This window comes from Sciurus vulgaris (assembly GCF_902686455.1).
Source record: "Sciurus vulgaris genome assembly, chromosome: 12".
Taxonomy (NCBI): Eukaryota; Metazoa; Chordata; class Mammalia; order Rodentia; family Sciuridae; genus Sciurus; species Sciurus vulgaris.
The window spans coordinates 109,672,533-109,960,890 of record NC_136473.1 but is presented as its reverse complement, the minus strand read 5'-3'; the positions used below and the strand labels follow the sequence as shown (position 1 = coordinate 109,960,890).

The 288,358-nt window shown below is 38.4% G+C and overlaps 5 protein-coding genes across 13 annotated transcripts in view; 2 read left to right on the top strand and 3 right to left on the bottom strand.

Moving 5' to 3' along the window:
* Positions 1 to 18,388: 18,388 nt before the first annotated feature.
* METTL18 (methyltransferase 18, RPL3 N3(tau)-histidine) lies at positions 18,389 to 24,234 on the bottom strand. Of its 2 annotated transcripts, none has more exons than XM_079108088.1 (2): positions 24,075 to 24,234; positions 18,389 to 22,144 (listed from the first exon to the last, which is right to left on the bottom strand). In XM_079108088.1, exons 1-2 carry the CDS (start codon positions 24,178 to 24,180, stop codon positions 21,051 to 21,053), a joined length of 1,200 nt encoding a protein of 399 aa, XP_078964214.1. In that variant the 5' UTR covers positions 24,181 to 24,234; the 3' UTR covers positions 18,389 to 21,050. The 2 variants fall into 2 exon arrangements, with proteins under 2 accessions (XP_078964214.1, XP_078964215.1); XM_079108089.1 differs by having other exon boundaries at positions 18,390 to 22,379; positions 24,075 to 24,208.
* A 70-nt stretch (positions 24,235 to 24,304) lies between these two features.
* Positions 24,305 to 67,413, top strand: FIRRM (FIGNL1 interacting regulator of recombination and mitosis). 5 transcript variants are annotated; one of them, XM_079108078.1, is made up of 24 exons: positions 24,305 to 24,431; positions 34,049 to 34,088; positions 35,457 to 35,545; positions 37,084 to 37,188; positions 37,748 to 37,888; positions 38,768 to 38,933; positions 40,386 to 40,470; positions 41,990 to 42,128; positions 46,697 to 46,777; positions 48,553 to 48,617; positions 49,821 to 49,969; positions 50,233 to 50,362; positions 51,378 to 51,564; positions 52,337 to 52,419; positions 53,043 to 53,094; positions 54,461 to 54,550; positions 57,019 to 57,204; positions 59,146 to 59,268; positions 60,432 to 60,527; positions 62,189 to 62,302; positions 64,023 to 64,127; positions 64,634 to 64,714; positions 65,760 to 65,879; positions 66,899 to 67,413. In XM_079108078.1, the coding sequence occupies exons 1-24, from the start codon at positions 24,336 to 24,338 to the stop codon at positions 67,097 to 67,099; spliced, it is 2,724 nt and encodes a 907-aa protein (XP_078964204.1). In that variant the 5' UTR covers positions 24,305 to 24,335; the 3' UTR covers positions 67,100 to 67,413. The 5 variants fall into 5 exon arrangements, with proteins under 5 accessions (XP_078964204.1, XP_078964205.1, XP_078964206.1 ...); XM_079108079.1 differs by lacking the exon at positions 54,461 to 54,550; XM_079108080.1 differs by lacking the exons at positions 24,305 to 24,431; positions 34,049 to 34,088 and adding an exon at positions 24,493 to 24,601.
* On the bottom strand, positions 67,238 to 99,605 carry SCYL3 (SCY1 like pseudokinase 3). Of its 4 annotated transcripts, none has more exons than XM_079108084.1 (14): positions 99,209 to 99,599; positions 95,324 to 95,536; positions 87,507 to 87,692; positions 85,267 to 85,380; positions 83,288 to 83,344; positions 81,823 to 81,925; positions 80,527 to 80,638; positions 77,996 to 78,073; positions 76,729 to 76,868; positions 75,344 to 75,528; positions 72,096 to 72,267; positions 69,761 to 69,922; positions 68,385 to 69,037; positions 67,238 to 67,914 (listed from the first exon to the last, which is right to left on the bottom strand). In XM_079108084.1, the coding sequence occupies exons 2-14, from the start codon at positions 95,486 to 95,488 to the stop codon at positions 67,855 to 67,857; spliced, it is 2,187 nt and encodes a 728-aa protein (XP_078964210.1). In that variant the 5' UTR covers positions 95,489 to 95,536; positions 99,209 to 99,599; the 3' UTR covers positions 67,238 to 67,854. The 4 variants fall into 4 exon arrangements, with proteins under 4 accessions (XP_078964210.1, XP_078964211.1, XP_078964213.1 ...); XM_079108085.1 differs by lacking the exon at positions 99,209 to 99,599 and adding an exon at positions 98,617 to 98,797; XM_079108087.1 differs by lacking the exon at positions 69,761 to 69,922 and having other exon boundaries at positions 99,209 to 99,605.
* Positions 99,606 to 119,205: 19,600 nt separating this feature from the next.
* Positions 119,206 to 245,227, bottom strand: KIFAP3 (kinesin associated protein 3). Its single transcript, XM_079108090.1, has 20 exons — positions 244,977 to 245,227; positions 228,127 to 228,258; positions 223,795 to 223,949; positions 221,269 to 221,324; positions 220,563 to 220,704; positions 216,456 to 216,555; positions 214,695 to 214,818; positions 212,898 to 212,997; positions 206,660 to 206,838; positions 201,488 to 201,650; positions 181,118 to 181,218; positions 174,107 to 174,215; positions 172,830 to 172,942; positions 171,972 to 172,137; positions 171,270 to 171,395; positions 168,622 to 168,720; positions 164,290 to 164,375; positions 152,112 to 152,301; positions 145,675 to 145,774; positions 119,206 to 119,818 (listed from the first exon to the last, which is right to left on the bottom strand). The coding sequence occupies exons 1-20, from the start codon at positions 245,006 to 245,008 to the stop codon at positions 119,710 to 119,712; spliced, it is 2,382 nt and encodes a 793-aa protein (XP_078964216.1). The 5' UTR covers positions 245,009 to 245,227; the 3' UTR covers positions 119,206 to 119,709.
* A 43,028-nt stretch (positions 245,228 to 288,255) lies between these two features.
* NTMT2 (N-terminal Xaa-Pro-Lys N-methyltransferase 2) overlaps positions 288,256 to 288,358 on the top strand; it is a 22,895-nt gene continuing 22,792 nt past the window's right edge. The window contains exon 1 of the mRNA XM_079107847.1: positions 288,256 to 288,358. This exon is cut by the window's right edge and continues 178 nt beyond it. The gene's annotated coding sequence lies outside the window, so the exon portion shown is untranslated.

Genomic DNA, 288,358 nt, shown 5'->3' with positions numbered 1-288,358 from the left:
AGGCCAGTCTACAAATTATCTTAACCAACAATGGATCCGCACTATGCCTCCTGAGGCCAATGCATGGTATCCGCACCGCTAAGCTGCTTCCTAGATGCATCAACATTCATTTGCCCAAGGCCAGTGCTCTGCCCAGAGTAGGTCTGGCCTCTACTCTCAATCTACCTCTCCATGCAGAGATTGGTGCTCACTTGGCCCACAGGCCTGGCTGTGCATGGTCAGCTAGTCTGTTCCACCTCTCTGTGCCTTACCCAGTAATACACTGCCAACAGCCTGGTCTCAGCTTGATAAAATAGGCACGTCAGGAAATCCTTATGTGAACGCTGGGCAATGATGATTGGAGAATGACAGTGTATCTCCTCTTCTCTTTCAGACAGGAGAGAAAACAGGGAGCTCCAAGTGACAGACGGAATGTGGGAAGAGCTGAGAGAGGAGTCCAGGATGGCTGCAGGGTCTGGCATGGGCACCTAACAGTCCTGGGGTCTAGACAGAAGTAGCAGAGGAAAGGGTGGGCATGCAGGGGAAGAGGAGCTTGGGTTCCAATGAGCTGAGGGCCAGGCCTGAGCCCTTCAGGTGAGTGTTTCCATGCAAGGCAGCTGGAGCTAAGAGATGTGGGACCAAAATCTGGAGGGACTGAAGATGGTCAGCAGCCCTGGGACTCATTTGGCAGCTTCATAAAAAACGCAATGTGTATTCTCCAGGTCGATGGCAACGGCGGTTAGCATTTGTCCATTAGAAATGGGTAAAACACGAACCATGCGTTTACACAGAAACCTGCCCATGAATGTTTTCTGGAAGCTTTGTCCACAAACTCACTGGACGCACCTGCGGTGTCCTTAGCGGATAAACGGTTAGGAAGCAGCTGTATGGACAGGAGGAGACGCCACCTGCAATAAAGAGACAAGAACGATGGGCTCGTGCAGCAGCGTGGCTGCACCTCAGGGGAAGAGGGGAGGGAGTAAAAGGGTATCGGCCCCTCCTCGCGGCCCATGCATCCCCTCCGCCGCGTCCTGCTCTCCACGGAGCGACGGAGACAGACCAGTGGCTGTGGTTGCTGTGGACGGAGGAGAGGAGGCACCAGGGCCTGGAGGTGGGGGCTGCGTGCTGTGGCTGTGGTGTGGTGGCACTAACGGCACCCGGGATGGAATTGCAGGGGACCACACACACCTGTGCACAGCAGCGTGTGAACCCAGGTCGTCGGAGGAGGCTCTGTGACTCGTCCAATGTGGCCCCGGTGTTTCCTAGTGCACTGCAGCTGTACGGTCGTCGCCTTGTCGCCTTGGAGGAAGCCCGGTACAGTGGACACAGGACACTTTGCATATATCTTTGCAACTTCCTATGAATTCATAATTATTTTAAAATAAAATTAGAAATAATGCATGTATACCCAAAAGTTAATGCCATAAGAGTTATAAGTTAACCTAATTTAGTGGATGGCTACCCTACCTGTTTTCTGTTACTGTAACTATAGGAGTTTTGCTGGGGATTAAGCCCAGGGTGATCTACCACTGAGCTACATCTCAAGTCTCTGTTTGTTTTTTATTGAGACGGGTTCTCACTAAGTCCCATAGGGCCTTGCTAAGTTGCAGAGGCTGGTATTAAGCTTGCAATCCTCCTGCCTCAGCCTCCCAAGTCACTGGGAATACAGGCATGCGCCACCATGCCTGGCTATTATAACCAAACATCAAGGATTAGGTCATTTAAGATGTTCACCATTTCTAACAATTAAAGAAATGTAAATCAAAACTACTCTAAAATTTCGTCTCACTCCAATCAGAATGGCAATTATCAAGAATACAAGCAAGTTGGCAAGGATGTGGGGGAAAAATTTACACTCATACATTTCTGGTGGGAATGCAAATTGGTGCAACCACTCTGGAAAGCAGTATGGAGATTCCTCAGAAAACTTGGAATGGAACCACCATTTGACCCAGCTATCCCACTCCTCGGTTATACCCAAGAACTTAAAATCAACATACTATAGTGACACAGCCACATCAGTGTTTATAGCAGCTCAATCACAATAGCTAAACTATGGAACCAACCTAGATGCCCTTCACATGAATGGATAAAGAAAATGTTATGTATGATGTATATGACAGAATATTATCAGCTTTAAAGAAGAATGTGATTCTGGCAATTGCTGGTAAATGGATGGAGTTAGAGAGTATCATACTAAGTGAAATAAACCAAACCCAAAAAAACCAAAGGCCCAATGTTTTCTCTGATATGCAGAAGATAATTCACAAGAAGGTGGAGGGGGGGATAAGGAAGAATAGAGTTACTTTATATTAGGTAGAGGGGAGTGAAAGGAGGGGAAGGGGTTTGGGGGATGGAATGATAGTAGAGTGAAACAGACATTATTACCTCATCTATTGTATGACTACATGGCCAATGTGATCCTACAATATGTATAATCAGAAAAATGAGAGATTACACTCCACTTATCTATGATCTATCAAAATGTATAAATGCATTCTACTGTTATATGCAGCTAATTAGAATAAATTATTTTTTTTTAATTTAAAAATGCAATTAAACAGCACTTAGTATAAGTCCTGCTGCCTGGTTCTTAAAAAAAAAAAAAAATTAGGTAATTTTTTAAGACTAAAGGTTCTTCAGCTCATAGTTCTGAAGGCCAGCAGTTCCAAGATTTTAACCTACTTTGAATTTTAGAACACTTGATATTATAATTCATATTTACTTAAATATGATCTTGTGATTATTTTATGTTGACTTGTTTCCTTTTAATTTTCTTCAAGAGCCTGTTAATTCAACAAATTTTTTCTACCACAAGATGAGGTGGATTTCCTAAAATCGAATGGAGGTCAGTAGAGGAAACTGACCAAGGGTGGGAAGAGGGAGGGAGGGGGACATGCTGGAGAGCGATACTGGCCAAATAGTATGGTTGTATGTGTGCATGTAACAGCAAATCCCATCGATATGTGCCACTGTAACGCCCCAGTAAAAAAACCAGAAATGCCAAAGTGTAAAAAGACTACTGCTTTTCAGTGGATTGCAGTCCATGTTTGAGATTTTATTTGCTAATCTGCTGGTAGAAAGTGATTACCAAGTAGTATTTTGTGATAGAAGTTTAGTGCACAGGGGAACTTCATTCACTCAAGAATCAAGAAAGATACTCATAATATTAAAGTAGACTTGTAAATATGGTGATGTTTACTTGTTTTTTCTCTTCAGTTGTCCACCCTTAAGAAAGGAATGCCTTTCACCAACGATGAACTTCCATTCTCAAGTTCAGGGATATTTCCCAGCTTACTTGGATATCTGACATCAACTTAGAAACATGCTCATTAAACTTGGTAATGAGTGACCAATTCCCAAACATAATCCCTCCTTAGAAAACATCTGCAGTGGCAGGCTGAGGGACCCAAGGGCAGAGGGGCAAGGAACCCAAAGCCATCAGTTTGCATAGGAAACACCTTGTCTAACCCAACCTTTTCCATTTTTATTACTACATTAGTCACTAAAACTGTTTTTTGATTGCTATGATAATAGATGACTTATAAAAATCTTCATTAAGAATTGTCACCCCATTGTCTCAGTCCAAACCGCCAACACATTTCTTGGTACTGCCTTTTATGGCAATCTCCACTTCCAAGAAGACAAGGAGACCTCTGGACTTTTTAAATGAGGACTTTAAGCTTTCTATTCTGAAGAGGAAGCAGCTTGGCAAGATCACCAGATAGCACCACCACTTCATTAGAAAGCCGAAGTCCGAGCTAAGACTCAAAACCTGAATACAAATAGCCCGGCAAAGGAGGATGCAGAGGAGGGAAGGCAACCAGGCAGCAAGAACAGAATGTATGTGCACAAGGCCGGAAGGGGCCTGTAGTGACAGGACAAGCCAAGGCCAGGAAGCATTCAGAGGGAAGCTGGCAGTGAGCAGTCAGACCAGGGAAGGAAGCCCTATCCCTGCAGGACACCATCTTGAAAACCCTGTGCTGCACCTTAGAGCTGCGCACAGGGCTTTCTTTAATCACTCATTCAACAAATATCAGTCGAGAGCCTTTTATGTACTAAGAAGTGGGCACAGACCCTTTAGTGTGAAAGTCCTTGGGAGGGAGCTTGGCCTGTTCAAGGAACAGAGGGGTGGTCAGTGCACCTACAACACAGTGAGCAAGGAGGGAAGAGGTGGTGGGTGCTGAGCCTGCAGTCACAGCAGGGCCAGAGGGTCCAGTCCCTGGGGGGCATGATGAGGAAATCAGATGTGTCCAGAGTATCTGGAAAATACTGGAAGTTTCAAGCCAGGAAGGGATGTCTTATTTATATGTTTAAAAGATAGTTCAGGAGAATTAATTGTAAGAAGCAAGACCTAAACAAGTCAAGGGCTATTTTGGTGGGCCCACCTGGAGACAATGGAGGTTTGGACTTGGATTATAGTGATAGACATAAATAAAAATGTTTAAGATACACTTTAGAAGAAGAGCTGTAGAATGGTGAATCATAAATGAGAGTAAAGAAAGGGGCAAATTAATAACAGTTCCCTTTTTACACCTGAGCAATGAATGAGTGAGTACCACGAATTGAGATAAAGAGATCGGGAGAGAGAGTTAGAATCACAAGCCTGTTTTGCCAAATTAATTCTGTGTGGCCTATTAGACATCCAAGTGGAGCTTTCTTTCTTTTTTTTCTTTAAGTTAACTTTTTAAATTTTTTATTTATTTGTTTTTATGTGGTGCTGAGGATAGAACTCAGCATCTCACCCATGCTAGGCAAGTGCTCTACCACTGAACCATAACCCCAGCCCCCAAGTAGAGATTTCTAACGAATGATTATATGTGCATGGAGCTCAGTAAAAAGGAAAGGGACAAGGAAATTGATTTGAGAATCCTTTGCATATGCATCATATGTAAAACCACAGCAGTGAATGAGATACTCAGAGTAGGTGAGGAAGAAGCAACAATGAAAGGCCAGGTACCGTGGAGCATGTCGTGTTCCCAGCAACTCGGGAGGCTGAGGCAGGAGGATCACAAGGTTAAGGCCAGCCTCAGCAACTAAGGGAGACCCTGTCTCCAAAAAAGAGCTGGGAATGTGTGTCAGTGGTTAGAGCCCCTGAGTTCAGTCCCCAGCGCCAAAAAAGAAAAAGATCAAGGAGAGTAACAACGAAGGCCTAGAACTCTGGGGTGAATTTGCACCGTTGATGGAGGAATAGGAACTGGCCAAGGAGATTGAGGAGAGCACAGTCATCGGGCTGCACATCCTACAGGGCTGGACAGTTGAGTGCAATCACGGAGAAGCCTCCTTTGAATCTAGGGATAGGGAGGGCCTTTTTGGTAGCACTTTGGAGTGGTGAGATAAAAGTTCAGTTAGAAGGTGAGCAGAACATGAAAAGTGAGGAATGCAACTCACACATGGAGACGCTTCTTCAGAAACAACTTTATGTGAAAGGAAGAGACATAGACTTCTAGCATATCTTGTCTTTCTGTGGGAAACGTACAACGTGAGACCAGGAAGTCTCTCCTGCTTCCTTTCACGTAGCTCTTAAGTATGCTCTCAGTTCTTACCAGCTGCATGGAGGGATGTGCAGGTGGAAGACCAGAAGCAAACTGGAGACTGGAGGGTATAGATTTTTTTCTAACTTTGATGACAGTGAGTCCCTAGGAAACGGGATGTCATCGTGTGCTCAGCATTTAAACTGTGACCATTGATATTGACATCCAGTACAACATTTCTGGTGTTTCCCTGGTTGTGGCCAATAATCCTGCAAAACTGCTTCCTCCTCAGGATAGAAAACCTAAGGCTCTATCTAGAAAGTTCAGATTCCACTGAGTTTCTTGGAGATAACTGTTTCCAAAGCTCTGGCAGGAAAATCACTCTTGCACTTGACTAGTCTAGATGATGGGAAGACAGTTCTCAATAAGAGTTGTTCTCTTCAGCCACGAACGTGGGAAAGTGAAGGGTGTTAGCTCCTTCTCCCCAGTCTGATGGCTGCTGTACCTTACCTCTTGACCCTTTGTTCCTAAAACTGTCCATTTGCTAAGTTTACCAAGGTCTGACCAGCCTCTGGGGGATTGCTGTGCAGTTAGCAAACTTACAATGGTCATATTTATAAGCCGCAATGGTCTCTGACTAATAGGAAATACCCTTCACTAAAAACGAGAGTTGGTCATTTGCAGATGGCTTCCCTTTCCCAGGGCCATTACTAGGGGGAAATGTCATGCAAGTGAGGTTCATCTTCGTAGCCCCCTTTTCTACATTTTGTGTCTATTCTTTCCATAGGCACAGGGGTATCATAGTCCCTATCTCTCAAGTGATTTGATACACGGATTTGCATGAAGCTATTAGTATCTAGACGTAAGTGTGTTTTCAAAAGGAACCCGGGGGAGGATTGTCTGGACAACCACAGGCTGTTTGCTTCATCCAGATGCAGTGGGACGAGGCTGGGAGGCAGGAACCACGGGGGCTTCTGGGTCTCCCTTCATCTCTCAGCCACCACCCCTAATCTCCCTGCTCTCGAATTTGTTCTCTCAGGACATGAGATTTCAGATCAAAAGTTGCTTTGTAGCGTTTCACCTAATACTGTATTCCTTCTTCTCTTAGAAAGGAGAAGGAAAAGATGCTCACGGCTGACTTCCAGGGGACCTGGCTCTCCGCTGCAGCATTTATTCAGAAAACATCTATGAGCATCTATCATGTGTATCACGCTAGGGGCTGGATTTTAGTAAATGTTTAGCACATATTATTTCACTTAATTCACATAACAAAGACATAAGGTCAGTTTTTTGAACTGGAAGATGCTAGATCCAGTGAACCACCTGGAACAAGGTCATACAGTTGCAAAGGTGCAAAACCAAGAGCTTGGTTCCAACCCAAAGCTGTCTCTACTCCTCTAGGCTGCTTCCCTGGCTGAGGTATTCTAGGAAGGAGAAGGGTTATAAAGCCAAGAGAAGGCTAGTTTGCCGTGAAAGGGAAATGTCCAAAATGATTTTCCCACTTGGTGGTTTAAAAATACAGTGGGAAAAATTCCATTCACTTTAGCACTTTAAAAAGAATAGATGATGCATAGGAATCAACTGAAGAAATTTGTACATGTGAAGAAACTGGAAAACATAAATGAGGACCTTAAGAAAAAACCTTGAATAAACAGGCAAATGTCCCATATTATATATAGTATTAGAATATTTAATATTTGAGGTGTTTGTTTTAGTCAGCTTTCTTTGCTGCTGTGACTAAAGGACCCAAGCAAAACAATTGTAGAGGACAAAAAGTTTATCTGGGGTCTCAGGGTTTCAGAGGTCTCAGTCCATAGAAGGCAGGCTCCATTCCTTGGGAATGGAGGTAAAGCAGGACATCATGGTGGAAGAGTATGGAGAAGGGAAGCCACTCACATCATGATCAGAAAGCAGAGTCCCCACTTGCCAGATACAAATATACACCCCAAAGCCATGCTCAATGCCCACCTCCTCCAGTCACACCCCATCTGCCTCCAGTTACCACTCAGTTAATCCCATCAGGAATTAATTCACTGATTAGGTTAAGGCTATAACCCAATCATTTCTCCTCCAAACCTTCTTGCATTGTCTCACATGTGAACTTTTGGGGGACACCTCACATCCAAACCATGTTTTAATTTATATTCATATTAATCTATACATTTGATATAATATCAAATGGATTGTTACAAATCATCAGAATGATTAAAATGTTTAGTTGGGGAAAATAAGCGTGTTTGAAGAATGACTCACACCCCTCAAGACCCTCAGAAAAGGTTTGAAAAGAAAAGAAAGCAAGAAAAGCATAGCCTGCCGGATACAAAATTGTAAAAGTACATTGATTGTAAACTATTTAAGACTAGTGCAGCAACCGGCAGCAAAGAAAAGAAAAAGAATAGAAAGACCAAAACTACACTCAAGAAGGATCAAGATTTAAAATAGGATACCGAAAAAATGGAAACCAGTGTTTAAAAAATATGAAGACTATAAATGGCAGTGCAGTCATATAAGATACATTGTATAGATATTGTTTCTCCACAACCCCTCTTCAAAATGTAGCCCAAACTGGGTGAGGTCACATACATCTATTATTACAGTGAAGAAGGAGGCTGCAGCAGGAGGATCCAAGTTCAAGGTCAGCGGGGTCCTAAGCAACTTAGCAAGACCCTGTCCCAAAATAAAAAATGAACAGGGCTGGGGCTGGGGTTCAGGGGCTAAGCACCCCTGGGTTCAGTCCTCAGTACCAAATAAATAAATAAATGTATAAAAAGTTTCAAAATAAAAAGGGCTGGGATGTGGCTCAGTGTCGAAGCCCCTCTGGGTTCAGTCTCTAGTAACTGCCCCCCGCAACCAAAATTGAAAACAGTAAAAGGTCTGGGGATGTGGCTCAGTGGGCCCTGGCTCTCAGTTTTCACAAGGATCTCAGGATTCTGAGTTTGGCTTTAACTACCTTTTCACGAGCATGCCCGCCAGGCTGAGTGGTACTCCCCTCGAGTGCGCAGTCTCTTCCGTCTTCCTTGCATCTTCTTCAGGACCTCTTCATATTCTCCTCAAACGCAGCAGCTTCCCTGCCTCAGGACCTGCCTCTGGAAGCCTGTCCTAAACATCCAGGCCCTGGCTATCTTTCTGAACTCCTAGAAAAGCTTTTCTGTCATTTGTCAGTTAAGTGCAGAGTTTTTTTCGTATTCGTTTCCTACCTGGTTCCTTTTTTTTTTTTCCACATAAGAGAGTTTATTAAGCAAACACAGTGTCTCCCTGCAGGGTAAGAGAGAAAATGAGAGGAAAAGAAAGAGACGTGCTAGAGAGAGTGGAAAGCGAGGAGGAGTACCTGGTTCCATTTTAAGGCCTCCAAAGTCGGGAATGAAGTGCCTTCCGCTCTGCTCTCAGCGGCTCTGCCTACAGAGTTCAGAAACGTGGCCGGCGGGCTAATCGATGGTGGAAACATCCGGAGCCCCAGAGACCAGGTATTATGTCTGTTCTCATCAACAATAAAACTGAGGAAACAGCAATTCTCTGACACAGGAAAGCACAAAGCACTGAACCGTGACATTGAAAATCCCCCCAGCAGAAGCCAAACTACTTTTTCATCTTGATCCAAGTCAGCAAAATGTGAAGAAGCACTGTGGAAATTCGAGTAGGGGTCCCACGCCATTCCCTCTCTCCTCAGACCTTGTTCTCCCCTCCCCGGCCTTCATTCTTAAGTTTCCCATCTCTCTGAGAAGATGGAAACCATCAGAGGAGCTTCTGCCAGCTCCCTCTGCCCCTCGCAACGGTACCATATGCTCCACGATCCTCTTTCCCTGGATTCACCTCCTCCATGCTTCTCTCTAAGGCCAACAGCCCCACTTACGTGTTGGATGTGACCAGCTCTTGCCAACCCTGGGTGTCACCCTAGCAAGTTTTCTTCCTTCAAGCCCCCGCTTCCTGCAGGACAGGCCCATCACCACACAAACATCCTCTGTTTTGTTTTGTCCCCTCGCCTAAGTAGCCCTCCTCCAGGTCCCCTTCTCCCTCCAGGTATCACTTCACGACTCTGCTCCTTTGATGGAAGAACTCGTCAAACTAGTTCCATGTGCTTTCTGCTCTCAGACTCTCTCCTCTCAATTGCTTTTGAATTTGATCCACTTAAGCTTTCATTCTAATCCCTCCACATCACTGCTGGCTTCCACTCTGCCAGGTCTGGTGGTGTTCCCATCACTTGGCCAAGTCACAGCACTGGACCATCAGTTTCTCCTTCTGTCCACCCACTGTTTTCCAGGACTCTGCCTGGCTTCTTTCTCACGGTTCCAGTCTTGGGCTCCTTTGGGACTTGAAGGCCTATGGCTACTCAGTGAATGATGACAAGGAATGGTCACTCTCTTATCAGGATCAAAGTGATTGTCCTCTGTCATAGGACATACTTCTTGGCCTCCTTTCTATCCGTTGATCTACTGTGGACAAACATTTGCCCTGGTATAACTAAATACAGCTGGATTTCTAGCTTGAGTCTTAGATGAACCCACCAAAGGAACATGTCTGTGAGGGCTGAGGAACCTCCCAGGAGTAGGTCTCCTTGAGTTAGCAAACATAAATACAGATGAAAGTGAATTTCAGAAAATTGTTTTTTTAGAATGTCTGGTGAAATATTTGTATTCTATTTGGCAATTCTACCCAGCACAGAACTGACCCTCCTCCAGAAAGTTCGACTCTGTAATAGATCCTTCGGTGATGGATGGGAGAGGTCATGCTAATTACAGTACAGTATATTCCCCCAGTTTTGTATCCTGGTCTGATCTACAATGAACTCATGATAAATCCAGAGCAGGTGATAGTGGATGCTGTGCTAGAGGAAAGAAACAACTTTTAAAAACCTGAAAAAGCTTTTGTACAAATGTAATGTGGTCTAGAAAAGGAGGTGAGAGAAGTTTCTGTCTGCACTTCACATCAGAAGGACCTTGGCCTCTTGGATCTGTGCCCTGTGTGAAAATGTGGTGCTGGGAAGGGACACCAGGGCCAGTGGAGCCCAGGGAAGCTCTGCCAGGGACCCTTGGGGAAGCATAAGTGCCTAAGATGTGACTGCAGTGCGAATCAGCAAAAAATCACAATAAAGAAACATCATGGAGAAAGGGTCAGACTTCCTGGGTTTAGAGCTTGAGATATTGCCTGAGAAATGGGGGTGAACAGGGAGCGAGTGCAGATGGCCCAGTCCAGGCACAATTGACCACAGGGTAACGCTGCATCATGGCTCCTGACTCCTTTGTAAATGTAACCAGGCTGAGAGGTTGAGAGGCCCCCTCAAGACCATCAGAAAAGCTCCTTTTCTCTTGACAGCTTCCCCATCTCTCAGCCCTTCCCCAACTTGGCAGCAAGATTTGAGAGTTTGGTGGCTATTTGAGAATTTTTTCTACACCATGGTTTAATGTTTTATTCTTTGTTGTATTAAGGAGCTAGTTTTTTCAATCTTGATCTTTTTTTCATGTAAATGTTAAGAAAATTTTGACATACCAATTAACCCACTCAGCAATATGGTTAGGATAAAAGGAATTTCCTCCCCAACAAGAGGAAAGGTCTTTATTTCCTAACTCTTCTATGTCATTTGCCCCCTTTCTATAAGTTAAAAACTGAATGAACATTTGCTCTGGTATAACTAAATACAGCTGGACTTCTAGTTTGAGTCTTAGATGGACCCACCAAAAGAAAATTTCTGAGGGACTGAGGAACCTCCTAGGAGTAAATATAAATACAGGGCACAATTAAAATTGAATTTCAAATCAATTTTACTTAGTAAATATTACTTAGTAAATTAGTACTTGGTAATATTACTTTAGCAAATAAATATTTACTGAACTCCTGTTTAGGGAAATCACAAATTAATAGAAGAATTTAAGATATATCATGCGAACTTTGAAGACCTTTGAACTTTCCTGAGAGGGCATTAAGCATTATAACCAGGAACCACCTGTGCTGGTTTGTCCAAACAGTCCTGGTTTACCCTGTTATTCTGGAAAAATCGTTAAAACAACTGTTTCATTTCACTCTCAAAAGTGTCCTGGTTTGGATGAGAAATTGCGTGGTCTTGCTGTCAAGCTTTTAATTTACAAGCTTTTAGTTTAAATAGTAGATTTATAAAGACCCGGTCTTGAGAAGTTCAAAGGAAGAGCCCTCACAGTGGGTTAAAGGTCAGAGTCGGTTTCATGGACCTGGGGTTTAAGGTAGGCTTCGAGTGAAGTATAGGAATGTTAAAAACAGAAAGAAAAAAGGAGCTGGGTGGGGGCAATGGGGCGAGTAACCTATGATAATAAGAGTGAGAGAGAGATTGGGGAGGAATAGTTATAGCAGAGTTCTAGAAACGGGATGGAAGCGGTAGCTCGGGCCAAACCGAGAGCCTTAAATGCAGATGAAGGGATATGAACTTTATCCTTGAGAGGACCGTCATCAAAAATTCTGGGACCAAGGAGCTAGGACCTGGGCACTGGCCTTTTTCTCAGACACCTAGACCCTCTGCCCGCAGTCCGCTAGGGCATGCAGCTGTGGAGCATGCAGAACCCCAGCGTGGCCCTTCTCAAAAGTTCCCCTGGAAGGTCTTCCATAATGAGCCACTTTCGTGACTGCCTTATGGTGCCCTGAGCCCCGGCCCTGAGACACAGTACTCACAGTGTGAACGACAGTCCTGAGACAATGCCAAGGAAGACAGCAGCAGACGAGGTGGCAGAGCAGTAGGAAGTCACACTGACCTTGTGGTGCATCTATGCCATGGGAGACAAATCGAGAATTAATTTCTTTCTTATGCTTTAAATTTGAAAACAAATGCAGTGATATGATCTAGTATTTTCTTCCTGCTTTCCCATGAGTTGTTTTCTATACTCACTTTGGAGATGGTTGTCTTAGAAAATGAGAAGCAGCTGAGATTTTAATCCGGGAAGACACAGGATGAAATGGGTGCTCTGGAAACATCTCCCGCTTGGCCTCACCGCCTGGGTTGGCAAGTGGCAGGGTTACAGGGCACTCCTTGACCGGGAGGGATAAACAGAGGAAGCAATGCACTCAGTTTTGGCAGAGGCCACATGGCAATATTGTTGTGGTCAAATGTGGAAAACAAGAGGAAGCACGAATTACTAATGGAGGCTTCGAGTGGGACTCAATCCCCGGATCGTACTTCATTGTACAACTTCACATACGTACCTCACAACTCGGTGAGCGAACAGGACGAAAACCCAGCATTGGCTGGAGAACCCCTGGCTCCGGTGGCGTCAGCCGCCTCGTTGCTCCTTTCTCGGATGCCTGTTTTGCTCTGTGCTGCTGTCCCGAGGTGGGCCTGGCAGCTGAGGAGCAGCAGGAAGCCACGGCGCCCTCAGGTGAAGATGCCATCAGTCCTCCAGCTCCTTCGGGGGTCTGCTAGGCCCAGCAGCCCTTCCCTCTGCTGGGCTCAAACGAGGCCGCCTGAGCCCAAAGTCCTTCAAGTGCATCACAGTCACATCCTCACAGGAAACAGCCACTCTCCATCCACGGATCACACGTGTGATGACTGAAATCCAAGAGCTTGTGCTGAGGTTTATTACCTGCCTAACAGATGGCAAAGGCGGCATCGTCCTTGAACCTGGGGTGTACATCGGCTTTCAGAAAACTGCACTCACTCCTGGAGAGTATTTCTTGATAAAATTTAAAACTGAAGTACTAATCTGTGTTAGGCTATTTTAAAACAATGTCATTCTTTTAAAAAAAGTGACCATAGAGTAAGTAATTTGGATTGGCAGAATGAAGTTTTGAAGATGTTTAATTGGTGAAATCTTTCAATGAGAATGAGGATGAATTGAGAAGCTCTTACCAGTGGCGCCAGCTTTACATCTGACAGCGGTCACAGAGCTCAGTGATTTGGAGCCTTGCTCCTGGGGTGCTGTCTGGACTCCAGCAGCAATGTGTCTCCTGGGGGTCTGCTGGAAATGCAGACTCTCCTCCTCTGCCCCTGCGCCCAGAACTGTGCCTGGCAGAGAGTAGGTGCTCACATGTCCAACGAATTCACAGGTTAACATGTCAGTCAACATTAACGTCTCAGAGTTCACTGCTTTTTCACAGACTATCCTTCTGCCTGTTTAAGCGCTCAGCTCTCCACCCTTCCCCTCCTTTCCCACTTCCGTTTGATGAGAATCCACTTATATTGAGTCTGGGGTTAAGCACTGTCTCTCTTAGCAGTCTCCCGCCCTGTTCCAAAGGCATTTCTTCTCTATCTTAGCAGTGTCCCAGTTTGGCTGTCACTACTTGCTATTTTCCTTTTTCCTGTTAATTGTTTGCTTGCATATATGTATATAAGGAAACTAGTCATTTCCCCTAATAAAATGAAATCCTGCCCTTTGGAGTTGGCAGTCGGGGAGACTCAACTGGGGAAGGGGGGGCGTGCCCACCCACCTCCCTCTTAGGAGGTTCAGGCTACTCCCCTTCAACCTGTTTCCCTATATCCCACCTAACTTCTCAGGAGCCTTCTGTCCCCTTACCACCAGAAACCATTTCCGTTCTTAAAATCTGGAGTCAAAAAAGAGAGGCAAGTCAACTTTCTAAGTTCTGTTTCTGTCTGAAAACACAACCGCTTTTCACCAGAAAATGGATGGAAATCATTCACCCATCCTCTTCCCCTTCGACCTTCTGCACCCCATCACAGGGACATGGTCCTACTCTACAGAGACACTGGTGCACAGTAGGTGCAACATCCTTGCAAAAGGTGCAGTAGTTGTTACTATTTCCAACCTTGCTCAGCGGCTCTCCCAGGACACAAAAATGTATCATTTTATCTTTAAATTCCAGTTTTGAGTCCAGTGCCTGACACATGAGCCGGAGTTGATGTGTTTGTGGAGTGATTTTTTTCAATCATGACTTTCTCTACAAAACTGTAAGGTTAAGGACAGTGCTGCAGGGTTGGTATGAAGAAGCCGATAGCAAGCAGTACAGTTTTGGAGTGCTAGAATGTTTGACCAGCAGACAGGGGGATGACCCTTGTGGCCAGGGCTGCCCAGGAATGCTGGGGTGCCAGTGACTTCAGGTTTAATGAGCAGCGGTCACCCACCACCCCGAGCTCCCACGGGTGATGTGCAGGGTACGGCAAGTCCCCTCGGACTGTCAGCCAGGGCTTCTGTGCACCTCTCCTCTCCTCTCCTCTGGGACCCTAAATGACTGACGCTGAGTTCAAAGCTGTTGGTCATCTAGGGTTCTGTCTCCCTTTGGCTCATCTCTGACCCTTCACAGGATAAGTCTGACAAAGTCACTTGATTAACAAAGGAGGCACTCAGGTCCCAGCAGAGCGGGAAGACAAGACAGGAGCACACCTGGGACATGTCTCCTCATCGCCCTGCTTTTACAATAGGCCCAGGAGAAGCATGCAACCAGCAGCGAGTGGAGTTGGTACGCAAGACCACACGCTCTTCTGTGAGAAGCACATTTCTGCCAGGCACAGTGCTGCAATCCCAGTAGCTCGGGAGGCTGAGGCCAGAGGATCGCAAGTTCAAAGCCAGCCTCAGCAACTTCGTGAGTCCCTAAGCAACTCAGCAAGACTCTGTCTCAAAAATAAAAATAAAAATGGCTGGGGATGTGACTTAGTGGTTAAGCAACCCTGGGTTCAATCCCTGGTATCAAAAAAAAAAAAAAAAAAAAAAAAAAAAAAAAAAAAAAAGAGAGAAAAGAGAAAAAAGAGAAAAAAACGAAGAAATACATTTCTTTGACTGAAATTGTTGAAAATGGAATTTATCTTCTCTATATACAGTAAGTACTCAGTGATTCCTTGGTGGAATGAGAATGTGTACAGACTTCAGAGTAGGGTAGAATTCTCTTTGCTTTTAAGTATAGGGAAAATTAAACACAAGGCCCTGGAACCTAGCTGGGGCTGCCAGCAGGGACTCCATTCTTCCTTGCTAAAATACTCCAGAGAGCAGAACTGTGTGAGCTTATTCATGTAGAACCCAACAGTGAGCCCATTCAGGAAGTCCTTTTAAACTAATTATGGACTAAAGAATTTATGTTGGGCTTCTGACATTTGCCTTTGTTATTTATTTTTAAGCAATTGAATAAATTATTTACAAGAATAGCAAGAGCTGATCGCAAGCATTAACATCACCAGGGCGTAAGGGTGGCTAATGGCTCTGAGTCTAAGGGCATTCCTCTTTGTGTTGCACTGTGGGTAGACAAGATGAAAGACTTAGCAGAAGTTATAGAACAAAATGTCTTTTCCATGTTTGGAAAATGAAAAAAACCATTACAAAGTAGATATTTTAATATTTAGGATACAGGCTTGGACGCATTTTCTGGGAAAGGAGCTGGAATTTGGAGTGTTAGGAACATCTGTGCCAGCCTTCCTAGAGAATGTGCCTCCGAGGTGTTTTCCATGGATGAGAGAATCTTTTTGGGTCTCTTTGTGAAAGTCCTGGAGAAGCTTGAGGATGGCAAAGAAAACAGGAAACAGAGTTCACTCTGTGGAAAGCTCGGGAAAGAAAAGCCAGTCGCTGAAAAATGCATCTCCCAAAGGAATCTTTAAACACAAAGAGGGTGGGAAACAATAAAAATAAAAAAAGCGGGACATTTTCGGGGACCGTGGGGTACCAGAGAGCTCCCAGGCTGTGTCTTGAATTCCAGGCTTTATTCTGCCAGACTTTCCCAGGCTCTTCCTTCAAAAGGCCCCCTCACCTGAACACATTTTTCCTGCTACTTACAGATAAGTTCAGAATCTAATTAAAGAAATTTGCTAGATGGTATTTAGCCAAAAATAGAAGAATTTGGAATTCTGGGAAATTTCCATACACATCAAGAATTCGGACAATCTTTGACCAGACAAGATAGGGTAGGGATGATAATTTTTATTCTATTTCTTAAATTTCTAATTTCTTAATTTTTATTCTATTTCTTATAAATTTCTCAAATCTCCCAGTGGGCCATTTTGTTGTCTACATGAGCATATCAGATTCTTTTCTTCAGCATCAGAAAGATTTGAGAGGTTGGGCTCTTGAATGATCCATGACCGCACCTGGGACCAGGGGTTTACTTTCGGGACCTGCTGGAGATCTGAGAGTAGTCTGAGAAAATTGCTGGCGCTGCAGCCATACTGCCTGGCTAACTGGAGGCTTTCGGAATCGTAGTTACTGCTGCTGCTGTGGTGCACCCAGGACAGCTGAGAACTCTGAGACTCTTGGATAGGGCCGAAGGGATGGGCTCCAGCAGCCACGGGCTCCAGTGCTCACCCCATGTCCAGTGCGCAGGGGAGGCTTGCCTCTGCAGCCCTAACCCCTGTATTCACCTGCTGCAGAATAACTAGAACCCGATTCTCTTCTCCATTCTGGATTCCCTCCAGAGTGGCAGTCCTGATCACCAAATCATTTCAAGGAGAAAAACCATCTCTTACAGCCGCTTCCCTTACCTGGTGGGCACAGGAAGTACTCTAGTTGTTCTCTTAGTGTTGACTCATCCATTGCCCATTTTCCTATGGCTGTCAGTTGGAAAAGTGGAAGTTTGTGGGACTAAGCCAGAGCACTACTAAGAGAAGCTGAGGAGGCAAAGGGACTGAACCCTCTCAGGGGCTGACTCTGCCTGGAGGAAGGGGACTTTAGCATAAAGGCACCACATGGTCCAGCAGTGTGGCAAGCTGTCTGGGGTTTCATGAGCCCGGTACACCTGATTGTGCCGTGCATGCTGCCAAAGGCTCTCATCTCACGTGCTCGCTTCCATCTCTCCAGTACATGCTGTGCAAAAGTACATGGACAGCCAGTCTCCCTTCAGTGTGTGTGCAGGTCACTGGTCCTGTTCTGTGAGGACCAGATGCCCCACGCCCTTCAGGGGTACTTAAGTCACCAATACTGTTGGTCAGTATTATAGTTTTTATTTCAAACAAAGAAATAATCCTTATCCTGAAAAAGCACTTCTCTCAGACAACTTCCCTTGTAGTGGAGATAAGGGTTATCTGGAGTCACTTTAATTTCTCGAAAAGGCAGAAATTGGAATGGTGAGGGGTATCTAAATTGGTAAATGTACCGTGGCTCCCCCGCCATGTTGGCTGAAGGGAAGCTGTGTCCCTGGGCCGGAATAAATAGTTCCTTCGTGGCACAGGCAACCGCTCTGCTGGGCTGTGCCCCAGTTGTGGGCGATTTTAACATGTGGCTTTACCAGAGGAGAGCCCCTGCGTCGTGCAAACTCAGTGCCGCCATAAACACTCGCACCAAGCACAGCACGTCGGCTGAAGTGGAGGCAGAGGGTCAAGCTGGGTCCTTGCGGTCCTTTCTCCAGCGCTTACTCAGCACCCCAGTGAACCAGCGTGGAGGAGCGGCAGCCAAGACCTGGGTGCTCACTCAGTTCACCCTCCAGCCCCACAGCTGGCACACATCTGCAGCCACTGCAACTGGAACGTCACTGGCACTGCATGTGGTATGGGGAGTCAAGGCCAGCACAGCCACATTCCCTAACCCCCAGTTCTAAACCCTGAATGGAGAGCCACCTGTGGGACAGCGAGCTGAAACTTAGGGAACCGCACAGGTGAGAAATGGGAGCCCACAGGCAGAACACAGCACCCGTGAGCGTGCTCCAGAACCCCGCCTGGGGCCTGGATGCACCTTATCCATTCTTAATCATCTGCACACCAGAGCTCCCTAGGGATTCTACAGGAGGCAGGAGGCCAGGAGGCAGGAGGCCAGGCCAGGCGGGCGGGTGGGTGGTGGTGGGTGAGATTGACACAGAACAGTGGCATGTCTGGAACTTTGTTTTTTCTCCATATTCTGGGCTGGGATTTGTAAAATGCAAAAGGTACAAATCTAAATGTTAACAAAAGTGAGTAGGATTTCCTATCTGTTTAGGAAAAGAGGGTGACAAATATTTCTTGGAAATAACTTTCATTTCTACACAGGAAACAGGTAATAGGATCCATTCAACATTAACTTGTATTCTTCAAAGACTCCATCTGGGAAGATACTATTATAAGCTCTGTTTTACAGACAGGGAGATTGCAAATTTTTAGGGTTTCTAAAATCTGTTTTTATTAACACATTTTAATCATACACATTAATGGGATTCATTGTGAATATGGAAAACAATTTTAAACTCAAGGTATGAGACTACAAAACCCACTGTCTTAGCCTGTATGTCTCCTGAAACAAATCATTTGCCCAAGAAATCTAACAAGAAATCCCTCTCCTGGATTTGTAGCCATAATTCACATCCCAAGTCCTCTTCCTGCCAGTTCTCTTGGTTAGGCGTGTCCCCTTTGGACTGTTACCTCAGAATTATCTAGTTCGCAGGACTGAGCTTCTTTTTGATACCTTCTGCATTTGCTGGACCCGCTTCTAGGGATTGAACTTGTGTCCAGAGCCTCTGCTCAGGGTCTGTCTCTGCTACTCCTGGACAGGCCTCATGTTGAAGGCTAATTTGAGCTTCTCTCGAAAACACCAGTCACGCATCGCAGGTTTACCACTGCGGGAACCTCCCTGCCAGCACATGCAGCTGGCCGGCCCATTTGAACTACCTCATCCAGCAGCTGGGTCTCAAACTGCAGCCAGCATTTCCAGCAAGGGCACTCTAGGGACTAACAGGAGCTACTGCCCGTCTTCTGTGGCCAGCCACTGCCTGCCACTGTACACTCACCTGATGAGACACAAAGTGATCGTAAATGACTTTCTTCACGTCATAGTTAGGAAGAACATATGTAAGCCTATATATGTTAGTGGTGTGTGTGTTTAGTTTTTGATGATGTGAACTTTCTTCTTTATGGTACTAGGGGCACTTTACCACTGAGTTACCCACCCAGACTTTCTATTTCAAGATGATGTCTCACTAAGTTACTGGGCTGGCTTTGATCTTGTGCTCCTCCTGCCACAGCCTCCCGAGTTACTGGGATTACAGGGATATACCATACCAGACTTGATACAGACTTCAACTGTGACTTTCACTGTAGAATAATAAGCAGGTGTTAAGAAACATTTGTGATGAAAAAAGGAATTGATAGGGTTGAGACCCTTGGGAGGTGAAAAGTGTCATTTCCAAATGTCTTTAATTGAGATTCCAGTTCAAGGTGAGGAATATGATTGGGAGCAAATTACTTAATTCCTTTGAGTTTCAATTTGGCTATAAAATGTGGACAGAAATCAGAGCCTAATCCAGGGCTGTTTGGAATATTAAATGTTAGTATGTGTAAAGCTAAACTGTTATACGTATAATATAAGCTAAAAACTGTTAGCTATCATGGTCATTACTAAATGACCCCAGGGTTGACATATATCCTATGAGTTTATAATTATGAAGCAAGATACTATACAAGTACCTAGTTGACAGGTTTCCAATAAATACCACATTTAATTAAATCTAAGATGTAGCATTATTTAAGGTACTTCCAAGAAAGAAAAAAATGCTGACAAAAAAGGGTGTTGGTATCATAAAGACAGAGGGAAGATCAGTGGAATAGGAGATTGAGGGGGAGAAGGGAAGAATGGAAAAGGGGAGGAAATGCAGAATGAATTTGACAAAATCACACTGTGTGTGTGTATAAATATACCACAGTGAAAAACATTTATACCACAGCTATAAAGCATCAACTAAATATATATAAATGAATTTGTTCTTTTTAGATATACATGACAGTAGGGTGTATTTTTCATATTATACATACATGGAGTATAACTTCAAAAATATATACAAATGAGTGCAAGGTAGACTAGTAGAGGATAAGAGGAGAATGGGGTGGGGGCGAGGGGAGGGACCAGGAGGGGGCACTGGGGACTGAAACGGAGTGATCAACTCCCTGCAGGTGTGACTGTGTCCAGAATGAACCTGTCCATTATGAACAACTGTGATGCACCGATAGGAGAAAGGGGGGGGAAAAGCACGTGAGGGGTTAAAAAAATTTTGTGAGGATTAGATTTAAAAAGAAAAAAGCTGACAATTATAGATAGCATAGCAGATCTCAATTTCAGTGATGTGAACATTTTTGCACCAAAATCAACAAAAGCAGTAAAATACCTTTTCTCCCCCCTCCCACATTAGTGAACAACTGATAAGGAGTTCACACGCCCAGAATTCTCTTTCATATTCTTTTTACTCCTACCAAGACCCTAGGGTCTCTTACTTAGCTACAAGGGGGTAACATTAAGTTCTCTGTATCACTTTTATACTCCATCAGATTCTTATTTCCTCATTTCAACTGCTCAGCCTCCTAGGTAAATGAATATGAAAATAAAACCTTCCTAGTTATAAAAGGACTTCAACCTCATATTTGGATTCAGTGCCATTTAGAAATTGCAATATCATTTAAAATCTGGCCAGCACACTTCATGCGAACAAGGAACTAAAAAAGGCTGGGAGAAATTCACAAAACTTGAGATAAGAAATGGCAGGATTTCCTGGGAACACCTTCATGAAAAGTCCAAGGTGGGAAAGGGCAAATGGAATAAAACAGACACTTTCCCACAAAATGACTGCTGGGCCATCTTGCCAATGCTCAAGGACAGCTTCTCAGTCTCACCTGGCAAACACAAGGTTGTAACATAGTTGGTCTATTAATCTGGAGAAACAAAACTAAACACATACCATAATTTCAGGAAAAAAACAATAGCAAAACAGAAGTTTGGAGTCATTCTGTTATTTACTTAGGAGACTCGGTGAATATTAACTGGGCTGCTTAAAAGTCATTTCAATTAGAAATCTCTTTAGTCCCTCATCAATTATTTTAAGTGTTCTAATCTCAAATACATCCCTTTCTTCTACAAACTTCTGGAAGAGATGAACACCTCCACCAACACCAAAATAATGTGCCTTGCTGGCCAGAAGCACCTGCCCATTTTCACCCAGCAGTCTGTGGAATGCCTGGTGTAGAGCGCTATAATAATCTGGGTTGTAAATGGTTTCTGAGGTGAGAATGAGGTCATATTTCACAAAGAGTTTTTCACCGCTCAGCACAAGTTTACAAAACTCAGACCACTCCCCGGAAAAGAAATGGCACTTGCGCAGTTCTTGGGCTACTTTTGATTTCCTGCATCTTTTTGGATCTGGTTCATTTACATCATTCTCTTCCTCTTCCAAAGTGGAATTAGCCACTACATTAGGTAGGGTCACTTCATCAATTACCAAACTGTTATAATCTTGGAAATGAATTTCTTCGGCCCCTCCCTTGAGTGCAGCTATACCCAGCAACCCTGATCCACAGCCAAGATCCAACACTTTTTTCCCAGCAAATTTCACTTTGGCCTTTGTGAAATAAGCTAGGAGGTCAAAGGTACATTCCCAGATTTTTAAGCCTCCTTCATAAATGCCTGTAATCAGATCAGAGCGTGAAGAAAAGCTTTTTGAAACTATGTTTTCTCCGGGGAAGTTCTCTTTCAACAAGGTGGTTTTCACTACTGATAGGTTAACATGGTGGAGACCTGGCAACAGTCCAATGACTTTATTTTCCAGCACTTTCTTCAAATCTCTAGGCACAGCATGCTCTTTGGCAACTCTCAAGCAGGGGCATTCGTCATGTGTCCCCAAGTCCCCTGAGCTGTCAGCTGCACTGGGTGGGCTGTCTGCGTCTTGAGAGGGAGCTGTGTTCTCCACTGACTCACGCTCCCACAAGTGCTCCTCAGGTGACCCCGACTGTCTTGCAGAAAATGCTCTGCTTCCTGGTTCTCCTTCGTGACTCTCTGAGGCAGATGGTGCTTTTGAGGAATCCAGAGTCAAAGCTCCATTCCCAAGAGGTGCTGATTCGTTTTCCAGATGGTCTTCTATACTGAAATTAAATTGAAAGGTCATCCTCTTATTAAATGCACACGGTCCTTGAATTGGAAGGAAGAGTCTTTGACTTCTGGACAGAATTTGATGGTCCACAAAAACCTGCCTCTATTATTCAATTAGTTCTGTTGAGGTCAACTCCTGTTTAGCTGCTTGTTTACCATTACAAATACTTAGAGACATTTCCAAAGACTTTTTGGAGGTCTTTGCTCCTCTTTGAATTTAGCCCTGGAGTAAAATAAATAAATAAATAAAATGATTAAAGCAAAATGTCACATTTCACTAAAGTGAAACATTAAACAGCCCCCCTTACCCTACCCTATAATCAGCTGCCTTTTCTAAAAAAGTTGTTGAGGGAGAGAGGGAGGAGATTTGAGAAAAGATATACATACACACACCTTAAGGTTCAAAAGCTGGAGAAGAAAATAAACTGCAAAAACAAGAGAGGAACAACAGCAGCAGCCACTGCCACAGAACAAAGTCCAGGATTTTCAGACAGGACAGCCGAGGACCTTGTCTTCCCACGATCCTGACTGTAACCAAACCTGTTCACTCCCTAAACTTCCAGAATACTTCATTCTGTTACTGCCTCAAAACAAACAAACAAACAAAAAAAAAAAAAAAAAGAAAGAAAAAAAGAAAAAAAGGAAGGCTGAGGCAGGAGGACCCCAAGTTCAAAGCCAGTCTCAGCAACTTGGTGAGATCCTGTCTCAAAAAATTAAAAAATGGCCTGAGGATATAACTCAGTGGTCAAGTGCCCCAGGTTCAATCCCTGTTACAAAACCCCAAACCCAAACCCAAACAATACAAGAGTTCAAGATTGTAGTTTGGAAGGTGAACATCCCTGTAAAAACCTGCAGGTGAGGTCCTCACTGGGAACATTTCTTCCAGACCAGCAGCCCTGGGCCTGAGCCTGCAGTATTAACAGACTAGTGTAGCCTCAGAACAGACACAAAACAAGGGCACGGAAGAACACAAGGTGACACAAGGGAGCACGCAGGTGAGCACGCAGGTGAGCACGCAGGGAGGACGGCAAAGGTGGAACCTGAGCATCTTCTCGGAATCTACTGTGCCAGACGCTTCAGGACATCTGTTCCAATTCTCACGACAATCCGCCACGTGGGATCCTCATTCCCTTCACTCAAGGCACGCAGGGGAGCACACGGGTACACGGAGACATGCAGGTGACACGGGGCAGCATGCAGGGGAGCACACGGGTACACCCGGACACACAGGTAACACGAGGGAGCACGCAGGGGAACACATAGGTACACGGGTACACGCTGGTGACACGGGGCAGCACGCATGGGAGCACACGGGTACACGGGAGCACGCAGGTACACAAGGGAGCACGCAGGGGGGCACACGGGCACATGGGGACATGCAGGTGACAGGAGGGAGCACGCAGGGGAGTACACGGGCACATGGGGGCAAGCTGGTGACACGGGGCGGCACGCATGGGAGCACACGGGTACACGGGAGCACGCAGGGGGGCACATGGGGACATGCAGGTGACAGGAGGGAGCACGCAGGGGAGTACAAGGGTACATGGGGGCAAGCTGGTGACATGGGGCAGCACGCAGGGGGGTACACGGAGGCACGCTGGTGACACGAGGGAGCACGCAGGGGGACACACGGGTACACGGGGACACGCAGGTGACACGGGGCAGCTCGCAGGGAAGCACACGGGGGGCACGCTGGTGACACGGGGCAGCACGCAGGGGGGCACACGGGTACACGATGGTGACACAAGGGAGAACGCAGGGGGGCACACGGGTGACACGCGAGCATGCCGGGGGGCACACGGGTGACAAGGGAGCCGCGTCCGTCCTGCCGCGCCGCGGGGCCAGCCAACCCGAGCCACGCGTGCACTCGCAACGTCCCGCGGGGCAGAGGGAGAAACCTGGGGACTCCCGGCCTCACCTCCCGGAAGCACGGATCTCCAGGTAGAGCTGTCCGCGACCCAGACGCGGGGACGCTGGCCGCCCAGGGCCCTGGGATCGCAGAGCTGGGACCCGCGCCGCGCCATCTCGCCCGGCCGAGCGCACCAGCGAGTGGAGTCCTCCGGGGGTCAGAGGCGCCGGCTTCCGGCCGCGCGGCGCAGAGCTCGCAAGGCCTGCCGGGAAGCCCGGGCTTCCGGTGCGGCTGTGGCGGGAGCTGCTTGAATCCGCCGAGGCCGGCAGCATGTCGCAGGAGCGCGCGGCCCCGCTGGAGGAGCTCCGCGGCTGGCCCGAGGCGACGTGCCGGCGGGAGCTGCCGTCCGTCCTGCCCCGGCTGCTCATATCCTCGCGGAGGCCGGTGCGGGCGAGCCGCGCCGCCGGGTGCTGTGCACCCTTCCCGCAGTGAGGCGGGTGCTCTGGCCGGGGCGGGGTGCCCTGAGCTCGGGTCCGCCCTTGTAGCTGAGTAGAGTGGCACCGAGGTCGCAGGGGTTTCCGTCCGCGCAGTGGGTGGTGAGTGAGTAGTGCCCGTCGGTGCGGTGAGAGCCCCGGGGGACGGTGCTCGGGTGCCGATCTCGAGATGGTGGGTGAATGAGTCTCCCCGCGCCTTTCCCGGCCACTGCCTTTTCTCCGTTGCCGCTTAGAGTTGCTTCAGTTGTCGGCTTTCCTCAGCCTTCGAGTCGCCGAATGCCACTGTAGCCAAGGCAGGTAGTTCTTTGTTAGTCTCAGCCTTTGTGGTTGTGAATGTGAGTGGAGAGTCACAAGGTAATTACTCGAACGAATACAAAACGACCTTTTAAATGCTAACATTGGACTAATGATTTTTTTACAGCTAAAGCCCAAAATAAATATTAATCTGTCCCGAGCAGCGTGGTGCCTATAGCTCCAGTGGCTGCTAGGAGACGTGAAACAAATTGCAAGCGACTCCCGGAGGGCTCTCAGCACAGGAGAATTTTATTGATTGCAGATCACACACAGGTCCTGGTCACGAAGCTGGGGACAACGCTGGCGTCTATGCTGTGCTCCAGAAGGTCAGACGCAACAGGTGTCAGTCAGGGCACGTTCTCTCCAAGCTCTCGCTGCTCAGGCCTTTTATCCTATTACAAGTCGTGGCCTAATGCCTTGGTCATGTCAACAAGTGTCAAAACACTTAAGTAAATATTTTTCTCATTTTTACATTAAGTTCTTATGGTTTTCCTTCAAAACAAACTTGCAAAACAAGTCTGTAAACATTTCACTCATGTCACACTAGTCACTCTCTGATGTCACGGGCATCTATCACCCTGCACCTTACATGTTTTGGTTTTTACTGTTATTTACTTTTTATATATTTTGCTTAGTCACTTCAGAACATCATTTCACTTCAAAACGTTTCACATCAAAACATTAATTCAATATGGCTTCACTTATGTTCCATACAGTATCACAAAGAAGTCATTCAGCAAGACGTTAGCAAAATCCCCGAAGGTACCAGTGCCTCTCTTTAGTCATGTACAGATATGGGATTGCACTGAGTTTCAACTTGGAAGCAGCCACCCTCCCACTCAAACATGCAGTGTACGGGAATGTGCTTCAGGCATGGCGTTAGGTTTTGGGAGAAACAAAGATGAGCGGACAGGGTTCCTTTTCCTCCCTTCAAGGTTCTAGGGGGAATTCAGGAAATTGAAAGTCAACATTCCTACCTTTGCATCTCAAACTTCACACGAAAAAACTCAAATGTATTCTTCCTGCAGTTTTCTCCGTCTAAGTAAATGATTTTATAAACCAAAACCTTGAATCCTATTTTTCATACTTAATCTGCAAACTGATGTTTCTGACCACAAACTGTATTTTGAATCCTCTCACTTATCTCTCTCCCTGTTGCTACCATTCTGACTCCAAACTCCTACCACTTGGACTATTGTTAGTAGTTTCCTTGTTTCTACTTATGTCTTCCTATAATTCATTCTTCAAAAAAAGTAGGTGAAAAACAATGGTAGTGTAATTTCTCTTTTTAATCCCTCCCCGCAAACCTGGCAATGGCTTCTTAATGAATTAGGAGTAAAATTCAAACTTACCTTCAAGGTTCCCACCATCTGAGGCATGATCTGAGGCTAGCTCTTTTCTCAGTTAGCTAATTACAGTATGTCCACAAATATATCAGGCTCACCTGCATCAGAATCATTGTGCTCGAGCCTACGGTTCTCCCAGGCTTTTGGACATTTCTTTATTCAGGTAATGTTACCTTCCCTAGAGGGGCTTTTCAGAGCCCTTGGTGTAGATTTCCCCCAAACCCATTTCTGTCACGTTGCCTGTTGAGTTTTTTAGAGAGGAGTATCATTAATAGAAATTGTCTAATTTGCTTCTCCCTGCCCTGTTTTTCCTCACTACACTCCGAAGTTTGTTCACTGCTTTCTCCTCAGCATTGGGAACTACCTGGCTTTTAATAAGTGTTTAGTAAAGTGCTGAAAATAGTGCGAGTGATAAAAGGGTTTGGAAGCCTCAGACACTATTTTATTTTTTTTTCAGTAGAAGGTAAAATTTTATCTTCACTGTTTATGACAAGTGAAAGAAAATTGTAACACATCCAGAGTCCTCTCACCCCAGTGTAATCATTTTTGGTATTTTGCATTCTACATATTATTGTCCGGTCCTCACCTCCATGTTTACATAATAGTAACTTAGGGTGGATTGTGGAATAAGAAAAATCTGACATTTTTCTGTAAGGCAGATTCTGCCCTACTGAACTCAGATAGGTTTGAGACTGTACCTCATTTTGATTGCTATTGTAAAAGTATGTGCAAAGATTTCAGAAGAGGAATCAATTCTTGTATTAGGTGATGGGATTATGAATATCCACATTTCTTGTTGGCATATTTAATCATCCTTAGGTTTTTTTTTTTTTTTGTAATCATAAATTTACATACAGTAATGTTGTTTGATTCATTCTGTTATTTTTTCCCTTCCCCCCACCCCTCCCACCCCTCTTTACCCTCTATACAGTACTTTCTTCCTCCATACTTGCCCCCCTCCCTAACCATAACTCTAACCCTAACATTAACCCTTCCCTCCCCCCCCTTTATGTGTCATCCTCCACTTATTAGCGATATCATTCGTCCTTTGGCTTTTGAGATTGGCTTATCTCACTTAGCATGATATTCTCCAATTTCATCCATTTGCCTGCAAATGCCATAATTTTATCATTCTTTATGGCTGAGTAATATTCCATTGTGTATATATACCACAGTTTCTTTATCCACTCATCAATTGAAGGGCATCTAGGTTGGTTCCATAGTCTGGCTATTGTGAATTGAGCAGCTATGAACATTGATGTGGCTGTATCTCTGTAGTATGCTGATTTTAAGTCCTCTGGGTATAGGCCAAGGAGTGGGATAGCTGGGTCAAATGGAGGGTCCATTCCAAGTTTTCTAAGGAATCTCCACACTGCTTTCCAGAGTGGCTGCACTAATTTGCAGCCCCACCAGCAATGTATAAGTGTACCTTTCTCCCCACATCCTCGCCAACACCTGTTGCTTGTATTTTTGATAATCGCCATTCGAATTGGGGTGAGATGGAATCTTAGGGTGGTTTTGATTTGCATTTCTCTTATTACTAGAGATGTTGAACATTTTTTCATATGTTTATTGATTGCTTGTACCTCTTCTTCTGTGAAGTGTCTGTTCATTTCCTTAGCCCATTTGTCGATTGGATTATTTGTATTGTTGGTGTAGAGTTTTTTGAGTTCTTTATAGATTCTGGAGATTAGTACTCTATCTGAAGTATGATTGGCAAAGATATTCTCCCACTCTGTAGGCTCTTTCTTCACATTACTGATAGTTTCCTTTGCTGAGAGAAAGCTTTTTAGTTTCAATCTATCCCAGTTATTGATTCTTGCTTTATTTCTTGTGCTATGGGAGTCCTGTAGAGGAGTCTGGTCCTAGCCCGACATGTTGAAGATCGGGACCTACTTTTTCTTCTATAATCTGCAGAGTCTCTGGTCTGATTCCTAAGGTCCTTAATCCATTTTGAGTTGAGTTTTGTGCAGGGTGAGAGATTATGGGTTTAGTTCATTCTGTTGCATATGGATTTCCAATTCTCCAGCACCATTTGTTGAAGAGGCTATCTTCTCCATTGCATATTTTTGGTTGCCTTTGTCTAGTATTAGAAGTTGTATTTATTTGGGTTGGTGTCCGTGGTCCTCTATTCTGTACCATTGATCTACCTGTCTATTTTAGGTACCAGTACCATGCCGTTTTTGTTACTATTGCTTTGTAGTAGAGTTGAAGATCTGGTATTGCGATACCCCCTGCTTCATTTTTCCTGTGAAGGATTGCTTTAGCTATTCTGGGTTTCTTATTCTTCCAGATGAATTTTCATGATTTGCTTGCTTCTATTTCTGTAAGGTACGTCATTGGGATTTTAATTGGGATTGCATTGAATCTGTATAGCACTTTTGGTATATGGCCATTTTGACAATATAATTCGGCCCTATCCAAGAACATGGGAGATCTTTCCATCTTCTAAGGTTTTCTTTATATCTTTCTTTAGTGTTCTGTAGTTCTCATTGTAGAGGTCTTTCACCTCTTTGTGAGGTTGATTCCCAAGTATTTTATTTTTTTTCGATGCTATGGTGAATTGGGGGTAGTTTTCATAATTTCTCTTTCTGAGGATTCATCACTTATGTATAAAAATGCATTGGATTTATGAGCATTGATCTTGTAACCTGCCACTTTACTGAATTCACTTATGAGTTCTAACAGTTTTTGTGGTGGAATTTCCTGGTTCCTCTAAGTATATAATCATATCATCCGCAAATAGGGATAGTTTGAGTTCTTCTTTTTCTATTCGTATTCCTTTAATTTCCTTGGTCTGTCTAATTGCTCTGGCTAGAGTCTCAAGAACAATATTGAATAGGAGTGGTGAAAGAGGGCATCCCTGTCTTGTTTCAGTTTTTAGGGTGAATGCTTTCAGTTTTTCACCGTTTAGAATGATATTAGCCATGGGCTTAGCATAGATGGCCTTTACAATGTTAAGGAATGTTCCCACTATCCCTATTTTTTCTAGTGTTTTGAGCATGAAGGGGTGTTGTATTTTATCAAATGCTTTTTCTGCATCTATTGAAATAATCATGTGATTCTTGACTTTAAGTCTATTGATATGGTGAATTACATTTATTGATTTCCGGATGTTGAACCAACCTTGCATCCCTGGGATAAAACCCACTTGATCGTGGTGCACTAGCTTTTTAATATATTTTTGTATGCGATTGCTAAAATTTGTATTGAGAATTTTTGGCGTCAATGTTCATTAATGATATCGGTCTGAAATTTTCTTTCTCTTGATTTGTCTCTATCTGGCTTGGGTATCAGGGGTAATATTTGGTTCATAGAATGAGTTGGGAGGGTACCTCCTCTTCTATTCATGGAATACTTTGAGAAGTATGGAATGAGCTCTTCTTTAAAGATTTTGTAGAACTCGACTGAGAACCCATCTGGTCCTGGACTTTTCTTTGTTGATAGGCTTTTTGATGACCTCTTCTACTTCATTACTTGAAATTGTTCTATTTAAATTGTGTATGTCCTCCTCATTCAATTTAGGCAATTCATATGTCTCTAGAAACCTGTGATGTCTTCGAAATTTTCTATTTGGGTTAGAATAAAGATTTTCAAAATAGCTTCTAATTATGTTTTGTATTTCAATCGTGTCTGTTGTGATATTTCCTTGTTCATTCCGAATTTTGGTGATTTGGGTTTTCTCTCGTCTTCTCTTTGTTAGAGTGGCTAAGGGTTTATCCAATTTTGTTATTTTTTCAAAGAACCAAGTATTTATTTTGTCAATTTTTCTGTATAGTTTCTTTTGTTTCAATTTCGTTGATTTCAGCTCTGAGTTTAACTATTTCCTGTCTTCTACTACTTTTGGTGTTGGTCTGTTCTTCTTTTTCTAGGGCTTTGAGCTGTTAGTGTTAGGTTGTTATTGTTGATTTTTAACTTCTTTATGAATGCAGCTCCATGAAATAAATTTTCCTCTAAGTACTGGCTTTCATAGTGTCCCAAAGATTTTGATATGATGTTTCTTTGTTCTCATTTACCTCTAAGAATTTTTAAATTCCTTCCTAATATCTTCTGTTATCCATTCATCATGTAATAGCATATTGTTTAATCCTCCAGGTGTTGGAGTAGCTCTGTTTTTTACTCTTTCATTTATTTCTAACTTCAATCCATTATGATCTGATAGAATACAAGGTAGTGTCTCTAATCTTCTTGTATTTGCTTACATTAGCTTTGTGGCATAATATATGGTCTATTTAGAGAAGGATCCATGTGCTGCTGAGAAGAAGTGTATTCGCTCTTGGTTGGATGGTATATTCTATAATGTCCGTTAAGTCTAACATTATTGATTGTGGTATTGAGATCTATGGTTCTTCTGTGTTCAATTTTTGTTTGGAAGATCTGGTCCCAGTGGTGAGAGAGGCGTGTTAAAATCACCTAGATTATATGTGTTATGGTCTATTTGGTTTCTGAAATTGAGAAGGATTTGTTTGACATACATGGATGAGCCACTGTTTGGGCATAGATGTTTATGATTGTTATGTCTTGCTGATTTATGGTTCACCTTAAGCAGTATGTAATGTCCTTCTTTATCCTTCTGACTGAGTTTGACTTGAAGTCCACATTATCTGAAATGAGGATGGATACCCCAGCTTTTTTGCTGAGTCCATGTGCATGGTATGTTTTCCCCCATCCTTTCACCTTTAGTCTGTGGGTATCTCTTTCTACGAGGTGAGTCTCTTGCAGGCAACATATTGTTGGATCTTTCTTTTTGATCCAATCTGCCAGTCTATGTCTTTTGATTGATGAGTTCAGGCCATTAATATTCAGGGTTATTATTGAGATATGATTAGTATTCCCGGTCATTTGGTTCATTTTATTTATTTATTTATTTATTTATTTTGAGATGACTTGGTTCTTCCTTTATTTGACAATTCCTTTAGGATAGTTCCTCCCATTGCTGATTTGTTTCTTTGTTTTTCATCTCTTCCTCGTGGAATATTTTGCTGAGAATGTTCTGTAATATGCTGGCTTTCTTTTTGTAAATTCTTTTAGCTTTGTTATCATGGAAGGATTTTATTTCATCATCAATTTGAAGGTAAGTTTTGCTGGGTATAAGATTCTTGGTTGGCACCATTTTCTTTCAGGGCTTGAAAATGTTGTTTCAGGCCCTTCTAGCTTTTAGGGTCTGGATTAAAAATCTGCTGATATCGTATTGGTTTCCCCTGAATGTAATTTGATTCTCTCTCTTGCGGCCTTTTAAAATTCTGTCTTTATTTTTGTATGTTGGACCATTTCATTATAATGTGCCTTGGTGTGGGTCTGTTGTAATTTTTATATTTTGGAGTCCTATAAGCCTCTTGTACTTGGATTTCCATTTCATTCTTCAGATTTGGGAAATTTTCTGATAGTATTTCATTGAATAGATTGTTCATTCCTTTGGTCTGTTTCTCTAAGCCTTCCTCAATTCCAATAATTCTTAAATTTGGCCTCTTCATGATATCCCATAGTTCTTGGAGATTCTGTTCATGGTTTCTTACCATCTTCTCTGTTCAACTTTGTTTTCAAGGTTAAATATTTTATCTTCAATGTCTGATGTTCTGTCTTCCAGGTTGTTCTATTCTATTGGTTTATGCTTTCTATGGAGTTCTTAATTTGGTTTATTGTTTCCTTCATTTCAAGGATTTCTGTTTGGTTTTTTTTCAATATCTCTAACTCTTTATTGAAATGATCTTTTGCTTCCTGTATTTGCTCTTTTAACTGTCGATTGGTGCGATCATTCAGTGCCTGCATTTGCTCTTGCATCTCGTCATTTGCTTCCCTGAGCATTTTAATTATGTACATTCTGAACTCCCTTTCTGTCATTTCTTCTGCCATGCTGTCATTGGGTTTCATTGATGTAACATCTAGATTTGTTTGCAGCATTTTCTTTCCTTGTTTTCTCATATTGTTCAGGTATCAGTTGACCACTGTGATATTGCAGATTTCCTCTATTGTCTTATAATATCCCTGAAGATTTCTATTATATCCCCTCTTAGTCTTCAGTAGCCTGAAGTCTTGGAGGAAGTTGATAATGCAGTGCTGCACAAGGGAGCTGACTCCCTAGGGGTGGTGGCCTTCCGGTGGGGTATATTCCCTGCTAGTGGGCAGAGGTACCTTCACTTGCTGATGAACGGTCATCCAAAAGGGAAGTAGGATGTGGGCTGATGCAAGACCAGTTTGGGCCTGTGTCTCTGATTTTACAGTCCTTTTGGGAGAACCTCACCCGACAGGGAGGAGTCACCCGGTGGGGAGGTCTCGCTGGTCGGTTTTCCTCCCAGAGGTTCCGTTCAATTCACAACTACCGCCTGGGCTGGGCAGCCTTCTTCTGCAATGTTCCCAGGGACCCGGACCTACCTCCTGGGCCTCGAAGCCTCACCCTTCGCAAACGAATCTCCTGAGGCTGCCTCTCCTCAGAGAAGCTGCTTGCAGTCCTGGAGCCTTCGCTCCGCCCCTCAGTTTGTCTGTGGGGCCCTTCCACCAAGAAGCCGTCTAGGACCCTGCTCTGCACTTTTCGCCTGGCTATGCGGCCCCTCCTCTGAGCAGCCACCTGGAGCCCCTTACAATCGCTCCGAGTCCCAGTGACCCGCCACATGCCTTTTCCTCCGGTAGCCACCTGTTGTTCCGTGCGGTCGCTCTAAATCCAAGTGACCCACCACACACCTCTTTCTCCACCAGGCAGTCACCCAGAGATCTGGTGCGTCACGAGTCCCAAGAACTCACTGTGCACCTTCTTGTCCCGACTGCCACCCGTAGCCCTGGTGCAGTCACTTCGAGCCCAAGCACCCCGCCGGCGCTCCCTCCTCCTTCTCCAGACAACCCCCCTGTGTTCAGGAGCAGATGCTCTGGGAGCACAAACCACTCACCACGCTGTTCACCGGATAGCCGCCCAGAGCCCTGGCGCAGCTGCTCCAATTCCAAGCGACGTGCCGCGCCGTAATTCTCCTTCTCCTCTGGGCAGCCCCCCTGTGTTCAGGGGTGGTCGCTTTCAGTCCAAACAGCTCACCGAGCACCTTCTCCTTTGGGCAGCCTCCCAGAGCCCGGGTGGGTTGCGCTGAGTCCAAACGCTGTGGTGAACAGCCACCTCTCCAATGCTCCCAGTTGTCTGGCGATCACTGCTCCTCGGTGGGGGGAGGGGCGCCTCGCCGGCAGCTCTACTTCGCCAAGATCCCTGCTTCGGGGCTACCCGCCCCGTCCGGGACGCCTGCCCAGTGGGAGACGCTCCCCCGGCTGCTTTGAGTTGGTCCCAAGTCTCTCTATATCTCCTCTTCTTGAGTCCTGTGTCCTGGAGCAACACGAAACGCAGCCACTCTCTAGTCTGCCATCTTGAATCCCCCCCATCCTTAGGTTTTTATAGTAAAACGATTCTAGTAATTCTCAATACTACTAATTCTAGTACCAATGTAGTTTATAGAGTGGTTACTATTAACTTTTGTATTGAACATAGGATAATGTATTAGTAAAATATTGGAAGCCCTTGCTATGTTCAGAAGGATTTCAGTCTGTTAAGGTTGGTATGATGGGTATGCAAGTAACGTGAAAAGATGTAAGACAGCTGCAAATGAAGTAGAAATGCCAAGGAGAGAGAAGTGTCTTTACTGGAAAGCAGAACTGCGTGTATCCTATAGTAGCAGTATTTCTTATCTCAAAAATATTTCATGACTACACATGCAGTGAAAAGTTTATTCCTGAGTAGTTTTGAAATATTTCCTTTAAGTATTTTCACATCACTTTTGTTTACCTAATAAGCATTAAGTCTTTAAAAGTAAAAGTAGGCCAGGAATTACAGTCTCTTATGGATTGTTGCTAAATTACAAAAAGGGTCCTTTTTGAACCTGTTCTCAGTAATGAATATTCTATCACTGTGATACTGTATCTTCCTTAATTATTTTACTCTATGTATCAACATTCTGAGAATTGGATTGAGCATGTTGGTAAGTAAAACTGATTTGTTTGTATAATTTACTTTGTTGTCATTAGGTCTGAATTCCACATATATCGATAGGTAGGCCCTTGTAATTTTGTATTCCCTTCAACTTTAATCATTTTCTGTGTTACAACCTCTATAACCATCCATTACCTAAAATGAACAAATTCCTTCAAATTACAATGCTTAAAGTTTTAAACTGCATTTTGGATAAATGCCAAAAGATCTGTGGTCTGTGTCTATGCACATTGTCAGTTTTCAATGTTAAACTGTGATTACAGCCATGTGAAGCAATTTGCAGTCTACTTAGTCATCTTCAGCATCTAACAAGATTAATGTTGTTTAGAACATACTTTCTGAGTTACAAAAAGCTGATCGTCTAGGTGATGACATTTGGGGAAAGTTGACTTTCTCCTTTTCATCTTTTTATCATTTTACCTTGATAAGATTTACTCTCTTAGGAGAGGAGTTAGAGAGTTAAGACTGTATGTAGATTGCTCAGTTTACTCAGATTTTGAATTACCAAATTTGAAATTTTGCTGAGTTGTGGAATTTTATAATTTTGAATGTATTTTCTGTTGTATCTGATTTTTTAAGTGACCGATATATTTTTTATCTTGAATATAAGTTACTCATTGTAGAACATTGTAATATGCAGAAAAATCTGAAAAGGTAATAAAACATCCACTAATCTGCAATCGTTAAGATTCTGATGAGCTGGGCGTGGTGGCACATGCCTATAATCCCAGCAGTTCCGGAAGCTGAGACTGGAGGATCACAAGTTCAAAGCCAGCCTCCTTAAAGGCAAGGCACTTAGCAACTCAATGAGACCCTGTCTCTAAATAAAATACAAAATAGGACTGGGTATGTGGCTCGGTGGTTGAGTGCCCCTGAGTTTAATCACCAGTACCCCCCCCCCCAAAAAAAAAAAAATTCTGACGAAGGCAGTCTCTTATTCATATATATTCTCGTCAGCCTGTCTCATTCTTTAGACTTTTTTTTATATTTAAAATTGGGATTATATTTATTATTTTGAAAGCTTCTTGTTTAATTGTAAAGTATTGGGAACATTTTTTAATGTTTTAAAATATTTTAGTGATAGCAGATCCTATTCAGTAGTTGTATCCACATTCACTTAACTGGTGTTCAGTTGCTGGATATGTAGGTTGTCATCATCTTTTTTTCTTTTTTGCTATTATAGATACCTTTTGCTACTAAGTGCTTAATAGTGTCTCCATATAGAATATGTCATTGTGACACTGTACAGAGCTTTGATTGGTAGTACTTACAGATTCTCACATTTGATAAGAAGTAAAGACTATTAACTGACATGATTTAATGTTTTTACAAGGTATGTTACTATTTTGCTTTATAGAAATTCTGAAGATTATGGTAGAAATGTTTTTACCTCATATGAACCACTTGACATTGGAACAGACTTTCTTTTCACAAGTGTTACCAAAGGTATAGTACTGTTATGTTAATCTACATGTTATAAAGCTTGTTAAAGTCTAGCCTTAGGCCAGTTATGGTGGCATGTACCTGTAAACCCAGTGACTGAGAAGCCTAAAGCAGGAGGATTTCAAGTTCAAAACCAGCCTCAGCTACTTGGTGAGAACCTTTCTCAAAATAAAAAGGTCTAAGGCTGTAGCTCAGAGGTTTAACATCCCTGGGTTCAATCCCCAGTACCAAAAAACAAATAAATAAAAACAAAATCTAGCCTCAGTTTATAATTTAGTCTTTGTTTAGTCTTCTACTTTTCTAATACATCAAACATACTTGAAGTGCAAATAAGTAGTAAAAATTTCTCATGGAAAAATGGAAGGCAAAGTTTATTAAAGAATTCTTGGGAAAAAAGCTGAAGTATTGGTAAAATCAAGTAATTATGAGAAAATATTAAGCTCACAGACTGTATTATTACTCTTTAGGTGTATATGGTGTACCTTTTCTCTAAAAAAATATAGCCACACTTTTCTTTCTCTAAGTAGAGAGAACTAAAGCTACTTTGGTGCCAAATTAAACATTTATTAGTGATATCTTGTCTTTTATTGGAGTGGGATAGCTTTTAAGCAGATAATCATCAGAATTCCTTTTACTCATAGTCACTGGATTATTTTCTGTCTGAAAAGCTTTTAAAATTTGTTTCTAACCACCAGAAAAAGGTCCTGCTGTTTTATAGATGAAAATAGGGATGTGAAGGGGGGGGGGGGGGGGAGAAAAAAAAACAATAGAATGAATCAAAAACTTTTACCCTAGGTAAATGTATGATTACAAAAACGGTATGCCTCTACTTCATGTACAAACAGAACAAGATGTATCCCATTTGTTTACAATAAATATGAATTAAAAAAAAAAAAATGGATGTGAGTGTCCTCCGGCCTGTGGGTGACCATGTCCTCTGTAGCTTTATTGCATTGTTGACTGTGTGGTTGTTCTTACAGGGTTTAGGCCATTTAATGAGTTTAGAAAGATCTGAGTATTAAGATATTAGGTAGTTGCCCTTGTTGTGAGGTCACATAGGCTACCCCTTGTGTAGGAAGGGAATCTTGAATTGGTCAAAAGTCAGGAGTTCGAGTATTAGTGGGTGGTGCATGGGCTATGCAGCACAGATCCATACCCACCAGAACAGACCCTTGTAAGATGCCACGTGGATGGCGATTCATCTTCTGTACGTAAGGAGTAGTGCTTTTATTTCTTGCATTCCCCAAATGAACCTTAAGTGATTTTTTTTTTTTTTTGGCATTATTAAGTAGACTCAAACCACAGAAATAAACCAGTTTGTGTGTGGGGCTTTTTTTTAGGGAATATGTTGCAGAAATACTTTTTATGTTTATTTTTTTTACTTAATTAAGTGCATTTGTTATGCTGGACCATATCCTGTTGATGTTGCTAATGTAAAAATCAAATCATGCTATAGTATTTTTTCTCTTTAAAGAGATGTCTTTCCTTTCCTAGTGAATTCTGTTACTTCTATTTATTTATAACCTCATTTGTTTTTACAGACTGTAAAGTTATTTGATGACATGATGTGTGAATTAACCAGTCAAGCCAGAGGACTGTCAAGCCAAAATTTAGAAATCCAGAACACTCTAAGGAATATTTTACAGGTAAGTCAAACCTATTTGAAAAGAAGAGATGGGGGAGGGTTAGGAAGAATGAGAATTTTTATGCTGATGTTGATTAGCCATGTATTCTTTGTTTAATGGCCTAATGCTGAATTTAAGCTTATAAATGTAAAGATAGGAATACTGCATTCTGAATTTTTATACCGTTTTATGTTGAGTAAATATCTGCATTCTTACAAGGAGACATGTCAAGATACCTGTCCTGCCTGCAGTTTTTTTTTTTTTTTTTTTTTTTTTTTTTTGGGTGCTGGGGATCAAACCCAGGGCTTTGTGCTTGCAAGGCAAGCACTCTACCGACTGAGCTATCTCCCCAGCCCCATGCCTGCAGTTTTGAGGTGTGTGTAGAATACCTGCCATGTGCTTTGAAGCGCGGGTTGAGTTTCTAAGTGGCTAGCCAGTTGTTGCAGTGCTGTGGTCCTGGGGTAGACTGTGAGAAGAGGAGTGGAGTGTCTGTTTCGTTCAGTTTTATTCCTAGCACCCAGCATCCTGTTTGATACCTTTTTAGTGCACACTTAGACTAAAACTTCTTTCCTATTTCCAGACAATGGTGCAGGTCGTAGGAGCTCTTACAGGATGTGTTCAGCATGTCTGTGCCACACAGGAATCCATCATTCTACAAAGTATTCATAGTCTCCCCTCCTCAGTCCTTCATGTAATCAGAAGTACCTTTGAACACTGTAAGGTGAGTAATGGTCTAAGTACACTTTAAACAGCCTACAGTCAGTGGGCAACGAGGCTGAGTAAAACAGTGTTGATACGGAAGGTTTGGTATTTTAGCTAAGGTTATCGGGATGGGCTTTTCCATAGAACAAAGAGCTGTGTGTAAATGTTTCAAAGTCAGTGGGTAGAAGGAAGACATAAAAAGTGGTCTTTTGAGGGTTTGTTGTTCATTTTATCTATTTTTTCTTTATAAAGAAAGAAATGATCAGGATTTGTGTTGAGTGACCAGGATCCTCAAATTGTCTGTCATAAAGCATTTGTGGGTCAGTGATCAATCACTTTAATTAACTTCCCATTACAGAGGGAGTTAATCCTTACTTAGTCCATCTCTGCATTCCTGAGGCAGCTTTAAGGCACAAAAACTGGCCTAGAATTTGTAAAGCAGGGCTGGGATTGTGGAGAGTGCTTGCCCTACATGGCACTGGGTTCGATTTTCAGCACCACATATAAATAAATGAAAAAAAAAGACTTCACATTCAAAAAAAAAAAAAAAGAATTTGTAAAGCATAGGCAGTTTTGATATTGCTATTTGCTGGATAAATGAAAATTGCTAGTTCATTAATACTTCTCTTTGGTGGTCACTTGCTAAAATGTCTTGTACTTACCTACTGTTATCTTCAAATGTTAGTAGTTCTGTAGTTGCTGGGTCATGAAAATCACAAATGATTCTACACATAGTTACAGCTCTTTAAGTACATTGTGTAAAATGGGTGTTCACTAAAGCATTACAGTTCTGGATTTTGATAGTAGGTGTTAAAATAAATTGGATGTTGAGCTGTTCGTGATCTGCTTTTTCCTCTCATTTAAAAAAAAATTTTTATGTTTTTATTTTTGGGATCAGAATAGTGAAGCTGTCTATTCTGGGCGTTTTCACCTCGTTTCAGACCTTCTCCAGGCTCTGTTCAAGGAGGCTTATTCTCTTCAGAAGCAATTGATGGAATTGCTGGACGTGGTTTGCATGGACTCTTTGGTAGATGAGAATGATGATGTCCTGAATATGGTAGTAGGTGAGTGAAGAAAAGTCAGTATAACTCTGGGATGTGAAATAACAGTTATGTTGTGTCAGTTAAATTTTAAGACCCAACATTGTTTCTAGTGATTTCATGATATTTAATCATTATGCATAAAAAAAACTATTTAATTCTTACTGGATGAAGTTTTAATCTTCCAAATTTTGAAATTTGCAAAATTTATTTTTCATGTCTCTATATGGATATGCATATTTAGTTAAAGCTTATCGTAGGTAATTTCCCCTCAATGTTTTAACAGATAGCTGTGCAACTTTATACCCCCTAGTCTATCTTCTGAGACAGTAGCTTTTAGAATTTTTTTACTGTAATCCATAGCAAGAAATAGTTTGCATTCCTTCCCAGAATTTATAAAAATACATGTGACTGTGAATATGTACACCACAGACTTATTACCAAGTAATAACCATTTCATTCATAATGCACTCCATGCTATTTCATTTTTAAAGAACTGCTAATTATAACATTGCCCTCACTAATGTTTTATGACCCAGAATTTGAAAAACAATCATATTCTATGTAAGGGTAAAGATTATACTCATAACTGTAAAAAAGAGAGTAGCTTGGTTTTGTGCAGTGCACTAAGTTCCTTTTGCCCTATAACAAACCACCCCGAAAATCTTTTGGCTTAACACAGCCATTGTCTTCCTCATTGACAAGTCTGTGAGTCTGCAGCATGGACTGGGGTTGGCTGAGACACCTTCTTTTGCCCCAGGTAGTGTGACTGACTTGCTGATGCGTTTGCAGTCAGTGGTTCCATTCACATTTAGCTGTTGGCGGAGGCAGAAGCACTGAGATAGTCCTATGTGCACTTCATCTGGGGACTAACCTAGGCTCAGTCACCTAATGATGGTTGTAGGCTTTCCAGGAACAGCAAGAGAGGGCGAGTCCCAGTGTGCAAGTACCTTTTAAACTTATACTTGCCTCATTTCTATTATTATCTCCTTTGCCAAAGCAAATCATGGGACCATGTCTAGAGTCACTGTGAAAGAGTATGGACACTGCAAGGGCAGCTGTTATGGCTACTTTTACAAAATTGTCTGCCATAGGCAGGTAAAAATCTTACAAGAATACCATGTAAATTAGCTTTAACCCTTTCTTGTTAGATTTTCTTAGTTTGTTAATTTGAATTAGAATTGTGTCTATAGAATATTTCATTTGTAATAGGGCACAGCTTTTCTACTGGATGTTTTTGGTTTTAAGTTATAGGTTAGGTTTAAACTTCAAAAGTTAATTTTCCATAGTTTGTAAAACTCTTAAATCAGAAGTGTGGCACTTATTTCCAGTGATTATTTGACAAAATTATCTTGAAACTGCATTACTAGTTTAATTTAATCAAATGTTGAAATGTTTAGTTGATGCTTTTAAATGTAGGAGAACTACCCTATATGACATTTTATATCCTAAGAGTTTTGTTATCTTTCTTTGTAGTTATTCATTCACTATTGGATATCTGCTCTGTTATTTCCAGTATGGATCAAGCATTTCATGCCAATACTTGGAAGTTTATAATTAAGTAAGTCTGTTAATTTTTATGAATATTTCCTACATCACATATACTAATTATTCATATTAGATTGCAATTTGAACATTTTTGTATGGTGTGTATATTGTTCACTGGCAATGCAGATATCTTACATGTAACTTCCAAACCAGTTTGGACTTATTCATACTGTTACATCTGACATGGAAAAATGAAGGAAAAAGAGAAAAACGTTCTACCTAGTTAGCTAGTATTTCTACAGCAGTGGACTTGAATCAGACCATACCTTAACCACTTGCTTGCTGATACTATTGTTAAACAACTATCAGGTATTTCTAAGATTGGGTAAATGAGTAACTAATTAGAACTGACTGTAATCCCTTCACTATACATTTTCAAACTTATCTCCATTTATAAAGTAATTTTGACTTTCTGAAACTGAAACATTTTGAAGGGTTTCTTAGAGTGCCTAGTAGCATTCATCAGGTTCTTAGGAGTGAGAGAAGACACAGTTGAAATGTTAAAATAATTAAGAATCTGTACACTTGCATAAAATATTAAAGGTTGGTGTCATTTTTTGAGGTCTTAGATGCTTATCTTGTACCTCTGAGGCATTAATTCTCCAATAAGTAATAGTGTATTAGTTGAGAATGTCACTTGGGAGGCATACTGCATGTCCTTAGGTCCATTCTGAAACCACTTACTCTTCCTGAGACCTTGGGCCTGTGCTTAATTTTAATTTGCCCATCTGAGAATGGATGTAACAATTGTGGCAAGTGTTGAGTTCACCACTAAATTGCTTAGACTGCGCCCAGTGAGTTGGCCTCACTGCCACCAACATCATCACTATTATGTCTGCCCCACTCTTGCCGCTTCCAGTTCACTTTTTACTCCGCATTTAGAGTGATCTTTTGAAAAATCAATCAAATCATGTCACTCTACTGCTTAAAATTTCTCCCACTGTACGAAGTATTCCTCTCTGGACACTGCTTCCTCCCTGCTCTTCGTTCCTCAAACATACCAAGTCCCCTAGGCCCAGAGCTTTCACAGCTTTTCCGCTGCCTAGAGTGCCCCTCTCCCCTGCTCTGCACCTCTGGGACTCCTGCTTGCTTGTCTTTCAGTTTTAAGCTTAAGTGTCATCTTTGTGATTGTGTTCTTTGATAGCCTTAAGAATAAGATCAGCTTTCTCGGCTCTAGCACTTTTGACTTTTCTGTCTCAGCATTTATCAAAACTGTAATTAATTATTTTTACGATTATTTCACATTCTTATGCTAGACCACAAGTTCCATGCAGACCAGGCAGAGATGGTATTCCCTTTTATCCCTGGGGCATGGAAGAGTGCCTCACACATAGTAAGAACTCAATTAATATTTTACACAGAGAAATGAAAAATGAGCACCTGCTTCAGATGTAAAGTTGGCACATCTTGGTTACACCATTCTAATATATACGATGCATTGTGGTTTTTAAAAAATGTATACAGCAGATATCTTTATGGCCCTCAGTTACCTGCTGTGTTCCTTGTGATTATGTTCGTTTTATTCATTTTAGGCAGAGCCTTAAACACCAGTCAGCTTTGAGGAGCCAGTTGAAACATGAGGCTGTTGTCACTAGCTTGTGTGAGGACATTCTTTCCTCCTTCCACTCCTGTCTGCAGTTGGCTGAGCAGATGGCGCAGTCAGATGTGCAGGTACGGTCTGTCCCACAGTCTCCTCTCTCCCTTGGCGGTTGCTAAGTCTCATGTGGACATGGATCATTAAGAAGGCTTTGCTTTATTCCTTTTTCACCTGTGGGGTGTTTTACAGCCGTAGTTACTTGCCACTCAGAGTGCTGCCTGGTGTCCTGGCTGCTCCCCTCCGGAGTCCCCCCTCCCTCCTCTGCACACTGCACTGACTGGTTGGTCAAGGTCCTCCTCTCAGAATCCTTTATTCTATTTATTTAGAATAAGTTATAATCCTGATTGTTTTTACTTAACAACTTTCTCATATAGCTACAGTCTGTCTTTTCTTCACCAAAGCATGCAACCTTTAGTGATGTGTATGTGTATCAGTCTTTAAAAACTTAAATATACTTATTTTATTTTCATTTCAAGCAATGACATACCATTTAGGAAATAGATATGGTCTAAACATCTGTGATGATTGCTGGGAATTATAGTTTCAGGGATCTCAGTCCTTAGACAGCTGACTCCACTGCTTAGGGCTCCTGTCGAGGCAGCACGTCATGGGGGAGGGGCCCAGGGACTGACCTCTGCTCTGCTCATGCATGTCCCCATGATCCACCTCCTCTAGCCTTGCCTGCCTGCGTGTAGTTATTCACGCAGTCAGTCCATTTGAGCCAGGATGGGCTGATCGGTTACAGCTCGTATTCCAGTCATTTTATCCCCAAACATTCCTGCATTAACACAGGAACTTTTGGAGGACATCTCATACCCAAACCATAACAGTAACTGTTTCCTCTTCCAATAGCAGTAGGCCTCTTTGTGGCCCTGCAAGCTGATACAGGGACTTCCTATGTGCCCGTGTTCTTCCCTGCCAGGTGACTGTGGGGATGGAGGTGTGAGATTCCTCTGAGTCCCCAAATTGGTAATGTCTTCTGGAACAGGGATGGTCTTGAAGGACAGATCCCACCTTGGGGGAGAGTGAAGGTGGAGAGAAGTTAGTGCGCGGCGGCTGAGGAAGGCGCTGCCTTTTCCCCACGTCTGTCCTCCCTTTAGAGACTGTCTTTGTCTCCCCCTTTCTGTTTTGTTCCCACTTCCTTCATTGCCCTTCCATGTCCCCCTCACTTGCGGACAGGAGGAGTTCTTCGGTTGGGTGTCCAGGGAGGTTGCCCCTTCTCCGCCTTTGTCCCCTGCACCCTGTATGTCTTTAACCCCAACCTCCTGCTCCTCAGTTTCCTTCTTGCTTCTCTGGACATTGCAGATTCCACAGCTGGTATTTGGAGAGTAAAGTTAGCACAGATTCCTGGACAGGAGTGAGGCGAGGAAAGCCCCAGGGACAGAGTAGTTTACAGTGGCAAGAAGAGAGTTGGGACCCGCTCAGGTGCAAGATACATAAAATATCTTGTATAAACTACTTACACATGAAAATCAGAAAACTCAATTGAAAACTCTGCTGTCTAAGCAAGCTCTCGTGGCTGTACTCATCAGTGCACGTGTGGGGCTGGTAAATGTGGCCAGCTCCACTCACTGTCCATTAGCTGAAATGGAGCTCTGACATGGACCCAGCTCTACTCTTAACTCTAAATTCTGAGCAGCAGTGCCCTCTGCTGTTCACTATTCATACTTATTTTGGAATCAAACGTTTTCCAAGTAATTTTTACATGTATCTTAAATCTGTTTAGACTGCTCCTTAACTAGCTTAAACTGCGAAATTCATACATAGTAGAAATTTATTTCTCATGGTTCTGTGGTCTAGGAATCCAGGATCAGATTCTGTGTATGGTGAGGGCTGCTCTCTGCTTCTGAGGCCTTGCCTTCTTGCTGCATCCTTGTGTGGTTAAAGGCAGCTAGCTTCCTTCCTCTGTATTGTCAGGGCACAGATCTCGCTGGTGAGAGTAGAGTCCCTCTTGACTTGTTCTTTCCCCAGGTACTTCCAACATGGGAATTTGCAAGGGAGAGGGCACCAAAATTTAGACCATAGCACCTTGCTTTCAACATGTCAAAATAAAGCCATTATATTTAATAGTAGTATGGCATACTAGCATAGCTCCTGTGTCCTCTGGGGCTGCTACAACAAATGACCACAACTGAATGGCATTTCTTAAAACAACAGAAATGTGTTCTCTCATAGTACTAGAGGCAAGAAGACCTCAGTGTGGCATCAGGGCCGGGTTCTCTCAGAGGTTGTAGGGGACAGCCTGTCCACCCTTCTCTGGCTTCTGGTGTTACTCGTGGCCCTCAGCATTCCTCAACTAGTGGCTATAGAGCTCATGTGTCTCTTCCTGTGTGTCACGTCTCCATGAGGACACAGGCACGTTGGATTAAACGCACACCTTCTAGCATGGCCTTGACTTGGTAATTATATCTGCAGTCACCCTATTTCCAAATAAAGTCTGAGGTATTAAGGGTCAGAACTTTAATAGTTCAGCCCATAACAGCCCTAAAGTCCATAAGGTGTTTATTCCCTATTGTCTTGAATTTCATTTCAAAAAGAAGATATCAAATTAGACTTCTCAATACAGTTTTTTAGCCACCAGTGATTGTTTTTCTTTTTTTGGTACTGTGTATTGAACCCAGGTGCACTTGACCACTGAGCCACATCCTCAGCCCTTTTTTGTATTTTATCTAGAGATGGACTTGATGAGTTGTTGAAGCTGGCTTTGAACTCTCGATCCTCTTGTCTCAGCCTCCCAAGCCACTGGGATGACAGGCATGCACCACTGCACTGGGCCCGGGATTGTTTTTCTATAAAGATAGAGAAATTTATTTGTAAGGCCCTTACCATTTAATTTAATTTCCATTGTGATTCCAACTTTTGTTCATATAATTATTTTAGAAATTTGTATTCAGAAAGTAAGCACATGCTTTTACATCTGGCACCTATATTGTTTTATTTTCTTCTACCTTTAGAATTCATCAGTATTTAAAGAAAAGAAGAATGGGTATACATTTTAAAACACTGAAAAATGGTCTTCCTTACTTATACTTCCTGTCCCTTCTTTGTTGCATTGGGATGTGAATTTTGTTTTAAACAGTTAGGTAAATCAAGGTGGGACTATTAATGTATATGTGTTATTCACTTGCTTTTAAAAAATATCAAAATAAAAACTCTTTAAATACTAGTGTGGTATTTAGTAATGAAGTGAAAACTAGGGTGTCAGCCAACGCTTGTACAATTTCTCTGTGAACGAGGGGAAAAAATTTAAAGGAAACAAATTGATAAAATTTTGTCTTTCCATTCATTCATTGGTTTTATAAAGTATTTCCAGGGTGCTTATTGTGTACCAGGAAATGTAGCAGGTGCTAAGTTAGTCATGTTCTCTACCCTAAATAACTTAGAGTCTAGCCTGGGAGTTGAACAGATAATTCTAAGTGCTTATAGGATAGAGTGATCAGGTGGCTCATGGGAGTGGAGCCTAAGGTAGGGACCCAACCATGAAATCAGGGGAGGTTTCTTAGGGGAACATGACATTTATGCTGAATATTCATTTTAAGTCAGTGTAGATTCATCTTTAATCACTTTCCTTTTTTTACTTGATAGCACTCTTGAGAGTTCATATGCAAATTGAGCAAAAAAAAAAGGTAAATTTTCATCAATGGTATTTCTGCTGAGGAAAACTTTCCAATTATTTTTGGTAAAGTTCAAAATGAAGGATCCTATTCAATTAATGGATCATGTGATTCCATTTTTATTGGGTTTAACTAAGGTTTTGCTATTGTTGGAAAAAATCATACTCAACATTAACATTAATTATTTTCATATGAAATAATTCTCAAAATTAAAGAATTTATCTGTTTTGATTTTGTAGCAATAATGTAAAGCTCTTAATCAATATTAGGGCTTTCTGTGTTCCATGACACTATATCTACTCTGTTCTTTTGAATAGCTGTATGGTATTACAGTTTTATGAATGTACCATAAATATCTTTACTCTTTTTCCATGTGACGGACATTTGGTTCATTTCAGTTTTCACAATATCAAGAACTTTGATTGCCTAGCAGTACTAGTATTACTATGAGATAGTTCCAGAAAGGATATTTTAACACTTGCACTCTTAATAAAAATGAAGAAAATGTGGTGTTCATGCTTCTACCAATGGTAAAAGAAAGTGCTTGTCAACCTCCTTCCTCTCTGGCTTTTTTAATCAAATAACCCTCCATCCTTCTCCCTCCTGTATGAATGATCTGGGTTTTTTCAGTATTAGTTATTGGTTGTTTGTATTTTCTTTTCTCAGACCTGCCTTTTCATATCTCACCTGTTTTCTTTTATATATCAGTGCCTTTTTCTTTTGACTATTGGTTCCTATATAGCAATGAATAATAAATTAAATTTCTTTCCCTTTAAATCAACAAGAAAGATAACCTCTTTTGCTGTCAGGCCACTATTTATTTTCAATAATGTAGAATTTAATTTTTGTAAATACCTCTGGTGTGTGTTTGTGTGCTCCTGCCAAAATTATAGAGAATAATAATGTTTCTTGGAAAATTTTTATATTCTGTATTTATTAAGAGGTCTTTTTAGAAAATACTTCATTTGTAAGTTTAATTAATTATTCTTATTTTTATTATAATACCTTATGTCCTTTTTCTTGAATAGGATAATGCTGACTACAGATTATTTCAGAAAACACTCAAATTATGTCGTTTCTTTGCCAACTCTCTTTTGCACTACACTAAGGTAAGGGCAGTTTTTTTTTTTTTTTAATAATGCATTAATGTAAAATCTACACTAAATTATAAATTGCCGTTTTTACTAGTCCTAACAAAACCAATCTTTTGAAGTTATTTTATTCAAGTATATTTGGAAGGGTTGTTGATGGTTTTTGTGTTATTAGTCATAAATGTGGAGCATCTGTTGTATTATTTACCTTTGATCCATATCATTGTTTTTTGTTTGTTTTTGGTGTGTTTGTTGGGGTGGGTGGATTGAACCCAGGGGTGCTCTACTACTGAAACTAATCCCCCAGCCCCTTCTTATTTTTTATTTTAGACAGGGTCTCACTAAGTTGCCCAGGACCTCACTAAGTTGCTGAGGCTGGCCTCAAACTTGCCATCCTCCTGCCTCAGCCTTCTCAGTAGCTGGGATTACAGCCATGCATCCATGCACTATCGTTGTTATTTTTATTCACATCTCTGAGAAAATTATTTTCGTAAACAAAAATCAATTTTCAGAAGATGACTCAATTTGCCTTTAAATACTGTTTACAAATTGTTTCTACATATTTCTAAATTAGGTTGTTAAAATTTAAATATTCAAATCTTTGAAACTGCCCTAACTGTAAGGAGACCTGCGTGGCTGGAGTCATGAGGACAGCAGTGATACATGAGGTCGAGTAGGGTAGACTGAGTTAGTTGCCCAGGCATATTATTTGGAGTGAACAGCAGCCAGTGAGAGGAACGTGGTTAGGATGGGATGTTAATGATTTTTCAAGAACAAGTTGAATCTGATTTTGAGTGTCTTCCTCCTCTCTGAGGAAGCCTGAGGGTCTCCAGGGACTGTCTCCCACAGTCTGGTTCCATGCCTGGCACTCTGGCCCCCAGTGCATTGTTCCCTGCTCGACGTGTGACTCAGCTAGTCCTTCTGGCAGGCGCCCTTCACAGTAGTCGTCTGCGTCTTGCTCCTGCGGCTTGCGGGCTCTCTCTCCAGGCTGGGAGGTGCACCAGTGGCCCTCGGGGGTAGTTGCCATCTAAGGTTTGCTTGGTGTGTGGAAGGTAAAATTATCTCTAGTCATGCCACTTTAAAAAGGCAAGTCTTCTATCTAGGGAAGTTTTTTTAAATGATCCATTAGCTTTTTTCCCTTTATCTTGTATCTCTATTTCCATATAAACTGTTAGTTTCTTTTTTATTTATACCAGATTTTGAACCAGGGGTTCTTAGCCTTGAGCCACATCCCAGCCCTTTATTTTTATTTTTTGAAACAGGGTCTTGCTGAGTTGTTTAGGACTTCACTAAGTTTCTGAGGCTTGCTTTGAACTTGGCAATCCTCCTGCCTCAGTTTTCCGAGCTACTGAGATTACAGGCACACACCACTGCGTCTGTCCTAAACTGTTAGTTTCTGAGAGTCATGATGGATAGAGAAATCACACCTGGCTTGACTCCCGGCCTTATTTAGCTATGTGATGTTGATATCTGAGCTTCTGCTTTCTGTTCTGTGAAATGGGGATAATAATGTATAGTAAGTTTTTTGAGAGAACTAAAATTACTGTATGTAATGTCATTTGGTATGAGTCTGGTTACATATAGTAGGTTCTCAGTAAGTAATAGCTGCTAGTTGTGGTTCTGGTGAAGAATTTTAGGTACCTGGTTAGCCTAATCTTCCTTCTCATGATCATGTATGTTTTTTTTTTAATGGGCATATCCAGAATTTTATTTTATTTACATGCCTTTGGGACAGGATATGTATCAGGAAGTCATGTCACTTACAAAGAATAAAAAGAGTTATTTTATTTTAGGAATTTCTTCCTTTCCTCTCTGATTCTTGCTGCACATTGCACCAGCTTTATCTTCAGATACACAGGTAAGAAAAAAATGCCTATGATTATGTAACAGTGCCACTTGTTCCATGCAAAACTTAAGGATATATCATTTTTAAGTAAAAACAAGTAGTTTTTCTTACTGTTTCAGTAAATTCTTTTTTGTTTGCTTAAAATAAGTGGAGAGGGAATCTTGTGATGCATGGATTCCCTGTGAGTTTTACTTACGTTGTGTGCTTAACTAGTAATACCCAAGTGATGTATATGTTTATATATTGTATTGACTTTGTTTTTTATTTAATAGATTTGAAATTTATTGATAGATTTGAAATTAAAGTTAATTTTATAGACTTAATAGCAGACTAAACACAATAGAAGAAAGGAACTGCAATCTTAAAATCAAGTTAGTAGAATATCCTAACTGAACATGGAGAAGGGCAGAACAGAACAGTTACATTTGGGATAATATTAATTTACCTTTCATACATGTAAGTTTAGTCCCAGAGGAGAGGAGAGAGAGGACGGATATAAAAATATACATCTCAAGACATAATGGCTAAATGTTTTCAGTTTTATTTTTATGTTTGTATAGTATAATCACAGAAAGGAACTTTATTATAGAGTTTATTGTCTGGGTGTTAACCTAAAAGTTAGCTTCCAAAAGGTCAGCTTCCATCTGGCACACCCATTATTTTGTGGTATGTGGGATTGAATCCAGGGCCTCACACATACTAGGCAAGTGCTCTACCACTGAACTGCATCCCCAAAAAACTTTTATAGACATAATGAAGCCAGAATTTGTCAGAAGTTATCTTTTTTTGCATACAGTGTTTTCACTTGTTAATTTAGTATTTGTATTGTTACTTACTCTGTTTTTGTCAAATGGTATTAAATGCATCAAAACAGTACTAAAGGTCCGGGGAAGGGAGCTTAGTGGTGGAGCACTTGCTCAGCGTGCACCAAGCCATGGGCTTGACCCTTAGCACAGCGAGTAAATAAACACAAAAAGAAAAAAAAAAAAAAGACGGTTCTACGGATTTCTCCAAGATGATGAACTTTTAATTTTGTAGAATTTTAACTTTTGGTTCAGAGGTCTTCATAAAATTCTATCAATTTAGTACTTTGATTATATTGCTGCTTTATAGAAATAGATGTGAAATATACATTTACTACTGGCACCTTAGTTTGCATTACTTACCTTTGTCTGAATTCAGAAGGTAGCTGCTAATGAGCTGCGTTCTCTTCAGCAAGTTCCCTCCAAGCCTGTATGCAGCCAGCATCTCGAAAGCACAGCAGGAGGAAATAGCCGGGGCTTTCCTGGCCACCCTGGATCCACTGGTCAGTCAGCTGCTCACGTTCCAGCCTTTCGCACAGGCAGTTTTGGACAATAAATTAGGTAAGCTACAAAGCAGATTTAATATTAAGTCATCTCCTATAATTATAACATGTTAGAGGCAGGTATTTCCCCTTACGTAGTCACTGTTTTGTAAAATTTTAAAATTCTTTAAAGTTCCTTCTACTTTTATTGAAATGTTTCTCATTTAAAAATATCATACCTCTAATTTATTTATGTAACACAGTCACAATTATTGAAAATACTTGGGGCATGCTTTCAACAGTTTGTTGTATCTTAACGTGTGACTTGGTTCCACCCGGAAGACCTGCCCTGTGAGCTGCAGCTCCCACAGTGCCTACTCCTGGTCCTTGTCATGGATAAGCTGCCCTCCCAGCCTGAAGACCTGCAGACCCTGTGGTGCACGGAAGGCCAGGTCCCAGAAGCTGCAGCCAGGTAGCAACGTGTTGTTCACCTCCAGTCCTAGTAGTTCACAATACCTTATTGTTAGGAATGGTCTTAAAACTAAATACTTTCTATCAGACCTTCTAGTTAACAGTTACTGTGTAGCAAAACCGCTTTTTTAAAACTAGGTATAAAGTGTCTCAATCTGTAGTAGATGCTGGAAACACTTCAGTGTTTCTGTTTCGGTGTTTCTGGTCTGTTGCCCAATGGCCGGCAGCATGAACACTGACCACAGTAGAGTAGATGCCAAAGAGGGACATAAAAATGAACCTGGACAGGGACGCTCCGTGGTCGTTCCTGGGCACTGCAGTGTCCTGCGCCTCCTTGCACCCTGAGGTCCAGGCCCGGTGCCGTGCTTCCTGGGTTATCTCCATGCTCCAGTTCCCTTTCCTCCGCCCCTCTGAGCTTCCTTTTCTTCTGCACAAAGCCTGAGGCAGGGTTGGGATGCCTCAGTGTTGCCTAACAGCCCGGCCTGTTGTGTTGCCGTCCTCTGCTTTTCCTCTCATCCTCTCCTTCGTTGTCACACATGCGGCAGAGTGGTTATCTGTGTCTGCCTTTTTACACATTTTTCGTCCTTAGCTGTTTATATTTTACCTATTTTTAATTTGTTATTTAATTCCTTTATGAAAGTTTCCTCCACCGTTTCTGTCTTACAATGGCCCCTCCCTGTCTGAATTATAATGCTTGTTTTCTTTCTTAAGTCTATAATAGTTAATTTTGCTGTTTTTCAAGTTCCCTGAGGAACTTTATATGACTCACTGCATGATATACAGTTGGTGAATGATGAAATTCATGTCCAAGAAAATTCTTCTCCCTTATGGACATTTTCTAACAGGGAACATATTTTTTTTCATGTGTACATGTTCACATATATTAGCAACTATTACTGCACATCTTGAGACATTTTGCCTTGCTAAAATAACCCTCCATGTGATGTATTGTGATTTTACCTGCTAAATAATAAGTGTTGCTGATGTCGGGTCCAATGTTCTGACTTTCCCTACAGGAGATCTCTACTTGAGGCCGTTTTCCACAGTTTCCAGCAGTGTTCTGGTGAACTCTCTCTGCCTGTTCATTTGCAGGGAGTGCAGAGCAAAGGGCACGCCAAGGGGGCTGTCACCTTGTACCAGCACGTTTGTGTTCACCTGTGCGCATTCATTGCTTCCTTTCATCCTTCACTGTTTCCTGAGCTGGTAAGCATGCTGCTTGCTGGGACAAGTGGAGTCATACTTTTGCTCTCTTTTCACTGAAATTGTAATTCATGTGTAGAAGAAAATGTGGGAATAGTTAATGATTATTCATTCAATTGCATACTTTACCTTTTAACTTGGATGTCTAGGAAATGTAATCCTCAGTTCCTATACTATTTAGATTAATATTTAGCTAAAAAACTTGAAGAAACATTTTGCGTGAGAAGTATGATAAAACATTTGTGAGAAGAGGAAAACTTAATTTAACTTAATTTCATAAACAAAGTAAATAGACCTTAGGCATAATGTGAATTTTTTTTTTTTATTTTTAATGGAATTGGATTAGAAGAGGAAATAAGAAAATTCTAGGAAAATTTTTAAAATCTAATTAAGGATCTTTATTAGTTAAGATATTATACAATGGGTATAGCTAGCATATATTAAATATTATATATGAATAGTTAAAGGCAGAAAAAAACACATAATTATATATTATATTTATGGTGCTTTAAAGATTTCAGGCTACTTAAAGAATTCTTGTGAGTCCTTGTGGGTTTAACATGTAAAACCAGTTTTGATTCTCCATGACCTGACACGATGATTAACCTGTCCTCGGTGCTTTTTAAGTGCTGAGGGAATGTCATCCAAGGTTCTTTGTGATGCCAGAGCATTGCCATTGAGAATGCCGTTGTGCTTCTGGTTGGGAATGTCATGTTAATGATGATTCATCATGAACTCCAGCATGTTCATGAACTAACTTTTTGTTTTTCCTTAGGATGCTGCTCTGTTGAATGCTGTGCTCAGTGCTAATATGATCACCTCCTTATTGGCAATGGATGCATGGTGTTTCCTTGCTCGGTATAGAATACTCAGCATTTTGGTGTTTGGATTGGTTTTTAGTAGTGACTGACAGTAAATGATTTTATAATTGTGAAGTTATAGAAAAACTATTAGTAATCCTTTAATAGCACCTCAAAATGGTCTAACTTCATACCACAGCACTAAATCGTAGGAAGCCAGTTCCCTCTTTCTTTGTACAAGCCAGTAGATGAGTATTTAGTAGGTAATTTTGTACGTTGTGATATTCTTTAGCCAGAAAAATATAAGTTGAGCACACGTAAGTCAGTGAAGCTTTGAGCACTGTCATAGCGCCGCAAGTGGAAAACTGCGTACTATGGAAACTTGTTTTATGTACAAGATCATTTAAAATATTGCACAGCATTACCTTCAGGCTAGGTGTACATGAAACATAATGAACTTCTTGTTTAGACTTGGGGCCCACCCCTAAAATACCTCATCATGAGTAAGTAAATATTAAAAATCCTAAGTCTGAACACTTCTGGTCCTAACATGGATGAGGGATATGCAACCTGTAAGCAGGTTTGATGTTCTCATCACAGTCTTTAGTGCTTTTTGATAGTTTATCTCTTGCCTTTCTGGATGATTGTGGAAACCCAGTTGCCTTCTGTTTTATATGGCAGATACGGGACTGCAGAGCTCTGTGCATACCATGTCACCCTCGTGGCTCATCTGGTGAGTAGACCCTTGGGCCCAAGGCATCCACCTTGCATATTTTCTTTGAGGACATGACAGTGTTAAAGAGTGGGGAATGGCCCAAGGGAAAACAGTCTGGAAGTGAAATTGTCCCTACAGTTTCTAGCTCTGCATTGATGCTGATGAATTGAGAAAGATGTAATAGTAACATACTTTTAGTATAATTTGTGTAAAACTAGGGAAATTTTCTTTTTTTTTTTCCAAAATTTTAGAGTTCCACTAATTGTTCTAGGAAAGAAAGATAAGATTAAGTAAGCATACATTTAAAATCGAATGCAAAGTAGAAAATAAGAGTTGGTTGTAACATTGATGGCCAAGAGTTCATCCTCTGTCTTTTTAGAAGGAGTCAGTGACTCTTGATTTTGTTGTACTTCTTTGAGCCAGGATGCTTTGAGAGGGACTGTTGGACAGTAATCATTGTCTTTAGAAGAAGTCATATAAAGAAGTCATATTTTGTCAATGGGAATATAGAGAAAATTATTTAATAGTGATTTCTTTTATAATATTGACAGTTTTTTGCTTTTAAATTGAGGTGTTTGATGTGTTCCATGTATGATGACCTTTTTGTTGTGTTTTTTTGTCCATGGTATTTGATAAGATCTTATGTGAACCCAACATCCACCTTTTGTTTCTTTATAGAATGATTGTGTTATATATTTCTTGGTTTACCTTTTTTTTTTTTTTTTTTTTTTTTTTTTTTTTTTTGCAGTGGGGTTACTAGGGATTGAAACCAGAGGCACTCTATCACTGAGCTACACCCCCAGCCCTTTTTATTTTCTATTTTGAGACAGGGTCTTGCTTCAAATGCCTCAGCCCCCTAGTCGCTGAGATTACAGGTGTGCCCCTCTGCACCTAGCTCTTAATTTGTTTTTTAAGGGTTTTGCAGACTAAATCCAGTGAAGTGTATCATAGCCTGAACATGTGTAATGGCCAGTATGTATGTCTCTGAGGCTAATAGTCTGGATCTTCACTTACTGTACTGAATCTCTAACATATTCTACACAAAATGCATAGTGATTTTTGTCAGTTGATTTTTATGTCAGTCTTCCTTTAAGTTTCCTGGTACCTTGAAAACTTTCATGAATTAATTGTCTTTTGAGAAGGAGGAATAACATATGAAATTATCAGAGTGGCATTTAGAAACAGAAATTGTGAAGTATATTTTTAAATATATGTCAAGCTTTCTCCCTCATTGTGGAAATAACTAGGTTCACAGAAGAACAAAATAAAAAGCCTCAAATTATCTGTGATCTTATCCCCCAGAAAGTGCCACTGATAATGTCTCGGCACATTCCTTACTGTGCACGTCTGGTTTAAATCAGCCTCTCCCTCCTGCCTTTTCCAGATAAAAGCTTGCCCTGGAGAGTGCCGTCAGCTCGTCCACCTGTCGCTGCTGTTGAAGCGCCTCTTTTTCTTCATGGCCCCTTCGCAGCAGGCAAGGACCCATCTTGACCATCCTCTTGGGGCAGCACTGAGTCCTGGGCTCACTCCCACCTCCCTTTATTTTCATTTTAAATGTCGACATGATCTGAGCATACATCTTTTCTGATAATAAATTCTTAACCAACGGAGGACTTACTGCTTTTGCAAGGTGTCATTTTTGATACCCTTGCTTCACGTTACAGATAATTTCATCCTTCTGAAATGTATCTTTCCCTTTGTTTTTTATGTATTTGAGAAATATGCAATGAAATGGTGCTATGTCCCCTGCGCCTTTTATTTTGAAGAGCTAGAATGTTGCGCTCTGAATGATGTTTTGTGTTTTTTCATAATACATAAGTTGAACTTTTAAGGGGGAACTTTTAGTATGGTAAGCCTTTGCTGTTTGCCACTGTGAGGAAAACCCACTGTGCTGAGAGAGGCGCTTCCCTGGCAGGAGCCCTGTAGTCTTGTGCCACCCCTAGGACTGCATGTGTCCAAGGCCATGCAGGAGTGTTTTTAAAATGCAGGTTCCTGGACACCAGCTGTGAGTGGAGTGGTGGGTGTAAAGGCAGAGGCCTGTGTGGTTGCGACATGGCTCCACACTGAGGAGCTACTGGCTCGGTGAAGGGGTTTGGCCTTTATGACCCAAAGGCCTTGGTTTGGCTTCTGGGCTAGTATCAGTGGTACAGCAGTAACGGAAAACAGTCTCATAGTGGTAGTTCTTTTTAAAGTGCTTCTGATGATAATTTGAGGGGAAATGCCAGTGTATATGGACATTAACATGTGTTTTCTCTTTCAGTATAGGGAGTGAATATCACATTATTTCTTTTGGTATATGACTGTAAATACTCCCATTTTATTAAAAAAAAAATTCTAATGAAGGGAAAAGAATTTAGTAAGCCTTAAAGACACTAAAAGCATATTTCGTTCTCTCCTCAATTTTAAGGAGGGAAGTCATGTTGAAATGGGGGTTTTGACCTCAATAGAATCTTGATGTCTGCAAACACATTTTGCCTGCCCTTGTCAGGGCACTACACAGAACTTAGGTTTGGGAGGGAACCTAAGTCATGTACTCTCTGAGATTTGCCAAGAAGGGCAGTGTCTGAACTGCTCACCAGGCAGGTGAGCAGTGCAGGTGAGCAGGTTCTCTGCTGCCCTGATGCCGTTTGGTCTTATGAATGAAGCTGCTTGTTACAGTGGATACTCAGCTTATCAAGGGACCCACTTTTCTTGCTGTAGCCTCTGTCACGGCATGTAGCCACATATTCTCTTGCTTGTTTTTACAGCTAAATATTTTTTGTGAAAGAAAGAAAATTCAAATACAAGTATAGTATATGACAGAAAAGTTTCTGTGTCAATTTCATAATTGTTTTGTTTTTATGTTTTCATGGTACCAGTGACTGAATGAGTCCAGGGGTGCTCTACCACATAGGTCCCCAGCCCTTTTTTTTTATTGTGAGACAGGGTCTTGCCAAGTTGCCCAGTCAAACATGGGATCCTCCTACCTCAGCCTCCTGAGTTGCTGGGATTACAGGTGTGTGCCACTGTGTGTGACGCTGTCAAATTTTGAGACTCTTAGGGGACTTCTTAAAAGTTCTTGATGTAGGAAGAGTTTCCTATATGTTAATTTTAGATACTGTAAATTGAATTATTTCATTTCTTTAAAAACTACACTAATATACTTCCTAGTTGAATTATACTTTAGTAATTAAGTGCACCATTGTTTTTCCACCAAAACTAACATTTTAACTGTTTTGAACTTACGTTTCCCATTTTTGTCTAGTCTGTTGATTCTTGAGTTTTAACAAAGCAGTGCTGCTTTTTGTTAGCCATGCCTCTTGAGTTATCCTCTCCGTGGTGGGATGGGTCTGGCGCGTGGCTTGCCGTTGGCAGCTGTGTGGTACGTCCCATAGGAACAGAGCTGGCCGACCTAGTTCCTTCTCTGCTCTCTGTTGTGGTCAGTTGAGAAAGTACTGAACTGGAAGGGCTGGCCAAGTCAACCTTGGAGTGTACTGGAATATTACTTTTGACTTAACTGAACAAGGTGAGGAGTATTCAGGAAAATATTAGACCTAATGCGTAGGAACAAGATAAAGTACCTGATGTGACTAATAATGAAATATGTTATTCAATATTTCTTAGTGCATTTATGTTGTGCTTCATTTAAACTTTCGTTTTGGAAGCAAATGCATACTCATTTAGGTGACCTTGGATGGTACCTCGTGATACTATTGTGCAGTTGAAATGCTTTTTTATTTTTATTTTTTATATTCATTTGTTTACTTTTCTTTTTTGGCGGTGGTGTTTCTGGGCGTTGAACTCAGGGCCTTGTGCATCCTAGGCAAGTAGTCTACCACTGAGCTACATTCCCAACCCAAAATCTTTTTTATATATTAAATATGGATGTTAATACTTAGTTCTTATGCACCCATTCATCCAGTTGTCTGATGTTACTCTGGTTTCCTTAATGATTTATTTCAGGTGGAATTTATCCAGAAATTTCCTCCAAAAGAAGCAGAAAATTTGCCTGTGTGGCAGTGTATTTCCTTCCAGGCGTTATCTGCTGACCTGAGGAGACAGGCTGTGTGTGAGGTGGCCACAGTGGGCACTGCACAGTGCAGGAAGTGGCTGGGCAGCAGTTGCACTCTGGGAGAACTTGGCTCTCTGGTAAGGTGATTTTGATCAGTTGGTTCAGTTGGTAATATGAAGACAGTCTGCTTTTAGGGCTCAGCAAGGTTTTCAGATTTGTCGGGATCTCTGAGAAGCTTATTATCTAAATTGTGCAAATCATACTGGGGCAAGGGCATTCCCTCTTGCTCCAGACATGTTGAAACAAGATAATTTATTTGAGGTGTTTTGCTGACATCTGCATCAGACAGATGTGTCTGACAAAATACAACTTCCAGTTTATGTAAGCCTACTCTGAGCCTTTGTGGATCCTTCTACTCAGAATGTCCCCTTATAAGATGATGGAATAAGAAAAGACTCATGTACCGTAGGAGTAGGAAGTGTGTGATTAAGATAAAGCAAGTTGACTAGATTCGGTACATGTTGTGCATTTTCCAGGTCACTGTCCCATGTACTCACTCATCGATCCAGCAAGTGTGTTTTGAGTGCTCTTAGGTGCTAGGTGTTTTGTAGACATTGGGGGATACTGCATTAAACAAAACAAAGATTTCTATTCTCGTGGACTTACCTTCTGCCCCACCCTTCTGCCTAAGCAGAAGGTAAGTAGAGAAAAATCAAGGAAAGGTAGGAACAGGACATTCAAAAACAATCTGAAGAGTTCAGGGTTTTCTCAGGATATGGGTTTCCATATTGAGAGTAAATGTTCTGATATTTTATTATGTAATGATAGTTCATTATTATGATAATTTAAGACATTTACAGATATCCAAAGGAAGCTCTTTTGGAGAAACTATTAAGTACGATTAGAAGTGGGTTACATTTTTGTATCTTATGTGCACTAATTTATAGGCGCCCAGTTAGCTCAGTTGGCAGGGTCTGAGTCTCTTTATGTGCACTACTTTCTATAATAGAGACAAAAGTTCTTTTATATCAGGAAAAATCACAGTTGTCTAAAATTGAATAATCCTTTATAGTATGACCAAAACTTTTGTCCAGCAGGTTGTTGAGCATGTGTATTTTTTAAAGGAAGTAGGTAAATCTTAACTAAGGAGCTGTATGGTACATACATAAAGTTAAGTATGACTGTTTAAGTATAATGTATTAAAAATCATTGTTACTATTAGATTCTTATGAGGCCTTCACCGCAACCCCCGATCCCACCCTACCACAAACAGCTCCATTCCTGTCCAGAAGGAGAGTTGAGAATACATGTAGACAACAGTGAGTCCAGAAAAGAGTTTTTAGTTTTAGCTTCCAAGTAGTACACTTCCTGAGTAGTACATTTGCTTATTAAATGCAGGGTTACGGAGGCATCTCCAATTTTAAAATAACAGGAACAATAAAAAGCTAGTAACCTATAAAGATGACTGAATGCACAATATGAAAAGACAGAACTTTCCTTGATGAGTAATTTAAATCAGGCTGACCACACTGACTACTGCATGAAACCTGTTCATTAAACTATGGTGATCTCAGCTGGGCACTGTGGCACACACACCTGCTAACCTCAGTGGTTCAGGAGGCTGAGGCAAGAGGATCGCAAGTTCAAAGGCAGCTCAGCAACTTAGTGAGGCCTTTAGCAACTGAAGGTCATGAATCCCTGTCTCAAAATAAAAAAAAGGGCCAAAGATGTAGCTCAATTGTTAAACACCCCTGGGTTTGATCTCTGGTACCTAAAAAAAGTAAAAAACAAATAAAATACAGTACTTATTTCTACGTCGTTAAATTTTCAACCTAAAAGGGAAAAAATAAATTTAGAAAAATGAAGCAAATGTTTCTGTGTATAAGGAAAGTTAGTTTTAATAAAACATTTATATTAAAGAAATCACTAGAAAGATGGATTTGGCTCTTGGCATGACTCCTCAGGGATTTCTATAAGGAGCTCTAAGGCACTAACATATCCTACGGGTAATTGGGCTCCTGGTCCTTTAGTCCAACTGGTTTCTAAACTTGGGTCCTTTCCCTTTGGCTTTAATGTAGAAGGCAGTACTTTCTGCTTTGCTTGCTGTATGTGATTCTGCTGGTGAAACTCTGGATACTGGACAACAAACTGCGATTATGGAAGCTGGGAGTCAGCTCTGGGCTTTTTTAAATGTTAAACAGGTAGGTGAAGCAAATGATCATTTCATGGAAGAACAAATTTAAAATAATGAAAGAAGAACAGCTTGGAAATTTCCCTGTAGAGTAAAGTTTGTCTGATTTCTTTAGGTGGTACTTGTGATTGGAACTGAAAGTACTGATTCTCAGGCAGTTCTTTTTCAGAGTGTCACAGTGGTATGATGACAATCTAGTAAAGTCATGGTGACGCTCCACCCATTCTTACGACTTACTGGACCCTGTTTTAAAAATTTCCTCCACTCCTGATTTCTGTGTTTTCTTGGGCTAACAGCCTGTCTCTGATTCTAGGGCCTTTTATAAAATCTTCTGGGTAGTGGAGCGTGCTCTGACTTAAAGGTAGAAGAGCACAGTGAAGGGACCGGGCTCATTTGTGTTCCTCTTTCCCAGCAACACCAAAAAGTCAAGCGATCAACTCAAAATTCGAATGATAAGCTTCCTACACACGGTTGTAAACTTGTTTCTTAGTTTAAAAGTCTAAATACATCCTGTTTTCTTTGACTAGATAGAAATAAATGTGTGATCTGTAGCAGCTGATGGAAACAGGCAGTATGTATCATTCCAGGAAATAACAGAAATGACTTTGTAGATCCTCTTTTATCGTTAGTGATCAGATTGCCTCCTACAGCATTTTAACTTCAAGTCAATGAATGCTCACCCAGCCTTTCTGTGCTAGGGCTGTAGTTCATTATAGTGTGACATAAGCAATCATTATGGAGAAATGGAATTTTAAAACTAGGGAGCAAACATAATTAGACCCCCTTAGAGCTGGCTCTTGATGGGAATCATGGCTTTTTTCTAGCCAGGTGATCTCAAGCAGGTTACTCACCTTCTCTGATCTGTTTATTAGTGAAGTGAGGGTGGTAAAGTCTTCTGGAGGTGTCATGAGGCACGCGGGAGGAATAAACAGCGCGAAGCCTGCTGCCTGGTGTATACGAGGTGCCCACTGGAAAGCGGCTATCGGTGTGGCTATTCCCGTTTAAGAAACTCAGCCTGCCTATTTAGGAAAATGGTGGAGAGATGCATGTCATTTTGTATGTGGCGGGTGGAACAGAAAGAACTGAAATTAGCAATGGCTTTGTTTTTAGCCCCTCTTGTCAGTGACATGTACACAGTGAAAATCTTCACCAAAACCGTCTTTTCTATTCAAGGTGATAGGTCAGCCCTGTGTTCAGCAGACCTTCAGCCTTTTACTCCCTCTGATGGGATTTTTCATTCAGACTCTAGATCCTCCGCTGATAAGTCAGGTAAGAATAGTGACCAAGCTGACATGTTTGCAGAGGAGTGTGTTAACTGGTATTACTTCCTAGAAAGTTCTTTTTCATTACTGTTTTGAAACTCCCTCCTTGAACTGAACGCGGTACACAGAGCCACCTGTCTTCACGAGGCATGTCTCATTTTTCCTCCTCTCGGTAGTGGTGTTGGTTTAGCCTTTGCCTCTTCTTCTCTATCCCCTCAGGATAAATGTCATATTGCCTCAGGAAAAATGAAAGCATTTTTACACTACTTCGCAGTCTCCACTTCTTGTGGTTGCTGTTAACTGCCCAAAAAAGTCCTGAGGTTGGGAGTCAGTTCCAAAGTTGAGCCCCCCGCAGCCTCTTCACAGGCTTCCGAGCAGCTGCGGACCATGGAGCATTGCCAGCTGGACCTCAGGAGTGCTGCTGGGTCCCGTCTGGTGGGACACAGAGCATGGGTCACTATCGGGGCCTGGCGGTGCTTCAGTTATGCTCTTCCTTGGAGACTCTGAGCCAAGAGATTGGGAATGGCCTTCATCTTATCTGAAACCACTTAGAGGCTTTGCAATGAGGCCATACGGCCAGAATTGGTCCTCCAAGTCAGGGGGTCAGCTTTCGCTCAGGGTCAGGTAGAAACAAAAATTGTTTAAGAAAGTATCCCTTCCTGTTTAGGAAAATGATGGAAGAAATAACGTGTCATTTTGTATGTGGTGGGTGGAACAGAAAGAATTGAAACTATCAATAACGTTGTTTTTAGCACCTCTTGTCAGTGACATGTACACAGAGAAATTAGCTTAGGTATTTCCTAACAGGTGTACTCTTCTATTTTATCACGTGGATTGCTAAAATGAGAATACAGTAAAATTACTGACTCACTGTATGTTAATAATTTGAATTTGCTGGTTCTGAAAGTTTTAGTTCTCTTTTTGAAAAATTAAATACTATTAATTTTAATGTGCCTACCTTTTTAAAATCCAGAAAGTTTAAAATTTCAATGTAATTGTTCATACAGGTGTTGCTTCCTTTATAGACTTCACCTCAGTGTTCTTTAAATCAGGACTATGTAAACTCTGGCCTCCTGGCTGATTTCACACTCATTTTCAACTTAAGAACAAAGATGATTTTTACATTTGTGAATATATGTTTAGTGGGGCACAGTGGCATACATCTGTAATCCATCTGTTTGGGAGGCTGAGACAGATGGATGGCAAGTTGTAGGACCGACCAGGTTAGGCAACTTAGCGAGACCCTGTCTGAAAATAAAAAGGGCCCTGGATGTAGCTCAGTGATAAAGCTCCCAGGGGCTTTACCAGTACGGGCTGGGGTGGGCAGCTAAAAAAAAAAAAAAAAAAAAAAGAATATGCAGCAGAGATTATGTTGTGTGCAAGGCCTTAAGTATTAACCGTTTAGCCCTAAGTTACAGAAAAAGTTTGCAAGGCTTGGCTTTAAACAGTGAACTTCTCTCAATAGAACTTAAAATACAAAATAATTTTTAAAGGACTGGTATGCAGCCTTTTTCAGGAACCAGATTTCCCCAGTGCTCGGAGGCAGGCGTGTGACCAGGATCCTGAAAGGGCTCCTGCATTCAGTTGTCTAATGCCGACCCCTGGGGCGTGTGGGTGCTCTCTTCGGTATCTTTGCCCACATCTGAGGTGGGCATCCTGTCTCCACAGGTAGTGGCTTTGCAGACCGCAGTACTTAAATCAGGGCCTCCTGACCACGTGCGTTTGGCAGTGTTGGATTTTGTCTCGTCTCTAGGAAAACTTTTTATACCTCAAGGCTTCCAGGTAATAATAGTGTTAACTGTTGTTCCTGTAGTGATAAAAACAAAAATTTCTTAGCAGCTTGTTATTAGTGTATAGCAGAGTTATGTTGAGATGTATCCTGCTATTTCTGCTGAATTTAATGATGAATTTTTAGACTTTTGATCTCTGAAATTTTATGGATTACAGGCAGTGAAAGGAGAAAAGAAACATTTTTCTTAGGAAAAGGTGACTGTCAAAACAACTCATTTTAAGTTTTCTTTTAGAAAAATATGTTGACATACAAATAGTTCATCTGTAGTCTGAGATACAAGATTCTCATTCCAGTTGGGATCAGCTACAGTTCCTGAAGGCAGAATTCATGCCTTCTGTCCAACAGTGTAATTAGAAAATTTTGCATTTATAAGAGTTTTCTTGGCTTCGTATTCATGAATGAGCACCTGTTAGTTTTGAAAGACTGTTGTAGAAAATATTGCAATACTTAGAGCTGACATGTGACTATTCACTTACAAAGTTGTCTACCGTGGCCTGGTAATTCATGCCTACTGAATTTTAAAACAGACCTTAAAGCAAAGAAGCTCCCCATAAATGGAGAGTTTTGCCTTCCTCATTCCTACGTGACTAAAATTGCTAAAATCACAGCAATTTTGGATAGTTGACTTTTTTGTGTTCTTACCTCCAAGGGAAAAGTCTACAAAAAGAGCTCACGATTAAGAACTTTCTCTTATAATCTGAACATGCATGTAATGGATAGTATACCTGTTAATTAAGAATCTTTGAAATCAAACATTAATTTCTAAAGGGCTCTTTGATTTATTCACAAGCAAATACCAGTGATGCCATCTGATTCCATCACATTGTTATTTCTTGGGTGTAGATGTTGACAGCTGTATTTCAATTTTTTGGGCAAAAGTATCCAAAGATATTTGCACTTGAGCTGTCTTTTTTACCATGAAATGTTTATTCCAAAGTGCTGCTGTATTCACATGCAGCTAGAACCCTGTATGGGCCAGAACCTGTGGAACAAATGTTTTATCATCAGAAATTGCAATGCCTTATATGTTCCTTGGGATAAGGCAGGGCCTAAAGAAATTTTGAGGATTTCTGAGTATACGAGACATTTAAAGCTATGAGATAAGATGGATTCATTTATTCATTCAAGAAAATGAATGAATGAATGATTGTTGTCAGGTGCTGTTTTCTTAAATGTTTTTTAGTTGCAGATGGACACAGCACCTTTATTTATTTATTCTTACGTGGTGCTGAGGATTGAACCCAGTGCCTCACGTGTGCCAGGAAGTGCTCTACCACTGAGCCACAACCCTGGCCCCTCAGGTGCTGTGGTCACTGGTGATACAATGGAGGAGTGAACAGTGAACCCCCAGGTCCCATCTATCCAGAGGCAACCGTGTGAAACAGGCGGTGCTGTGAAGAGAGTAAAGGAAGGGGGACAGGGATGAGGCAGCTCGCCACAGCATCTGGTGGAGTCTTCTGAGCAGTAGAAACAGCAAACGTGGCCTCCAGGTGGGAGCAGGCCAGATGTCGGGGAAGCCAGTGCAGAGGCACCGGGGCCCATAGCCATCCAGTGGGAGGCTGTTGAAGGATCTGACATAGGAGTGCAGTGACCCGACGGGTTGTGTCCACATATTCAGCAGGACGGGGTTCTAAGGAGCCACAGCAGTGGACATTTGTACTCCACTGGGTTTGTTTTTCTGTATTCAATAAGGCTTGGTTCTCTCTTTAGGATAAAATTCTGCCCAGCTTGTCCTGTATTCTCACCTCCCTGCTAGCCGACAGGAATTGGCTGCTAGAACAACATGCCTTGGAGGCATTTACTCGGTTTGCTGAGGTAAGAAATTGGAACACTGACTTGTCAGTGACCACCGAAGAAGCTGCAAAAATTACTTAGGGAGCTGCTTCTCTATCTTAGTTGTAAAACACTCTGCTGGAGGAAGTGAGTCATCTGCTTTACAGGATCTCAACTGAGGCCTTCACAGTACTTGACTAACGGGGCGCTGTCTTGCAGACAGTATTTTTGGGTTGAAGGACGATACTTCTCATCTTGAACTGTCCTGGGACTAGGCTGAAGAACTGAAACCTGTTCGTTTGGGTCAGCAGGGAGGATAACCCCTCCCCCCGACTGTGCAGGGGCACTAGGAAGGCTGAGCAGAGGGGAAGTCTGCAACACTAGACTGTCCTATTTAATGCAGTACTGTGAGCTCACTCTCTGAATGTCCTAAAGCACTGGATATTTTCTTTTTAAATGAATTTTAATTAGGGTAGCTCTTAAAACATTGGTCTTTGCAAGTCGTTGAAATATATTAAAATTGATCATGTTTCTCAATCTTTTAATAGGGAACAAATCATGAAGAGATAGTTCCGCAGTGTCTCAGTTCTGAAGAAACTAGAAACAAAGTTGTATCCTTTCTGGAGAAGGTATTTATTATCCCATTACCTTTTCTTTCTTTTCTGAAACTGTAATTGTAACCAACTTAGCTTAAACTTTTCAGAATGCTCAGAGCAGTCCTAATCCAAAACACTTCAAAGCCCAACACTTTGAGAGCCACAGTAGAAAAATTCCATGCCATGAAACTACTTCATGCACAAAATTAACTTAGGGCTGTAAAGTATACATGAAACATAAATGAATTCTGCACTACTCTGTGGCGGGAAAAAATCGGAGATACCTGGTTCAGCCCCAGGCTGTGGAATAACTGAGAACATGTAAGTGAGAAGTGACGCCCCTGAAGGCACTCTGCTTGTAGCCTGGGGTCGAGTGGCACTGATAGTCCAGGCAGCAAGGTGACACCCGAGGGTCCCTTTGTTGTTGCTAATCATAATTAGATGCAGCTGATGATACAGGCTCTGAGGATCTGTTACTATATTTTAAGTATAATTTAGGCTTTTGTACTGATTGAGGCCAAGATGGTGACATTATGTTTAAGGCATTTTTACAATTAAGAACCACATTTCTGAATCATAGGGATCCGATGTTTGTATGTACTTTGAAACCTTACATGGTGCTATCAAGATGTCAGTTAAGGGGTAGCTGGGAGTACTAACAGAACTCTTAAGATCACAAATCCAATAAAAACTATTCTTAAGCACTTAATATTATGCCCATTATTAGACTGGACTATGTTTGATACACAAGGATACATGTGTATGGTATATTACACACATGTAACATTCGACATGTCTTGATTGCATCTAAGCTGTACTTCAAGTACATGCATACATTTGCTCTTGCCAGGGTCTTAGCTTATTTAAAGGTTGGCAGGCCACCATTTTTTTCTTGGAAAGATGACAGTTCTGTAGGGCAGAAAACTCTGGAGGGGTTTTTAGCCACACCACACGAGCTCACAGGTGAGTGACACACACACACATTATCTGATCTTTTCATCTTCTGAACATAACACCATTCGGTATCTAGTGAATGCTAATCTGTTGGTGTTTCCTTGGTTTTTCATGGTCTTGGCAGACGGGATTTATAGATGAAACTGAAGCTGCAAAAGTGGAACGTGTGAAACAGGAAAAAGACATTTTCTGGGAGCCCTTTGCTGACATGACTGCAGAAGCAGCAAAGGGGTCGTCCTCAGAGGTAGGAGCTGCTTTCCTGCAAGCGCCAAGCTTCACTGTGGGAAAACTGTGCTTATTATTTGCTAATAGAATGAAGTAGTTTGGTTCAGTTCTTTTCTTCATGTTGAATTTCAAATTAGATAGATTTAGATATGTAAAATTCTGTTTTATATCTCACATATGGTGCCTGAAAGGTTATCAACATACTGAACAGGAAGACAGAAAAAAATAACATTTTAAACATCATACCAAATATGCACTTTCAACACACCCTTCGATTACTTGCAGTCACTGCTGGGACCAAGTTACAGACTATACGGTGGATGCCGGAATGCAGTTTCTGAACCACAGAAGAAAACCACTTGCCTAGTAGTTTGTAGTCTGAACCCTGTCTCATTCGTCAAACCAGCTCTTCATTTTTTGTGGTGTCTAAAAAACCACTACCTACTGGAAAGCAGAAATCTGACACCATTATTGCTATTCAAAATACTGTTTTGGGCACTGGAAAGACATTTGGAAGGATAAGCTATAATAGGATCTATACCTTGTAGTTTATGGTGTTAACTTGTCTTTAAGACATGTACCTCTTACCCCTGAAATTTCTAAAGTTCAGTATTGGTTATGTAAACAGGTCCTTATGCATTTACTGTGACACTCCTCAGGAAGCTGTTGGCCTCAGCCCTTCATCCCCACTCCCTGTGCAATGTGTTAGAAGTCGGACATTTTCTTAACTAGCTCCAAAAGCATCTGAAAGACTCCAGTTACTCATTAAGAACTACTTAGTGTTTTTACCTAAGGACAGAAATAGCTCTGTCTAGAGTGCGCACTGGGAGCTACTGGACCAGGCAGCCCTGGATCAGGAGCCCTTTGGAACAGGGTCCTTTTGTGTACCTTGAACAAACCAGGACACCAAAGCTCCTTCGTAGATCACTCTAGATGACTAGGTGGGGGAAGGGCCCTTCCGTCCTTGTGATCCATGACGAGAAGGGGGTTTTTTAGAATGGTCATTTGGTGTTGTCTCACATTTCTCTCCTTTTCTAGCCTTATGCAAAAAGAGCCCGTCACGAGGTCCCCCTGGAAGAGGAGTACAGGTCGGCACTGCAAGAAGCAGCAGGGGCCTTGCAGGCAACAGAGTCATTGCTACGGAAGGCTCCTGCTCCAGCCTGGCTTCTAACGGAAATGGAGACACTGCAAGAAAGGATTGAGAAGATAAAACGTTGTGTGCTCCAGGGTGAAACTTGAACCAACTGGACTCCGTTCTCGGCAGACAGAACCAAGTTTGATACTCTCAATTGCCAGGATATTTTGTAAATGAAAATACTGATTTAATTATGTTTGCACATTTTCTAGCACATATAAAACAGCTTTTGTAAAGATGAATCTAGTGAAAATAGTCTTTATTGACATTCAGAGAACAGGATTGTGAGGGATACGCTCATTAAGAACTTTGGTACAACGTAATACACGTGAACAGTCAGTAACTGCCCTGTCCACAGAGGACCTTTCACTCAAAGTACTACTGTAAACAAATAAATAAGCTGCCTAAGGAAACCTTAGCAATTTAAAGTCATTTATAATTTATAGCTAAAATTTTTTCAGTTAGGCTGTATTTTCATAATAGAGCTACTCTTCTCACTGTTCAAGAAATGGCACAAAATTAAGCTCACCAGCTTGAATGTTTATATTTATTGTCTTTACCTCCAGAACTGTCCTGGAAAGGCTGGCAGCTCAGCCTTGCCTCACCCTCGCTCTTCATGGAAACCGGACGCAAACACCCACAGGCTTCTCCTCCCAGAAAGCAGTGCTAAGCCTCCTGACCACCCCGCGCGGTCGGTTAGCACTTGAGGTTGGCCTCACGTCAGTTGGCACAGACTGTGAAGAGCTCCTGGTATGGGAAAAGCAGGCTGCTTCTGGGTTTTGTCCATGCAGCCTGCTTTTGAGGTATTGATTTTTTTTTTAAGGAATCATTCCTCCTACAGTTCAGGTCATACCCGTTGTCACCAGTTATTATCTTCCCAGTTCAGCTCCCCTTCTTCTCCCCAGCCTTCAGCCTCTCCCTGCAACAAAACACACCAACAGCAACCCACTGAACAACTCATATCCAAATGCGTCAAGTTTTAAAGACCCAGCACTTGTTTTTTGATGCCAGAACATAGTGCTTCATGCTAAATAACTGAAAGCTGAAAAGCAAGACTGCCTTGGTTCCGGCGTGGGAAACCTCAGTGCAAGAATTTTTCACAACCCTGCAATCCAGTAACACCACTTTTGGCTTAATCTTTTTTCCAAATAACAAAGTTATTTATGCAACAACCAGACCATGTAAGCACTGTGCCCAGGCCCCTCCTGGGGAAAGAAAGCTACCATTCCTAGGCACCAATTTTGTTATTCTGTGCTTAGCTTGATCATTTTAACCACTATGTACAGCAATCTTTTTCTTTCATTGGGAAAACAGGTTGGTTACTATAAACTTGCACCTGAGGGAAAACCCTTAAGTTAATAGCAGCTTAATCCCAAAAGTAGTACTCACTTCGGTCATTTCTGCTGCAGCAAATTTTGAGGAAAACTGCATCCTGGGTGAGATATCATCCCTGCTGGGGACCATCATTTCTGTCCTCAGTTCAGGTAAAATAAGAAATGTGGCTGAAGGCTTAATTTCTGGGATCATATCCGCAAACCAGTCCAACTCAGGGTCTCGTACCGGCTTCTTTTTTACTTGTATTGTAAACTCTTCTCCTAAGCCAAGTTCTGACGTTAGTTTAAGGGGCCTTTCTTGTGACAACACTTTTGGTGGCTTGATTTTGTCTGGGTCATCCCCACTCTGTGCAAAACTGGTCTTTTGGGGTGGGCTTGATTTCAAAGGCTTAGATTCCTCCGTGAGCGGAAGAGGAGCAGGGACAGGCGTCTGCGCCCCTGAGGTAACAGGGGGTGCAGCGGGGACCCCCACTCCCAGGGTTGTTTCAGCCCCTCCACCTCTGGGCTCCGCAGCAGCAGCATCACAGGGTTCGTGAGGCCAGATCTGTGTGCCCACAGTTTGCTTCTCGGGTTCCTCGGGCTCATTCCAGTCAGGCCACTCCTCGGACCTTTTAGAGTCTGAGGGGAGGTTTTCACTGTCTTCTGAAGAACTTTTAGCATCTGAGATTCCATTCATGGGAAATTTAATAGACTGAGAAAATGGATCACCTGTGAGGATATGGACAAGAATTCCCATTAGACTTCTTGCTAGCACTAATAAGGGATAAGGGTACAGGTCTGCTCACTTGGAGACATCCATGCATACCAAACCAACAAAAGATCCAGCAGAAAATAACACCAAAGACGTCATATGAATCGCCCTCTTACTGTGTAGTGTTTACATATTATTAACTCAATGAAAGCAAGTCATGTGTAATAAACTGGGTGATTTAGTCCTTTACTAAATATTCAAACGTACTGCTCATGTGTAATATACAAATGCTCTAAGCCAAGCACACACCTTGAAGAAAACGTGTGCTCAAGTAAGCGTGCCTAACTGAACTCACCTTGCTTGTAAGCGGACCTCCCTAAGTGTGGTCAGAGTGCAGTGCCTCAGCTCTGCTGCCACCCTCCCAGACCGACGCAGCAGCAGAGCTCCTCACAGAGCTCCTCACAGCATGCCCGTCACCACGCTCGGCACCACCACTCTCCGTACAATCTGGGAGACGCACTGAGGCATCAAGTCCCCAAGTAAAGCAAATGGTGCAAAAAAGAATTCAGGTAATGCTGACTCGCTCTTCTTACCAGTAACCCAGAGGAGGTTAGGAATGTACCCAACAGTTTGGAGAGATGAGAACAAAGTTGACCAAAATTTTCAGAATTTAAACTTAGTTTTTACTCTCAAGAAAACATATATCCAAGCAATGGAAACTGTAAATTTAATATTTCTACCTGTCTGTAAAAGAGTATTGTAGTAATCCTGCTGTATGTACTTCTTGCTGCTGATGGGCATGTTGCCAGAAAAGAAACATTTGGGTAATATGCTAGAGGAGGGCTTCTCCAAGGCTGGCGGGATCTGACTGTGTTGGCTGCAGACGACGTGCACGGGAGAATCTGAAGGTAAATAAGAACTCCAGAAAATGAAAGGGATAGTAAATTTCTTCTTGATCTATCACCTGGCTTGATGAGCATCAGTTAGCTAAGGGAAATGGGTATATTTAACACATGAAAAAACGGCTGCAAATCTATGAAAAGACATTTCTGTAGTGGAGCAGAGCCTGTCCCTACAGGTACTTATCAGCAGGCTATGTCCTCTCCACAGTGGTGATGGCAGAGAAGGGATTCAAGCATTAAACAAATACAACCTTTAGGATACCCTAGTGCAAAAGTTACAGCCTTTAAAAATAGCCAGTTCAGTGATGATAAACCGTAAGTTATTCTAAGTTCCTTTTAAGAATAAAAGTCTAATAAGTCTACAAGCCTAACAATATGAATGTATTGGATACACTGAAAGTATACACTTAAAAATGGTTGAATCTTATGCTCTGAATATTTAACCCCAAACTGGGGTGGGGGGTGGGGTTTCAAGAAAATGTCTTTACAGTTTACCAGAATGTTTATATTCAAGATTGACACTGGTCAGAGAGATGGTAGCAACATTCCGGCTGAGTTCTTCCTCTGCCTTAGAGTGAGGGGTGGGTGGAGGGCCTGGGGTGGAAGGCCTCTGGCAGCCCTCCAGCTCCCACAGCCCCGCCGCTGCAGCACTGCACTGCTGCCACTCTCCCAGTCTCCTCACCCAGCGTCCGTTCAGCAGGCCAATTACCTGTGGCGAACCTCAGGACTGGCCCTTGTTCTTGAGTCTGACCATGCAGGCAAGGTCTTGGACGTCGGCAGCCCATCACACGCACAAGGCCTGCGCCTGACTAAGCTGGCTCGGGGGCTCTCGCAGGGCTCACCAGGCCTCACAGGGAGGAACCCCCCTCAGAGTCAAGGGGATTATGCCCCGTATCTGTCTATGGAGGCTTCAGGAGACCTCTTAAGCAGCACCCGTCTGGTACTGCTGCTCTGGTGTCTTAGGACTACACAGTACCGTTTGTATATGATGTGTCAGAATGCATTCTACTGTCCTGTATGACTGATTAGAGCAGATTAAAAAAAGAAAAAATGACTATAAGCTGGATCACGTATCCAAATGTCTCTTCAGAATACAGAATGTCAACAGCTAGATAACTCCATCCAACAAGAGAGGTGCGAGGGGTGGGAGCTCTTGCCGAGTTAGTACACAAATACCCCAAATCTATATGCCTCCAGGCCCTATGATGTAGAAAGGTACCGCTCCTGTTTGACACAGTCTGATAACAAGCGGACCGACTGGATTCAGTATGTGTACTTCATAGCTGAAAATGCAACAGCATCTCTGGTCTTGTCCCTAGCACCCTTCCAAGCTCCTCTGACCACAGCAACTCTGGTTTCATCCGCACTAAGAACTGAACTCTCAAAACTTCAGAAAGCCAGTGTTGCTTTGAAGATCTGATTGACATCAGTATTAGACAAAAGGCTATAGACCGCTTTGCCGCTAATAACAGTCTCCTTGCTATCTACTGACAATCAGAACTAGTTAGATACCTGGAATTTTATATTACGGTCATGGTTCTATTCAAGGTATACAAAGGAGCAAAAAAGCAACAATGCTATAGATGCAATGTTCTTACAAGGCCAAAATATAAAGATGTCTTAAGTGTCAAACAAACAAAAAAAAACCCAGTTTTTCATCCAACAGACAAAGAAAAATCAAAGGAACTAAAACATCTAGTGTTAAAGAAATGCTACAATCTTTCTGGAAACTGTCTACTGGAATGACAACACCTTCACCCAGTGGTCTCCTGCTGTGAAACCCAAACGGCATGAAAAAACCCAGAAACAAGTGCAATATCCAGGAGTCAGTAGGTCAGCGTGAATTAAAGTCGATGAACTATCAGGCAGTTACCCAGGTATGAGCTACACCTGCACATACCTGGAAACAAGTCGTGGCCCGAGCATGGCACTGTGTGGTTTTCTCAACCCCTATGTAACTGCAAGGGTACAACACTAAGGAAAGACAGGAAAGGGTTCTCACTAAACTACCAGCGGTTACCTCCACCCCTACAAGGAGTCAAAAAGGGAAACCAACCTTTTCCTATACTTCTTTGTATCATTTAATTGAACAAAACCTCCTGCTTTACCTGTGTAATATTAAAGATCCAATAAATAAAAAGAACAAGCAGCTAGACTTTTCAATCATTCTTACCTTCTGGGGAAAGGTCAGCAGTCTTAGTAAAACTTGGGGCAGTGCGTTTGAAGATCTTGGTTCTTTCTCCTCCCACAACCACTTCTGGTCCAAGTAGAGAGACTAGCACTGCAAGGCTATGAAGAGTAATTGACACAATGGAATCGCTAGTATCACGCAGGCCCAGTAACACCTATGAGGCAAGGAGGGAATGAGTGTAGACAGCCACAGAATCTATTTCCTCTCTGTAGTCAGGCAATGGGCTTGCTCAGATGAACTGCACGTATTTGCATGCCTATAATCTCAGCAACTCAGGAGGCTGAGGCAGGAGGATTGCAAGTTTGAGGCCAGCCTTAGCAACTTAGTGAGGCCACAAGGGCTTAGTTAGACCCTGTCTCAAAACGGGGAAAAAAAGGGAAAAAAAAGGGCTGGAAATGTGGCTCAGTGATCAAGCACCCCTGGGTTCAATCCCCAGTGCCTCACCTGCAAAAACAAAAATCAAAACCAAGTAAAATAACATTAGAAAACAACACAAATTACTCCCTTGAATTGCTACAAAAGCAATTTTAAGTGTTAACTGTTCATCTCTGTACTTGCCTCACTCAGAACCTAATGCTCAGACTGGCCATGTGCCACTCAGAACCACCCATCCAGGGCACTTTGCGGTCCATTCCTGGTCCCTGACCCTCTTCCCAGCTCTACACACCCAAGGGTGGAACCTTGGAAATCTTTGTATACGACACAGATAACACCTGCCCTAAATGAGTCAATCATGATCTCTTGCCTGGTAATTTAAGCTGGAATTTAGAGAAACTGGTCATCTCTGTGGTTAAAACGAGGAGAGGAAACCTGAAGTTATGGGACCACCACAGCTGGCCATATGAACACCCAAACAACAAAAGCTGGTCTTCATCTTGAGAGTTTTCAAAAGTGAAAAACTAAAAGGAAACGAAAAGAATGAAGACCATACAGCTGTGAGACCCTGCTGCACTCGATTTCCATGTTAAGTAGTCTAACATCCTTTTACTAAATTCCTCTTTTACTTTAGCTGGTTTAACATGGATTTTGGTTACTTGCAATCAAAAGCATCTCAACTAAGGTGACCGCGTGCAGATATCAGGAAAGGCCAGAGACAAGGCCAGGGCAACTCGCCTGCCTCCCAGTTGTGTGCACCTCTAGTATGACGTGAGGTCAGAGGTTTCCAGCAGGACTAGTAAGACAGGCACTTGTGTGGACACACAGGCGCTCTCCACGCAGCTGTGTTGGAAGCCGCCATGAAAGGTGGGCACACGTGTCTGCGCCGTCTCTAAGTGGAGGCGTGCCCCTTGGAGCTAGTTAAGAAAATGTCGGACTTCTAAATTTTTACACATTGCACAGGGAGTGGGGTAAAGGGCTGAGGCCAACAGCTTCCTGAGGAGTGTCACAGTAAACGCATAAGGACCTGTTTACATAACTAACACTGAACTTCAGAGATTTCAGGGGTAAAAGGTACATGTCTTAAAGACGAGTTATCACCAAGAACTACAAGGTATAGTATAACCCTAACCCTAACCCATCTTGGCAACGCCCTGCTCAACGCCTTGGCAACGCCCTGCTCAACGGAAATTCTGTGATACTGCGGAATTTATTGGCTCAGACAGCCCTAGGTTCAAACGCAACTCCCAGAGGTGGAGAGGGATTCCAGTGCGCCCCAACAGCCTCGGGGTGCCAGCTGCCTGAGGAGGAAGAACAACTGCGCAGGTGTCCGTCCCCAGTCAGGCCATTCCAACAGCCTCTCACTTCTGGTGTATCTCGAAAGGTCTTTCTCACGATAAATCCCCTTTTGATGTGTCCCACTCTAAATCAAGCATTCGCGGGCTTTTTCCTTTAGGATCAGACCCATCAGGTCTTTTCCACCTGTCAAGCCCTGACTTAAACCACATTCTTGTGTCCTTCGTCTATTTCTTGGGACTCCTCCTTCAGCCTTTTCCTCCCAGCTGCCCACACCTCCACACGGTTACCGAGTGCCTTGCTTCGCAGGTCACAGCGAGAGGGCTATACAGGTGAAGCAGGGTGTTTCTGTGCATGTGAGCACAAGACCAGTGACTGAATATGGGAATCACAAAACAATCACCCAAGCAAAACCCAGCCTCTTCAACACCTCTCCACCCAGGGAGAGCCAGGGTCCTGCCCCTCCGTCCTCCCACACCCCCCACGGCTGCTGCCACAGCCCCCGTCCTGCCCGCTCTCAGCAGGACTATTCCCACAGCTTCCCAGCTCATCAGCCCCATGGTCCATTTGCACCTGCTGCCAGAGTGAACTCTCCAACAGACACCAGCCCGCACCTCCCACAGGGGAAGCAGAGACCTACACAAGGAGAGCTTCCATTGTCCTTTGCCCGACCACTGCTCAATCCAAGGCCTTGGACGAAATCTACTTCAGAGTTAGAAATCTTGCAGACAGCTTCTATCCTGCAGCTCTCTGCAGGGCGTGAACACCAAGCGCTAGGCTGCGCAGCTAAGCTCTACAATGGCCCGCAGTGAAGGACTTTTTGTGACTTGCTTTAGCCAAGAGGACATGGCATAAATGACTTCTGTTAGCCCTGAGCAGCCATGAAATAAGTCCCCCTTCCTTACTAAAAGAGTCATGTGCAAATGTCTCATGGAGGGACAGAGGTCACAGAGCAGAAGGTCCAGCTTCCCTGAGTCCCCGCCAGGTCTACCCTTTTCACCATCCTCTCCCAGGTCCACAGAACCACCCTGGATGTGTCAGTCTGGTGGGGCCCCAGATAACTGCAGCCTTAGCTGGCATCACGGGGGATCTCTGTTCCACAAGCTGGGAGCCCTGTCAACCCAAAGAATCAAGAGGATCAATAAAATGTTGTTTCAAGGCACCAAGTTTTGAGGTGCCTCTTTCTTGCTGATTAGGATCCTTGAACACAAACGGAGCGCAAATCTCAGGAAAATAAATCATTTAGGAGATACCATGTAATTGGTATCTTTAATCTTTTTTAAAATCTTGTACTAGGTTGAAGAGCACCCCTATAAAATTCACACTACATAGAATGTGACTTTTAGATGAAGTTACAGTGGGTCAGGTCTTCTGATGGACTGGAGTCCTTTTTGGAAGGCAAAGCAGGGACATAGAAGGCCACGCAACAGGCAGCGACAGAAGCCAGGATGTGCTGAGCACAGCCCAGGACCAGCCAGGACCACCCAGCACCCTGGGCCCACTCCCTCTCACACCGCCTGTGGAAGGCTGTGTGGCCCCACTGCTAGTCTGTCTCTGACCTGCGGCAAGATGACTTTCTTCAGCTGCTCCTGAGTAAAGTGCTCCACGTAGGCCTCGATGTGAGATAGCAGCACCATCCGCACGTGCTCCTCGTGAACCTCGAACAGCTGCAGCAGCACGGGGATCACCCGTGCCCGGAACAGGGCTGGCGAGAGCAAGCAAGGCGTTTCTCCCTGGGCATTATCTACCCCAAAAGTGGAGGTTACGGGTGAGAAAGTGGATCGTTCACAAATAGCCCAGAACACATGTACTACGTACTCTCCTCAACTCTTAGGCCCCAAGCCGAGAAAGGGTCCTCTATCAACCCCAAACCACTCAAGGTTTAACTAAGTATTTTGCTTCGTGGAAATGTTTCTGAAATGCTAGAGAGCACACAACAAACTACAAAGAAAGCTTGCATTTTAACAAGATTCTGAATTATCAACTTGAAAAATTATGTTTAATCAGTGAGAAATTTCTTACACTGTATCAGATTAGTAACACATCAATGTTGATGCAATTTTACTTGCAAAATTAGGAGCAGTTAAGTGCTGCCAAGGACTTTGATCCTAGTATGACGGTGATGAGGGCCTCTCAATGTGTACGCCGGAGTCCTGGCTCCGTCCAGCCCAGAGCATTAGGCGAACAGATCAGCGTTAAAAGTACCAGCAAAGTGATTCAGAGGTTTGCCCTTGTCTGAGATCCACCAAGTAACAGGATGAAAGAGCTACCAAGGGAAATTCAAGGCTGGAGGGAATGACGAATCAGAGATTCGATCAAATTCTAACGTGTAAAACTACCTAATACACTGATTTGTTGAATTGAAATTTTTTAAGAAAATTAATTCTAAAAGCAGGTGCTGCCCAACTGAAAACTCTATAGTTATTGTATTAATGCTGCATTCCTGACCTGATGTGCTACCATCTATAGTGCTATAAAGTCATAGTTTCAAAGCAAGAATTCCATTTCACATTCAGGAAAAACCCTGCAGCCAAGTAGCAAACTGATCTCAGTGATTTTTCAACCTTCTCACTGAAAATGGAAATTAAATGGGTTGCTCTTGGGAAGTCAGGGGCACAGGCCTAAGTGATTCAGAGCAAATGCAATAGTTCTTTGAAGATACACACCTGACCTTCAAACTTCCCAAGTGTGCTTCACACTCTAGTCACGCTGTATGTCTGTAACTACCCTGCCATCAGTCTGACCCTCAGGGAAGATGCTCCAGATTCATCCTTTGGGTTTTGGGATCCCAGGTGGAGTCAAGTTATATTAGAGGTCAACAACTGCTTTCTGCTTTTAGAACCAGACATCTAACTAACCCATTCGGTAATCTCATTCTGCTCAAAAATGGACTAGTAATCACAAAACTTCTTAGTCGCCAAAACCACTTTGAAAAAGAATTCACCTTTTTTGGGGCCAAGAAGATGAGGAAGAAAACTCTTGACAGCTACCGGCTCTGCAAACACCAACTGATTCAGCAGAAGAGGTACCAACCTTGAAGCTATTAATTCCTCTGACAAGCAGCTGACTCTGTCCAGCAGAAATCTGAGGACAAAAAAGCAAAGGAAAGCCTGGGAAACCAATGAGGACACTCTATCAGTTTTCCCGCACAGGTCAGCTGCACGCAGCCTCTGTCCCACTTCCACCAAGTGGCGCACTTGGAAAGGTAGCTAGGCGAGGTGAGGGGCAGGGCAGACGCCAGGCCCGGGAGACACATGCAGAAAGTGCAAGGCCAGCCGGCTGCCACGCTGTTGGCCAAGCGAGGGAGCACCTGCAACCCCCCAACAGTGGCAAGAGCGTCCCCCAGACCCTGACAGCAGAGGCTTTCTAGATACACGCACTGCCTCAAATCTAAAAATGTGGGATATTCAATTATCTAAGATTTTCACAGTGAACAAAATACAGGCTTTTGTTTCTAACCTTGTTGAATTAAAACAACATACATAAAATCATTCGGTTGAGAAATGGATACAGTGATATCATCTCACCATACGACCACCTGAACAGACATCCTTGCCTCCTGCCTTCTAGGAGCAGACCCCTCATGCATTATCACCTTCAGACCCCGGACATCATCACGGACTGGGGCTACAGCCACGCTCACGGTCACCTCCTCCCAGTCACCAAGGACTCCAGGCCTCCTCTGAGGCCCTGCCCAGCCCCTGCCCCAGCATCCCTCCGGCAGGACCAGGTGAATGCAGCTCCAACGCCACCCCTCCACTGGCTCCTAACGGTGGCACAGCCTGCTCTCACCCTCCATGGCCCCTGTGACAGACCACTCCTGCCATGAGCAAGGGCCACCTCCTGCCTGTCCTAGTCTTGGAATCTGCCCTCCAGCAGGGCAGCTGCTTGCTGTCCCCACAGAGGTCGCGCGGGTCTTGCCTTGGTGCCTGCATTCCTGCTGCCCTGTCTGAACCGCTCTCCTCCAACACCTCCTCCCCGACTGGTGTTCCAGAACCCCCGCCAAAGCTCCACGCTGTACCCACCCCTGTTAGAGCACTGGCCGTCAGCAGCCTATCCCAGGGCCTAGCGGACGCCTGACAGCTAAGACGTGTTCAATCAATGTTGTGAAATGAACCAAGTGACAGGCTCCTCTTCTCCACATCTCCTCAAATGATTATAGGGACTTAATCCAAGTTACCGAATTTAAGGTCTCAACTTCCTGAACTTACTTGAAGAATTCAGTTTTCTCCTCCTCGCTCTTCAATGTTAAGCTTTTCAAGAAATTCACAACTTCTAAAAAATCATTTCTAAATGCCAGAAAGAAAAAATAATGCAGGACCACAGATTAGACAGGTTAAATATTGAAGTCATAACCAAAGACCACACCATTTTAATTTTCAACAAAGAAACATTCTTTATGCCATTTAAAAGATTCTAAGTAGCTTATGGGACAAAGACTATGGGAATCTAATATTTTGAGAATATAAAAGAGACTTGTAAGGGGATACAAACGAACTCACACATGCTAACAGGCTTTATGGTCTTAAAAGTCACAAAAATCCTCCAAATTTTTGTTTGTAACAGGATACTGTTAAATGAAATATCCTGGGAGAAATGACATTATCATTACAAAACAGGTGTTGATTCCCAATTCTCCTCTGAGGTAAAAACCGTGGAAGAAGACTGACTGGGAAAAGTGGGATTTCCATATAAGTCAGGAATCTTCTCACTTTTCTTGCTATAAGTTAGTCATTTTTTTTGGCAAGGCAGAGTCAGTGGCTTACGTAGTCTCCAGAGTCCCAAAGCAGTGGATCTCTTGGCTCCAAGGGAGTGTGGCTCATATCTGCCCTATGAACAGTGGCCCCAGGCAGGAGCACAGCAGGCACAGGGACTCCAGAGCAGACCTGGGGCACAGCTGCCATTGGCCTCCAGGTCTTGTTCACTGTTGTTGACTTCCAACAGCCCAGGGGTTAGGGCGCCACCCCCAGGCAGCGGGCAGCCCACATGGAACTTCTGACTCCCAAACAGAACTACTAGTACCCACTATTCCCCAAAGCCTTACCGGTAGCGTAAACAGTGGACTAGCACATATCATGTACATTATATGTCCTATACACAGTGAAAGTCACGGAAGAACCGCAAGACCACCTTTCACTACAACACACGATTCCCTCGAGAGATGAATCGTCATGCGGAGGTCAGCCTCACAAGTCCCACGAAGCAGGTGCTTGATATTTGTGAGCTTGTTGCAACAGCACAAGGAGGCGACATGAAATTGTCTGAGGCACAGTATGTACTGTGGTTGGTTTTATATCTTTACATCTGTTTACATTTCTCAACTGCAAGCGGCACCATTATATGCTCTGAGCTCAAGTTTTGATACATTTCAACTTCTTATAATAGATTTGTGTATGTTTTACAGTAGTAAAAGACAAAACAGATGATCTACGTGTATTGCACGCATTCATGACGCACCTCTCAATTTTTTTCAACATTTCTTGATTATTTTCAACATTTCTAGGCTAAACATCATCTGTAAGGTTTTTTCCAAATTTTCAAAAATTTCTGCCCCTCAAATAAAAAGCCCTCGTATAAGGAGACCATGGCCTTTCAAACCCAGGCTGTGCGAGGGTCAACTGCTTTTCACTCTAGTTCCTGAGCAGAGGGCACTCAAATGTCTCAACCAAATCCAACAAAGGGGGCCAGCAGTGTGGGCAGGCCCCACCTCCCGACAGGCCTCCTCACCTGGGAGAGGGGCTGGGTGGTGTCTTGGCTTTCTTCTCCCTCTCCAACTAGCAATTTTTATAAGAACTCATATTACACAGAGTGATGAGAGAATCTAATGCGAAGGGTTATTCTTTGTAAGGACTTTAATATCAAGGGAAATAAAGAATTTCTAATAATCACTCAAAAGGAATGGAAAATACCTTGGCTAAAAGATTTATAAAAGTGAACACAAACATCTTGTATTTTTCAGTTAAAAAAATAAAATGGAAAAGGAAAAATAACCAACCTCAATGGGAAAGGTTTTGAAGTTTCTCTGAAATAGGACAAACAATCTCAATACCTACAAAAACTACTTAGGGTAACTCTCCCCTCACTCCACTTCTCTCAGGCTCCTTAACTGCAAACACGAGAGGATACTTAGTTTCAAAACCAACAAAGCTAGAGTTGCTAATAAAAGCCATGAGTATGGGACTAACTTGGAGAGTTCTGCAGTCATGGAAATAAAAAGTGAGACACAATTAAAACAAACCTTGAGGACAAGTTCAAAACACCTCTGAATCAGGAAAGTACTAAGTTACATTGTACTCTTCCCTCTAAACCAACCTTCCTTGTTCTTTCACCACATATTACCGAACAAAGAAATCTTCTGCCTAAAGAAAAATGAACTCACATCCCCTTCCAATAAGAAAAATCCAAAGAACAATTCTCATAAATATTACAATGGCCGCAGAAAGGGGAGGCCGAGGCTGTTAACTTTTTCAGCTGACTTAGAGCCATGAGCTGCTGGACCCAGGCCAGCTTCCTAATGGAAGCCCTGCTGTGGCTGGATGACTTCAAGCCCCAGCTGAAAGACAACCAGGAATCTCTCAACTTCCTATCTTCGATGGGAACCCGAGGGCAACCCAACTTCTCCCTCTTTTCTCCTGTGGACACGATTCAGTCTCCTAATAATTAACGGCAGCAGGAACTGCTTCCTTTGGTCCTCCAAGTCCTCCAGTGACTGGCAGCAGGGGGAAGCACCAGAAGCCCTCACCTGAAGAAGTCATGGGACAGCAGAGTGCAGAGCGCTGGCCGACACTGTGGAACGGGGCTCAGCAAGGTGGAGTGCAAGGTCTGCTGGAAGCTGGAGAGAACATCCGCTGAAACTGAAATCCAGAGCGACAGTTAGTTTCCAAGGCTTCGCCCTCTTTTCAGGGCCTCTATAGCTGGAGACTGATGAGAACAAAAACCAACCTGTAAAAGCCCAAACAAAAAAGCCCTGGCTGTTGCTAAACAGATTCCTGCTTGCTTTAAGCCCAAGTCCTTGGCATGTGTAGAGAGCCAACCTGCCAACACACACAACCTCAGGACAAGTGCCTCCCCTTTCATATCCTCTCATGTTCCCTGCTCAACCCAAGGGAGGATTACCAAGTGGTAGGCGGGAGGACCTTTCTCAACCAGGGTTCCTCATCCATGAACAGAATTATCTGAATGACTACTTTCAATTCTTCCAAGGATGGCATATAAATGCCACCACTCCAGGTGCATGGGAGAGTAGTTAGTTCATTCAACACAATGGATGCCTTAGTCTTGTGTTCCAAGTACTCAGACTAGGACAATTTAGGACTAAGAGGTGAATGGCAGAGGTCATATTCAAACACTGCATAAGCCCAGTAGAACCAACAACCTCAGCACTGCATGAGGAGTGGGCAAGTCAAATTGAGGCCACCAAGGGGCCCTGTGTAGCATGCACCTCAGTAAACTCAAAAGGTGGAGAATTACAGCCTGGAGTGGTCACAGGAGAGAGGTTCAGGCTGCCAAGCATGCAAGTAGAGAATGGAGAGAAAGAATGGAAACACTGTCTTTAGTAGTCGGGGCTTCAGGAGGCAAAGAACAAAGTACTGAGTAAATTACAGCATGAAAAATAAATCAGAAAGACTTTGAAAGACTAAAGAAATGGTAAGCCTGACATAGAAATTAACTTAATAAAAATCTTTGAGTCTTACTCTATTATTCAGACTATTATATCTAATATTAATGCATATATTTAACTTATTGGCTGGCTCACTAAGGAAGTCTTTAGAGCATAAAATATTATCAACAAAGTTTTCACAGAATACTGAAAGCCATAGTTCAAAGTGCTTCCTACTAAGATTCTTTTTCACTACTGACACTAACAAAACGCAAAGTTTCTTTCCTTATTGCTGTTAATATTTGCTCTAAACAAACTGCATGGTAAGCAACAGGTTCCTTACTATGATCAAAGACTGCAGTCCTTCAAATTCTCTGCAGAATAGGCCTGAATTATTTTCTCACTTACTCAGTGGATCCAACACAAACTCCAACTCACCCTGTCCATGTAAGACTGTGAGCAAGCTTTCTACCAATGTTCCAAACGAGTAGGCATCCCGGGCATGTCCGTGGGACTCTGGAAGAGGGCTGAACTCTGGAGACTAGAAACAGTAAAGACTATCAGAACTAGAGCATTACAAACCATTTTTAACTCTCTCCCATGTTTGCATTTATTACACTCGAATCTAACCTCATAGTACCACACACTAATTTACGGTTTTAAAAACTATTAGTACACCATATTAAAAAAAAAAAATGGTGAACATCCTTAGCAATCAGGGAAATGCAATCAAAACTATGCTGAGATTTCAACTCACTCCAGCTGGAATAGCAGTCATCAAGATACCAATAAGCCAGGCACAGTGGTACTTGCCTATAAGCCCAGCAAGGGGAGGATAAAGTGGGTACTGGGTCATGAAATTGATAAAGCAGTGTGGTCAAGGGTGTGGAATATGCACAGTGAAACACACCATTCTGTATAGTGAGATGTACCAGTAAAAAAATAGGACTCAATAATGGAAAAAAAAAAAAAAATCTTAAAAAAACCTAGCAAATTAAATTTATCAAAGATTTTAAAATATCAAATAAGATCAAAAAGAAAATTAGGAGATCACAACATAATACATGTGGCTTTCAAGCTCCGACTACTATAATAAATTAATATATTTAATTGCAACCCAGAGTAAAAAGTTTATCTTATAATGCAGTGTGCACACATTAATACAGTATGCATATAAACACATGCACAATGAAAACAAGTTTCATAAAATAATACGAGGGTGCCCAGTGATGATTTCTCTTTCACTCCCTTCCCCGCCCCCCAAAATACTGGTCAAGACTCCCTTAAACTATCTTAAAACCCCCAAATCAATCAGTTTGAAAAACACCAATATATGCCATGGATTGCCCTGACTCATTTCAAGTCAAAGGTCCATGCTCAGTTTACAGCTGGTGTGTATATCCTTTTGTAAAGACACTAAGTATGTCTTTAGGGATTAATGTTTATTTATAGTGGTTGTAAGAACAAACTTACAGGGGGCATTGCTTTTGAATTCGTTTGTGAACAGTCTTCCTTACTAAAACCAGGATATTCATGCCCACTCCTGTACACACCCTGGAACCCTAAGGAAGGACCAGCTACGCAGATGACTGGCTGGGCTGAGGTGAAGCCAAGGGCCAGGGACACCACCTGCCCGACATCACGGCTTCCAGCAGAGTGCAAGCCAGCGTGCTGTGGATTTGACACCCTCCCTGTTCACTCTGGGGTAGCTCCATTTTTCAACAATTATCACAGGATCTACACAGCCAAAAACTGTAAGCTGCTCCCTGTGGTAGTAAGATTGACCCAGAAGCTCAAGGCCAGAGGAATGATGAGGCACCTAGAATTCGATAAAGGAATGGGAGACGTTTCACACTCAGTTGCACAAAGGGGCCTTGATCACATCTGAAGTGTATCATCTTACCATCTCTTCTGGAGGGACAGATGCTGGGTCTCTGACTGACTGAATACTCCTCAGAAACTAGACAGAGAAATAAATTAAGGAAAGTAATTCATACACATTTGGTGAAGCAACTTCTTACACCTAGTTACAAAAGCCATGAGCAATAGGAACAATAGCAATGAAACCTTCCCATCAATGTCACACATCAAATGTGCAAATTTAAAATCATCCCAAATAAAAATGTAAACCAGTACTTGGCACAGAGCAAGTCTTGGTCAACATAAAAGTCAATTTTCCTTTCTGTGTCATCCAGCTGGTTCACACACACCCTGTGCTGTTGAGAAGCATCTGTGCATCTTATTTCCTTATATAGAAATTAGAAATACTTCTTTCTCTTCCTATAAGGACATTAAGAATTCAAAGGCTCTTCAGCTGTTGGTGATGGTATGCATCTATAGTCTCAGCTACTCAGGAAGCTGAGGAGATGATTACCTGAGTCCACAAGTTTGAAACCAGACTGGGCAACACAGTGAGACCCCATTTAAAAAAAAAAAAAAAAAAAAGACTTTTCAGCACAGATACATCTCTTATTAATCTTGTCATTAAATCAAGTGAATGTTGAGTCTTGTTGCAACATAAAACTTTGTATGGAGACAAAACTAGTACCTACAGAAAAAGCACATTCATTCACCTAATCAAGGAAGAGCTTTTATCCAAACACCATTTAGGCACTAGGAATACAAAAGGAAGGCAAGATTCCCCGCCCCCACCAGGTGCTCAGAGACCAGAAGGTACACCAGGAATTCCAGTAGGTATGCTGCGTGACACAGAAGCACGGGAGGGGCTGATTACTTAGGGTAGATAATGCCTGGAGGGAGGATTCAGAGAGTGGACTCAAGCTGGATCTTGGATGAGCTGACATTTTTCAGGAGTCAAGGGGAAGAAAAGCAGTCTAGTAACAGAATGGCACAACAAGGAAGAAGAGAGTGAAGTGAACAGCACGGTGGGAGCAGACTGGCTTCACGGTCAGACTGCAAGCAGAGCAGGAGAACTCTAGGTGCTGAGCGGAGCTGAGGTCAGCTGGGGAGGCTGTGGAGGGCCCTGTGTGCACGCAAAGAACTTCCTCTGTGGAACACACCCATGGGACTGTGCTGCCATGCTGATCTCACACAGGAAAATTCAGAGAAGACAGCACCCAACGGGGGCAGATGTTACAAGAGGGGTGACCTGGGAGTACTGCATTTGACTGAGGAAGTGTCTGGGAAGTGACCACCAGACAGGGCCTGAGCTGAGTGCAAGGCAGGACGAAGGAGAACCCGGGAAACCAGACCAAGTCGCCACTTCAGCAGGTAGATGGGATGGGAGCAGTTTTTCCTTTTTAGAAAGAGTTAAGTCCATCAGAAACGTACAAATGACGAAAAGAAGAAATAAAACAGAAAAAAACAGTTCATCAATCTAGAAGGAAACTCTGCAGGCTGATCTGTCAGACAAAATCACAGGCTGTACCCCAGGAGCAACAACCCAGCCCACCAAGAGTTAAGATGCACAAGTCCCAACTCCAGTCGCTGGACAGAACTTCCTGAATGCCTAACCCAAGACAGGCACTCCTCCTGAAAGGAGTAAGATATGAAAAGTAATGTAAGAGACTCGCAGCTCTCAGGAAGCTCAGCTGCTGATGCAGAAACAGATGCATGAAGGTAATTTCAACATGAAGCATCATGTGGTATGATCACAGGAGCAGAAAGGCAGGTCTTTAATCAAAATGACTGAACAAAACCATTTTACCTTCCTCATCCTCAGGTTCCTCCTCCACAAAACAAGACGACTACGTGATCCCCAGTGCTTCCTGGAGGAACAGAACCCTACAACTCCATGAACATGGGCGTTGACAAAGTTCCAGCCTCCAAACCTACATGGCGCTAAAGCTGGGGGGCAGTGCCAGGGCAAGAGCACACGGAGGATGCCACGATGTGGGGGAAGAGGCCTACCACCTGGCTTACCTCCGGAGTGGCCTGAGGGACTTTACACACAGTTTCCATTCCTCCTAGCTTCCAGTGCCCATCTTCACTCACAAACACAGATGACAAGCAGACATTGTTGTGTGTGAGGTGTCCCTGGAAAAAAAAACAGGAAGAGGACTGCCACTCCAACTTCTGAAGAAGTTGTTTGTAAAAAACTACTATTACCAAAAAAAAGATCATGACAAGATCTTCCCATTTGCGGACTGATAACCTGAAACTATGCTTTAAGGAACGACAAACGGAATGAGCTCAGAGAGAGGGAGAGTGCCGTGGGGAGGCTCCTGGTGCCTCCCTGCCTGCTGAGCAGGTGAAGGAAGACCCAGCCGCTGCAGTCGCCACGCCCAGCCAGGGAAATCAGGATACAGGTATCCCGGAAGGCAAACCACCAGTCCTTAGGGTCTACGTCATTTGCACCAGTGTCTGTTAAGATAAAATTTATCTTTGCCCTCAGAGGTTATTTTATTAATTTCTGCCCTAAATTCTATCTTACCTATAATCTATTATGAACCCAGATCCACTTCACCTGAAATCTCATAAGCATTAAAAAAACTCTGCCTGAAGAAGAGGAAAAGGGAATGATAGGACCAGCAGAAATGCCCCACAGACCACAGAAGCGTCAATTTTAAAACTAGAAAAACAGTTCAATTAAATAAGAAGGGAGAAATGCGAACAGGGTGTGAGTATTTAAGTTTTTTCCCAAACCACTAATCATTTCAGTAGACAGAAGAGCTCTTGAAATTTTCTACCCATGAGATCAAATGTGTACATATTTTTAAACAGAAAATTCTGAAATATATGTAAAGAAAAGTTTAGAATAATACATATAGTATTTTCACTTGAGGAAAATAAAATAAGCACAGAGATATTTGCTTTGATGTCCAAAGAACATCTCTGCAATAATACACCAACCACCACAGTAGCCTCTGGAAAGAATTCGATTCGAGGACTGCAGAGGGACTCTCCCTACATACACCCCTACCACTGGCACGCCTTGCTCCACCAAAGCTGTTCCTCCCCAGTGAAGCCTAACAATATTGGTTATTATGTGAACTTGCAAACACCTTTTTTAGTTGTAGATGGACACAATACCTTTATTTCATTTATTTTTATGTGGAGCTGAGAATGGAACTCAGTGCTTCACACGTGCTAGGCAAGTGTACAACCCCAGTCCATGTAAATATACTTTTAAGCTACTATACACCCCACATGACATTTGAAGAGTCTGCCTCCCATAAACAAAAAAAATTTAAAACGTACATTGAAATGATTTAAATGCAAATGTCTCTAACCTAAGACTGGTGTTTTTTTCATTTTGGAGAACTGGAGAAGACCTTAATGCGTCAGAATGCAAACACCATTAAGAAATGACAGCTCAAGAGCTGGGGAGATGGCTCAATGAGAGCACTTGCCTCGCATGTGTGAGGCTGAAACAAATAAAAACAAACAAGAAATAGTAGCTCAATAAAGCTGTCAAGAAATAGATCAGAAGTAAACATAGGACCCACACTATAGTAACAGCAAATGTCAACACAGGCCAGGCAGCTTGGATGCTCCAGAGTTAAGAGGCTGTTTCTCAACTGGTCCCACCAAGGGGGACAGGACTGCTTCCCCTAAGCTTCTTCCTAAGAAATGGTCATTTCTTCAAAATATAAAATTGCACAAAATTCCTAAGAACAAATAGGAATTTTGGTCTACAGCAACAGTAATGCTAAATTTTTGTTTTGACAAGTATCAACTGAGCAAGGCATGGTGGTACACACTTCTAATCCCAGCAACTCAGGAGGCTGAGACAGGAAAATCAAAGGTTCAAGGCCAGCCTCAGCAACTTAGCAAGACCCTGAACGAAAACCAAAAATAAAAAGTTAAGGGGATGTAACTTAGTTTCACAACACTCCCAGGTTCACTCTCCAGTACCAACAAAAACAAAAAATGACAACCAGGTACCAGCTATAGCTATTTTTTAGGTAAAAACTTACCAAAAACTAGGGGGAAGACTATGGTAAACTTAAAAAAAAAAAAACAAAACTATAAACAACTGTCCAGGGACAGTTTCACAATGAATGAATTGCCCATTCCACAAACCATCTGTAGCTTCTCTTGCCCCTTAAATGTGCTGTTCTCCTCACAGCTTGTACCTAAGCCACGCTTTACGGCACTGACGCACACACCATCCCCCCAGTCTCCATCAAATCCTGAGCTGGACTGCACAGGTCACTCACTCTGTCATGAAGGAAGATGAGAGCCAGCAAAACGTCGTAGATCCCGGAGCAGATCTCTGCAGAAGACAGCGTTTCCAAGGCCACTTCCAGAGGCTGCACTCTCTCAGTGACCAGATGAATGCCATCTGCTTCCACGGTACACGACAGGAATCTTAGCAAGCAGGGGTGACGGAGTGTCTTCAAGTGCTTTAAAATATAAACAGAAGAGCGATGGAGTGAACGGCTGGACCCAGAGCAGCCTCACACGCGCTGCGGGCCCCTCCACACAGAAATAACTCCAGAGACCTGCAGTTCTCTCCCAGCCCAGACTTCCCAAGCTGTGCTGCTACCCACTCTCAATTCAGTGCCAGAACCATCACCAGGCAACAGAGGGGAATAAGAGCTTGAGGACAACACGTGAGGCGAGCTTCCTGTCTGGAGAACCCCGACTCTTCTCGTGACTGTGCAGCAAAGGCAGGCACTGGCACTCAAAGTCCTGCCATCCTTTTGGCCAGAGGAATCGGAGAGGACTCCAGCGGGCGGGAGTGCCCGGAGTCTATCCCAGAGTGGGGAGACCCAGGAAAGAAGACACCCTAATTTTCTATAAAGCTACAATTCTCGAGCCCCTGAACAACATGCACAGAAGAGACCTGAAGCAGCAAGTTCTGAGAAGTGAACTGAGATCTGAACTTCCATTCACAGGGAGGGTACAGGGGAGTAGTTCTAAAACCCAAGGCCTGAGCCAAAGGGGATTGCCTCCCTGCTAAACCAAGCACCTCTACACTCCTTAGAGCATCACAACAGAACCAAGAGCGTGCAACACATCCAGGATGCAATCCAACATTTGTTCTCAACAAACAACTGTGAGAATGCCATCAATTCTTAATGGAACAAATGGAAGAGTCAATGAGCTGAAGATAGTAACCAATCTGAAGAACAAAGAGAAAAAGTATCTTCTAAAAAATGATGAGCATATCAGGGAACCTGTACAACAATAACAAAAGTCTAATGCAGATAACTGAAGTCCAAAAACCAGAGGAAAAAGGAATTGGAGCATAAAAATTATAGTGGCTAAAAACATGAATGTGGCCAGATACTTAAATGTACAGATTCAAGAAGTTCAGTGAAGACCAGATGGCCTCTTTGGCCTTTTTTTTTTTTTTTTTTTTTTTTTTAAACAGTCCTTTAAAAATGTCAAACCCATCCTAAGTTAAAGCTTGCTGACCCGAGCTGGGTGTGGTGGTGCACACCTGTTTTCCCAGCAACTTCTGAGGCAAAGGTAAGGGGACCTCAAGTGTGAGGCTAGACTCAGCTACCTAGTGAGACTCTACTTCAAAATAAAAAACAAAGGACTAGGAGCGTGGGTCAGTGGTTAAGTGCCCTAAGTTCAATCCCAGCACCTAAAAGAAAGTTTTCAGACCTTGTCACAGACCAGTAACAAATTTACTAAACATTTTAATATTGTTTTCTTACTTACTACCTTATTTATCATCTATTTAATTCCTTAAAATATTCAAAGACCCTTTTAAATTTTTAATTTTTTATTATCTAGAAAAGGGATTGTCTTTTTTGTGTTCACAGTCCTCACCAGTACGAATGTCAGTTAAGTACCTTATATATGTATGCTAATTTTTGCTTTATACTGGGGATTGAATCCAAGGGCACTTTATCACCAAGCCTCATCCCTAGTCATTTACAATTCTGAGACAGGGTCTCTTTATGCTGCTGAGAATGTCTCAAGATCCCCCTGCCTCAGTCTCCCAAGTTGCTGGCAACATAGTTTTGTGCCAAAGTGCCAGATCTATATATTTTTTCATATTCTATATAAAATATTCTGTAAAACACAAAACAAAGTACCAGAAGATAAAATTTAGATATTTCTAATGCATTTTCTCCAGAACTACAATGTTGCCCAATACCTTGAGTAGGAATACCCCATTTTGAGAAGTCCCCAATATGAAATACTCCACTCCATCACCTCTTTTCTTAACAGACAGACAGTAAACACACTCTTTTTTATTGTTGCTGTTAAGAGTTTAACCTTTATTTGTCTGTATGTAGTACTGAGGATTGAACCCAGTGCCTCACCCATGCTAGGCAAACGAGCCACAACTGCAGCCCAACACAAATTCTTGACAAGCATAAGACAATTTGTGTCTGAACATAGGGGTTGGGTGAGTTAAATCTGCAGGGTTTCTTTGCTCTCTGGTTGGTTCTTTTGTAGCCCCATCAGCTCTGGGTTTTCCAATCCCGGGACATGTTTTATGAGAACTTTCATTTGAGTAATTAACGAGATCCACAGTCTAAAATTCTCTCCTCAGATAAAAATTTATCATTTATTTACAGCAAAACTTAAACTGCTGAAATGCTAGCTTTCCTGACAAATCATCTAATCTTTCAGAAAGATATTACATGACCTTAAAGCTGTGAGGTTGACCATTTATAGTCCTCAGGTCATGGGAATTCTTTAAAGCCAATCATTGGATTGGGAGGAGACTGAAAAGAAGATTTCACTGGGAACATAACCTTCAATTTAACACCAGGTTTTGTTTTCACAAATAAGTAATTGATACTGAATGTTCTAAATACCTCCTTGAAAGAATAAGGACAGCATCAGAGTCCATAACCCAGCCTTGCTACAATTTTTATATCAGCTGGCTCAAACCTATTATAAACTTCTTCCAGGGAGTCAGAGAGGAATCTTCTGAGCATGTCTGATTCTCTAATATTTTAATTTCAAATTATTCATTTATTTTATTTGGGGGATTGAACCCAAGGGCACTCTACTACTGAACTACATCCAGTCTTTTCTATTTTTTATTTTCCACAGGGTCTCACTAAGTTGCTGAGGCTGGCTTCAAACTTGAGATCCTCACACCTCAACCTCCTGAGTTGCTGAGATTAGAGGTCTATGTGCCACTGTGCACGTTTAAAACAATTCACAGACATGCAAACAGAACACAGCAGAGACCCAGTTGAGCCCCAAAGGGTGCTAGCTAGTTGGTCAAATGAGTGTGGCTAGCTGGAGAGAACATCTTGAGAGTTGTTTGGAGCTAGTTAGTATGTAAATGATACATTCTTCTGCCTTCTTCATTTTTTCCTGTACCAGGGATTAAACTCAGGGCACTTAACCACTGAGCCACATCCCCAGCCCTTTTTATTTTTTATTTTCAGACAGGGTCGTGCTAAGTTGCTGAGATTGGCTCTGAACTGGTCCTCCTGCCTCAGCCTCCCCAGTCACTGGGTGTGCACCACCATGCCCAGCTATCATAAAATGATTCATTTTAAGAATCATTTCAAATAATTTTCAAACCAAACATGAAATACTTCCCTTTTGGCTGCTCAAGGAAAATTCTTTATTCAGCTTTTGTCTTAGGACTCTAATTACTTTGATTTCATGCACCTTCTTTCATTCTCCTTCTAGTACAAAGGAGAGACCTGTAGAGAGTAGGAGCTATCTGGATCAGTGCGAGCAGGGAAACAGTTAATAAATGGTCACCTGGTTGACACTTTTCACATTTGCTTCTGCTAGTTTTTTTTTTTTTTTTTACCCTACACGCCCCAGCAAAATTCTTGACTCAAAGTGAGTTCCTGCTTAATAAAGGAAAGAGGAAGAGATGATGCACTGCATGATTCTGAACAAGGCATTTAACTTGGCAGGAACCACACTGGTCATTCCGCTTGGATACATTCAATATCCTGCATGAACCATGCAGATTCAAAGGAAGGGCCAGCTGCTAATCAAAAGAAAACATTTTCTTCTTCTTAAATACTTTCTTAGTTGTCAATGGACCTTTATTTAATTTATTTATTTATATGTGGTGCTGAGAATTGAACCCAGTGCCTCACACATACTAAACCAGCGTTCTACCACTGAGCTCTGAACCCAGTCCTCAAAACAGATATCTGAGTCAAGCTTCTTCCTGAAGCTGTTTCCAAGAACATGGGGAACAAGCTGCACTTGGTGAGAGCAACTTTGTATTTTCTCAGTGACACAAGCTGAGCAAATCAATGGCTCTTGATCCGGTGGAGGTGACCTGTTGAATGTCTTATAGGTATGTGCCCCAAAGTTACGAGTCCCTGCCGAATCCATTCCCTGTTCCAGGTGCTCACTCTGAAACACCATGCTAAGCAAGGACATTTACTAATAGACATCAACACACAAGTGTCAACATCTGTACTAATCTATGTCTATCCACAAAGAGATCTTCAGTGTGGGACTCTAGCCCTGAACATAAACTATCCCCATTTTCCAGAATCAGTAATGACTCAACCATTTAGAAAACTACTTCAAGCCTTAGAGGCTTAGCTTTTTCACTGTTGTTCTGACCCTGATTGGTAATTTCATTTTGAGAACTACATAAAGTTAACTGACTCAATGTTCTTATCTATAGCTCAAGTCCACCTTCACACTTCTAAATAAGGAAAAATCTATACTTTCACACTGTGTGAATGGATACAACAAAACAGCTAAGATGACTAAACTAGAGAGCAATAATTTTTCAGGAAAAAATATTATTCCTTCTACCCTAAAGATGCAAATCTGGGGGCTGGGGCTCAGTGGTAGAGTGCTTGCCTAGCAGGTATGAGGCACTGGGTTCGATCCTTAGTACCACATAAAAATAAAATAAAGGTATTTAGTCCACCTACAACTAAAAATAATTTTTAAAAAGATGCAAATCTAGGACATTCTGCCTTTACATACCATAGCTTAAGATTAGATCATAAACTAGAAATAAAATTCAGGAAAAAGAAAAAAAGGGCTAAAGAATTAGTTTGGGCATAAAGTTAGACGACTATAAGCATCAGAGGACAAAGAGCAAGAAAGTCAAGTCTCAGAAGTGTGGTGGGGAATCGGGAGATGACCAGTTCCATCTGACGGTTGCATCATACCTGGAGAACAGGCAAATAAGTCTTAAGTTCTGAAGGACAGTGAGCAGGAGACCTGTGAGAGCACCCGGATCTGATTACGAGGGGAAGAAATAACTCCTAAACAGTTAACAACACAGGAAAGATGGTTTACAATGAAATGGAAGCTGCAAACAGTGTAAGGAGGACTGTAAGGGAACGGAAGCGAGGCTGTGTCGACCTGAGGAAGAGAACACCTGCCCAACCAGCAGACACAGCTCTGTCACAACCACACCATGCAGGCTCTCCACTATTTCAACCAACCCTTCCACTATGCAGCCTGAGCCCGTCGCAGGACAAATGCGATGTCTCCCAGAACACCAAACTGTGTACTTGGATGGCATCTGCATACTTACATATGGAGTCCTAAGTGACACCTTATGTGGACTCTGAGGAGTAGTTTTTATAGGCTTGTAATTACCACAAAGCCTTAACTAAGCACTTTGATCATAGCAAACTACCATAACCAAATTCGGACTTAGAATTTATCATTCTTCACAGGCTGTTGGTTAGAAATGAGTCATAATCACCACTGAGCAAATCACACTACTAATGACAGCTGAGGAATTCAAGACCAGGAGAGCTCTTATGGGCCTAAGTATTTTCATACCGCTTTGTGATCAGAGCTCACACTTGCAGTTCATCTTATTTCAGAAACACACACACACACACACACCAGTTATATATTTATTCATAACAGTTGACCATGACTATCATTTTTTAAATTTATAATAGTAAAGAAAGAACAATAGTATCCAATAATATTTGCCAAGGAAAACACTTATCTGCTTCAAAGAGTCATTTGAACTTTCAATGGCAGGATAAAGAACCCAAACACTGACAAGAGTTGAGCTAACTACACTGCTTTGGTATTTCAGATATCTAGGACATCACATTCCTAAAACCTAATACACTCAATGCTATACACTTCTCAGTACTGTGACCTAGTCTGTGGGATTATCAGAAATATTATGACAATGTAAATTCCTTATCACTTCATTGCCATTCCAAATTTCCCTGATTCAAGTCTGAGGTTTTGAAAGTTACAGAATGGCTGACACATCAAGAATGGATCTTTGTTTTCTTCCCTCTAAAAATTTTATGATATGGTATATTTGACTTTCAGGGTGTATTTGCCAGATTTGATTTTTAAAAATCATAGTCTTAAGGAAAAAACTAAGAAATATTATAAATTATAAATTCTATATCTAACTGGATATGGTTAATCTAAGCTATTAAAAAAAAAAAAAAACAGCTGGATACTGTGGTGCACACCTGTAATCCCAGCAACTTGGGAGGCTGAGGCAGGAGGATGGCAAGTTCAAGGCCAGCCTGGGCAAGTTAGTGAGACCCTGTCTCAAAACAAAACATAAAAAGGGCCAGAATGTAGATCAGTGAGAGAGCACCCATGGGTTCAATTCCCAGTACAAGGGGGTGGGGGGGGACATAATCTTATGAGAAGAAAACACAGGAAGTTTATTGGACATTAACCAATTATTTTTAAAAAAGACATTCTGTCTTTTGCAAAATCACAAGCAAAAGTAATTAACTATTCTAATATGAGATAGAAAAGAGAGAAATGTGATTTTACCAAAAGGCAAAAATTACCCAGAAAAAGAGCCAGCTATACTTTTTACCACATAACATTACAACAAAATGCCTCCTGGGTATAGTTCGGTGGTCAAGTCCTTGCCAGACCTGTGTGAGGCCCTGGGTTTAATACCCAGCACAGCATGCATGTGTGAATGCAGGAATGATGATTGAATGAATGAATGAATGAAAGGACTGTTACATGTTTTTTTCCTAGGGAACCATCTTATAATTGTTAATTTCACACTTAACCAAAGACACAAAATCAAATAACTACCTAGTGTGACCAGTAAACTGCCAAAATTATATTACTAATATAACCTTGTATAACCATTAAGAAAGTAAAAATCATTTAGAGTCCTATGAAATAGGTATGTTTTACCTATTCACTGATACCATCATAATACAGATCATAAGTTACACAGACTAAAGATATTAAATTCAACTTGAAAGTATTCCCGACATAGCAAACACTCAAGAATTAATTAATGAATACTACTATAATTTTTCCTTTTTAGACACTTTCTGAAGATAATCTAAATGGCTGCCAAAGGGCAAGGAAATACCAACTAACACCTTCTTTTCTCTAATTCTGAAAGACTTGAGGTTGTATTTCATTGAATAATATTCCAAGGTAGAAGTGCTTCTTATATTCTTGTATCTTCTTCTTCTAGGCAAGTGCTCTACCACTGAGCTACAACCCCAGCCCCAGGATCATTTCTCCTTCTAAGACCTGGGGGCTCCCTGACAGTGCTCAGACAACATGCCAATGCCCTGGTACCCTCAGCCAGGAGCAGCACTGACTAAGTGTAAACTAGAAGAACCTCTTTCCTAAGGAGGAAACTAAAGCCTCCGGAAGTTAACAACCTGTGCAAGGTACCAGAACCTAGGGCCAATATTCTCTCTATCAAACACACCAGTGTAAAACTTTTTCTGGCATATTACAATGTCTAAGAAAAGAAAAACATGATAAAGTTCCGAAAATGTTTTATTCTCAAGCTCATCAACAACAAAATAATTAATATGACAATGCTTACAGCATTTTTGCTAAACTAGATTAATTCCCTCTTAGATAAGCCATGAAAAAATCATCTCCCTTTCTCATTAGAAAAATAAGCTATGCTGATGGAAACCACTGCAATGAGTTTTTTGAGGTTTGGGTTTAGTTATGGTATCTGTTGGAAATAAACCCACAAAACAAGGGCAACTATGTTGTTAAGACCATCAATAACAAAATATTCCTTACGGCTTACCTCCTTTGATCTCTATTCATTTCATTTTAAAAAAACAGAACAGACAGTAAAAAGCACTAACTATCAAGCCATCATCTATTAGGGTACCTTGGCAGCTTTATTAACCTTGTCTTCATTTTCTCTTTTATACACAAAAACTGAAGCAAATTTGCCATCTTGCAGTACAGCAGGATAAACAGCAAGTCCAGAAGGCAAAGTAAACGGTGGCTCTTTCAGTGTATAGCTCTTTAAAGCACTGTTCTCTGATCCCATCCCTTAGGCAGCAGGCAGGACTGCAGCTCCTCTTCACAGCCAAAGGATCTAAAAGAAGACAAAGCAATGCAAACATTAACTCCATCTGCAACAGGAGCAGAGCTGTCCAGGGTCTCCAGAAACAGCCACGCAAGCCTGTTTCTGCACGTTCGTAACTAGCACATATGACAACAGAAATGGTTAACTGCTTGGCAAGTTATCAGCAATGCTTGTTCATGAACAACTAACAACTCCAGAGAAAATGCACATCACCTACAGTTATGTGGAATTACTGTACTACCCCCAAGCCCTGACGAAAGTGAACTTTCAGTTTCTTAGAAAGGTAACCAAAAATAAAACATGGTAATTCACACTTCTGACCAACTTACAATTCTGCCTCACAAAGAAAATATGTTGTAAAACTTGGTTATTTAAAAAAAAACAGAACTTCTGTATATATGTCACTATAAAGGAAAACAATACAAACATTAACAAATGAGCAGTTCATAGAAACTAAAAGATTAAAAGAGCAGTAGAACAATGGGAAAGAAAGCATAACTCATTAAAGAAATACAAATTACAATAAAGAAAAAGTACAATTGCACCCCTCTTCAAAGTTACGCTAAAAAAGGGGGAAGAGGAAAAACTGTATAATCTCAAATGCTAAAACATGCATGCATAAAATTCTAGAAAATGCAAACTACTTTATTACAGAAAATAGATCAGTGGTTGCCTAGAGAGGGGTCACAGAGAACAAAGGTGAGTGAGGAAACCTGTGGGGGGAAGGATATATTCAGTATGATTACAATTGTACTGATGGGTGATTATAAATGTGAAAACTTTCAAAATCCTGTTATGTTCAGTCTCTTCTATATGATTATGCTTCAATACAATGTCTTTAAAAGAAATATATATGCACATGCATACATAAACACACAGACCTCCCAAACCTTCTACAACATGAACATGTCATTCTTTACAATAGACCCAGAAATTCACTGAGCTGCAAGAGGACTGCACAGCAGTCCGGCAGGACTAGCAAGAGGCCTACTGGGTGTGCACCAGCAACTACTGTGGGAGGCCTGCACTCTGAAGGCAGCACTGCCACAGAGCCCCAGCCAGGCCTGCAGTCCACAGGCGGTCAGCTCACACCAGTTATGATGAGAAACAGAGAATCAGCTATTTATCTGGGAATGTCAATATTATTCAATGTTATCCCCCCACACACATTTTTTTTAAACCTGTGTAGGCCAAACAACAAAATGTCTAGAATATTTGTGAAATCAGTTTTTAGTTTTCACTTTAGCATAATATGAAAAATTTAAAAATAAAAGAGTTCTAACTAATTCTAGTCATGAGGCAAGCAAATTGCTAGTTCTAAATAGCACAGCCAAAAATTCCACGCAGACTTTAAACATTTCTGTTAAAAATCTATAATTCTGGGGAAAACGTAAACACAACAATCATTATACATAGACTGGGATTTTTTTTTTTTTCCCTGAGGGTAAGAATTCTGCTTTGTAATAAATCCACTGAGTTCCTACCTAACAACTTATCCTGAGAAGTAAAAAACAGTGCTAAAAATGTCAAATACCTCAACTACAGGAGACAGTCACTGTCTACTTGGATGAAAAGTATCATTTCTATCAGGTACTGGAGAAAAGTGAGGCAAATTCTGTTATTCTGAAAATGGGGGGTGCTGCTCAGGTGTGCCCGCCTCCTGCAGAATAGGGAAGGCTGAGCTTGGGCTGGTGCCAACAATGGGCCAAAGGGCAGTGGATTCACAGCTGAGCCAGGTCTGAGACCCAGCGCCTGAAAGAAGAGGTGAACTGGTCAGACCGCTGTCTCCCCCAAGAGTTTGAGCTTAAAGAGAGATTTCTGTGTAGGAGCAGCATGGCTGAAGGTAGAAGGAGCCATGAGGTGGGGCTGGGACTGGGCAAGCCAGGGCCACTCGAGAGCAGAACTTGGCAAAGACAGAAGCAGCTGGTTGACAGCAGGGCAACAAAAACTGGGAGAAGAGCATGGTCATGTGTTAGGGCACCGTCACACCCTCCAGCTCAAGGCCACCAGACCCTAGCCTCACGACACCCTACAGTCAGCTCTGCTCCCTGAAGGCTGGGGTTCAGGCTCTTTGAAACCAATTGCCACTTCATGAGAAGAAAATTACCTTTCTGTAAATGCTGCCTGAAAAACTAAACTAGAGAAACATTACAGAAGTGCTACTCTCAAGTGTTTATCTGAAGCTAACATAATTGCTTTCTCTAAGCCAAAAAATTTAACTTTTCAATCTCAACAGACAATAAGGGAAAAACTGAAAATAAGGAACTTCAAGTAAATGAGTATCCTCTTGACAGAAAATCATGCTGTTTAGTTTCAACTTTAGCCCCCAAAAGAGAGAAGATGGTTACTAGGATTCAGGGGCAGTGGATCCATGGCAGTCAGGAGAGGTGGGAGCAAGGGACATTTAATTTAGTTTTAGCAAAATACTTCTGTGGGAACACTGGGCCTTACAGCATCTGCTAAGCTTTGATTTAATAACATGAACACCACTATAATTAATTAAAATTATGAAAGTGTAAAGAAGAGATTAAAACCAGCAATTTTTCATAGCAGTGTGGAGGTCTAAGACCCTAAGAAATATCACTTGCAGGTTTAAGAGGGATGCACTAATTTCTTGAGGAACTCGAGAGAAAATCTGCCATTTTATTGTCTGAAAGCATGGATAGTAATGACAAATACCATCAGGGTCGGCCGGACGGTAGTAGTTAAAGCCTCCAAACAGTTCGTACTTCATTAAAGGAAAACGCAAGCCTGTGCTGACGGCTGCACTCCGAGTGCCTTAAAGAAGTAATTCCAACTCTTCACACGACTTGTCCGAAGAGGCACAGGTACTACTACTACAGATGCCTTTAAAACTAACTCAGCTAGAGTCAACTTACTGAAATGTAAGACTAACAACACGTGGACTACCAAAATGATTTTTTTTTCTTGTTTTCAGGAGGAGAAAAACACAAAATACTGCCTGTCAGCCGTGAAATTAAAGGACATGAAAAGTAGAAAAGGACATTCTAATACCACATCACAGATATTCTGCAAAATCCATCCCCTCCGCTCTCCAGGCTCTGCCTGGACCACCGTGGCGGTCTTGCCTTGAAAGCCGTGCCTGCCTGCCTCCTCCTCCTGCTTGCTGGGGCACTGCAGGTTCTGGATGGGCCACCTGTGGATAGGGAAAGCCCTGCTCTAGGTCACTAGGCAACTCCTGCACTCGACCACGGCGCCCGCTTCCTCTGGGCAAACGCCTCTCTCGGGTCCTTTCCCAGCAACTCCTCGAGGTCGTCCAGGTCCCTTCGCTCAGGAGCTGCAAGGCTGATGGCGGGCGGCGAGGCCCCGGGCGCTCGGCACCCCGTGCAGCTCGGCCCGGCCCCGCTGCACCTGTTGCAGGTGCGCGTTGCGGCGCCAAGCGGCCATGCGCGGCCGGGTCCGGCCGGACGGGCGCCTGACGCGGCTGGAGCGCCCAGGCGGGCGGGCGCGGCGGGCCTCTCGCGCCGCAGGACGCGGCTCGGAAGCCGGCGGCGCCAGCTCGCCAGCTCGGAGGAAGCCTCGACTCCGCCCTCGGCACAAAGCCGCCGCCGCCGCCCGGGCTCGGGTCTGGGCCTGCCCTCCGCGCCGCGCCCCGGCGGACGGCGGCTCCACCCGCAGCGGCGCCCCGGCTCGCGGCCCCGGCGCCAGGCTCCCGCTTACCTGCGGAGGGCGGCGGGGAGGAGGCGCAGGGCCCTGGCTCCGACCCTCGGCCCCGGCTGACACCAACCGCCCGCGCTCCCGCCGCGGCCCCCACGCCACCACCTTCCGGGGTCGGGTCCCTGGGACACCACAGAGACGGGCCCGGAAACGGCCCGAATGCCAGGCTTCGCCCCTCCGACGCCAGCACTGAGGCGAACGAACCCGGAACCGAGGTAGAGCGCCGCACAGGTGACTCTCAAGCCGCTGCCATCTTGAGTGTGGGCGCCAGGACGGCCCTGCCTTTCCGTTACGGCTCTCCGCAGCTAAGTTGGTCCGTGAAGATGTCTCTTCTGTCGCGCTTTGGATTGCATGCGCGTCTGTCTTGATTTTAAGTTTTAGCTTTTTTAACCAGGCACTTTTAATTTCGTTTCCGCCCGAACCCAAAATGGCCGCCGGCGGCCTCCAACAAATACTGTAGCGAGGGGTGGGGCGGAGAAAAGGAGCGTGGAGCGGGGCGGGGGCTCTTGGGAGGCGACGCCCCGCCCCGCGTCCCTGATTGGCTGCGCTGCGCGGGCCAATCGTATTCGCGGACCGCGGCGGAGGCTGTCAGAGATCCGGAGCCTCCGCCGGATCCTGAGACTGACTCCGGTCGCGGTTCCGCGGAAAGGAGAAGAGACTGTTCCTAAGGTTAGCGGCCCTGTAGGGTGTTAGGAGAATAAAGTGTGCTTACGTAACGGTTGTGAAGCTGCGTGGCGCAAACTTCGCTGCTAAACGTCTGCACGATGCCCTCTGGTTGTGGGCGCTGCTACTTACAGCTTGACAGCCACAGGTTGACCGCCCAGCCTGAATTGTTGGGGGTGTGCAACTTAAACATCCTCGCTGGCCCGCAGCAGTAGCTGGAGAGATTTACGATGAATAAGAAAAGGACTCCATGATGTCTTCAGGTTAAAGGAGAACACGTACCGAATTTTGTCCCCGATCCAGAAATAATATTAAACAAATATTTATGAGGAGATGAACACAAACATGAGCTTGGAGAAGTCCAGGCTGCACGAAGAGCACCGTCCTCTGGATAGAATGTGAGCTGCACACACGATTTTAAATGTTCTAGTAGCAACTGTAAAAACAGTAGAAAGAATGAAGTTAATTATGGTATTATATTTCAACTTAAGATAGCCAGAAGATTGTTATTTAAACATACACTCAATATAAACTTATTTTTTCCTGTGCTGGGGCTCGAACTCAGGTCCTCCAGAGTGCAAGGCCCCTCTGCCACTGAGTTACACCCCCAGCCCAACATAAACAACTATTAATGAGATATTTATTCATAGTGAAGCAGACTGAATTTGGGCCCCCCTCTGAATTAAGAAGAACTTCCTCCTCCTAAGAGGGAAAGCCAAAAAGCTGTCCCATCCCATGGCCAAGAAACTGGGAGCAAGGGTTCCTCTGGCCTAACACAGGTTAACTAAATTCGCATGGGTACATTTCCTACCTTTCATCTCACTTCACTGCTGCCCCTCCCTTCTCCCCCACCTCCTCTCCTTTAAAAGTTCTGTTCACCTTCAGGGACTTTGAAGTTGGAACGTTTGAAACAATTTTCTTCTATCTTCTTCAAAGCTGGCTTTGAATAAAACCAATTTTCCTACTAATGTGATCTCTATTTCTGGAGCAGCTAGCACTATAGCCTACCCTCTTTCGCTCCAGAGAGGTAGTAGAGACACTTAGTAACAATAGGTTGTTGGTACTGTCTTCATACTGAAGTGTATTTTTTGCAGCTTAAACTAGCCACATTGTGATCTTCTTAGTCACAGGTAGCTAGGGACTACAGTACTGAGTGCAGCTCTAGGCAGTCTGACCACTATCTTGCACCAGATCTTGAGAAACAGAAGTACAGTGTGGGATCAAGTACAGTGTGGGATCCTTCTACTTTATACTCAAAAGCAGCAACTGCAAACCAGAAACCCTCCAGATAAGTGGTAAAGCCATGGCCATTAGAGTGAAGCCTCAGGCAGCCTCTTGAAGGGCCCACGGCTCCTTAAAATTTTACATCTGGTTTAAAAAATGGAGAGCAGTCTTCAAAATGTTTTAGACAATTCACCATCTTGCATGTTTTTTTAGCCCATCTCTAATTTTCATCATGATAAATAACAAGTTGTTATTTTGCCACTTTAAAAGAAAAAATTCTGGCACCATGATAATAACCAAAACATCTGGTGTCTCCAGAATTCAAGGTGGCTAAAGTATATGTGGCTTCATCTCTGGAATGTGTACATTTGGTGTGGTGCTGGCTGGCTGCCCAGGAAGGTGGATTCTTAACAACTAGAATGCTAGCTGTTCCTAGGTTGTAGCTCAGCGAGCTAAACCACATAGAATATTACACCGGCCATGCAGAAATAGCTTAGGTTGTCCATCAGAAGTATCCTGTGAAAGGCACTGTGTAGCATCCATAGTTAAATCCCCTGAAACTCCATCAGGGTGGAGCTAGAATTTATAGCTACTCCCAGAGAAAGACCCCCAAAAAAGCCAAATCACAGGACACACATGGTATAGGGATACCAGCTCCAGTGTCCACCCCAGTCTCCACCCCAGTCTCCTTCCACTTCACTGCTCACCTTCACTATAGAGGTGAAGAAACCCGAATGAGCTCTTTCTGAGCCTCCTTTGCAGCTGGGCGGTCACAGGTTCTGGCCAGTCAGACACGGTTAAGAAGGACTTAGGTTCTTCATTTTTTACCTGCAACTGTCCAATGGGTGGCTGAACACTGAATTAAAGACTTGGCATCTATGCCTCCATTTTGCATCCATCTTCTTTTCTCCAGAGCCTCCTTGGATTCCAGAACAAGGACTGATGTGATAAACATCTTGTGATTGCCCCCGGGCAACAGCAACTTTCTCATCCTGAACAAGTCCTGCCGGACCCATCCTGAGATCACCGTGGACAGACCACACTTGATCAAGGCCACCTGCTTTGGAAGCTGTGCAAACCCCGGTCCTTGCCCTCATTTCCCTTCGTATAAAACCTCAAAGTCATTCTAGTCCGGGGGGGATAGGGCTGAGGACATGGGTACCCTCGTCTTCCAGTGTAGCTACGCAGATTACAGTTACCTTTTCTGCTTGCTTTTTGTGGCTTGTGGCCCGCACTGATTTATTGGATCCCTGGAGTCAGTCCTCTGGCCCAGGACTCCAGGGATAATGGCAGCATCCTAGAGGACCTGGGGGTGAAGGCAGTGCACCAGGGGACGCCTCCGCCTTCCCGGTGGGGGAATGAATGTGGGCAGCGTGATGGCAGCCACCCATGCACCATGGGGCAGTAAGCCAACAAGCCAAGGTGGTAGAGGGGAGAGACAGGAGGAGTGGGATCCCCTTAGCGTGTCATGCTGCCCTGGGAGGATTCATCAGGGAACTAGAAATAAGTCCCGTCGACCAGCACGTGACTCTTGTGCAGCAGCAGAGGTGCCCACCTGGCTCCCTCGACCCTTACCTCTCAGCCTCTGGCGTCATCGTCTGTCCCTGCTCGCCAGCCCTTATGTGGCAGAGCTCCTGGGTGGCCTCTGTCCTCTTTTCCAACACTTCTTCATTTACCCAAGGTACACTTGCTCCCCCAAATATTAATGACAAAGGGAACTTCACTGCCGATTGAGTGGGAGGAGAAATTCCCCAACGCTTTCCCTCCCAGGAGTCAACCTCCTCACTTATTCACTCCTGATGTCACTCCAGTCTCTAAAAAAAGTCACCTGTGAAGACTCTGTATTAGATTCCAGACGTCCAGAAGTTACAGGTTAATTCATACATTTTTGTCCAGCAAGGATGCAAATAATTCTGTCCAGTGAACACTTGATTCTGCAGGAAGATAGGACCATATTCTAATAGCACATAGAGTATCCAGCCATCCTAATTAGAGTTTGATGACAAAATCTTTCACAAATTATCTGCATCTGGAACTGGTTTGAAATGCTCAACCTGGTGTCCCTTTCCAAAGTGTATAGATTACTGGACTTGTAATGGTGCCCACTTTATGCTTTGAATATAGCCCTTGCTGCTCAGCCACTGGGGCTTATTTTTAAAATTGATGTGTTTCTTTCTCTTCCTTTCTCCCTCCTCCTCCCTAATCTCTCCCTAATCTTGGGGAAACAGGATCACCTTTCTTCCCCATCCGAGGTAAAGTTATCTGTCCTGAGCATGCACTCACCACAGGAACAGTAATTCAGACTTAGGGATGGTACCAGAAGGTCTAAGAAATGACTGTCTCCCAAACTAACAAGCGAATTACAGCTGTAGACAGAGACCACATGGGGTGTGGCCTTCAAATCACCTCTTTAAACACCCCCCTCCCCATTCCCTGTGATGGGCAGAATCACAGCCTTTGGGACAGGAGTTCCCTGTGTTTCTCTCTGCTAGCAAAGCAATAGAATATTTTTTTCCCTTTTTCTCAAAGCTGTGTCATTATTGGAATGGCCTTGGGGACAAGGACCGAGCTTTTGGTAACAGATTCACTAGAGCCTTGTACTCTGATAATGGAGCATGTTGATCCACTCTACCCTTCTTGACATTACTCATTTTGGTGATAGAGTGACCTTTTTTTTTCTGTCCTCTATATTTAGACTTTATGTTACGTATCACACTGTGATTTGATATACCACTTCAGTAATGCAGTCTCTCAATTTCAGAATTATTCCCAGCTCCAGGCACTGTCTTTCTCAGAACTTAGTTAGTTCAAGGATAGAGTGATGTTGCCCTCCAAAAAGGGCTGGAAACTCCAGAGACACCACCAAGACGTGAAGTCTAACCAGGCATCACAACAGTTAGCAGCTGGTCTCTTCGACCAGGCAGACCTCGTGCACCCTTGACTGCCTTCTCCAGATGCACGGGCATGAGGAACGAGCTCCTTCTTGGCCCTGCTGTTTTACTTCAGAGGAGTCGCTCTTCCTGCTCTGCTCCAGGTCTGACTTCCACGCTTTCCTCGGAGTGGTTCTTTGGACTGACACGCTGTACTTTTATTTACCTCCTTAGGTCTAAATATCTCAGCTCCATCTGATTCAATTGCATCGATCTAGGTCGACATGCCAGTTTCTGAGTTTCAGAGAGGTGATTTCTCCTTGTGTTATGAAGCTGGGGCCTTCTGAGAAACTGAGGCACTACAAAGACCCCTTCTTCAAACCCCAATTCTTGTGATCAAGTCAGAAGGATTTCGGACATGTCACTCAGAGCAATAGGTATGTGTTTATTGAAGGGATAGGAAAAGGGAAGGGGACACTCTCAATGGACAGAGTGGGTCCTCTCAGAGAGGTGAGGGACAGTGTTCCTCTTCTGCAGTCCAGTTTTATTGGGGATCCCACAGAAGTTTCTAGAGCCCTACCCAGGTCCACCTCTTGACTTCTAACTGCCAGCAGAGTGACATCAGACTTTTGAGTGCCCACTGTCATGGCAACTCTAGGTCACTGTGGCCCATGCCGACAGGTTCTAATTGGATGCTTAACCATACCTTCTCACAGAAGTCATGGTTAGGAGGGACTGTTCTTATCTCCCAGAGTTTTGGGATCTGATACAAGTCTCCTCCCTCAGCGTCACTTGAGTTCCTCTTATCAACATTACTGTGGGCCTGCGTTTCTCCTGCAGTGGACTGTTGGTTATCTGAGGAATGCGACATGTCCTGTCCACTTAGTCTGGGCAGAGATGTAGGTAAATTGCTTCTTGGAAAAGAAAGTATGTGGGGTCAGCACAGTGAGCCCACTTTAGAGAATTTTTCTCTCAACCTCATGTTCCACCATCCTCATCTGTCTATTCCTAAAACTCGAGTCCTCTGATGCATTCTTTATACACATTTATTTATATTACTGGGGTCAGAGGTTCAGTCCATGGTGGGCTGACTCCATGGCTCAGGGGCTGAGGTGAGGCAAGTCATGGGGGAAGGGTGTGGTGGAAGAAGGCCGTTCAGGACATGGCAGCCAGCAAGCAGGGAGGATGAAAATTCACTTCGCCATCTTCGAAGACACTAGCATTGAACTAAGGCGGAGAGAGTGGAAGTGCTTATGGTGTCCGCCCCGGAGGCACAGACTTCTGATGCAAATCTTAGAGGTGCCAGAGCCTGAAGTGCACATGCTTCGTAACTCAAAATGCAGACTCCTCTTGGGATCTTGCCCCAGAAAGGAGTTTGGGGCAACCGCCCTGTTACGTTGTTCATATCTCTTCTGAAACACTTCAGCATTGCGAGAGAGACACGTCTGTGTTAATTTAGATCTGTCCTGCTCTGCCACTTATTTTAAAAACGGACATGTTTCTGTCTCTTTCTGCTCTCTCCCCGTCCCTCGCCTTGGGGGAAACAGGATTGCCTTCCTTGCCATCCTAGGCAGAGCTCCCTGTTCTTGAGCACACACCACTGGCATCACATGACCCTCCAGACAGAGAACACGTGGGCTGCAGGCTTCCATGGCCTCCTCAAACCCCCTCCTCCTGCTGATGCGCAGAATCAGCCTCTGGAACAGGCCTCCCTGTGTTTGTCCTGTGCGAGGAAAGCAATAAAACTTCTTTTCATTTTTCTCAAAGCTGTGGCCTTGTTGGATGGACACCGGGCCAGGGGCCAAGCTCTGGGTAACAGCCTGACCCGCTAGCCGGCCTCCTGTGGTGGCTTCAGCATGCCGGCAAGCTCCGCCCCAGGATCTCTGCCCCTCTTCCCTCGCACCCACTCCCTTTTCCTGGATACCAACTAGGCTGAGTCTCTCACTCCCTTCTACTGTGCTTGACGCTTAAATCTCCTCTAACACGCTCTGGACCCTGACTCACCCTGTTGACCTTTGCCCTTTGTCGGGACCACTCCTGGTACCTCTTATTATGGTAACTCCTGCATATTTCCACAGCACTTCCCGCCTGTAACAGCCAGGTACTATGTTTTATAGATTGTAAAAACAACGATTTTTCTTACTTTAACATCCTGAGAAGTCTGAATGTATTTTACCATAAATAGTGTTTTTTTCTTCAGTGACTAGCAAATGCATTTTTGTTCCTTAAATGTGATGGCATCTTAGGTTAGATAAAATGCAGCAATTTGCTTATCTATTATGCCATATATATTCTTGAGGGGGGGGTCGGTAGAGGGTTACTGGGGATCTGAACCCAGAAGTCCTTAACCACTGAGCCACATCCCCCAGCCCTTTCATTTTTTTATTTTAAGACAGGGTCTCGCTAAGTGGCTTAGGGCTCACTAAGTTGCCAAGGCTGGCTTTGAACTTCCAATCCTCCTGCCGCAGCCTCTGGAGCTACTGGGATCACAGATGTGTGCCACAGCACCTGGCCTCTTGTGTGTTTTTTGAGGCAAAAAAAAAATTACCCTTGACTTTGAGCTAGGCTGACGAGATCACCAGGAGCTTACTTTTCTGTGCAGTGCTGGATTAGAGTCATGTTGACAAAGCTATGTTACTACATTGTTTCTTGGGGGGAATGGGGAAAGCGATGCCAGGGATTGAACTCGACCACTGAGCCAACATCCCCAGCCCTGTTTGTATTTCATTTAGAGACAGGCTCTCGCTGAGTTGCTTAGCACCTTGCTGTTGCTGAGGCTGGCTCGGAATCTCTCGATCCTCCTGTCTCCAGCTTCCCAAGGCATCGGGATTCCAGGCGTGCACCAACCGCAGCGGGCATATTACTTGCTTTTGCTCCTTACCATTTTTAAGGAGGAGTGGTTAACTTCTAATTTTTATTCATTAACAATGCAAATAAGTTGTCTGGCACAATAAACAAACTTAATGGTAACCAGTGTATTCTCCCTTAGGCTATTAAGCCAACAATGGCAGCAATATATAAAAACAAGTAAGCAAATCCGAAAGATTTTAGAACCCTGCTGATAAGCTTTTGCTCCCCATTTTGGTACTAAAGTTTCTTTGAATTATTTTCCTTTTCTTTGGTTCTGGGGATTCAACCCAGGGATGGCCTCCATTGAGCTACACCCCCACCTTGAAGGTTTTTTTTTTATTTGGACATGGCCTCACCAAGTTGCCCTGCTGGCCTCCAACTTGCGCACCTCCTGCCTCCGCCTCCTGAGTTTCTGGGATTTTAGGTGGTGTGCACACCATGCCCTGCCAGCTCTCCTTGACACAGTATTGTTTAGTTGTTGATGGACCTTGATTTTATTTATTTAAATAAATAAATATACATGGTGCTGAGAATCGAACCCAGAGCCTCACACGTGCCAGGCAAGTGCTCTACCACTGAGCCACAACCTCAGCCCAGCTCTTCTTTCTTTTTTTTTTTTTTACGGTACTGGGGATCGAACTCAGCACCCTGCCAGCTGAGCTCTCTCCCCAGCCCTTCTTTCTTAATAATTGTTTTCATCACAGATCTTTTTAGTGCTTTCATTTACTTCTTTTTCCCAACTTTGCCTTCCATGGCAGGGTAATAGCGGTCCACTTTATGCTTTGACTATATCCCTTGCTGCTCGAAAACTGATATGCTTTTTCTCCTCCCTGATCTTCTCCCTGACATTCTCCCTGACCTTCCCCTCCATGACCTTCTCCCTGACCTTTTCCTCCCTGATCTCCCTCATTGAATTCCTTTGACTCCCCTCTTTAAAAACCCTTGGTCCCCCTGATGGGCAGAATCACAGCCTCTAGGAGTTCCCTGTTTTTCTCTTTTGCTAGGAAAGCAATACAAATTCTTTTTCCTTTTTCTTAAGACCATGTCCTCGTAATTGGATTGGCATCAGAGACTAGGACTGAGCTTTTGGTAACAAATTTGGTGACTACAAAGGGACCCAAGAGCTGCCCCCACTCTGCTTTCTTGGGAAGGCCTGGCTCTCCAAGCAACACCAATTTCATGCTGATGCAAGGTAGTGGTGAACTTGTTGAGAGTCAACTACCAGAGAGTCAGGAGACAGATGAGTTTGCTTCCGGCTGAACTGGAGGAGTTATTCCTGTGAGTAAAGGAAGAGACTGAGGGACTTTCCCAACACCGCCAAAGCTCCATTTGCTTCAGAGAACTCCTGCCTTCTCTCCCTCAGTGGTATAGGTTGCTCCATCTTGGCCCACTTTGAGAAAAATGAAACTCGATGCAGTAAAGTTGCGACACCCTTGGCCATCTGGTAAGTCCCCCAGTGTACAAACTGAGACCCTTGACTCCACTCATCTGGTTCCTCTTTGAGGTAACATCTGTGGCACCACTGGTGTGGGAGTCAGTGTTAAGTCAGACTTGAGAACCCAGGGACTTTTTCCCTCCCTTCTAGTCTGTTCTAGGTTCTCATCTGTTGGTGTTGGGTTTGGAAATTACCTCTGGTTGTCTCAGTGTGTTTGTTTGTATCTGTTACTGCCCCTTTTAAGACATGGTCAATACTGTGCTGATCCCATAGGTAGTCGCTTGGGAAAGACCTTGGTTGGCCTATTTTAAAGGTTCCTGTCTAATGTTCATGGTTTGGGGGGTCCTCTCTGGTTGTTTGCCTCTGTGTTTCTTTTTTTTTTGTATGATTTTGAAGTTGGAGTTGGTCTGCCAGAGGTAAAGTGAGTGGAAGAAGGGCCACCTATAGGTATATGCCTAAGAAAAAGACAATGTTCTACTGTAATGATCTGGCCTTTGAATGGCTTTCTAAATTACTATGCAGTCTCCCAGTTGGAGTTGGTCTGTCAGAGACAAAGTAAATGGAAGAAATTCCGTACGTGCAGGTCTTTCTGTTTTGCAGGTTTCCACGTGTTACCATGGTTTTGGGGATCCTCTCTGATCATCTCTGTTTTTTCTTTTGTTTGTTTGTTTGTTTGTTTGATTGTTTTTATCTTTTCTTTCTTTCTTATCTCTTTCTCCCTCTCCCCCACCCCATCTTTTGTGTCTGTTACTGGCCCTTTAAGACATGGGACATGATACATTGATCTTACCAGTAGTCTCTTGGGCAGATACCTTGGCTGAATGGACCATCTACAGGTATAAACCTGTCTAAGAGAAAAATGTTTTACTGAAACAAGGTCTGACCTTTGAATGTTTTTTTTTTGTTTTGTTTTGTTTTGTTTTCTGGATGATTACACAGTCCTGCAGGTGGAATTGGTCTGTCAGGGGTAAAGCAGATGAACGAGGTTCTGCATGTACAGGCATTCATGCAGTTGCATGGTAAGGAGTCTGAACAGTCGAAACTAAGTTGAGAATGTGTAAAGGCATTGCCCATGGTGTGCAAGGACAGACCACCAGAACAGGAGTCCCCTCGGTTTCTCCTTTGCAAGCAAAGCAATAAAACTTCTTTTCCTACAAACATGTCCTAGTTATTGGATTGGCATTGGGGAAAAGGACTGAGCTTTTGGTAACAGTAGGGAGTAGATATCGAGTCCATGAGGCATGAATTCCTCAGTCTAGTGACATTGTCAGCAGTAAAGCCATGACAATGTGCACAGCCAAGTGACAAGGAAAACACTGGTGTCACAAAAGCTCAAGGGACAGCCACCACCACTTCTGTTTTTGACAGGAGAGGAGTGGAAGAGGAAAGCCTTGTTTGCCTTTCTTAAACTCTCTGAGAAGTAGGAAAGCTGCAAACCACTGAAGGAACCAGGTGTGAACCTGCTGCAATCCGAACAGCTCTAAGCCAAGCACAGGAACAAGGTTCTCATACCAGAACATCGGGCCAAGAAGGGCTATGTGAAAGACACACAAAGCCATCAGAATTCAGATGGAGTCCTGTGTCAGCCCCACCAAACAAAAGTGAAGAAAGCCAGAGGTCCAGAAGGAAGGGTCTCACACCCGAGTGCCTAAGGGTAGCACAAAAAACTGCCAGAACCATAAACTTGCAAAAGAGGCCACTGAAACCTTACTCAGAAAGTACTGCCACTGTCTGTCCACATTTGGGCAAACGGTTATAATAATGAATATAATGAACATGGCTGCTCTTGCTATTGATTACTGTAGTCAAAGGTCATTTTTTTTTTCTTAGAATCTGATGTGATGCTACTTCTCACTTAGTTTTTAAAACTTCCTCTTTTCCCAGTTGCTGAATATGCCCCCTGGCCACTCTGACATGCATGCTGCCTTTATATGCTCTGCTGTTCACAAATAGCAGCATTCTTTGGAGAATCCCTTTCCTGATTTGTATTTAGGTTAAAAGAAGTTAGGTGGACCAGGGGCATAGCTCAGAGATAGGGCACTTGCCTAGCATGTTCAATCCCTAGCAACTGATTATACTAACAGTTTTCTGAAAAGAACAATTAAAATCAAAGGAGAAGCTACATTATCAACTCTCGGAAGAACTGCTGGGCTTAGGAGTGAATTTGAGAGAGGAACAGGGGTCGCTGATACTCTTCTGCTCCCCCTGGTGGTAAATGCATTGTGCTCTCTGCTGTTTTGAGAGGAGCTGAAGTCGCTGATGCTCTTCTGCTCCCCCTGGTGGGGAACAGGATAACCACAAAGGACACTCCTGTTTAAAAAGGAGGCCATCAAACACACGGAGCAGTTACTGGTTCACAGCAACTCTGAAATGCTGCTGGGCACATCTGCTAGTTCCTTTTACTCTGAGCCTATTTTGTGTCCTTGGAGTGGTTTCCTATTCCATCCCCAACTGCTAGGCCAGTGATTTGCAGCAACTTAAAGCAATTCTGTCTCTCTGAAACAGAAGAAACAGCGTTTTAGACTTTTCCACCAAGTTCCACACTACATAAGTGCTGATCCTGTAATAATTTCCATATGCTTCATTGTATCAGTCAGGTGGTTCATTTTCTGATCAAACTGACAGATACAAGACAATTAAAATAGCTGACCCTGTCATTCCCTGAATTTTCTTTGGTAGCATTACTTGCTGTGGATTTTGAATCTTAGAACTGAGGTTGATCCCTGTGGGTTCAGGAATGGTACAGCAGCCAGAGGTGGGATTTTGATGTAAGGAGTTCCAGGGGACATAGACGAATGTGTAGCCTTAGAAAAACAACTGGTTTCTATCTAGTTAGAAGTCTCTTGGTTGGAAAGTCTCATAGTGGAAAGTCTGGTACTCACAGCCATAGCAAAGAAGCTTCTAATAGACTTTGGATCAGATTAAACATTGAACATTCCAGAGCAATGACCCAGAAATTGACCCAATTAAAATAACAGTGGCACTTCAAGGAAAAGTCCAAACTGTTACATTCACAAGGACGAGGCAATGCAAACACTGGTTCTCCACTATTCTAAGGGATGGAACGGATGGCTATGTCAACTGAGATCAAGGGGAAATCTCTGCTAAAAGGAAACAACTCTGGCAGGATTTGCAGTGGAAACAAAGACTACTTTTAGGTCAAGGGTGGTGATGCCACCATAACCTGAAATTAGGCTGAATGCTGGGCTCTGCCTTCTATTCCACCTCATTGAAGGACCACGCCAATCAGCACAATGTGCTGAGCTCAGGAAGTTTCAAGGAAGACAGAATAGGAAGCCACATGATTGTACCTGATGGACTGGCTCTATGGTCACGTGGATGGGAACAAAATGGCTAGATAATTAATGTAAAAATTAATTTAGGAGAAAGAGGTTTCAAAAGACTAGCCATATATTTAGATACCAAGCGAATGAGGAAGTTTGTAAATACACAATAGATGCTCTAACTTGATCCAAAAGCCCATAGAAAGGAAGACTGAGACAATGGGGGGACTTTGCTCCACTGAATCCTTTCATGGAAGTGTCTCAGAGGGGGGCTCATGCAACATCCTGAGTGTTGGGCACCCCCGTGTGTGTAACTGAGGTGCAAAAATTCACATCTAAATTAGTGAAAGCCAAATAAAATACACTCCCATTTAGTGTTACAGCTTGTCAAGTATCATGAGCAGATCCTAGGGCTGTGTTCCCAGGGGACCGTTTCTGAAGGAACATGGGACGTGGGTGGAAAACAAGGACACAGCCTTCATTACTCACTCACTGCACTCAGGGCTAGCAGGGGCAGGTGCCTTGTCCTTAGCAACTTGCTGAAGTGCAATTGAATGTCAGAAGAATTGTGGGCAAGGTGCACCCCCTGACACACTGACATTGACCAGGAAGCCACCATCTTTTATTAACCACAAAATCTATTCAACAATGAACAAGTAACATGATAGACAGTGGGATTTTTTTGTTTTTATTTTGCTTGCAGTGGAGTGTAATTGGAGTAATGGAATGATAGCATGACCTATTTAAAGACAGTTGAGAAGATGTGGGGAACCTGAATTGATACAGAATGGGTAAAATAGTAAACCAATGGATTAGGGAGCTAAACAAAAGATATAAAGAAGGCATTCAACCTCTGGAGACATTCTAAGGCATTTCCATCTACATCAGGGAATGATACCAACCAGATACAGAAAAGGAAGAATGATTTTCAGAAAGCCTTATGAGGGATCTGGTTATATTTAGCTCCCTGTCCTACCCTCTCTAGCTGATAGGTCGATAGACACGTTCCCAAGCAAAAGAAGAAACACAGTTGGGAGTTGCCTCTCTGAGGAGAAAATTAATTTTCCCAGCAGGGGAGTAGGGCTGTGTAGGCTAAGTAAACACTTTTCTTTACCACCATGCTTGTTTTGCAGGAGGACAGGCCTGATTACTCAGAGTACGCCTGGCTTGGCAGTGTGGGTGAAGGCAGAAGCAGGAAGAGGTAACTGAGGAGCTAGGTGGCTCACATCTGGTAAAGGTGGACAATAGGAAAAAGAAGACACTAAGCAGGGTGAAGAGAAGTCGCACTTTCCTTTTGTCACCATCTTGGCTACAGTGTTAATCATAGGACGGGTGAGACACTCTCTCTGATCAGCTGGCTGCTCAGCAACCACGTGCTCTGACCACAGGACAGCTGGTTTTGCGTGTGTGATGTGTGTGCAGGAACTCAGGCTGGTACCTTCTGCACCTTTTCTGTGGAAGCAGAGCCCCTGTGTCCTGGCGCCTGAACTACATAGTAACTGTGGTCACATTTCAACGTCAGCAGCTGCCACATCCATGGGAGAAAAATGCAGAATCGGCGCCTAGCAAGTCCTCCAGTCTATTCTCAGGTCAGCAAATATTTGAGGACCTCTGCACTAGTGAAATGAGTTGATGGGGTTTGAGCAAGTTGTTTTGTTTCTAATGGAAGAAAGACAACTGTCCCAAACCTGAGCTGGAGCAGAACTCTGTGTTCCAATGTGATTATTTGCTCTGTTTGAAAAGAAATTAATTTTTCTGAAAAAATAAATGCTTGATAAGCTTGTGGGAGCATTAGTATTTCTTCTGTGGGTCAGTGGTAGCCACGTGGCTGGCTGACCCGAGAACAGGTTTTCTTTTGCTTCTCCCTTCTCTGTTTCACTTCTTCCCCTTTTCCTTCCCCAGTCTCAAGATGTGATTCACGGTCATGGTGGATTGTGGCTTTGAGACTAGGAAGAAAGGGAATATTTGCCCACATAGTTACCATTTCCAGTGTTTTTCATTCCTTAGTGTAGATCCATATTTCACCTGGAATCTCTTCTAAATGAAAGACTTCCTTAAGCATTTATGTCCTGTGATCTGCTAGTGATGAGTTCTTCCAACTTTTCTAGACCTGAAAATGTCTACTCATCTTCATTTTTAAAAGATATTTTTACTGGGTGCATTAGTTTTCTCCTGAGAAACAAAACCAGTAGGATAGGTAGACAGATGATAGCTAGATACAGAGATATAAGATACGTAAGATACCTACGTAAGAGGACACTGCTTATGAGAATTGGCTTGAGAGATTATGGAGGCCGCAGTCATGATATGACATTTACAAGCTGCAGAAAAGGGAAATCTGGTGATGTAATTCAGTCTGAGTTCAAAGGCCTAGGAACCAGGGGAGTCAATAGTGTAATTCCTGTTTGAGGCCAAAGGCCAGAGAACTGGTGGAGGAGGGGAGGGAGAGCTGCTGGTATAAATCCTAGAGTCTGAAGTTCAAGAACCAGTAGCCCTGATGCCAGCAGGCAGAGATGGAAGGCCCAGGTCAAGAGGAGAGAGAATTCACTCTCCCTTGCCTGTGGGTTCTGTTCAGGGTGGCCCTCAATGGACTGGAGGGTGCCCATCCACGCTGGAGAGGGCAGATCTTTGCCCAGCCTGCTGGTTTGAATGCTGATCTCTTCCAGAAACACTCTCACCCACCCACCAAGAAACTTCATCTCGTATCTGGACATTCCTCAGCCCAGTCCAGTCGACACATAAATCAACTTTCACACTGGGTTTGGGATTCCAGGCTGACAGTTGTTTCAGTACTTTAAAGATGGTGTGCCACTGTCTTCTTATTTAAATTGTTTCTGATCCTTTCTCCTGTGTTTGATGTGTCTTTCTAAATGTTTTTATTAGTGAGTTAGTGACACATAACAATGAGTTCATTTTGACACATCCATGCATGCATGGAATAGCATTTGCTCCATCATCATCTCCAGGAACTTCCACCTTCCCTCCCCCTACTCTACTGGTCTTTCTTCCATTAACTTATTGTTTTTTTTTTAAATTGGTGATTGATAGATACACATAAAGGTGGAATTCACGGTGATATGTTCATGTATGCACACAGCATAATTTGGTCAATTTCATTCTGCAGTTTCTCCCTTGCCTCCCCCCACCCCCTCAATTCCCTTCCTCTGCTTCATGGATCTCCCTTCTATTTTCATGTGATCCCTCTTTTTTATTTCCTTATTTCTCTCTAGCTTCAGCATAGGAGAGAAAACATCTGACCTCCTTTAAAATCTGACTGCTTTTAAAATTTTCTCTACTGCAGGTTTTGAATTTTACTCCAGTACTGGGGATTGAATCTGGAGGTATGTCCCCACCATGCTAGGTCCCCAGCCCTTTTTATTTTAAGGCAGAGTCTCACTAAATTTCCCAGGTTGGTCTCAACCTCACAATCCTCTTGCCTCAGCCTCCCAAGTAGCTGTGATTACAGGCGTATGCCACTGTACTCAATGGTCCTGAACATTTTGACTGGCAAGTCTTGCTAGACAGACATTGGAAAATGGTGCTGCTGCCTTTGTTAGCTTTTAACGCAATGTAACTCTGGCCCCTGGAACAAGGGAACGAACTAGTAAGGCCAAATTGTCAACTTTCCCAATTGCAAGAATGGGTATTGAGTCACTGCTTGAGAATAGTTTATTATGCAGCAAAAGCTGATAGACCGCTCTAATGCTTTTGCCTTAAAGTTTGTATTTTCTTATATTCATGTATTCATTCCATCCCCTTTGTACGTAGTTTAGCCTATGTACAATTGGAGGTTGGCAGTTCTTTTCTATCAGTTCATTGAGGATCTTCAATTGACTATTTGCTTCTAAAGTTTTTGAGATGTTTTCTGCCTAAATGCAGTATCTTTTAAGTATTCTTTCTCTCTGATCACTTCTTTTTTTGCAATTTCATGCAAGTGTGTGTGTGTGTATTTCTTGTTTTGAAAATTTCCCTTCCTTACTCTGAAGATATATCTCTTCAAGTGTTGCCTCATCCCTTGTAATCTTTTCTGGAACTTTTAAATATGACATTTGATTGCTCTTTTTCCTTTTGAAAGGCAGATTTAGTTCTGACCTAGAATTACAATAATTTTTTTTTTTTTTCCTGGGGATTGAATCCAGGGTGCTTTATCATGGAGCTACACCCCTATCCCTTTTTGTTATTTTGAAACAGGATCTTGCTAAGTTGCCTAGGGCTTTAAGTTCCTGAGGCTGACCTTGAACCTGTGATCCTTCTGCCTCAACCTCCCAAGTTGCTGGGATTACAGGTGTGCGCAACTGTACCAGGCTTACAGTAACTTTTAAAAGTCCTATGAATTCTACCACACCATTTAAGAATTACTCACACTTTATTTCCCCCCTTTAACTTCGGAAAAACCAAAGTGACTAGCCGTACCTGAACTTAGCTGAGGAAAATGGGTTTCTTCATCATCAGCTACCACAGGAAGGCACACAGTTTATATATCAAGGTGTCTTCAGCAGAGTCTATTTTGCTCGCGATGGTTTTATTATCTTGATTTCCCTTTCCTGAAAAGCAGGCGTCCCTTGTGAAAGGCTATGACTGAAGGCTTGCTTTTCACGATCCTTGCTTTGCAGGTGCAGGCAAGCAACAGGCTGATGGGCTGGAGCAGGGGTTCAGCTGATGTCCATTTCCGGTCTTTTATTTCTTCCCATGAGCCTTTCCTGGGTCTTTTCCTTTCCCCGCTGTTTACCTGGCAAGGTAATTCCTTTCTCAGCTGGTCAGGTAAGTACGGCAGGTTCTCAATTCTGAAATACATAGGGAGGCCCAAGTCCCATGATGTCCAGGGGCAGGGACAAGTGGGCTGCTGACAGGTCAGTATCCTGGCTCCACGAGGCTGGCTTCGTGGACTCTGACACATTCTTAATTACTTGAATATTTATCTCAGTGCACATTTTGGCTGGTTTTGAAAAACATAACATCATTTCCTCTCGTCTGTGTCAAATCTGTTGAACTCATCCACTGGAATTAACTATTAATACACTTAATATCTAGAATGTTTGGTTGTCGTGTCTGACCTTTCTTGTCTTTTATGTCTTGTTCATGTTTTTGATTCCCTACTTGTTTCTTTGGATACTTTAAACACATTGGTTTCATACTCTCTCTCTGAACATTACAAGGTCTGATGGGGGAGGCACCGTCTTGCTGTCCCTCGTTCTTGCTGTTTCTCTGTGGCTTGGTTTCCTCACAGTATTGTTTCCCTGGAGGCTCCTGTTCAGTTGATTAGAAATTGTGAGAATCCTGGGAAGGCTGGGGTGCAGCTCCCATTCCCATGGAGAACTGGGGTTCGTTTCTTTCCCCTTTGCAAATTTGAACTCAAAGATTCAAATATGTTTGAATTTTCAGGGGACACACTCCCTTCTTTCCCAAAGCTCAGGCTGGATGTGTCATTTTTTGTTTGGCACACTTTTAAAAGACTGGTCTATTTTATGTTTCCATCTGCTCATTTTATGTGCATCTGAAGACCTTATGTCTTGCATAGATTTTATTTTTGTGGTGCTGGGAATTGAACCCAGGGCCATGCACCTGTGAGGCCAGTTGCTCTACTACTGAACCATGCTCACAGCCTTTGCACGGATTTTAAACTCAAAGTTTTAGGCACCTTACGTTAGTGGCTCCCTCTAGGTATAAGGCATGTGTGTGAGCTTCAGAAGTCAATTATGGCTCTGACTTCCTCCTTTCTCTTCAGAGTTCATCCCCAGATTACTTATTTATTTGCAAGTCTCTAATATTATTCCCTTGATTAACTTCTTGGGTTTTAAAATCATGTCATCATTATTGAATTATTTTGCCCTATATGTGAAAGTATTACTCTCAAGAGTAATATGCAACCACTTGCATTTGGTTTCGAAAGCACTATATTTGCAAATCAGAGTTCAGTGTCCACACCAGTCATTTTATGGTTTCCTAGTTCCAGAGCCAGATTTGCCTTAAAAGTCAGTCACAGCACCACTTTCCCTCATGAAAAGTGAAGGGAGGTATATTTTCTGAGAATACCCATCTTCTTTAGAAAGCAAAGCCAAAGTATTTTTTTTTTTTTAAAGTTGGTCAAGTGTAACATTTTTGAGTTCTAAACCTAGCCCTCAATGAAAGCAATTCTATGGCTCATTCTCTTACCTCTTCTGCCACTCAATGCCAGACTTCTGAGGGCAGGAAGCTGGGGCATAGCTCCATGATGGAGATCCTGCCCAACATGTACCAGGAGGCCTGGGTTCATATGCACACAAGGCTGAAGGCAATCTGTTTCTTTGAAGACATTCTGCCTTTCAAGATTTGTATGGAAATTTTAACTAAATTTTCTCAAAATTTCCAGTATATGTCATTGAAGTTAAGTATGATCTTAATTTCCAGTCAAAATCTGGTGAAATCAGGATAATACATTATATATGGTATTTCTAAAAGTACTCAATACCAAAACTGTTTGTAATCCGAAGTATATAAGAATTTTAGATATTCTTCCTCATTAATCTCACTTGCAAAACTTACCTTCATAAATAAGGCAATGAAAAGATCACGATTTCTTAATTTGTGAAGGCTTAAAATAATGAAAATACACAGGGAAAGTGTGCATGGCCATGGAAACATGGCCCTTTCAAACTGGTTTACAGCAATGTGAAAGACGTTAAAACTATGGAATGGTCGCTTTATTTTTCTATTAATTCCATTTATGTATATCTATATTTGTACATTTGACAAATAACCCAGCAAGATATTTAGTACTGAGAAGCTACATTGGAAGGGAGGTGTCAGGCCACATCCCTGACTAAACTCAAGAGTATGGGCAAAGGCATTTCATCTCTCCTGGTCTCTGTTCTATTCACCGGTAAAAACAAGAGCTGGACAGGGCTGATTCTAAGGCCCTGTCCAGCTGCAATATTTTGTGGCTTATATTAAGACAAATAATTGTACACATTCAAAAAGATCGACTCAGTTGTGAGTTGAAGGGCATAAACCATGTCTTAGATTCATGTTAGAGCAATGTAGACTTCCATATCACAAACTAGGTAGTTAAGAAACACCTGTTGATTACAATGAAATTTCATGTGATTTTTCACTTCAAAGGACCTTTCCAGCTCTACTATTCTATGTTAAAATATAAATTAAGCTACGTAGTGTGGTTAGAGCAATGGGATTTTAAATTCAAGGACAGAAGTCTTGTCTTTGATGTATGTATTCCTTTTCAAACCTCATATATTCTTCTGTAGCACAAGATCGAGTAACTCTCTTTGGATTATATTTATTTGCTTGATTTTTCAAGTAAAATTTTCAATATTGTAAAACTGATGGATTATTTTGAAAACTATATTAATTACACTGCTCTCTCTACTCCTACCACCCACATCTATCTTATAAAAAGAAGTGAACAAGATACTTAAGTGAGTGAAATACTCTGATCCTTAATTTTTCTTAATCAAGCTTTTCCATATTTATATACTAAATTGAAGAATAAAAGTCATAAACACAACACTAATCCTATTTCATTTATGCTAGTTGTTCCCATTTTCTATCTTACAATTAGAAAAACATGAATTCAAATAGCCTAAAAGACTATACTCATACACATAATCACTCACAGCATATGTTCCATTGTTAATCAAACTCAGAGTAATTTCGTGAAGGAAACTTTGAGGCATATAGTATGGAATAAAAGGGTGATGTTCTTTTTACAAAATTTAAAGCACTACATATATGAAATACTAAACAATATATATGAAACACTAAAGCATTTGCAAGTAAGAAAAGAAAGTACATGTAAGCACGTGACTCCTAAGGAAATGCAGTAAATACAGACGTGTGACTTTGGCTCATTCATTTGCACTTTATGCATCCTTTTAATAGAAATTAAATTAGTCACTTAATGTACATAATGTAGAGTTTGTTTTCCAGTCTAGTAGCTTCACTTCTGAGTCTCATGGGAAATAGTTTTCAGCATCAAGATGTGGTTGGACGAGTGAACAGCGCTAGCATCAACTCACTTGACAGAAAACAGAAAGGGCTGGAGTTCCTCTGCAGCTAACAACATGGAAAGTAAGAAGAAACACAGACCCACAATAGTATCAACATGCATTATTAGGCCAAGATCAGCGCTAACCCAACCCACACAGACTTCTAAGCTGAGAGTACACAAGGAAAGGGGTGGCTTTATCGAGACCCATAGCCATAGTAGTAAGGTTCATCAGGGCGGAATCCGTAAGCTGTGGCAGGGCGTCCAAGAATGCCAACTGGTTGGCCAAAGCCATCTATTCCAAGGCTGAAAGAAAAAGAAAGCAGCTATAATTTTCATTGCACATCCAGAAAGCAGGTCAAGTAGGAGGCTGAGAAGTTACACCTCCAAGATTCTCTTTCTAGCAGTGATAGTGATTTACAGAGATATCATTACCAAGGATTATTGATCAAGTGAATATAGTCATTAAAATATGTATATTTACCTCTAATGAGATGTCAGAAACCTGTCATCAGGTACTAATAAAAATAAACTGTAGAATCAGATCAAAAGTTTTATTTAATAAGTTATTCACAAATGGCTGTTACGACAGAATATGAAAAGATTCTGCATGCTAGCAATGATCAGTAATACACTACTAGGGAATGGTAAAATTAAAAATGCAGTAAGGAGAGTTTAGCTATTTACTATAAGGCCTCTTTTTAATTTGAATATATAGGACTAATCTACTATTTGTAGGGACATGCAATTTGAGTTTTAACACTGAACTCTCACCCAGGTCAAATCATATCATGAGTCTGAAAGAACAAGACAAGGAATTCTACAAAATTTGACAACTGTCCAGGTTTGATCTTCAAAACCTTCTGATTCCTTAATGCAAAAATATACTGAATAGTGTATCTTTTTTTTTGAGTGACATCAAGACAATTATGTTTTGCTTCCACTTATTCTATGGAAATAAAATAAGCCCAAAGATAACCTTCAAAGTTGGAAAGATAGTCTGAAGTGCAGATACACTTTATGATTATTAAAAATTCTTCAGTCTATGAGTAAATTATTTAGAAGAAAATCCATTATTCAAAGTACTTTTTAAGGACCAGGGAATCAACACTTAGAAAATTGACAAAATGCTTATTTTGCCAGGCAAATATGGTAGCTATAACATGCTCATGCACAGCTCATGCAGTGAATGCTAAATGGGCTTGACTTCCAGTCAAAGGAAACCATTTATAATGTAGAAATGTAAGCTCCAGAAAAAAGCACATTTAAATGATTCAAGATTATGTGAGACTGTATTAAATGGAAAGATACTTTTCAGCAAAATCTGATTAAAATATATTCATATTGGCACCAACTTCCTCGCATTATCAAAGTGAGATTAAGTTGAAACACTTGAAAAGTAATTCTAAAATGTTAAGGTTTTAAGTGATGTGTGTGTGTGTGTGTGTGTTTGGACAGAATTAAAGAGTAAAAAGAAGAATCAAAATACACATAATACATATTGTGTGAATCTACTCCTTGGGAGAACAATTTCTGAAAGAAAAGTGTCAGATTATGTTTTGTACTGTGTGATCCTGGACAAACCAACATTTTTAGGTTCCTTTCTCAAAAACTCTGCCCATATTTTCTCAAAGTTGGTTGGAATTTTTAAGTCTGCTTTTTATTTAAAAATAAAAAATTCTTTCATGGAAAGAGAGGTTAAATTCTAAGAGGAGGGGAAATATTATCCTAGGGTAATAGCTGAAAAGTTGTTTCATAGGTTAGTGGAGCCGGTGAATTCCTCCTCTTCATCGCTCTGCGCATCACCTGCCTTCAGCCAATCCATGTGTGTGTGTGTGTGTGTGTGTGTGTGTGTGTGTGTGTGTGTGTGTGTGTGTGTGTTTGGCAACTCCTATGAGGTTGAAATCAGAAGCCCTAGGTTAATTAATTAATTTTGTCCTCATTTCTCAGTCTAGGGGCTATGATGAGATCTCTGAAGAAGAAGGGAATGCAAGGCACAGTGACAGTGGAGAAATCTTCAAAAGCACCTTCACAGCGACCCCACAGAGGGCCTTTTGGCAACACCATTAGGATCCACCTCAAGGCAGATGACCCTCGACCCTCCACCCTCCACAGGATGTTTGTCCACCTCATAGTCACATGACAAGGAGCTTCTCAGCTATGATGCTGGTAGGAGCAGCCCAAGTCATTTCTTGGTGACATGGTGACCCATAACCATCAGGAGAATGTGACCTTTTTGGCAGGACTGTCTGTATGAGGAAGAGGACTTTTGATTCTCAGAGGCTGAGGCCACTCTCCACTCAAACTGCTAACTCCTGTCCCCCTCTTTAAATCTGTGACTAATAGGCAAAATTTTGATGACTATTTTCTCATGTAGTCTGCCAGCAGAGTGAACAGTAAACTTACACATTACCTGATCTGTCCGATGGCCTATTCTTTTCATTGTGAATTAACAAATGGTTATTCTGTTTTTTCTTTCTTTTTGAGTATGTTAGTTGCATTACTGACAAATCTGTGCACTCTCAAGTCAGTGAAAGCAAGACTGGCCCATGAGTACTAACGAGTCTGAGCCTGACCCCATGCGTCTCAGTTCCTGAAGGCTAGTCTTCAAGCGACTGTGGCAAACAGCCTACCCAGAGAGATCTGTGTGTGTTACAAAGCATGGGGTCAGGTTAACCTTTTTAGCTTCTTATGTATCATTTGTGGAAGAATTTCAAGGGTCAAAATTTAAAACAGGCCCAAGTTTTTTAGAATTATCCATCATTCTATCACAGATGAACTTGCTGCTTAAAGAATATCTAAAACGTTATGACCAGTTTGGAGGGTACTTGGACAGAGGTTGTAGATCCTTTTGTATTTATGAAAGATCAATTATCTCTGCAAATTAATATCTTTTAAATTAAATTCACTCTGAAACAACAGTTTGCTTCTTTAATCTCTTACTTGGATCTTCCTAATATAGTGTGGAGACTTCTTTCCAGGATGTTAAAGCAAAAACAGACTCTTCTGGAATGTGTGGATGCTTACTTTCTTCCTTGGGATAAGGATGCAGCCTCGCTGATGTTGAGTCTGGTTCAAAACCAAGAGCTCATGGTGGTTTTCCTTTAAACAGAAGCGGGCGGACTCCTCGAGCAAGCTCCCCTGGAAGGGCAGCAGCCACGGGCGGAAGCAGCACCACTGGCTCTAGCGAGCATGCTCACTGGGGTCCCTAGGGACTGGGGACCAAGGGAGGCGCACCAGCCCTTCCCTGTGTGGCCACTCTCCACAGCGAGCAGGAGTTACCCTTGGCTCTGCAGGCTCTCACCCATCCTGCTCGGCATCTGCACGGAACTGTCTCTTCCTTCTGCTCCTAACCCACAGAAAAGCTGCATGGCCTTCTACGTTAGCATATGTACCCACTATATGACTTTTTCTTATTTTGTATCATTTCACCTTTATTGGAACTTTGAATTACCAAAATGCAGTATCTTTTCTTGAAAATACCCAATTTTAGTCCAAAGAAAATGGTTATGATTTCTTGTGAAAGGCAACTAAGAATGGTAAGACCAAAAAAAAAAAAAAAAAAAAAAAACCCGAATTGTACAAGAATGATGGTTTTTGATTACCTAGAAGGAAAAATGAAAATTTCCTTCAAGTGAAAAATCATACTTAAAATCCAACAACAAATATGAAACCATATCTAGAGCTTGTTTTATGAATTTAGAAATCTAATGGACACAGCAAGCAAAGACTGAACTTGAGGCACATTCGTGACAACATTCATTAGGATTCTAACCCTAAGGTGATTCAGAGGGGGCAAAAGGAGTCTGGGAAAGACAAGTGATGCTTCACATGCAGCGCGCTCCGCAGAATGCAGCCAGAGAGGGACCCGGCTCTCGGGCTCTGGCCACTGCCCGAGTCAACATTCCTGTAGAAAGCAAGAAAATCACCTACCTCTGGCTGTTTGTGAGGCTTAATTAGTGCATATTTGTAAAGCACTTTGAAATCCTTGGATGAAAAGTGCTGCGTAAGTGAAAAGTATCATTATTATTTTATTAAATTAGATAAAAGCAACACAACTCATTCTCTTCTTTAAAATTCTTAAGTCAGCAATAGAGATACAGAGCAAGTAATAAATATATTCGTGGATGCTATAAAAAAATGAGAGAAAAGACCCTCTCTAATGGACATGCCACACTGTTGGTGAGTTCTTTTTATACTCATAGCAGTTCTAGAAGTGCCCCCTGGGCCACGCGAGGCGTCTGATTCTTCTTGGATGTGACTGCCTCATAGCCTCGCTCACTGGGCCCTCACCACATGGTCTCGTATCATCACCACCTAATTTGCACTCTGCACTCTGATCACTGTGATTTTCTAGTGTTAACCCTAAAGTGGAATCGAAATTAACACCGTACTTATGATGTAGTCTAAAATCGGCACAGAATATGAGAGCCTATTTCTGACCCTCTATAAATGTAGATCAAAACCGTACTGTTCTTAAAATTGTCAGGAGTCATTAATTATCATCAAGTTGGCTAAGACTGAGTGTATAGATATGGGTATAATTATATGTATGTGCGTACACACACACACCGTCATGTCTCTTATAACTACTATACTGAATTTCATCTTTTTAATTTACCTCTGTCTTTAGGGATTCTATTCTTCCCAAGATAATATCCTTTAGGACAATATATTTACAAATAGGGGACAGTGATTCTTACTTAATACCCATTCTTTGTGATTGATTCATAAAGAATTAAAGGTTGAAATTATTTTAGCATTTATATATATATATGTATATATATATATATATATTTTTTTTTTTTTTTTTTTTGCACTGGAGATTTAACCCAGGGGTGATTTACCATTGAGCAACATTCCCCCAGAACTACTCCCCCTTTTGAGACAGGGTCTCACCAAGTTGCTTAGGGCCTCGCTAAGTTGCTAAGGCTGGCCTTGAACTTGCCATCCTCCTGTCTCAGCCTCCTAAGCCACTGGGATTATAGACATGCACCACTGTGCCTGGCTGGAATTTGGGATTGTCAACTGAAAGGACTTAATATGAGCTAGCTTCATGAGACAAAACTTCCCTGGAGTTTATAGAATTGTATGAAATGATTTGTTAATAATTTTCTGGAACTCTTCATTGTTTTTATTAATTAATATATTGAACACAATCTAAATTAGTATGTTTATATTCCTAAGTAGATATAAGTAGGTCATTAGAATAATTTTAGCTTACATGAAATTTGTCATGGGAAATTTAGGTCTATGCAACTGTGATTCTTTGTACATCCATCTGTCCATCCAGAGTATAGTTATTGAATTCCTAGAATGTGTTCAGTGGTGTTTGTGCTCTGGTAAGGCAATAGTAAGACATGGTCCCTGCCTATAAGCTTTGGAGGCAGTGAGCACATAGCAAATATTCTCACAATAATATGATGTTGCCCTTGCTGGTATATGCAGACAAAGAGTAAGGCCAGATATTTAATATAATGTGAGTATGTCAGAGACATAAACAAACTGCCACAGAATAATCTGGGAGGCTACAGTGCCTTCAGGGAAAACAGCTTGATTTGAACGCACCTGTTACCATATTTTGCTTATAGCCCTTCTCCTACAGAATATAAGCCCACCAAGTGCACAATCCATCTTGTTCATTGGCATCTCCCCAGCATCTGGCATGGAATCTGACAGGGAGCAGCCATTCGACAAGTGTTTGAATGAAGGCCAGGTGGGTCTGAGGACAGGTGGGATCTCACAGGTGAAGAGAGAATTCTGATGGAGTAGCGGCCTGAGCAAGAAAGAGAATGGGCCAAAGAACAGCAAACCACAAGTGATAGTTAAGATCTTAGGCTCAGGAGGAAAGCAAGGGACAGGAAAGCAAGATAGGAAGGGAGCCAAGGACTAGACAATGAAACTCTACACAAACTGTGCCAAGAACTACATGCTTTCCAAGAGTTGCTGATGGTTTTCAAGAAAGAGAACAAAGTAATTCTGTGCTTTAGAAATTTATCTGTGGTAGGAAAGGAGCTTGGGAATCAAAAGCCTGGAAAATATTTAGGACACTATTCTGGAAGTTCCAATGTGAAGTACTGAGAAACTAGAGAGAGGCACTGGTAGAAAAACAGTGATCAAATATGCTACATTTCACAATAAAGAATGTAATTTTTTGTTTAAATTGGTTTTTAATAGTTCGGAACTAAGAAAGAAGGGGAGAAATTTCAAAACGAAGTGAAGCTTTTCAAGGTTATAGATAACTGGAATGAGACAATTTTTGCCTCTTTAGTACAGGAAAATCCTTCATCAAATAACTAAGAGACTGTAGTATTCCATGTAGATAAAATCTGATAGGGCTGGGGTTGTGGCTCAGTGGTGGAGCTCTTGCCGAGCATGTGAGGCACTGGGTTCAATCTTCAGTACCACAGTAAGTAAGTAAATAAGTAAGTAAATAAATAAATAAAATAAGGGTATTGTGTCCACCTACAAATAAAAATTTTTTATTTTTTGTTTTTATTTTTATTTTTTTGCGGTGCTGGGGATCAAACCCAGGGCCTTGTGCTTGCAAGGCAAACACTCTACCGACTGAGCTATCTCCCCAGCCCTAAAAATATTTTTTAAAAAAGCCATGTGCAAAAACAATGTTTTAAAAATCCAACAGAAGGTAGACTCTGTTTAACAGGAAGAAAAACATTTTCTTTCTGAAGTTCTTGTAGTAAGCAGAGCACAAGCGTAGGTCAAATAAGACAATGCCTGACATTCCTATGGTGATGATTGAGACCTAAGTGCATGTAATTTACAGAATAACCACTAGATGGAGAGCTTGTCTTACCACTGAGTACCCACTATGTATTTCCAGTTTTAAAACAAGGCTTAGGAAATTAAACTTCTCTGCATATTTAACATTGTCACAATGTGGTTTCCATTGATTCCTTAGATAATCAATATCTTCATTTTATTAATGTGAAATAACTTAAATAAGAATACCTATATGCAAAAAACTTTTGTGGAAGTGGGGGCCTAGGAAAATAGAAGAAAAGATGTCAATTGTCTAAGACACTGAAAAACACAAGGAATATGCATATTAAAGTACTAATATCATAGCATATCTTCCAAAATCTTCATTAAACTTATGCAAATGGCCTCTTATCTTGTCTCTATAAATTTACCTGTAATAAGTGTATATATTTTGGGTTGCTCAAAGGTATTATTTATAACTTTGAATTTGAACCAAAGAATTATTGAGAAAATAAAATCAAAGAGCACAGTTAAGGAGCCTTTTAAATGAGTTTTACTAATAGAGATCAAGTTGAGCTGTCATTTTCCTTTTAATTTTTATTCTTAGTTTTTCATGTTTAATCATAAACTTTTTTTCATTGGAATAAAACTGAATACCTAAATCATGTTGAGAAATCAAATTTTTAGTGAAGTCAAATTAATAATTTTCCAAAAATCAAGGGCAAATTATATGCATGGTAGGAAGCTGTATCTAAAATACTCACCTGGAGTTTATTAAAATTTTTTAAAAAAGACATCTGTCAATCAGTTCTAAGGGAAAAAAAGAACCACCTTGAGGACAGATCCTTTCAATTTAGTTACTATGCTGAATACTCCAGAAAAAAACTAATTTGTACTAATCATTTTGGGAGCATATGTAAAATAGTTACTAATTTATTCCAAATGGTAAAGAAATTCCATTTCTCTCTTTTTAAATCTCAATTTATACCTCTTCTTATATACCTTAATCTGTTTGCTCATCTAGAGACTATTTTAATGATTATTTCTTAATGGGGAGAAATGTCATAGGTGGTATATTAAATAGTACATTTTATAGTCCCAAGGAGACTCCTCTTCTTTTTTTGGACAGAACCTAGGGATGCTCTACCATTGAACCTTTTTATTTCTTATTTTGACACAGCGTATCACTAAGTTGCAGGGGCTGGCCCTGAGCTCCCAACCCTCCTGCTTCAGCCTCCTGAGTAGCTGCGATCACACTCATGCACCACTGCACCTGCCACGAGATTCTTAGCTCTTGGGTTCCCTAATGCTCTGTGTCTGATGATTCTCCTTCAAAATGGTCCTTTCTTCAGGTGCTTTGCAAGTTTCTTATTGTGTGGTCAATTTCAGTTTTTGTCTTCGTTTCCTGTCTGTCGGCCCTTGAGCTGTGGAATATTTATTTCTACAGGGACTTTCAGCATTTGTTTATAATGAACCAGGGACAGTCAGACTGACCAACCCGTTAATTTCTTAACTTGGGGATTCCTGAACTAGATGCACAGGATGGATTCAGAATTTACTCATGTGCATGGAGATAGCTCAGGGTTTCTCTTTCTCAGGGGTGATTGTCCTCCCTACTGAAAGCCTGGGACATAAATTTTGACCCCTTCTCTGGGCTGGTGAATTAAAATCATCTAGTCTTCTTTCAACTGGTAAGAAAAACAGCCCTCTGAAGTTTCAGGCTTTACACAGGATTCATTTATGTCTTCCAGTACCACATAACCTATACCTTCTTCAATACTCTGGTGGATGGTTATTTTATTTTTTGGTACTGGAGGTTCCCCCATCTTTCTTGGGAACTTGGTCATGTATTGCAACTGTTGGTTACATCTCGTCCACCATTTCTATCTATCTATGTAGGAGCTCAGTCTGCCATCTTGCTGGAAATCTTTTCTTTTTTTTCTTATTTATCTGCTCTGCACATTCAAGGAAAAAATTTACAAACCTTGTATTCTTATGACTCAACATTGGCTTTCTTGAAGAAAACAATGACTTGAAAGAAGTAATTGGAACTACTAGACGACATTTTATTTGTCCTTATCTGTAGCTATTAATAGAAACAACACTCTTAATAGGTGACCAATGGAAGTCGTCAGATATGACTATGAAGCTGAAGTGAATATTTATTTAGACCTATAATGGTCTTAGGCTCTCTATACCAATCTCTAGTTTTTAACTTACACTCTAATTTCTTACATCTCTAATTTTTAACTTACACTTCTTCAATTAGGTACAAGAACTTCTTGAAACTGGCAGTTCTCATTCAGACACTGCTTCACTTCATGCCACCAAATGTTAAAAGAACTTACCCAAGAGGCTCAAATAACCTCTGGGTCAATAAACTGAGTCATTAGCACCTCTTTTAAATAACTGTTTGTCTGTTCCTGGTTCAACATTTATATAATCTGTCATAATACCTTGGTTTTCTAAGGTACAAGGATGACTGCTGTAGGCTTACAGTAGAGAACATCGAGTTAGGAGCAGTGTTTCCCAGTGAGAGTTTGACCATACTGCCTGGGACTGAGTGAGTTAAATCCTGAACACCACAACTAATTACTATGTAATGCTAACCTTAGTTGCTGGTTCATTTTGAGACTCTTTAAAATATGAACTGTGTATTTTACCCCTATGCACTCTCTTAATGATTTGTTTTTTTAGACTGAAATCACTTCCAGCCATCAGTTATACTCTTGGTCTCTACATATGCACTTCTGCAAGCACAAATATTTCTTTTTCCTATTGGTCTGCCAGCCCTGTCAGAGCAAATTTCACTTTAAACTAAATGCTATGATACTTAAAACCTCTTGGATTACTCAGACTGCTAGTGTGATCTATGACCTTCCAAGAATGACAGCTGAACTTTCCAATTTGCTTATACTGCTTGGGGAACTAGCAAGCATATGCCAAAAAGGAAAATGTTTCTGATGTTGAACAGAAAGGAGAGTTCTTGCTGGAGGTAGGGGCAGGAGACTATTGAGCACTGAAAAATACTAATAAGAAATGAAAAGAAACTAAACATGCTGTAAAGTCGAATACCTCAAACATAATTCAAAAGTTAATGCTAGTACTAAAAACTCTTTAGCTGGACTAACCGGTTAAAATATGAGTAATGACCTTTAGTTACTGTGATTTAAGGACCAACCCAACTCTCAGTCATAATGCCCTATTGGAGTGAACAAGTTCAAAAAATTGAATAGAATCTAAAATTATCCTAAGTACTATACAAAAAGGGCTGTATCAATTTTCCTTTTTTCTTTATAAAACAGAAATAGGACATGTGAACAAAATCAAGCAGGCACTCTGGCCATTTAACATGCATGCCAGCCCTAATGACACAATACCATTCTTTCTTAAATAAAAAATTAGTGTTAATTTTTTGTTAATACTCATGTCTCCAAAGTTATTTTACTACCTTACATTGGAGACAGGTGTTTGTCTAAAAAAAAAAAAACTAACTCAGAAATCTTATCAAATTTAATATGCTTAATATTAAAGTTTCCCATTTAGTTTTATTTATTTATTTTTAGTCCATTCATTTGCTTTATTTTTTTGGCTACCTAACAGGCAAACTGTTTGGCAGATAAAAATCAAGCAGAGGTTGATGAATATTTTTCCAAAATCAAGGGCAAAATTATGGATAGCAGAAACTGAACTTATTTATTTATTTATTTATTTATTTATTTATTTATTTATTTACTTTTGGTGTGGGGGATCAAAACCCAGGGCTTTGTGCATGCCAGAAAGTGGTCTACCACTGAGTTACATCCCTAGTCCTATTTAAACACATTAAAATGCATACTTTTATTTTTATTTTATTTTTTTTGTGGTGCTGGGGATTGAACTCAGGGCATTGTGCTTGCGAGGCAAGCACTCTACCAACTGAGCTATCTCCCTAGCCCAAAATGCATATTTTTAAATAGCTAGGCATGAAAATTTAAAATTTTGATTCTAAATAAGTTTATAATTACAAATATACAAAAAAGCATTTCCTTGTCTTATTAGGATACTTTTAAAGATCAATGTTGACAGAGGTTATTTGTTTACCTTCCAATCACTAATTTAGTAATTCCATAATAAATATATGTCAGATAAATGTTTCAAATATTTAGCGTCCTCTAGAGCCTTTAGGATCTCAGAATATAGTGTAACACATTAGCAGTGTATTTAGTACTAGAGTAGGTACTAAAGTAAATCTCCATATTCATCTCATAAACTTTCTTGTTCCTTAAGAATATATTTAACTATTACATTATGTACTTATTAAAAAATAAGGAAATGTATACTGTATTTAGACTTAAGGCTAAGGCTAATAATAGACTGTTTAATCACAAGTCTTCTGATGATGACTTAAGGTGTTGCTCTATCATCTTCAAAGAGGGCTAACCACCCTTTGGGCATACTCTGTTGGTGTGAAGCAAATTTGGTGCAGACTTAGAATGTGGAAGTATATGATTCTAACAATTTTTTTTACTCATATCCTATTACCATACCTTAAAATTATTTTTAAAGAGCATAAGGAAACACTATACTATTTTTTTTCCTTATCATTGATGTGTGGGTAGTTTCCCCTTAATTTAAGAATGGGCAATTAAATTTCTTAAAGGCAGCAAAATCAATTTGAAAATTAACTTATTAATACACTCCTGAATTTCATCAGTTGGTGGGGCACAATGACTTTGAAACAAGGGTCTGGCTGGGACTCTGTCTCTGCTGATACTACTTGTTACTACCCATATCTGCAACTTTGTCACGGTTTCAATCTTCGTAAAATAATGGCTATTACTTTTAATATCTCTATACATTGAACTTTTCATATTTCCAAGTGTCTTACAAGATTAGTATGCTCTTAGAGTATATATTTGGTGTTACTGTTGTTAGACATATGAAAATGATGGAGTCTTCCTTAAAAATGCTGAGGAGATTCTAGTTCCTACCATACAGCCCAGACAGTTAGACACTCCAGCATACTTGGCATGCTTCTTACACACACTTCCTGTTTGTCTTTACAAGGCTCTTACATAAGTCATAGAGATTTATGCCTACACATAGGCATACTAATTACCATTGCACTAAAATAATGCCATGGCCAATCATACCTTTCTTTTATCATAGTAAGACTGGACTGCGTGTATAAATAAAGTTATTTGGTCAAAACCCTTCAGATACTATGTCATGATTAATGCAAACAATACAACACCTTAGTGGGATAAAACAATAGGGAGTGTTGTTTATGTGCTTTTTCATCTTATTCTATATTCTGTGAATTTATTTTTAAAGCAGTAAGTTAAGGGTAAGGTTTTCAGTTATCTCTCACAAAGTGGCATTTCCCACAATGCACACATTCCTGTACCCAGGTGTACTGGTAGCACTGCTTTCTCTTAGAGAAGTACATAGGCTATGAGAATATTTAGGGTGGAGTATGTTCATTGTGTGAGGTTCACTGTCTTGGGGGTTGTGCCAACCTGAGAATCTGGAACTCATAAGCAAGCTGTGCAACTCTGACAGTTCTTTGGGGTGACGGGGACGTACCACACATGGGGAGGATCTGGGTCTTAGGCAGTATTCCAAATCAGTGCAGAAGTCTACCTAGAGTAGCTATTTCAGGTGTACAGGGCAAGGAAAAAACTGGTTCTGTTTAAAGTGACTGCAGTGCCTACCTGATGTTGGCCAACAGTGCCCCTTCCCCAGACACGCATGTGTATGTGTGTACATGTATGTATGTACCTACCTACCTACCTAAAACAAAGAGTCAGTTTCTACTCCGTGAACCTTTTACTCATGAGATGGGAGGCCTAGAAATCAACATGTACAACCAACTTGATACAATGGCTCTCCCAAACCTCAAAATTATTCACGTTACATATTTTAGGACACCGACATGTTTTAAAAGGGGCAATATTTCTATTACAAGCTACAACAGGCTGTTTTCTGGACTAATTCTTCCAAACTGCTTATGGTTGATAATGAAGTAATTAAACTCTAATAAATTATTAGACTATCTGAGTACAATGTTTTATTAAGTAGTCTATAACTTTAGTAGGTTGTATTTCAAAGATAATGTGATTCTTTGTCAGTATTGCCCTGCTTAGCTCGAAATGCCATAAAATTAAAAAAAAAATTCACCACATTATCTAATTGGATTATTGTTGTTTTTCTGTGAAATACAAAATGTCTATATGCTCCTGTAATGGAAGTAAATTTATGTATGACGACACTCCAAAAAACAATGTCCAAGTGAAAAGAGGGAGGGGCTTCATTATCTAAGATAATATGGCATTCTTTTCTAAATATGGTTAATTCTGTTTCCTCTAAAAATTAAGCAAAATTCTAACATATTTAAGACGTTTGTTCTACTGAAGACACACACACATTTACTCCAGATGTGGGAATAACATAAAAGTGGGTAGGACAGGTAAAACACCTTTGCTATCCAAATACTAATGCTGTACTTAGTGTTACCTTCTTTTTCTAAGCCTAGTAATACTTCCCTCCTTAGGTATTTTTTAAAAAATGAAAGTTGAAGTGATAATAAGTAGAATGCTTGAATAAATATAAAAAAATTATGTCTTAACCCTGAACTATAAGCTTCTTAAGAGGAAAGGGATGGTTTCTTTCCTTGCTCTCACTCAAGTGCTTGTCACTTAAAAAGGTCATGGGTAAAGGAAAACTTAAGTGTTAAGACATATTCTTACCTTGATTCTTTACCTTATGCTCCATAAAGTTAATTTCAATTGTCATTTTAGAAACTTTAAGTAGAAGTTAAAAGTATCTTTTAGAAATCATAACAAGAACACCAAAACTCATCAGCATATATGCTATACTTCTGATTTACTACCAACCATAACCTGGTATTAGGGAAGAAACAAGGCCAAGGAAACCTATTCATTTAAAGTATTGGGTAGAATTTTTTGCTATAGAATTTATGCTATTTAACAATAAAGAGTAATATGCTTTTATAATACTCTGATTTCAGCAGTGTTCTCTAAAGATGCAACTTTAAAAATTCTTAAAAAGAATTTCACACTGATGTTTAAGTAAGGAGGCATAATTCCTCCAGGTACAAAACTGAAAAAATATTTACAGCCAGTCAGCAATGAGATTGGCTACATTTGAAATCATATGACTTCTAAACATATTCTACTCATCTTTCTGCATGAAAAATTTGTATTTCAAATATTTAACTCTAGGAAAATAATAATTTTGCAATTCTAAATAGACAGTTACTGCCATTACTAATAAGAATTTTAGTACATTATTTCTTCCTTTGTTATGGCAAAGCTATGATGTTTCTTTATGCTAAGTGAAGTTAGATGGACTATTAATGATTTTTTAAACTTGTAACATTGGGATATTATGAGTATTTTAGAGAAGAAATAAAATTTTCTATGATAGAGATTATGCTTCCATTAAGTGTAGATGAGTTCTTCTAAGTGGAGACTTAGTATTATAATACAAATATACCAAGAACCCCTTAACTGGGTCTTAATTATAAAGGAAGCATTTTCATATTTTAAAATAAAATAGTTGAAAAAACAGGTTTTTTCCCTACCTGATCTAGATTATTAAAATGTGTCCCATGAAGCACAGATTCCTACAAACAATTTAAAAATGCAAACATATAATACTATTCATAGCATATATAATACATATACATATGTATTTAATACATGCTTTGCATTGTACACTTGAAAGAATGATACTGAAATAGTAAAGATTAAATGTAAATTTAATAAATTCTTTAAAAAAACAGCTTATATTGAAAATCAAATGGAAAATGCAGTAAGACATGTCTATGTTTGAATACTGGCTCTGATCTTCACAACTCAGTTATTACACAAACATCTGCTCAGAGTTTAGTGTATGTCAGGTATTATAGATACAACTTTAAACAAGATAGTCAAGGTTCTTGTCCTTTTAGAAATTACATTCGTATGGAGGGAGGAAGATTAACATGAGAACAAAGAAACAAACCATTAGGATATATGGGGGGAAAGGGGCTTCTTTGAAAGTTTTGTGAGGAAAAGACTCTAAGGAAGTAGTATTTGAGCCAAGACTTGAGACACAAGAAGCAGCAAGTTATTTTAAAAGTCTGAAGATTATTCAAGTTAAGTACAAAGGTGATAAAGTAAGAAAGACTTGGCAAGGGAGGAAGAGAAAGCAGTCTGGGATGGGCGTAATTTGTAAGTAGTCGGGACACCTGAAGGTGAGACTGGAGAAGCAGTGTCAAACAAAGCAGGACAGGCACAGAACATGGTAAGAAGTCTGCACGTGATTACAGGGCAGGGGAGGCCACGAAGGCAGGTGGGAGGTACGTCACTGATACCTTAAAGAACACGATGGCAACTGTGAAGACACCAAACACGATGAGGAGTGTAACACATGGTGAGGTGACAGATGGTGGCTTGGACTGGGTATCTATGGTGGGAATGAAATCACCAAATCTGAGACAGCCTAGATAGGAAAAACAGGACTTGCAGATGTCTGCACTGTGGACAGAAGGTAATCACGAGGAAAAGGGAAGAAGTGAGGAAGCTCCCAAGTTTATGGCAGGAACAACCTGGCGGATGGTGGCAACATTTACTGAGATAGGATGATTGGGAAGGGAATCTGTTTATATGGGGAAAGCTAGCAATTTGATAACGCTTTTTTTTTTTCTCACTACTGGGGATTGAATCCAGGGTCTCACTCATGCTAGGCAAGTGCTCTACCATGAGCCACACCCCTGCCCAACAGTTGGAACGTTTATTAAACATTCAGTCGGCTACCTCAAATAGCAGAGGGATAAGAACAGTGTCTCAGCTGAAGGATACTTATGACAGCATTTAGCCCATGGGAGCAGGTGAAATCCCAGAGGCGGTGGATGTAGTTGGAACAGAGGAAGCCCCCAAAGTAGGGTATGGCTGGAGAACAGAGCTGAAGTCCTGACGAGACCAGCACCTAACCACAGAAAAGAAAAGAACTGGCAAAGAACACTGAAAAGGAATGAAAAAGACCTTATAGAAGGAAAGTTGGAAAATGGTGTGCTTTAAGAACTGAAAGTGGGAAATGCAAAAAGTAGGGCTTGGATAACTATCAAAAATGAGTGAGAGGTAAAGATGAGAAGAGTCCATTGGACCTGGCAATACGAAAACTACCGGTGATTTTGACAACGCTGGAGAAGCGGGATGAGGAGTGAATGGAAGTCTTTTGAGAAACTGTGCATGTGTGGAAGTGAGAAATGGGCAGCTGTTGGAATGTGATGTGAGCCAGAGTTCAAATTAGGAGATTCCAAGTTATGTGTGCATGCTGACAGGAATGACACATAGAGGGAAAAGACTAAAGACGTGAGAGAGGTCCTTGAGGAGGCGAGAGGGCGAATGGGGTCCCGGGTAAAAATAAAGGTTTATGGACTGGGCTAATTGCTTAGCTATAAGCTTCTGTTTTCTTAAAAATCACTGCTTGGCACTAAGCATATTTAATAAATGGCATCATCATTATTAATGAACATATCTTAGATCACTGGTGGATTTGAAACTGTTTAGGAAATGACATTTCAAACAATACAGCGAGAATGAAGACGAATTCTGTTTGGCACTGTGGCCTGCCTGGTTCCTATTCCTTCCAGTAATCTTACTTGAAACTGCCCTTGAAACTTGACTGTTCTGAAAACATAAAGTCTTTTCACTTAAGATTTGTTTTCTTTTTTTTGGTACTGGGGACTGAACCCAGGGGTGCTTAACCACTGAGTCACATCCCCAGCCCTTTTTATTTTTTATTTTGAGAGGGTCTTGCCAAGTTGCTTAGGGCCTCTCTAAGTTAACTGAGGCTGACCTTGTACTTGCGATCCTCCTGCCTCAGCCTCCTGAGCCACTGGGATTACAGACATGCACCACTGCTTCTGGCTTATGGGTTTTTAATTTTAAAAGTTCTAAGAGCACAAAACCAAAAAACAAGTAATATGTTTACTTTGTGCAGAAAATTTCTGTGGACTCTCAAGACCTGGATTTGAATGTAGTGGCAGAAAGACAAAAACAAATGAACAGTAGAATAGCTCACCAGACAGTCTAATTCTCTTTTAGCTATCATCTTTTTTTTTTTCCCCACATTTTGCAAACTATGATGTTACAGTTTAAGTAGACACAGATAGGCTATTTGAAAACAATAATTCTAAGAGTCCAAGTTGCAGTAAAGCCCAACACCTTTATATCATACCTAATACCTTCTGAAAGGCTTGGTGATGAGTGTTGTATCCCTCTCTTAAGTTTTCAAATCACTCCTCCTTCTTATTGGGTAGCCAGTAGTTGGCATTTTTCCAAAGTGGATCTTATAATTTACCAACATCCTCTATTTTATCAAGGGAAAAATAAATTTTATTTATGTTCTCAGAACCAAATAAGTAATGTTCAGAGGTGTAATTATAACAAAAGAGAAAAGAAATTAATTTTTTGGACTTCACTATAAAGATGCACATAATATATAAAATTCAGCTTACTTAAATGTGATTTTGAAATTCTATTGATTTATTAAATAAGATATTGATTATTTTTCTTCTTTGTGTAGGGATCCATTTGATAAGATGGTTCAGTAGATGTTTAATGCTATTTTTATTCTAAGACTAGCACTTAAAATATGGAGGTCAGGTTTTTTGAAATTTCCTTAAATACTATGAAATTTCCTTAAATACTTCTTTATAAAAAGAAGTGAAAAATAATGTTCTGACTCTTAAATAAACTCATTAATTATAAGTTTACATTGAAACTAAACATTCAACACAACCAAATAAATAACAAACTATTTTATCTGAGGAGACAGGGCTTGATCTTTCAAGAGCTTTTGGCAGGCCAACCCGCATCGTAATGGCGGCGTGCAGGCAAGTCCATCCCTGCTCTCCCTGCTGCACCCCAGGGACACCGCCTCCTAGTCACAAATGTTCTACATCTTCCTTCCAGGTTTGTCCTCACAACCACTTGACTTGCTTGATAAAGTAAGTCACTTAAAAAGGAAGAAAGCCCAATAAAATGAATTACAAGGACAACAAGATCAAACTGATTGCACTGTTGTCATACATCTAGCTGAAATGCTGCAAATATGCAGTTGGCTGTGGTTTGGCATTAACAGCATGCGGAGCAGTGAGGAGGAGGAAATTTTATTCTCATTAACTGCTGCAGATTTACTGCCGTGAAAAAGGGCTATGTAACCCGAGATGTGACAGTACAGAAAGATCAAAGCCATGGACTGGAAACTAAATAAACCCTCTGGCTACTTCCTGCAAGGAAAATTCACTTTGGCAATGTAAAACAGAGCCCAGTTAAAAACTACTTTCAGTTTTATGAGCTGTCATAGCAGCTCAAGTGGTTTGGACCGGCTGAGTTCAGAACATTATATTTCCTTGTTTTTGTCTTAGATACTTCTATAAGAGGTTTTATAGACTCCCCACCCCCCTTTAAAAACACAACAACAACAAAAAACTTTTCTTTTAGTTGAAACTGAGCTGGTAACCACTAAACTTACTGAAGCAGGTAGGCCTTCATCTGCACATTCCTTTCTCATTTATTATGACTTAATACTTCACTTAGATGTAGTTAGCGTATAAATTTAATAATTCATCTACAATCTGCGCAATTCCTAGTCAAAATAAGTGCAAATCAGTTTATATAGCCCATATGGCTCATATATGGAATGATTATGGGTGATGTGAAGAATATGGGAATTAATTAATATTACATATAAAAACTGATAGGCCCTAAGTTTCAACTATTTTAAAAAATTAAAACAGCTAGTTTAATATTTTTAATAAGAAAAAAATTATTCATAAATACTTAAATCACATTAAAACACAGATGGGATCAAATAAACCTACCTTAAATTAGGAAACATCCGGAGTTAAGGAGCAAGGATAGCATCATTATTGAATCCACACTTAAGGGAGCTAGAAGATGTGCTGCTCTTGCTCTCCTGTGTTTTTGGAGGGGCAGTGCTTATGCACCAATTGCTGCACTGTGGGTTCTCTCACTAGAGTTTGAATAAGCCAGCCACCATAAAGGTAAATGGCATTCCGTTTCCTTAAACAATCTCATATTTTTAAATGAGAGCATTTTCTAGGCCAACTATATCATGAGCAGTCATCTTTGCTTAAAAGTTGTGATTTTCTCTCCATTAAATTTACAACTACTTCTTATATCTGTAGAGCCAACAAAAATGTATTTAATGCATGTGAAAAATGTATGAACTTTAACACCAGATAATCACTCTTAATGGTGGTAGTATAATTAACTTCCCAGTAAGGACTGGATTAACTCCCATGTCAATTCTCTCAGTACAAAGCTATACTATAATAGATGTGTTAACATTTTTACAGGATATAGTCATATTTAGATTATTTTACTTATAGATTCATTTGTGCTCAATTTCTTCTCCTAAAAGAAAGTCCTAATAAAGTGAAAATAAAATTTTTTTTCTTTGGGGGGGAGGAGTATCTTTGGGCTTTACAAATACCTAGTGCGCATACCTAAGAAAACTCTGCTCACATTACCAGATAGGAAATTAACACTAAATTGATGAGGGCAGTTCTGTCACCAACTTCTTTTGCTTCTAAATCTCTAATGGCAAGTAAATAACTGAAAATAGTTTTTCAGCTCAGGACTATAATTTCTCTAGGGTAAAACATCTTCCCAAGCTTACAAAATTCTATGCCTTGACTTTTGGCTCCTATTTCTATATTTCAGTAAAGTTTACAGTTTGCTAATGCCGATGTGTGATAATCTAATAAAATCTGGCTTTAAATGTTATAGGCCCAATTTACTAATAAAACCTAATTCAATTCTCCCTGGGAAATACAAATCATTAGTGTCCAAGTAGTGGAACTAAATTTCCTTGCTTTCTCAATGCCAGAAATTAGTCATCTTTATAAAAATTCTAAACAAATAAGACAGACAATACCGATGTATAATAAGTCCATGAGGATTCATTTGTAACAAGAATAAAAACATAGCATCATGTAGGCAAAAATGTACACTGGTTAATTAGCCAAATAAATGATTTGCATGAATCTACACTTTACAACTAAAATAATTTTATTCATTTCACTATTTTTTATACAACTGAATTTAATCTGTAGAGAATTTAGTGAACTACTTAAGAGAATTTAAAGGTAGTGAGCTAATTGCTCAATGTGTTAACGAAGTCTTAGCAGTCTGTTGCCAAGAAAAATCTGAAGTACCAATTTGCAGTAAACCGTGCCAAATGCATTAACACAGAATAGGTACACAATTTGTGGTGTTGCACAACAGAGGCTACATCTCTTACTCTGAATTTTAATAAGAGTTAATCTAAACTTTCTACAGCTCCGTTCACTGAGAGGCTGCTATATCTGCTTGCCATCTGGAGGTGTAATGGTGTAACAGAGTACTGGCTCCTACCAGTCTTCACTCTTCATTAGCTACCTCATTCGAGGGTAGTCCCTTGAAAACCTGAGTCTTAATTTCCACATTGTTAAAATAACAAAAACACTACTCTGCAGTAACTACCTCACAAGCTTATTGATGATCAAATGCAATATATGAGGACATAAAAGTCTTTGTATACACAGATTTAGATTTTTAAAAAAGATAAACATTTTATTCTTTGAAAGGCATTCCATTTTCTTAAAAAAGTTACTGGGAGAATTGTTATGGGAGTATTCAGAAAGAAAAATGAGATTTCAAGTAAGGATGGTGTTGAAGCAAGTGTCTCCTGCTATAAAAACGTTTGCTTGCCTTGGTTTGACATTCTCATCAGAAATGTGTTGTTACACAGCTATTGCTGCTCGTGTTCTCCTTTTTTTATCATCCCCAGGTTTAGAAGTAAAATGGTAACTTCATTACTTTAGGTATAATTTTCTATGTCATATGGCATTATTTATTGGAATTGTTTTATCTATTTTAAGAAAAAATTTCCACACATTTTTACTTCACTAATACTGATGAAGGTGGAAATAACTTATTTTATTTCTATAGGTACTTATTCTATAGGTATTTATTTCCTAGGTGCAGACAGGATTTATTACTAGGCTTAAAAGAGATGTTTACATATATTAAAATATGTCATTTGAGTAATGATATTTATTATACAAATTTGCATAGTTCTGGGTACTTTCAGATTGAATCATACAACTGAAACAGTGCAGTTTTTTTAAATAGGATACTGTCTTATTACCCAGTCCTGCTGTTGTTATAAAGAAGTTCTACTATTTGTGTTTTAATCATGGTTCGATCAAATTCTATTAACCTAAGAAGCAACTCTTGCAGACTCTTCCCAACCTAGATTCAGCTAAGAACAAATATTAGGGACCTATCAAATGCACCTGTCAAAAGCATAGAGTAAATAAGATGTGTAACAACATCCTGCATATATAAGGCATTCAATAAGTTTTAGTTTTTTAATATTAGATACTATTTAATAACAAACTTTCTTAAAATCAAGACAGGCTTACACCCTAAGAATAAACCAAGAGCTCGGTTATCATCTTTCAATATAAGCAAATGAAAATAAATGGAATGACCAAATATTCTTAACCCTACCATCTACTTTGAATTACCAGAATTATAGATGTGGCAGTGCCATATCCAATTTTAGGCTATCAAAACATCGTTATGTGAATAACAATTTTATAAAAAAGATTTTTCAGTAAGGAAGAAGCAAAGCTTGGCCAAATGAGGGTTGTAACATGGACAACAATTTGACTGCATTTTTGAATAACTACTTTAAGGCAAACTCATAATATGTAGCTCTGTCAATTAACATAAGTTCTATAAATGCTATATAACATCTTTTAGGCAGAAAATATGGAATTTGAAAGTATTTTTCTCAAGTAAAAAAAAAAGGAGAAAACTATGTACTGGGTATAATTAAGGTGGCCTTACAGTTAAAAAAAAAGTCTAATTTTTACATGTAGAATGTCTTAGGAAAAAATCATACACTGAAGAATTTAGATACAAGTGTATGTTTTACATTTTAAAGCAGTAATGCGTTACTTCTATTTGGTATGATTTTTAAAAGTACAACTAACATTTCAACTGTGATTTAATATTTGAAAAAGTGAGAGATGAGAATGAAAGGTACCTATGTATTAATATATAATAAACTTAATGTACAAAATGTTAACGCTGAATTATTCTAAGAAAGAATAAAAAGAAGCTCTAACACATAGAGAAAATGGAAGTGTAAAAATCAGATGGCTCAGAAAATGCTCATATCCACTTCATCTTGACCTCAGTGAAATGGTCAGTAAATGACATCACTCTGCCAACCACAAAGAACGCCTGGCTCTCTGAAAAATATTTTTCAAAGCCCCAAGGAAACCTAAGCAGTCTCTGATTTTTTTTCCAGTTTATGAAAATTGGATTCCTATAAAAGGAAAATGGACCATTTTTACTGCAACAAAAACTGATTTGTAAAAGCTGGAAGCAGTTTAAAAATACTCTTAACATGAGGTTCTAGTTAGTCTTGAAAAGTAAGAGTTATAATAAAAAAACGGTCCAAAAATATGGTATGGATACATGGTATATAACAGGAAAAAAAGCTAGTCTTGGTGCTATTATTTTTAATTAGCTTCAATAGCAAGTTCCACTTTACTTTCTAACACCAGTTCAGATTTGGGGAGGGGAAGATTTACATTTGACACCCTGGGATTGGCAACTCCATAGCTAAGGCCTTGGAGCCCTAATGCATTTTGCATTAACTCTAAATGTCGGGAAATCCTGGCGCCAAGAGGTTCAAACCAATAGTGATACATGTCTAAAACCCAGGATTCGCTGTCAACTGCCACTATCTATTTTATCAAACATCCAGTCTCTCTTGCAGAATGAGATAAATGAGTTTAACAGTTTTCACTGTTTCCAATTAAACTGCCTTGATATATTACAAAAATGCAGGCAAGCAGACTAAGAAGGACCCTTGACTTGGATTTTAAGAAAAACACCAATTGGTTTCTCAGATTTTAACACATTTGTCTTATTATTATAATTTTGTCAATTTAGGGAAAAAAATCATTGAACAATTAAAAAACAAAAAAGGCCTCGTGACATACCAATTAGCAATTTATTCTTTACCTTGCAGGAACCTGAGATCATGTACTTTATGTGAATCTGCTCAAATTGAAATGTTCAAAAACCAGCAAAGACTGAAAACCATGAGAGCTGGCCGCGGAGCAAGCCCCTGGCAGTATCACATTCTGTTCCAGGTTTCACCAGATACCACTGTCAGTCATACCATTAAAGACACTGGTAATGATAAAAATTCACGTTTCGTACATTAATCTTTTATTATTCTTTTTCCAGATAACTTGACTGTGCTTATTTATCAAAGCCATATGATAAAGAAGCAGGGAAAGAATTTATAAGTCATATGAACCATTTTTCTGATTTAGGGAGAAAAAAAAGCTCTCAGTAAATAGCATTTCCTCTTTTTATATATATTTAGAGAACCAGTGTTTTCAATATTTAAGATCCCAATTAAGACATTATTCTTTTATAGGTAGCTTAAATTCTTCATCATGTCTCACCTTCACAGTGATGATGAGGAATAGGAATTTAACAATTTCTGCTTAACATTTCTTGAAAAACAGTCCTATTGAAAATCAGTTAAAATGAATGACTTCCAAGTTTTAAGTCAGTGTTATTTAATCTAATTATTTTTAAATTTACCTATCGGATATTGGAAACTGAAAGGTAGTTTCTAAAATTTCACATCTGGGACATTAAGTAGCAAAATTGTCATATGAAATATGTGAATAATTACATAGCAATGTAAAATACATGAACCTTTGCAAAATTAAAATAATACCAGACCTAAGATCCACTGTAAATTATTTTTTCTGGAAATAAAAAAGTGATAGTTATGTGATACAAGGTTTGAAGGATTATAAAATACAAGAGATGGAACACAACTTTCTTAGAAGAAGTTTGCTTTTAAAGAACAAATAATTTTCAAATCAAAATGATAATAATAAATAGTTTTATGACTCTTTTGACTTGAAGAAGTCTATAGTTATTTTTACTAACTAATCCTTTAGGTCAACATTACTATGATGTGTCTTTTATGAAGTAAAAGAAGCTACTTAAATATTTTGACCCATGAAAAGGAACTGAAGGTTCTAATAGGATTTTCCCAGTCATTTAAAAACATTATGAACTGAGCAATAAAATCCTGAAATCTTGGGACCTAATTATATAACTTAGCAACTCATTATACCTCTAAAAACATTTTTTAAATAAAAGGACCATTTTTGAAAACCAGAAATGAGAGATTTTGCTGAGTTGGGTTCATAAAGTTGTCATTTTGCATATCCAATTTTAATGAAAATGTTTAGTTTCTTTAAAGTCACACAATATGTAAAAAATGAAAGCAGGTCTTCTTCAAATAAGTAATGTATAATCAATAGCAGTTTGCTTTCTTTAGGTTGGAAGTATCTGCAGGATACTGTCTTGCTCATAGTAAGATATAAATGAAAAGAATAATAATTATAAAGGCAGAATAATTAATCATATAAATGCCATAAGAAAAATTATTTAAGATAAATGTTGGATCATAAACCCAAATCATTTCTTCCTTTTTCAATTATGTTTCAGAAGACATTTATACAGTCAAGTGTCACATGACAGAGCATTTATAATGATTAAACAGAGCTTCTTTTTCAATAATTAAGTAATCAAAAGCCATATGCTTTCTGTTATTTAACCATGGTTAGCTTTTATTTCCTGAGGCAAGGAATTTCTTACCCTGACAACCCAGTGTACTGGAGAAACTGTTTCTAAAGTGCTACTATTTATCGACAGTCCATAGTAGAACAATGAACTATGCACTTCATGTAATACTCCTTTGTTTCTTTACCATGCTTTTAAACTCTGGGTCAAGATAATCAATGAGCTATGAAATTGACTTAGTGATGGGAATCTCCATTTAACAAATGAAATAAAATAAAACAACATGCTATTGTACATTATAGGTAGTAAGAGTGAATATCATTTTAAAAGATTTTGGTTAATTTATCATTGTGAATTACAAGAAGAATAAGTATCATTTTAAGAAATTTTTGTTTTACACACATGTATAGAGGTAGATACATATATATAAACAAATATGTATATGTGCTTGAGGCTGCAATATGAAAGGTACTTCTTCTTTTCCCTGTTTTTTTTCTTTAATTTTTATTTTTGCAGTGCTGGGAATTGAACTCAGGGCCTTAAGCATGCTAGGCAAGTGCTCTACACTGAGCTACATACACCCCCATCTCTCAATGCTGAACAGTTCTTTCTTTTAATGTGGATTGTGGTCAAAAAGTTTTAAAAGTCACTATTGTATGTTTTGTTTCCTCTGAATTAGGATCATGTTATGCTGTAAAGAACATAAGCTTTTGGTGGCTTATAAACCCCAAGTTCAAATTTCTGCTCTACAATACTACCTGTGTGAGTTGATTACTTAAATTAAAATATTTATAGCCTTGACTTCTTTATCTGTACAATAGATATAATTCTGCTTTAAAATGTTGCTGTGAGGCTAAAAAAAAAAATTAATTTTAGTAAAACAGATTCTCCATAACAGATGATCAATAATGGTTGCAACAATTATTATAATTGAATTAAATTGAATTGAATTATGACTACTTAAAGTTGTTGGTCACACTTATTTGTTCATTTAAAAAATACATAATGCACCTCTCAAAATAGTAAACATTTTATGCTAATGTAAAATACATTTTAGAAGCAGAAATTAAATTCATAATTGAAATGAAATATAAATAGGTTTAAGGGAAAATAAGATTTTAACTATTCACTAAAGTAGCTTAATATGAAATTTCAACAGTCAGTCTGAATTAAAATACTGTGCCCTCTAGGCATAGTATAAAGAGGAAAACATTGCTTACATTTTTTAAGCAAGATTTTAAAAAAATCTACATGTCATTAGTAATAAAGTTGGATATCTGCGATGCAGAACTTTATAATAACTGTAGAACACTGGCTTGTCAGGTATTTTTTTCTTAAATATTTTACTTGAATTCCATCTATGACAGGGAAGTCTTCGATTTAATCAAAGCATCAACTTTTAAGTACAGTAATATATGAATAGTTGTTAAAATACATATCTTGTCTTCTCATTTTATTGGTTTTGGGAAGTGCTCAAGAAACAGTCTATATTCACTAACTTGGCAAAAGTACTGTCTGCTTCATATTTTCCAAAATGGTGAAGCATACTTTTTTCAAATCTGTGATCTCCATTTTTCTACACACAAAAAATGTGAATTCACAAATTACTTTAAAATCAAACATGTTCTTGAAAAGTTTGAAGATTTACCCCCTCTTAATTAAAAAGAGAAATGAGGAGTGAAAAAAATTCTGGGTTTTCAAAGGAAACACCATACATCAGATTTTTCTTGGAAGACTGTTTACCTGCCAGGAAATGAATGCTGCCCAACTACGTCTCCGTTCTGAAGATGATAATCGTTGAAGAAATCTGGACTTATGGCTCCTTCGGAGGCAATTAATCCATCTAGAGAGAAGAAAAATGGTATTTGTGAAATGTATTTGTAGGGAATAAAAAGGAAATTACCCTGTCAAGCAACACATTAAGAAAATAATCTGCATATTTAATCTGAAAGAAAAATATTAGCATGTTAGCATGTTATGCTGTTCACAGACCACACACACTCAAGAGTTTGTTCACAACAGTTCTGTACAATAACTCAACATTTATTGAGCATCAACCATGTGCTAGGTAATAACAGACAGGGATGGATGAGACAGTCTCTGCCTTCAACAGCTTACAGTTTTGTGGAAAAGACAGGAAGAGGTAAGGAGGTAAGGCTAGGGGTGGAGGGACAGTAAGGACAGTCAATGCTAAGGAAACAGCATGAATAGGCAAAAGCACTGAACAGCATGGTGTCTGTAACAGAGCAATACTTGAGTACATTTTACTTTTTACACCAAGACAGTGTCAATTGTGTAGCATGACTAGGGAGTTAGACACATTAAATAAGTGAATTTTTAAACAAGTGATGCTTGACAATTTAAATGACAAATGTTAAAATGCACAAAAATTTACTAGAAATTTTCATAAATATAGTTTATACACCATGTGTTCTTAAGGGTATACTGTATAAAACTTAAATACTTCTTGGTGACTTGATTGTTATTATAAATATAATTTATTAACACAATAGTGCCCTAAGGTTACCAGATATATTTGACTCACTCTGCTAAAAATGGCCTCTACATTACTAAGTTTTTAAAGCTCTTTTCAAAGTTTAGTTTAACTTAATTTAATTTAATTTTTTTGGAACTGCGGGTCGAACCCAGGGCTTTGTGAATGCAAGGCACACACTTTGCCACTGAACTACATCCCAAGCCAAGCTCTTCTTTTATTTGCTTAAAAGTGCTTCCTTTCTTAAATCTAAGACTTTGTTATTCTCTTTTTCTGTGGGCAGATTTTGAAGTTGCATTACTTTTTCAACTGCTCCAACCTAGGAATCTAGAAAAGCTATTTTTATATAATCATGAATAAAAACATTTGAAGAAAAAAAGATGGGTGTGCTGGCTTCAGGACCGCCACATGCATGGAGCAGATTCTTCAGTGGCTGTGAGAACTTCGGAAGCTCCCTCTCCTGAAAGTCTGAGGGCTGGAGAGTCTAGCTAAAATGTTGGTCAGGTCACGCCCACTGCACCACTGGTGAGGCTGGCACACAGTAGGCAGATTACTCGGTCACCAGCTGGTTATTTTATTCCTAGCACATGCATAATAACATTGTGATAGAGCCTGTGGGAGATAAAAAAATTATGATATATAACCTTTGTTTTAAAAATATAATATAATTTATTAATAAATAATATACAAGAGTAGACATATGAAATAAATAGCAGAGGCAACAGAAACTGTGGGGGGACTATGTTTTATAGGATTTTAGAAAAACCCTACCTGGGGAGAGGTGGGGTTGAGTTGTAAATGACTGGAGTCTTGAAATACAGGTAGTATTTAAATGACAAAATCTGAGGGAAAAGAGTATTAGAGGAAGTACAGATCAAGTAACAGAACTGGTAAATGAATAAGGTAATCTGCATTTCCATCAGACTCCCTTACTACTCATCATTTGGTATACATATCCATTTGTGACACACCATATGTTAATGACCTTGATTATTATTTAATTGAATTATTAACAGATACCTTTTGTATTGATTTTATTACTTTACTAGATATAAAACACTTGAGCTTCCACTAAATGTGTCAGTAATGTTTAGCTCAGTTTTTATGTCCACTTAAAGATTCTCTAAGTCAAAAGACCTGATAACACTGAAAAACTACCCAAAAAAAAAAAAAAAAAAAATGAAATCATTGGAAATGCCAAGACATCTCAGACTGTTAAAAATGATTTTTAAAAATCCATTTCATATGTATCTAAGATTTTGTGAAAATGTAGCTAAAATTAACAAGTTTAAGATAAAAATAGCAAAATAATTGTTAAAACTAAATAATTGAGGATCAAGTTTTAATAAACCTGCTAATTTTAGAGGATCAAAGGGTGTGTACAATACAAATGTGTAATAAAAGGTATTCCACACTTTGAAAATGAATGCAAAGATGTTCTTTATGCCAACAGAAGCTTTTAACACTCAGAAATACAGTATTTTAAGAAATAAATATAATCAAGTGAAAAGATATGTACATCATATTATATTTATGAAATACAAACTACTGAAGTGAGCCAGATCAGGAACAAATTAAGTTTAAAAACTGATCAAATTCTCAAAATCATATCTTGATTCAGATTTCCCATCATCTTTAAAGGAAACAGAATAACAAAAGGATAAATGGCGTACAGAGAACTACAAACTGGGACATGATCAAAACAGTTCAAACTGAAAATGCTTGAGGTGAAGGTGTAGCTAGATTTTCATAAACACAGAAAACAACTGGATTAATACTATAATAAGCCTGATCTTATATGAAGTTTATTTTCAATAATACCAGTACACTGCAGCTTAAATAAACTGTAGCTTTAATGGTGTCCTTCAAGGCAGCTCTGACAACGGGTACTTTTTCTTCTCTAAAACAAGGTGTAAAAGCGGCACTAAAGTCTCATCTCATATACCTCAACTTCTTTGGAAATATTTAATTCTTAGCATTTTGCAACCAAAATTATTTCTTTTAGGGAAACACTAAAAAATTCTATCTTCTTGATTATCAACCCCTGATAAACCTAGTAGTGTCCTTTTAAAGTTCTGTTTTGTTTCAATGATAGCAAAAAGGAATCAAAGAATTTTATATAACATTTAAATGGCCAGAGAACAAAAGGAAAACAGATGCTGTGCACCAAAGCACTCCAAGATATACACATACACTTGGTGATCAAATCACACGAATCGCCTAGCTATAGAACACATTGCTGAGGGACACACCTTTCTCGAGTTTTCAAGTGATGATGATAAATAGGACAGCTATGAACAAAATGAATAACATGCTGGAACAGTGACAGAATCAAAGCACATCCATTGACTTCTGAATTCTGAAAGCCAGTTAAAAAACTGGTTATAGACATTGTGAATACAAGTAAAAAATTTAAAAACTCAGTATCTTCTTATATATTGTTACTGAAATAAACTTATTTTTTTCTCAAAATCAAATGAAAATGTAATATTGGGCTTTTGGTAAACTAGCTAAAAATGAAATTGTGCCTGTGTAGGAGAAAGACGTTGATAATGTAGAAAATGAGAAGTAGAAATAACTACAACAATAAATCTTCACTTATTTGGCTATACCTGATATGTCATAGAAACACAGGTAAATAAAGACTATGGTTTTTATAATGATCTTGAGACAGAAACAAACTGTCTTAAGCTTCATATTCCAGGAATATATTTACATGCTAAGAATAAGATTCTTCATAATTGATGAAGAATAAAAAAAGAAGCTCCAAAGTCATTTAGAAATGTGTAGTAGCAATACAGCTATATAAGTTATCATACACTTCCTCTATGGTTAAAAAAGTACCAAACAGCTTTATTTTCATAACAAAGGAAATTAATCAATGACTATAATTTTAGACTTTTTAGGAAAAAATACTATAACTAAAGGAGATGCTAGGTTCTTAACGCTAAGATTTTTTTTCTTTTTGGTACTGGGGATTGAACACAGGGGTGATTTCCGACTGGGATACATCCCCAACCCTTTTTACTTTTTATTTTGAGACAGGGTCTCACTAAGTTGCTGAGGTTGGGCTTGAACTTGTGGATTCTCCTGCCTCAGACTCCTGAGTTGATGAAATTACAGGTATAAGCTAACATGCTTGGCTAAGATTTCTTTTTAAAGAAAAAAAGGCAAAGGAAATATTAGATATATTTTGGCTGATATTTAACAGCTTGAAAACACAGAGGGCAATACAAATGACTAGGAAGAGTATATGCCATCTTATTTTGAAATAAAAGATAAATCCAGGGAATAATAGACTAGAGTTGCTTTTCACAGAGTCTGAATTTTCACAGAGACTTGGGGTTTAATAAAATGGCTCAAGCATTCAAAAGTATATGCAGCACTACAAATTTATCTGATGTTTCTGAGATACCATGGCACACAACAGATGGAAAGGAACTGATGTTATCTAGATTTCCATGAGAAACATCAAGAAATGCTAGACACATTCATTTAGTCTCTGGACTCAAGGAGAATGATTCATGAACTGAAAAATCACAGATAGATTGCTACAAGAACTGTATCTCTACATTTTAAAAGTATGAAATTTCTGTCAAATGCCTACCATATCATCAGGTTACAGGTATTAAAAAAAAAAAACTTCAGGATATCTAATGATATTGTTTCATCCCTCAAAAGTATTTAAATTTACTTATTTTTCCCATCAGTTACTGCTTTTTCTAAATTTTGATATATAAAAATATATATAATTCAGTTTTTTCACAAAATTATAAATTACACATTTTCTTTATAAAGTAGAAAAATATCAATAATTTTCATTTTAAGAGATTAATTTAAATGAATTAATTTTAGAATGTGATATAATTTTTAAAAATCTGTTCTGAAATTTTAATTTTATTTAAACAACAAATTTGAACAGTGAAGTGGTTAATAGTTTCATTCAACTTTGGAAAATGGTAATTGATTCACACTGTCAGGTACCCATCAAATTTCAAAGCCAGAAAATTGATTCTAAGAATATTCTGATTCTTATAAACAAAAAAATTCTTATCTCATATATTTTACTTTATGAATACAGAATATGTAGGGAACAGCTGCTTGCCATTACTGAACTAAGAAATTCTGGTTGGTTGAAATTAATGATTTATTCCATCTGGTTTGAAACACAAAGCAGCATTTCAAAACTACTGTAAAGTTCAGTTAGGAAGAAATTTATTCAATTTTCCAAGTACCCATATGTCACTGCATAATAGTTGGAGATTTTATGACAATACTTTTTGCAAAAATGTAGGGTGTGATCATTATGTGAAGCTTTTTAAAAAAAATTGTTCCAGTATTACTTAAAAATAATTTATTACTAAACTGTCTTTGGTGCAAGATTAGGACTCATGAATATGTTCATGTGGTGGCAACAATTATGTGGTGAAATATGGCTAAGCATAAATTTTCCAGGATTCATGTATCTACATCAAATATAAAGATAGTATACATTATCTACAGGAAATTTGCACAACTCAATTATGAAAACATATGGATGAATATGTGAATAGTATTAGTGATTAGATATGATGTTAACTTTTAGTGATTACATGTGATGGTAATTTATACAATCAACCATTCATTGATCACACACAAATAGTTTTTATAATACATGTTAAGCATTTATAAAATTTATATTGAGTGCACTTAATAAATTTATGGCAAAAACACAGTAAAATAAAGGGTAAGTCATAAATTCAGATATAATAACTTTTTTTTTTTGTGGTGCTGGGGATTAAACCCAAGGTTTTGTGCATGCAAGGGAAGCACTCTACAACTGAGCTATATCCCCAGCCCTCAGATATAACTTTAATGCTTTTTTTTTTTTTTCCAGTGTTTGTTAGTGTCCGAACCCAGGGTCTCACACATGCTAGGCAAGCACTCTACCACTGAACTATATACGCCTAGCTCTAATGCTTTTTATTTCCTCATTAGAAACCTTTTCCTTCCTCTTCTCAATTAAAGACCTCAGTGGAGTAATATTAATATTGACAACAGTGCAAAATACTGAAAGCCACAATATGAAAAAAAATTACCCATCTTTGTTCCAGACTCAACCGTGGAAAAAGGCAGTATGACATAATCAACAAGTCATCATCTATGTAAGGTTCATGAAAGTATTAAATTTTACCGTGAAAACTCCAGTAGAGTTTGGAAGAAACCATTGCTATAAAGTATCTAAAAGTCTTTCCAATACTCACCAAATAGTTTAGTTTTTTTGAAACTACAGCAAAATTAAACTGTTAAGATTAAATACATAGGAAAACAAAACAAATTAGTAAGTTATACATTTAATAAACACAGGATAGAGGAAAATGAATGTTACATTTTAAAACAGAAGTTAGAAATCTTGACAATGTCAGTTTAAGTGAAACATTCTAGAAAGTAATAAACTTCTAAGAGCAATTAATTTTCCTGGCTGCCTACTCTTTTTAAATGGAGATCACATTAAAGACTAAGTAGGAAAAAATGATGAATTATTAAGTTTGTTTGGTGTATATACATGTTAGACCTAAAATTATCAGCAGAAGACCAATTATGTACTCAAAGAAGCGCTTATAAACTTGGGAATGTGTGAGATGGGCAGACCAAAATCTGTATTCACGGCATTCAGACCAAGGGTTCACTTTGGCTATCATCCCACCTGAGCTGTAGAAAAGGTCAGGTCTTTCCAGAATGTCTCCATCATGGATGTATGGCTCAATTCGATCATCACCATACAAGTACTGTTCACTCTCGTCCATCTGACGGCTCTCCACCATCTCCAGCCACTGAGAGTTATGCCAGCGAAACTTCTCACTCTGAATTTTCTTAGCCCATTCCTCATCATACTCCTATTGAAAACAAGTATTCAACTATTATTACATGAATTCAATTTCTTGGTACTCAGTAGCAATACTTATATCTCATGAAAAAAGAATTTTTAGAACCTTTTTATAAATTAAAAAAAAATTTTTTTTTGGTACTAGGGATTGAACCTAGAGGCACTTAACCACTGAGCCACATCCCCAGCCTTTTATAATATTTTATTTACAGAGGGGGTCTCATTGAGTTGCTTAGGGCCTCGATAAGTTGCTGAGGCTGGCTTTGTACTCACAATCCTTTTGCCTTAGTCTCCTGAGCCACTGGGATTACAGGTGTGAGCCTCCATGCTCGGTCAAAAATTTTTAGAATCTTTCTGTGTCAGAGGACACATTAAAAATATCTTTCAGAATTATTTTATATAATAGCCAATAAAAAGCAATTCAATATATATTAAATAAGACTCTGGAGTATCAATCACTAATGACAATGAGAAACACTGGAAGAATCTAAATTTCCTAAATTCTTCTTTAAATATCAATCTAAATGTTGCCCAAATTTAGATAAACAACCAGACTTTTGCTTCCCATGAGTTCTTGTGGCTATAATTATTTGTGGCACTCATTAGGTGGCTAAATGACCTCTTTGGATATATATTTTTAGTCTAGATATCACCAGGGGAAGAAAACACTATTAAAGCACTAATTCTAACTGCTGAAATGGCTTACTACAGAAAATAAACAGCATTGCTGAATTTAATTTTGTTCACTCACAAAATAATGTTTTTAAAAATTATTTGTCAGGGTCACTGTAGAATGAATTCTACACTGGATGAGAAGATAATAAATGGCCTCCAATGTCAACTTTCAGCTCTAACAATGTGAATAGGTTAAATTACTGAATAAATAATGGTAAAAAGAGTATAATATAATGGATATTATATTAAATAACAAAGTGTATTCTTAATTATGTTTTCTCTGACCTGGCCATACTTGAGAAGTGTTAGGGAAAGAAAGAAGTTGAAAAATAACACTCACAGAGATGTTGTTACAAGCAGTTTCACTGGTTACAGATTTTAGTAGTTCATCTTGTTTTTTTCAAAATTAAGTATTAAGTGATGCCTAATTATAAATACAGATACTATGGCCACTTCTGAGTAATTTAGCCTAAATGCTAAATATAAATCTAAGCCTCTTTAAAATTGTAAAAATGAAAAAAATAAAAAGTAAAAAAATTGATTCTACCCCAAAAGGATAGTTTTTGGTTCAATATGTGGCTCTGTGTATGTGGGCAATTAAAGTTAGTTACAAAAAAAAGATAGTGTCATATTACAAGTGGCTAGATAATTTACAAAGGTATGATCATACGTACAGTGGAAGCAAAGAATGAACTTATAAATTATACCCTGTGAGGTAAACATTTAGCTCATAAACAGAAAGCAAAATGGTATTTGGGGAAGCAACTAATCCATATTAATTGGCTTTTTTCTAAAAAGATGAGTCAGTCACAGGTCACCCAAACTCCAAGAATATGTCTTATAGTATTGTAAATCCTATTAAATTCACATTAAACACTGGAACTAATTTGAGCTTGTTTCATTTGGTAAAAGGCAGAAAGCTAACTTTTCACTTTGGTAAAAAAAAAATTAAAATCTGACTAAATGATCTGAATAAAGACTTATTCAAGGATGACAAAAACATATCAAAGCATATGGATTCCTAGTATAAAAGCAAGAGTTAAATGAAATGTATCAAATTATGCTATCCAAAAAGCAATATACCACAACAAATTCTGCACATACATAATCACAACACACTAACTAAAATAATGGTAGAAGGGAGACTGGTGGATGGGGAGGCAGGAAGAGGAGAAGGGAAGGCGGGGGATGATCAAATCATGTGCACAAATGAACATGGCAAGATGAATCCCACTATGACGTAACGTACCAATGGAAGCAAACCAGTTAATGAAACAACAACAGGAGTTAGAATCCAGTCAAGCTCCCAAAGCATACAAAACGTGGAACTTGCTATTTCAATAAGACTGAATGAAGATTGCCTCCTAAGAATGTCTGTGAATAAATCCTTAAATGACATATTCACAAAATGTAGTTTGCCTAGTAGGTAATGTTCTTATGAAGAAAAAAAATCCTGCTGAGTTGTCATCTTATAAAGATCTTATTATCCTAATGACGATAACAAAAAATATAAATGTAGAAATATGTAAGTAACAAATATGTCTCTTCACAAACAGTAGCCCTTCTGACACCTTCAGACTTATTCTACAAGCTCACAGCAGTATTTTTATTCATGAACTTACATGCACAAGCTCAAATTTTTTTTATTTTTTTGATGTTGGATCTGTTATACTTTATTAAATGGGAACAGTAATTTGATAATGATTTTTCATTGTGTTTTGAATTTTCTATTCTTTTTTTTATTAAGATCTTTATTTTTACAGACTGCATTTTATTCATTGTACACAAAGAGGGTACAACTTTTCATTTCTATGGTTGTACACAATATAGATTCACACCATTCATGTAATCATACATGTACACAGGGTAATACTGTCTGTTTCATTGTACTATCTTTCTGCCCCTACCCCTCCCACCCCATTTTCCTCTACACCACCCAAAGTTCCTTCATTTTTCTCTTCCCCCCGCCACACCTGCCTCCTTATATACTGCAATGCACTTACCAGAAAAAACATTTGGCCTTTGGTTTTTTGGGCTTGGCCTATTTCGCTTAGCATATTTTCCAACTTCATCCATTTACCAGCAAATGCCATGATTTCATTCTTCTTTATGGCTGAGTAATATTCCATTGTGTATATATACCACAGTTTCTTTATTCATTCGTCAACTGAAGGGCATCTAGGTTGGTTCCACAATCTAGCTATTGTGAATTGAGCTGCTATAAACATTGATGTGACTGTGTCACTGTAGTATGCTGATTTTAAGTTCTTTGGGTATAAACCAAGGAGTGGGATAGCGGGGTCAAATTGTGGGTCCATTCCAAGTTTTCCAAGAAACTTCCATACTGCTTTTCAGAGTGGCTGCACCAATTTGCAACTCCACCAGCAATGTGTGAGTGTGCCTTTTTCCCCACATCCATGCTAATATTTATTATTGCTTGTGCTCTTGATCATAGCCATTCTAATTGGAGTTAGATGAAATCTTAAGGTGGTTTTAATTTGTATTTCTCTAATTACTAGGGATGATGAGCACTTTTTCATATATTTGTTGATCACCTGTGTATCTTCTTCTGTGAAGTGTCTGCCCAGTTCCTTGGCCCATTTATTGACTGGGTTCTTTGCATTTTGGGTGTTATTTTTAAAGAAACTATTTGACAACAGTCCAAATACACAAACCAAAAACATCCATGAGCATCCATGGCTAACTTTTGACACTCTCTTGGTAAAACTGGTTTTCTAAGGCAGTAAGTTAGCACAGAACCTAACACCACATGTAACAAGACTGACCTTACATTCCTCTATAGTCTTCATCTCTCTCTTGTATTGGTTTGTTATTGAACCTCTCTTAGCATTATAAGACTGAACAGCACACTAGCAATAATGTAGATTATACTGTTATTTTCTTCTTTAAAACTAATTTATTCTGATTTTTAAGTAATTTTTACTATAAAACAATAGGTTTAATATCTATGACTAACATACTGTAGCATACTATTTACAGTCTCACAATGCAAATATTACGGTTGTTTTCTCAATTCTTTAAAAAAGAAAAGTAAAACAAGTTTTTTCCTCAGGAAATATGAGACAGAACATCATTAAATTCCAAACTTTGTCATTACCCAGAATATTGAAAATTATGTCTTACAAAAAGACCCAACGATATTTACAGACTCCTACTACAATGACGAGCAGCATTTTCATAAGAGGTGGCCTCAAGATTTGGTGTGTGTATACACACACACGCGCGCGCGCACACACACACACACACACTATACATATATATATATATATATATATATATATATTTTTTTTTTTTTGTTATAGCTCATAGATTGAAAACTGGCCAAAAAAACCCCTTTGAGCAGGTAGGCCTTATTAAATTCTATTTTTAAAGTCTTAAAGAATTATACCATGACTTTTTGAAAATATTTGAATTTTCATAATTTCAAAGGGAATACTTTCATCATTAAAATTCAAAAATTATAGAAGAAAAGTCAATACCTTTACCTAGATGGAATCGCCATAAATACTGGTATATATACTACCATTTTTTTGTTGTCTGTTTGTTTTTGGTGTGTGGTAGGGTGGACAATAGGGATTGAACCCAGGGGCTTTAACTCTGCACTAAAGTCCCAACGCTTTTTTAAATTTTGAGACAGGGTCTTGCTAAGTTGCTTAGAGCCTCACTGAGTCTCGGAGACTGGCCTTGAACTTAAGATCCTCCTGTTTCGGCCTCCTGAGTTGCTGGGATTACAGGCGAGCGCCATCACACCTGGCTTCCCTCCGGTTTTCTCAGATTTGTTCTCATGAGGTATGCATGACAACAGAAGGCCTCTTGACACATCACACATAAATGAAGCATAACTTCTCCTTCGTCTGGCTGTGTACGATGGAGAGCTACTCAGGTCATGCAATCAGATCTGCACATAGGGTAATGATGTCCGATTCATTCTTCTACCATTCCTACTCCCATGCCTGTCCATCCCACCAGTTTTTAATGATATTCTAAATTCCAATACTATTGGCTATTTTTGAAAAATATTTTTAAATATATGTATTTTTAAATTTAGAGGCTAAGCATGGAACACTAGTAAGATATTGTACTTCTGCCATAAGTTTGTTATAGTTTGTGATAATATAGCCTCAGGTCTTAAATGTTTACCAATAAAGCATCTTAGAATAAAATATGTGTTTAGTTAACACAGTATTCATTTAAATAGTTACATTTTATTCTTTGGTATTAGAATCAAATGAGATAGCAGTGTTTTGCTATATGAAGCTGATCACTCATCTTTATGTTTCTGAAAAAGATTTATTGGATTTTTTGAAAATCAAAGCTTTAGCTTATGGCTATTGAGATTCTATTTAGCAACTGCAGTAAATTAGTAGGCTAAGCCAATGGTCTCAATATTTAAATTTTAGGAAAAGTTCAAAATCACATTTTAGGAACCGATATTAAGTCAACTGCCACCTACTGCTATTATTCTATTATAAAAGACATTTTTAAGGCTAAAAATGTGAAAAAGAGAATCTTAAAATATATTTCCCAAGATAAAATGTGTTAACGACTTTACATTCCATCTCCCCTACCCCACAAACAACTTTTTTCCTTTTTATTTCTTCCCTCTTCCATCTCAGTGAAAGCCAAGTAAATGTTTAGTCCTATCTCAATGGACCATATTCTCATGCCCTTATCCTATCTTCCACATACACTCTGGGAATCCCCAACAACACAGTTTGAGGGAAACATCAGTCTCTTTATGTTTCAGAGTTTGGACTGGTAAGTGTCAATGACATGGTAGGCGTACTGTAGAGTACACTGGACTAGGAGTCAGGAGACCTGGTTCCCTGTGCTGGCTCTGCCACCCACTGGAGTAGGCACCTGCCCCAAGGTACCTTAATCTCTGCTGGCCTCAGATTCTTCATTTACACAATGAAACAAGTCTAGGACTTACTCAAGCTCTAATATTTTAAGAATAAAAGCCTATAATTAATGTCATGACTTCATAATGACAGTGAATAACTATTTCAAATAATTGAAAAATACTGGTATAGTATAAAAAGCAACTCAAAATGAATATCCAGGGTCAAAATGTTCACTAAAGTAAACATAATTAATTAAAATCCATTCTCGCCCTTCAACAGATGAATGGATAAAGAAAATGTGGTAGATATACGCAATGGAATATTACTCAGTCATAAAAAGAATGACTTTATGACTTTTGCTGGTAAGTGGAGACTATCGTGCTACAATGGAATAAACCAATCCCAAAAAACCAAAGGCTGAATGTTCTCTCTGATATGTAGATGATAACAAACAATGGGGGTGAGGAAGGAAGAACAGAAGTTCAGTGGATTAGACAAAGTGGAATGAAGGGAAGGTAGGGAGGATGGGAAATAGGAAAGACAGTATAATGAACTGAACATAACTTTCCTATGTTCATATGTGAATATACCACCAGTGAAATTCCACATCATGTACAACCACAAGAATGGGATCCTAATTAGAATATGTTATGCTTCATGGACATATGTCAAAATACATTTTACTGTCATGTATATCTAAAAAGAACAAATAAAAAAAAACTTAAAAAATGAATTCTAACACCCTCTCCCAATCTCTACTCCCTGGTAATGCCCACTGCCCACACTCTAACAGGCAGCAACTATGAGAACTCAAGAGATATCAGAGTTCAGTCACCTCTAAGATATGTCATCAAAACCTAACAAGCTTTTGTGGAAATATTCTAGGGATATAGTTGTTTTATGTCCACATTTGAATCACTACATTTCACGAGGATTATACTGTGTTCTGGCTTTGAGCCTTGAGTTTATCCTGTGTTTAGAGGACAATGTGCCTTGTCTCATATTCTCTTCTCAGCTTCCGACATACTGATCTTAAGTACTCAGTTTCCATAAATTCTTAAGTGTCACAAAGGACTTATGGTTTGATTTTACATGGAATGTGCCATCCTTTTTGAAGTCCTACATCATTTTGTTTACTACTTAACCAGTGAAACATTATGAAGCCTTAACTGGTCTATTATCAGAGTCTGTTCACTATCAGGAAAACTCTTTGTCACTGGCTTCCGTCACACCTTGTATCTGATTAACACACTATAGGATAACATAGGACTACATAGATCTGCTTTGTGTTCTAACAAAACTGATGGAAAACAGATTTTCCTTTCTCCTTTAATGTGGCAGCCCCTTAATTGAGGCTGTAATATGGTTTATTTAATACAATTTTTCATACTAAATTAAAGCAGGTCTAGAGTAATTTAGCTATTCATTAAGATTAAGGCAGCAGCAATTAAAAAGATGCTTTTATGTCTTAGAAAAACATTTCTCCAAATGATTCGCACACAAATTAAACACACATAATAAACTGACTGACTTTTATGCACATACTATCTCTCAATAGAACCATCCCCTAGTGTCACCTCTAGTCTTGGCGACGGCATTTTCTAATCAGACCTTCTAAGTACAATTATCTCCTATTACCTCTGCTTAAAATACTGGGGAGACTAACCCAGACAATATCATTTCAAATATGCCATGTTAGGCCAAAAAGTGAAAGACAGAACTAAATGAAACTTATTTAAGAAATCATGATTTTTCTTTCATACTATGCGTTGAATCTTTTAAGTCCAACTGTTGCCAATTAAGGAAAAAAAATAAAGTAATATGCATAAGAAACACATATTCATGTATATGTAAATTTTTATATATTTAAATCTAACAAGCTGGGAAAATATCCTAAATTTCTGTCTTTTTGTTTGTGTAATATAAAATGAACTGTAAAATACAGTTAACAAAACTTATCTCATTAAATCCAATTTGATGATATGAAATTCAAAAAATAAAAACATCAAACTCACAATGAAAAATTAAAATTTACTAAGCCTGAAAAACAAGCAAGAACCCCTCGGGAAAGAGACAATTTTAAAATTTTCTGTCAACAGCTCGCTTGAAAATCCCTGTTCTACATCCATACCCAACCTGCACACCAACTGAAAGTTAACTACTGTTCTCCCATTTTATTCACCTTCTACCCATATTTCCTGGCTTTTCAAAACCTAAGTTCTAATTCTAACCCATGAAACTCCTGTAACTACTTCTCAAGGTGTTGTGAGGCACTTTCTAGAGTATTCAAGCTTCTTGTCAAGCCTATTAATAAATACCAGTTTTTCTGTCTGATCAAGGCTTTCCAGGAAAATTTGTAGGTACTCTTAACAATTAACAAAGTAGAGGTTACATTTAAACTCATATTGGTTTATGTCATTTTAATAAGTTAACCTTTTTAAATATAATTTTGTTTATCCTTAGATGAAGACACCATCTTATTTTTTTAAGTTTAAGATACTACAGTTAGGTATTAATTTGAGATTAAAACACATATAGTCTTCTCATGATCATAGAGTTACTAAAAAAGGAAAACTACCATTCAGTATATCAGTGACACAAACCTTTGACAGTAGGAAATCATACACTGATGTGTTGCTGCCAAGAAATACATCAGTTTTACCAGAAAGCCTAGTTACATCCCTTTTCTCATACACACTGCAGATACAGTGTGTCATTAGCCGAGAACATCTATTGATAGAGCCATGCAGTACCGAAGTTCCTGGAAGACGAGTTCACGTGCTTAGATGACAGAGTCCTGGTGTTCTCTAGTCCAGATTGTAAACTTTTATATTCAAGGGGCTTCATGTTATTGAATTTTGTATTACTAATGTCTACCTTAGTTTTTGATATGTACTATGTGCTTAGTAAATAAGTATTAAATATTTGACAACCCAGAAATGTCAGGGAAGGGATTTTTTTTTTTTTTTTTAATTTGTCAACTGGGGAGAAATTTTTGAAGTTCTCACACACTTAACACAAAATTTGAAGAAACACTAAAGAATCACAATGTAATCAAGATTTTTCTTCTGGCAGTGCTGGGGCTCAAACCCAGGACTTCGCCAATGCCAGGGGGAAGGTGCTCTAGCACTGAGACACATTCCTAGCCTTCTTACTGAGTTTTTAGATGCTTTCTAGATCAAATGTGCAGGTTCTTCCTTTCATGATTTCTAAGGCTTTTGGAAGAGAAAAGGCAAGAGTGGACCGCTTCATTATCCCCTTGGAAGACCAGGCACCTAGGTTTCTCTCTGCCTCCTGGTTCCTCTGTACCTATACAATTCTCTGCTTCCCCAAGCTATACGTACCCGAGTCACAGACAACAATCTGCAGATGGGGTCACAAAGACTTGGTCATATAATACTAGTAATGTCGCCATGCTTGGTACAGAGTACTATCATCACACATCTGTTTCAACTCATCAATTCAGGGCATGGGCCCAATTACATTAAATAAATCATCAATATGTCAATATTTGCATAATTTTCGGGGATAAGTTCTTTACTGAAGAAGGCATACACCCCAAAGGCTTGCAAAACATCTAATTTTTCTTAGTGTTATTCCACATTATCTGTCTTGAGCAGCAAAGCTTGCTTCCTTAAAGATGAATGGTTTTGAGCTATCAATATTCCCATCCCTATATATATTTTATATTTTTTATCATACCATACAGTTATTCTGAGAATAGTAGGAAATTAAAATCAAGCAGCGAAGTCTTAAATCATCCACTTATGTCCTAGGCAGGTTTCTAACAAACTATTTAAAAAGTCTGTTATGTAGACATGATTAGTGCTAACTGGACAGAGATTTCACCTTCTCCCTCAGTAGTTTTTTTCTAGTGTTTCAATCATCTGTGCTGTGTCTAATTGAACTTTTTGTTTTAAATTAAATACATGTTCTTGGGAAAATATTAAGGACAAGCAATTGGTACCCTCAGTTGTGATCAGTAATGGAGCCCGGGCTAAAAACCCAAAGAAGGGCTGTTATTTCCCAATTGTCTGTGTATGATGCAGTAAAGTGGCTAAATCCTTGAATTTCTCCCAAATAAAGATGCTCAGCAAGTTAAGAGAAAATCTTTGGTCTGAGATTAATTTAAAAATTGGGTCTAAATTCAAATAAGTCACTACAGATTCAGAACATGGGTCACAAATGAGGTATCTCCATACTAGAAATGGCAGCTACCTATTTAAAGATCTCAATCAAGGTCTTTCAGTTAATCGTCCTATTCAAATGCCCTGACGTGAAGTTTAAAAATGCTGAATTCAGTCATTTTACAGGACAACTTCAAATATAAACTATAAATAGTAATATGCCTAGCTAAAATTCTCATACCAAATAACTTTTCACAGATAAATTCCAAATAGCGAATGGATTACCTTCTTCAGTCATTTAAAAAAATTAAAGTGAAAAGAAATAACATACATATTTAATTGTCCTGAAGAAGGAAAATGTTGACCCAGATATTTAATTCACATATAAAGTCCTCAGTAAGGTCTGAGTTTTAGTCTAGCTTAAAAAAAAAAAAAAAACCATACCGACTGACCATTATGTGGTAGATGTATCATATGTATCTTCTCTATAATCATCAGAAGCATCACTGTAAAGCAAGTCTTTAAGAAGTTAAGTAATCTGCCTGAGATTATTCAGCAGGTAAGTAACAGAACAGTCCATTGTATTATAAATACAGTCGCCACTCCAGGGAGGCCAATTTTAATTTAAGACCAGAATCCCTACCCAACAGAGGACATACAAGCCTTGAGACCTACTAAAATTCTCTACTATCTGGTTAAAAGTGAACCAGGGTCTTGGACAGTATAGGAGCATAAGAAGAGAAAGGCAAAGCAATGCTATTTTTTGTTTGTTTTTCTAGAAGAATGTGGGATATTTCCATGGCCTGATGACCTTCTATTAGCTCTACTGGACTTTGCTTCTGAGAAAAATCATCTATGAATGACTCAGTTTAGCAGCACAGCAGGAGTGCCACATTACATGAATCATCCATAGGCAATATCTTTAAATACTCTCAGCTTAATAAGTCTGATTTTTCTAAGTAAGTGTTTCAGACTAAGGTATTCCACAGTGTGAAATGATCTATGATTATGTGGCAAGACATCAATAGTTAAATGTAAATCCATTTTAGAGATTCATAGATTAGGTTAACTAAATCCTTTGATTTACTTGTTCCAATTTTTTTTGTATTCACTCAAAAGTGATAAGATAGCATCTCAGGGAGTCATATGCACAGAGCTAGTGGTTATATCCCAAATTTCACTTTGCCACTTTGCCAATTCTCCTCTATTGAAGTCTTCACATCAAAAATATATATAGGGGCTGGGGAGATAGCTCAGTCGGCAGAGTGCTTGCCTTGTAAGCACAGGGCCCTGAGTTCGATCCCCAGCACCATTAAAAAAAAAAAAAAATATATATATTTATATATATAAATATATATTAAAATAATATATAAATATATAATATTAAATTAAATATTAAATTATTAAATATACAAAATATATTATATTACTATTATATTTATTAAATATATAATATTAAATATATATTAAAACATTTTTTAATACATAGGATCTGGCATATCCCTGGCATAAGGCCTAAGACCAGCAGAGGACTGTTGGAGCAGCATAATTTCTCAAGAAAAGATAGCAGGGTCAGCATGTTTCTAACCCAAGACTTAGATCATGCTCTGATTCAAGTTGCTGGGTGTGGTGGCACACACCTACAATCCCAGCAACTCGGGAGGCTGAGGCAGAAGGAGTGCAAGTTCAAAGACGGTCTCAGAAACTTATCAAGGCCCTAAGTAAGGGCTGGGGATGCGGCTCAGTGGTTAATTGCCCCTGGCTTCAATCCCTGATACCAAAAGAAAAAAAAAATTCAAAGTCATGAATAACATGAAGATTTTTATATTTCCCCTCATTCCAAAGCAACTTATAAAGCATGTCTATGCATATAACAAAAATTAATTTATTCTTTTAGAAAGTTAGTCTGATCTGTTTAAAAACCTTAAGTTAAACTTAACATTTTTTTAAACTGAAACAAATAGTTAACACAAGATTTATTTAAAAAAATTAATGGCTATAAAATTATTAATTTTGACAGAAATTATCAAACTTCCCAATCCTACAGAAAAACAAACAAACAAACAAAAAAACACACCAGGAGATTCCAAAATGACATGTAGATCAAGGCTTAAACTTTGAACTACTGTACTCTTTAAATAAGGAGCATACAGTTAGAAGTTGATACCAATGGGTTTAATGTATTAAAAGAAAATTAATATCAGAATTTCCTGAACCTTACCAAAATACAAAATTGTGTTAACAATGAATGCGTAGTTCAAATTAGTTGTATAACGTCTTTGTCTTTCTAAAACAATGGCAATTGTACATGTTTAGAGAATAATTACTTACCGCTATAATGTCTAGCGTATTATCACAGACCTTACGGATTTCATTGTTTTTATCATGCATCAGGTCTATGAGATATGCGGGAGCCTCTGAATAAAAATGGTTAAAGATACAAACTGCATTTGAAATCAAGACTCTTTAGTCATATTAGAAAATCCCACATTTCTCTAAGTTTAAATGCTAAATTGAAATTTAACTTCAAAAAATTTTTTTCAGGATAAATTAAAGGATTTAATATTAACACTTTAAAAAACAGTCATTTGTAACATGCTGCTATAATTAGAACAACCAGTTTTTGGGTTAATTCAAATTTTAAAATAAAATAATTAATACATTTAATATTTCATTTGTTAAAAAAATAAGGCTAGTAGGGACACACACACACACACAAAGAAAATTCTACATAAAAATGGAAAAGGAAAACAAAGGCAATAAATCCTAGAAAGGCTATCCTTTTGAAACATGAAAATCATGAAAATAACTGAAGAGGGAGCACTAGAGTTGGGTAGCTATCAATGCTTTCTTGATCTATTCTGCCCTCCTAAAAGTTCAGGAGATGGAATTCACACAAAAATGAACAACAGCCAAAAGTAACTCCAAAAATAAAGAGTGTATGTTATGGTACTGTTAAAAAAAATGAACAACAAAAAAATAATTACAGTCAAATCCCATTTAGGGTTATAATAAGAAAAGAAAGAGAAATCAAGGTAAGGCATTTTATGTAAGAGAAAGATGGAAACCAGCATTTTGAAAGAGATAAGAATTTAAGAAAATATTAAAATATATATGAACAAACAACATAAATCAGAACTAGAAAACCCACAGAAACAAGGTAATTTAGCAAAGAACCAAAAAATGAAAGTAAAAATAATTTTAGATATATAAAAACTAAATTTAAAATAACACAAAATACAACAGATAAAAATCCTAAAAGAAATGAGGCAAAAAGGAAGTAAATTTATGAAATCAAAACATAAGAAAAAAAAAAAGGCTAGAAAATTACAGATCTTAAAGATAGGCAAAGAAGAGCCAACCTAATAGAAACCTCAAAAAAGAAAACCAAGGCAACAGCACAAAACAAATAACTATCATTCAAGAAAATTTATCTGGAAAAAAAAAAAAAGACAAAACTAAAAACAGGAAAAGCACAGTTGTACACTCAGAAAAGTCTACTAAGGATGACAAACTAAGTCAAAGTCTAGTAAAACAATTTGATGTTAAAGAAAATGAACATCCTTCTGGTCTTTCTAGAAAAAAGACAAGTTATTTCTAAAGGGAAAGGAAATTAACAGCAGACTTTGGGGCAGATAATTATAATTAGATGGATTAGACATCTCACTGGTAGCAATGAAGGCCAGAAGACAGGTGGGAAAGTGCCTTTAAATTGCTGAGGAAATGACTGCCAACCTACAGTTCTATATTTTGCTAAATTATTATTTAAGAGGACAAACTAGTTATTTCAGATAAAGATATATTTTATTATTCATAGGTAATATTCACTATAAAAATTCTTCATTTAAAAGGAATGGGTTCTTTTTAACACATTCTTTATTTGAAATATTTAAATATACTGGATCCACAAGAAATCACAGTAAAATGGCCTAAAATAAATATTTTATTTAAGGGTGAAGTTAAATATTTTAATAATGTTTAGCATGTGATAAGTTGCAACAAGATATATTTGTCACTGACATCAACAAAAATCTTGGTTTCTGAACATCAAAACATTTCTGAGTTCTTTATTTTGGCAGAAGCACTTGAGCAATATTTAATCTTAAAACATGGAAGAAAGCATCAGATTGAAGCAGTATTTCTTGATGCTTTTGTAAAAATTTTAATTCATCCAGTCTTTTATTGAGCATTCACACCATTATCGACATTTTGTATTCTTCAGGATGACTATTTAAAAAGTATAGACCCCAAATACATTGGTATTAAGTAAAGACTGAACTTGAGGGAAGATGAAATTTAGAATGAAGAAAAGCCAAGCAGAAGTCCCTTTAATACTGTGAGTTTGGCTGCTGAGTCACTGAGTAGATAGCAGAGGCAGCAACATTTACTGTATGTGAGGCACCTGGCAGGTACTTTAAATACTTCATTTTTTGATCCTTAGGAAAAAACCCTATGAAATGAACTGCAAACAGGCTGTCTTTCAAAGAAGGAAAGCTATGCTTTCATTTGACTGTTTTCTGTAGTGGCTTCTGCAGTTACAGTTTAGATACTCTCTTTATATAAAATAGCCTTCCAGAGATTCTAGACCTGTAAAAGCTTATACACACAGGATCCAAAAAGACCCTGCAGCAAGAAAGTCTGTTTAACTCTATTCCCAAGTTCATTCAGAACTATTTTTCATTAAGCAAGTGTTAATACTCAAGGAATATGTTTCATGGAATACAGCTGGGGAAAAGTTAATTTCTTTCAATGATTTTAAAATGTTTTGAGTTATGTTAGATCATTTAAAACTAAAAAAGTCTTTTAGGATATTACTTTTAAAGGACATTAACCAGTGAGGTACCAGCACTCATTTACCATACAAGTATTTACCAAATATCAAGTACTGTTAACTTTTGGGTATAAATAAAGATAAGATAAAGGTTGAGGATGTCAAAGTCTTTTGGGAGAGACAAGCACATAAACAGATGATTTAAAGTACTTTTTAGAGGTAAAAAAGAAAGAACTCTCCTACTGGGAACAAGGGAGGCATAGAATTTAGAAAGGCTTAAATAAGAAGACAGTATATAAATCTTTGATGGGTAGGAGACATAAAGGGGGAGAATGCATTTGAAGTTGACAAATATACAAAAAAGCAGTAAGTTACAAGGTAAGTCATATCTGATGATAAGAAATTTGATGTACTGAAAGAAAATCTCAGGCTTAATTATATATATATACTCATGTGTCTCATATACTCATGTCTTTATGACACTGAACATACTGGATTACTGTTTTATATTTCTTATTTACTTACTATCTCTTCAACTAGGCTTGAGAACTAGGACTGATTTTACAAATTAGTATGTGTTTGATGGTCAGCGCTTGTGTACAGTATATGATTAATTATGAATAGTAACAGTAGATATTAACATTTTCAGCCTGAGGGGTTGTGTGGATGACATTGTTGTTATTAACAATGAATACAGAAGGCATGACTGTTTTGCTCTTCAGGGAAGGATGGTGACTGTATAGAGTACCCCCTGGTTGCAGTAATGATTAACTACTATTTACTGAGTACCTCTGGGAATTGGGAACTATAATAGGCACCTTAAATCCATTAATACTTACAACACACCCACAAAGTAGGAAGCCTTTTTATTTAATACTGCAGCCATTTTATTGATGTAAGAATGTGTGCTAAGGAAGTCACCTAGCTTTTTGAGGTACTACTGCTAGTAAATGGCAAAAGGTAATTAAAATTTAGGGCTACATGAGGGTGGAGGTTATAGCTCAGTGGTAAAGCACTGGTCTAACATGTGCAAGGCTCTGATCCCCAGCACAATGCTCTTAGAATACACGAAGCAAGGCCCCTTTAGATGAGGACATCCAGACAGCAGTTAGCAACAAAAGTCTGAGGCTTGAGAAGTTTTGCAGACATTACATACTTAACATACAGTTGGGCAGCTGAAGTCCTGTGAACAGACATGTTTTCCAATATTGAGTAAAAAAAGTTACTGGAAGAGAACCAAGGACAGACCTTGGAGCCTGTGAAGTGAAGTGATACTAGCAGAGAAGGAAATTCTGACATGTTCAAGTTTCTTAGTAATCAAAATCTGACAAGTTAATAAAATTGCTCTCATTATATTCTATTTATATACAGGTTGAGCATTCCTTATCTGAAATAGTAAGTGTTTATATTTACTTAGATTTTAGAATATCTCTTTATATATAACGGGTTGTCCTGGGGATGGGACATAAGTCTGAACATGAAACAATTTATGTGTCATACAGACCCTATGTACAGATCATGAAGACTACTTTAGTTCACTTGTGTGTTGACTGAGAATGCCATACGACATCGACTATCCCACTTGTGGTGTCATACTGGCACTCAGAAAGTTTCAGATTCTGGCGCATTTTCAATTTCAGATTTTCAGATTAGTCATGTTCAACCTGTATTGATTTAGGGTAAATAGTACCATGGAAAATAGTGCGTCTTCTAAATTTATTTTAAAGTTTTGTATTTTCTACAGCATTTATTATTTTAATTTTTAATATTAATATTAATTTTAATTTAATATTTTCTACAGCATTTAATATTTTAATATTTACATGAAACACGACAAGAAAGACGTATGTTTTTGATTATGTGAGATGTGACCTCTAACACTGAAAGGATACGCGTCTCCTTGATTATGACGTCTCTCGTGGCCTGGTGGAAAACCATCTGGTAGAAGACATAGATGATCTGACACACAAACTCATCATCTTCCTGTTGAGCTAAAAGGAAACAAAACTGCACATGAAAAAATTCTGTTTACATACCTAACTGAGAATCACTGGGAATAACAGAGAGATAAACTCACTGTGGCAAGTATATAAGTAAGGGACAACAGTTTTAAATATTTATAATATATAGGCGACACATAATCATCTATGTCTCTGGTGTTCCTTCTAACATACACGACTATGATCAGTGGAGAAATTTCATGATGGTATATTTATAGAAGCTTTAAGAAATTTAGTAGTTAAATTAGGTAGGTTAATTATTTTGAAATACAAAGAAAAATTTGAAGATTTTGAAAAAGAGAAGTTACATCAATTCAGAGGTTTAATCAGTCTTCTTTGGATAGTTCATCTGAAAAGATCAGGTAGTACTAAAAAGGAATTGAGGGAGAAGACTGATTTAAAGAATAGAAATTGTGCTTCTCTGTTCCCTTCCCTGCATTTTGCCAACACACATGAAAAAAACAGACTACATTGACTTCTGTGCCCCAATGTGAAATGGCAACACTTACCACCACTTGTTTCTTTCTGTTCATCACAAGAATTTTTCAAACAATTCTCATTTAAGTAAGTTCATCTGAATTTTATCTCTATAATGTTGATTTCATATGAGAAAAACAATTCTTAAAATAACACCTTCTGCATTCTAAGTTTTGGCAGCAAGTGGACTATTATAAAAAGGTATTTCCTTTGGTTGAATAATGTTCACAAAATTAAACTTTACATATTGGCAGGAGATGAATACTTTTAGGTTCAATATCACTATAATCATAAAAAAGTTATATAATAATAAAGGCTAATTAATAAATGTTTATTACACAAAAATAACAGAATTGTTGATGTTCACTGATTGATATTTAAAAGCAAAATCTAATTTTAACTACTAGTTATGAAATTTGATATACTAACACTGTAGTTTGCCATCAACTCTTGCCAACAGTTCAATGACATGCTAGAAAGAGATTTCTTGGTTAACATGGTTTATAATTAACTGTGTGGAGTAAACTGTGGGCCACTTAAAGTCCAGTTTGCCCCAAATGATCTCCCTAACTTCCTAAAACAATAGGGGTTGAAACCGTCACTATTAAATACTCCCGCGATATATAGCGTCCCTTCAATGAAACCCAAGGGTTTTTTAATTGGGAAAATCCATATATTTCTTTAAAAAGAATATTATGTAGCCTCTGCCTCACAGCAGATAAACCAAAGCATGGTAGAATACTTGGAGTTAACTCTTAGCTCCCTTTCACATACCTTGGCTCTCTCAATTAAATCACGGTGGGACCAGCAATTCCAGGACACTGGTCATTTTGCTTCAACTCTCTCTAGTTCTCCACAAAAAATCTTCATTATCATTCTGTCAGTTATATTTTCTTCACTTTTATCTCCCAACTACCTGTCTCTCTTTTAATTATTTCTAATACTATACTATATATAGCAACGAAAATGAACAATCTTCTGTATATAGCACAAATGAATCTCACAAATAAAATGAAGGACAAAATAAACTAGATTCCACTTATATAAAGTTCAAACTCAGGCAAAACTAATCTATCAGTGATAAAAAGATGGGAACCACTCTGGAGGAGATGGTAATGACTGGGAGAAGGGGAGAGGTATTTCTAGGATTCTGGCAATGTTTTATTTTCCTATGTGGGTAAGGCAACATGGATCTGCTCACTTTGAAAACTCATTGAACTATACGCCTAAAAGTCATGTATTTTTCTTTATGTATGTTACAGTTCCAAAACATCTACTAAAATCAATACAAAATGCACATACATCACACCTGCCGTAGTAAGGACTGAGATTTTAGGTGTCTCACAGTAGCCATTTAAAGATTCATAGTATCAGCTTCTTTTAGTGTGAAAGATGCTAGAGAACTTGGTCCTAATGAGATGATATCAGACCCAGATAGATCTTTATGCGATACAGAAAGCAATGGGTCCTGGCCCCTTGAGAGCGATACGAATTCAAGGGGACAATCAGCACTGTGGCCGAATGCCACCCGAGCTAATAAAACTAGAGGTGCATACTCTCACTCCTGACAGTCGCATTCCGACTGTCCAACGCTATATATGTTGGCCAGCATAGATGTAGAAGGAGCACTTTCACCATCACAGGATGCTCAGAAGACAATGCCTCTGGATCCACAGGGATATGGTGTTTAGAGTCAGCTTCTAGGTGCACTTTTCTACTTACGGATCAAGATATAAAAAGAGAACAGACTGAACTAAAACTGACAAAAAGAAAAAGAAGAAATGATAGATTATTAATGAGGGGAGAGAAGGTGAGGGGAAGGCGGTATCTGTAAAACTGGACCCAAAATGCTTTATAGAAAGTTTGAACTTTGCAGTTTAAAGGTCTTTGACATTATTCTATCCAATCCCAGCTAGCAGAATTTTGTTCATTTTTCTTAACTATTTAAATTTCTTCTGATTAATGTAATAAGGTAAATACTATTTCATGCTGAGGACTCTACATGAAAATTTAAACTAATAAACTGCTTAGTCATTAGCATGAAAATAAATTAAGATAATTACCATTTAGCAGTTCAATGAGTGCAGGGATTATCCCAGATTTTGCTAGCAATGCAGCACAAGAGTCATCCATAGATACAGTTCCAATCATTATAACTACTTCTAAAACAAGATCATCTTCTGCAGCACCTAGAAAAGTCAAACCAGAGAAAATTTTCATTGAGATGTCCTTATTTGAATCTAATTAAATCATCAAACTTCAATTCACAGAAAAGATAGTAAAAGCTGTTAACTGAGTTCCTATAAATCTTTGACATACTTAAAAATTTGTCCTTTCCCCAAATTTCCTATGTTCATTGATGAAAGAAAGGTGGAAAAATGTCTTTGAAAACATAGCTGAATGGTGATGCAGACAAAAAATAAGAGACTTATTTGAATGCTTGAAAACTTCATGTGTGTGTATGTATGTATAGAGGCAGGGGTGGTATTTGGTAATTAAAAAGAGGATTAAAAAAACTAAAAAACAATAATAAAAGTAGAATAAGGAAGGAAAAACTAATATTAAGAAAAAATATTGTTAGAGGAGAGAAAAGAGAATGTTCACCTAAGAGGAGACTAATAACCATCCTTCTGGGAGAACAGAGTTGTCGTAAGAATATGATTTGCCTAGTATAAAAATAGTTGAAAATGTTGCTCTAGCAGCCTTGTTCATAACAGAAAGAAAGACCTTACTGATAATGCAAAAGTGAAATACCTAGAACAGACCTGGCTTTAGTTTATCCTTGAGGTACGGAACCAACTTGTACTCCTTAAGAACCAATTCCCAGTCTAAGTCTGGAATGGTCAAATTTGCAAGAGTTCCCAAACATTCAATCACAAACTCTTCCTCTTCATCATTAGAGATCTGGGCTGCAAGGTCCCCAACATAATCCTGAATAAAACAGAATTTTAATTTAAATTTAAATTACAAGAAGAACCAATCTAATAATTTAACCCATAGGAATGAAAAGTAAACATCAAATGTGATTCTCCAGCTTATGGTGAGCTAGTATGAGGCAAGAAGAGTGCAGCGGGAGTGGTGGGATTAGCAGTAGAGATCACAAAACAAAATCAGCATTGAAAGGTAGATCCCGGGCTGAAGTTGGGGCTTAGTGGGAGAGCACTTGCCTGCCATTTGTGAGGCCCTGTGTTCAATACTTAGAACCACATATAGATAAATAAAATAAAAGGTCCATTGACAATGAAAAAAAATAAAAATAAATAAAAAAGGTAGATTGGGATTTCTTTTTCTTTTTTCTGGTACCAGGGATTGAACCCAGAGGCACTTCACCACTCAGCTACATCCCCAGCCCATTTTTCATTCTTTTTTTTTTTTTTTCTTGGAGATGGTCTTGCTAAGTTACTTAGGGCCTTGCCAATTTGCTCAGTCTCCCAAGCCCCTGGAATTACAGATGTGTGCCACCACACCAGGCTAAACCTAACAAGTTTATGGCAGAGGAGTCAGTGGGATTATGAATAAATATCTGATGAGAGCTCACTAAGAGTTATCTTTTCAAATGCAGTAACTTAAAACTATAACTCACAGTCTATTTTAATAGACAGAAAGCCAAAAACTATACTTACAATAAACAAATTTTTAGTTGGCCCATCATGCTGGGAAATGTTTCTAATCATTTTCATCAGCAATGGATCCTTGAACTTCAGAGCCCTTTTCATGAGCATCTTCAACCCATTTCCTGAAAAAGAAAATTCTCCCTTTAAAATTTAGGTTAATTTAAATTTAAAGATTTCTTTTGCTACAAAAATTTACATCCAGTAAAATGCACAAACCCTAAGCGTAGAACGGGAAGACAAAGGAATATATGCCTATGCAATCCATACTACATATCAAGACGTAGAGTATTTTAATTCACTATAGGAAGTTCTCTTTGTGCGTCTGCCCAGTCAAATCCTCCTCCCCAGACACACTTTTCAGTTTTTCCCTTCCTCTTCTCCTTTTTTGGTTTCTTTTTTTAAAATACAGATTAGTTTTGCCTGATCTAGAACTTCATATAAACAGATTCATACAGTATTTGCTCTTTTGTGTCTGGAATATGCAGAGTGAAATTTTAAAAAACATAAAATCTTTTGACCCAGAAAAAAAAATATTGTACTTCAGGAATTTACCCTTAGAATATAAAACTTGAAATGCATAAAGATGCAGAGAAAGGATAACTGCTGCAATATTGTTTGTAACAAAAGAAGTGACAACAAACCAAACATTCAAAATAGAATAAACACTGGCAAAATCCTCTAATGAACTATTTTGTATCTACTAACAATTGTTTTATAAAGGTTTTAACCACATGTAATGGTATTCAAGATATTCATTTTAAAGTAATATATAGAGATTCACATTTTTATTTGAAAATACACAGAAGTATTTCACCAAAATCTAATATTTATCTCTGAATGGTAAGGGTAAAGATTAAATTTTTCCTATTTGCTCACTTGTACTTTTTATAATGAGCACCTACAACTTTTCAAATAAGCAAAACTATTAACTATTCTCTGAAACATTATAATGTATGACAAGCTACTTTACAAAGACATTGTAGACACATAATCTAGTACACTTGTATTTTATCACCTTTTGTTGTAATTGAATGTTTTGAAAATAAAAAGTTTCTTTTCACCTAGAAAATGTTTTAAATTTTGAAAATGTTACTGAAGGGTGTTTCTGCTCATGACATACACTATTTTCTATGTGACCGTTAAGAATTTTAGCTATAATGAAAAAACTTATTTAAAAATAGGATTTACATATCTATTATAATTCTTAGTTCCTTTTTTCCTATTTTCTATCATATGCCAATTAGCAGATGCTACAGAAGTTACCTATGAAGCTCAAAGTCACTAACCTTCACAGATAAGCTGTACATTCCTCTTGTTAGCAGCGAGATTAATGCAAAAAGAAATAAGTTCCAAGTCAATTCGTTCATCTGAACATTCAAAGAGCATCTTCATTAACTAGCAAAAAGCAGAGGGAACACTTTATTCAAACAAAATTCAAACCCAGAAGCAATAATCTTATAATGTGTTATCTTAGATTGTACATTGAAAGTAATATAATTTTCATTAAAACATAAAACTGGCAAGTTTTTACTCTTCAATGCTGCATAAGTAAATAATCAACTATTAGATGCTCAGCATTAAATATAAATTTCCAGGTACAGTGGCAAATATAAGATAATATTAAATAAAAACCTCTGCTTGTAAGGAATTAAACATATTGTTTGGAATTTGAGCATACCAAATAAAGAAAATAGCTTATGTAAAGGTCACAACGAAAGAAAGAGAACAACTCTTTTTTTTTTCTTTCCACATGTTTTCACTGGGACATGTTATATTCAATGATGGAATTTGTTGCTATAAATTCATACATGCACACGATATAACAATATAATTTGGCCACTATCACTCCCCAACAATTCCCCCCTCCTCCCTCTTCCCTGATTCCTTTCCTCTACTGATCTCCCTTTGATTTTCCTGCTCCCCCCGCCCCCAAGAGAACACAATTCTTCTGAAGGACCAAAAGAAAGTGAGCAAGGTTGGAGAAAGAGAAATAGTTGAGAAATAGGAAGGTAAAAGCCAGATCATGTAGGGTCTTGAAGTACTTGTTAAGGATTTGGGACTTCATCCTAAGGATAATTGGAAGCTATTAAAGGCTTCTAAATAGGAAGGTGGTGTTAGGATAAAATTTGGGCTTCAAAAAGATCTGACCAGTGTAAAAATAAGAGCGATCAGGGCGAGAAAATATGGGAAATTAGGTAGGAGACTCAAGGAAAAGTCCAGGTGAGATGATGGTTGCAGTGGGGACAGTTGGGAGGGTTGATAGAGAGCTATGTAGCAGACGGAATCAAAATGGGATTTGATAACTGAGGAGATACTGGGTTTAAGTGAGAAGAGTTAGGACAACTCCCAGGATTCTGCCCTGAACAACAACATGGATGGTGGTGCTAACATCTACCAAAAAAGGGAAACTAGGGCAGGAGAAAACCTTAAGGGGAAGGTAGTACTTCTGGCTATAGATATGTTGAATCTAAGCTGCCTATTAACAGTCGAGGGCAGAATATTCAGGAGAAAGTTATAAATACAGGCCTAAATTTATAAGAAATGTCTGGACTGGAGATATAATGTTAGAAATCATTATATATGATTGATAACCAAAGCTGCAAGCTAGATTCAACAACATGAATATGGGTATAAAATGAGAAAATAACTATATTTAATGATAAGAGAAAGGAAAGTGTGAAGGAGCAGCAAAGAAAGAAATGAAGAAGGAAAGGTGGGCTACCTGTGCTGGTCAGGTGTGACAGCTGCTATAGTAAGGAGAAGTGAACAGTATCATGCTATGTTTCGGAGAAGCTAGTCACCCATGATTGGAGAATAGACAATTAACGGTGTATATTATGTGAAGATACTTTCTCAATTCCAAATTGCTAATAACATACTGAAGCTCTTCTTAAGATTTACACCCTAAAAAAATACTCATGTTTTAGCTCAGGGAAACGCCTTTTTAGAACAATATGTCTTTATCAATCCTACATAGTGCCTCCTTATATATAGTAAGTGAATAATAAATACACCATTCCAATTACTAAATATAAGTCTACTAAAATATACTAATCTGTATGCTGAAAACTGAGACAGTACAGCAGCTGAATGCTTGGTATGTTTCAGGCCCTTTCCCAGAAGGTAGCTCTTTAGTCAAGAATGTTGCCATCAATGGAATCTCTGAGCAAAGAACCATCAACCCTTCATAAGGCCATAGAGTGAAAAGACCCTTGGCAAAAATAAAATAACCTTAATTTACTAGATATATATCTAACAAATTTTGCTGCCTATCAGTTAATAAAAGTTAAATTACAAATAAAATTGTCAATAAAAATTAAATAACAAATTAATGAAAAGTGTGTGCTACTCCTCTAATGCATGTTTTCCAAACTGTTTTTCAAAACCTATAGATTCCTTCCAAACTTTTACTAATATTGAGAAATATTAAACTAATTAATAAAGAAAAAGTGTTATTATTAACTAATAAAGAAAAAGTGTTATGCCAAAGCACTGTTTTAAGAAGACAAAGATATTTATTGCTAACAAAACTTATTTCCTTCAAATTAACTTTTGCAATGATAATTGCCCTTGAAAATGGAGTTACAGGTGATTTGTTTAGAAGGCCAGAATTTTTTTAAAAAGTAATTTCCATGTTATATCTTTTGTAGAAATAGATTTAAAATAATGCATGGTTTAAAATCTTACCCAATCCCTGGCCTCAAAATTGAGAGGTTTGAACTAAATATGAATTAGTTCCTCATAATAAGAAAGAGACACATTTCACTTATAATTAAAACACTCAAATTTAAAAACAGTTTAGTTCAAATTCCAAGTGCAACAGTGCATCATTGTCTCTAATATGATTGCTACCCCTGGCACTTCAAAAGTGTAATTGCTGACAACTAGGAAATATTAAAACTAGATTTGTTCTATTTTAACTATGTCCTTCCTCATCTTTTACTAATTTAAGAGGAAAGCACTAAAAGGGCTTCAGCCTTTGCAAGGAGGAGGCAATGGTGTTCAATCAGACAAGTCCCATATTGAGTATCAGATACCAAAGACCCACGACTGAAATCACTGTGTCTAGACTCTCTGGCACCTGACTTCACTTATTTACCAGTGACCAGAGGCCAACCCCCACAGCTCTCTGCATTCACATACACCTCTACCACCCCCTCTCCCCTACCCAAACATCTTTGAATGATTATGCCAGAACTTTGCATGCCTCAGGAATCTCTTCTGACTGGCTACTCCCTCACTCTCCTGTTTGAAGTGATGCTCTGGTTTCTGAACTTCAGCAGATAATGGCAGGCAAGAGCAAAGGGGGCTGTCAGAAAGGACGTTTACCAGCATTCAGCTAAAAAGAAGCATGTAGATCAAAGAGGGGCCGAATAGGACAACTGCGGTGGAAAACATGTGGATAACCATGAAGACTCTTGCACACTGTTCTGGGGTAAAATATTAAATAACACCATGACATCACTACCTAACCATGTACTTTGATTGGCCAGTCTATTACCAATAAATACTTTTATAAGCATCTGGATGGCATTTGCACCTATTTAAACAAAACATACATCTCAGAGGTCTAAATAACAATGAACTGTTAATGTGCACTTTTAACTATTATTAGAATACAACCATTAACTCCTGGTTATCCCAAGTATGCTTACCTGAAACAATCTACCCACTGAGACTGTTAAGATCATGTATTTGACCTGGCCCCAAATATTGCAAAATAGTTAACAAATACAGAAAGAAAATTAGAATCCATGGTATAATTAGAGGCAATAATTTCAAAGAGTACAAAGAACACAAAGCAATACAATATTGGAAGAGATTATAAGTCATGTTGTATGTATAATCATCTACTCTGGATGCTAAATTATTTCCTAAAAGTGAATTCTAATCTAATTATAAGTTTATCCAATAAAACACACATAAGAACGGTTGTATTTAAACTGGACTATGAATGAGTTGAAAATGATGAGAAAGACTTGACGTTCTACTACAAGTATCTTACTTTTGTAAAGTGATTTACGGTTTATAATCCTCTTTACATGTATAGATATATAAAGGGATTTTATAAACTCTGTGTACATATATATATACACACATACATAATGTAATTAAAGAACACATACTACATATTCTCTTATTTAAATGAATATGACTTAGTACCAAGCTATTGCTTTTCTACTTGCAAAGTTATTTTTGGCTCCTCTTTGAAAAATTTATGTGCAACAAGTAAAGATCTGTACTAAACAAAAATTAAAGATCAGTACTAAACAAAGAGAATAAAATACTACATTAATTCTCAGAAACCTTGATATGACTTGGTTTAATAAGCAGGTTAATTAGTTGCTGTCACAAGTTTGCCTCATGAGTATTATAAACATTACCTCTGACAAAAATAACTTTTTAATTCCTGAAGGAAACTTCAGAATTTCATTTAAATTCTGATATTTATATTATTCTTTTATTCTGCAAAGAACTTGGCACTGGGTAGCAACATCCATGTCAACTTTTCCCTAAGTAGGTCAAAACTGATTACCTTGAAGAACAATTTAGAGGTCAGATGACACTTTAGGAGCAAATATATCCTAGAATATTTTGGTTTTCTCAAAATACTGCCTTGTATTAAAAAGCTTCAGGATGTTTACAACATAATTTGGTACACATCAACTTATGATTCTTATAAGAGTTGAAGTTAAAAAACAAAACAAAAACAAGGGGGGAAAAAACAGCTAAAAACTTTGAATCCTGAATAAGTTTGGAAAATTCTGCTTATGAAATATAGATCACAAATTTTTTTAAAACTCCGTGGCTGAATTGTTTGATGTTAGAAAACTGGAATGAAAACATGCAGGAATATTGTTCTTGAAAAGGCATGGAAAAACTTTGTAAAGACAAAGTTTTTAACTGTGTCAGAACAATGTGTAAAAGATAATCCAAACAGTCTCTTATTTTTGATACATTCATTTAAAGTAAAGTTTTATAGTTTATATTTGAGATTATATATTCTAGAACAGTAGGATAACTCTAAACTCAAAATTCAATGTCATAAATTTTCTATTCCTTCCTGGCTTGCATTTATTTGTCTTTTATTTAATGTTGTTCTCTTTAAAATCTAATCTGTTTAAAATGGTCAATCTGTGCAAGAATATTACTCTTTTTTGGCTGCCTTCCAATTCATATCCTGTGGTCAATGAAGTTCTGACACTAAATGAGATGGAAAAAGGAACACCCTTTGAAACTGCAAAGCCGGAACCTTTACAACACATGGAGTGAGACCACAGTAAATCAACTGTGATCTCCCTTTGACATGGCTACTCTTTATTGAAAAGTTGTTTGGCAAAGAGTGTGATTACACTTTGCACTGGCTATAGTCTGGCACCCGTTATCTCTACAAGAAGTCTTGCCTTGTTAGATAAGATGTTGATAAGATGTGCTGGGTATTCCTTGAAGGATGTCTATTTCCTGTAAACAATCAGAATTAGTTTATCCCCCAATATGAAAGTCTAGGAAGTTATCTTAGAGAGTTCAACAGTTTTTTAACTACATGTAATAGCAAATTCAATTATAATGCCATTTCTCTAATTTGGAATAAAGAATGGTCAATTAGAATTAATGAAAAAAGGAGGCATGATCTATTTTTACCATATAAATTTAAAGTAACATACATACAATAATTCATATTAGGATGACAAGAAATTATCTGGTAGGAGTATTAAGAAGAATTACTTTAGTAAGTCTGACTTAGTCATATTCTTTTTAAAAAATGTTTTTTAAAGTGCATTATTTTTATCATACATATATCGTGCAATTTTGCTCTATTTTAGAAAACTATTTTGTAAAAAATCGTAATATTAAAAAGCAGCCCAACCAGTATTACAACCATCAAATATTCAAAGTAGTAGAGTTTGGTTTACTAATGATTAACGGCACAAGAGTGACTCCCTAAATGTAAATTCCCTAAGAGTATAATCACATATATAAACAAAACCTCTAATCTTACAACACAGTCTGTGTTAAAAAAATCAGTAAACCCCTTCAAGTCAAACAGACCTAACATATGAAATGTATCAAGCATCTGAGTCGCTGGAAAGATCTTTTTTCTAAAAAAAATTTTTTTGTAGTTGTAGATGGACAGCATACCTTTGTTTATTATTTTATGCAGTGCTAAGGATTGAACCCAGTGTCTCACACATGCTAGGCAAGCACTCTGCCACTGAGCTACCCCCAGCCCTAGAAAGATCTTTTTTGAGAACACTGATCTAAAATAAAAGAGTTTTGATGAAATATTTTCCCATCAGGAATGCAAAGTATTTGAAACTGTCAACTATAAACAAAATTAAAAAGCAAGTGACAAACTTGGGAAATATTTATAACATGAAAGCTAAAATAGTTATTATACATATTGACTTTATCAATAATAAAATACTAATATGCCTATAGAAAAAAATGAACAATTTACAAATGAATATGAATAATAAACATGAAAATGTTCAACTTCACCAATATTCATGGAAATGCAAGCAAACAAATATTAAACACCATGTTTTACAGAAACAATAATAACCACTGTTGTTAAAAGTAAAATGCTAGTTGGAAACATGTTTATGCCTTCTTAGAAAGCAATTTGGTCAAAATGTGTCAAAGACACAAGTGTTCTTACACTTGGACATAGTTGTTCTACTTTTGGGAACTTTAAAGAAAAATTCAGGGATATAGATAAACTATGACTATGATGTTTTTCCATATTATTTTCATTTGCTTATGTATATTTTTATAACAAACTTGAAAAAAAATCTAAACTATTTAGAAATATTTAAATTATGGTCATTAAACAGAATATTATACAACTATTAGAAATAATTTTTGAAGGTTGCTCAATGACATGAGAGTCTACTTATTAAGTAAATAAAGCAGAATATGAAAATTACATTGCCATATATAATCCTTCTATATTATTATTTTTAAATATGTAGAAGAAAGTATACCAAAATGTTAGTTATCTCTGGAGTTTGGAAAAACAAAAAGTTATTTTCATTTTTATATAGATCTGTATTTTCCTTTGTTTTTCTTTTTGGCAATAATAAGAATTGATCCCAGAGCTTTGTGCATGTTAGGAAAGAGCTCCATTGCTAAGCGACAATCCAGTAATAGTTCCATACTTTTTAAGTATTCTATAACATACAATTTATGTTAATAATAAGAAGAATTCTTTAAGTAAAAGGAGATCTAACAAATCAAGAGAAAGAAGTAAAAACTATATTTCTTCGATGTTTTTCCTAAAACATTAAACCACTTACCTGTGGTATACAGTCAGTGTATGCAAACATTGATTTAAAGCGGTCATCCATGCTTATGTGATAAAGCACACACATTGCAATTTGTTTGTAGTTTTCATTGCCTAGAATTAAAAACAATCATAGATACAGTAATATATACATAATCTCAATCTTGAAAAATATTTTAAACTTTGTATTTTAAATCCAAAGTCTGAAACACTCATTTACCTGTAAAATGTTACTAATTTTCAAGACAGAATTTCTATTTTACAAGGTTTGTTTTTAGAAAAAAACACTAACCACAACCCTAAACATTTCTTTTTTAGTAGAGCAATATACAGCAAAATGGGTATTGCCTCCCACTTTTACTGCCTTATCAAAATATGGGATTAATACAATACTTTGACAGTGATGATGTGCAAGCAGCAGTTAACAAAAACATATATAATTCCTATGAATCAGAAACTGGAAAAATCATGCAAATGAAGAAGTAGAATAGTATTTATAATAATAAAAAGTGAAATGTATGATTATACAATGCAAAAAGTTAAACTAAGTAGAGTGTAAGAATGTTTCAGGACTTCTAAGGGAAGACTGCTTTGTGTTGGGGAGGTAGCTCAGTGGTAGAAAACTTGCACAGATATGAAGTTTAGATCTAACAATATGGGAGGATAAAGTAAAATTTTTAAGGTGAAGACTAGGAAGTCAATAGTTATAGAAAATGTAGTATTTATACTACTTAGGAGTACACTTTTATTTGGAAGGAAGTATAATATAAAAAGTGTAAAATTCCTCCAAATAACATAAAAGTAGAGACAAATGTGGTGTTACTGACCCCAATATTTTGTTCTTTAGATCCTATCTAAATAAAAGATTCATAGGTTTTTATGTTAGGGCTCTTTTGTTTGTTTGTTTGTTTTGTTTTTTGGTACTGAGATTGAACCCAGTGGTACTTTACCACAGAGCTATATCCCCTGCCCATTTTATTTGTGATTCTGAGATAGGGTCTCACCAAGTTACTGAGGCTGGCCTTGAATTCAGGATTCTCTTGCCTTAGTCATCAGGTCATTAGGATTACAGGTGTGCACCACTGTGTCCCGCAATGTTAGATTTTAATAAATCATATTTTTACACTTTTGAAGGCCTTCATTTATAATTATTTTAGAGCTATAAAGTACACTTGCCAGAGGAAAACATGTTTACATAGATTTTCATGATGTGCAGGTGAATAATGAAAACCATCCAACTTTGCTCCCCAAGGAGGTGGACATCCCTTGGGTTCTGTTCTGCATTTCACAAAATTTAGCTCCCCTCTAGACTGAGGTATGATAAAATCTTCAAGCGAACTTGTATTCTGAAGGTCAGTCTCTCTCCCTGCCATTTCAGTTATTTTCTATCATTCATCTGTAAGTTCTAGTCCTACTTAATTTTTACAAATAAATTATCTGAAGATATTTTATATAATAGATTAATGGAAAAATTGAATTCCAAGTAATGAAATGACAAAGGAGACAAAGAGAGATCAATAACCAATACAAAAGATTCTTTGACATCAAACCAAACCATGAACCATGAATCATTAAAATTCACTGTGGAACTATGAAAGAAATAAAAAGCAACTATGCTCCAGGAAGGTCTGTCTGTTGCTAGTGCCAATAAAAAAAAATTCTAAAAAGCAATATCCTTCATGTAAGACAAGAGAAAATGAAGATTTAATTTTAAGAGATATGTAGCAAGTTGATGAATAATGTGTAAGAAACAGTTCTCGAACATAACAATAATTTGTATTACTTTTACACAGTAAATCTAAATGTCTACTCACAAAAAGTATCATTCATTCTATAGCCAGTCCCAATTGGGTGCTTGTGGTGTGCTTTCATACTCACGGTCAAAGGTAAAAGCTTCTAGGAAGTTCTCCCTTACTTTCCTAATTCTTCACCATCTATGATCCTCTATTAAAACAACAACTCTGAACTTGTCCCCAATTTATTATAATCTTTTCTTAAAATGATCAGCCTTCTCAAAAGCTTGCTGAAAACTAAAGGAATGAAGGAAACAGAAGGTTTAAGGAATACAAGGTTATAGACAATCTTTCTAACATCAAAATTTTTTGAGAGATAGGGAAAGAGAAAGGGTTAACAAACAATGGCATTATTGCTGTTGCATGCTCAGCATACAATGGAAGAGGAAGATATTCTCTGATTTAGAGATGAGGCAATAACATTTATTCAAGTTATGTCTCTTTCAAAAAGAAAACACAGTTGTGAACCTGGGATTCAGAACTAGGTCTGACTAAAGCTCATGTAGTATGTACTATCCACTAAGGCTTCCAGGAGAGAGCAGAGAGAGTGAAATCAATAATGCCAAATAAATACGTTATCATCATCATTCCTTAGGACTCAGGACAGGAAAGAGAGGCCCCTAGAAGGGCCTCTGTAGTATCCACTGGATCTGGGGTTCTGGGGAAGAGAGTGAGAAGACTGGTAGTAGAGGAAATGAAACACAGACATGAAATCAGATATTTGTCAGAGAACCTTTGTCTAGATAAAGTAGGTTTGAAAGGATGAAGGAAGTTCTTGACAGGGGCAAATTGCCTTGGGGGGTGAGCTATTTGGGTTAAATTTGTGGTTCTGCCCCTCAACAGCTATCTGGCATTGTCTATGTTATTTAAATTCTGTGATAGTTTCTTCATCTGTAAAATGCGGTAAAAATTTATCTAATCAAAAGGTTGTTATACAAGGATTGGGTGAGGGAATTCTGGTAAAGCAATTAGCAAAAAGTCTGACACATACTAAACGAATTCGATAAATATGATTTCTTATTATCATTATGTCAACAATAACATTTTTCTGTTTTACCAAGGGAGTAGTACTATCACTGTTCCTTATGTATGCTGCTTTGTTTTTCTGCACTAAAAATACAGGTAGAAGTAAAGTAGGATGAGAGGCGACTGAGGTTTCTGAGATGAGCTAGACAGAATTCCAAGGTATAGGCCAAGCCTGTGACTGATCATTTATGTTTCTACCTACTTATTTCCTATAAAACTCTGCTATTCTTTTTATTTTAAAATATTTTTCTTTTATTAGTGTACTACAGTTATATATAATAGCTGGGTTCATTTAGACAAAATCATACATGCATGGAAATCTATTTACTTCATTTCAGTCCCTAGTGACCCAGAACCCCTTGCCCTCTCTTCCTCACTCCCCCTGTTCTTCCTCTACTCTACTGGTCTTCTTTTCATTTGTATGTTTATTTATTTTTGATTGGTTAAAGCTCTGCTATTTGTTTCTAAAGTAAGTCCTTGGAGAACCATTTTACACTTGAGGCTCATCTCAGTGACCCATAACTAGTAAGAACTCATCATTGTTTTCACATTCTCATAAATTTCATACATATATATATATATATTGTTGATGGACCTTTATTTTTACTTATATGTGGTGCTGAGAATTGAAACAGTGCCTCACACATGCTAGGCAAGTGCTCCACCACTGAACTACCAGCCCTTTCTCATAAATTTCTTAATGAAAAGAAATGAACCCTCTCGTTGCCCTCCACACAACATTATGAATCTCTCCTCCTCCTTTCAGACTTCCTTATCTGTATCTGAACTTAAATTTCACTCCTAGAGTGGGCAATGGTCAGCAGTGATGGGCCACCAAGTGGATGAAAGGACACAGACAGAAGTCTAAAAACACTGAAAACAAAACTCACAATTACCTCCCCTGCTTCGTTTACCTCTAAACACCTGATCCTAGGGAAATAAAACCTTGATGGATGCAGGTATTTTTTCCTCATGTTGGGCTAAGCACAACTGAACAGAAGAACTGGAATACAACTAGTGCTGTACCAAAAAAAATTCTTTCTTTCTTGAGGAAAGTGTATGAAAGGAGGTGGTGACAGATCTAAGGTAACCTAAGTTGCTGATGTGTATTCTAGAATTTATCTGGGTAGATGGTCTCTTAAAATTCAAACAACTGATTAACATATACCTATAAAATCAACTTCCCCTTTCTATATTTATTTCACAAATGAAAAAAAGATATAAACTAGCATGTGCTTTCTCATTCCAAAAAATATGTATACAGGGCTGGGGTTGTGGCTCAGTGGTCCAGCGCTTGCTAGCATGTGTGAGGCACTGGGTTCGATTTTTGGCACCAAATATAAATATATAAATAAATAAGTAAATGGTCCATCAGCAATTAAAAATATATATTAAAAAATACATAAATATTTTATAATTGTTCCTGTTACCCATATTACCTTGCTGATTCTCATTCATAGCCTACTGTTATAGATCACAAATTTTTCTTCTCCTCTAAGGAACTGCAATAGATGAGTGAACACTACAGTTTATAAACCACAGGTTTCTTATTCTGTGCCATAAATTATTATATAAATGATAATTCCTTGAAAAAATGCAGCCTTTTAACTTTACAGCATCTAGCAGATAGATGCAATTTGGGACAACCATGAGCATGCTGAGTGGGAAGATGTCTGAAGGAATAGCCTAGATTCATCGATGCAAGCCTGCTGAACACAGAAAGTAAAGGCTTTTGGCAGCCAATATTTATTATTATTACTTAAAGGCTAATCTGCAGATCACACAGCAATAAACAGCCTTTGGAGAGATTACATGGTCAAAGTAAAACTAAGAGCTTATCCTTTATTATAAGCTAATAAATAGTCTTCTTCATTTACTGCAAGAAAAGAAATCTGAGTTCTTAAAAAAAATAAACCTCAAAAAAAAAAAAAATACATACCCTAAATAAATTCTACAAGAAAAGGGGGATGGAGGGTCTGATTTTCTCATAAGACTCATGAGTAAAAGCCATAAACTCTAGCTAACCAGCTATGATTCCCCCACATCCTACAAATGGCAGGCATTTCAAAAAGGCTCCTTTAAGACTTACAGACATCAATTATTCCCTAATGGCATCCCAAGTAAAAACAGGAGGCCAACAATCGGTATGCTGGCACGGCACCAAAGGCTCTGTGAATTTTGAGCAGAGCAGTGCAAAGACTGAATATTTTTGAGAACTAGGTTCTTAATGACTAGAGGTGGATTAGTCAAATCTGTTCAAGTAATAAGGGCAGGGTGGAAAAAAATGTCCTTGTCATTATGATTCCTTTGGTATTTATGGTAATAAACATGAATCACGATGAACTCACTGGCTATTAAATGCAGAGGTCATAAGTGCTTCCATAGGCTTTCCACAGGAATTCACCGTTAATTAGCTGGATCATTATTTGAAAGTGTTACTGAATTATCTTAGCATTTGTGCAGCCATTCACCCCAAAATTGGTCATTCCCAGCTGAGGGCAGTTAATGCCTTAACAAACTGGTCATTAACTCCAGTAACTGATTTTGTGGGAATTATTGCACTTATAAAGTACATTCAAGAGTTTATAAGAAAAAAATTGGCCCTTTTTTTCTTTTTAAAGAAATTTACAGCTGTAGTTCAGCTGGAGCAGCTGAAGGAGGGGGGAAAAATCAGCTCTCTGGGCTACTCTCATGATCCATTTTCTGCCAATTAAAGGGCAAAACACATGCTGATTGGTTTTGAATTTTAAAATGTCTTCAGTTTTTTCATCTCCAAAGTGATTAGTAAAAACACCATTCAGCTACTAATTTTGTAAGACACTTGAGATTTTCCATTCATAGTTAAGTCAAGCAGAAGTAAGAGTTTTGAACACCAGAACTCAGAGCCAAATTTCCGCTCCTGAAGCAGACCCAGCCCAACACTCTGTGAAAACAGAGTGAGAACACAAGTTATGGGCCACATTATTAGCCAGATTCTCATTCCCTTCGACACTCCATGTCTTTGTTCAAAGTAGAACACTCCCTTTGAAGTCACAAAGGCTCCATGCAAAGATAAGAGAAGTGGGAATATAAGCACACGTATGTTAGAGCAGAACAGTACTAAGGTGATACATCTCTGCAAACCTACACAACACGCTTCAAAAACCACACATCTGTAGGTTTACTATGGCGTTAGAGCCCTTAAAGCCCTATGAATACAGTATAATGAAAATGCCACAGGCTAAAAGCACTGCTTTAAAGACAACTACAACAATTATTGAACATCGATATCATCTATATCAAAATATACTAAAAATATTTAGAATGTATTTTAGAACATTCCCAAATCATGTTTCCACATAATGGAACCTAATTTATCAGGACACATGCTGCAAATACAAACTTGGTACAATCAGACAGCTTTAGCTTATACTGCAATTTAGATAAACAAATTTTTAAGATTTCAACTATACTAGATGGTCTTTAGTTTTATTAAAAAATTGTCAACAGCAAGTCTAAAAAGATTTGAGATGAATAGATAAAAACCAACAGCTTTTAAACAAGGGTGAAGTGGGGAAAAAATGACAGAGTCTGTAAGTTACAATGATTAGTAATATAAACAAGTATAACAATAATTTGGGATAAATGATTTTTGTGCCTAATTATTTAACACAATAAGAAACAAACTGTAAATCTGCTATGAAGCTAAATAGCTCTCTCAATAACAGCTGTTCACAAAATGAGTACTCTAATAGTCAACACTTCCGATGGATTTTCATTCTTTAAAGTGTATGACTGATTTTAACTATACAGCTTATTTTTCAATATGTCTTCAATTATTTTATTACCTTGTCTATAGAATTCTTTGATTACATCCAGAGGATACTACGACAACTTATTTGTAATAAACTCTACAAAGCAGACTTGTGGTAAAAATGATAAGGACCAAAATAAAGCCTTTAACAAAGAATGACTGCTTTCTAGCCTAAAGGTCCATGCCATGGACTTAATGTGCTTTGGTCAAATTTTACCATCTAAAAATGGAGACACCCCAGGCAATATTCACACACAGAGTATTGGAAACAGCTGGTGATAGAAGAATCTTAAGAAAAAAGGCTTCTTGATTTAATTGGGAAAACAGGAGGAAGCATAAATTTTACTACCATTAATAACTTCAAGCAATCTTGATATGACTCCACCTCACCCTGACGGCGGGACATATGCTTTTTGTTAAAGTGTTTGCCACATCTGACCCTTATTGTTTGCTCACTTGATCAGGTAAGAAAATGTAGGTTTATTTATAGGATAAATGAGGCCTATTAAAATTGAGAAACAGTGCAGTAGTCTAAGAGAAGCTGCTTTCTGAAACAGATGTGTGAAATTCCATAACAGTTTGGTAAGAACCAGGCCAAACTCAGTTATTTTTTTAAAAAATCTACTTTAAGTTTCTTAAAGACACCATCACAAAAGTAACCTCATTTCAAAAAAAAAAAAAAAAAAAAAAAAGGAAAGCCCCTTCTACTTGGAAAACATTATTCTGACTATATCTGAACTGTTAAAAAAAAGTTTGAACTATTTATAAATATAGCTCTTTCAAAAACTAAAGTCTTATCTCTTCATTTTATGATACTCTTGGTGAATTAAAAATTAAGTCATAATAATATATGATGAAAAAATGAATTTAACATGATGAGAGAATTTCAAAGGTGTTCAGAACTTAACTTTGTCAATTTTCTTTTAAGGACATATGACAGAATGGTCAAAGAAAATAACCTTAATTTCTATGTGATCAAAGTTTAGAGTCCAACAGTATCTGTTCCAGTGATCTCTAACAACAAAGGAAATCAAACTTGTCTAAGCCGGAAAAAAATCCAACATTTATCACTTAACTCATGACCTGGACCGACTCCTACATGCTGATGAAATCTTTCTACAGCCCTGTAAAATGCCCTGAAACCCAGATTACCTAAATGTAATCTAGACAACAATAAATCAGGTGCCACTGTTACTCTCCAAACCAATCTTGTTCTACTCACAAAATATAGGCACATTTATATCAATTTGGAACACCTTAGAAACTCTAATTTGTCTTCCAATGAACACGATATGTTCTAACATTACCCTTAGAAAATGTGCATCCTTTTGAAATGATGCATGTGAAACTGTGAAGTAGGCTCTGTGGAATCTGGGAATCCCAATTCTTCTGCCATAACCCATTAAGTTACTTTTATACAAACCAGCCATGTAAACAAATACTGATTTAAAACCCCTAAGTTTATGTAGATAAGAACTGGTGGGGTTTAAATCATGGCCTATGGCTCGTATTAACAGTACCAGTGCCATAGCCTCTGTACTAGTAATATTCTGTGCCATACCTGAATCATTGATCAGCCTGCCTCTGTGACTAAAGAAAAGGACATCTGAGCTAGCTAACTTTTTAGTTAACTTGTTTGTGGGTTCATAGATTATGTGTGAAAATGCTTAATATTAGAACTTAATGAATATTTATTATGAATCTTCAATAATAGTATTATAATTATTATAAATATAAAAAAGCTTAGCAACATCTGTATGTAACACTATGAATTCCTCAAAAAATAATTTTTTCTTTTTAAGGTACTGGCAATTGAACCCAGAGGTGCTTAACCACTGAGCCACAACTCCAATTCTTTTTATTTGAGATAGTGGTTTCATTAAATTGCTTGGGACCTCACTAAGTTGCCAGCTTTCCTTGAACTTGCTACCTTCCTGCTTCAGCCTCCCAAATTCTGGGATTACAGGTGTGCACCACTCTGTCTGGCTTTGGATTCCCTGAATTTTAAGACTCCCCACTATTTATAAGTGAGCTGAGGAAGAACCTAAGGCAGAAGATCTATGATGCTGGGTTCCCCAGTTCTGGACCTGCTAATACTTTATAAAGAACAGTATGCTAATCTAAGGTTCAACTTATTATCTAGCTGAACAGTGCTTCTCACACTGCTGGTGTGGTAGAAGGCCAGTGTTTATTTTCTTCCCTATGTGTTAAGGACTAGTACTTTGGTGAAGTATAATTAAAATGAAATTTTAAAAAACGAAGTTCAAAAATAGAAGGCCAAAACTGTTATTTCATTCAAGAGACAAAATCTTATTTGGTGAAATTGCTTTAGATGTCTAAATGCTTACTTTCACTTTCTGGACTTACTCATTAAAGACCAGTAACAAATAGTAACATTAGACTAAGCATTGGTCTGTGGACCACTTTTAAAATGTCACTAAAATAGCTGGCTCACTCAGTCATAAAGAAAGACTTTATGACATTTGCCAGTAAATGGATGGATCTGGAGACTATCATGCTAAATGAAATAAGCCAATTCCAAAAAACCAAAGGTCAAATGTTTCCACTGATATGTGGAAGCTACCCACAATAAGAGGGCGGGGGAGATTAGAAGTTCAGTGGAATTGACAAAGAGGACTGAAGGTAAGGGGGCGGGATGGGAAAAGGAAAGTCAGTGGAATAAATCTGCTATAACTTTCCGATGGACATACATGAATGTAACAGTGAATCTCACCACTGAGAACATCCACAAGAAATTAATTAAAAAAAACTGTAGTTAAATAGGCAGAAAATTGTAGAAGGGAGGAAGTAGAGGGTGGAGAAAGAGAAGAGGAAGGAGAGGTACTGGGGTCTAAACTAGAACATGATATATTTCATGCTTTTATTATTATGTCAAAATGGGTTCTATTGTCATGTATGACTAAAAGGAACCGACAAAAAAAGCAGGCTCTTGTCATAAATCACACAATTCACTAAAGGAGACTTGACCAGTGAAATCAAGGTGCTATTTTAATGTTTAAAATAAACCTCTATAACCAGGCTAGAAATATTCAAAACCGTGATGAATTTCTGTGCTCCTGATGGATCATTCTGCAACCATTAGCATCTTCTTTCCCCTCCTTTTCTTCTTTCTTATCATGACTTAACATTTGTGGAGCTTTCTAGTTGTGAAATAAATAAATGCCAATTCTTTCACTTGATTCTCAGAATAACCCTGTGGGACAGGCCCTTTTTTATTCCCTTATTTTCCAAATGAGACAAAAGGCTCAGGGAAGTTCAGTTGATTTGCATAGTACCATTGGCTAATAAAGAGCAGAAGGAAGGCACAAGCTTAGCTCTTTTGAAATTTATTCCTTTCATCCATTCACATCTAACCACCCACCAATACTGAGAGCCCACAACGTGCCTTGTACTCTTCTGGGCACTGGGAATACAGAGTGGATAACACTGATACAACTCTTTATTGTCTTTTTATTTATTTAAAAAATTTTTTTAGTTGTCAATGGACTTTATTTATTCATATGCAAAGCTGAGAATCAAACCCAGTGCCTCACACATGCCAGGCAAGTGCTCTACCATTGAGCCACAGCCCCAATCCACAATTCTTTATTTTCATAGAGCTTATAGTCTTCAGAGTCAGACAGCTGGTAGTGGTGGTAGGTGAGTGGTACAGAGACAATAAATAGATGGTTATGTGAAATATGTATTATAAGAGATTAAACACTATGGAGGACAGTAAAACAGGAAAGGTAAGGAGAGCGTCAGGAACCAGGGATTAAAATTTTAAATAGGGGACCAGAAGTGAAAGTCTAAAACCAGTGGGAAAAGATCATGCAAAAAACTAGGAACATCACAGGCAGAAGGAACGGGAAGAATGAAAGTCCTGAGGCAGAAACAGTGCCTGTTGAATTAAAGGAATAAAGAGCAAGGAAAGAACCAGAGAGCACCAGAAGACGACTAAGCTAGTCACAGAGGTGAGGACACAGGGCAGAACATGTAAACTCCGTGGCCCATCGTAAGGACTCTGTCTCTTTCACTAAGTGAGATGGAAAGTAACTGAGGGTTTTGAGTGGAGAAAAATTTAACTTAAATTTTAATAGGATTTTTCTTTCTGTTTACTATGTTAAGAAGAGACTGAAGGACAAGAGTAGAAGCCCAAAGATCAGTTAAAATGCTACTTTATTAAGTCAGCAAGAGATGGTGATGGCTGGGACCAGACAGGGAGCAGTTGTATTCTGAATACAGAACTGACAAGATTATCTGACAGATTAGACGTAGGATAGGAGGGAAAGACAGGAGTCAAGGATTTTAACTCCCCCAATTTTGACCTAGTTAACTACCAAAGATGAAGGTCCATTTACTGAGATGAGAAAGACTGTTAAAATAGTGGATTTGAGTTAGGGTCAGGAAGAGATTGAAAGCTTAATTATGAACCTATTAAATCTCATCTGCTAATCAGGCCTCAAAGTGGTAATGTGTGGAGTTAGGGAATCAGAAAGGAGGCTGGGATTATGTTTCTTTACATTTTGGAATCATCAACACAGGCAGAGTATTTCAATGGAATGAATGAAGTCATCAAGGAAGTGACTACAGACAGAGGACTATGCCCCATGTAATGCTTATGGGTTGGGAAGATGAGGTGCAAGCAAAAGAGAAGACTGAGAAGAAATGGGTGGTAAAGAGGAGGAACACTCTGAAAGTACTATGTCCACCGGAACAAGTAAAGGAGGGTGTGCCTCTCAGAGGTTAAGAAATATGAGTGAGAACTGACCACCGGATTTACTGATGTGGACTCAACCAGTGCGGTGTGATGGGGTGTGTGTGTGTGTGTGTGTGTGAGAAAGGCCTGGGTGGAGAATTTGATCTGAGAAAATTCAAGTGTGGAGAAAAATGAGGGGAGGGAGAAAAAGACAAGAAAGAAGACAGGAAGAGGAAAAGAGAAATAAAAGAGAGAAGTGGGGGGTGGGTATGAATGCATATGAATGGGAAGAGAACAGCTGGTGACAAGAAATGAAGATTTCTTCTGATGAGAGTTGAAATGGGAAGAAAATAAATGGCAAGACAGCTGGAAGGTTAAAAAATGACACGTACAATCTCTGTAAAGTTGGAAGAAACAACAGCACATTTGTAAGATAACAGAAAAGATCCCCTAGAGAGGGAAAAATAGCAATGCAAGATGGAAAGAAGAATTGCCTAAGCAAGAACCTTAAACAGGAGAGGGAAGTGGACATAGGCCTGGGGCAAGAGCAGGAGGAGCAGGTTCATCAACCATGGGGTAACGGGAAAGACGACACAGTGCAGCTGCAGATCCAGGTAGGCAGGAGTCAACCATGGCAACAGGAACTTGAGAAGCTCTCGTTTCTATGTTCTCAGTAGAATGGAAAGTAGGGTAATGAGCTTAGAATGAGGATGAGAACAGCTATTTTCACTAATGCTGAGAAGGTAGAGGAATGAAATTCTCACTGAGGAAAGGAGTAGAATAACCAGACCAAAAACGTAGTATGACTGCTGGGCAGCATTAAAATTGGTTAATTTCTCTGTGCTCAGGATCTGCCATCTCCATCCTCTCATGTGATGCCACCTTCTCCCAATTCCTTCACAAGTGCCAAAATATTGGGAAAAATGCTTCTCACCAAGATGCAAGCAGGATGAACACTCACGCTGACAGTGAGACGAGAAATAGGACCAAATGCTTAAAGAGGAAGAGGGCTGTCCTGGGGGAACGGGATGGCTTCAGCACTGCTCAGACATCCGATGTGAGCAGAGCACAGCCAGACACACATCTCGTGCTGAACGTGAGCTGCTAGTACTGTCACCAGGAGAATGTACAGGCATTAAAAGCTTTAAGGGAATGCACTCATGCACTAGCTTTCTCAGTGTGGTCCTAGGACACAGGAAGGGGACTACAAAAATCAACATTTTTATAACAATACTAATACAATAGTTTCCTAATTTTTAATTTAAAATCTTTCCCTGTTTTTAACTCTCAGTCTCTCCTAAGCATACAACCGAGTTATCCAGTGCTACAGAGGACATGATGTCAGCTGTTGCCTAGTAAGCTTGACTGATTTTAAAGAGATCTGCAGAGTGTAAAGTGGTACCACTTTTCTATTTAGGAAAATAGTTATTTTTATAAAGACATATATGTTAACTAGATATCCATAAATATAACTCCCCAGAAACAAAAGCTCTTTGAGGTCTTCGATCATTTTAGAGACTATAAAGGGGCTGTGAGACCAAAAAGCTTTAAATTGATGCTCTGATCAACTAAATTCCTACAATTACCTAATAGGGAAGACTTACAGATAGTAGAAAAATTGTGGAAAGCAATAAGTACCTGTAATACTTAAATCTCCCTAAACCATTAGGTTAGTGGTGTCTGTTCTATTTTTGTTTTAACTAATGTGTAAGTATTCACATATGTAAGATGAGACTTGTATATTTTTAAAGTCTTATTCCTTTGAATTTAGCTTTCTTTGAAAACCAAGTTGATATTTTAAAAGTTGATGTGAAAACTCAGACCATTACTCAATTTAAAATTAATATAAATATCATTCAAGCAAAAAAAAAACTAGTGTAAATAAACTTATAATTGTCAGAAAACAGCATAACAATGCAATGTGTCAGTCTATTATCATTAAGTAGGCATTCTGGAAAGCACTGCCTCTGCCACCATGTGAGGTCTAAGCTTTATACAAGAACCAGTGTCATGGTGAACTAGGCCCTTCAAGAGAACACATTTCAATCAGGTATTTTTATGCCGGCTTCTGTACTAACATTATCCCTGTTTTAGTCAGTGTTTTCACTGCTATGATTAAAAGGGCCCAACTGGAACAACTATAGAGGAGGAGAGGTTTAGTTAGGGGCTCACAGTTTCAGAGGTCTCAATCCACAGACAGCTTGGCTCTACTCCTCAGGGCTCAAAGTGAGGCTGAACATCGTAGCAGAGGGAAGCAGCTCACATGGTGATCAGAAAGCAGAGAGAGAGGTCGCCACTTGCCAGATACAAATATATACCCAAAGCCATGCCCCAATTCCCACCTCCTCCAGCCATACCCTGCCACATCAGTTAAACCCTATCAGGGGATCAAATCACTGATTGGGTTAAAACAATTAAAACTCAATCATTTCTCCTCTGAACCTTCTTGCATCACACGTGAGCTTCTGGGGACATCTCACATCCAAACCTTAACAATTCCCAAGTGTGTCAATCAAACTTTAGCTCATGAAACATTCAGGACAAAGCAATTCAGAGGTATAACAAACATTTGTCCAGTACATCAGACAAAAAACTAAGAAAATGTAGCTTTTCAAGTCATATTTTAAATACTATTAGTACATATTTCAGGGTACTGAAGAATACATTGTGACAAGGAATTTCCTTGCCATCTCCTGCCCTAGGATACTCTGACATAAGGAAGCTCTCTTGAGACACATGAATGCCAAATGGCTTAAAGATTGTTTGTTTTTTTCTTTTGTAGTCGTAGATGGACAGAATGCCTTTATTTTGTTTATTTTTATGTGGTGCTAAGGATCAAACCCAATGCGGCACACAGGCTAGGCAAGTGCTCTGCCACTGACCTATAGCCTCAATCCTGGCTTAAAGATTTTTGACAAGGAAATTTTTTTTGATAATCTGATTCTTAGATGAGCCAAAAAACCTTTACTTTTAAAGAGCTAACTCAACACCCTAAAAAGTCTGAACAGACTTTAAGAATTATGTAAGTAAAGTTAAGCTTCCTAAGTCTAACTTGATTTGCTTATACTCACATTTGCTGAAAGCACTGGACATGATAGATCTTCCAGATGGTAACATAAAGTTATCAAGTGTAAGAAACTCTTTGTCAAAATACAGAAATAATAAAATTTGGGCCCATCTTGGATCCAGGCTGATATGTAAGGGATAAATTATCCTCTTTAGGCACTTAACCAGTCCATCCTGAACAATGCATCAACTTCAGATTCGGGAAAAGCTTGAGCTTGGGCTTCCCCTAGAGCCGAAAGAATAACAATACACCAATGATGGATTCATGGCAAACCTGGAATTAAGGTGCCATCTAGTGGTGAAACAGTAGCATGACCACAGGTTCAGAAAAAAAATAGCTCAAAATTCCAGGAATGACCAGAAGAAAAAAAAAAGATTATCAAGATCAGAATAACTAATTCTTGAATGTGCAGATGCCACTGCATGACAACAAGCATCAAAAACTTTCAGCTCATATCCTCACCTAAGGGATAAAAGAAGGTGTCAGAAACTGAGCTATCTACACATCAACTCTCAAAACAATTTTAAATAGCTGTTTTTGAAAAACCCAAGGAAATTCAAAAACGTAGAGAAATAATTCAGCACTTTATTAGAGAAACTTAGGAGACACTGAAGTAGTTCAAAAAACCAAACAGAAATCCTTCAGCTGGAAAGTTCGCTAAATGAGATGAAAAATGTGAGAAGGCATCAACAGCAAAATAGATGAAAAAGAAGAAAGAATCAGTAAGTTAGAAGACAGCTATGTGAAAATACACAGAGGAGGAAAAAGAGAATTTAATGAAATGAAGAAGGTCTATAAGAACTTTGCAATGGCATGAAAGGAGCAAATATTGGGGTTACTGGGTTCAAGAGGGACTTGAGAATGCCAACAGTGAGAAATCTCACTCAAAGAGACAGTTACAGAAAATCTCCCAATGCTAGAGAAGGATACAAATATTTGGATACAGGAGTGACAAAGGTCACCAGTCAAGATTTATTTCAACAAAATATGCCCTAAAAACATAATCAAGCCAGGTGTGGTAACACATGCCTGTAATGCCAGTGATTCAGGAGGCAGAGGCAGAAGATTTCAGGTTCAAGGCCAGACTTAGCAACTGAGTGAAGTCCTAAGTAACTTAGCAAGACCCTGTCTCAAAATAAAAAATAAAAAAGGGTGGGTATGTAATTCCAGTACCAAAAACCAACAGCAGCAACACAAAAAAAAACATTAAATCAAGTTCTTAAAGGTTAAGACAAAGAGAGGATCTTTTTCTGTTTGTTTGTTTTAAACTGATTGCTGGGTATACATTTTTTAAAATAATTTTTTTAGTTGTACATGGACACATTAACTTTACTTTATTTATTTATTTTTATGTGGTGTTAAGGATTGAACCCAGTGCCTCATACACGCTAGGCAAGCTCTCTATCACTTTATCTCTATCTCTGTATCACTGAGTTACAACCTCAGGCCCAAAGAGAGGATTCTTCAAGTAACAAGAGAAAAGAAACTACATAAAGGTGTCCCAGTTCACCTGATAGGAGACTTCTCAGAAATTTTACAGACCAGGAAGAGAGCACGATAAGAGTTTCAAAGTATGAAAGGATAAAAACCAAACTGCCAACCAAGAATAATATAGTCAGTAAATTTATCTTTCAGAAATGAACAAGTTATTCCCCAATAAACAAAAGCTAAGACTGTTATCTCCACCAGACCTGTCCTATAAGAAATGATATAGAGAACACTTAAAATTTAAAAGAAGAGACACCAGTGAGTTAGAAAACACTGAGTGGTATAGAAAATCTGAACAGACCAATGACAGATTATGAGATTGAATCAGTCATAAAAGGACTCCACCAAAGAAAGCCCTAGGCCAGATGGTCTCACTGCTGAATTCCACTAACTTTTGCGTGTGTGTGTGGTACTAGGGATTGAATCCAGGGGCACTCTGCCACTGAGCCACATCCCTAGCCCACATTATTTATTTATTTATTTATTTATTTATTTATAGATAGGGTCTTGTTAAGTTGCTGAGGCTGGCTTTGGACTTGCAGTCCTCCTGCCTCAGCCTCCCAAGTTGCTGGGATTATAGGCATGTACCACCATGTCTGGCTCTACTCAACATTTAAAAATACAAATTCTTCTCAAATTATTACAAAAATTTGAAAAGAAGAGAATCCTTCCAAACTCATTCTATAAAGTCCAAACCTCAAAGACACAACAACAACAACAAAAAGAAGAAAAAAAAGAAAGAAAATTATTGGCCAATGTCATTGATGAACATAAATGAAAAAAAATCCTCAGCTAGCAAACCAAATCCAATAACACATTATACAGGTTATTTACCATGATTATGTGGGATTCACCCAGGAATTCAAGGATAGTCCAACACATGCAAATCAATAAACAAGATATTCCATCAATAGAATAAAACCCTATATGATTGTTACAGGCACAGGTAAAACATTTGATAGAATACATCCCTTCATGGTAGAAATTCTGAACAAATTAGGGATTGAAGGACTACCTCAATACAATAATGGTCATATGGGCCATAATGGGCATAAAACTGAAAACTTTTTAAGATCTGGAACAAGTCAAGGATGCCTACTTTCACCACTTTTATTCAACACAGTACTAGAAGTTCTAGCCAGAGCGATTATGCAAGAGAATGAAATAAAGGGCATTCAAGTTGGAAAGGAAGAATGACTGTAAAGTTTGGTTGTGTTTCAACAGTTCAGACTGAATCAGTTTCTTAAAATGAGCAACATGCTTTTTCCCCTGTAGGTTCACCTTATAAAGGAACTGCCAAAGCTTATTTAACCCACAATTTAAATGGAAACAAATAGAAAACTAATTCTATTAAAGTCATTAAGAATATAAAGTAAGCATATATAAACTTATAGTTATTAAGAAGTATAATTATATATGCAAACATGTATACATTTGGAAGTATTTTAAAGAAGTTGAAGGTGTAGTTCTGTAGTATATCTTAAATTTATCTTCAAAATGCACATAATTTGATCCTGGAGTATCAATAGATACTCTCTTTTCCTTACTAGGATTGCAGTTACTTCCATGGCTTGTAACTGCAATGAAAGGGAGGAACTCAAGAAAAGTTGCTAAGTAAAAGCCATGTACATTTGAAGGAGCTTGCCCAAAGTTGAAATCTGATGACTTGTGATAATAACAGAGATGGAAAAGAAGTGAGCATGAGGACAGGAACGAGCAAGGAACCTACCTTCTAGTTCTCACATAGGTCCAAAGTCGTCATGAGTTCATAGTGAATACTAGTTACATAACAAAAAAGCTGAGCTGTAACCAACTTCTTTGCTTTTAATGATTATTCAAGTCAAAAAATTTTTTTCTTACATATTTTTTTCAGTTTCCTAGAAAATTATCATGGGTGTTTTTATGTGGAATGTTATTTGGCCATTTATCTATTTTACTCACCAAAGACATATAAATCAAGAATTTACTTAGAGCTAACCATAAATGTCTCCCAAGGATTTTACTTTGAATCAGCTTTCATAAATCAGTCAAGTACAGAGAAGAAAACTTTTTAAATTGTCCACCTCTAGCCAGGTCATGATGCGTTAGAACAGTACCAACTTTTTACTCTCCCAAGTATGTAAGAGCTGGTACCCTAGGAATCCACAATATTCCAAAGAAAATGATAAAGAAACATGAAAAAAATTATTCAAAAAAGAGATAAAGGTTTTCAGATGCTGTACTCATGCAAAGCTTCCTCATTTCCCTACTACATGTAGAATCTAAGATCATTATCACTTTTCAGCAACAGATTAAACTTGCCATACTGTTTGTATTTGTATAAAGATAAGCATTTTCTCCATCATGTCTCCTTTAGTGATTTTGTTGCTCAACTTTTATTTACTTATTTGACAATATGTGAAGAGGTAAGGGTTAAGAAACACCCCTACCTCTCCCGGGTTCTGAACTCATGCTCCTATCTGTCCACAGAGTGTCTTTGCTTCAGATTTCTCTATTACTGCCTTGCTCTAACCACTCCGTCATGCCTCCCCATTTCCGTTCCTGGACCAGTGTTCTATCAGTTGTTGATTTTACGATGTCTCTTCCCACCATTCCCCACATCTGAACATTAACCTGGGCATGCTCATTCTCCCTCCCTCCCTATCTTCTGCCTTTCCTTTTACTTCTCACTTGACATACTACCTCTGCTCTGAGGTTTTCTTTGCTTCTTGTCTCATTTACTACAGCATGCTATTGATCTCGTCTTCAGACTCTGGTTCTAGTCCATGCCATAGAATAATGTCAGATTAATTTTCTAGACTGAGTTCTGATTAAAACCCACCTGCAATGATGCCCACCATCAGCATATTAAGTATAATTTCTTAGCAATGCTTGAAACTTTATAATCTTACATAATTATGAGTATAAACCCATTTTCAAGTCTCTCATTTTTTACTAGTCATATTCTATACTGAAGTTGAAATGGCAATTTATTATTCCTTAAACCAACCTAGCTTTAATTATGCCTCAGGTAATATTGATTGCTTTATCCAAAACATTTTCTAAAGTCTCTCTTATTATTTTGTAAATATCACCCTATTAAAATGACTATTTTTTTGTGCACTTTTTATTAAGAGGTAACCTATATCAGTATTTTAAAGTGTAAACAATGAAGAACTACTATGTTACAGGAATCACATTAGCAATTATATATAGAAAATACCTCATACATTGTCATACTGCCTTTATACAATAAATGCATAAAATTGAAGCAAAACTGAATCCTTACTAAGCAGGTATTTTTGCATATATTGCCTTCTCTTTATCTTTCTCTGCCTTTATCTTCTGTTTGACTTTGAGCAATTCTGCCTGGATGGCTTTATCTTCTGGTGCTGTTTCCTGAACTTTTTAAGATCAGCCAATGCCATGGTGTTATGCCTCACCTCAAGCCCTAAGTAATAGAGCCCACTGTCGATGGACTAAGACCTCTGAAACCATGAGCCCCCAAATAAATTTTTCCTCCTTTACAATTGTTATAGTCAGATCTTTTAGAGCAGCAAAAAAGCTGACTATGAGTCAGATTTATGATAAATTGTCATATGAATTAAATGAGATCAATTTTACTTTTAAAACTCCCTTCCCCCAGATGTCTCTATTGCCTTGACTCCCCCAAAAGCAAATTTTGAAAGTGGACCTTAACAGAATATCTTCTAAAATGCATAACATTCTTGTGCAATGCTTCAATATATGGAGAAAGCTGCAAAAAGAAAGAAACTACAGAACTAAAATAAAAGGATGAAATGTTAAAAGACAAGTTAGAATTATTTGCTTTCTGGTTAAGAAAGACAATGGCATTTGCAGGTAGAGGAAAAAAGTAAATGGACAGTCACTTAGGAATAGAAAAGCTAGTTTGGGAGTTGCTGTGGGTAGACTGTAAGGGTGTTGTAACACTCTGCTAAGGCTAACATTCATTAAGAGCACCAAAGCATTCAGTCTTGAACCCATCCTTGTTCAAGGTATCTTGATAGTAGCTAAAACAGAATAGCTTAAGTACTTAAGTTAAATATTCAAAATAAATGAGTCTTCCAATACAACAGTTTTCTAATTCTGACATAGAAAAAACATAGTTAAAACTTAATGACAAAGAACTTCCATAAATGTGTGTGTTTGTAAGTAGTGTTAGAAAAATATGGCAGAATATAAGAATTTAAATAATATCTTCTTTTTTAAGACATCCTGAAGAGAAAAAATCTATTTTCCTTTCTTCTTCCCTGGAAGCACTAACACACTTTTACTTTGGTTCAATATGGGCTAATGAAATAAAAGGGTCAAAACTTCCTATTTCATTTAATCCCATTATATCACAGAAATCCCGGATCAGGTAATTTTTCATTTATTTTGCTTATTTTTATTATTCAGTTTCTAATCAAAGAATATACACACAAAACTTTCTGTTCAGAGACTTTTCAACACAGAACTCAATTTCCCAATGAAGCTGGGAATTCTAAAAAACAAACATTAATTCTTAGAAAGCATACCTAGGAGTGCAGTGAGTTTTGGAAGAAGTCCAACTTGTACCATCTTATTCCTCAGTCCTGTGTCAAAGGACAGGTTTAGTAAAAGCCGGAGGGTAATATTCAGTAGATCTTCATGTTCACAAGGTATCATTTTTACCAGTTTTTCAACAATATCCATTTCCACCTAAGTAAAATAATATGCAATGAAGTTCTATTACATATAAGCTGAAAAAGATTACAAATAATTATTTTTTGGTTTTAACCTAATATGTATCTATTTAAAAATATTAATCTTATATTTCCATTTCAATCCATGAACTTTCCTGATATCAAACTTTTGAAGAGAAAATTTAGACTCCTACATCATCCCTTTCTTCCCTCATCTGTCTGCATTAATTGATGGTTGAAAATACTCTGCCTAACTGAACACCACCCACTATGTAATCAGGCCCTGTGCCAGATCAAAACAAGATCTCATCTTGGCCTTCTCAAGGATTCCTTGGTCTAAAAAGAATGGACAAATAGAACAATGAGGACCTGGTATGATAAAAACTGAATGCACAAAGTGCTCTGGAAGCAACATGAAAGAAGATACTACCCTACGTAGAAGAAAAGATGGCTTCAAATTTAGAATAACTCTTGAAAAATGAGACAGAGTGTGTTCTCTGGTTGAGAGGAATGGCAATATTGACCAGATGAAAAAAAAGCCAGTGGATAGGTATTTAGTAGTAAGTGCTCTGGCATAATAACAGTATAAAGCATGTACTGAGGACTGGCAGAGACTTAGAAACAGATTTTGGATCACAGAGGCTTATAATGCTCTGTGGGGGGTTTCACACCATTCTGTAAATAGCAGGTGTTCTTCATGATCTGAAGCCAAAGGGATGATATGGTCAGACTATTTACTAGGAAGGAGACACTTCTGAAATCCAAGTGCCCCACACCAGCCAGGGCCAGCCTTGCAAGTAGTCTTATTTAGGAATAGACATCTAAGGTTCCTTTTCTGCAGAGTCAGTAATACAGATTCAAAAACAAGTCTAGGACAATGAGGGCAAAAAGTTATTTTAATTTTTGTCATGTTTAATTTAAGGAAATATTCATTGGATATTTGGAAATCTTTAAAAACTCAGAAAAGAAGCAAGGCTAACAAGTAATAGCTAAAATTTACAACAGGGATCAGCAGAACACAGCTAATGGAACTCATCTGGCCTACCATCTGTTTTCACACAACCTAAGATTAAGAATGTTTTTGGTTTTTATATTTCTTTTCCTTACTTATTTTTGTGGTACTGAGATTGCACCCATGGCCTTATGCATGCTAGACAAGCTCTCTACACTGAGCTACACATCTAGCCTGTTACATTTTTAAACTGCAGAAAATAATTAGGAATATTTCATGACACATGAAAATTATAAGCAATTTAAATTTCAACAAATTAGTAGTTTTACTGGCACACAGCCAAGTTCATTAGTTTATAGATAGTGTATGGCTGCTTTCATGCTATAGCAGAGACCATAGGACCTGCAAAGACTAAAATATTGACCATGTGACTATTTAAAGGAATTTGCTGATCCAAGCTCTACAAGATAAAGAAATTGTGTCAAGAGATCTTTCATCAGAATGATAAATTACAGAGGGCATTAAAACTATTTAGTTGGTAATGGAAACTGTACACTAAGTTTTTTTAAGGTTGCAATCAGAAAAACTTGGTTATAAAAAGCTACAAAGCAAGGGTTAAAAAGTTAAGAAATTCTATATAAGTTCAAATTTTTTGTATCATAACAAAAGGATTTATGAATAATGTTTCTCTACTTTCCCCTTCATTGGAGATCTAAAAATTTATTTATACTGTCCTTTCCATATCTTTTTTGCAATCATTCACTGTCCTCATAAACATCACATAAGTGACTGAGTCTTTGCTCTACCTTTGTTCTTTCACTTCATGCCAAAGAATGAACACAAAATTTTTAAAAACTGCTAAACTGATGACCAACATCTGCCTTTTCCTTCATACGTCTATGTACACTACACAGTAATACTGTAGCCAAATTTTTCATTAGAGTACAAACCAAACCAAAACCTTCCAAAAATGAAACATGAAACTAAAAGCTCATTTAAAAATGGAAATGGAAAGGAAAAGAATATAGAATAGCCAGAATAATTTTGAATAAGAATAACAATGGAGGCTTCACATTGCCTGATTTCAAAAATAAAAGTTTCAGTAATCAAAGGAAAGAGATTTCAGTGAAAGAGCAAAACATAATCCATTAAAAAGTTTTTTAAAATGCTGGATTTCACCAATATTAAACACTCACAGAAGAATGAAAAGACATGCCACAGAAAGCATGTAACTGACAAAAGACTTGTGCCCAAAATATAGAAAAAAATTCCCAAAAGTTTTTAGTAAGAAAATCAGGAACTAAGCAACATATATACACTCTGTTGTTCCTTTTAAGACCATATTCTAATATTATTTATTTCCGTTCTGTTTTATTACACTAATAATACACTATGTAAATACAATTATATTAATGCTACATAAGAAATATGATAATTCAATTGAAACTACCAGTTGAAAGATTGTTTTAACTGAACTTGCTTTAAAATATATTACTAAAAAGCAAGGTCAGTGTTAGTTCCCATCAGCAGAAAAAAGAACACTTTAATTAAATAAATAATATAACCTCACAAATAGATCAGCCAACCCCCATTCTGCCACAGGCTGTTACTAATTAGATAATATTTTTCTCTTAAAAAAGCAATAGCATATGTATACACTGTACAACAAAACACAATACAATAGCCTGAGGAGTTTCTTATCAATTTGCATTTCCACTGCATACCATAGAATGTGAAGCAGGGGTTATTGGTCAATCAGATGGTAAAATTCTTGACTTATATTTAATGTAGCCTACATGTTAAAGAAGACATGGTCATGTCTTCTTTGGTTGATGAAAAAAAACTCAACTTCAAAAGCTAAATTTAGCAATTGTCTCAACATGCAATACCTTTAAATTCTATTTCTATAAAGTACAATTTATAGTTAATTAGTTTTTTTAGAAAATGTTTCATGCAAAGTGACAGTTTAGCAATAATCTATCAGCAAGTTGACTTCAGCCTTTAAGTGTACCCTTCTCAGTGGTTCTGGAAACCAACATTTAAAAACTCTTTATTATTAATCTTGCTAAAGATGTCTTTAAAAACAACATAAAAAAAAAAAGCTTTAAAAAATTTGCCCAGAAGGTAAGAAAGAGTATGAAGCAGAGAATATAGAGGGACTTGTTTCCTTAAGTAAATTAATTATTGCCTCTGATCTTCTGATACTTGTCTGCAAAAACAGAGGCTAGAGTCACTAAATCTACCCATGCCAGTTTAGTGCTGCTGAGTTCTAAAAATCCTGCTTCTGTAAGATGCCTTTCTTCCATAATAAAAATGAAATGCATAACATCTATAATAAAAATCTGGCTATCAAATGCTTCTCAAGACTCGGATGAATAATTAATTGTTTGGGACTTCAGTATTTTCTCTTCAATAAAAAGAAAAAATAAGGTTTGATGAGATGATTTATATCATCCAACCCTCTGACTCCACTAGAAAACAATTTTAACAATCATCTTGAGATCTTTTTGGTAGAATGAAATCATACATGCAATGCTTAAATACAAATCTAATACACATAGCAGACACATGCCAATGGTAAATAAATTTGAATTTTGAGACTACTAATCTAAATGCTTAATTAATCTAAAGACACAAATGGAAGAATACACTTCAACTTATAGCAAGGGACAGCAACTGCTTAGCCATACTCTAACTACTCAGAAGTATATCTATCATCATGTCATCATATTCTTCTTTGATATAAAGTCAGTGATAACAAAAAAAATGTTTTTGATTAATCTCTCTTTGGATACACACATTCTCAAAACAATGTGAAGGTATATAATTCATAATAAGAATTATGTATTAATGATAAAAACACATTAAACATATCAAGGTAAAATCAAATTTCATATAATCAAGAGTCACAATTCAAGGTACTTATTGAATTTGATAAATCCGTTTCAGGCTTTCAATGAGCATGGCATGGCATTTACTATAACAAAAGCAATTCCCTAGTTCATTTTGTTATAAGAGAAGAAAAAAGAATAGGCTGAAATATAAAATATTTAGAAGACTATTTGAAGGAAAAGTGACTTATACCAGCCACATAATGACACATAGTTCTAAAAATGGTCCTCAATGGAGTTAAGGCCATTTCTAGGAATCTACTCTAAGAAAGTAATCAGAAATATAGAGAACAGATGTATATACAAATATGTTATTTATAATACCTAAAATTATAGACAACTTAAGAATCTGAAAATAAGGTATGGTCAATGTGTAATCTATTTTAATATGATATGTGTCAACAATGACTTTTTAATGTGGGAAAAAAGCAGGTAAGAATTTTTTTCTATAATCAGGGCTGTGGATGTAGTTCAGAGGTAGACCTCTTGCCAGGCATGCATTGAGACAGTGGATTCAATCCCCAGCATCACGACCCCCCCACAAAAGAAAATCTATCTTTATATATTTACACATTATATATATTCTACAAAATGAGAAATAATACATGCTCAACTTGTATTTCTTAAAGGCCATTATATCAACACAATATAAAAAGGCAAACAGAAGCCTAATGTAAAAAATACACAAGAAATGAAGAAGAATGAATTTAGAGGGTAAGAACTAATTCAATAGCACAGGGAACTATAAAGAAGGTATAGTTTCTGGAGATAGTTAAGAAGCAAAATCAACAAGTTGTAGCTACCAATTGGAATGGTGGGCAACGAAGAAGAGACTGTGCTAAACTGTAATTCCATATGCTAATATCAGAAATGCAGAAGGCAAAATATTTAGGGGAAAATAAGATCAGATGATCCTGAAGTACAAATTTAAGTTTAAACTACTTTCTACTTATTATGTTTAATATGGCAATATGTATTCTGTACATTAGAAAATATTTTTAAACAGAAAGCTTTAATTATCTGGATTATAAAGCAATTTCAGTGAGTTATTGCAATTGAAAATATTTATTCAGAAATTCAGAATAACTTTAGTAAGGGTATAAAATGTTTATTTTTAAACCAAAATATCCTAACTTGAAATGGCTAACATAGACTATTTGAAGAAGGGGCTTTGTAAGTTACCATATCATTTTTATTCTCCATAAAAATGCTCAGTTTCTTTAAGAATGACACAACTAGAATAAGCAGCTCAAAATTGTCCCGATCAAGAGCCTTCACCAACATGTGAACTATATTCTTATTCCTCATCTTCAATTCTGTGCGAGTATCCTCAGCAAGATTCAGAAGTAAATAAAGAGCAACTAGAAAAGTAAAACAGATGAGAGTTAAATACTTGGCATATTTAATCAACAATTAAAAATAGGTAATATATTATTTTAAAAATTATAACTGGTTAGTAATTGGCTCATTAGAAAAATATATTATTATGAATGAGGCATAAATTTCATATAATATATATATAGAGATAAAGATAACATTATTATTATGATGCTAAGAAGGATATAGTAATCAAAGTGACATTGACACCTACTTTCTTGGAGCTCAGAGTTTACTAGTAATAAAACAGCAATTAAAGGTATTTAAATTAGCAGATAATAAAATGAGACAGGGAAAATATTTTTAGATACACAGAAAAGAAGACATCAAAACCTCAACCCCTATGGTCTGTTGAATCTAAGAGCAATCTAAAATATATAACATAAGTAGAGCCACATGAAAGGATATGAAAATCTGTTTTGCATATTCAAACTAATTTTTTGTTTGTCACCTTAGGGAAAGGGTACATGAAATTTAGTAATATGACTATTATCCTAGATTGAATTGAGGTCAATGTCTACTAGTTCTAAGTAAAATTTCTTTTAGATTCCATAATAAAAATGCTTAGATTCTCAAAAGGAAACTTGTGATTGTTTCCTTCTGATAGTAAAAATTATGTAACATAACATTTTTCATTTTGCCTTGTTGACAGGGAGCTTCAGAGTTAAGATTTAAAAGGTTCTGTAAGAATTATGTAGATTACCTGGTAAACTGTCCTTTTGTTCTCTTACAGTCTTGATGTTACTTATTATTTTAGCATTTTATTTAATGTGTCCACATAAACCACTTTCAATCTAACTGAGGCTGGGGTCAGAATCAAATGGGAGAATTAGAAGAAAAAAACACATGGAACTTACACCAGGCTGGAAATAATGCCTGTTTGTACCAAGCACACTGAAAATCTCATAATTTATGGGGTAATGAATAGAGTCATTAGAAGGGTCTTACTTCAATAGTGGGGAATAATTAATTTAGACTAAAGCATGCTCCTTATGTCCAGACTAACAATTATTAGAACAAGGACTAATTGATTACAAAGTAATTTAATTTATTTCCTAAAACAAAGCTAGAGAATGTTTACAAGAATAAAAAATATATAACACCCAACAATTAGATTTCACATGAACAGTCAAAGATTATCATTTATCCAAAGAAGCAGGAAAATGAAATCTATATGTATTTTTAAAAAGCCATGGAAACTGTCCTAGAACTGACAAAGAGATTAGAATTATTAAATGGGAATATTAAATGTTAAATAATTGTATTCTGGATCTTCTAAAAGTTAGGTAAAAACATGGGAGATATAAAAAATATTCAAACTTTCCAGCAATGGAAACTAATGCTTGAGATTATAAACTAGATGCCATTAACCTGCAATTTAGAGATGGAAGAAAAGATTAGTGAAATTGAAGAAATAATCATAAACTATCAAAAACACATGGGAGGAAAACAGCAAAAACACAGAATATGAGAGAACTATGGCAACTTCAAGTGGACTATTGAAGTCCCTAAAGAAGTAGAGGAAAACTTTCATTAACCCAGGATTCCAATAAGCTCACTGAACCCCAAGAATAAGGAAATGAAGAAGATTACACCAAGGAAGATGCTAAACAAATTGATTGAAACAAATGATAAAGAGAGAATCTTAAAAGCAGCCAGAGGAAAAGAAATCTTACAAAGATGGGTTGACAGCAGACTTCTCATCAAAAACAACGCAAGCAAGGCAACAGTGGAGTATAGAGAAACAATACCTGCAAACTAGAATTCAAAACCAAGTTAAAAATATTTTAAAAAAGGATAAAGCTTTCTTAAATATACAAAAGACAAAGTAACTCATCACCAGTACACCTGTCCTACAAGAATTTTTAAAGGCAATCCAAGAGGCAAAAAGAAGATGCTACCACACAGAAATACATTATCAATACAACAGAAAAAGATCAGTGGAAATGGTAACTATACACATACATAAGGTTATTTTCTTATGATTTGATCATCTTTAAAATAAAAATGCCTACAAGGCATTCTAGGATTTATAATGTAAGTATAATAAATGTTAACAATAGCAGAAAGGCAGGAAAGGAGAATTGTTCTAACATTAAACATAAAATAGTATAATATTACTTGAAAGCAGACTTATGTAAGTTAAAGATATATACTTCAAGATAGACAACTTATGATTAAAGATGTATAATACAAATCTTAAAGCAATCAATACAATTACATAAGATTTATAGCTAAGTCAACAATGGAGATAAAATGGAATTTTACAAACCCTCAATACACAAGAAGACAGTCAAGGAGGAAAAATGGGAAAGGGAAGTATGCATACCTATGCTTACTTGTACATGTGTGTGTACACACACACACACACACACACACACATACACACAGATCGATACCTGACCACATGTGGTTAATAAGAAACATCCTCATTTAAAGACATGCTAAAAATGAAAATAAGGGATCTATACCATGCCAATACAACTCACAAATAGGCCAGAGTGACTATATTAATACATGAAAGAGTAGATTTTAGATCCAAGAATATTAGCACTCATAATGAAGAACATTTATAAAGATAATAAGGACAGGTTATGAGAGGTATATTACAAACCTATGTTTCTATGTTCCCAAGAACAGAGACTTAAAATACATGAAATGAAAACTGATAGACCCTTAGGAGAAACAGACATATCTACAACTACAATCAGATGTTTTAGTATTACTTTTCCAATAATTAATAGGGAAGGAACAGGAAAAATCAACAAGATGTAAAGACCTGAATATCACTATCAACCAATTTTACCTGACCACCATTTATAGAAAGCTCCATCCATGCTAGAAAGACCATATTCTAGACCATAGAGTCTTGATAAGTTTAGAAGAATTCAAGTCACACAAAGCATTTTCTCTGATAACAATAGAATTCAATTAAATATCTATAACACAAATATATCAGGAAACTCCCTAGAAACAAAATATCTGGAAACAAAATTACTCCATTTTGAATAAGCTATAAGTCAAAGAAGAAACCAAAATCATAACTGGAAAGGATTTAGAATTGAATGAAAAGGAAAATAGCACATATCAAGATCTGTGGGATGCTGTCAAAGCAGTGCTTCAAGGACAATTTATAACACTAAACATCTGCATTAGAGTTGAAAGGTCTTAGATGAATGACCTCAGATTCCATCTTAAAAAAAAAAAAAAAAACAACAAGAGCAAATTAAACCCAAAGTAAGCTGAAGAAGGGAAATAATAAAGATAGCAAAGAATGAAGGACCTTTGGATTGTGCAGAGAGTGCAGAGAGGGGAGTGGGTGTGGTGATAGGAAGCGGGGTGGAATGAAATGGACATTATTACCCTATACACATGCATGATTACACTACAGGTGTGACTGTGCACCATGTACAGCCAGAGGAATGAAAAGTTGTGCTCCATTTGTGTACAATGTGTCAAAATGCATTGTCATGCATAATTAGAACAAATAAAAAAATTGAAAAAAGATCAAAATAAAAAGCAATTGAATATAAAAAAACAAAAAAAATCAATGAAACTATACTAAATGGAATTACAGTTTATAGATTACTATGTGCTGCTGGCAATAAACTACACAAAGTAAAGAACAGAACAGGATACAATGCAAAAAGGTGCATACACATATGTAGAAGAATGATCTTGGAAAGACAGAAAGCAATTCAGTAAAGAATAGTCTTGAATCAACAGTGTGTGAGTAACTAGACATTCATATGCAAAAATAAAGAAATTTAATCCATTCCTCATGCCATATACAAAAACTAACTTAAAATGTATTACAGGCTTAACTGCAAATTCTGAAACTATAAAACTTCTAGAACAAAACACAGGAGAAAAATGTAACTTTTGGTTAGAAAAAGATCTCCTAGATACAATATCAAAATCATGACCAATAAAACATTAAATAAGTTGTACTTCATAAAAATTTAAAATTCTGCTCTTTGGGCTGGGGTTGTGGCTCCGTGGTACAGTGCTTGCCTAGCATGCGTGAGGCACTGGGTTCGATTCTCAGCACCGCATATAAATAAATGAACAAAATAAAGGTCTATCAACATCTAAAAAAATATTTAAAAAAAATTCTGCTCTTTGGGGGCTGGGGGAATAGCTCAGTTGGTAGAGTGCTTGCCTTACAGGCAACAAAGCTCTGGGTTCAATCCCCTGGCTCCACAAAAAAAATAAATAAATAAATAAAAATTAAAAATTAAAAAAAATAAAATTCTGCTCTTCAAAGATATTATTAGGAGAATGAAAAATTAAATCACAGACTGAGAGAAAATCTTTGAATAGCACCTGTTTGATAAATGTTTGTATCCAAAAAACATATAAATAAATAAAGAATCCAATTAAGAAAATAATCAAAAATATGAAAAGATACTTCAACAAAGACAAGGAGATAGCAGATAAGCACTTATGAAGAAATGTTCAATATAATTCGTAAGGAAGTTCAAATCAAAACACAATAAAGCATCATTCCAAACATTTAAAATTAGCTAAAGTTAATATGAATGACCATGTCAATCACTGATAATGTGAAACAACTGGAACTCTCATAAACGATGGTGGAAAATGATTTGGCAGTTTCCTATAAAGTTAAACATACATCTTTCACATAATCCAGCCAAATCATCAGTAGGTATGTAACCAAAAGAAAACAATGAAGTTGTCCATACAAAGATTTGTACATGAATGTTCATACCAGCACTGTAATTGCCAAAAACTGGAAATATTCCAAGTGATATCAACAAGTGAATACAAAGAAATATAATTCAAAAATAAAAGGGAATAAAATACTGATAAATCAACAACATGGATGAAATCTTTATGCTGATCAAAAGAAGAGACAGAAAAGAATATATGCTGTATGATTCCACTTATATAAAACTCTAGAAAAGGTAAATTAAACTAAAGTAACAGAAAGCAAATCAGTGATTATCTGAAAATCTGGGTGAAAGGAGAAGGAAAGGGAGTGATTCCAAATACCCATGAAGAAACTTCAGAAGTAATAGACATGTTCTTTACTTTGCTTGTGGTCACAGTTTTACTGTTACTTACATATGTTAAAATTTACCAAATTGTATACTTTAAAATTATATACTTTATTGTCTATCAATTATAATTTGATAAAGCCATTTAAGAGAACATAAAATATATGCGAAAATAAAATATTTGTTTAGGAACAAAGTTTTAAGTTTTACTTGTTAAAAAAAATCAACTTAGTGCTTTGGAATTCTGACATGTAAATAACTGATTTTTTTTTTTTAGATCTGATGTAGTATGAATTTATATTGACACAGGTAATACGTATTATTTTCTAGATTGTTTAAAATTAACTTTGAAAATCTGGCATTTTCTTCAACAGATTGAGCTAAATTACTCAACTTCAGTTATTTTAAAAATTCAGTACAGTTAAAAGTGCTATTAACAGGGACTCAAAATAATTGGGGAGTTCACAAATATTTGCATGTACAAAGGTAATCAAATGACCAACAAACTAAATTAAATATCCATAGCCATGAACAAACCAGAAAATGAATGTAACACATCAAAGATCCATATCATTCTCACTAACCATCATAAGATTTTGCATCTCATCTATTACTGCAAAACCCCACTATTTAAATTTTGTATCTCTCAATAAAGCTTATAAATAAAGATTATTTGCTATCAAACAAGAAATATTTTGAAACTTTTTGTATCATTTTTCTAGGAAAGCAACCAAATGACTCACTAAATAATTCATTAAACAAGTTAGAGTTGGAGAGAGAGATTCTCATTGAAAAGGTCACACACTGAATTAAAATACATTTAGGGGCTAAATTGGGAAAAATAGTAGAGTGAAATTTAAAACACTATTATTCATACTAAGGACAGAAGAACTTGAAGCATATTAAAAGTTATAGAATTTTCCACTTTTCTGGTATTAGCTCATTGTCAGGACAAAAATGAAACAAAACAAATGTATTTAGAGTAAGTACTCTTGCTTTATTCATTGCTCAGAAATTCTTACCTCGTAATAGCTGTTCCTGTTTTACCACAAGTCCCTGGTATTTTTTAAAGGTTTTTTCATAATCCTTTCTCAAGGTTTGATTTTCAAGGTCTTCATCAAGTAAAAACTTAAGTTAAGGATCATACATATTAATCGAAGCAAAGAAAACCTACTGAAAAATACTATGACAAATACCACTATTAACATTTTATATGCAACTTTATCAGTTATTTTCTCTAACCAATAGTTTAATTAAACTGTTCTCTGCACAATATTTGTGTTATTATTAACAGGACACCTTAGCCAAGTATTCAAGGTTTTCCTCAGACTCCTTGAATGATGAAATATTTCAATTTCACCAAATATCTGAATTCCTAGACATTGGGTGTAAATATTTTAGGTAGGTTGCCAACTCTGCAACTTTCAACTGATTATCAAATGGGTTCATGACAAGATTATTGCCTTGCAGAGAATGATTCGGTTACTAAGAATACTAGATTCTACTTCAGATAGATGCCAAAAATGGATTCAAAGAATGCAGATTAAAACTAAAACTTTGTAGTACCCTCTTCAGATTAGAGATGCCAAGAGAAAAACATACCAAAGAAAAAGGCCCACTTTTTCCACAACAGAGTGAAGAAATGTATGATATTCTGCAAAATAGGAATGATGTTTTCATTTTTTAAAAGATATCAATAAAAACTGGGTTAAAATGAATGTTATAAGCATGGCTTACTGATCAGTAGAACGTCATGTTAGTATAGATATGAATAAACCAATCTTCAATCTATAAAATTAAATTATAGAAAAATATGACATGTATGTTTAAATAAGAGGAGAACTGTAAAATTTACAATATCCTTATTCTATATTACTTCAGAAGATAAGAGTTAAATAAAGGGATGGAAGTTATTTGGAGATGAACTGGTTCATTAAGTGAAGGAACATTATAATAATTAGAATTCCAAACCACAGAATAGGTTAAAACCATAGGCAATAACATTGTTAAAGAAGACTATGTAACTATTTTCCAAAGTAACTATAGAAAATATTCCATTATTGTAATATAGGTTAAAACATAATTTCTGAGGTTTGTTTCACAGGTTCTATCATTCTATAGTCTTCTCGAATTTGTATTTATTAAGAACAGTATTTTTGCACCAAGTATGGTAGCACAAGTCTATAATCCAAGCAACTTGGTAGGATGAGGCAGGACGACTGCAAGTTCAAGACCACCTCAACATCTTAGCAAGACCCTCAGCAACTTAGTGAGATCTTATCTCAAAATAAAAAGTAAAAAGAACTGGGGATGTGGCTCCATGGTAAAGGGCACATGAGTTTAATCTCTAGTACCAAAAAACAAAAACAAAAACCGAAACCAAAAACTAGTATTTTTGCACTTAACTAGAAAAATGTAACATAATAGAAAAACAGAATTTTAAATTAGGTTCATTACACAATTTACATCAATTCCCATTAAAGTCTCCTCTGTATTCAAACAGAAGTACATGACCAACAAAGGTGACCCATGCTTCCGTTGATCAATGGATCTTAGCAGCATAACAGGGCTACTTAGTCTTGCCTATTCAGTTATCCTGAACCTCTACTGGCTTCCTTCTTCTACTTCATTAACTAATCCAGAAGAGACAAAGTGCTTATGTCAAACTATTTATTCTGATATTCTGAATCTTTATTTTAACCTTCCACATACTTTTGTATGATTTCCAAGCAAAGTGGTAATTAAAAAAAAAAAAAAAAGAACAAAACCATTCTTATCAATAGGCAGCACACATCAAAATGGCATTCTGAAAGGATATCGGCTTTCTTCTTCTTAGAAAGTTCTTCTTGCCAAAGCTCATGTCTTTTTAATTCATGATCAATGATGTTCATACACAGAGCTCCAATTTTATAGTGAGTGATAAGTCCATGAAACTGAGAAAAGCTTTAAAGAAATTTTAGTATATTTTTAAAGGAATATATTTTATTGGTTCATGAGATTTGGTTTCAGCAAACACTGACACAACCCAAACACATTTCAATAAATGAATATATCTGTAATATACTAGAAGATTTGGAACTACAATATTACTTTAAATATATTTTAATATACTAAACTTACCACACATATAATTATTTTAAGAATTCAAGAATTAAATAAAATTTTTATAATTAAGCATCAAAGTATTAACTACTCATATATTCTCAGAATAAATTTTCAGACTTCTTTCCAACAAAACTAATAATGTAACAATACTAGATAGTATGAATAAACTGTAACAGAATAAATTAGTAAAGTATTAGCAATATGGTTTTACATATTTCCTAGACAGTGAATTCATCCAAATAATTTATTCTATAAATATTTATTTCCTAATGCTGGCACTTTAGAATGGAGGCAAGCAATTTTCTAGGAATTGCTAGAAATTTTTCATGATGTCTTAATAAACATTTTTCTTAAGAATACTTGTGTGTAAATGGAACATTATTCAGTTATAAAAATAATAAAATCCTGTCATTTGTGGCAACATGGATGGAACTGGAGTATACTATGTTAAGTGTCCAAGACAGGTACAGAGAGACAAATACTGCAACTCTTTGTTCCTATGTAGAAGAAAAAAGTTGATTTCATAGAAGTAGAGAGAATAATAGTGGTTGCTATAGATTAGGGAAGGTTGAAAGAAGGGGGTAAGAGTGAAGTTAGATAACAGATATCAAAATACAGTTACATGGGAGAATAAATTCTAATATTCTACAACTATTAATACAAATATTAGATACAAATATTACTATTTGTACAATTACTATTAGATACAAATACAACTATTAATACAAATATTAGAATTCTAAATTCTAATATTCTACAAGTGTGATGACTAGAGCTGACAAAAATTTACTATCTATTTTATAAAGGACTAGAATGGAAAAGTTCAAAAGTTCTCAACACATACAAATGATAAAAATTTAAGGAGATAGAAATGCTAAGTATCCTGTTTTGATCATTATACACTGTATACAAATATCTCATTATCATACTCTATCCCATAAATATGTACAAAATCGATAAATAAAATTGAAATTTAAAAATGTGTATAAATAAATATGATACATAACATATGTACTTGTATCTGCACATACATGTGTATATGTAATAACATATACTGAGTACTTACTCTGGATCAGACTTTATTAAGAATTATAATTTTTACTCATCTAAAACTAAAAACTATCTGAAAGGGCTACCACTATTACTATTCAAATTTTACACGTGAGAAAACTGAAGCACAAATAAATAAAGTAATCACAATCACACAGTTAAAAAACAGCAGACTTGGATTCAAATAGAGCCAATATTAAACTCTAAGCCATTAACCTAACCCACTGGGTGTGTGTGCTGGCATGGGTGAGTACAGACTGAATGAAGAGATAACTGAGAGCAAAACAGAGAAGGGGAAACAGGGAATAAAAGTTCAAAGGCAGAGGATAGGCAAACATAAAGAAAGACCCAGAGAACCAATAATCTACAAACTGATGCAGACAGACAGCAATGGAGATAAACCAGTGCTTTTATTTTATACTTACCTAGAAAAGCAAAAAAAGATGTAAATTATGTTTGTAGCTAACTCAACACTTTGCTTCCAGTCTTCTCTCAGGACTCTTGCCAATGCACCAAGGGCAGTTTCTAAAGAAAAAGGAGACAGACATACAAAGGTAATCATTTCCCTTGCCTCTGGTATAAAGGGTGACTGGTTTTAAATGTCGACTTATGAATAAATAACAAAGCTAAGATAAAACTGGGACAAAAAAGTAGAATACTTCTTTCCAATACAGAAAGCTATTTTAAAAACTATAATATAAACTTTTATTTAAAACTCATAATGGGCAGCTTCAAATCTATACTGTAAAGTAAAATATGGTTTAAAGTAACATAGTATGCGTGACAATAAAATAAAAAGGCCATTTATCTCTTGATTTGCATTTCCACTTGGAATCTTACTACTGTAGTAATGACTTTTTCTAACATCTTGTTTAATATATACGGGAAAAATTAGAATAAATCTAGAAAAAATAATAAGTACCTTAGCAGACTAACACTAGCTGCATTGAAGTAAATTAATCAAATAAAATTTTGCACAGAAAAATATGTCTGTTTCAGTATCACCTGCAAACAGTCATAAACAAATATCTTTAAAAAATTAGCTCACATATGTTTTAATATGCATCTCTGCTAGATTTTTACCTAAAGGAAGGTAAAAATTAATGAATTGATAAATGAAAATTACCATATATTAAGTAAATATAAAGTAATGACATTGGTTTTAAATTAGAGTTGTTTTACATCATCCTTCTATTTTAATATAGAAAAAATAATGTCAGTAAATACATAATTATAGGAATTCCATAATTATAGAAATTCCATATTAATAAATAGCCAAAAGAAATCTTAAAGTTGATAAAAGGTCAAAATGTAACCAAAAATTTATCTATAAGTTGAAAACAATTACAATCAAAATGTCATTATGATTTTCACAGAATATGTAAATATATCTCAAAATTATACATAAGACAAAGGTATAACACTGACAAAGCAAATTTTTAAGAAAAAAAGGCAAATTAGAGCATTTTTCTTACATATTCTAAAACTCTAGTCAAAATATAAAACAAAAGAAACAATAACAACAACAATAACAAACAGTGTTATACTGGTTTGGAACACATCAAATAGACCAAGGGAATAAAAAAGGGTAACACTAAAATAGATTCATGAATACATGGGCATAGTACTTGGCAAATGATAACTTTTCAAGAATAAGCTTTTCAAAAAGCATCCATTCCACAGAAGAATGGTAGGCAGAGTATAAAAATAACATTTTGAATATCTGAGAAAGTGCATTCACTAGCTAGGTTGGAGTAGGTGGCTATTCCAATATGGAAAAAAGTAAAATTACTTCCCTAACCCCCGATTTTTAACAAAAATGAATTTAAGGCACTTCTAGAATGGCACACTACCTCCCAAAATCCACTCCTCCATGATCTAATAAGAAAACTGGCAAAAACTATCAAAATCTACTTTTTTCAAAACCATGGGAATTAACTAAAAACTTAACAAAACTCAGAAAACTGATTATTGGTAAGAAAAATGAGTTTCATAGCAATTCAACTTGCCCTAATTCTATCCCTGTCCAGCTCTGTGGTTCCTTGAAAACCAACAGCATCACAACTATGATGACTGTAAAACCAGCAGCCTGGCAAGAGCTACAGGGAAGAAGAGTCTGAGGCTCCCCAAAGCTCCACTGCAGAGAATTGTCACTAACTGACCTATATGAATACTTGCTAAAAATCCACATTCTTGGGGTGTGTTTTAAAACTCAGGATAATTGTCAAAAGTTACTGTTGGTAACATAACAACTGCCTGAAACAATCTTATCAGCTTTTTTTTTTTTTTAAATAAGATTAACAAAAGGCTTACCAAGAAACTTAAAAAAGGAAAAAAGAGAAATTAGATATTCACAAGACTTAAAAAGAGTATATCCCTGGGAGTCTAGAAGGCAATGCATAGGAGAAGGGAAAGACCAGGGAAAGGCCAGGGAAAGACCTGGAGGCCCTAATCTCTCATCTCTGGCTAAACTTGAGACAAGGTGCAAAAGCAGGAAGTGAAGACAAAATCTTTTAAACAATCTGCTTGAGCATTAAAGATGCACATTAAAGATGTACCCCAAAATACAGAGAACCCCTTAGCAAAGGCTCAGAGACTTATTGCCAAACATTCAAGGAAACGTCCAAACATTAGCTGGCCACTAAGCTAAAAGAGAGAGATTTTAGTGGACATACAAGCAAACAATACTGACTTTACAGAATCAATTCACATAACTCAGTAAATAGACAAACAGTATCAATAACAACCCCTAGGGTTAGTGGGAATTTGATTTCCAAAGTTGCCATATGATATTATTTCAAAATCAAGAAGGCATACAAAGAAACAGAATAGTATGGACCATACTCAGGAAATAAAAGTATTCACAAGAAATGTACATGAGGAAGTCCAGATGTTGAATTTATAAGACAAAGACTTTAAGTCAGCTACTATAATTATATTCAAAACAAATATTCAAAGCAAACCATGGCTAGAGAATAAATGAAAGTGTATAAAGGTATAAGAATAATGTTTCACCAAAGATACAAATTACAAAAAAAAGAGCCACGTAGAAATTCTGTGGTTAAAGAGTAAACTAATTGAAACAAAAAATTCATTAGAAGGTGTCAACAGTAGATATGAACCAGAAAAAGAAATGATCTGTAAAAAAAAGATCAACTGAGATTATTCAGTATGAGGAAAAGAATGAAGAAAAAATAAATAGTCTCAGACCTAGGGAGCACCTCAAAGCATAATAACATATATATTGGGAGTCCGAGAGGTAGAAAAGAAAACAGGCAGAATGAATAGTTAATGACACAATGACCAAAAACTTCCTTCGTGTGGGAAAATATTAATTTGAATCTCCTAGAGACTGAACAACCTTCAAGCAAGATAAATGCAAAGACAACAACACTCAATAAAGCACATCATAGTCAAACTGGTAAGAATGAAGGCAAAGAGAATATTGAAAGTAGCAAAGAAAAGTAATTTAGTATGCACATGGGATCATCAGAAAGATCACAGCTGATTTCATATCAGAAACCAGAGAGACAAGTAGGCAGTGGGATAATACAAAATGGTAAAAGAACAATCCGTTGAAAATTCTATATCCAGCAAAATTATCCTTCAAAAAACTAAGAAAATTAAGTCACTGTAAGGTCAACAAAAACTTAAAGAGAATTTATAACTAGCAGACCTTACAAGAAATACTAAGGGAACCCCTTCAAACTGAAATGAAAGAACATTAATCAGTAACTTAAAGCCACAAAAAGAAGTGCATACAGTGATAATTATATAACTGGGTTGATGGACTTATATAGCTACGTAATTTGTATGGCTATAACAGTACAGAGAGTAAGGAAGAAAAAGGTATATTGGAGAATATTTATATATATTGATTAAAATGAGGTCAATATTAATTTGAATGAAATTGAAATTAATTGCAATCTCAGGGTAATCAGTAAGAAAATAACTCAGGAAAACACAGTTACAGAACAAGGAGATTAAAATGTAAATGAGAATATTTAAAATAAAAGAAGGGAACAAAGGAGGAACAGACCAACAAAGGGAAGGAAAAAAAAAAGAATCACATAGAAAACAAATATAAAATGCTAGATGCAAATCCTACCTTATGAAGAATTACATTAATCTTAAATAAATTAAACACTTTGATGGATATAAATGAATAAAAAACTATAATTCAACCATATGCTTTTCTAATAGAAACACTTTAGCATCAAAGGCACACAAGGTGTGCAAGTAGAAGTATGGAAAAAAGATACACCATGAGAAATAGACAAGTAAGAGATTGAGAAACAGACAAGTAACAGAACTAGAAACAGACAAGTAATAGATTGTGAGAATACTCCTAAATACATTAAAAAGTATTAGAATTCAGAATGTAAATCTTCAAGACATGAAAATCATGTGTGTGTGCACACATGCCTGTATATGCATTTATATAATACTTAAGATATGAATATAAACTTTAGAGGTAGGACTGTTTTGCAATAATTTTTATATTTTTTAAAATATTTATAGACATAAATCACCATTCAATAGTAGTTCTTCCAAGTTATCAGGATTTCGAGCAAGCTGGAGTATCAAAGCAGAACCTCGCACTTTGTCAGGAATATCTTCATATAATAACTCAATGTATTCATCCATGTCATTAATGTTGGCAACTTCATCAATCTGAAACAAAATAAGAGGCAGAAAGGCTCAAAAATTAATGCTCAACAGATTCACTGCCAAAAACCTGATATTTGGGGATCAATATACTACCTTTTATAATCACAAATAAATTTCTAAAGACCTCATAGTAGCCATCTTTTTTTTAGATAGGGATTTTTAAGCCTTTGGTTCTAGGACTCTGATACCGAAGTGTAACAATAACAAAATGTGATGTATATAAACTCTGAAATTTGTCAATGAAGTATTTTAAATGTAGTACAAAGTAATTTGTATCTATTGTAAGAGAATAAATATTTCAAAATATTGCAATAAGAAAATTCTAAACATTTTTATAATTTATTTTAGCAAAATAATGCCTAAAACACACAACCAATAATTTTTCAATTAAATACTGATCAAATATCAATTAAATACTGATTTTCTACCTTTCCCAGGTACCTCTAATTAGGTTCAATCATTTTTAAAAATTCCACATCTGACTAATGTGACTGTATGCATTATTTATGGTAAAAGGCAATACCTTACAAAAAGTCCTTTATTAGATCAAAATTCATACACTCTTACCTCCATTCCTTCAAAAGGAGGTGGATCTTTGGGCTTGCTTGATTTTTCTTTTTTTTCTGCAAAAAGATTTTTTTTAATGAGGAGAATTAGGTTTTTAGGGTTTCTGGGTAATTTTATTTTCAACAGCTGAGTTTAATTCTAGTTAAACTGGGGATATTAACTGATGAAATCTATCTCTTTTCAATGTATAAAAATACTCATCTAAAATCCATCCATCTGTTCTAATCATAATATCAAGGAGAGTATAAACAAAATCTATAATCCCCAAGTTATGTTGTGCAACTATTTTAACTTCCTTTTTGGTTAACTTTTTGGGTATGTGTACTGCCAGACTTGCTAACAAAAAGCACAATAGTTCTAATTTTCTATTCTCTTTTTCCCTTCCTTATTCAATTTTAAGGTGGAAACAGTTAAATCAATAAGGTAAAGAAAAAGATAATGGATAAAATAATAAAACTGAGTAATGTTAAAACTAAAATAAAAACTAACAAAGGTGAAGAATAAGAAATGACAGATCAACTTTCAAGTTAAAATATTCTATAGTTTTTCCCAAAGAGCCACCTAAAGATAAATTAATCAAAAAACTAAAAATATCTTAAAAAAAATTCTAAAAAAATCTAAAGAAGAAAAAAAGACTGATCTAAAATACTTTTGTGATCTGGTACAAAATCTAAGTAATGCGTATTACAATGAATTAAGTTAGAAAAATATGAAAATCTGATTCTATAATTAATAACTAAATATACATATAATAGAATTAGCTCTTATTTTCAGAGGATAGGAGGCATTCCAGAGTGATATAATCTCAACAGCTAAATTTTGGCTCAAATGGATAGTGGTTTCAACTAGTAAAGAAAAAAAATCATTTAAGATGACAAATCACATAATCAATTATTATTACTTTGTTTAAGTCACTTTTAGGAAAAGGCTTCGGAATACTTAATACCAAGAAAAATAATAATTTTAAAAATAAGTGTACATTTAATATAGTAAAGCATTTTGCATATCTCTTCAACTATTAATATCTAGATAGTGAAAATAATGAGTTTAATTATTTTGTTCATGTATGATAAATAAGAAAATTTTCATAGTCCTTTAATTTTGGGGAGAGAAGGGAAAAAGATGATTTGGCCTGAAAACTCACTGATATGGCTTTCACTAATTTAAAGATGTTTTAGTATAAATTCCTTTGGAATTATATGACTTTTCCACTAGAAAAGATCAATTTTAACTAATATTGTACAACCCACAATAAGTACACACAGATCTGAAAACACTACCAGGTTTGCTTTGCTTACTTTGAATTTAATTGAAGATGCTATTTCTCATCATTTACAGAAATCTTAACAAGAGTACTTTTTAGATATTTGTTTAATAAAATTTGTATTGATATTTTCTATTCATATAACACTTATTAATTTAAAAAGTATATACACCAATATACTTACTATGTGATTAGAAGCAATCAAGTTCAAAATGCCTATTTTTGCTTTTAAATAAATGTATAGCTATTCAATTCATTTGACAAATATATTACGAGCATTTTATATGTGTTAGATGGTGTATTTAGGGCTAAATAATTAAAGTATACATTAGGTACAAGGCATTTTGTTTTCTGGGTAGAGAAAAAAGACTAATTTGAAAAAAGTCAAAAATTTTATTTATTTTTCTATATAATACAATCAAAATTTAAACACTGACATGTTATTTTAAGAGCACTATACTTTAGAACTCACCAACATTGAAAGATATGTAATTTAGTAAATACTGTGAAACACAGTAACTAAGTATCCAATAATCTGAGATACTTTTCACTGAAATAAGTTTTTGCTTTGTTTTCTGGCTGATTATTTGCAAATGTCTTCTGTAATCATTTTCTTAATTGCAATACCTTAATGCTATGGTTCTTTTATGAGGGAATCGAGGATACAATAGAGGAATTGAGGAATGAAAAAAAGATTATATTTCCCTTAGGAAGAGTCATAAAAGTTACATCTTTAGGATAGCACATGACATGTTTTTCTTAAAACTTACATAATCCATTCAAATTGTAAATTCAATATCAATTAAGAAATTTAGAAAATATGTAGTTAGGGTGAAGAAAATAGGTTTCTTCTCTAAATTATCTTCTTTTATTATTCCATAGTCATTCCGACAGATTCCTTTTTTATTTCTTATTGTACTTCAGTACAAAAACAATGAAACAGGTCAGATCATTTTATGTGGAAGCATAAAACCTGGCATAAAGGAAAGTAATGCTTATTTATTTTATCATTTGCTTACTTGTTCAGAGCATTAGTTAAAAAAAAAAAAAACAAAGAACACCTCACCCAACATTCAAATATATAGTCGAAACTCCAGTCAAACAACTTACTTTGGTTTTATGTTAAAAAATCAGGAATTCTTGGGCTGGGGGTATGCTTGGTGGCAGAGTATCTGCCTGGCTTTATGAGGTCCTTGGTTCTATCCCCAGCACCACCACCGCCAAAAAAAAAAAAAAAAAAAATCACCAGGAATTCTACCTACCTTTTCCTGACAATGAATCACGGCGATTCTGCAGGTAGTATAACAGCTGTTCCACCTCATTGAGTTTTGAGGGATGAATGAGCTTGCATTCTTCAACCACTTTCCGAGCCAGAGAAGTTATATCTGTGTTGGCATTGAGACTCTTCAGACGAATGCTGCAAGCACATCCAAATTCTAACTCAGTTATTCCAGAGTATGAGATTCAATAACACTACTCTAAAATGGTTTATAGATTATAAAGACAGTCAATATGTATCTGGCCATAGAATCTCAGTAAAACAAATAAAGTACTAGGTAAAATTAGGTTTAGAAAAATACTAGACAGTGATTTTCTTTGAGCTGGACAAGCAAAATAACAAAATAACATAAAATCTTTTTTCTGTTGAGGCAGGACAGCACATTCTGAGGTCCCATTTTAGAGCAGCATTTCTTATGTAAAATATATAGTCTTCAGTCATTACTGGATATAAAAATCCATACTGCCACAAAGAAATAAATACACACACACATTGACACAGACACACACAATTTTTTTAGCCTTGCCCACATTTTTATTTTTTTCAGTTAGGAACAATATTGATTTTTTTTCAGATTTGGTTGTTCTGGTAGTATTTGTTTAAAACATAAAGAAAAAAGCAAGAAACATTTTAAGACCTGTATGAAGAATTCTGTAGAACAAATGAATACGTTTTATACTTAGATTAGTATATTAAAAATAATAACCAGCTCCTCCTTCCTTTTAAATATATCCCAGGAGATCCACTGAGAGACCAATAAGAAAAGATAGTACAGAGTCTTAAGACAATTAACTAATGGATTCATGGCATGAGGGGAAACTATGAAGACATAACATCAGGTCCAGAGTGAAGAGTCAAACTGGCAAGAAAACTGTCAAGCAGATGCTCCCATGAGAGACTTACAAACAAAAAGAGAAAACCCACAAGCACCCACTGTGTAAATTACTTCTTGGTGAAGATGGCTAATTTTTGTGGGAAAGGAGACATCAGGCTATTGGAGCAGAAGTGGACATCCCAGAGAATGCTCTAAACTTAGCATTTGTGAAACCATTATTAGATGCAGATAATCTCTTCTGAAACCAGTCCAACAGAGTGCCTTAGATACCATTCCTAACTAGCATAGACAACCCATATCTTGTTCTCCAGGGATTCTGCAAACCAGCTAATGGTCTCCAATAAATTCCTTTATGCTTACATTTGCTAGAGTGGCATGTCTAATGTTTCTAACAAGAACCCTAGTAGTAGCCTGTCCTTCATCTTATTTTTCTTTAACCTACTTGAGTTTTTGCTCCCTAACTTTAAAGTTTTATAAATTGCTGATTATATTTTTGAATAGTTGTTAGCTGTACAACAGAAGGTAGAGATGGAAAGAAGGGTCCATTTAGAAAAAAACTCTAGAAAAACATCTCCATGCTTAATTTTAGCAAAGACTGGGAAGTCCTGACTATTTCAACAAATCTGATGGAAAAGACTCAAAACAGAAACACTATGAATAGATTTTTCAAAAAATTTTCAGACTTTTTAGAGAAGTTTTAGGTTTACAGAAAAACTATGCAGAAAGTAGAGCTCCCACATATCCCTCCCTCACAGTTTCTATTCTAATATTTTTTATTATTACTATCTTGCATTAGTGTGGTATACTTATTACAACTGATGAACCAAAGTCAATACATATAATTTTTAACCAAGGTCCATAGCTTATGACAGGGTTTACTCTTTGTGTTCTATGAGTTTTGATAAAAGCATATGGTATATATCAATCATAGTATCACACAGAATAATTTTACTGCCTTAAAATGCCCTGTTCCTCACCTGTTCCTCCCCTTAATTACTAGCAATCTAAAATCTTTTTATTATATTTATATCCTGCCTTTTCCAGAATGTTATATAGTTGGAATCATATAGTACCTAGCTTTTTCACAATGCCTTCTCTCACTTAGCAATATACCTTTCAATTCCTTCATGTCTTTTCATAGCTTGATAATTCATTTCTTTTTACTGTTGAATAACACTTGATTGTATGGCTGCACCAGTTTGCTTCTCCATTCACTACTGAAGGATGAAGATCTTGGCTGCTTCCAATTGTTGGCAATTATGAATAAAGCTACTATAAACATTCACATGTTGAGTTTTATTTGGATTTATGTTTTTTACTCGTTTGATGAATATCTAGGAGAAAACTGCTGGATCATGTGGTTTGTCTATGTTTAGCTCTGTAAGGAACTAACACATTTTCTTACAAAATGAATGCCATTTTATATTCCCAACAGTTATGAGAGTTCCTGTTAATCCATATCCTTGCTGGAATCTTGTTATTGCTATTGTCAGTGTTTTGGATTTCAGCCTCTAATATATATTAGCAATCTGATTCATCTTCTTTCCCCTCAGGATAATAAGATAGACTTTCTGCTTTTAGCATGTAGTCTCTCTCCTAAATCTGTCATTTATTATAAAAAGAAGGAAAAATTCAGGAGGGTGAGAATTTTTCAGAAGGTGTCAGCTATATGTTTATGGACTAACCCTATCAATGTTTAAGAAGGCATTGTATGCCTATGAAGAACATCAAAAACTCACAATGTCGCCTGTACTATTTGATTATGACCATCACTTTCTCATAAAGAAATCTTCAGAAAATTCAACTCAGTTGAGGATGGGTTTGTAAATTCCTTTAATCTAATGGGAGAATGAAATGTAAGACTTCTAGAGGGGGCCATCCCACTGGCCGTTTCGCTCCACACCTATCTCAATCTATGAGGTGCTTCTGTTTCTCACGACTGATAATACCACCTGAATCAACGAACCACACTTCACTTTTAGTACCACAATATAATTTCTCACCATCTTGTGCAGCCAATCTACTGTTAATCTACTGAGTTTTTCTCTTATTAAAATTTAAATGCACTTTAACCACAATTGGAAGTAACTCTTTCCATGTAGCTAACGCTACCAAATGTAACTCTTATCTTGAAAGTGTGCAGATTTTAAAGGAATAAATTTATCATTGAATTTCAGTTGAATGAGGCTAGTGACTGCATTCTAAAGAACCAAAACTAAATTTCTCTCCTGAAGTGTGGACGTATGAGGTTCTAAAGGCAAAGAACCTGACGTGTAAGCTTTTCTTTGGAATTCCAATAATAAAATGGTTTCACATATTCTCAAAATAAAGCAATCACAAAAACTCTAATGAAAGAACATGTGAGAGAAGAAAAAAAAAGCATGAGCTGCAATCTATAGTGTTTGTATGAGCATGTGTTTCTCTTCAATCTACTGAATTATCTAAAGGACTCATTTTTATTAACGTAATTTAGTCTCCTTCTAACACAAATAAGAAGACCTATTAAGAGATCCTAGTAAAATACTAGGCAACTTCTCTTCGAAGGCCACTATAAACTGGGGTTTTTAAGCTGCAGCACTATTAAAATTTAGCCTTAGTAATTCTTTGTCACAATTGGCTGTCTTGTGTATTGTAGAATGATTAGTAGCACTTGGCCTTTACGCATTAGGTGTCAATAGTACTCCTTTTATTACAACAACTAAAAATGTCCCCAGGCATTATCCAATGACCCCTTGTGGAAAAATTCACTTCCTGTTGAGAATCACCACAATATACTTAGTTTTTCTCAGTTTGCTAAATACCACCTGCACTCCTAGTAATCAGTATATACTTAACTCTACCAAGATAGGATAGAAATTCTAAGTAGATACCAAGCCAAAATATCTTATGAAGGAAAGAGGGTTGAGGGAGAAATTATGAGGCAATCTCAATGTCTCTACTTCCACAAAATTATAGAAGGAAGGTGAGATAATCACCAAAATAGCAGGCTAAGGAAAAAGGCCAGTACTCAAAGGACTCTTGCCAAAGCAGGAAGGAAAGTTTGTAGGACACTGGGAGATCTAAGATCAACTGCTTGAGTCAGAAAAATCTTGTCTTACTACTAACACCTTTCAGAGGACTAAATTTCCAAAGGACGAATTCCATGTCTTTCAATACTTGAGTTATATTATTTCTTGCAATTTCAGGGAAAAAAGAACACAGAATTCCTAAGATCTAAATTTCCTAAATTAAACTAACAAGTCCCCAAAAAACATATCTTTTATGATTGGCTTCACAAGTTAGTAGATACACTTTATTTTCTCTGGAATAAACTTGATATTTATAATTTAATATAATCTGTCTTTCACTAAGATGAAATAATACATCTAGAAGACTGTTATAATCATTTGTCATCTATGAAGATCAAAACAGTATCAGATTCATATAAAGTTTGTATAAGGTTCACTACTTTCAAAATGTACACAAATGAAGAAAACTTACATTTTTTGGCATTCTTTTCGTTCTCCCAACATGGGATCCCCCATTTCTCCAAGAATGGTAGCTTCCACTTCATACTGAACAATGAGTGCTTTTTCTGATGGATGCACATCAATATTCCCTCCTTTAACTTTCCTATAACACAAAATAAAAAAGAGCCACATTAAGAACTCATAAAATGTCCATGGTTTTTAATCTAGCTTCTAGTTCTAAAATCCATAGACTGGATTAATATATGTCTTTGAATCAGATTTACTCTAAACTTGGGACAAGAAACAACAAGTTTTCTCCAACTTTTACCATACATATAACTTCTAGTTCTGCAGAAAGTACCTTTATGAATAGTGCTACCTTGGAAAAAATATACTTACCCAAAGAATCATGCATAAAAGCAAGTGAATGAAAGACAAGCAATTAAGATGGCTTTGGAGAGAATGACCGCACCTGAAAGTCAGCTATTCAACCCAAAAGATAGTCGTATCCAAATTTATGTTTTAAAAATATTACCCTGCCCAATGATTAACCCATTAACTATACCAGAGTGACATGAAGAAATTATATAGGTTACAATAGATATTGCATATCATCACTATAACTATATAAATTATAGCATTAGTATCTAAATAAAATCATTACCCAATCACCTCCAAATTATATAATAAAAAAGAAGAGTGACTATTAGGGAATGGCAAGGGGACCAGGGGGAGAGGGGAGAGAGGAGAGGATAAAAGTGGGTAGAAGGGAAAGTGAGCATGATCAAGGCTCAACATATGCAAGTATGGAACTGTCACAGTGAAACTCATTAACTTGTACAATTAATGTGCTAAAAATTAAAAAGATACCATTGGATATTTCAAACAAGCAAGCAAACAAAAAGTGCTTACAGGTTATGTTCTATACTCACATAAATCACAGTGTCAGCAATAATTTCCATAGGCAGGTTGTGTATACTCTTTGCCTAAGCCCCTCAAGTTACAAAATGAACTAATTGCAGCAAACTAATGATGATTTAATCACCACTTGTCACTTGGTCAATTAAAGTGACAAAATAAGTTGTCCTAGAAGAATTAAGAAACAGAAACAAGCAAAACTTCCCACTCTTAGTCACAGCCAGCTAGCTGTCTAGTGGGGCATTTTAGCCAGATGAGAAAGAACAGAACTATGACAAGACCTTGGGTTTAGTTTGATTCCAATAATTAGAAACTTGAACCTTTTCAGTTAGGAATATTTGATTCATGCATATTATCAATATAATTTTTAAATGATTCACTCACCAAAATTCTTTATGAAAAGAAGGAGAAAGATCTGTAATCAGCATGAAGAGTAACAGTCAAGTATAGAGACAGGGTAGTAAATTAAATACTGTAGTTCCTCCTTATCCACAGGGGATGTTCCCAGAACCACAGTGGATGCCTGTTACTGTGGAGTACTTGCCAAACCCTATTATAATTTCATGCCTTCCCATTTAACTAAGCACTTAGCACATACTGTTGTGGTAACTTTTGCAGACAGGAAAAGTGGCATGATTTTTTTTTTTTTCTTTTTCACAATTTCATAGGTAGATTTGTTCTTATCAGAGATCTCAGAACCTCAGCATACAATTTTTTCCCTTCCTTATTAAGTCAAGAACTCTCACCTTTTCACCTATAGGAAACACTTTATAGTTTCTCTATGACACATCCAAATTGCCAGCATCACGATTCCTGCATGCTGGGCTATTATATTAAGTAAAATAAAGGTTACCAGAACATAAGCATTGCAGTATCTGGACAGTGAATCTGATAACCTAGGTGGCTGCTAAGTGACTAAGCATGGAATTGCAAGACAAAGGGATGATTCATGTACAGGTGCAGGAAGTCTTAAGAATTCATCATGCTACTCAGAACAGCATACAACTTAAAATTTGTGAACTGTTCATTTCTGGAATTTTCCAAATAAATCAAGTCATGGATAAAGGGGGACTACTTTACAGTGAAGCTTATAGTCTAGGTAGATGAGCAACTGAAGTGATAGACATACAGAAGGAAAAAGTTTCTAAGGAATGAAAGTAGTTAGAAACAAGTAAAAATCAAGGAATTAGGAAATCAGACATAGACATAAATTTAAAAGGATGGTACAGATTCTAAAAGATAATGAACAGAAGCTCAAGCTAGTCAAAACTACAGAAATCAGGGGTGGGAGGGGAGGGGGGAAGGGAAAAAAATAACAAAATGAATCAAACAACATTGCCCTATGTAAATTTATGATTTTTAATTAAAATTAAAAATTAAAGGGAGGGGGGCAAGTATGGAGGAAGGAAGTACTGTATAGAGGGTAAAGAGGGGTGGGAGGGGTGGGGGGAAGGGAAAAAATAACAATGAATCAAACAACATTACTCTATGTAAATTTATGATTACACAAATGGTATGCCTTTACGCCATGTACAAACAGAGAAACAACATGTATCCCATTTGTTTACAATAAAAAAAAATACAAAAAAAATTAAAAAAAAAAGTAAATGGGATTTAATAGAAAACTTAAGTAAAGGTTTGGGTAAATTTTAAGAGGTATTTAGGTTTGGAAAAGAGCTTTAAAAGAAGGTAAAACATGTATGTAATTGAACTGATAAATATATGGGTCTTTTGCAGAGATTAAATAGACATTAAAGATACGTTAGTATTAAAAAAAAAAAAAAAAAAAAAAACTACAGAAATCAAAAGACCAAAGGAGAGCTAAAAACCACATATAATGCAGCACTACAGACACTGTCTTAATTATAAAGCCAAGCTGGAAAGCAATCCAGCCCTTGACTTCTCAGGGTGAAGGAAACTGTATCCAGTTAAGGTAAGTGAAACAGGAGGTCAAGTGCAGATACTAAGATCCTACTACCACAACATAGAAAGTGGGTCTTCCACAATAAGCAGCTGCAGGTAAAGATGATTCTGTTTCTCTAGGGTCTGATCCCCTGCTTTCCTTCAAAGAAATGAGTTTAAAAAAATGTCACCATTCCTTTTACATTACTTATTTGTGTTAGACAAGTAAGTTAATTACAATGTATTTACATACCACAAAAGAAAATTAGGTTTATTATAGGAAAAATAACACATAAATTAGCAAAGAAAAAAAATAAACTAAGTTCAAAAACTTAGAAATAATGTTGCCATTTTAGCACATCCACAAATTGTTCTGTGTAACAATACACAAGGGTAATAGATATAGAATTTCTTTATAGAAGAAGCCTAAGGGTAGCAATCTGGTGAAATTTTATTTGAATATTATTATTTTACACAGAATTGGTAAAAGTATTGTTTACATCATGTAGGCGGCTGATAAAGACTGTGGAAAAAGAAATCTCTTCCTAGTTCCCCTCTGGCATTGCCAATGCATACATAAAAATACATGTATTACAAACTGGGTTTGTATTATACATACTATTCAGCGAACTTACTGTAGAGTGGCTTTAAGGGAATATTTTGCCTTTTGAATTTCATACACTTACAATCCATTTGACAAACACTTCTAACTGAATTGAATAAAATTTCTAGCATCCTTTACAAAACCTTCAAAACTATTTTATGGTACTTGGTTGATGTGCAAAATAATTCTTTAAAGACTCAAAATATTTTTAAGTTCAGTTATTCTACATTCGTGCATCATAGAAATATTTTTAAATTAACAATCATGATTTTAAATTCTACTTCAGTAAAATATCCCAGCCTATTTGTTATTTTTAAAATTTATTCTTTTTAGTTATATGTGACAGTAGAGTATATGTTGACATATTTATACAAACATGGAGTACTTCTTATTCTAATTAGGATCCCAGTTTTGTGGTTGTTTAAGATGTGGAGATTCACTGTGGTGTATTTATATATGTACATAGAAAACTGCCTATTGGGATACAGTTATGAATTATGTCTGCATGCAACCTATGGCAAGTGTAGTTCTACTGTGGACTGTTGATTTAGTAAGATAATTGTTTTTATCATAATGATGACCATCGAAATTTATGTTTGTAATATTACTGCATGAGTAACTTTATCTTAAATGCTTAACTTGCAAAGTGAATTTAACATAGCATGTATAATGATGCCAAATGTTTACTGACACAATTTCAAAAGGCTTTACTTAGATGACATCAATTAGGTGAAAAAAATTTAAGCTACTATTGGAATAAAATGATTTTCTACTTGAAGCATCATCATATGACATGACATCAAAATGATATCTTTAAATTTCAAATTTATTCTACATTTCAATAATTTTGCTTCATTTTGTTTTTATACACGTGCTAAATTATTTTACAAAAAGTTTGTACTTTTTACGTCATTGAGAAGTCATGTTTCACAAAGTAAATATAAAATATACCTTCTATAACTGCACTGGTAAACTGTCACCTTTGGGTAATGAAATTTTGTTTGTTTATTTGTTGTTTTTACAGTAGTGGGATTGAAACCAGGGCCTCACACATGCTAGGCAAGAGCATCACCACTGGGCTACATGCCTAGCCCTTAAGCACAGTGTTCTTAATTACTGACTTCTGAAGTACACCCTTGTTTCTAGATTTCATGTGATATCATGGGATACCATGATGACCTCTAACATACATAATAAATGCCGATAGTGTCTTATTCATTATCATTTTCCTTGAGAAACAATAATGTGGTTCTTTTAATAAATAGGTACTTTTTGAAAAAAAAAAAAAAACACTGCTGTCAAAAGAATGTATGGCAAAATAAAGTTGTACCAAATAAGATTATTAATGAACAGTTGTACATTTACAACTATGCAACAAATCACAAAGCCAATGAAGAAAGTGTTCAAACTACTCTCAGCACGCTGACAGGACTGCTAAGTATCTTCTGCATATTTTTCACGAATACTCAACATATAATCATCCAATTCCTACCAATTGGCAGTGCAGCATCTTTCTGCATTTTGCAGTTTACAGCTTGGGCTATGGCACAATAGGCTGCTTAAAGAGGAACTCTGTTATCTGCTTATATGTCTCATACAGCGTTAGACAAGACAATGGTAAAAGCTGAAAATACAAAGTGGAAATCTACTAAATTCATCCCAGTTTATTTTAGTGAAATGCCTAATGATATCTCATTTAGAAAAAGAAAAACCAGGTGTGGTGGGACATGTCTGTAATCCCAATGATGTGGGAGGCTGAAGCAGGAGAACTGCAAGTTCAAGACCAGCCTCAGCAAATTAGTGAGGCAGGCCCTAAGCAAATTTGCGAGACCCAGTCTCAAAATAAAAATAATAAAAAGGGCTGGAATGTGGCTCAGTGGTTAATAAGCCCTGGGTTCAATCCTCAGTACCAAAAAATAAATCGGGAGAAATGCTAAATCTGAAAGGACAGGGGAGCAATAGCTGAAAACCAGTATTGTCTAAGGCAAAGAAGCAAAAAATGAGGAGCCTAACCAAATCTGATCCTTTCTTGTCTCTCCAAAGCTATTCTTCAGGAATTTTTTGTGCATCCCCATCTGCAAATAAACACAACAAAATGTCTCAAGTTAGAAACCAAAAGAAAAAAAAAGTCCCTCTCATTAAGACTTTTCAATGCTGCTTTCAAAATTCCTTTGGCAGAGCCATAGTAACAAAAACTGCACAGTACTGGCACAAAAAGATAAGAGACCAATGGTATAACATAGAAAACAGACAGACAAACCGACACAGATAGTCATCACATTCTTGTCAAAGGTGTCAAAAACATATATTCGAATAGAGGCTTTTTATAAACAGCGCTGGGAAAACTAATATATCCATAGGTAGAAGAATGAGACTAGCCCCTTCTCCCTCACCCTGCAGCAAAGTCAACAAAAAATGGATCGAAGACACAGGAATCAGACCAGAAACTATACAACTCCTTGAAGAAAACACAGGGCCAACACTCCAACATGTAGGCACAGGCAACAACTCTCTCATTAGAACCCTTAAAGCTCAAGAAATAATGCCAAGAGTTAATAAATTGGATGCATCGAAATAAAAGGCTTCTGCACAGCAAAAGAAACAATTAAAAAGGTAAAGAGAGAACCTACAGGATTAGAGAAAATCTTTGCTAGCTACTCTTTTGATACAGAATTAATATCTAGAATATATAAAGAATTCAAAAAACTTAGCACATGAACAACAACAAAAAAACACAATTAATGAGTAAATGAATTACACGATACTTCTCATAAGAAATACAAATGACCAAGGAATATATGAAAAAATGTTCAACATCATTAACAGCTATGGAAATGCAAATCAAAACTTCACTGAGATTTTCTCTCACTCCAGTCAGAATGGCAGCCATCAAGAATACAAATAATAATAAATTCTGTAGAGGATGTAGAGAAAAAAGAACACTTTTACACTGTTAGCGGGATTATAAATTAGTACAACCACTATGGAATTCAGTACGGACATTCGAAAGACCAGGAATGGAACCACCCTATGACCCAGCTATACCACTCCTGTTATTTATTCTAAAGAACTACAGTCATCATACTCTACTGACACATGCATATCCATGTTTATAGCAGCACAAGTCACAATTGCCAAACTATGGAACCAGCCTAGTGTCAATCGATGGATAAAGAAAATATGGTATATGTACACAATGAAATTTTATTCATCCATAAAGATGATTAAAATCATGTTATTTGCTGGAAAATGGACAGAACTTGAGAATATTATATTGAGTGAAATAAGCCAAATTCATAAAGTCAAAGGTTGTATGTTTTCTCTCATATGTGGGAACTAAAGGGGAAACATGAAAAGAAAGGAGGGGTGGGGGGAATCTCACAAAAACTGAAGGAAAATCAATAGAGCAGAGGAAAAGGACCATGGAAAGGGAAGAGGGGAGGGAAAGAGGAAATACTGAGGAATGTATATAGGCCAAATTATATTGCTGTACTGTGTGCACGTAGGAACAAATTCCATCCTCATGTACAACTGTAATGCACTGATAAAAATGGAAATAAAAACTACTTTGTTTCTGATAACTGCCTTAATTATTCTATTCATTGGTGAATCCATTCCAGTCAGATTTTTGCTCCTACCCTGACCCTATGAAAGGTCATCAATTTCCTCCCTGTTGCTCTCAGTTTTGCTCTTCAATTTACCTGTTTTTTATTTTTGTGTTTCGTAGGGTTTACCAATACAATTTAAACTTTTTTCAGAGAAATAATCAATTGTATTAGCAACATCTGCAGTCTTTTAAATTTTTTCTTATTGTTTTGACACAAAAGCACGTACACATGCACATAAATGAAACAAAAATTTCATGAACTAATGCCTGTTCTTACCATCTGAAATACATTCTGTTCTACTCACAACCTACTGATACACTATGTAACCTGGAGCTTGGAAACAAAACCTAATTTACTGACTAATACTAATTATGCATCTATATGCATATCTATTCCTAGGTTTTTAATTTTATTAACTGGTCTGATTTTTTATTTTATTTTATTCATTTATTTATATGCGGTGCTGAGACTTGAACCCAGAGCCTCACACATGCTAGGCAAGCGCTCTACCACCAAGTCACAACCCCAGCCTGCTTTAACTGATATATTTTTATATGAGTACTTAATGTGCCCCTCACCTGGTTTTTAAATTTTTTTCTCAGCATTGTAGGACCTCTGCTTCTCCACTAAAAATTCTAGAATTATCTTTTAAATTAGGTAAAATTCCTTTTGTGATACTATCATAAATCAAAATGCTTCTTAAGGCATTTGTCCATAAACATGGCAAATATTATCAAAGTTTTAATTTTCTTTCAATGAACCTCTGTCAATTTCTGTAGGAAGGCCATATTCATTTTTTGTTAGATTTATTCCAAAGCATGTTCAATTGTTATTTGCTTTTGTAAATAACTTTTTTCTAACTTGAATTTTAAAATTCAATTTTGGAGGTGGGAAGTTCAGAGTGGGTCTATCCAACCACTTGCTTAACTACTGTGATGTTAATTCCAATATTTCGAACATTAGGTTTTCTTTACAGTTATATGATTCATGAATAATATCACTTTTATTTCTTTTCTTCATATCTTTATACTTTTTCGTAGGTTACTACCTGTTTAGGACCCCTATGAAATGTTGAAGTGGTTAAAATAGGTCTCCTTGGCTCATTCTTGATGTTAAAGAAAATGTTTCTACAGTTTCCTCATGAAATACATTTATATCATAGTTTCCTTTCATTTATGACTTAAGCTTTTTTCCTTAAATAATGTATGTGCAGTGAAAGTTATCTAATGTTTTTCTGCATCTACTGGATGACCATGTGCTATTATTCTTAATCGATTAATGTACCAAATCAAATCCTTTGAGTACATTAAACTATATCCATATTCTTCGGATAAACACAACCTGATAATATATTCTTGCTTATTAAAAATATTGGCTTATAATTTACCTTTATAATAATGTCCCTTTTCTTTTCTGATCTTCACATAAAAATTTTTCTAAAATTGAACAGGAGTTAGTCATGGCATATCCTCTTTCTATATTCCTTGGAAGAGTTGTGTACATTTAGAATCACGTATTCCCTGAAAATTTAGTTAGAATTTGACTTAAAACTAAGGGTAGCAGATTCTACCAGTATAAAATAAAACTCCTCTCTTTGATAATATACTTTGCTTAAATGTCCTTGCATTTGATAACTTAGTTACTCCAGTTTTCTTATGTTTACTATTGACGGCATCTTTGGATTAATTTATCCATGCCTATATTTAAAGGTGAGTCTTTTGAGTATGACATATAGTTGGGTCTTGCTTTTCCTTTCTTTTTGTTTTTTCTAATCAGTATTGATTTCCTGGCTTTTAACTAGAGTGTTCTGACTTGTACTGTCTAGTGTAATAGTCACTAGCCTCATCAGTCTACCTAAAGATAAATTTAAATATATTACATCCTAAAAATAATAAATGTTATTCCTTGGCTGTACCAACCACATTAAAGTGCTCATTAGCCATACAGCTAGTAAAGCATTGGACAAAGCTGATAAAAGACATCTCCATCAGTGGAAAGCTTTACTGGAAAGCACTGCTTAGAGCACTTACTGTCCAATCAATGGATGGATTCAGGTCTACCATTTTACTTTATATTTTTTGTTTGGCACGTCTATATTTTGATTATTTTTTTCAAATAATCTTTTGGATTATTTAGGGTTTCTAAAATTCCATTTTAATTTTTCTACTAGATGTTTTAGCTATGCATTTTAAGTTTTTTTCAGTGGTTACTATAAGGAAAACAATACATTAGTTAACTTTTTTTCCACAAGGTACTTAAGAGTTAATATTGTACTACTTCACAAAATTGTAGATCTATTGCCTGCCCCCACCTTAATGGGATAGTTGTCACATGCATTGCATCCACATACCTTATAAGCCTACATAGAAGTTTTATAATTTCTGCTTAAAAGTCTGATATATTTTAGAGTTTAAGAGGAAAAATAATCTTTTATATTTACCAAATATTTATAATCTCTCTTCATGTGGGTAACATCAAATTGATTTTATATTTCTATTATAAATATAAAACTTGGTAATGGAGTTTTATACAAATATAAAACTTGAGAGGATTAGTAGCTCAAATCATGTTCCTTTTTTAAAAAAATCTAAAATGCTGAGAATAATATGTGTGTGCACGTGTGTATCTGTTTGAGTTTATAGGAACACTAACAGGGCAGGAAAAAAAAAATGACCAAGTTCCAGAAGAAAATGAAGAAAGGTAAATTTGAATTCGAGGCTGCTTTTCCCTCGAGGTGTTTACTAATTGAAAAGACATAACTGAGAGGCTTGGAACATTTTATTAGTAGCATGTGGCTAGGGATACGGAAATTGGAGTTCAGGGTGCATCAAACAGCAGTGACACTGTTAAGCTCCAAACTGAGTGGAAAATGGGAGGACTACATTCCAGGTGTAATTGTGAATCAGATGCAGACTCGTCCCCAATTAGATTAAAAGCCCTGCTTGATGTATTTGAATTCCTGAGAACTAGTTAGGGTGACATGGGATTTTCCATATGACTTATTATATATCATAAAAAAAAATTCCTCCAAAGACAGAGAAATCAACCTAGCTCTCAAGTGATCTCTTTCCTTTCTTTCTTTTTAGTTTGCTTTTAAAGACAAGAACTCGTTCTGTTGACCAGGCTGGCCTCAAACTCTGGGACCAAGTGTCTTCCTATCTCAGCCAAGTAGCTGGGACTACAGAAATATGCCACCATGTCCATTCAAATGATTTTTTAATACATTTAATTATTTTTGATACATTCATATTAATATATATCATACTCAAAAAATAAGTTATGTTAAAATTAATGGCAGTCTTGAGGACTGCTGTCCACATTCCATTGCAGGCACTTGATTCCAGAGGGAGTCAAGTAGTTACTTTAAATATAAATGAACTAAACTCTCAGTTAAAAGGCAATGACTAGCAGAACAGAAAATTAAGAAATGACCCATGTATATGCTATTTATAGAGACTCACTTTAGATCCAAAGACATGAATAGGTTCAAAGTAAAGGATGGAAAACCAGTACCCAAAGAAAGATGGAGCAACTACACAAATATCAGATAAAATAAACTTTAAAAATTGTTACAAGAAACAAAGAAAGACACTATATACTAATTGTTTTAACCATGTTTTATATCCCTATGACCAAAATGTTCAAGAAGAACAACTTAGAGGAAGACAAGTTTATTTTGGCTCATAGTATCAGAGGACTGAGTCCATAGACGGCCAGCTCCATTGCTCTGGGCCCAAGGTAGGGCAGAACACAATAGGAGATGGGCATGGGAGAGGAAAGTTGCTTCCCTCATGGCAGCAAGGAATCAGAGAGAAAGGGAGGAGGAAGGGCCCCACAGAGAAAGGGAGGAGGAAGCATCCTTCTAGGACAGTCCTCCCCCAAGTGACCCACCTCCTCCAGCCACACCCCACCTGCCTATAATTCCCACCCAGTCTATTTAAACTAGATTGGGTGGGAACTAGAGTATAGCTCTTATGATGTAATCATTTTACCTCTGAATATTTCTGCATTAACACAGGAGTTTTTGGAGGGCACCTCATATCCAAAACATAACACTGACAACAGGGTTAATCAATCTAAAAGATATAAAAATTATAAACATATCTACCTAACAAATGACAGAATGAAAAGGAAATATAAACAGTTCTATAATAGTTGAAGACTTCAATATAATACTTTTAATAATGACTAGAAGTACATAGATGGCCAATAACAGGATTTGAATAGTATAAGCCAATTAGACCTAAGATACATATAAAGGAATTCCACCCCCAAACAGAATATATATTCTTCTTAAGTGTACATGGAATAGTCTTCTGTACAGTTCTTATGTTATGTAACTTAACAACTCACAAATTTTAAAAGACTGAGATTATACAGACTATGTTCTCCATTCACGAGTGAATGAAATTGGAAATCAATAACAGTATGAAAACTACAAAGTTCACAAGCATGTGGAAATTAAGCAACCCATACCTAAACCACCAATGGGAAAAAAGAAATCACAAGAATAATCAGAAAATGCTTCAAGATGAATGCAAATGGAAATAACACTTCAAAACAAAAGCAGTGTGCTTAGAGGGAAATTTATAGCTACACATGCCTATAATAAAAAAGATTCAAACAAATAACCTAATTTTATACCTTAGAAACCAGAAAAAGAAGAGCAAAAATTAAATTCCAAGCTAACAGAAGAAAATAATAAAGATGAGAGATAAAATAGTAAAGAGAAAAAGAATAGAGATAAATCAAGGAAATAAAATTGATTATCTGAAAACATCAACAAAATTGGCAAATGTTTATTCAGACTGATTAAGAAAAAAGACTCCAATTACAGCATTAAAAAATGAAAGTAGGACATCACTACTGACCTTATTTAAAAAAAATTACAAGGGAGTAATATGAACCACTATATGCCAATTAACTAGATAACCTAGGTGATTTGTATTCTTACAAACAGACTACAAAAAACTATAGACAAATATCCTTTGTGGCTACGGATGCAAATGTTCTCAAAATAATTGCAAATAGAACTAGCAGCATATTGAAAGGACTACACACCATGGCCAAGTAAGTTTTACAAGGAAAATTCACATTAATGAGTTATACAAGGAAAACAAGGATAATTCACATTCATGTAATACATACTAATAGAATGAAGAAAAAATATATGATTACTCCATTGATGAAGGAAAAAAAATTCGACAAAACTCACCACCCTTCCATGACAAAAGCACTCAATAAATCTGGAATAGAAGAAAGACTGCTTAACATGATAAAAGGCATGTATGGAAAACCTACAGTTAATATAGTCATGGGGAAATGAAAGCTTTCCCCTAAGATCAGGAACAAGACCAGGATGTCTATTTTCACCACTTCTATTCAACAAAGTACTGGAAATTTGAGCCTGAGCAATATATCAAGGTAGCAAAAAGACAACCCAGGAAATGAGATAGATTGGAAAGAAAGAAGTAATATTATCTATCTTCAGGTAACACATTTTATATGCAAAATACTCTTTAAAAATGCACAAAAAATCCAGTTAGAGCTAATGAACAAATTCAGCAAAGTTGCAGATACACCAAGACATTAAAAAAAAAAAATCAATTGTATTTTCATATGTTAGCAATGATAAATCTGAAAGGAAATTAAGAAAACTATTCCATTTACAATAGTATTAAAAATAAAGGGGCTGAGGATTTAGCTCAGTTGGTAGAATGCTTGCCTTGCATGCACGAGGCCCTGGGTTCAATATCCGACACCACCAAAAATAAATAAATAAATAAATACATACATAAAAATATTTAGACATAAATATAACCAAGGAGGTGCAACACTTATGTACTGAAAACTATGAAAACATTGTTGAAGAAATTAACAAGAACTAAATATATGTAAAGGCATCTTGTGTTCATGGACTGGATGACTTAATATTGATGGCAGTATTTTCCCAAGTAATTTACTGATTTAATATGATCGCTACAAAGTCTCACTAGCCTTTTTTGCAGAAATGGAAAAGCCAACCCTAAAATTCACACAGAAACACAAAGGCCCCTAAATAACTACAACAATCTGGGTAAGGAACAACAAAGTTGGAAGACCCAGGCTCAAAGTTGGAAGACATTCCAATTTCAAAACTCATTACAAAACTTCAGTAATAAAAATAGTGAGGTATTAGTACAAGGATAGACATTCATATCACAGGAATAGAATTGAGATTCCATAGATAAATCCCTACCTCTACAGTCAATTTTCAGCAAAGATACTCAAACCATTAAGGGAAAGAACAATCTTTTTAACAGATGGTGCTAGGACAACTATATATGCACATGTAAAAGAATGAAGTTGGACCCTTACCACGCACCATATATAATTCAAAATGGATAAGAAATCAACTTAAGAGCTATAACTATAAAATGCTTAGAATAAAACATAAGAGGAAGCCTTCCTGATCTTGGATTTAGCAATGGTTTCTGAAATGATGATATCAAAGGTAAGAGCAACTAAGAAAAATTCAATTGGACTTCACCAAAATTTAAAACTTTTACACAAGAAAGGACACTATCAAAATAATATAAAAATAATAAAAAGACAACCCAGGGAATAGAACAAAATATCTGCAGATCATGTAAGGATCTACTATCCAGAATATATATTTAAAACACCCTTCTAAAGAAGAAAATACAAATGACTAAGTACACACTTGTAAATGGGGAAATACAAATCAAAATCAAAATAAGATACCATTTTATACTACCTAGAATGGCCATGATTGTAAAACAAACAAAAATAAAACAACAAATAAGAAAATAATACATGTTGGTAAGAAGGTGAAAAAATGGAACTCATACAATGCAGGTGGGAATATTACAGTTTTACAAGGTGCAGTCACTGTGGAAAATGCTTCAGTGGTTCCTCAATAAGTTGAACAAAGAATTATCACAAGATACAGCAACTGCACACTTAGGTATATATCAAAGATCGAAAACAGGTGTTCAAACAAAAACTTGTAATGTTCACAGCAACTTTATTCCCAATGGCCAACAGATAGAAACAATCCAAATGTCCATCAAAAGACTGAGTTATGGTTAAACAAAATGTGGTATATCCACACAATGAAACACTACTAAGTAATAAGCAACGAAGAACTGAAACATGCTACAATGTAGATGGACCCTGATTACACTATATGAAAAAAAGTTTGACACAAAAGCCACAAACTTATTTCATACAGCATTGATAAATACAATAAATATTAGTATATGGCTTCACATAATATAGTGTTTAAATTTTGTATTTTTGCTGGAATATAAATGTCATAAATGCAGAGAAAAGTATAGTTCATTCACTAAATGTTTATGACTTGTATGAATGACTTCTACATGGTAGGATTTCAAATAACTATTGAATGAATGAATGGCGTGTTATGCACTCAAAAGCTTTCAATGGTTCCCTAATATGCTTGCAATAAAGTTTCAACTCTTCACTACATACAGCTCATAAGTCCTACATGATTTGTCCCATATTTCTTTCTAGTCTCATTCTAGCTTCATTAATGTCCCAGGCACTGTGCTAGGGATACAACAGGAAGACTAACAGTACCTCACCCTTATGAAGTCTATGGACCAGAAGGAAATACAAACAACAAAGTAGTAAAAAGGTGTGAGGTATCATGAGAACCTAACAAGCATATAGGACCTGGATTCTGGGGTGGGAAAGAGAGGCTCAGGAAAGTTCTCTGGGAAAAATGACATCTTGGCTCAAACAGAAAGATGAGGTAGCTAAAGAAAAGGGCAAATTCCAAACATAGGGATGTGCATACAGGAACCAAACACTGAAACATAGGAATTGAAAGGATGTTATTTCTGTAATGTTAAATTATGGATTATCAAGTAGGAGGGGAGCAGAGAGAGAAGAAGTTGAAAAGAATGGAAAACCACCAGAATTTTTAAGAGGAAGCAAAAAAGAAAAATCACTGAATGTAGCTATCTTCTTACCTGTTTGTATATTACACTGAGGATATGAACTGTATCTGTTTAGTCATTTCACCAGTGACCAGAATAATGCTAGGCACCATCCTACATATTCAGTATGTATTCAGTGATATCAAATAAAAACACTATTGGTAGCAGAATGAAAAATGAAACCCAAGATTTCTGATTCTATAATCCATTACACATGCAAATATATACAAATATTACATATGTATACATAAACTAGATTTCTCAGAAGGTAGATCGTGGCTACAATAAAACTACTGAAATTAGTTAAAACTGGAATGAATTGGATTGAAACATACTGCTGCTTGTTAAAAACAAATATAAAAGTAAAAATATGGCTAGAAATATACATGATCATTATTGAAGAACCAATAATTAAAATGAAAAGCTTTGACAAATATTTTTCATCAGCCTTATTTGAATACAGGTCAGTTGTATATTTCTAACCTGAAGCAGGTAAAAATTTTGTCAGATTATGCAAAATTGAGAAATGTATTTTTCAACCTTTCCAGATTCTGACTTTAACTTACTTCAAACATGAGCAATTGGTTCAGTTTTATTTTTTGTATTCTAGATTATATGGCTTTAAAGTAAAGGTTGAGAATTACAAGTTACAATATACCTAAGAGTTCATACTAGTACAATAATCCTAAATTAAAACTTTGTTACATGAAAATCTCAAATGATATAGAGCAGCACTTTGCTCTAGAACAATCTTGAATTTAAAGTTGAATTTTTCTTTTTAACCAAGGGATATTAAAAAAAAATTTAACCGGGAATATTAAAGATCAACGTAAGCAAAATTCAGAGAAAAAATAAGTGTCAACTATATATTTGTTATGATTATATATTCCTTTTTAAAAAATCTTTGATAAAGTCTGGCTATTACCCAGTTTCAGATACATTTACATAAAGTTAAAATAATAAGCAACATATTCCCCAGTCTTGCAAAGGTAGTGGAGTTTATTTAATTCACTATTGTTTGAGTCCCTTTCAAGAGCCTATTACAGCTTAAAAGATCTCTCTGTGATAACCAGAGCCTGCAAAGCCTGGAAAAATATATTCAATGAATTATATTCATGACTTGAAGTAATGTCACCACCTAACATGCATATTTTATCTTTTAAAATTTAGTCATATTTTGTTCTCTTATCTCACAAGATAAATATATGTCCTATTTTCAGATGAGGGAATGGTGTTCAAAAGAAAACACGTGATTTTCACAGTGTATTCAATGCATCAGGAACAGAGTCTTAACTAGAAATGGAGCATTCAAACTCAGATTTCTCCTGTTGGGACCCTGCTAAATCTCCAGAAATGATCTTATCTTTGACACTGACACAAGTTAAAAAAAAAAACAAAACAGATTTCAATTTTCTTCAAGGAGTAACTGATACTATAAATATTTATACCGAAAATTATATTGTATGCACCATAAAAGGATGAAAGGGTGGGAGCGAGTAGCAGCAGACGGGATGCCACATGCCAATCCAGACTGCCATACTTCCCCCATCATCTCAAAACCCACCGCGCGGGGCGGGGGGACTTCAGGCCGGGGGTGTCCCCGGGGCCTTGTCCTTAGGACCGGAGGGGCAGGGGAGCTCGCGCCCGCCCCCGCGGGCCTTCCCTGCGGCCTGGAGGGGCGGCCCCGAAGTCAAAGGAAGGTGCGCTTCTCCGCCCCGAGGGAGGCGCGGCGGGGAGGGCCGGGCCGGGCCCGGGCGCCCCGCAGCCTCGCTCCCCAACCCCCTCCCCGGCCTCCCCGCGTCCGAGCCCTGCAGTGACAGCTCGGCCACCGGCACACCTGCACGGAGCCCAGCGCCCGGAGGAGGCAGGGCGACCCGGTCGTCACCTTTTGAGGTATCGAGCGTCCTCCCCCTGCATGGCGGCGGCGGCGGCGGCGGCTTGGAAGCACGGCTAGCCGAGAGGCCGGCGGGCTGTCCGGGGACCCGGCCTGGAGCACCCTCACGCGCAAAGGCGCTGACAGTCCCGAGGCCCGCAAGGCGGGGCGGTGGCGGCGGCGGCGCGGCGTTACCACGGTGAGGCCGCGGGCTCCTCCCACTGCTCCGAGGCACGGCGCGCCCGCGCTGACCAGACACGCCCCAGCCCGCCCCGACGCGCATGCGCCAGTGCCTACGGCCGCCCCGCCTGCCCCCGACGCGCATGCGCTTGCGGCCGCCCCGCCCACCTCTGACGCGTCTGCGCCCCGCGACTCGTCTGACAGGACAGGTTTGCCCGGGAAGGTTGGATCCTGGTGGAGCAGCTGTGGTTGAGTGGCTGTCTGGTCCCTGTCCCCTAGAGAGTGGAAGTACAAAGGGCTGTTTCCTTTAACAGAACAACAGAACTAGAATTTGAGAGAAGTTAACTTTACACAGTTAACTTTGCACGAGTTTGAGGAACAGATTTGAGGTTATCATGATTAAAAATGCTACCATGACTTTGTTAATCAAATCAGTCTGTTTGGCCTAAGGACGGACGTACAGATCAATAGGAGAGAATACAGCACCCACAAAAAGACTCATTCAATTATAGTGCAATTAATTTTTCAGGTCATTTCTGAAAACATTTTAAATTCACAGGAAGTTGCAAAAATTGTTGAGCGGTGTCAGTGTACCTTCACCATCTTCACCAATGGTGGTATCTTGCATAAATCTTTTACAATAGGAACACCAGAGAACGGATAGTGACATGATGTGTGCATATTATTCGATGCCATTATATCACATGTGTAAATTCCTATTCATAATTTCTTAGTGAAGCATTTTTATTATGGCTGTTTTAAATACTTGTCAGATAATTCTAACATCTGTGTCATCTTAGTGTCAGCATCTGTTGATTATTTCGAGTTGATATTTTCCTGGTTCTTGTTATGATTCATGATTTTTGAATTTTGGATATTACATTATGAAATGCTTGATCTTCTTTCAATATGCTCTAACAGGCTTCCTCTAAGACCACACCACCCTGGAAGGGAGGTACCATCCTGCTACTAACGTGTGGGGGTTGATGTTCTGGGTTCCCTACTCAGCCTCCTTTGACAGCTGTAGGGGTAGGAGTGCCCTATTTTTGCTCCCCACATAGTCTCCACTGAGGTCATGGTGGTGAGGTCTTGTTATCACCGGAGAGTTGCAAAATTTCTAGTGGGGTGAGGGCAGCTCGTTACAGCTCAAGCGTGGTGGAAATCTAGGGCCTCCACTTAGGTTTTGCTTATGTTGATGAAAGCAGAATCAGTTTTTTTTGTCCTTATTGTTTGAATGGAATAGAAAGTTATCATTTAAATGTTTTCTGTTTGGTAGCTTACTTCTTTCCTGTTTCTTAAAAGGAGAGAGAGGAGGCCTTTTTTTGGATTTTTGGAGGTCTGTGTCTATTCCGTTTTCTGGGCTTCTGACTTCTCCAGAACCTGGCATGGGGTATATGAAGGAAAAATATCCATGAAGGTCACTATTGTGCCAGTCCTTGAGTCATAAAATTGCTATGTGGTCTGCTTTTTGTTCACCTGTCAGAGTTTTTTTTAAATGTTTGTTTTATACATATCATCTAGAGATTTAGCAATATTTAGTGGAAATAGTATGGAGAAGAGCCTCTTTTTCATTGTAGTGTTGAACTGAATGTTGTTTCACTTATTTTTGGTGAAAGTACCAAATTAAAAAGAAAAAACATGGTTTTTTAACCAGAGTCACCAGAACAACTGAATGTACATGTGAAAAATAAATACGTTTCATTATGATTTGGTATGAGGTGTCCTGAAGAGCTCTGTGTGTCTGTAAGAATATTCAGGAGTGAAATGACTGGATTTTAAGAGCTGTAACCTAATCAAGATATCTTAGTTTAAATGAACTGATTAGTGGTAACTGTGGGCTGGAGGAGGTGGGTCACTGGGGTGTGTCTGAGAAGGGTGCATCTTCCCTGTGTCCCTCTTGCTTTAGTCAGCTTTTTCACTGCTGTGACTAAAGGACCCAACCAGAACAATTTTAAATTAGGAACAGTGTATTTGAGGGCTCACAGTTTCAGAGGTCTTATCCATAGAAGGCTGGCTCCATTCCTTGGGGCTTGAGGTGAGGCAGAACATTATGGCGGAAGAGTGTAGCAGAGAAAAGCAGAGAAAACAGGGAAAGAGTTCTCTACTTCCCAGATACAAATATATACCCAAAGTCACACCCCAGTTCCCACCTTCTGCAGCCACGCCCTACCACTTCAGTTACCACTCGATTAATCCCTATCAGGGGATTAATTCACTGATTAGATTAAGGCTATAACCCAGTCATTTCTCCTGTGAACCTTCTTGCATTGTCTTACACTTGAGCTTTTGGGGGACACCACATCTAAACCTTAACACATCTCTCTGTTTCTCTGCTGACCTTGCCATGAGCGGAGCAGTCTTCCTTTGCTAGACCCTTCCCCCATGATGTGCTGCCTCATCTTGGGTTCAGAGCAATGGAGTTGGCCATCTGTAGTCTGAGACCTCTGAGACTGTGAGCACCAAATAAACTTGTCCTCCTCTAAGTTTTACTTGTCATGTGTTTTGGTCACAGCAATGGAGAAGTTAACCAAAACAGGCCTCGTTTTTTTTTTCTTTGCACCATACACAAAAGATAACTAACAAGTTCATAGATATAAACATAAAATCTAAAAAACTATAGAGCTTCTAAAAGAAAACAAAAATATTTGAGACTATAATTATAGGCTGGGATATATTTCTTAGACATGATACACAAAGAACTAACCATAAAACAACAACAAAAATTTTGAATTGATATCACCAAAATTTAAAACTTCCCTTTGGAAGATACCATAAAGAAAATGAAAAGTGACTGAGAAAAAGTATTGCCGTAAATATATTTGACCAAAGGATTGTTTTCATGATAAAAAAAGATGAGATTCTGAACCACTTAATTAAAATGAGTAAAAGATGCGTACAAGTACACAGATATCTTATAAGCAAAGATGACTCAACTTCATTTTTCAACATGGAAATGGAAACTTAACTCACCATGAGATACACTGTGCACCTGCACAAGGGTACACCTGCACTGCTACAGTAACAAACTACTACCAGCAGACTGATTAAACCACAAGTCCATCAGTTTACAGTTTTATAGGTCAGAAGTCTGAAATGGGACTCACTCAGCTGAAATCAAGGTGTGAGGAAGCTTGTATTCCTTTCTGGATGCTTTGGAAGAGAATCCACTTCCTTGCCTGATTTAACCTCTTGCAGCCATCCACATTCCTACACCCGTGGCCTCTCTCCTCCATCTTCAAAGCCAGCCATAACAGCTCCAGTCCCCATCCTGCTTCTTGCTGGTCCTCCTTTTCTTTTATTTTTTCCTGTTACCACTGATGGGAAAAGTTTTCTACTTTTAAGAACTCTTATGGACTGAACTGGGTAATTCAGGATAATCTCTCCATGTCAAGGTAGGTCCTTAACTTTAATCATATCTGTTAAGTCCCTTTTATCACTTAAGGTAATATATTTACAACTTCCAGGATAGGATGTGAGGATGTATCTTTTTTTTCTTTTGGAGGGGACAAATTTTGACTGTCATAATACCCACTATAATGATTGAGATTAAACTGTGAGACAGTACCAAGTGTTGACAAGATGTGGAGCAATTGGAGTTCCGATACATTGCTTGGGAGAATGCAAAATGGTACCACCATTTTGAAAAGCAGTTTGGCAGTTTCAACAGTTAAATATTCATTTGCCACATGACCTAGCAATTCTACTTCTAGGTGTTTATCCAAGAAAAATGAAAATATATGTCTATGACAACTCTTGTTCACAAGTGTTCATGGCAGTTTTATTCATGACAGAAAACTGCAAACCACCCAAACATCCATTAACACATCGGCTGATGCAAATGGTGGGATATTCACACAGAGGATATCATTCAGCATTAAACAAAACAACAACAGATATATGCAACATGAATCAGATTCAAAACCATTCTGATGAAAAAAAACACGTTTTTCATTTATAAGACTTTCTTGGATGGAGAAAGAAAAACGTATCTATTACGACAGAAGGCAGACAAGGGGTTGTCTTGGGCCAGGGATAGGAAGTAGACAGACTGAATTCAGCCAACCTGAAGGGAACCGTAGGGTGATTGTTACCCACTTGAGCACATCTGTTAAAACTCCAAATGTTGGGTGCCATGGTGCACACCTGTAATCTTGGAGGCTGAGGCAGGAAAATCACAAGTTCAAAGCCAGCCTCAGCAACTAAGATCCTAAGCAACTTAGCAAGACCCTGTTTCAAAATTAAAAGAATAAAAATGAAAAGGACTGGGGGTGTGGCTCAGGGGTTGAGCATCCTCAAACTTGAAAGTTATATGAAAATGCCAGAGGTTATTATTATTTTGACAGCATCTGAAATTCGTCAACTGTATATATTGAATACTGTACTTAGCCTGCACACCTATAATCCCAACTACTCAGCAGGCTGAAGCGGGATTGTTAATTTGAGGTCAGCCTGAGCAACTTAAAGAGATAATGTCTTGAAAAGTCTAAAAGGGCTGGGAATGTGGCTCAGTGGTGAGGCACTGTCCTAGCAGGGACCAGGCCCTGGCCCCGATGCCCAGGGAGCCTTGTGTTAGTACTTCAAGTCATTCCTCCAAGAAAAACTCTTCCTCTTGGCACCTTTCTCTAAGCTCCGGACTTAGTAGAGTGCCTTCTCTGTTCTTCTACTGCATGCATTGTATTTTATGGACATGATTTTGTTTCTAATTATATTTCCAATCACAGTGCTTAGCACACAGTAATTGTTCAATAAGTAACAACCACTGCTGTGTGAAACATAGTCTCTGCCTTCAAGGAACACATAGTTGTCAGGTATGTACACTCAAAAAATTGCTTAGCATATTGAGACATGACATAATAACAGCATGACATGAGAGGAATTCTGGCCCCAAAGGGGGTGAAATCTGCTCATTTTGGGGAAGAGAGGCTCAGAGTGGGACTTTTAGCAGACAAAGTTTGTTTAAAGAGCACATAACAGGGATGACCTAGGGAGAGACAAAATACATGCAAGTACAAAGCATGAAATACCATGGTGTAGTTTAAGAGAGAGATTTAGGTCTGAGTGAAACAAATTTGGAAAAGCCAGCAGGGATATAATCATATAGAATCTGATAGAGGAGAGTATGATATTTGGATCTTTTCCTACAGGTATGGGGCACCATGGAAGGATTTTAATACAGGAGAGTCATGTTGAAAATCATGACTTCTAGCACAATCGTTCTGCGTTTTATCCATGCAACAACAGAAAAGAGACATGTAAAAATTAGGTATTCAATGGTCCAAATACCCTGCTTTTACATTTCAAAACTGATTTGTTTCAACAGTCTATAGAAGCTTCTTTCTTACCTCGTGACTGCCTTTGGGACATCATCAAATGGCCACTGTGGTCCAAAGAGTCCACGTCCACTGGCTATTAATGCAGCCATCTTCCCACTTTTCAAATTAAGTTGAGCTCCTGTTGCACATGTTAATGCAAAGGAGATTTCAGATGCGAGGAACCTTTAATATACAATCTCTTCTTGGAGGTGGTCATCTCTACTGACAACCTGTATGACATAAGAAAAGAACTATGACATCACTGGGTTGTTCCAAGGGTCAGGATAGGGAGGAAAGTGACTATTAGGAAAATGAGTAATGAATCCCTGTGCTTCTCTTCCTCCAGATTCTCTTCCAGTCTGAATAGTACTTTAAGAAATAATTATGTGATGGGGCCACCTGATGATCCTTAAAGGCATGTGGTCAAATGAATGTGTTAGCTAAGTGTGTTTAGTTACACACACCCGTTTGTTAATTCATACATGTGGACTTACACATACAAGTTCAAGTAGAAGTTGCTTGCAAGACAGCATAGCAAGTTATGCATTTGTGTGTGCATGTGTGTATGTGTGTGTGTATGTGTGTTGGAAAAATGTACATGGCATGGTGAGGAAGGAAGGAAAAGGCTCCAAGTATATCCACCTAGATTAGATGCATTTATTAATGTAACCAAAACTTATGAGAAAACATTGAGATAGACTTAGGTATGCAAGAATGAATAGACAAATTTCTTACTTAGAAAATGATACCTAACTCCAGAAGAGATACACACAAAGTGAACAAATAAATGAAATTCAAAGCAATACATTCAATGTTTGAACTATAACATATCTTTGTAGAAACCAAGGAGGAGGCACTGGAGAATCATTAGTTAGGCATTTAATGCCTATTCAGAAGAATAAGATGGAGAGCTCAGTATAAAGGATTCAAGTCTTAGAAAAGGCAATGGGAAACAAGTTTACAGTGTCTCAGCCATGTTGCTCACACTGCTGCATCTCCAGTCTTTTTTTTTTTTTTTTTTTCTTCTCCCTGGGTTCTGCTATTTTTGAGCTGTTCTCACCTACTACATCTATTCTTATAAAAGCACACGACCACCATCTCTTTTCCATCTATTGCTTTGATTCCACATCTCTATTTCACTTGCATTAGAGGTACGGAGTGCCATCTCTCACTCACTACACACTTTTCTGGTGTATATTGTGCGTTTCAGGCACAATTCAGAGCCAAAGTAATAGCCAAAGGCCTCCTGACAGGATGAGATACATTCAATGGTTGTATTAGCCTCTAGGGATTCCTCTGAAGCTTCCCTAGCTGAAGAGAAAATTTTGAGAGCTGAAATGCACCTCACTACAGCTGGCGCACACCGTGGCTGGGACAGCTCGGCAGGCAGGCGTTTGGCCACCTAGGAGTGCTCCCACTTCACCTCCTTAACAAAAGGACTGCCACAGCCTGAGCATTGTGATGCAGACTCTGGGTCACTGGCAACAGAACCAGAAACGCCAGTTCATTCCAGATTAGTTCCTAGCAAGGGCCAGCTGACAATAGTAACTTTAAAAATTGAGTGAAAAATAAATCCATGCTTCTAGGGTTGAAATATGTTGTCTTCCATCATCTCGGCTTAAGCGTGGAGCCAAAGCTGAGTTTTGTCCATTTTAAACTCAACTTTAAAACTTCTTTCATTTTCCTTTCCCTTCTCTTCCTTGTTTCTTCTTCCCTCCCAACTCACTTACCCCCTTGTTCCCTCCCTCGCTCCCTCCCTTCCTCCCTTCTGCCTTTCTTTCCTTCCTTGGGAGGACAGCAAGTGTGTTCTAGAAATAACTGCGTATTTGTGGAAACAGAACCAATTTTGTAACTTTTGCTTATCTTCATTGCTTTTTAATTTTTTCATGTTTCTTCATTTCTTTGTTAATTTTTTCTTATTTTGACTTTCTACTTTTAATACATTAATTTTGTTTTTAATCACTCTTGTAGGTTAGTGTAGGTTACTTTTAATTTCATTTTTTATTTTTAATTGACGTATTTGTACTTATTTATGGGGTACAGTAATTCAGTACTTGTATATGATGTGTGAGATCAAATCAGGATAATTAGCAATTCCAGCTCCTCAGATATTATCATTTGTATGTGTTGGGAACCTTCAACTCCTTCCCTTTTAGTTTTTTTCAAAATGCATATTTGTTTTAGACTGCAGTTACCCTATGGTGCTAGATGCTATAGAATATTATAACTACTCCCCACAACTGTACTTTGGTACCCACTGTTTATTCTTACCAAACCCCCTTCTCCCTACCCTTTGTAATCTCTAGTGACCTCTGTTCTACTGTTTTGAGGTGATCAACTCTTGAATGAGTGAGAGCATGCGGTACTTGTCTTTCTGTGCCTGGCTTATTTCACTTAACATAATGACCTCCAGTTCCATCCATGTTGTTGCAAATGACACAATTTCATTTTTTTGTATGACTGAATGGTATTCCAGTGTGCATATATACCTAATGTTTTCAATCCACGTCAACATGGATGAACATCTCAGTTGATTCCATGTCTCGACTATTGTGAATAGTGCCACGATGAACAGGATGCAAGTGTCTCTTTGATACAATGGTTTCATTTCCTGTGGATGTGTACCCAGTAGTGGAATCCCTGATCATGTGGTAGTTCTGTTTTCAGCGTTCTGAGGAACCTGCATACTGTTCTTCATAATGACTGTACTAATTTGCATATCCTCCAACAGCGCATAACAGTTCCCCTTTATCCTCATTCTTGCCAGCTTTTGTTAATTTTCACCTTTTTAATAGTGGCCAGATGACATCTTGTGTGGTTTTGATTTTCACTGACAATAATTAGTGATGTTGAGCATTTTTTCATATCCTTGTTGGTCATTTGTATATCTGAGTTCCTTATATATTCTGGATATTAGCCCCTTGTTAGATGAATAATTTGCAGATATTTTCTCCCAGTCTGTAGGTTTTTTTCACTATGTTGAGGGTTCAGAAACCTTTTATGTAATATCATTTGTCTATTTTCACCTTTGTTGTCTGTGCTTTGGGGACAGACAACAACAAAAAAATCTTTTCTTATCCTAATGTCTAGAAGTGTTTCCCCTATGTTTCCTTTTACTAGTTTCATAACTCGGGGACTTACATTTAGGTGCTTGATCCATTTTGATGGATTCATTTTTCCCCATACCATTTATTGACAGGGATGTCTTTTTCCTAGTATATGTTCTTGATGCCTTTGTTGGTAATTTTGGATTTTTTTTAATTATGTTCCATTGACCTATTTTTTTTTTTTTTTGCTAGCATGATACTCTTTTGATACTTCTGTCTTTGTTGTATGTTTTGAAGTCATGAATTGTGACATTTTCAGTCTCGTTTTTTGTTTTTACTAAAGATTGCTGTACCTATTCTGTGTCTTTTGTGCTTCCATATGAATTTTTTGATTTTTTTTTTCTAGTTTTTTGAAGAATGTTATTGGTATTTTCACATAAAGTGTATTGAAGTTGTTGATTGCTTTGGGTGGTATGGGCATTCTATCATTGTTAATTCTTCAAATCCTTAAACCTGGGATATTATTTCACTTATTGGTGTCCTCTATAAATTTTTTCATCAGCATTTTATAATATTCATTGTATAGATCTTTTACTTCTTTGGTTAAATTTATTCCTAAATATTTAAAGTTTTTTGTGGCTATTGTGAATAAGATTGCTTTTTAAAATTTTTTCAGCCAGTTTGTTGTCTGTGTTGTTGTGAAAAAATGTGACTGTCTTTTTTTTTTTTTCTTTTTGTACTGAGGATTGAACCCAGCAGCACTTCATCACTGAGCTACATTCTCAGTCCCTTTTAAGAAATGTTTAAATTTTGAGACAGGGTCTAAGTTACTGAGGTTGGCCTTGAATTTCTTGTCCTCCTGCCTTAGCCTCCCAAGCTGATGGTATTAAAGGTGTCTGCCACTGCACTGGACAAAATGCTGTTGTCTTTTGGATATTGATTTTGTATCCTGCAACTCTACTTAGTTCATTTATAAGTTCAAACAGTCTTTTGATGAAGACTTTGGGTTTTTCTAAATATAAGATCATACCATCTGTAATCAGGGATCATTTGACTTCCTTGTTTTTAACTCCGATGCCCTTTAAGTCTTTTTCTTGCTTAATTACTATGGCTTCATTGTCCAGGACTGTGTTGCCTGAAAGTGATGAAGTGGATCTCCAGATCTTAGAGAAATGCCCTCAGCTTTTCCTCACTTAGCACAACGTTAGCTGTGGCTTGTGTCATGTAAGCCTTTATTGTATTGAAGTACTTTCCTTCTATACCTCATTTGCTGAGGGTTCTTTATTTTTTTTTTTTAATCATGAAGGCCAATTGAATTTTATGAAATGCTCTTTCTGTGTATGTTGAGATGATCACCCGGTTTTGTCCTTCAATCTTTTCATGTGCCGTATATATTTATTGATTTGCATATGTTAACCATCCTTGCATCTCTGGGATGAATCCCACTTGATCATGGTGTATGATCAAGAAAAAGTTGAAAGCTTTTGCTTCCATGTTCATGAGGAATACTGGTCTTCAGTTTTCTTTCTTTTTATCTATCTATATTTTTCTTTCTTGACGAACCTTTATTTTATTTACTTACATGTGGTGCTGAGGATCAAACCCAGTGCCTGACAGATGCCAGGCAAGCCCTCTACCACTGAACCACGACCTCATACCCTGCAGTTTTCTTTCTTTCTTTCTCTCTCTCTTTTTTTTTTTTTTTGTGTGTGTGTGTGTGTGTGTGTGTGTGTGTGTGTGTGTGTTTGTGTTTGTCTGGCTTTAATACTGTTCTTGAAGATTGAAGAACAAGTTTGATAGAGCTCCCTTCTTTTCAAATTTTGGAATAGTATGGCTCATTAGAATTCATCAACCAAACCATCATGTCCTGGGATTTTCTTTTGTGGGAGACTTAGTTTTATCAGCCATTCAATCTCACAGCCCGTGATTGGTCTGTTCAGGTCTTCTGTCTCATTATTCAATTTTGGTAGGACACATGTGTCCAGGTTCTATTTTTTTTCTGAGTTTTCCTGCTGTCGCCAGCGTCTTATTGACCAGGAGTCAGTTGGAGAGTTAACTCACTGTACTGTGCTTCACACAAGGCATCACACATCACTTCAGACCCGTTCCTATTTCTCCCAGTGCAGAACCCGGAGCACGCTTGGTATGAAGTGTCCCAGTCCAGACGCTGCCATTGGGCTCCTCCTGGGCGGTGGCAAGGAAGGCGTTCTCTCTGACATCATCCAATTCTGCTCCGGTTCTGCTGCTCCAAAGGCCTTGGGGTTCAGCGCAGGTTATCAGCTCTGGTTGTGGGTGTCCACCCCACGGCTGCACCCATCTGGTATGTCGGATGGCTGGGCCTAGCCTCGGCTTGCCCATGCACCACCCATGGCGTCCATGGTGTCCAGCACAGGAGTAGAGAGGAGGGCTCCTCTGGTCAAACACCGGGCTGGCCTAACACTTCCTATTCTAACATGCTCACTACACCCACTGATTGGCACATGGTTATACATAGTTAGGTTACATTTTTATTTATTTAGTTAGATTAACTAATTAAGTTTTGTGGTACTGGCATTTGAATTCAGGGCCTCATCTACGCTAGGCCAGTGTTCTGTCGCTGAGTTACATCTCCAGCCCAGGTTACACTTTAAAATAATTTTATACTTATAATTCTTTCTTGAGTTGCATCAGCGTACTTACTTCTGAACTGTCCACTTTTATTTGTTATTCTTTCATGTTTTATATCCTTTTATTAATTCGTCTGAGTTCCTTTGAAATTATACACTGCGGTTTTAATCTCTCTTTTTCTCTGATGTGATTTCACTATGATTTGAGATTTCACCTTGACAGACTTGGTTGTCCATTTTTTTGTACAATTAACTTCTGTAAGCTGTGAGAAAGCTGTAGCTTCTCTAACTTTGCAGATCCACCTCCTCCTGCTCTTTGCAGACAGTCATTTAAAACTCAGCATCTTCCTTTCCGGATTTCCTCGCCCTGCCGGTTCCTCCCTTCCTCTCTGGTGGTTTGGAGTTCCCAGAGCACTGGGCCCCCTCACAGAGCCCCAGCAGGTGCTTTACGCCTCCTGGGCTGGGTGTTCAGCTGTTCTTCTCAAGCTGTGCTCCTCTGAGAGGCCTCTGATGGGTGTTTGGTTCTCTTATTCTTTCAAGTCCCTTCAGGTGTGTTGGACTCACTGTAGCTGTTTCCTACACAGAGGCCAAGACACGTCTCGTGGTCCTTAGCAGTCTCACTACCTGTTTGCGTTTTGAGGTGTGTGTTGTACCTCGTTACCCGGTTTTGTTATTTTCTCAAGACCTCCCAGCTAGTAGCGGAAGACAAACGTGTGAAAGTACCCTGATTGGTGCCTGGTCCCAAGAACCCATTAGAGCAGCTCTTTCCTTCCTACTTCTCTCCCCCTCTTCTCATCCTTCCCTTCTGAAGTCTTTCAACTTCAAATCTTCCACCCTTTTCCAGAATTCACATTTACACCAGTTATTTCTGCCTTCAAAGCCTCTGCAGACTCATTACTGCTATACTTTTGCTCCGTAAGGTGAAATGACTAAAGCTTTTAGTTCAATGAAACTATTTAAATAAAATTTCACTAAAAGTTACATCCATCTTGTGCTAAGCACATTTTATCCTGTTTTGAAGTGCAGAGGCTTTTAAAACTAGAGCACAGATGTCAGATTCTTTGACACCAGATGTCAGATTCTTTGACACCCACCTCGCCAAAATATGGCTTGTTAGAAATCATTCGATGCCCTTAGTTTAATGAATGTATTTATAATATTTTATATAATCCTTCAAGTGTTTTCTTTTTCTTCTTTCACTACCACCCAGGAAACCACATCTGATTAAAGAAAAATAAAGTCGGAAACTGAAAAACCTCTGTTTCACTTTCAAAAAATTTAAAATCCACAGAATTTAAAGATATTTTAAACTTGGCCAAAGTCACATGCTCTGTTTTTGGAATAAATCTTTTAAAACCACTGGTCAGCTATTTAGCTCTGAGATGCAAGTTCATAAAATCCTAAGCTCTACTAGTTAGGATGTTCGACTCCTGATAATACTCCACTGAAAGTTACTCATTCAAAAATTGATTACACTATGAAGGTTCCCAAGGAATTTACTCTGTGTGCCCTGTAATGTAAAAACTCCAATTTATTAATTTCCCATAATCTTCTACAGGAGACCAATTTGTAATTAGATCTTGGGGAATGGAGTTTTGCTTTAGGTATGAAGTCACCACACAAGACCTAAGGGATTCTATTTCAGGCCAGTTCCTTTATAAAATCCTGTTCCAGGTTTTGGCTCAGTAATGGATTTCCCAGGTTGGTGATAACACCATATAGAAAATGCCATTTCCTTATTTTTTTTTCTCTTGAATTTCCTGATTTTACTGTGCAGGCTTAGTTCATACTATTTGAGTTTACTTATTGTGGTTTGCATAAAATTATCCTCCACTCATCTACACATACTAGATAATGGTTATTTGCCTATAAATCTAACAGGTAGTATGTTTTATTTACCCTCCTGCTCTGTGGGCACTTTCTGAACAAATGAGCAGTTGTTCTCGAAACATTTTCCGTTTTTATGAGATTTGAGACTGTTTTGCCTTGTTGCTCTGTGTGCTTTTTAGCAGCTCGAGGCTCCTTCTTTCATGATGTTTACTCTGGAGCTGGTGTGAACAGAGGCTGCTGGAAATGGGAGAGTGTTAATATCCCAGAGTGCGTCTTGCTACACGTATAGGATTGCTTCTCTAGGCTGCTGGAAGCGGCAGCGGCAGCAGGCCTTGCCCAGCACACACACACACACACTCATGAACACCTCCACTCCCTTTCTCCTGTTCTCTGATTTCGCATGTGCACAACCAGGCCAGGAAACCTGACTCCTACTCTGTGTGGATGGGAAGCCTTGCTCTGCATTCATTTCTGGAATATTTGGAACAGCACATGTGTTTCTCATTAATGTTCATGTTTGATTGTTCTAAGTAATTTTTAAAGATTAAATAAACCTGTATCAAAAATTGTCACTTTGGGTTAAAGAAACACAATTAGGTCCCTTTGGGGGAGTATACAGAAAAGAACGAATGAGATGAAATATTTCTGTCTCTTTACATGTGTTGCCATAAATAAGGGCGGCATTAATACATAGTCATACATTTGAGGTTAAAGGGATTTTAAGTAGCTTTTGAACAAATCAAGCACAAAGTAGCATTACTTAGAGAAAAAAAAAAAAAAAAAACTCATTTAAAACAGAGCCCATTAATGAAATGTGATTTAAAACCATGTCTGTTTTAAATATATGTTCAGGATTAAATGTTACTGGGCCAGAAACTGAAAGGTAAGTGAGCTGATACCTGAATCTTAGCTTTGAAGGCACATTTATTGTTTCAACCCATGAGTGGGACATGGTTTGATAAATCATCATACCTGTATAATATAATTAGACTTAAAAACCTTCATAAATTTTCCAAAGTGCACTTATATGGATCTGTCTTTATTTTATCCAACAACTTAAGGGCTGTCTCCAAACACAACCTTGTAATGCTGTGGCTCTTTTAAGACAAAGGGAAAACAAACCAAAACAAGTTTGTCAAGCTGTCACGTTGGATCCACATACCCGACCTGAGGCGGCCAGGTCAAATGCTTCAAGACCCAGATGTCAGATTGTCATCGCCTCCTGACCCTTATCTCTTCTTTCAGCTAATTAAGTCATTCTGCCCATTTTAGACAGTGCTTTATGCATTGTTTTTTAATTTCCTATATTGTATGGTGCTGTGACATCTTGGAGGTCCTGGGGACCCAGGAAGGGACTACTCTTCCCAAAAGTAGTTTCTCTTGCCTGGAAGTAATGACTCTGATATACCAGCCAACCGATCAGAGCCCAAATCCCCGGTCACCTCCTTTATCAAATTCATATACCAAGCCAATACTCCCACTACTTCAAGCCACCCCAGGGCCTGGTACCAGACAACTAGGGGCCATTCCTCTAGCCAAAGGCCTGTTGAAATTACTCAAAGTGTTCAATCCAAAGCTTACTCAGTGTACTCTGTCTCACCCATTCCTTCCCATGAAAACCCCAATACAGGTTCTGGCCCATGCTTTCCCATTTCTCCCGTTTCCTGACTGACCTGAACAATTCCTGATGTGGCCCTGGGGGATGTGACATGCCCCCTCCTCTTAGGAACTATAAGTAATACATTTTTTTAACTAGAATAATTTCCTGATCTGCTTGCCTCCTCCTGCCAGATTAAAACAAACCTGCTTTACTTCATTTTGGTGCTTTTCCCTGTCATTGGCTCCTGGCTTCTCCCAGCCCTCTTGTTTCCTTATTCTTAGAGACCTTTCTGACTCTGGACATGGCTGCTATTACTGAACACCCTTACACACTCCCTTTGGGCTGAGATATTCTCTTGTAAAACTCCAATTCCTGGGGTGTCTTTTGGGTTGGGAGAAGGAAGACCTCATCCGAGGCTCCTGGGCTTGGTGAAGATGCCCCACCCTCCAGGCCTCCTCCAGCTCCCTCTGCTGCCTCACGGGTGGGGAGCAGTTCAGTTGCGAGGTTGCCTCTGACGGGCCTGCTGGGCTCGTCACCAGCTCTGCTGTCCTCTCCTCATGAAGCAGTCGCTAAGCCTCGACAGAGTTAGAGCATCCACAGAACCTGCTTTCATCTTTATCAGACCACATTCCCCCCTTGTAGGGAAAACATCTTTTTACTCTCTGTCTTTCCCAACTGAGTGCAACCCTTCCAAGGGCGGGATCCATGTTTGGTTCAGTTGCTTTGTTCTGGCATTCCTGACACACCATACATATTCAGTGAGTGCTTATTGACTTACTGAATTTTGATGCTTAGTGTATTGAAGATGTCAAGTGTATTTTCAAGGCTTGCAGGAAGCAGAGGTGTGAAGTCTGTCTCTTGAGTTCTGCTGATGTCTCCTTCCTTAACTTCCAGGGCCCATTCAATTGTTCTGTGCTTTTCCGCACTCCCCCACCCCCCCATGGCTGATGCTGTGCCGAGTTCTGTTATTAACACTAGGGTGTCATGAGAGAAATACCAAAGAATCTGTCATGTGGTTTTAGACACCAAGGTATTTGCATGGAGAATATCTGCTTTGGAGGGCAGGGGGCTTTCCAGTTCTACTCAGACCATGCTAAGTACGTGATACCTGCTATTGCTCTTTACCACTACCATGGAACAATTTGGGAACTCCACAGACTTACTCCCTGTGAGTTTTTTGAAACTTATCATATAGTTGAATCTAATTTGGAGAAATATTAGCTAAAAGCAATCCAAAGTTCCTCTTAATTATTTTAATGGAAACATTTCTGATGTATCCAGCAGAATTTGACATCTCTATTTCTTGATCTACCCAATGTTTACAATTTAGGATACTGATTAATTACCACAGAGGTTTCTACCACAGCTTTGCCAGTAACAAATTAGCACTTGGATTTCTGTACATTTTAGTATGCCTTCTGAGGACTCTCATTTTGAATCCTCATGACCTTATTTCTCAGTTTGCCCATGATAGTTTTCAAGTAATACAGGACTAATTCCTTTTAAAATTAATTAATTTTAATTGATAAACAATAACTGTTTATGTTTATGGGGTATGATGTGATGTTTTGATCTATGTATGCACTGTAGAAAGATTCAGCCAAGCTAATTAATATATCCATCACCTTATCAAGTTGTGACTTTTTAAAAAAAATTTTGCGATACTGGGGATTGATCCAGAGCCTGATGCACTGATCTACATGCCCAGCCCTTTTTATTTTTTATCTTGGGACAGGGTTTCACTAAGTTGCTGAGGCTGGCCTCAAACTTGTGATCCTCTTGCCTCAGCCTCCCAAGCACCTGTGATCACAGACCTGTACCACCATATCCAGCTCCAAGATATTACTTTTTAAAACACAATTTATTTACACTGTCCTATGATTTAGCCTATGTAGTTTTCTCTTTCTGGATTATTCTTCTCTTGATTGTACTTCTTTAAATCTTGGACTCATCTTTCCATGTTTCCCTTCCTGGGAAAACAGCAATTCATTCTTATAATAGAATGTATCCAATCCCTTGCACTTCTGCTGATAGGTTCTTTCACCCTGATACAGCACGTTGTATCCCCATCTGTGTCTCCTACTGTAGCAGACATTCTTTGAGACAAAGACTTGTCTTCCTGAAGTTTGCATCTCTCTACTCCCCCTGTTTCAGCTCCTGGAAATCAAGAACAATTGCCTCACACTCTAGGATGGGTTGTTATGGAAAAAGTTAGCAATTCAAATGAACCGACATACACTGGACACTAGAATAAGGTTATGCATCTATTATTAGCATTATTCCTGAGTTGTAGGACCACACCAGGCTTCGTGTTTCATTTATGTTAATGGCATCAGCCAATGATGCTAATTGTACAAGCCAAAGTCTGGATGCCAGCAGAGAAAATGCAGAAATTAAATGGGCGGTTTAATTTATGTCAGAGTCTCTTCAACCTCTGAATGGTTGGTTAATCTAAGGATTCTGTGAGTCTGAAATCCAGCGACTCACACGATGTTGTTGATGAACATTTACAGAAACAGAGGCAGAAGATGCTGACCATGGTGCTGAATATTCAAATTAGAAGCAATGGACTCTTGGACACGTGGTCTAACACAATACCACAAAAATCAACCAGTCCTGGCCTAGCACAAGGATAAGTTATTTCTGAGATTATATCTTGACATGTGCCTTTATGTGTAATGGTATCAAACCCATAACTCTTATGGTCCATTCTAACTAGCATTTCTCAATGCTGAATGGATTGGCATATAAGATCCTAGTACCAGTTGGCATTCATGAGAGGCAGATGTCTTCATTGGGAAAAATCAGATTTATGGCAAAGACATTTATTCTCAAGTTTATAGGTATATTGTCATAAACTTTCATTCCCAATCTATTGTGAACTCTAAAGGAATTTATGGTGAGCCCTATCTTATAGCAGTAAGTTACTGTTCCACAAATACATAAAATAAAAATATAAAGTTCCACCTTACTAAAATTAATTTTCAATAAAATTATTTATCAAACCTGAAAAGCATAAATATTTCGACCTCTTTATTCTGGAGTGTCCAGGATCCTTGGATATTTTTCCTATCTAAAGTCAATGCTTTTTTTAACTTCACCTATTCTTCACCTAGTTTGTTAAATTTCATGAGTGTGTTGATAATTGCCAAATTTATATCTGCATACTCTCTCTGAACTCCAGAATTATGAAGCCAACCACTTCTTCCACATCTTCTCCTATATATTGGTCATCTTAAACTTCTGAGGTTTTCTCAAAACCCTCTCTGCCAACACACTTTTCTAACAGAAAAGTTGAGGGAAGGTTGAGTTATTCTTTGAGTGTGTGGCAGGGGAGAGAGCTCAGGGGTGGAACCCAGGGCCCTGCATCTACAAGGCACCTGTTCTACCATTGAGTTACTCCCCAGCCATTTTTACTTTGCATTTTGAGACAGGGACCTACTAGGTGGCCCAGGCTGTTTTCTAACTTGGATTCTCTTACCTCAGCCTCCTGAGTAGCTGGGATTATAAGTGTACAACAGCAACCCCAGCTTGTTTTTTATAAAACTTTTTATTTAAAAATTTATTTTTAGAATTATGCCTAACATTATCATTTTTCAAATGACCAGGATATCTAAAAGACCAGAATATTATCTATTTATTTATACTGTAAGGTAAGAGATCAATTAAAATGAAAACTTAGTTTTTCTATTTCTTCTTTAATTTTTATTGCTCTTATTTGTCCAATATATCATTAATGTAAGCGTTTAAAATTATTGATACAAATATTAGAATTATAAATTCTCTATTGTCCCTGTGGTTTGAACACAGTTTCATTCCTGATATACCATTTGTGATTTTTTGTTTTTCTGTTCCCATATTTTCAGAAATTTGACTATTTTACTAATCTTTAGAAAGTGCAACTGTTGGTTCATAGGCTCTTTATATTGTTTCTTTGTTTGAGAATATTGATTTCTGTTTTATTTTTATATTCTCTGCATTATTTGTAGACTGTTTAGCTCATCATTTTCCAATCTTTTTATAATATATTTAATTAAAGTCATTCATCATATGATTCACAATCCATCACTTGAAACCCTTGGCTTGAAATGTGTTTCAGAATTTAGCATTTGGAGATTTTCAAGAGGCAATGTAGTATATATACTATTATAAAAGTCTCCAGTGAAGTCTGTGCCAGTACTGTGTGTTCATATATGTCAACATAATAAAGACTATATCAGTCTACTATCAGATCAGGTAAAGGTCTGATGCAATTTTTAAAAATCGATTTTCAGGCCTTTGGTAATTCAGAATTCTAAATGAGGGATTGTATTGCCTTAGCTCTGTCTCACCAGTGACTTTGTTGTCACTTAACTCTAAAAATGTCCTAATTTTCCAAATGGTTTATGTGTTAACCCATAATGTAGTTAGAAATGTTCAGTTCCAAACATATGGAGATCTGGGGGATCCTTGAATTTTTTGAGGTCTTACATATACCAAGAGGATCCTGGATCTTCAGTGTTCCATGCATCAGTTTGGACAAAGACCTGTCGTTGGATAAGGCATACCTGCATTAAGATAGAAACTTTTTTATCACCTCAGAAAGTTCCTTTGTGCTTCTTCCAGGTCATCCCTCTTTAGAACCATCCACAAATCTGTTTCTTACCATTGCAACTTAACTTACTCTGAGAATTTCATATAAGGAGGATCAGACACTTTTTGTGTCTATGTTCTTTCACAAGAAAATGGAAGTTATTCTCGTTGCTGCATGTATTGGTCCCTTTGTTGCTAGACAGTACTCCTTTGAATGTACCATAACTATTTTATGGCTAGAACTCTATAAACAAAGGATTTTCTGGACATATGCTTTTGTTTGTCTAGATTAGATACCCAGGAGTAGAACTGACATGTCCTGGTAGATGCAAATTTAACCTTTGAAGAAATGGCCCGTTTTCTCAAGAGGTTTCAACCTCTTTTGATGGAACTGACTTCCACTTGCTCCATACCCTCTCCAGCATTTGGTGTTATATGCAGTTTTTCATTGAGCTGCTCTTGTATGAGAATCTCAATCTTGGTTTAATTTGCATTCCTCTGATCACTCATAACATTGAGGACTGTATCATGTGCTTGCATATCACTTGTATTTCTTCTTTTGTTAAGTGTCTCTTCAAATCCTCTGTCCTTTTTTTGTTGGATTTTTTTCTTTTTATTATTGATTTGTTTTTTTTATATAGTCTGGATATAATTCCTTTCCAGAGATACATATATGATTTGTGCCCCATTTACTTGCCTTTTCATTGACTAAATGGAATCCTTTAATGAGCAGAAGGTTTTGTAAATTTGATGAATCCAGTTTATTTTTTCCTTCATAATTCATGCTTTGTCTACCGTAAGCAATCTTTGCCTGCAAAAGTCAGTAAGATACTTTCCTATGTTTTCTTCTAGAAACATTATGGTTTTAGCTTTTATATCTACTTCTACAACTGCATATTAATTTCTGTGCATGAGCTAGAGGGTCAAGTTTCAATATTTTTAATGTGAATATCCAGTTACTCTAGAACCATTTGTTGAGGAGATTTTTTTTCCGTTGAAACTGAATTACTTTCTTGCACTTATGAAAATCATTTGGGGTACATGTGAGTCTAGTTCAGAACTCTCTATTCTGTTTCATTTACTATCCTTCCATCCATGACAGGTTATAATGATTATTGTAACTTTAAAAAGTTTCAAATGGGGTAATGTGAGTTCTCCAATATTGTTCTTTGTTTTCAAGATTGCTTTGAGTATTGTAGGATCTTTGATTTTCATATACAGGTGTAGTCACCTTATTTGAAATGTATCAGAAGCCTGCTGAATTTTGATGGAGAGTGTCCAATCTAGGTCAATCTAGGTCAGTATGACCTGGTGGAGGGGAGGGATTAACGATTCTGGTGTGTTTGGTATTGTTTCATTTATTTAGGTCTACTTCCATTATGTTCAGCAATGTTTCATACTTTTTAGTGAAAAAGTTTACCCATCTTTTATTAAACTTATCCCTAAGAATTTCATGTTTCTTGATGCCATTGTAAATCATACTGTTTGACTTTTTTTTTCTAATTGTTATTTGCTACAACATAAAAATCAATTTTTGTATTTTGGCTTTGTATCATACAGCATTATTAAAGTCACTTATTAATTCTAGTAGTTTTCTTATAGATACCTTGGTTTTTATATACATATCTATATCACTGCAAAGACAACTTCATTTCCCCCTAATTTCTATGACTTTTAAAATTTGTTTTATTGTAAAAGCTAGGATCTCCAGCATAATTTTTTAAGAGAAGTGATTAGATTGGACACCTTTGTTTTGTCACTAATCCTAGGGAGAAAGCATTTGCTGTTAATATTAACTATAAAGATTTTTGTAGATTTTTTTGTGAAATCAGAGATGTTTCCTACTAGTATTCATTTGCTGAACATTTTTTATCATAAATATGTGATGTGCTTTTTCTGCATCTATTCCAATGATCCTAATATTTTATTATGGAACTTCTTAATAATGTGATGAGTTCTTTTGAGCATTTTAAAATGTTAAATAACTTTGCATTCTGGTGCAAACCCAATTAGTCATGGCATGTCATTTATTAGTTATTTTATGTATTGCCAGATTCAATTTCCTAATACTGTGTTAAGGATTTCTGCTGCTCTGTCAAAGGACAGTCATGTGTATTGTCTTGAGAGGAGCTTGTCACTCTTCAAAGTTTTGTTCCTTCAATTAACTTTTGACCTCAGATTAAAGCCCTTCCGTTTCTAACTCACACTTGTTTAAACTTAAGCTCAACCTTCATTTCCTAAGTGAGGTGTCCTTGAATTTCTAGATCATAAAGTGCCCTTGCTTTTTCCTTCCACAGCTTTTTGCTCTCCTGACCTATTTATAATAGTCCATGTACTTTTACTTTTTTAAAAGTGTCTGCAGTTTGTTTGAGGGCAGAGATTATGCCTGTCTTAATTCAGTGTCCTAAACCTAGTATAGACTGGTATTAGGTAGTAACTTAAGGAAATACTTGTTGAATTCCATTAAAATTCTCACTTGATACCTTGGGGAGACATTTTGGATTCCTGATGAAACAATAAAGGAAGAGAGGTCATTTCTTTTTGGATTTAAACAGTATACACCAAACCCTAGTAGCTCTCCTAACAGAGCAGAACGTCGTCTACTCTCATGCCTAGTATTTCTGGGGAGGTGATATGTCTTTGAAGTTAGGACCATGGTCTCTGGGATTATACAGTCTTGTGTCCCAGCCAGTCTTGAACAAATTCATTACTGGCTCAGAATTTCACTTCCTCATTCCTTCCTCATCGATAAAATCCATCTCATTTGGGTTGTTATAGAAATTAACTGAATTAATGTGTACAGAGACCTAGCCCCTAGTACTCAGGAGTACTAGGTGGTACTAAATGGTAACTATTTTTTTTCATTCCTTTAATTTTAACTCTTAATCATTAGCACCTGATCTAACTTGTCTAGTTGTGTGTTTAGCTCCAGAAACATGGTTTAGCTATGACCACTTTAAAGCAGCACCTAACTAACACTGGCTTAGTGACACCACTGTCAGGAGAAAAGTTTGGGTCACATGGCAGTAATAATCAGAAGCAGCGTCACGGGTGTCAAACTAAATGCTCAGTCAAATGGGGCAACCGAAGATGAAGCTTAGGTTACCAGGCCTGGTGAGAAGCAGCATGGGCCAAGTAACAGATGCAGCTAACTGGAAGGAAGACAGGAATGCAGAGAATCAGATCGGGTTTCTAGGCCAAAGTTAGGAACATTAAAGATAAGGGTCAGGCTGTGCAGGCAGGGAGAAGACTACGGAGGGGACATTGTCCAGCTGAGGTCAGCAACTCTGCAGGTCAACACAAGGGAGGCTGAGAAAGTCCACTGATGAGCCCAGCTGAGGCCTGCATCACGTCCAGGAGTAGATCAAGGCCAGGAGAGCCTGGGTCAGAGCACCTGGAGGGAGCATCCCGCCGTCCTTCTCCTGCCTCCCTTCCAGCCTGCCTCTGCCCCTGCAGCCTCCTGGAGGAGGAAGAGAAGTGAGGCCATCAAGCCTTAGTCCTCCCACTCTGCTCCTAAGGACCTGCCCTCCTCATCCTGGTTTCTGATTCCTGCTCTTCACAGGCAACTTTTCTAGCTGGGTATTTTTGTTTTTGTTTTTGTCTGTACTTACCAGTCTATTTCTAAATAACAGGCTTCTACCACTATGCCTGGATATTTTTCAGTTTTCAGTTCCATCGATGTCCTTGTATTGCTAAATGAAGATTTAGGTTATCTGCACCCTGCCTCCTCTCCCTGCTTCTTCAATTCTTCAGCATGTTATATCACAATTTTTTGTTAAATTTATATTCAATATTTGTAACATTATGATTGTATGGAATCTATTCATAGTTGTTCCATGTAGTTATATTACATTTTTATACTTTAATAACAGTTTTCTCTGGAATCAATAGGTACCTCTTTTTTAGTTCCTTAATTTTCACTGTATCTATCACAGATTCACCCCTATGCTATACCAATCTCTTCCCACATTATTATTATTATTATTATTATTATTATTATTATTATTATTTTGGTCCTGGGGATTGACCCCAGGGCACTTTACACTGGGCCACAGCCCCAGCCCTTTTTATTTTTTATTTTGGGACAGGATCTCATCATGTTGCTGAAGACCTTGCTAGGTTGCTGAGGCTGTCTCTGAACTCCTGATCCTCGTGCTTCAGCCTCTCAAGTCGCTGGGATTGCAGGCGGGCAACAGTGCATACGGCTCCCAATTTATTTGACGTAGCTATTCTGTGCCATCCTTCCTGTAGCCCCATCCTTTAGCTCCAGCTTAAAATGGTGATTTTCAGAAACACTGCATGCCTGCCAATATGGAGGTTTCTTTTCACTAGTACCTGAGGATCTTTCTTTTTTTATGATGGCTTCTCTATTTTTCTGGATCCTATACATTCAAAATACTGTATGCCCCGTAGTCCATTTTAGAGCAATCACATTCTGCCCTTTAAATTTCATAACATAAGCTTGGGTTTCAATGGTCTGCTAATTTTTTTCTCAGTGCTGACTAATGGATTTCCAATTCTTTGCCTTGAGTATTTCTGGCCTTCCTAATAGCTGGTGAAGGAAAGCCAAGGAAAATGAAAGGGGGAATGTGTCCTCATTCCTCACAGTTACACAGATTAGATACTCTGCTGCATCATAAAACCCACTCTGATACAATGATGGCTTGAGAAAGTTTACAGCACTATCAGCTTCACTGTCCTGTAAAAATACAGTTGCCTATTCTGTCATGTGTTTTAAACTGTTCTTGGAATTACTATTTGTACAAAGGAATTTAAATACCCAAACATTAGAATTTGTTGCTATGCCCCATGTAATGTAATAGGTTATTTCTAAAATCTGTAAACACGACTGGTTGTATTACTTTTCATTTGTTTCCCAGGCAATGACATTCAAATGGATGGGTCCTTCTTGTGAAAAATTATAAATACTTATGAGACTTATTTGTTGAGCTAGAAAAGGGTTCTGAGTGCAGAAGAAAGTCCGCCACTCCGTTGTGTTCTTCCATCAAACAAAACTGTGAGAATTCTGTCTCCTGTAGACGACACTCTCCCTTCTTCAGAACCTCCTCTGAAACGGTGCATGAGAGGTTGCTCCCGGCGGGACCTTCTTTGTGTCCTCTTGCTCCTACTCCACAATTGATAGGGTGGCTGAACATGAGCATTTTGGTATTGAAATAATTTCATCTTGGGGTTTGGGAATCTTCCTCTGCTGTCTGCTAGCCACCCTGGTGATGGTCTGACTGTCTCTCTCTCCCCCTAACTGGTCTTCTCTTTTCCATTCTTGCCTGCTCTCAACACAGCAGTGGGGCAATACTTTTAAAAGGGAGGTCAGATCTTGTCACTTCTCTCCTCAAAACCTTACTATGCTTCTTGGCCTCCATCATTGGGCCATTTGCTTCTGGTCATTGGCCTTCAAGGCCGTGAGGCCTGTGGGCCTGTTTCTGCTCTGGGCCCAGCTCTGCTCTCCTCCATGAGTCTGCTCTGCTCCGGGCACAGCATGCCAGCTGTTCCACAAACATGCCGCTCCTGTCCTTCCTTCCAGCCCTTGGCAAGGAGGCACCTGCGCTTCTTTCAACCTTCTTAAAACACTCTTCTCAAGCAGGATTCTCCCGATTACCCTGTTTAAAACCACACGCCATCTTTTTCTTCTCTCACTCCAACTCCCCTCTTCCTGCTCTGTTTCTTTTCTTTGGCACTTAGCTTCTCGCAAAGTTTATAGTTCACATTTACATTTTATCTATTTTGTGCACTGTAGGAGGGAAGAGATGTATGTCTATGTGTCACTAATACAGCCTTAGAACCTAAAGCCTATGCAGTTAGTGCACAATAAATGTTTGAGTGAATTGAGAAGTGGTTATTATATCTGTCTTCCATATAATGTGACAGGACCCTTTATTTTAGTAATATTTCTGATACAAAGGTTACTTACAAATCAAACTTTTCCTAAGTTTACTGCCTCCATCTGTTTTCCACATTGTAGGTGGAGTAATCTTCCCAAAGCGTCAACCCGCTGATGTCAGCCCCATCTCCACCCCATCTCCTCTGCTGAAGGCTCTCCAAAAAGCTTTCTATGTTTTTAGAATTAGGACAGAATTCTTTGACAAGGTCTATAAACTCTGCATGGCTTGTGTTTTGCCTAAGCCATAGGATCTCTGCGTAGGCTGTTCTCTTTTTGGAATGCTCTTCTCTACTTTTTATGCTTAATTAAGTGCAGGAGCAAAGTCACATTCTAAGGAGGGGAGATGGGAAGGGGGAGAGTCCGGAAAGAGTCAGGCAAGGGGCTTGAGCAAGGGTTTGCTGAAAAGCAAGCATTTTTAAAAAGGCAGTGCTATTCATACTGCTTCTTCTATTGTCTTAACAGCGGACAATGGCTGTTAAGTGGACGAATCTCCCTTAAAAAATAGCAACGCGGTCAAATTTCCTTTGATAGGAGTGGCCTTCTTCTCTCCAATGACACCGTTAGTTAGCTGACGCTTGCTCCTATTGGCTTATTCTGTGGTCAGTTTCTCAGGGCAGTTTTGGAGTAGATCCCACTCACCTTTGATAGGCTCGCCTGACATTGGGTGCCCGCTCACCTTGGAGATGCATGCTCAGCTCCTATGTGTAATTTCCATTGCCCTCACTAGGCTTCCCGAGGATAAGGGATTGAGTCTAGTTATCTTCTAGTTTGATCCCTATTGCCTAGAGTAGGTCTGCATGAATCGTGGTAGATAATCAGAAAACTATTTTTAATGAATGCCTTGGTGTAAAAGAGCCTTTAGGCATGAGCTTTCATTACATATTAGCTCTAAGTCAAGTACCAACACTGCATGATGCACCCTGCCTGTTGGTGTGGCTCCAGGTTTGAGGGTTTGATCTTTCTTCAGGTGATGTGCTCTGAATCCTTTGATGTCCTAGCTAACCGCTTGCCTAGTCTTCAACAGGGCTCCCTTGTGTTCTTCTAACTGCCTCATATGGTTCTTAAAATCTAGAATCTTGGTTTAAATCACCATATTAAAATCCACATTAGTATAGCGTCACCTTGGTTAATGATGAGTTTAAATGTGGTTTCAGAATTGCCTAACCCTAAGAACCACCAGTTTTCACTGTTTTCTAAAAACCTATGTCCTAAACCTTTGTAAAATATAGTGAAGCTGCTCTGGGTGCGTGCAGAACTTTCGTACCCCTCAGGAACTCAACAGAACCTTCCAGGATCCAGGGAGAGGTGTAGCGGGTGAGCACAGACAGGGAATGAGCAATGCCCAGAAGGACCAGCAAGCTCAGAACAGAGTAGAGAAACCAAAGAAGCCAGGGATTTTTCCACACGGGTTTCTAAAAGGTGGAAGTGTAGAAAAATTTATTGTCTTCTGATATCGGGTTATGATGTTCGGTTTCAAGATTCATTTTAGCTTTGAGAGGGATGAATTCTCTGCTCAGTAATCATTGTACTGACCTAGTTAGTAAATCTAGGAGTTGTTTTTCCAGCGGAGGTGATGGATTTGTTGGGATCCCGCCACAATCCAGCCTGGCTACTGGCAGGCTTCACGGATTTGTAAAAGAGATGAGTCAATTAGGAATCCAGCCTCCCTAATGAAGTGGAAAAAAGTCACCGGGCTTCCTTTGGCTTCAAGTGCAAGTTGACATGCCTATTCTCCAGTACCCTAAAAGACTGCATACAAATGCAAATACAGAGGTGCACTATTTAAAATAATGTCTCCCAAGCCAGCCGATGTTCACAACTGCACAAAAGACACACGCTGGCCAAAGTAATTAAAAAAAAAAAAAAAATCAGCCTGAAAAGTGATTCAGGGGAGTCAAGTAGTTTATGACTTTGGCTGTCACTAGATATTTAATGCATTTGAAGTACACCTTATAACTAGGAGGATGGGGGATTTCACAGTAATCCAAGAGATCTTGATGGATGCACCAAGAGTAACAAGGGACAGCTTTTCAGCCTCACCTCATTATTGTCTGGCTTTCGTCAGAGAGCCTGCGCCGCGGAACGACCCATTGAGTCTGTCTGGAGAAGGACAAGGCAGTAAAGTTTCAGAAGTTGCCCCAGCCCGAGGCTGACATTTCCTCCTCGTGTTTCTGTGCCACATGTACAATTTAATTGTTGATGTCACCAGTAATAAGGATTTCTCTCATCATTCATCTGGACATGGCGGAACTGGAAAAATAAAAACACACTAGCACAAATATGCTGCACCCTTGGTATCAAGCGGAAGATGACTGGACTTAAAACAAAAGGAAACACAGAGCATACTTGGGCCGGTAAGTTATTCTGTGTGAAAATGGAAGATCGTCCAAGGCATATAAATCACAGCAACTTCCCTCTGCAGTAAGCACTTTTCCCCTCAGAATTATCGTTTTATATCAGAAAAGCCCTAGAGATTAGAGCATGCCTCGTACAAATGTCACTCCCAAGCTTCAGTGCTAATCCAGGGGAAATATTATCCGCGTGTTCTCCAAGGCCCAATGCCTAGGTGTTGGCTACATGATAAACTTACGTGGGGCTTTCTTAGTGAGATATAGTCCTCCAGAGGGTTGAATTTTTCAAGGCTTAGTACAACCTGACCCTTTAAAATAAGATTTAAGCTTCCCTTGTCAGGTTCTTTTAAGAGCTTTTTAAATTGTTTTTATTTGCTTCTTTGACCAGGTTCTAATCCCTCGTCCCCAGTGACGATTTTTGACCATCTCAACCATTTCAGGTCTGGTTTCCCAGAGCCCAGAGCACTTTGCACAATTAAAGGTTTTTTGTTTTTATTTTTTCCCTCCTCTTCCATAGGGAAATAATTTGAGACAGAAATAATTTGAGATAGAAAATGCAACATTTTATTGTTGTCTGCTAAGCTTTCTGGCCTCTATATTGATAATATGACAGATCCCCCCCCCCCATTTTTTTCTATCCTATAAGCACTTCTCTTGATCAGATTAAATAATAACAGAATAGCCGGTATCAGAATAGTGGTCTGCCACATTGGACATTCCAAAGAATGGCTAACATATATTTTTACTAAGCAAGACAAATGCAATCCAAGGTTTCCAACAGTCTGGCAAGGAGATAATTATCTAAGTGATCATGGACTCAAAGAAACCAGAATTGTGCGTGTGTCTAAGATATAAGCAACATGACCTCAGGCTCTGCAGAGAATAAGGGATTGAACTGCTCCCAAGTTAGTGACTGAGACTTTAACCAGCAGAATTTCCTTCCTGTTCCCATAGGATACCTAACAGTTCTAGAAAGCAAGAGCAAAAATTGGGTTGTCTTAAAATAAAATCTCAGGCGCACTTATCTCTCTGTGGTCCTGGAACTAATTAACAAGCCTGAGAATCCTCCTCAACAAGTAGTTCAGGAGCTACACCCCTCCAACAGTACTGTCCAGGAGGCCTTTCTGTGGTGAAGGAAATGTCTTCTGTCCGATACCGACATGGTAACGATTAGCCCACTGAGGCTACTGAGTGCTTGCAATATGGCTGACATGACTATGGAAATGGATTTTAAACTGCGTTTAATTTTAACTAGTTTCAATTTAAATTATGTAAATAGGCAAAATGAGTTTGGAAACAAGGACGCCGTCTTCACATTTGGGAAGTTTCCCAGAACGTTGTCTGTTCTCTAGGGAAGAGCCACATACAGCCCTGCACCTGCACAATGTCCTGACACTGCTGCCTGGTACAGTCTATTGTCCCACATCTAACAGCCACCCATGTCTTGGGTTGCCTTCTTTTTATTACCCTTGTTTCCTGCAAAACTCTCTTGAGTGAGATGGGTTTGTGCTGTTGCTTATCTTTCCCCAGATATTGGAGCCAAACTGTGTTTCATTATACAACCACATAGGGTCTTGCATTTAAACAAAAGGTAAGAACAAAAGGAAAGGATTAAAACTTCAAGTGCAAATCCCTATTTTCTTCAAAATTGTGGGCTGAACTGAACTGAGAACAAAACCTCCCACCTCTAGCACCATTTGTACTATAAACTAACTGAATTGCTAGATAAAATATAATTAAAATTTTTGAATACATTCTTGTGAAGAAGAATGGATATTTTGGTAACAGAAAAAAAAAAAAAAACTCAAAGCCAATCAGCACCTCATAGAACTATCAGATGAATATGTAGAGACTAGTAACCAAGGATGGACTTTTATAGTCCTGATAATTATGTGGTATGGTACAGAGGCCAAACAAATGAACCCAAGAACTAGACCCTGCCTGGATTCAAACACCTGGTCCTGAAACTTATTACCTGTGTGATCTTGGGCACACTGTATATATAACCTCTTCATGGCTCAGGTTTTTAAGTCTATGAAATGGGGATTTAAAAAACAACTCTCAAAGAGATTCTATGAATGGACTTTGTATATATGAAGTACATAGACTAGTGCCTGGAGCAATTTTGGTACCATAGAAGTGTTTACTTATTATTAGCATTGAAAAGCCCTTAAAAATGGATTAGCAAAAATTTAAAAGTATCACAAGTTTTAAGCAGAATGTTGGGGAATTGAAACTATCATTCTGCTGCTGGAGAAATTCATGCATCCGTGTGGAAAAGCAGCTTTGCAGTGTGCAGTAAAGGTAGAGAAGTGGATCATCTATAGTTATCCACTTCTGGATATGTGCTCTGGAATGACTCTCTCACATGGCACTGAAGGCTTTGAAAAGGATGTTAGTTAGCAGTGGAAGCTTGGAAGCAACCCAAGTATCTATGTATAGAAAAAGATAAAAGGTAGCGTAATTTTGCAATAGAATATTGTGGTTAGATAAAATACTGTGTATGTATCAGTTCCCGCCCTTTCTCCATGGTGTGTGCTGACACTTGTAACAACATGAATAACAGATCAGGAGCATGTTGGTGACTGAATAAAGTAAATTCTGGAACACCAACTTGAGCACATTTACAAATTCAAGGCCAATTTGAATCTTGTTTATGAAAAGTGCTTACATACTGAACATTTTTTAAATGAAGATTGGAAAGATATATACTTAAGATTGGTAGTATTTTCTGAGGAAGGCAATAGAGCATTAGGAATAGAAAGCAGAGTTCTCAATTGTATTTGTACAACAATTTAATTCAGAAAAAAGACCCGAAGCTCATGTAGCATAATGTTAACCTTTGTTAATATTGGCTGCTAACATGATGCTTATGTCACTGATCTGTGAAAGTCTGGAATATTTCATAATTTTTCAAAACACAGTCAATTAATGTAAGCACGGTAGAGAAGAAAGCCTGTACTTTCCAGTTTGGGGTTGGAACAAGTAAGCATCCCAGAAGTTTTTGATGCTGGCCATGTGAAGTGTTAACTTCAGTGTTAACTTTGAGAAACGCTGTCTTCAATGTGTTATCTTGATATTAATATGGAATCCATGTTTCTATCCCAAATTTGGGGAGGGAGTAAAAGAGGAAGGTGAGGAAGAGAGAAAGAGATTGAATAATTGTGAGGTAAATTTCAAAACACAAATTATATCTGGTCCTGATATAGGTTCAGTTTCAGCTGAACATTGGAAGCCAGTTTAAATACAATACTTGACCAAATCTGATTTGCTAAATGTGCACTGGAGAAAACATGGGGGATCACACAGGAAAAAAATATGTTTAGTACAAGTCCAGGGACAGCAGAAGAGAGCCAGGACCTCGGGAAGAGGGACACTTGGGGAGAGAGAGGGACAGCGAACAGGTCTTGTAGTGAAATTCTATGCAGAATTCCTGTATACGAAGGTCAAGGTCTCAGTTTATGAAGACCTGATGGTTCTAGAAAGTGAAGTTTGTTCACATTCCAGTCCATCTCTCCACTCAGTCTTCCTCCAGTATGTCTTCTTATTATTAAAGTGGGAGGCAGACTTGATACATTGAAGGAAAAATGACTTTTAAGGATTTCAACATGAGACTTTAATGTATTTTTTAATTTTTAAAGATGAATACAAGAAGTAAAGTTTTATTTTCTTTATCAGTAATTGTCTAATACTGTCTTTCAGTTAGACAAAACATACAAAGATGAATTTACCTAGATAGTATTCTATGTGCTATCACCTGTCCAAAGTCATATTAAATATTAATTTAGATATTATGTGAAATCAAAATTTTAAAATAAGTATTTACATATATATATTATTTTTTGGTACTGGAGATTGAACCCAGGAGTGCTGGACCACTGAACTACATTCCCAGTCTTTTCTATTTTTTTATTTTGGAACAGGGTCTTGCTAAGTTGCCCAGGCTAGCCTGGAACTTGTGATCCTCCTGCCTCAGCCTCCGAGTTGCTGGGATTACAAGTGTACACCCGCAGCATTGTTAAATTTTAACGTAGAGTTTCACGTGAACTTGCACATTTAATAATTTCTTCAGTTGACTTTAATGAAGGAAATGAGTGAAGTTCACACTTGTGCATGCACACACATACACAAACATGCAAACGGATGTTTTAGGCAGGCACATTATTCCTCTTGTTCAAAATTTGGATGGATTTTTAAAAAAAATCTGGACTGGTTGGGGAATCAAGTTCCTAATGAGAACCAAGCAGCCCAGTTGAACTCTTCTACCCGGTAAGACAGGAAGAGCCTTTCAAGAGCCTTTTAAGTTGAACGATTTAACCTGAAAATTATGGGTTTAAATATTTCTTCAGCTATAAAGGGTCATTTGCTGCAAGCTCCATTTTCTCTTAGGAACGATTATGAAGTTGAAAGCTGACTGTGACCTCAGTCTGCTTGACTCACACACCAGTGGACAGCCCTTCTGTAGTCCATGAAGCACCGCAGAGGACGAAAACACCATTTAAACTCCAGGGCACGTACAGGGTTCTGGGCTTTGCTGATTACTTCAAGTTACGATTGTGCATAGCTTTGACTTGGTGTCTATTTCTTAAACAAAATAAGATGAAGAAACAGGCAAACACCACTTGTGGTGGTCTGTCTGTGTCTCTGTGAAGGCTGTTGGCACTGTTTTTCATACTGTTCTTTCATTCTAAAGTCTATTTTAATGTACAATGTAGCATAACCTACCTGAAGTTTATTAAGCAAGAATTATCCATATTGTAGTCTATTCATTTTTACTAAAACCTACATCCAGGAAAATACATTAATGGTTTTTATCTTAAATTTAAATTCTTGGGCTGGAGTCATGGCTCAGTGATAGAGTGCTTGCCTAACAAGTGTGAGGCACTAGGTTCGATCCTCAGCACCACAAAAAATAAAGAACCAAAATAAAGGCATTGTGTCTATCTACAACTAAAAAAATATTTAAAAGAAATTTAATTTCTTGGTTTTGGTCTTATTATTTTAACCTTCTTAATCTACCTCCCTGAGTTTTTAGGAAGCCTGATTCAGCTATCAAAATGTTACTTTTATTTCAGTCTTGTTTAGGTACAAATTCTAGAAATATTGGGTCTATATCCTCTTAAGGCCATTAAGGAAAATGTCAGAGGTATTAACCAAGGCAGAAGTTCATCCCTGAAGATCCTAAAGATAGGCTATTATCATAAAAGTAGGGGTGTGAGGTGAGATAGTGTCTAAGATCCTCCTACATCATCTCCCCAAAGACACTTTGACTTGAACAGGTGTTCACAAATCAACTTCATCAGTGCTAAATGTAGATGCAGCTTCCTATACCTGGGCCCCATGTCCCAGGGGTCAGACTTGCCTTTCTGCCCACATCAGCCATCCTTACAGTGGCCTGGGGAACCCTCCCTTCTCCCCACCAAGACTATGCCAAGTTCCTGTGGTTATGAGACCCAGGTGTGATCCAGCCTAGCATTTGCCTTGGTGGCCAAAGGACTGTCTCAACACTCCTCCTCCAATCTCGGGCAGCAGAGGTGTCCTCAGATCTGCAGAGCTCTACGCCCTGTGCCCCGGTGGTCCAGACATTGTTTCAGCCTGCATCTCCCTCATCTGTGGTGTGGGCATGGGTGTATTCTTGAGACTGTGTAGGTCCCTGCAGCTGTAAGACTCAGGAGTAACCCAGTGTAACATTAGTCTTGGTGGCCAAGGGACTGCCTTCAACTTCACCACCCTAACTAAACTTAGGCAGCACAACATGGAGTAAGACCCCATTCACTAAGGATAGGACAGGGCAGTTAGCACAGGCCTGAGTCCTGAAACTCAGTGCTGAACATATGAGCACTAACACTGAGCAGGTCCTAATGATCCCCATTCCCAGGCCAGTGCCCACAGATGGAGGCTGAGGAACAAGTCCAGTGCTAGAAAGAGACACACATCTTCACTCTATCAGATTGCTACTGTGGCCAGCATCACCTGTGTATGACTGCTTAGGGCAGTCTTGGTTCATGAACCTGGGTCCTACTCCAGTGAGACACTGGTCTCAGTGGGCTCTGGGTTCAGGGTATGTATGACGCAGCATTGCAGCACTGGAGACCAGTGCATGGCACAGACCTCAGGGCCTACTTCTTTGTGGCAATTCTGCCCAGTGTTGCAGGGCCTGATACTGGCTAGTGACTGGGTGAAGAGTCTGGGTCTACCCTGCCATCAGGGGGAGGCTTACAGTGATGGGCTACTTTTTTAGGTACACCCTCAGTTCATGCTAACCACACATCAACTGTGGATTTGAGACAAAACCTGGGCTTAGATAACCCTCTAGTGCTGAAACAGTGATGGCACACCAATAGTGAACTTGTGGCAAATCTGGACTGTGGGTGCCATCTGGTGCTGATATAGCAGAAGTAACTACAGACTCAGAAAATAAGTATGCATGGGCTAGGATTGTGGCTCAGTGTAGAGCACTTGCACTGGGTTCAATTCTCAGCACTGCATATAAATAAATGAATAAATTAAAAGTCTATCAACATCTACAAAAAAAAAAAGAAAAGAAAAAGAAAATAAGCATGTTTAGAATTTCTGGAAAGACAGACACAAATGAAGCCAAATTATGAACACTAGAATAAATACCTAATCCTTCAATGCTCAATTGATACCACACACAAACAAGTACCAAAAACTTTCAGGAAACTATGGTCTCATCTAATGGTCATAATAAAGGACCAGAAATCAGTTGTATAATAGCAACTAAGGGAGAACTCTCAGATGGAGAGTTTAGGGAACTCAAGGAACTTCAAGAAAACACAGAAAAATCATTTCAGTGCTCTATAAGGAAAAAATTTACAGAGAGATGGAAGCATTTTAAAAAAAATCTGAGATCCTTAATTGGAAGGATGAACTAAGTGAAATTAGAAACAAGATAGAACAGCAGAATAAATTAAACAGAAGAAAGAATTAGCACAAAGGTAATCCTTTCAGAACCAGATGAAACTTGATTCACTGCTTCTGCTGACAGATGTGGTCTGTACAAGCTGCAAGCCTCTGCAACAGAGAAGTGCCTTAGTTGTTAATGGTGGGCTATGCCCTCCAGTCTTAGAGCAGAGCCCAGCAGCTCGCCATCAATTTCTTCTTTGAAGGTTTTTGTCTCATGAACTTGAAGAATGAAATCCAGAGACTAGGGTGAGTAAGCATAAGAGTAGGATTTATTCAAGTATGCACAGAAGCATAATTCCCACAGGATGAGAAGGAACTCAACAGGCGTTGTGGTCGAAGTGTGTTAGTCTAGGGGTTTATATAGCACTTAGGTCAATACTATTGACCCAAACTTATGCTAATTTGGGTTTGGAAAAGTACCAATGCTATTGGTTAGTCCTGAATCCCACTCAGGTTTGCCTTACTTCCCCTTTCTCCCTACTTGGGGAAAGGGAGAGAGTGAAGCCACTGAATTGCTCAGCCAGAGATCTGGAGCTGCTGGGCTGATAGAGGACCTGGAAAGATGATAGGTGGGGCAGGTTGGCTGGCCCACCCTGCCTCAGGCCCAGCCCATACTCTAGCCCTGCCAGGTCATCGCTCCTCTGCTCTGCTGCTGCTTCTTGGTGGTGACCCGCATTGCAGCTTGGCAGCCAGAAAGCCATGTCAATTTGAAAATATGAAGTCAGAGGAGAAAAGAGAAAAAAGAAGAAGGAAGAAAAGTTATGGGCCCTTTGGGAAAGTATTAAAAGAGCAAATATCAGGATGATGGGATTCATGAGAACTTGAGAAGGCCAAGGGCTGTCTAGATCCTGTCTACAAGCACGGCCTAGTAAGAGCGGTGCTTCCCAAGGTTAGGGGACAGGCAATGGAGACAGTCCCTTGGCCAAGGCTATAATTTCTTCACTGTGTGGCTTTGAGCTAATTACTCAAACTGTCTGAACTTTATTTTCTGTATGTGTAGAATAGGAATAGCATTGTCCTCCCAGGATTGTTCAAAGGTTCAAAGGGGCATTATTTAAAGCACTCTGCTGGTATTATAATGAAAGTATCGGCAAGTTAAAATCATTGTCCCAGTCACAAAATAATACTTGCTTTCTCAGGAGTAGTGTAATATAGCAGCATGTATGAGAGCGGCTGGATCATTGGTTGAGTTGAAAATCAGGCACTCACAATTCCTTATAAAACAGTTCTCCAGGGAGGAAAAGGATCGCTTGGACAATGTAAGTCGAAGATGAGTGGAGGCTTGCCTGGAAGTGGTCTTTGCCTCCCTCCCAAGTCTCCAATAGGTTCTGCCACAGTTTTATCTGAGTCAAAGAAGTGGAAGCCCCTCACCTTCTACCCCGGATTAATGGCTGCTCCTAATTCAGAGGTTACAGAGCGGAAGAGCGAAGAGGAAGGAAAAGCTTGCCAGCACAGGCTGCGTGCATGAAGAGTTTCATGCAGGACGGTGGAAAACTCAGATTCATAGGTATTACAACCAGGTTGCATTTGGCTTATAGAACATTAATGTTTATGTCATTGCTTTTTATTTCTACATGTGAAGACTAGCTGGTTCAAGAAATCTCCTGAAGACGGGTCTCCCAGAAAAGGAGCTGACCTTTTTTAAAGCTCCACATGAACTAGTATGGTCCAGGTTTTTGCTTTCTTTTTTCTCCCTTTTTCTTTCTCTCTGTCCAGCACCTCACCCCCCCCCCCCCCACCTGCTGTCCAGTACTGGGGATTGAACCAGGGGTGCTCTTCCACTGAGCTATATCCTCAGCATCTTTTGTTTATTATTTTTTTTAGATTTTGAGACAGGGTCTCACTAAGTTGCCCTGCCATTCTCCTGCCTCAGCCTTTCAAGTAGCTGGAATCACAGGGTTGCATGACTACACCTAACTGTCCAGTTTTAAGGTGACCCATCCTGGTCAACCACAGAAACAGACCTGCAGCCTCAGGCATGCTAGTGGCACCACTGTGGCTTCCCCAGTTATGAAGATTAATCAGGCAAATCCTGCAGTTGGCTTATCACATCTTATAGCTACAACTGTAAGACTAGGATCACAGTTTTCTGATTAGGGCAGGAGAGGGGCTAACATTACTCCCCAAAGAAAAAATTAAACTGGAGTCAAGATTCTATAATGACATATTGTCATTTTATTGTCCCTGATCAAGCCATAACACAAGTTGCTGCTTTTTTAATCGTGTGGCTTAAAATCTCTCCAATTAAAGGGTCAGTGGGGCTCCCCAGAATATAACACCTAGCCCAGACAGTGGTCGTGCTCTGCTTTAGAGAGGAGAAGCAACGGGAAGCTGGATTGCTGCTGTTGTCACTGTTTCCAACAAGCCCTGCTCCAGCAGGTCTGGGAGGGGGGTTTTGTTGTTTGTCCATTTGCCTGTGTTTGCTTGATTATTCAATACAAACCACTATATGGATGTACAAAACTAATAAAATAAATGTATTTGTGTCCCCAGCTTAGATGAGGATTTAAACATGGCCAATACCATCAAGGTATCCTTGCATCCCACTTCAGATGCATCCTCTCCCTTTATCTCACAGTTGATCAGTATTATCTTCATTGTATTTATAGTCTTTTCCAATCTTACTGCCTAGTTTTCTGTGTTTGAACTTTTATACACAAGTATATGAAGTTTATATAGAGCATTATATAACATAGTTAATACACTTTTGCAACTTGCTGTTCATGTACAATTTGTTTCTGAGCTCCATCCACATTTGCAGGTTGGCAGCATCCATTAAGCACATGTGACAGGGCAAAGGCAACTAAGGCCTTATTTAGTCCCTTGAGACACAAGAAGCCCTTTGGCTCAGATTAGCTTTGGTTCCAGCCCTGTGGCCTATGTGGATGCTGCAAGGGTGCCCGGTGTGTTTCAGCTTATTTGCTGCTATAACCAAAAGACCTGACAAGAACAATTTTAGAGGAGCAATATTTATTGGGTATTCATAGTTTCAAAGGTCTCAGTCCATAGACAGCTGACTCCATTGCTCTGGCCCTGATATGAGGCGGAACAACATGGCAGAAGAGTGTGGAGAGGAAAACAGCTCAAGACTCAGAAAACAGGAAGCAGAGAGACTAAGCTCCACTCATCAGGGACAAAATATATACCCCAAAGCACAACCCCAATTACCTACTTCCTTCTGCCATACCTACCCTCCTGCCTACAGTTATCCACTAGTAAATCCACTCGAGGGATTAATGCACCAATTAGAACTCTCATAACCCAATCATTTCACCTCCAAACTTTTTTCATTGTCTCACATGATCTTTTGGGGGTAATCTCATATCTAAGCCATAATATGGTGTTTAACAGTTGATTCTTTCCTCAACAGTAGTTCATTCATTTTTGTTGCTGCGTTTGGCTTTTGTATGCTATAAATATGTTATTTGTTGATTTTGATGTTGTTGGACATCTGGATTGCCACAGAGTTCTTCCTTGTTTGGTACTATAAACAAAACTGTTCCAAACATTCTTGTACATATTTGCTGGTGCAGATGTGTGAGAGTTATTTTAAGGACTGTGCCTATGAATGGAATTGTTTGGTCTAGGATATAGACATCCTTAACTCTACAAGATAATTCTGAATTGTTTTGAAAATTGTTTCCATGAGATTTCATTAAAACTCACAGTTCATAATGATTTCTGCTGTTATGGTGAAGAATTTGTACATCCAGATGATTAATGAATGAAATATTTTCAAGTGTTTAATTAGCATTTGCATTTACTTTTCTGTAAGTATATTTTCTCTATTTTTCTACAGACTTTCTGTATTATTTTTATTCATTTGTAGGAATCACTCATATATGGAGTGTACACATTTTTGAGGCCACGAATATTTCTTACGAATTTGTTCTGCTTTTTGCCTTATGATTTCTTCTGATGAACAAAATTTTGTTATTCTAATTTTAAACTGGTTACTCTTTAAGGTTTTTGTTTTTTCATATTAAGAAAGATTATCTGTTTTTTTACACAGATATTTCTTTAAACGTGTTCAAAGAGTTTTGGAATTTGACTTCTTACATTTCAACCTGGATAGGGATATGAATGATCTGATGTCAGACAGGAATCCCAATATGCCAACACCAAGAACATTATTGAAAATATCTTGCTCTGTCTTCTGTCACATTACCATATATGGATAGATTTGTTTGGGGGCTTCATGTTCTGTTTTGGCAATCTTTTTACCTATTCTTTTGCCTTAATTTTGTTTTCCCTGAAGTGGGTTTTGTAGTCATTCTTGCAGTGAGCATTTTGAGTGGTAAATTCTCTTTGTCCAAAAATATCCTTATTTCCTCCTGTTTGTTAAATTTCTGTTTAAAACCTTAGGGAATTTTAATTGATGTGCATTTCACATTGAGTAAATTTACCCAGATATTTATCTTATTATATTGTCTGAGAGGTATGCTTTTTAACAAAGCATTTCTTCCTTATTCTCCTTACTTATGAGTCTCTCTCCCTGATCATTGATTTTTTCAACAGTAGTTATCCCTCACCCAGGGATCTACTGTGAGAAGGCAAACCAAGACGGGTAAATTCAGAGTTTCTACCTTGTTTTGTTGCATCGGATTTCTTTCTCCTGAATTAAGTTTTTTTTTCCTTTCCTGCCTGGAAACTGGATGCTTGTGTTAGATTTGAGCTCTCTATCACTTCCCTTGGTATGAATGTGGCCAAGAATGGTGTGAGGTGGCTGCAAATAGAGCATTTCAGTGTGAGAGAGAAATTATTGGCCTAAGGAAACAAACGCAATGAGCCAGAAACTGGTTCAGACCATACCACTATGAGAAATAGTCACAAAATCTAATGTGACCCACAGAAATAAACAAAATTTGACAAAGGCATTTTGTATAAACCAATCAGTCTTTCACCCTTGTAAGGAATTATAGGTCTGAAATGTAAAGATTGTAGAACACTTAATAATCCTTGTCTAAATACAAATAATTAATGTCCAATTTATAGTGGAAGAAAATAAGTTTTGTAAAAACTGAGAAGCTTGCCAATATCAATTGCAAGTAAACAGTACTGAGTAGTGGGAGTTGGTCAGTTCTCTCCTAGGACCAAACATCCTGACCTTTCCCCATTGAAGGGGTTATCAAAACACAGCTAAGTCACTGGGGTTAAGAACCAGCCTCCCGTTAGGCACAGTGAGCATACCTAGCTGTCTTCTACTAGCTTTCCCACGTGACAGAAAATGCCAAAGGGCAGAAGCCTGAGCTGCGACAGCTCATTTCCTTTAGATTTCTTTCTTTTCCATTCTTAAATGCACTGGGTACAAATAACCTCCTCAAATACGTGGTGAACTAAGGGCCTGTAACTTACCATCAGCTTTCTTCCAAAGATGGGAATGACTCCAGTCAGCACATGCTGAACACGTGCTGTGCTAGGCACTGTGGGTCTCACACGGAGTATTTTATTTAATTTTCACAACAGTCAGATGAGGTATATTATCATTTTCATATTACAGAAGAGGAAAGTGAGATCAGATGGACTAAGAAATTAATTTGTCAAGGTTATCCCAGAAATAAAGGGTGGAAATGCATTTCTAATTCAGTCATATCTGTTTCATTCCAGCTAAGAGCTGGCCTTCTCACCCTGTGAAATAATTCCACTTGAAATTTCTATTCAGTTTGTTATCTATTCAACTTCTATCCCAATGAGAATTTCCTGAGTAAATATGATGCTGGATGTTATTTGCATTCAACAGTGCTCTGTGTTGCTAGCACACACACACACACACACACACACACACACACACAAACCCAATTCAAGCTGATATTAGCAATTACAGACTTAAATAATGTGTGCGCTCCCAGATGAAAAGGAGAGCCAGGGGAACAGATCATGTGTTGATTGGCTCAGGCCTGAGGGATGAACCCCGTGAACCCCAAACTGGGAAAATTGATGACTCTCTTTGTAATCTGGGCAGTTCTTGAGGCCAAAGATGGGGACAGTTCCACCAAAAATGAGTGGTTGTCCTCTCTCCTGAGGACAGGGGCAAATAGGAATACAGAAGCTTAGGAAGATGAAGGAAAGTAAATAAGAGTCAAACAGACTCCTTACTCCCTTTTCCAGTAAAAGTTTGACACATATGTAAAACTTAAGGGAAGCTTATGGTTAGATTTCACATCATAAAACTATTACAAGGATGATGGATAGATTAGTTATCCATGGGTGCATTGTGCCAAACTATCCTTAAATTTAACTACTTTAAAGAATGAAAACAGTTTTCTGGGTTAGTAAATTGGGTGTGGCTACGCTGGCTCAGGGTCTCTTCATCAGGGTATTGCTGAACTATTGATTGGGGAAGGATTTGCTTTTGAGCTGACTCGCATGGTTGTTGGTAGAATTCAGTCCCAGCCAGGCTGTTCCCTGAGGAAGTCAGCTCCTTGACATGTGGGGCTCTCTGTAGAGCAACGACAGGCAGCCAGCTTTCCTCAGAGCAAACAAGAGAGAGAGAAATAAGATGCTCAAGGCAGTCCTTTTATAACCCCATCTTGAAAGCAACATCCTGTCACTTCTGCCATATTATTCTTTAGAGTTGAAACAGTAAGTCCAGCTGGACTTTCCTTCAAGGAGAGGATGGCTGAAAGGGATGAGGCAGGAGGAAGTGAGGGATTCTTAGGGGTGCCGAAGACTGAATATTTGTATTCCCTCAAAATTCCTGCCGTGAAATTCTAACCCCCTAATGTGATGGAATTTGGAGATGATGCCCTGGGAAGAAATTAAAGAGATAAGGGTGGAGCCACTTATGGATGGGCTTTTAGAGACACCAGAGCTTGATTTCACTCTGTTCTCTGCCATGAACATACAACAAGAGGGCCATTTGCAAACCAAGAAGAGGTCCTTTGCTAAACCCAGGATATGCCTCCACCTTGATCTTGGACTTCCTAGCTCCCAAAAATGTGAGAAATAAACATTTGCTGCTTAAGTCACTCAGACTCAGACTCTTGTGATATGTTACAGGAGCCTGGACTGACTATAACCAAGCTTGTCTCAGAAGATGCTGACCATAGTGTGTGTTTTGTATGTGCTTGTACACATGTACACTCAGAGTCAGTGAGCGCAAAAGGTATGGTGCCAATAGCACCTTGAGTTCACAGGTGCATAGGTGTTCCAGGAACATTAGAGAGGAGTAATACAGGAGTCACCGTCCCTGCAGGCAGCAGAGAGCAATCCCAAGTTGGCAATGTGAGCTGGATCACCGAGAACTACTTCCGAAGGTAGGGGAAAGTCTAGGTAAGTTATAAGAAGCTGAGCTCCTAACAGCCTAGTGAAAGCAGAATTTTGAGATAAAACTCCATTCCCCACTTGGGCTGGCAGGTGGGGTCTGTTTAAGTTTGGAGACCTCCAGCAGCCGGGAAATGTTCCTTCCCACTCTTATTTCCTCGAGCAAGATGGCTGACTGTAACAGAAGGAGTTCCTGAATTTCAGAAGTGGGAAGTGGGAACAGAACTTTCAATACAAAACTCTCAATACAAAATGAGTCCCACAGCGAGTTTTCTTCATCCAGGGTGCGCTAGTCTAGGGGCTTATATAGTAATTGGGTCACTGCTATTGGTGCAAACTTGTGCTAATTAGGGATTGAAAAAGGGACAATGCTATTTATTCGAACTTATGCTAATCAGAGTTTGGATGCTATTGGTCAATTCTTGAGTCCCGACTTCCCTTCGGGCCTACTCCACTTCCATTTTCTCCACGCAGGTCAGGAAGTGGGAGGCAGATGTCATTGGATGATCTATGCGCCCCCGCAGGTTGTGTGCTGCAGCTTTTGCAGTAGGCGGCTATACAGGGCCCGGGCCTGGCCACCCTGGAATGACAGTCCTGCACACCTTGGCTCACCTGGCCATGGCTCGCTGAGCCTGCCTGCCGGGCTCCCAGGTTGGGGCGTGCTTGCCCCCTGAGCTCTACTCACCCGGCCGCCACTCTTGGGGCTCCACCTCTCCACCGCTCTAATGCAGCTTCTGGTAGGGATGAAGTAGGCCGGCTCCGCTGTGCACTGACACTCAAGCAATCAGGTGAAGGAGGAAGGATCAGAACCAGGAGAGGGTATTTGCTTGAACAGACCCCCGGCAGGAGCTGTGCTTTCTGGTAAAGCCTGCAGTGAGCCTATGGCAACTCCACAGGAAAGGTGCCAGGGAAGGGTTACCTTGACTTCATCTCTTCCAGACTTCTGCTGGCACTGTCTACTGGCGGAACCCAGCTAGGAGGCAGAGAGCAGGGAGTGCAGCTGATGTAGGCTCTAGGCCAACCTCCTGGGGCACAGAGCAGAAAAGAAGTGTGGAGAGTAGGCATGGAGGGACAGTGAAGGCAGTACAGAAAACACGTGCCCTAGGAGGAAAGTCATATCCACAGGCAGAGAGGAGGCACCAGGCCTGTGGGTAGGCCTTGTGCAGAATGAGGTAAGTGCAAGAGCTTGCTGATAGAGCAGGGAATCTAACATCAAAACGGGCTTTCAAATAATTGCATCTCCTGAAGATCCTTAAAAATATGAAACACATATCCATGTCTATGAAGTGATCTGGGGGACATTGTACTGATGAAAGGAGTCTGAGTGGCTGAGATGACTTTGAAGGGTCCTTGTAACTTGAGGATGCAGTGTTCCAGGAGGAGCGATGGAAATCAGGGAATAGGATCTCCTGCAAAATATTCACAACTCTTTGAAATGGAAATGAGGCTATTTCAATTTAGGAATCAAATTAAAGCAAATATTCAGGGTGTTGGCAGACTGTGCTGGGACCTGTTTGAAGCAGCAGCTAAGGAAGGGAAGCGTGATTTTCCCCGGATGAAGCAGGATCTTAGGCAGCCTGTTTTCATCTTTACTTAGCACCTGCTGGCTTGGAGTGGTGTCGCCCAAGCAATCAGAGGGAGTCTGTGCCAGGAGCCTGACCTCCCCATGTCTGCTGCCCTCCCCCACACCCCATGACGGACTGTCCTGATATAGATGGACAGAGGACTGGTTTAAAATGACAGTCTCAAGTTCTTTTAGGAAGAGACGGCTAATTCAAAGAAACAGACAGCTTTCTTTCTCTGCAGA

Excerpts from the sequence above, each read along its gene's own strand:
- KIFAP3 (XM_079108090.1), bottom strand. The coding sequence starts at position 245,008 with ATGCAGGGGGAGGACGCTCGATACCTCAAAAG. Across the intron at positions 220,705-221,268 it reads CTCCTTTTGAAGGAATGGAG|ATTGATGAAGTTGCCAACAT; the intron begins GTAAGAGTGTAT and ends ATTTTGTTTCAG. Across the intron at positions 145,775-152,111 it reads TGACCTTTTCTACAGCTCAG|ATGGATTAATTGCCTCCGAA; the intron begins GTGGGATGATAG and ends TCTTCTCTCTAG.
- FIRRM (XM_079108078.1), top strand. The coding sequence starts at position 24,336 with ATGTCGCAGGAGCGCGCGGCCCCGCTGGAGGAGCTCCGCGGCTGGCCC. Across the intron at positions 42,129-46,696 it reads TGGCGCAGTCAGATGTGCAG|GATAATGCTGACTACAGATT; the intron begins GTACGGTCTGTC and ends TTTCTTGAATAG. Across the intron at positions 64,128-64,633 it reads CATTTACTCGGTTTGCTGAG|GGAACAAATCATGAAGAGAT; the intron begins GTAAGAAATTGG and ends ATCTTTTAATAG.
- METTL18 (XM_079108088.1), bottom strand. The coding sequence starts at position 24,180 with ATGGCGCGGCGCGGGTCCCAGCTCTGCGATCCCAGGGCCCTGGGCGGC. Across the intron at positions 22,145-24,074 it reads GAGATCCGTGCTTCCGGGAG|AAGACCATCTGGAAAACGAA; the intron begins GTGAGGCCGGGA and ends ATTTCAGTATAG.
- SCYL3 (XM_079108084.1), bottom strand. The coding sequence starts at position 95,488 with ATGGGATCAGAGAACAGTGCTTTAAAGAGCTATACACTGAAAGAGCCA. Across the intron at positions 81,926-83,287 it reads CTGTCCCTCCAGAAGAGATG|TCTCCAGAGTTCAGCCCTCT; the intron begins GTAAGATGATAC and ends TACTGTTTCTAG. Across the intron at positions 78,074-80,526 it reads CTGTCCCATGACTTCTTCAG|AAATGATTTTTTAGAAGTTG; the intron begins GTGAGGGCTTCT and ends TCTGGCATTTAG.